The 269,441-nt window shown below is 57.7% G+C and overlaps 66 protein-coding genes and 2 non-coding genes across 68 annotated transcripts; 39 read left to right on the top strand and 29 right to left on the bottom strand.

Annotated features, from left to right (window-relative positions):
* Positions 1–6,285: 6,285 nt before the first annotated feature.
* On the top strand, positions 6,286–7,962 carry SPBR_05821 (cyclic-AMP independent regulatory protein; the record flags this gene model as incomplete). The annotated part of the gene is made up of 1 exon (XM_040764084.1): positions 6,286–7,962. One exon carries the CDS (start codon positions 6,286–6,288, stop codon positions 7,960–7,962), a length of 1,677 nt encoding a protein of 558 aa, XP_040621946.1.
* A 5,601-nt stretch (positions 7,963–13,563) lies between these two features.
* On the top strand, positions 13,564–14,694 carry SPBR_06023 (uncharacterized protein; the record flags this gene model as incomplete). The annotated part of the gene is made up of 5 exons (XM_040764285.1): positions 13,564–13,662; positions 13,768–13,794; positions 14,037–14,059; positions 14,170–14,500; positions 14,557–14,694. 5 exons carry the CDS (start codon positions 13,564–13,566, stop codon positions 14,692–14,694), a joined length of 618 nt encoding a protein of 205 aa, XP_040621947.1.
* A 3,029-nt stretch (positions 14,695–17,723) lies between these two features.
* SPBR_05640 (uncharacterized protein) lies at positions 17,724–20,237 on the top strand (the record flags this gene model as incomplete). Its single annotated transcript, XM_040763903.1, has 1 exon — positions 17,724–20,237. One exon carries the CDS (start codon positions 17,724–17,726, stop codon positions 20,235–20,237), a length of 2,514 nt encoding a protein of 837 aa, XP_040621948.1.
* A 534-nt stretch (positions 20,238–20,771) lies between these two features.
* On the bottom strand, positions 20,772–21,843 carry SPBR_06048 (uncharacterized protein; the record flags this gene model as incomplete). Its single annotated transcript, XM_040764310.1, has 2 exons — positions 20,772–21,568; positions 21,681–21,843. 2 exons carry the CDS (start codon positions 21,841–21,843, stop codon positions 20,772–20,774), a joined length of 960 nt encoding a protein of 319 aa, XP_040621949.1.
* A 428-nt stretch (positions 21,844–22,271) lies between these two features.
* On the top strand, positions 22,272–27,117 carry SPBR_05485 (structural maintenance of chromosome 4; the record flags this gene model as incomplete). The annotated part of the gene is made up of 2 exons (XM_040763749.1): positions 22,272–23,354; positions 23,416–27,117. 2 exons carry the CDS (start codon positions 22,272–22,274, stop codon positions 27,115–27,117), a joined length of 4,785 nt encoding a protein of 1,594 aa, XP_040621950.1.
* Positions 27,118–27,431: 314 nt separating this feature from the next.
* SPBR_06057 (n-carbamyl-d-amino acid amidohydrolase) lies at positions 27,432–28,487 on the bottom strand (the record flags this gene model as incomplete). The annotated part of the gene is made up of 1 exon (XM_040764319.1): positions 27,432–28,487. One exon carries the CDS (start codon positions 28,485–28,487, stop codon positions 27,432–27,434), a length of 1,056 nt encoding a protein of 351 aa, XP_040621951.1.
* Positions 28,488–30,586: 2,099 nt separating this feature from the next.
* SPBR_05635 (uncharacterized protein) lies at positions 30,587–33,125 on the top strand (the record flags this gene model as incomplete). The annotated part of the gene is made up of 4 exons (XM_040763898.1): positions 30,587–30,644; positions 30,734–31,330; positions 31,696–32,931; positions 33,085–33,125. The coding sequence occupies 4 exons, from the start codon at positions 30,587–30,589 to the stop codon at positions 33,123–33,125; spliced, it is 1,932 nt and encodes a 643-aa protein (XP_040621952.1).
* Positions 33,126–33,725: 600 nt separating this feature from the next.
* Positions 33,726–35,510, bottom strand: SPBR_05781 (prenylcysteine oxidase; the record flags this gene model as incomplete). The annotated part of the gene is made up of 1 exon (XM_040764044.1): positions 33,726–35,510. The coding sequence occupies one exon, from the start codon at positions 35,508–35,510 to the stop codon at positions 33,726–33,728; it is 1,785 nt and encodes a 594-aa protein (XP_040621953.1).
* A 934-nt stretch (positions 35,511–36,444) lies between these two features.
* On the bottom strand, positions 36,445–37,092 carry SPBR_06197 (uncharacterized protein; the record flags this gene model as incomplete). Its single annotated transcript, XM_040764459.1, has 1 exon — positions 36,445–37,092. The coding sequence occupies one exon, from the start codon at positions 37,090–37,092 to the stop codon at positions 36,445–36,447; it is 648 nt and encodes a 215-aa protein (XP_040621954.1).
* Positions 37,093–40,258: 3,166 nt separating this feature from the next.
* On the bottom strand, positions 40,259–43,984 carry SPBR_05526 (cid13-like poly(A) RNA polymerase; the record flags this gene model as incomplete). The annotated part of the gene is made up of 1 exon (XM_040763789.1): positions 40,259–43,984. One exon carries the CDS (start codon positions 43,982–43,984, stop codon positions 40,259–40,261), a length of 3,726 nt encoding a protein of 1,241 aa, XP_040621955.1.
* A 1,381-nt stretch (positions 43,985–45,365) lies between these two features.
* SPBR_05665 (transcription initiation factor TFIIF subunit alpha) lies at positions 45,366–47,702 on the top strand (the record flags this gene model as incomplete). The annotated part of the gene is made up of 2 exons (XM_040763928.1): positions 45,366–46,829; positions 46,905–47,702. The coding sequence occupies 2 exons, from the start codon at positions 45,366–45,368 to the stop codon at positions 47,700–47,702; spliced, it is 2,262 nt and encodes a 753-aa protein (XP_040621956.1).
* Positions 47,703–48,104: 402 nt separating this feature from the next.
* On the bottom strand, positions 48,105–49,259 carry SPBR_06015 (pre-mRNA-splicing factor CWC26; the record flags this gene model as incomplete). The annotated part of the gene is made up of 1 exon (XM_040764277.1): positions 48,105–49,259. One exon carries the CDS (start codon positions 49,257–49,259, stop codon positions 48,105–48,107), a length of 1,155 nt encoding a protein of 384 aa, XP_040621957.1.
* Positions 49,260–50,364: 1,105 nt separating this feature from the next.
* SPBR_05782 (ribose-phosphate pyrophosphokinase) lies at positions 50,365–52,138 on the bottom strand (the record flags this gene model as incomplete). The annotated part of the gene is made up of 3 exons (XM_040764045.1): positions 50,365–51,683; positions 51,760–51,907; positions 52,028–52,138. The coding sequence occupies 3 exons, from the start codon at positions 52,136–52,138 to the stop codon at positions 50,365–50,367; spliced, it is 1,578 nt and encodes a 525-aa protein (XP_040621958.1).
* Positions 52,139–52,971: 833 nt separating this feature from the next.
* SPBR_09472 lies at positions 52,972–53,045 on the top strand. The gene has a single exon. It is a non-coding gene; the product is annotated as a tRNA-Val (tRNA).
* A 340-nt stretch (positions 53,046–53,385) lies between these two features.
* Positions 53,386–55,332, top strand: SPBR_05732 (uncharacterized protein; the record flags this gene model as incomplete). Its single annotated transcript, XM_040763995.1, has 1 exon — positions 53,386–55,332. The coding sequence occupies one exon, from the start codon at positions 53,386–53,388 to the stop codon at positions 55,330–55,332; it is 1,947 nt and encodes a 648-aa protein (XP_040621959.1).
* Positions 55,333–56,336: 1,004 nt separating this feature from the next.
* On the top strand, positions 56,337–59,156 carry SPBR_05598 (cell division control protein 45; the record flags this gene model as incomplete). The annotated part of the gene is made up of 1 exon (XM_040763861.1): positions 56,337–59,156. One exon carries the CDS (start codon positions 56,337–56,339, stop codon positions 59,154–59,156), a length of 2,820 nt encoding a protein of 939 aa, XP_040621960.1.
* A 391-nt stretch (positions 59,157–59,547) lies between these two features.
* On the bottom strand, positions 59,548–61,284 carry SPBR_05795 (uncharacterized protein; the record flags this gene model as incomplete). The annotated part of the gene is made up of 1 exon (XM_040764058.1): positions 59,548–61,284. The coding sequence occupies one exon, from the start codon at positions 61,282–61,284 to the stop codon at positions 59,548–59,550; it is 1,737 nt and encodes a 578-aa protein (XP_040621961.1).
* A 3,127-nt stretch (positions 61,285–64,411) lies between these two features.
* Positions 64,412–65,390, top strand: SPBR_06087 (calcium sensor NCS-1; the record flags this gene model as incomplete). Its single annotated transcript, XM_040764349.1, has 4 exons — positions 64,412–64,480; positions 64,631–64,712; positions 64,812–65,116; positions 65,211–65,390. 4 exons carry the CDS (start codon positions 64,412–64,414, stop codon positions 65,388–65,390), a joined length of 636 nt encoding a protein of 211 aa, XP_040621962.1.
* Positions 65,391–66,246: 856 nt separating this feature from the next.
* Positions 66,247–68,334, bottom strand: SPBR_05702 (long-chain acyl-CoA synthetase; the record flags this gene model as incomplete). Its single annotated transcript, XM_040763965.1, has 1 exon — positions 66,247–68,334. The coding sequence occupies one exon, from the start codon at positions 68,332–68,334 to the stop codon at positions 66,247–66,249; it is 2,088 nt and encodes a 695-aa protein (XP_040621963.1).
* A 3,415-nt stretch (positions 68,335–71,749) lies between these two features.
* On the top strand, positions 71,750–72,721 carry SPBR_06089 (uncharacterized protein; the record flags this gene model as incomplete). Its single annotated transcript, XM_040764351.1, has 1 exon — positions 71,750–72,721. One exon carries the CDS (start codon positions 71,750–71,752, stop codon positions 72,719–72,721), a length of 972 nt encoding a protein of 323 aa, XP_040621964.1.
* Positions 72,722–72,989: 268 nt separating this feature from the next.
* On the bottom strand, positions 72,990–76,268 carry SPBR_05562 (uncharacterized protein; the record flags this gene model as incomplete). The annotated part of the gene is made up of 2 exons (XM_040763825.1): positions 72,990–76,076; positions 76,149–76,268. 2 exons carry the CDS (start codon positions 76,266–76,268, stop codon positions 72,990–72,992), a joined length of 3,207 nt encoding a protein of 1,068 aa, XP_040621965.1.
* Positions 76,269–78,907: 2,639 nt separating this feature from the next.
* SPBR_09222 (uncharacterized protein) lies at positions 78,908–79,655 on the top strand (the record flags this gene model as incomplete). Its single annotated transcript, XM_040767348.1, has 2 exons — positions 78,908–79,222; positions 79,308–79,655. The coding sequence occupies 2 exons, from the start codon at positions 78,908–78,910 to the stop codon at positions 79,653–79,655; spliced, it is 663 nt and encodes a 220-aa protein (XP_040621966.1).
* Positions 79,656–80,753: 1,098 nt separating this feature from the next.
* SPBR_05646 (uncharacterized protein) lies at positions 80,754–83,228 on the top strand (the record flags this gene model as incomplete). The annotated part of the gene is made up of 1 exon (XM_040763909.1): positions 80,754–83,228. The coding sequence occupies one exon, from the start codon at positions 80,754–80,756 to the stop codon at positions 83,226–83,228; it is 2,475 nt and encodes an 824-aa protein (XP_040621967.1).
* An 885-nt stretch (positions 83,229–84,113) lies between these two features.
* SPBR_05651 (major facilitator superfamily transporter aflatoxin efflux) lies at positions 84,114–86,552 on the bottom strand (the record flags this gene model as incomplete). The annotated part of the gene is made up of 1 exon (XM_040763914.1): positions 84,114–86,552. The coding sequence occupies one exon, from the start codon at positions 86,550–86,552 to the stop codon at positions 84,114–84,116; it is 2,439 nt and encodes an 812-aa protein (XP_040621968.1).
* Positions 86,553–93,317: 6,765 nt separating this feature from the next.
* SPBR_05511 (uncharacterized protein) lies at positions 93,318–97,277 on the top strand (the record flags this gene model as incomplete). Its single annotated transcript, XM_040763775.1, has 3 exons — positions 93,318–94,436; positions 94,482–96,521; positions 96,771–97,277. The coding sequence occupies 3 exons, from the start codon at positions 93,318–93,320 to the stop codon at positions 97,275–97,277; spliced, it is 3,666 nt and encodes a 1,221-aa protein (XP_040621969.1).
* A 636-nt stretch (positions 97,278–97,913) lies between these two features.
* Positions 97,914–99,815, bottom strand: SPBR_05743 (molecular chaperone DnaJ; the record flags this gene model as incomplete). Its single annotated transcript, XM_040764006.1, has 1 exon — positions 97,914–99,815. The coding sequence occupies one exon, from the start codon at positions 99,813–99,815 to the stop codon at positions 97,914–97,916; it is 1,902 nt and encodes a 633-aa protein (XP_040621970.1).
* A 924-nt stretch (positions 99,816–100,739) lies between these two features.
* SPBR_06134 (uncharacterized protein) lies at positions 100,740–101,595 on the bottom strand (the record flags this gene model as incomplete). Its single annotated transcript, XM_040764396.1, has 2 exons — positions 100,740–101,075; positions 101,311–101,595. 2 exons carry the CDS (start codon positions 101,593–101,595, stop codon positions 100,740–100,742), a joined length of 621 nt encoding a protein of 206 aa, XP_040621971.1.
* Positions 101,596–106,258: 4,663 nt separating this feature from the next.
* SPBR_06114 (uncharacterized protein) lies at positions 106,259–107,172 on the top strand (the record flags this gene model as incomplete). The annotated part of the gene is made up of 4 exons (XM_040764376.1): positions 106,259–106,263; positions 106,311–106,433; positions 106,658–106,883; positions 107,107–107,172. 4 exons carry the CDS (start codon positions 106,259–106,261, stop codon positions 107,170–107,172), a joined length of 420 nt encoding a protein of 139 aa, XP_040621972.1.
* Positions 107,173–112,180: 5,008 nt separating this feature from the next.
* SPBR_05530 (c2h2 finger domain containing protein) lies at positions 112,181–115,872 on the top strand (the record flags this gene model as incomplete). The annotated part of the gene is made up of 4 exons (XM_040763793.1): positions 112,181–112,255; positions 112,357–112,631; positions 112,689–113,813; positions 113,880–115,872. 4 exons carry the CDS (start codon positions 112,181–112,183, stop codon positions 115,870–115,872), a joined length of 3,468 nt encoding a protein of 1,155 aa, XP_040621973.1.
* A 2,063-nt stretch (positions 115,873–117,935) lies between these two features.
* Positions 117,936–119,986, top strand: SPBR_05710 (f-box domain protein, cyclin-like protein; the record flags this gene model as incomplete). The annotated part of the gene is made up of 2 exons (XM_040763973.1): positions 117,936–118,094; positions 118,163–119,986. 2 exons carry the CDS (start codon positions 117,936–117,938, stop codon positions 119,984–119,986), a joined length of 1,983 nt encoding a protein of 660 aa, XP_040621974.1.
* Positions 119,987–120,162: 176 nt separating this feature from the next.
* SPBR_06188 (thioesterase family protein) lies at positions 120,163–120,845 on the bottom strand (the record flags this gene model as incomplete). Its single annotated transcript, XM_040764450.1, has 2 exons — positions 120,163–120,687; positions 120,762–120,845. The coding sequence occupies 2 exons, from the start codon at positions 120,843–120,845 to the stop codon at positions 120,163–120,165; spliced, it is 609 nt and encodes a 202-aa protein (XP_040621975.1).
* Positions 120,846–121,496: 651 nt separating this feature from the next.
* Positions 121,497–122,966, top strand: SPBR_05902 (peroxin-12; the record flags this gene model as incomplete). The annotated part of the gene is made up of 1 exon (XM_040764165.1): positions 121,497–122,966. One exon carries the CDS (start codon positions 121,497–121,499, stop codon positions 122,964–122,966), a length of 1,470 nt encoding a protein of 489 aa, XP_040621976.1.
* Positions 122,967–123,158: 192 nt separating this feature from the next.
* On the bottom strand, positions 123,159–124,287 carry SPBR_09211 (uncharacterized protein; the record flags this gene model as incomplete). The annotated part of the gene is made up of 2 exons (XM_040767337.1): positions 123,159–123,554; positions 123,646–124,287. 2 exons carry the CDS (start codon positions 124,285–124,287, stop codon positions 123,159–123,161), a joined length of 1,038 nt encoding a protein of 345 aa, XP_040621977.1.
* A 1,177-nt stretch (positions 124,288–125,464) lies between these two features.
* SPBR_05628 (uncharacterized protein) lies at positions 125,465–128,048 on the top strand (the record flags this gene model as incomplete). The annotated part of the gene is made up of 3 exons (XM_040763891.1): positions 125,465–125,532; positions 125,620–127,785; positions 127,907–128,048. The coding sequence occupies 3 exons, from the start codon at positions 125,465–125,467 to the stop codon at positions 128,046–128,048; spliced, it is 2,376 nt and encodes a 791-aa protein (XP_040621978.1).
* A 3,390-nt stretch (positions 128,049–131,438) lies between these two features.
* Positions 131,439–134,764, top strand: SPBR_05554 (sh3 domain containing protein; the record flags this gene model as incomplete). Its single annotated transcript, XM_040763817.1, has 3 exons — positions 131,439–131,664; positions 131,765–133,548; positions 133,799–134,764. 3 exons carry the CDS (start codon positions 131,439–131,441, stop codon positions 134,762–134,764), a joined length of 2,976 nt encoding a protein of 991 aa, XP_040621979.1.
* A 938-nt stretch (positions 134,765–135,702) lies between these two features.
* On the bottom strand, positions 135,703–139,925 carry SPBR_05503 (uncharacterized protein; the record flags this gene model as incomplete). Its single annotated transcript, XM_040763767.1, has 7 exons — positions 135,703–137,324; positions 137,679–137,949; positions 138,056–138,674; positions 138,751–138,803; positions 138,886–139,073; positions 139,131–139,153; positions 139,237–139,925. 7 exons carry the CDS (start codon positions 139,923–139,925, stop codon positions 135,703–135,705), a joined length of 3,465 nt encoding a protein of 1,154 aa, XP_040621980.1.
* A 2,244-nt stretch (positions 139,926–142,169) lies between these two features.
* Positions 142,170–143,696, top strand: SPBR_05885 (UDP-N-acetylglucosamine--dolichyl-phosphate N-acetylglucosaminephosphotransferase; the record flags this gene model as incomplete). The annotated part of the gene is made up of 1 exon (XM_040764148.1): positions 142,170–143,696. The coding sequence occupies one exon, from the start codon at positions 142,170–142,172 to the stop codon at positions 143,694–143,696; it is 1,527 nt and encodes a 508-aa protein (XP_040621981.1).
* Positions 143,697–144,729: 1,033 nt separating this feature from the next.
* Positions 144,730–147,690, bottom strand: SPBR_05585 (uncharacterized protein; the record flags this gene model as incomplete). Its single annotated transcript, XM_040763848.1, has 1 exon — positions 144,730–147,690. The coding sequence occupies one exon, from the start codon at positions 147,688–147,690 to the stop codon at positions 144,730–144,732; it is 2,961 nt and encodes a 986-aa protein (XP_040621982.1).
* A 4,202-nt stretch (positions 147,691–151,892) lies between these two features.
* SPBR_06198 (phosphatidylinositol/phosphatidylglycerol transfer protein) lies at positions 151,893–152,531 on the top strand (the record flags this gene model as incomplete). Its single annotated transcript, XM_040764460.1, has 2 exons — positions 151,893–152,089; positions 152,204–152,531. 2 exons carry the CDS (start codon positions 151,893–151,895, stop codon positions 152,529–152,531), a joined length of 525 nt encoding a protein of 174 aa, XP_040621983.1.
* A 909-nt stretch (positions 152,532–153,440) lies between these two features.
* Positions 153,441–154,037, bottom strand: SPBR_06209 (V-type H+-transporting ATPase subunit F; the record flags this gene model as incomplete). Its single annotated transcript, XM_040764471.1, has 4 exons — positions 153,441–153,581; positions 153,665–153,802; positions 153,860–153,895; positions 153,981–154,037. 4 exons carry the CDS (start codon positions 154,035–154,037, stop codon positions 153,441–153,443), a joined length of 372 nt encoding a protein of 123 aa, XP_040621984.1.
* A 667-nt stretch (positions 154,038–154,704) lies between these two features.
* On the top strand, positions 154,705–156,432 carry SPBR_05801 (uncharacterized protein; the record flags this gene model as incomplete). Its single annotated transcript, XM_040764064.1, has 2 exons — positions 154,705–154,953; positions 155,017–156,432. 2 exons carry the CDS (start codon positions 154,705–154,707, stop codon positions 156,430–156,432), a joined length of 1,665 nt encoding a protein of 554 aa, XP_040621985.1.
* Positions 156,433–156,958: 526 nt separating this feature from the next.
* Positions 156,959–157,912, top strand: SPBR_06098 (uncharacterized protein; the record flags this gene model as incomplete). Its single annotated transcript, XM_040764360.1, has 2 exons — positions 156,959–157,042; positions 157,193–157,912. The coding sequence occupies 2 exons, from the start codon at positions 156,959–156,961 to the stop codon at positions 157,910–157,912; spliced, it is 804 nt and encodes a 267-aa protein (XP_040621986.1).
* A 317-nt stretch (positions 157,913–158,229) lies between these two features.
* SPBR_05816 (uncharacterized protein) lies at positions 158,230–159,918 on the top strand (the record flags this gene model as incomplete). The annotated part of the gene is made up of 1 exon (XM_040764079.1): positions 158,230–159,918. One exon carries the CDS (start codon positions 158,230–158,232, stop codon positions 159,916–159,918), a length of 1,689 nt encoding a protein of 562 aa, XP_040621987.1.
* Positions 159,919–162,907: 2,989 nt separating this feature from the next.
* Positions 162,908–165,604, top strand: SPBR_05614 (3-isopropylmalate dehydratase; the record flags this gene model as incomplete). Its single annotated transcript, XM_040763877.1, has 4 exons — positions 162,908–163,007; positions 163,106–163,137; positions 163,326–163,400; positions 163,460–165,604. 4 exons carry the CDS (start codon positions 162,908–162,910, stop codon positions 165,602–165,604), a joined length of 2,352 nt encoding a protein of 783 aa, XP_040621988.1.
* A 644-nt stretch (positions 165,605–166,248) lies between these two features.
* SPBR_05843 (uncharacterized protein) lies at positions 166,249–167,868 on the bottom strand (the record flags this gene model as incomplete). The annotated part of the gene is made up of 1 exon (XM_040764106.1): positions 166,249–167,868. One exon carries the CDS (start codon positions 167,866–167,868, stop codon positions 166,249–166,251), a length of 1,620 nt encoding a protein of 539 aa, XP_040621989.1.
* Positions 167,869–168,429: 561 nt separating this feature from the next.
* Positions 168,430–170,238, bottom strand: SPBR_05775 (benzoate 4-monooxygenase cytochrome p450; the record flags this gene model as incomplete). Its single annotated transcript, XM_040764038.1, has 2 exons — positions 168,430–169,766; positions 170,013–170,238. The coding sequence occupies 2 exons, from the start codon at positions 170,236–170,238 to the stop codon at positions 168,430–168,432; spliced, it is 1,563 nt and encodes a 520-aa protein (XP_040621990.1).
* Positions 170,239–176,317: 6,079 nt separating this feature from the next.
* On the top strand, positions 176,318–177,910 carry SPBR_05856 (sam domain protein; the record flags this gene model as incomplete). Its single annotated transcript, XM_040764119.1, has 8 exons — positions 176,318–176,374; positions 176,442–176,483; positions 176,676–176,795; positions 176,861–176,879; positions 176,949–177,065; positions 177,138–177,195; positions 177,260–177,397; positions 177,463–177,910. 8 exons carry the CDS (start codon positions 176,318–176,320, stop codon positions 177,908–177,910), a joined length of 999 nt encoding a protein of 332 aa, XP_040621991.1.
* A 738-nt stretch (positions 177,911–178,648) lies between these two features.
* Positions 178,649–179,857, bottom strand: SPBR_05984 (methyltransferase type 12; the record flags this gene model as incomplete). Its single annotated transcript, XM_040764246.1, has 1 exon — positions 178,649–179,857. One exon carries the CDS (start codon positions 179,855–179,857, stop codon positions 178,649–178,651), a length of 1,209 nt encoding a protein of 402 aa, XP_040621992.1.
* Positions 179,858–181,383: 1,526 nt separating this feature from the next.
* SPBR_05470 (protein kinase) lies at positions 181,384–187,227 on the bottom strand (the record flags this gene model as incomplete). The annotated part of the gene is made up of 1 exon (XM_040763734.1): positions 181,384–187,227. The coding sequence occupies one exon, from the start codon at positions 187,225–187,227 to the stop codon at positions 181,384–181,386; it is 5,844 nt and encodes a 1,947-aa protein (XP_040621993.1).
* Positions 187,228–188,776: 1,549 nt separating this feature from the next.
* SPBR_05759 (SH3 domain containing protein) lies at positions 188,777–190,636 on the bottom strand (the record flags this gene model as incomplete). Its single annotated transcript, XM_040764022.1, has 3 exons — positions 188,777–190,298; positions 190,388–190,471; positions 190,548–190,636. The coding sequence occupies 3 exons, from the start codon at positions 190,634–190,636 to the stop codon at positions 188,777–188,779; spliced, it is 1,695 nt and encodes a 564-aa protein (XP_040621994.1).
* A 6,707-nt stretch (positions 190,637–197,343) lies between these two features.
* SPBR_09473 lies at positions 197,344–197,415 on the top strand. Its single transcript has one exon. It is a non-coding gene; the product is annotated as a tRNA-Glu (tRNA).
* Positions 197,416–198,480: 1,065 nt separating this feature from the next.
* SPBR_05898 (protein kinase) lies at positions 198,481–199,969 on the top strand (the record flags this gene model as incomplete). The annotated part of the gene is made up of 5 exons (XM_040764161.1): positions 198,481–198,683; positions 198,752–199,086; positions 199,160–199,452; positions 199,526–199,694; positions 199,758–199,969. 5 exons carry the CDS (start codon positions 198,481–198,483, stop codon positions 199,967–199,969), a joined length of 1,212 nt encoding a protein of 403 aa, XP_040621995.1.
* Positions 199,970–200,473: 504 nt separating this feature from the next.
* SPBR_06036 (uncharacterized protein) lies at positions 200,474–201,574 on the top strand (the record flags this gene model as incomplete). Its single annotated transcript, XM_040764298.1, has 1 exon — positions 200,474–201,574. The coding sequence occupies one exon, from the start codon at positions 200,474–200,476 to the stop codon at positions 201,572–201,574; it is 1,101 nt and encodes a 366-aa protein (XP_040621996.1).
* Positions 201,575–201,619: 45 nt separating this feature from the next.
* Positions 201,620–201,925, top strand: SPBR_06291 (uncharacterized protein; the record flags this gene model as incomplete). The annotated part of the gene is made up of 1 exon (XM_040764553.1): positions 201,620–201,925. The coding sequence occupies one exon, from the start codon at positions 201,620–201,622 to the stop codon at positions 201,923–201,925; it is 306 nt and encodes a 101-aa protein (XP_040621997.1).
* A 1,448-nt stretch (positions 201,926–203,373) lies between these two features.
* Positions 203,374–204,423, top strand: SPBR_06058 (uncharacterized protein; the record flags this gene model as incomplete). Its single annotated transcript, XM_040764320.1, has 1 exon — positions 203,374–204,423. One exon carries the CDS (start codon positions 203,374–203,376, stop codon positions 204,421–204,423), a length of 1,050 nt encoding a protein of 349 aa, XP_040621998.1.
* A 1,857-nt stretch (positions 204,424–206,280) lies between these two features.
* SPBR_05860 (uncharacterized protein) lies at positions 206,281–207,867 on the top strand (the record flags this gene model as incomplete). The annotated part of the gene is made up of 4 exons (XM_040764123.1): positions 206,281–206,316; positions 206,473–206,542; positions 206,616–207,455; positions 207,533–207,867. The coding sequence occupies 4 exons, from the start codon at positions 206,281–206,283 to the stop codon at positions 207,865–207,867; spliced, it is 1,281 nt and encodes a 426-aa protein (XP_040621999.1).
* A 638-nt stretch (positions 207,868–208,505) lies between these two features.
* SPBR_05766 (tRNA methyltransferase) lies at positions 208,506–210,348 on the bottom strand (the record flags this gene model as incomplete). Its single annotated transcript, XM_040764029.1, has 2 exons — positions 208,506–208,881; positions 208,955–210,348. 2 exons carry the CDS (start codon positions 210,346–210,348, stop codon positions 208,506–208,508), a joined length of 1,770 nt encoding a protein of 589 aa, XP_040622000.1.
* Positions 210,349–210,826: 478 nt separating this feature from the next.
* SPBR_06072 (large subunit ribosomal protein LP0) lies at positions 210,827–211,836 on the top strand (the record flags this gene model as incomplete). The annotated part of the gene is made up of 2 exons (XM_040764334.1): positions 210,827–211,758; positions 211,830–211,836. 2 exons carry the CDS (start codon positions 210,827–210,829, stop codon positions 211,834–211,836), a joined length of 939 nt encoding a protein of 312 aa, XP_040622001.1.
* A 631-nt stretch (positions 211,837–212,467) lies between these two features.
* Positions 212,468–216,406, bottom strand: SPBR_05513 (MutS2 protein; the record flags this gene model as incomplete). The annotated part of the gene is made up of 3 exons (XM_040763777.1): positions 212,468–215,005; positions 215,147–215,368; positions 215,921–216,406. 3 exons carry the CDS (start codon positions 216,404–216,406, stop codon positions 212,468–212,470), a joined length of 3,246 nt encoding a protein of 1,081 aa, XP_040622002.1.
* Positions 216,407–219,767: 3,361 nt separating this feature from the next.
* Positions 219,768–221,372, top strand: SPBR_05851 (uncharacterized protein; the record flags this gene model as incomplete). The annotated part of the gene is made up of 1 exon (XM_040764114.1): positions 219,768–221,372. The coding sequence occupies one exon, from the start codon at positions 219,768–219,770 to the stop codon at positions 221,370–221,372; it is 1,605 nt and encodes a 534-aa protein (XP_040622003.1).
* A 1,592-nt stretch (positions 221,373–222,964) lies between these two features.
* On the top strand, positions 222,965–226,400 carry SPBR_05547 (alpha-mannosidase; the record flags this gene model as incomplete). Its single annotated transcript, XM_040763810.1, has 2 exons — positions 222,965–223,119; positions 223,196–226,400. 2 exons carry the CDS (start codon positions 222,965–222,967, stop codon positions 226,398–226,400), a joined length of 3,360 nt encoding a protein of 1,119 aa, XP_040622004.1.
* Positions 226,401–226,972: 572 nt separating this feature from the next.
* Positions 226,973–228,410, bottom strand: SPBR_05911 (serine/threonineeeee kinase 16; the record flags this gene model as incomplete). The annotated part of the gene is made up of 3 exons (XM_040764174.1): positions 226,973–227,550; positions 227,619–227,759; positions 227,804–228,410. 3 exons carry the CDS (start codon positions 228,408–228,410, stop codon positions 226,973–226,975), a joined length of 1,326 nt encoding a protein of 441 aa, XP_040622005.1.
* Positions 228,411–231,812: 3,402 nt separating this feature from the next.
* SPBR_05737 (alpha-mannosyltransferase) lies at positions 231,813–233,738 on the top strand (the record flags this gene model as incomplete). The annotated part of the gene is made up of 1 exon (XM_040764000.1): positions 231,813–233,738. One exon carries the CDS (start codon positions 231,813–231,815, stop codon positions 233,736–233,738), a length of 1,926 nt encoding a protein of 641 aa, XP_040622006.1.
* Positions 233,739–241,551: 7,813 nt separating this feature from the next.
* Positions 241,552–243,658, top strand: SPBR_05698 (cell cycle control protein tyrosine phosphatase; the record flags this gene model as incomplete). Its single annotated transcript, XM_040763961.1, has 2 exons — positions 241,552–242,183; positions 242,245–243,658. The coding sequence occupies 2 exons, from the start codon at positions 241,552–241,554 to the stop codon at positions 243,656–243,658; spliced, it is 2,046 nt and encodes a 681-aa protein (XP_040622007.1).
* A 2,081-nt stretch (positions 243,659–245,739) lies between these two features.
* On the top strand, positions 245,740–248,074 carry SPBR_05666 (cwf19-like protein; the record flags this gene model as incomplete). Its single annotated transcript, XM_040763929.1, has 2 exons — positions 245,740–245,753; positions 246,139–248,074. 2 exons carry the CDS (start codon positions 245,740–245,742, stop codon positions 248,072–248,074), a joined length of 1,950 nt encoding a protein of 649 aa, XP_040622008.1.
* Positions 248,075–248,716: 642 nt separating this feature from the next.
* SPBR_05583 (uncharacterized protein) lies at positions 248,717–251,692 on the bottom strand (the record flags this gene model as incomplete). The annotated part of the gene is made up of 1 exon (XM_040763846.1): positions 248,717–251,692. The coding sequence occupies one exon, from the start codon at positions 251,690–251,692 to the stop codon at positions 248,717–248,719; it is 2,976 nt and encodes a 991-aa protein (XP_040622009.1).
* Positions 251,693–264,357: 12,665 nt separating this feature from the next.
* SPBR_05985 (uncharacterized protein) lies at positions 264,358–265,564 on the bottom strand (the record flags this gene model as incomplete). Its single annotated transcript, XM_040764247.1, has 3 exons — positions 264,358–264,501; positions 264,566–265,395; positions 265,459–265,564. 3 exons carry the CDS (start codon positions 265,562–265,564, stop codon positions 264,358–264,360), a joined length of 1,080 nt encoding a protein of 359 aa, XP_040622010.1.
* A 1,056-nt stretch (positions 265,565–266,620) lies between these two features.
* SPBR_05655 (F-type H+-transporting ATPase subunit alpha) lies at positions 266,621–269,021 on the bottom strand (the record flags this gene model as incomplete). The annotated part of the gene is made up of 4 exons (XM_040763918.1): positions 266,621–267,387; positions 267,868–268,511; positions 268,618–268,769; positions 268,935–269,021. 4 exons carry the CDS (start codon positions 269,019–269,021, stop codon positions 266,621–266,623), a joined length of 1,650 nt encoding a protein of 549 aa, XP_040622011.1.
* Between the last annotated feature and the right edge of the window lie 420 nt (positions 269,022–269,441).

The raw sequence follows: 269,441 nt of genomic DNA on the forward strand, positions 1-269,441 counted from the left end.
AATACGCAGTGCGAGAGCGAGTTTTCCGAGCCTCCTTCACCTCGTTTCTCTTCGCTCGTGCTTCTTGTACAATGTACGACATATACGACAGAAAGGAACAGATACGGACCAGACACGGTGGATTCGGGAGCAATGCCCAGCCAGCCAAGCCCTGGCGAGGAGGACCATTCTCCGCGTGGATCGCCACTGTTGCGCTGTCGGTGGCCTCTGGTGGCCTCACCATGGTTCCTTGTCGCGCGTCTTGTGCTTCTCGTGGCCTTTTGTCCCGTCATATGAAGGCTCGCCAAGGCGAGTAGGAAGCGCTGCCAAGCTGCGCGAGACTGCCCAGCCCAGCACCCAGCAATCCAACAGGAAGAGGATATGACCGTCTCGCTTTTGTTGCCAAGAGCCAGGCCATGCTCCCAAGAGGCTTGTCGTTTCTTTCACCTTTACCTTTGTGTGCGCCGTGGCATCATTATGGCGTACAGAAACAGAAACAAAGAAGGACGATTAAGCTTCTGACCACAAGGCGCTCCTGCCCTCCACTGCGTCGCATGCAACCACACCTTCCTCTCTCACTCTCTCACGGCCCTCTCTGCTCTCTGCTCTGCTCCTTCCTCCTTCGTCTCCTGACCTCCAGACTTGTCGCCTGCTCCTCCCATGTTCCCAGCATCAATTCTCCGGCTCTGCTCCCATCTCCCTCCTTCCTGAACAGGACAGTCACCAGTCTGTCGGGTAAGGTACGACGTGCCGCCAACATATCCCGTGACCACAGACGAAGATGGCTCTTGCAATCGCTCCTCGCACGAGTCCAACTGTTCAATAATTCCCAAAACTGAAGCACAAACGTATCGTAAGGACTCAGCAAAAGCTTGGTTATCGCCGTCACGCCTGCACACCAACCACCACCAGCATACTTCGTACACATACTTCGTACCTCAATACTACAATACCCATGTGGCTCCACTTTTCCACCCCACAATATCGGCCTCTCGCCTGCCGAGAGAGACGCTCAACTCTGGTGGCTCGACGGCCTCGCTGCTCTCTGCCAAAACGGTCTCCCTCACGGGTCTCGCTCGTTGCAATGACCCTCCGTACATGCACAACAAGCAAGGTCCCATCTGTCATACAGACACGCTCCACCCTGACGCCGTCACGCTAGCTGATGCCTTACGCAACGCCTCCCTCCTCTACGAAGTATGTCGTAGAACGACAAGCCTCCACAACGACAGCGCCTCTCGTGAATCGGTCAGAAGCAGTTTAATGTACTTAGTAGGGCAGTAGGGCGGCAGGACGGGAAGCAAATGCCCTTGGGCGACGACCTGCTGGTGTGCGGAGATATGCGGCGTAATGAACGTGTTTGCAAGCCAAGCCGATTATGGATTGCGTCTCTCCCCCCTCGCCATTGCCTGTCAATCCCCTTTTTAGCACTTGATCCAGTCCCAGTCCCAGTCCCAGCTAAACATTAAAAAGAGAGTTTTGCTATGCACACACCCTCCCCTCCTGTTGGTCCTGCCTGCCAAGCAACGACCCACTTGTTGCCGCTTCTTCCAACGTACGCAGAACGGGAATACGTACGGAATAGGACCAGAAACAGTGAATTTTGACAAGGAAAGAACAGCCCAGAGCAGGCAGCTGGATGGAAGGCAAAAAGGCAAGAGGCCTGCAAAGCCGTTGGGGAAGGGAAGCAGCAACGGACGCAGGAGGTCGAGCATACTTGGCAAGAACGTCAGGAACGGAAAGAAGGGCAACGGGCAATCAAAAAGGAAAGAACGATGGGGCATGCGACGTACTTCGTATACGATCCACGACATGCGCAAGTTGGGACCGCCCAGACAGACTTTTTTTTTTCCTCTCGCAAACCCACAACGGGCCCCGACGACTACGCCCACACCACATCCCGCATCCAATCCACACGCCACATCGTCGCATTCATCTTCCCCTCCCATTGTTCGCCTATTTTATGGGCGGCGCACTTACGAAGCAGAAGCACACCACCCCAGACCAGACCCAGGGGCCTCTCCCTCCGTTTCCACGTTCGCTGTCGACGGGCAGCAGCAAGCTCAAGCCAGCCCCGAGAGCCTCAAAGACGCTCCAGGAGACGAGGCGTCAGAGACGAAGCTCTCTTGTCCCGTTTCTCGCATCGGTCTTTAGGTCATTCCTGTTTGCCGTGTCCTCAGCGCTTTCCGTCTTCTGTACTTTATCATCCTTTTTTTTTTTTTTTTTTTTTTTTTGCTTCGCTTTCCTCGTTTCTTCGTCACGTCCGCAAGCAGACCACGAGACGAGGAAAACGGAATTGACGTTTACGAATAAGATTGTGGCTCAGAAGGTGTCCAAGAACTACCAAGAACTACCAAGAACCACCAAGAGCCACCAACAACCGAGCCAAGCTTTTTTACCAGGCCGCACCGTTTTTTTTTTTACCTTGCCGGCCCACCTTTTTTACCTTTTTTACCTTTTGCCTTCTGGGCCAGAGCAAGATAAGACAACCCGCAAAAGCCAAGCCTTCCAAGAACCCCTTGCAACCCCATTTGGGAACGGCTCTAGATTCTTGGCAACCTTGGCTTTTACTGCGTTGACTGCTTTCTTACTCGTCATTTCTTACTCTGTCGTTCTTGTCTTGAACAAAAACCAAAAGGTCCCTTTTTCTTCCTTCAACACCTCCCACGACCCTTTTTTCGCTTTGTTTTGTATTGTCTTGTCTCGCTCTCGACCTCTTGGCTCGTTCAACGTCGTTTTGACAGAAAGACGTCGTTAGTCCACTTCCAAGGGGCGACTTCTCGTCATTTTTGCTTCTTTGCTTTTTTGCTTTTGTATTTCTGTCTTTGCTTGCTTTGCTTGTCAGTTAGGCTCGCCTACATCTGTCCCACCTCTCCATCTCTCCTTTCGTACTTGTTTCTTTCCTTCCCACATCCTCACGAACATCGATTCTTCCCGCACGCGCCCACGCACATCAGACGTCATTGCGCGCACATCACCGTACCAGGTATGTCAACCACGAAACAGCACAAACCATGCCAGTGACCCTGAAGGAGGAACCGCCCGAGAAAAGAGCTCTTTGCCTTTGCTTTACTCTGCTTTACTCTGCTCTACTCTGCTCTACTCTGCTCTACTCTGCTTTTACCTTTGCTTTGCGTTGCTTTGTTTCTCCCGTCACACAATACGCACATATATGTTTGAACATCCCAGTGCAGTCAAGCACAAATCTCAACCCTGCGAGCCTGCAGGCTGGCCTGTCTCGTCTTGCCTCTCCACTCCTCAACACAGTCTCTCTCACATCTCTTGTCTGGGGACAAAGACAAACGGATTGAGTGACCAGGGATCGGCACAAAAAAAAATAGCGGCCTGTCGCATACACAACTTTGTCGGCATCGTCGGCACTCGTCAGTATTCGTCCGCACCATCCACGGCAAAACCATACCTGGGTCAACTATGGCCCGGACCATCATCCATTGACCACCGGCCCACGGATCCGAGAGGAGCAAAGAGAAAGTTGGACACAATGGCACCCAGGGAGACGACGATCAAAAGAGGACCGATCAGAGAGTCCCAGAGGACGACGAACCGAACCGTCAACGGGATATCAAGAGAGAGAGAGAGCGTCGTCACCACACAATAAAGCAACCGACGGCTTGAGTCAAGAGAGCGGCAACAAAAAAAATGCAAACGGCCAACGGATGACGACCACTCCCTGGACGGTCTGGACGCACCCACCGCTTGAGCAAAGAAAGAAATGCAGCCCACCGAATAGCATTGTTCGAAAATGAAGCTTGCTTGGCGGCATCACTGGATCTGGTACCGACGTCACCCGCGTCTCGCTGTTTTCTCATGTCACAAGTCGCATCCTTTTTGGCTTCTGGAACTCCGTTCTCCCCCAACCCAGGGAACCAAACAACCTGTCACTGGGCTGCGGCTGCAAAGGGACGGCAAGCAAAGCCGACTACACGCACCTCCGACGGAACGAAGACGACCATGGCCACAACCGAAACGGGAACTCGAACTGGAACTCGCATGGAACTCAAACTGCATATAAATCATGTCAAAAACAAGGAAAGAACACGAAAAACGAAAAGCGAAAGACATACGCCCTGGCCATCTACGCCGGAGACAACCACTTTACTTTCGGTCAAGTCAGAACGGGCAACTTTAGGCGGCAATCAACATTATTTACCGTCGACCATCCCACTCGGTCTTTTTCATGATTGACCACACCCCCTGGGGGTGACGCGCCCTTTGTCGTCTTTTATCCCCGTTCTCTTTCATGATCGACCGTCTGACCCTCGCATCCTCGTTTTGGGGAGGTTCCCCAGGGAAGGCCCTACCGCCTTGTTGGAAAATATACGAGTCCTGTCAGAGGCCTGTCTTTCTCTGTTGCAGAGCGGCTTTGCATAACGGCTGCAACTCTTGATCAACCCTCACCGCACTCTGTTTCGCTCTCGCTGCGTCGGACTGCGATACGGGATGTCTTTTTCTCTCGACCTCCTTTTTTTCTGTACTCGAATCTACGTGCTCCAAAGGTCAATAGCAACTTGATTCGACGGTCGCCATTTTTTTGGGGGTTTTTTTTTATTCCTCTCCACTTCTCTTTTCTTCCTGGTTGAGCAATTTCGTCCGTGTCTTGGGTATCTCCATCTCTGAATGCCCTCCTTCTTTTCCTCGTTTCCATTGTCCATCTCGCACCGCAACATACACCATGGAGGGTTATCTGCTTTGGCGTGTGCATCCGTGCATGCGTGCGTCGTGCGTGCGTACGTGGCCTTTCGCACCCAGACCCCATCCCCCATCTCTCCAAACACCACGCAAACCCAAACCCTTGAACGTCTCGAACTCCTCCGCGTTTCGCCCATTGCGGGACGGGTTCCACACCACCAAAAAACGACCCAAAGAAGCAGTCAGAAGGAAGAGAAAAGAACAAGAGAAGACGAACAAGGGCAACAACAAGCGGTCCAATGTGTCCTGACTCCAAAGTGGCCAATAGAAGCCAATGCCGCATTTCCATGATTGGCTCGACATGGGGCCTCTTTGGTTTTTCTGCCCTTTTTACCATCTACCTTTGACCTCTGGATCTTAACGTTGTCTTGATTGACATCGCTTTTCCGTCGCAACTCCCTTCCCGTCCCTCTCGCCAACTTACCTTTCCCTTCTCTGATCGTTTTCCGCATCCCAGAGTCCCAGCGTCTCTCACACACCCCCCCTCCCTTTTCCAAAAACTCTTCCATGCATTTACTACTTTGCGTTGCACATTGTTCTTGTGTTCTTGAATTTGTGTTCGCACATAAAATTCTCTTTCACTATCGTTCTCTCGTTTTCTCTCGTTTACTGTCATCTCTCTTCTCGCTTGCGTCTCAGGTTCTTCTTCAGGGTGTTGCTCAGCGACAAAAAAAAAAAAAAAAAAAAAAAGAAGTTTCCACCCAGATTAAAAGCTAACGTCATCAAAAGGCCGTGTCCACATTTCCGCATTTCCATCACAAACCGACAAAACACGTCTGCAATCGTTTAGGCCTCTGCAGCTGCGTTTCAGCTTTTGTCTCTCCCCCTCCACGCCATTTTACCCACGCTCGACTACACTTGCCTCTCTCTCTTCATCCTTCTCGAGAAAAGAGATCCGACGCCAAGATCGACTCCCTCTTCTATCGCTCATTGTCTTGGCACGCCACACAGTCCACTTCACCACCCTCACCCTACCAGCGCCGCCTTTCCACTTTCAAAATCCAAAACTGCCTGCCGCGTGGCAGTCATTCTGAATCTACCCACCCCCAGCAGCGGTTCGCTCCATCAACGCAAACTCCCTTGGCTCGTCAACTGGGACGACTTCGACCCTTGTCCTGCGCTGCGCTGCGACCACGCCAAGACGCCCTGTTGACGCGGACGTCTTTTCTTTAGCGGACCACAAAGAGCCCCATAACCTTTTGCCCTGTTGGCATTGATCATTGATCTTGGATCTTTGATCCCATCTTACGATCGGCTTGAACATATACTTGACCACCTCTTCCGACGGCAAACCATCTCGGGCAACTTCGCAACCCTTTTTTTTGCGTCGGCCTACTCGGCAATCTGATTAACGTATTTTCGATCCCCGAAAAGAAGTTGAGCTTCTTGGGAAATTCACATTGACATACTCTGCGGCGACACGGTGTCGACAGAGTGACACGGGTGGGTAGTGTCCGAGTTCGCGATTGGGCGACTTAGATGCGTCGAGAAACCCCAATCTAAACGAACAACATTGCTGTTTTGATTCCTTGATCTCATCGAATTTTTTTATTTTTTTTCACTTCTTTCCTACCACACCAACACAGCACAATGAAAATGTCGTCCCAAAAACACCCCATGGAGACGTACCACGGCATGGTGCGGACGCCTGCCGACGCCATCAAGCTGTTCGAGGCCTGCCGACTCGGCCTGTTGCCGCGCGTGCAAAGACGGCTGTCGGAGAAGGAGCGGCAAGCCATCCGGTCTGGCTCCGTGTTTGTGTGGGACGAGCGGGAAGCCGGCATGCGCCGGTGGACGGACGGCAAGTCATGGAGCGCCAGTCGTGTGTCCGGCAGCTTTCTGACCTACCGCGAGATGGAGGGCAAGCGTGGCGGCGGCTTCAACACAATGCGCCGGGTGTCGGGCAAGACGCCAGACTCGTCAGGCCGCGGAAGCGACGAAGACCAGGACGACGGCGAGCCCGACGGCTACCGCTACAAGGCGGACGGTCTCATGAAGCAGTCGTTCAGCATCACCACCTCCAACGGCCAGCACCTGCACCTCATCTCCTACTACGCGCGCCCAGGGCCCGGCGATCCGGACCTGCCGCAACCCATCATCGACCCGAGCCTGCGCAGCGTCGTCCCCGTCAAGGGTATGTACCCGGAGTCGAGCTTGAGCGACAGCATGCCCGTGGCCGCCGTGTCGCGCGTGCCCGTGTCCCACCAGCAGCAGCAGCAGCAACACCACCAGCCACCGCACTACACCCACCACCCGCCACCACCGCCGCCGCACGGCCACCACCCGTACCCGCCCTCCTCCTATGGCCAGCCGGGCTATTCCTGGCCTCCGTCACCCATCGCCACGCCCCCGTACAGCGGCCACTATACCACGTCTTCGGCTCCCTACCCTCCACAACAGCAAGGTCACTACTCCCAGACGTCGCCTCCTCCGCCACCACCGCCGCACGGCTACTACCAGGGCCCGCCACCACCCCATGCGCAGCCGTATGGCAGCAGCGCGCCACCGCCACTACACGCGCCGCCCTACGGTGACCGCGTGGCGCTGCCACCGCCACAGAACATGGGCGCCCCGTCGTCCCGCACCACGCCGCCCACGCACCACGTCTACGTGGGCAACAGCCACCAGACGCTGTCCAACTCGCCGCCGTCTGCCTATCACCAAGCACCAGCCCCCGTTCTGCCACCTGTGTCCTCGGCCGCCTCGGGCCCTTCGTCGTATCAGACGTCGCCGACCTCGGGTGCCCGCCTGACCCTGCCGCCTGTGTCGCAGGGCCCCCTGCCGGCCCTGAACGCCTCGGCGCCGACGGCCACGGCCACCATTCCCGCGCCCGCCGCGCCCACGTCTGGGTCGTCTGCCCTGACGCCGCCCTACCAGCACCAGCAGCAGTCGCAGCCGCCGCCGTCCAAGGTGTACTTTGGCGCAGAGGCCACCTACGCCAGGGGCAGCTCGCCGTCCTCCGCGGCTGCTGCCACGGCTGCTGCCACGGCTGCTGCCACGGCTGCTGGCGCGACCACCAACACCTCCGGCGGTGGCAGCAACAAGGCCAGCCTGTCGGCGCTGCTGCACCCGACACCGGCCAACTCGGAACCCAACAGCGCCAACGCCGGCAGCACCAACAGCACGAGCAGCTCGCCGCGGCACCAGAACGCCGCCGTGCCTGTTGGTGCCGCTGCTTCGGGCAGCAGCACCTCCCAGCAGTTCCTCCAGCCTGCACCGTCGGGTGAGGACTCGCGCGCGCTGTCCCGGTTGGACAAGAAGTTTTGCATTTGAGGTGGTGGATATGTGTCCAGCGGGTTTTTCAGTCCGCTTTTTCCTCGTTTTTTTTCAATCCTCCTTCTCTTCTGTACGGATTATTGTGGCATGCGATCACGGTTCATCAACCCTTCTTTCCTTCTTTCGGTCCCGTTTACGCGACGATTTTTTGGTTTCTTTCCTTTCTCCTTTCTTCATTTCTCGTCATCTTCCATCCCTGTTGTGTTTGAGAAAACACATAACAAGGTCTCTTTTTTTGCATGGGCGGCGCGAAAACAGCTTTTGTTTTTTACATCTTCATTCGTGTATTCTGCTTTGCTTTATTATGTCTCTCCGCACCACATTGGCGAGAGACGGCTTCGGAGGAGGAGTTTTAGATACTCTTTTTGCTGTTTTTGTCCAACTGTATCGGTCGGCAACATTTTTATGGGGGTTCTATTAGGTTCGCAATGCGGCACGGTATGCTCGAGTGCGCATATTCGTATATATAGGATATAGGTTCTCGTCAATCAATAAGGTGCTGTTTTTTTTTCTGTGTTAACCATTGGTTTGCAATCGTACTGTCTCGTGATATCTCAGTACTTGAAGTTACATCCACGAAACGCCAATGCGGCATCGACGTGGGCCATTTAATGCCAAGGTGGGTTAAAACATTGTTGCTTCACCGCGCCGAGTCGCCCGCTGCCGCTGTTTACCCTGCCTGTTTCTATACTACATCCGAGCCTTTGACGGTGTCTTGTATTTTCCGTCAATGTATGCTGGTGCTTCGGCGAAATGCGGTCAAGGCTCGCACATGGCTTTTTCGTTCCGCTGGGTAGACAAGAGCTATGTGTACAAGTATTGTCTCGGCCTTCCCAGCATACTCGCATTTCACTCTTCTGTATATTGACATCCTCAATTCGTTCGCCTACGCTGTGTGGGTGGTGCAGCCGTGGGCAACATCAATGATCTCCATACCGTTGTCACGGGCATGAGTTGCCGGCGCCGTGGGTTGGTCTGGTACGGACATTCGTTCGCCGGGGAGGGCCTCTTTGGTACTTCCAGTCGTGCTTGTTTTATCTTACCAGGTAATGCCGTACTAAATACACTCTCCTGCCGTCGGCTAGTGTGGAATCCAGGGTCGGCACCTTTCGCGCGGAGCTTCTGCGGCGCGTTCTGCAGATCTTGTATTTTTATTTACTTATTTATTTTTTCAACCTAGTAATAGTCCCTGTCTTCCATATCCAACTTGTAATAGGGGTCTCATGGGATTCGTTGTTGGATTGTACGGTCAAGAAATCAGTGCTCTCGGTTCTCGGAAACTGTTGATATCTTTTGGGCATATTCTGTGCGTTGTTGGGCTCGGATAATATTTTTGGTATTTTTGCTACCATTTACTGTCAGTTCTATATATTCTTATCTGTTTGCAGGCTTGTTTGTGTGTTTTTCGTCGCGTTGTGGGCGTTTTGTTGTTTTTGTCGTTCTAATATATAATTTTTTTATAAAAACCATACGGGTTTCAACTCATATCTGCCTCTACATGCAAATCCACCTACGTACCGCAACAGAAACACATATTTTATACATCACCGCATAGGAAAAAATGCAAAGAGTCTATGGGTATAAGTCAACAGAGAAGGGCAGTTATGGATGGGGAGATATTTACAAGCGAAGCCGTGATGGTGCTACTTTTTGACTGGGAAACAAGATGAAACGCTTGTTTGCCAAAAATTGCCTATTTGGGATGTCTTACAGACAGCTTAGTGGAGAAGGATAGCGAAACTAGGAGCACGGGCCACTGCAAGGTCCATAGCGCCTCTGAAGACGAGGGCCATGGCGGGTGGGGCAGTTGTGCAAATACAGCAATAATACTTGACAGCTGGCGCCAGCTGCAGCGAACGTCCCGCACGCCACGCGGCGATCGTGTTTTGATTTTGCCTTTCGCTTCCCACTCAACCTCCACGGCGACGACGGCGACCGCGATGCTGGACTGTTGCGAAGTAGTGGAGGCCATCTCGAAGACGAGAAGTGAAGCAATATTTCAGACAACAATTCATTTGTATAGGTCTACTTGTCTGCGCGTAGTCTGTTTCAGGAAAGCCACGCGTTCTCGAGACACGTCCACGCACAGAAACGCGTATGCTTTGGACCCGGAGACGGATTATCCACGGCTGGCCAGAATACAATTCAGCTTTATGTTTCATCACCTGATGATTGAGTTCAAAAGTAGACGAAACGAGCGAAGAAAAGACGCCGAGGAAAAGGGGCTGAAATTGCAAAATTACAAGGGATGTCGCGAAGGAGAAGGAAGGTACAAGGAATTATCACGAGCCGCACGCGTGACCACACGGCAATAGACCAAACAAAAGAGGAAACCGTATATTGTCATCGGCAAAGAGGACGGGAGAGAGAGGTAAATAGGGACAGCTGGCAGGGAAGCACGAGAATGGAGGGAAAGAGCGAGACAGCCTCAACATCGAGCAGCGCGGCTTGGGTTGCCCTTGCCTCGCCACATTAATCCCACTGCGCAATCGAGCATCGAGCGAGAAGGTACAAACGATGGTCACGATGAACCTGTGACGCCAACTTCCCAATTTGTTGGGCTAACCGTGTCATATGACCACGATCGCTGGAGGCGAAAAGGAAATCGAGTTATCGCAGAACAGCGCTCATCGAGACGGCAGGAACATAGGCCGTGGCTACGGAGGCAAATAGAGAACAAAATAGAAACAGAAATTAAGAACTCGCAGGGACACAAGAACATAATCTACAGAGCGAGAGAGTCGCGGATGTGGCGGTGAACGAGGACGTGTCGAGCTTGCGATCATGATCGCGACCGCGATCATGACACTGTTTTGCGTTCGCTTTTCAGTTCGATCGTTACAATTCGAAGTAAACCTTCGGAAAGAAGCATAAAAGAATCGAAAGACTACAACGGAATTGCAAACAAGCCTCCCCAAAAGCTGGAAAAGACGCAAGGAAAAAAAGAAAAGAGGAGAGAAATGCAATGCGAGAGCGACGATTGCGAAAAACGGGAGAAAAGGGAGGAAGGTACGACTCGGTCGGGGCGCATGATTGCGCACAAAGTCAGCAAGCACGAGGGGCCCGATTTTTGGTCAGGTGCTATTTTGTTGTTTGTTGTGCTGAGCAGCCAATCAGAAAAAAGAGCGCCAACTTTTGTGAATTACGAAATCGAGGAAAGAGCAAGCACGGGACGAGAACAGCGAGAAATAACGGAAAGGCCAGGAGCAGAAAGAGGAAAACAGAAAGGAGCGAGAGAACGACAGCCAAAAAGTGGGGTCTTTCGATAGACTTACAGATAGAACGGACAGATTCGTGTACGGAGCTACTTCGAGTGGAGAACATGCTTGTCTGCTAGTGTGTGGAACATTGCCAGCCGCTCTGTTGTGTATGGCCTTCTCGCCATTGACGCCCGTCCTGCTGATCTGTCACTCGAATGGGCTTGGCCTGGGTCTTGGCCTGGCGAACCGAAACCTCACCCTCCCCATTCCCACCATCCATCCTATTCAACCATCACGGATACGTGGCATTGTACATCGCATGTCGTATCTTCTGCCGAGCTCTGTGCCTTGCCCGTTATCGCACACTAAAATGGCGGCGGTTTGAGTCGGGTATGATCACAATTAGCGGCGCGGCCAGAACACTCACATCGCGCAAAATAAACTGGGATAACTGGTTCGTTGTTTGCATACCGTCCGCATGGGGCCGGGTGGCGCTGCTCCTCTTCCCTCTTTCTGTTTTGAGGTTTGTTGGGGCTTGCGTCTGCAAACATGCAACATCTTATTATTGGTATGAGCATACCGAGGAATGGGACACATCACCTGGCACAGCGAATCAACAGCGCTGGTCACTTGTGCCCGCGGAAGAACGCCGTTTCTTCACTATCAGGAGAGGGGAAGAAGGGGACGTGACACCAACGGCGTGACATGGGGGCGACGAGTGTGGTGCAACAGCACGGCGATACCTATATGTGTAAAGATAACCTGCCTACGCCGCTGTAGGGCGTTCATCTTTGTGAAACGTGGATATCGCGAGAGCCCGGGAAAACATGAAACACTCAGACCAGGCAGTGGTAGAAACGGCATGCAACTTTGGACTGGAAAAGGAAAATCTGGCACGACACAGCGCTTATGCGGGTCGCTCCCTAGGCATGTGAGGACCAGATGAATGGCTTTGCAAGCCCCGTGTCTCTGGTCTCGACTGTTGGTATCGCGATGACGGGGTGTTCGCGAGGTGACTACGCGAGGCAACTGCGGGTACTGCCTTGCCCGTAGGCGTAGCACCTTTCCTCTGTCCCCCGAACTCGTCAGTCGCTCCTTCCCTCATAAGTATAGGCGCGAGATTGAGGGGCGCGGTGCGACAAAATGGGAAAGAGGACAAGGGAAGAGCAGCCGTGGATTGCGCCAATTTGTGCACGCGAGGGCAGGTGCATCTCCGTCTGACGAGATTCTTGTCCAGTTATTGTGCGACGTATTATCATTACTTTCGTAGAAAATGTGGATGTCAGCCACCGGTGGTCAGCTTTGAAAAGCTTGGGCCATCTGCCGCCGCTGTTCCAGGTTCTCGATCCGCAACGCGCGTGTCTAGGGTTCATCCACGGCCCAGTGCATCGCCCTCCTCGCCCTTCCTCGCCCTCATCGCGCTTGTCCTCTGATCACTGTTGTGTTCGGCCGCACCTTTCCTGTCGTCTCTGGTCAGGCATTTCTACGCGTACTACCGCCGCCGTCTGCCTAATCTTGACCACGATCGCTCGTTCTATATCACACATGGCTCACCACTGCATAGCACCTTGCACCCTCGATGATAGGTTCTGCTTGGTCCTACCTGCCAGTCATCTGGATTGCCTTCGTGCTTTCCTTGCAGCTCATGTGTCGCGCAATGCATCTGATCTAGACTCGCGCCGGGCAGGTCCCCATTGAACATCTACTGGCACAGTCTTGAGAAGACACAAAAAAGCTTCGAAAGACCCCGTCATGGTCGTAGCCTTACCCCCGCACATGCATATGTTTGGCAACGCCGCTACGCAAACTCCAAATAGTACACTTTATCTTGCCAATGACCTGCGTCTACGGATGCAAGTCGTGCGTGGGAAGAGGTCGTGGTGGACGAAGGAGTAGGGACCTGCAGTCGAGTGTTTTTAGTGTGCAACTGGTTTTCTGTAGCACTTGCCACCGGGAAACGGTGGGAACGGGGGAGGCAGACAGAGGGCAAGAATGGGGGAAAGGGGGGAGGAGGATGAAAAAGGAAAGTGCAAAACACAGCAAGAGCGCCCAGCCCCAAAAGCCCAGCCCAAAATAACGGACTAGCACTTACTGATTGCGCCGCGACCCCCGCTCCCTTATATAAACAATTGCCCACCAGGCGCGCATGTTCGTCCCTTCCCCCCGATGCTCCTCTTTCCTGGTTTTCTCTTTCCTCTTCTTCTTCCTCTTTCTCCTTTCTCTTGTTCTTTCGACTCTTCTTCTCCCTCTTCTCTTCTTTAACACGTTTTCAAATTTGCATAGTATCTTGGCGATATCCATCTACCAAACTACAAACCAAACAACAACACGACGCGACAGCGATCGATTACTTTCGAAAATCACATTTTTCAATCAATCACCAACCCCCATTTTCAAAATGCCTCCCAAGAAGACCGAAGGTGCCTCTGCGGCCAAGCCCAAGGCGTCTCATGCCTCGTACCAGGTTCGTTTCTCTTTGCTGTTCGACTTTTTTGGGGTGCGCGCGTGGTTTTATGGCCTTGCGACAGCGTCGCGCGCCGACCGCCATTTCGCAATTGCGATGAGGCAAAATTCGAATCACTTTTGCTAACCACCGCGACAGGACATGATCACCCATGCTATTGTTTCGGTAAATACCACCCGCTATGTTTTGCACGGCTTTACGCACTGATTACCGATGTCACGTATTTTACTTTTGCACTTTTCATATGCTATTCGGCTCGGTTTACCGTCGTGAATGACTGCAATAATTGTCACGTCACGATGCGAACGACCAGCCACGCCCACCCCCTCCTCTTGCCATATTCTCTCTCCACCAACGCGCTTTAATTTTTGTGACACACATACTGACTGCTGTTTGCTCAACAATAGCTCAAGGACCGCAATGGCTCTAGGTAAGCTCTACTTTTTCTTTTTCTGTTTGTATTTGCATTGCGACCGCTAGAGAGCAGTTGCGCTAGTTTTTTCTAGTTTTCGTAACGTCGATTACTAACAACCACCACAGCCGGCAATCGCTGAAGAAGTTCGTCAAGGCGAACAACAACCTGTCTGTCACGGACGCTATGTTCGACTCGCTGTTCAACAAGGCCCTGCGCACCGGTGTCGAGAAGGGTGTCTTTGAGCAGCCCAAGGGCGCGTCTGGCGGCACCAAGCTGGCCAAGAAGGCCGCTGTCAAGAAGGAGGACAAGGTGAAGAAGCCTGCCGCCAAGAAGGTCGCGAAGAAGCCCGCCGCCAAGCCTGCGGCGAAGAAGGCCGCCCCCAAGAAGGAGGGCGAGAAGAAGAAGGCTGCTCCCAAGAAGGATGCCGCTACTGCCAAGAAGGCTGCTCCCAAGAAGGTATGTTGCAATCCCTGGCGCTTGTCGTTTTGTTTTCCTCTTACTCCCCTTGTCAGGACGCTGCTAACACGCTGCAGACTGCCGCTAAGCCCAAGGCTGCTGCTGGCAAGGTCACCAAGCCCGCTGCCAAGAAGGCCGCCGCACCGAAGAAGGCCGCGCCGAAGAAGGCAGCAGCAAAGAAGGCCGAGGCATGAAGACATTCGCTTTGAATGTCTTTTTGTTTCATGACCGTTTTTCTTTGCTGTTATACCCCTATATCTTCCAACGACGACCTCGTCCACATTCTTCCTCCCTCTTCTCCCATTCCTCATGAGCGACAGGTTTTCATATACTGCGACTTGCTGCACTGGAGGACTGGACCTCTGATTTTAAGTTACGTGTGATGGCACCGTTTTTGGTTTTGCTTTTTTATTTGATCGATCAGGCGTTTAAGGTATCCTAATTGGTAGGCGAAGGATGGGTGGGGGCAAATGGTATATTATGTGTGTCTGTGTCTGCTTGTCTGTTTCCTGCTGTGTGCGTGAAATATATATGCATACCGGGCACTTTTTTTGTCTGTATTTTCTCCCGTTCAGATCGACGGGCGCTGTTGTGTTGCGCTCTGTATAACCAAAATCATTCTCAAAGCATGCAAATGAAAGCGGGCGGTCATGTTACGTCTGTGAGGCTTTTCAAAACATCGCCATATGCATGTCAACAGTGCTGTGGCTGGCGCGCACGCTCTGTCTTGTTTTGATTTTTCTACGGGGCCGCGCCAAAACGTCGTCAAAATTGTGTATAGCGCTTGGGCCACCTTCGAGTCCTCGACGCGAAAGATCAGATCAACTATGGTGGGGCACGCGTTATAAAGTTTTTGTTGTTGTTCTTCATGAGATCCAAGATGCCGTCAAGCACGTGATTGGCCTGCGATGTTTCCATTTTCGTCAATGTTGATATCTGTTCGGGGTCTATAAAACTGCCAAAAGGATAGCGAAGCGCGATGGAGTAAGGCCGGCGCAAAAATTGTACAGCACGGATTTTGTTGTTATCAGACGATGCGACGAGGGCGATGTCAAACGGATTACGCGCATGATTTTGGAGGATATTTCCTTTGTTCTTTGTTTACATTTCTGGGGGAACGTCAGCTGGGCCTATCGAATCGGGCGAAAAGGTGGAGACTGCCGTGTAAGTGTCACGTGCAAATATTAGGTCAGGCTGGCTCGTCTTAGATTTGGTGAGTGAGAAAGTGGGGCCTACTTGTCGGATGAGGTTTTAGACAAAGCACTGCCCCAACAAAGTTGGAAGCAGCAGACAAAGAAAATAACGAAACAAAATGAAAGCCGACGTGACCGGACGCACCACGACACAATAATAATGAATAAGATGCAACAGCAATGTAGAGTCCGGGAGGCTGCACATAAGAGTGTGGAGAAGCGACGTTCACTAAGCTGACAGAGCGCGCCTTCCTGCCCTGGCGCTTTGTGACCGCTGCGCTGTTCTTGTCCTGTCCATGAGCTGTGCTATGGCCACGCCTTGCTGCCTCTAACTACTTGACGCTCTGAGGTTTCGCTATCCGGCCAACAGCTGTCCCGTCACTGTGATCGCTCTTTCCCCAGATCTTTCCTTTGTGCTCGCCAAATATGTTGCTCTCCTTCGTCCCCAGACAGCCGACGTCGTGCGATTGACGTGCAGTTGTCGTGCAGTTGTCGTGCAGTTGTCGTACAATGACACTATCCATCCCTCGTGGGCAGAGGAGGAATTGGCGACGATTGCACTTGAACTCCCCTCGCCTGTCACACCGTGGCATCATTCGACAGCGCCAATTGCCGACGTATGGAGGGATACACATGTAAACGGTTCGAGAGAAGGAGACTCCGTAGCTCTTTCCTTCCACAATTCATGTCTGGCGGGCTCCTTCCTGACATCGCGTTGTGCCGTTGTGGAGGGAAAGAGCACCCGCCGCGTGGGCCAACGTACTTTGGAGACTGGTGAAACCAAGGCCGTACGGCACCTAATTTACAGTATGGCGACACGGGAGAGAAACGAGGCACAGGCAGGAAGGTGCGAATGGCACAATAGGCTCAGCCAAACGGAAGAACAAGAAAAGAAAGGGCGGCCGTCAATTTCGGCTCCCGACGTCTGTAAATGGACTTTATGCGCCTTCCCGGGCGCGACTCGCAGTATCCCTCCTTCCCCCTTTTTATGTTCACGATTCGTCGTAGTGCCATGATCGACCTTTAGGACTTTTTGGCTTCAATTCTCATCTCTCTTTTCTTTTGTTTTTGTCTCTCAACAGAAGCGATCGTCTTGACGCAACACAGGCTTGCGGTTGCTTCCGGGTTGTCGATTGACGATTTGCAATTGACAGTGGACAACCGCCGCGTCATTGCAGCCGCTAAAGCGCGGCAATACGAGGCGTGAGCAGCCAAACATTCTCAGGTGGATTCATCCGCGCTGCGGACAAGGCAGCCATTTTTACCATTGACGCTGCGCGATAAAAACGTGTTCGACGGACCGAGCTTGCGAAGGTCGAAGCGAGGGAAAGAAAGAAAGGAAGCAAAAGGCTAAGCACGTCCCTTGTTTTTGACAGCTCGTCTCTTCTTTTCTCAATCCTTTCCCTCCATTTTCTTCGTCTCTCTCCATCGTCGTCAACGATTCAAGCAATCGACAGACCACGACTAGGACCACGGCATCGGCGGATGGGGGATTGACTAGGCCTCGCGTTTCTTTCGCCTCTCCACTTCTGTCCTCCGCTGTCAACCTGTCTACTGTACTTTTGCTTCTCTCGCCTCCCTCCTCTTCGGATTTTGCAGCTTCCCGTTATCCGATTTCAAGCTATTTTGCAGTGACGACATCACCGTCTCTAACGGCTTGTGCGCTGTCTTTTCTCGAACTCGTTGATCTCCAATTTCCCGCCTGGCTTACGCTGAATTCCTGCTACCCCGCAGCTCCCGACAAGCCCGATCCTCCAGTGTCTTTCAGCTCCAGCGCCTGAAGAAACACGACAGGCACCAAACTGTTGACTATCTCTCCTATCAATCTCATCGACTTCTCTATCGTCCCCACCGCCATTCGCGCGCAGGGCTTCCTCCTCACCCGCAATTCCCGCCTCCGCTCCTCTCTAACTTTCCACCTACCCTTCACTCTTGCTCTCCACTTCGTGATCTTCGGGGGTTCCTTTTCGTTTTGACAAACGCGTCACAGCTATTGCGCATACTTCGGGCGCAAACCTACAACCGGAGCCATGGCAGACCCGTCGCTGGCCTCCAACAACCCTTTCCGCCGCAAGAGCACCGTCCCGATCGCCTCGCCGACCTCCTCCTCCACCGCTACCGGCCTGGCCCTCGACACCGCCTTGACAACTACTCCGCCACATCCTTCTTTGGCAAAGAGCTCTACCTTTCCTCAATCACCCTCCGACGCCAACAGCCATACCCACAGCGGAGCTCCCGGAGCTCCCGGACGAACCGCCAACAGTGGCCTGGGGGACGATTCGTATGCGGTCGAGTACGAGGACCAAGATGCACTACGCGGCCGGTCGAATGTGACCAGTGATGCGTTTCGCGAGCACCTCCAGGCGCTGCCCAAGTCTACCGAGGCGCCTCCGTCTACGACATTCCTGAAACCCAAGCCTGTCAAGAAGGTGCGCGTGCAGTCCCCACCGCCCTCTTCACCCTCCTCAGTTGACTCCGTCGACGCCGACTTTGAGGCGCGGTTTCCTTCCGATTTGTCTGGTGCGGCAAGTGGTTCGACAGGCGCACCGCCTACGACGCGTTTTGGCGACTATGGCACCCGGGGCGGTTTGCTGGACGACCGCCCTGTCAGGAACTACGAGGATTATAGTAGTGAGTCGGACGAATCGGAATCCGAAGACAGTGACTCTGTCGGTGGCCGCGGTGGCAGTACAGGCACCGCCACTGGATCATTCTCGGCAGCCTCATCTTTGCCGTCGTTTCCCTCCCAAACGCAACAACCACCACCGCCACCACCAAACCCCTTCCAACAGACACTCGGAGACCTGGAGTCCGGACATAAGAGCGTGAGCGAGTCGCAGTCTGACCCGGCAATGGCAGCCTCCTCTGGAAAGGCTACCTTTGACGTGGACACCTTCAGTCGGTTGTTGTTGACGGGCCAGGGTCCTGCAGCAGCGCCGCCTCCACCACCGCCACCACCACCTGCGCGGTTTGACACGGCTACTGCAGCTGAAGAAACACCTCGGACATCGCATGAGATCTCCGAGAATGACGAAGATCGCACTGGCTTGATCCACGAGGCTTTGTCTGTGAACGAACCTGCGCCACGACAAACACCACGGAAGAAGCCGCCTCCGCCAAGCTCGCGGCACGGTAAGCTGATCAAGGCGCAGCCCAAGGAAATCAAGGCACCAGCGAAGGAAAGTAGTAACGGAGGCGAGGACGCGTCGATATCGCCCTCGGACGTGAACAAGCCTCTTCCGCCACCGCCCGCGCGCCGACCGGCAAACGTGAGCGAAGATGATGACGCCATGGACAGCGTTTTCGACCGCGAGGTCACCGTCAACCAGCCCGAGGTGAACCTCGACCCCGAGGCACCAGAAGAGGCTGTTCCCTCGCCACGGCCACCGACACCTCCCAACGTGTCTCATTCAGCCGAATTCTCCCCCTTACATCCAACCTCAGACCTCGGCGCCGGCGCCTTGGTTGCCTCCTCTGCAGCACCTGCCACAACTGTGGCAGCAGCAACAGCATCCACACCCTCTCCCCCTCACACCAAAAAGCCCATCCCAGCCCCGCCACCGCGCCGGCAGGCTGCCGGGCATCACCGCACCGAAAGCCGATCCCAGCCTTCCGGCGACCGGCCTCCTCTGGCGGCACCACCACCGCACGCCTCATTGTCTGGCGATGCCGTCACAACTGATCAGCTACACGACAAATCTCCTCTCGAATCACCTCGGTCTTCTCTAGATTCGACATACAGCCACTCACGATCATCGAGTCTCGCCAAACCCAATGCAAATGCTAATGCCAACCCTGGTGGCAGCGTCCCGGCACCACCGCCACCTCGACGCGCCAACCATGCTCAACGGCCCTCAATGGTTGCCCCATCAAACGCCACTGGCTCTACGCCCGTGCTGAGCGCACCTGGCCTGTCCGACCACGACCGGCAACCTGGTACTCAAGCAGGTATTCCCGCGGGGGCTAGCACGCCGTCGCTGGTTCCTCAACCTGGCAGCACTAGTGGCAGCGGCTCGTCCACGCCCATCCCCAATCGGCTGCTGGCCAAACCGCCACCACCACCCGCGCGCAACACGTCCGTTCGCCACAAAGAGAGCCGACCTGCCGCACTGGCATCGACAGATAGCAGCGGCAGCGTTGGCAGCGGTGCTGGGAGTGGCAGCGGGCGGCCATCGAGCATTGCCAGTGTTGATGCTATCGCCCGCCGTGTCGGGCCCCTACAGCCACCACCGCCTCCTCCGACGCGCCAGCGCGGCAGTAGTCGTGGAAGTATGGATGCGCCAGCTAGCCATGCGAATGCGTCAACTGCGGCAAACGCGACCAACACATCGGCTCTCTCGAGCGCATCGCCCTCGATTGCATCCAAGCCCCGCCAAGCTAGCTCAGAGAGTGTGCGCCGCGGCCAGGATCAGGGCCTGACACCGGCCGAGGAGAGCGAGGAAGGCCGGCCCGACGACAACGGCGTGGCCAACAATATTCTAGCGGACCTGGACGCACTGCGGCGCGAAGTCGACGCTCTACGGGGTCAGTTCAATACGGAGTAGCTTACGGTGGTGGTTGACGTATATATAGGCACGTTGGATCTCGTATTCATTTCTCTTATTTATCTTTTATGGGATGTGGCCGAACATCGTATTGCATGTATTGGCTTCATTTTTTCTGTATTCTACAATCAAAGCATGGCGCATTTTCATTCTGTCAACGTTCACCGAGGTCAGTGACCGAACAAGCTGAATACCTTTTGCTTCTGTTGCTGATGTGAATGGCAATGCACACGCTGCCTCCCATCTGGCCCTGTAGTTAACGGTCACTTGCCGACACTAAGTTGTTCAAATACGATGTGTATTACTGATTCGTGTCCTTTTGCTGAAAATTGTAAACGACCTAAATCCCAAGTAGACCTTGTAACTCCGATTAAATATCACACGAAACATGAAGCCATACGCTCTCTAAAAATCGATCAGCAGGCCTTCGCGGTACGACCGCGCGAACTGCTCATTCTTCTTGTCCGTGGTTCCACTGCTGCTGCTGTCTTGCTTTACAGTCACAGTATCCACAGCACCGCCAGCGGTCACCCCCTATGGCTCACCGCCGGTCTCGTGGCGGAACCCTTGCAGCACGATGCCCCACGGCCCGCTCAGGCTCTTGCTGCCCTCGCTGAGATCCACGTCGCCCGACACGATCTTCTTCATAATCATTGTGTCTTTGGCCCGCTTCAGCTTGCGGCCCTCGCCTGCCGTCAGGTACGCCCGTAGCCATGCCTCTTCCTGCGAGTCGAGCGGCAGGCTGATCAGCTCGGCCGACCGCCCGGCTGCGTCGATCCCGTCCGCACTGCTGCTCGCACCCCCGCCACCACCACCACTCCCGCCTCCTGCAGCATCCTTGAGCACCGAGCCCACCAGATGCTCAAACAGCTGCTGCCGTGCCGGCCCGGCCAGCGTCCGCGTGTAGTAAAACGCCTCGCTCACATCGGTGCGCGCCAAGGCCTCAAACAGCAGCTCCACCGCCTCCTGCGTCTTGAGCACGGGCTGCACGGCCGCGTAGTAGGCCAGCGGCAGCGCGTAGTCGTTGTTCTCGGCGTGCCGCACGAGCACGGTCACAATGTTGTCGGCAAACTCGGGCAGCAGCGAGGGGTGCGCGAGGTATTCGACGGCGACGCCAAACTGGAGGCGGTCCATGTGCCAGAGGCCGCTCATGAAGATCTGGTAGCGCTTGGGCATGCCGGTCTGGGCGGCGAAGTTGTCGGCGATCTTGGAGCGGGCGCTGAGACCCTCGTCGTGGTCGAGCAGGAGGTAGTAGAGGGCGGAGAGCTTGTGGTGGGTGGTCATCTTGCTGGCGAGGATCTGCTGGAAGAGGTCGTGCAGCGTGCGCGTGTCTTTGGGGGGGTAGATTTTGACTGCTTTTTGTTAGAATGTGGCAGCCATATACAATGAGCGCTGGAGGCGTATATGCCGCAGCTGGCCGTCAGCTGGCCCGTGGCTGCTCACCCTTTGGTATCCCCAGCGCGGTAAAGACCCGGTCGACAAAGAGGACGCCGCCGAGGCTCTTGCGCTTCGACTCAATGTCGCGGTTGACGTGCGCATCGTACGGCAGCGTGTCGCCGTTGCCGAACACATCGCCAAAATTCCGAAAGTCGAGCCGGCCCGACATGTTGGTGGTCGCCGTGGCTGTGCGGGAGAAGGGGTTATGAGTTTGACAAGGGCTCTGGCGGCGAAGCTCTCGGAGCTTCATTTGGATTTGGCGATGCTCACTTCACCATATGCAGTAAAGCGGTGTTCCAGGCAGTCACGTGCAGCTGACATGGTGGCAGTTTTTATGTGGGGCAACTTCCACCTTGTTTTGTTTACGACCCAAAACGGCAATCGCAAGTCAACAACAAGCGGGGCAACGCCTTCCCTGGGGTCACACTGTCGCGCCTCAGCCTGGTATCTCATCCCTCCTTATGCACAACGTCCATATTTCGTGATCCATACGACACTGCCGACACGGAATTGGCACCACACGTTTTGCGACATCACGAATCAACCAGATTTACAAACGCTGTTTCACACACATCCCCACCCGACTGCACACGCGCCATGTCGACACGTCCGACGCGACGCGCCGCCAGCCGGCGCACCGCCATCATCGAATCGGACGACGAGATCTCGGGCGACATGACCAACAGAACAATCAACCCAGATGAGGAGGAGGACTTCACACCCGCACCGACGCGTAGCCCACGCCGGCCAGCCGCTGGGCGGCGCAAGACCATTGCAGCCGAGGGGTCGTCCACGCTCGCGGCGAAGCCCGTGCGGCCACGGCGGACACGCGCGTCCGTCGCTGCCTCTTCGACCATTGAGCCCAGCGAGATCTTCGACCCCGATCAGACGGCTGCGACGGTGACACAGTCCGTCGAGGCAGACGTCTCTGCTGTGGCGCCCAAGAAGCCTGCACCGCGCAAGCGCAAGAGCGTGGCTGCGTCCAAGGTCGTCGTCAAGTCGGAGACGCCTGATGTGCCTTCTCTGTCGTCGCTTTCGTCGCTGTCCTCGATTCCTACGCCCTCGCCGGAGCCAGCTGCCGAGGACGCTGAGAATGTGGCGCCGGGCGCTGACGCGACCGTTGCGGAAGCCGCCGTAGACATTGCTGCGGACGAAACAGGCGACGAGTTGGGCGCCGATGACACAGTCCACGCGCGCGACGTGACCATGACGCCGCTGTCTGACATCACCAACACGTCTGTCAACGAGCGCCCGCGGACGGCCTCGAGCACGAGCGCCGCCGACGACGCGGTGGCCGCGGCCAAGCCCATCCGCGCCATGGACACGATCCTCGAGAAACCCATGGACATTGTGCTCAAGTCGCGCACGATGACCAACATCCCGCCCGTTGAGCCGGCAGCGCCCAAGGCCCGCACCGTCATCACGTACCTCATCCTGACCAACTTCAAGAGCTACGCCGGCGTCCAGGAGGTCGGCCCCTTCCACGCGTCCTTTTCGTCCGTCGTCGGGCCCAACGGCTCCGGCAAGTCCAACGTCATTGACTCGCTGCTGTTTGTCTTTGGTTTCCGCGCCAGCAAGATGCGTCAGGGCAAGCTGTCTGCGCTCATTCACAACTCGGCCCAGTTCCCGAACCTGGAGTACTGCGAGGTCGCCGTTCACTTCCGCGAAGTGATGGACTTGGTATGTTGCATTTGCCCCGTACACTGCGGTGTCTGATGGCCTCCTACTAACTGCATGTCAGCCTGGCGGCGGCTCGGACGTCATCCCCGACTCGGACCTGATCATCTCTCGCAAGGCCTTCCGCAACAACTCGAGCACATACTACATCAACAACAAGTCGTCCAACTTCACGACGGTCACGACACTGCTCAAGGACCGCGGCGTGGACCTGGACCACAAGCGCTTCCTGATTTTGCAGGGCGAGGTCGAGTCCATTGCGCAGATGAAGGCCAAGGCCGCGAACGAGCACGAAGATGGTCTCCTCGAATACCTCGAAGACATTATTGGCACGTCCAAGTACAAGACGCCCATTGAGGAGGCGGCCACCGAGGTGGAGACGCTCAACGACATCTGCATGGAGAAGAGCGGCCGTGTGCAGCACGTCGAGAAGGAGAAGAGCAGTCTCGAGGACAAGAAGGACAAGGCCATTGCATTCATCCGCGACGAGAACGAGCTCGCCATGAAGCAGTCGGCGCTCTATCAGATCTACACCAGCGAGTGCCACGACAACGTGGCGGTCACCGAGGAGGCCATCTCGCAGATGCAGGCTGAGCTGGACGCCGAGCTCGAGAAGCACCATGGCGGCGAGCAGGACATCAAGCTGCTCGAGAAGCAGTTCGCCAAGGGCAGCAAGAAGTGCGAGGCGCACGAGAAGCAGACGCAGGAGCTGATCAAGGAGATGACCAAGTTCGACCAGGAGCGCGTCAAGTTCGAGGAGAAGCGCAAGTTCTTGACGGACAAGCGCAAGAAGCTCGACAAGGCCATGAGCAACGCCGAGACGTCGGCGGCGGAGGCGGCGAAGACCATTGAGCAGTGCACCGAAGAGATCCAGACGCGCGCCGAGGAGAGTGCGCAGCTGGAGGCGCAGATCAAGGAAGAGGAGGGCGAGCTGGCCAGCATCCGCGACGGCCTCAAGGGCAAGACGCAGGCGTTTTCCGACCAGATCGCCGCCAAGCAGAAGTCGCTCGAGCCCTGGAAGGACAAGATCAACCAGGCGCAGTCGGCCATTGCGGTGGCCGAGAGCGAGCTGTCCATCCTGCAGGAAAAGGCCAACGCCGGCGCGACGGCGCTCGGCGAGATGGAGGCCAAAATGGCGAGCATCGAGGAGGGCCGCGACGCCAAGGCCGACGAGCTCAAGACGGCGCAGCTCGAAAAGGCGCGCCTCGAGAAGGAGGCCAAGAAGGTGGAGGCCGAGCTCGAGAGCCTGGCGCAGCAGGAGCCCACGCTGCGTGCGCAGCTGTCCAACGCGCGGCAAAAGGCCGACGAGGCGCGGTCCAGCCTCTCGCAGACGCAGACGCAGGGCAACGTCCTCACGGCGCTGATGCGCATGAAGGAGTCGGGCCGCATCGAGGGCTTCCACGGGCGCCTGGGCAACCTCGGCACGATCGACCAAAAGTACGACGTGGCCATCTCGACGGCGTGCCCGTCGCTCGACAATTTCGTCACGGACACGGTCGAGGCGGGCCAGCAGTGCATCGAGTACCTGCGCAAGACCAACATGGGCCGCGGCAACTTCATCTGCCTGGACAAGCTGCGCGCGCGCGACCTCGCGCCCATCCGCACGCCCGAGGACGCGCCGCGGCTGTTTGACCTGATCCGCGCCAAGGACAACCGCTTCCGCCCGGCCTTTTACCACGCCCTGCAGGATACGCTGGTGGCGGCGGACCTGGCGCAGGCGAACCGCATCGCATACGGCGCCAAGCGATGGCGCGTGGTGACGCTGGACGGCGAGCTGATTGACAAGTCGGGCACGATGTCGGGCGGCGGCAGCACGGCCAAGAAGGGCCTGATGTCGTCGAAGCTGGTGCCGGACACGAGCAAGGAGCAGGTAGCCAAGCTGGAGGTGGACCGGGACGCGCTGGAGCAGCGGTTTGCCGCGTTCCAGGACCGGCAGCGCGAGCTCGAGGGCCGGCTGCGGTTCCTGCGCGACCAGATCCCGCAGCTGGAGACGCAGATGCAGAAGCTCCACCTCGAGATGGAGAGCGCGGCCAAGACCCTGGCGGACGCGCAGCGGCGCATCCAGGAGCTGAGCAAGGAGCACCAACCGTCGCAGGCGGACGACAATCGCGTGGCCGTGCTGCAGGAGGAGATTGCGTCGCTCCACAAGACGGTGGCGGCGCTGCACGGCGAGACGGCCAGCGTCGAGGAGGAGATCAAGGAGCTGCAGGACAAGATCATGGAGGTGGGCGGCGAGAAGCTGCGGGCGCAGCGGGCCAAGATCGAGGCGACCAAGGAGCAGCTCGCGTCGAGCAACGAGGCGACGTCCCACGCGGAGGTGCGCAAGGCCAAGGCGGAGAAGCAAAAGACCAAGCTCGAAAGGGACCACGCCAAGGCGACCAAGGAGCACGAGGCGGCGACGCGCGACCTGGAGGCGCTGGCGGCGGAGATTGAGAGCCAGGACGAGAACGCGGCGTCGCTCAAGGCGGCCGTCGAGGAGGCGCAGGAGGACCTGGAGGTCAAGAAGCAGGTGCTGGCGGAGCTGAAGGCGGAGCTCGACGAAAAGATGGCGGCGCTCAACACGACGCGCGCCGTCGAGATCGAGATGCGCAACAAGCTCGAGGAGAACCAGAAGGTGCTGGCCGACAACCACCAGCGGCTGACCTACTGGGAGAACAAGCTGTCGAAGCTGCAGCTGCACGACATCCACGACCTGGAGTACTCGAAGCCGGTGGCGGTCAAGACGGAGCCCCAGGAGGGTGCAGAGGGTGCGGAGGGCGAGACGGCGGAGACCGCATCCAGCGCCGACACACCATCGTCGTCCGAGGCCGACAGCGACGAACACGACGAGGGCGGCGGCGACGTCACCATCGTGCAGTCGGCACCGGTCGCTCGGCGCACCGACAGCAACACGCCGCCGCTGGCGTTCAACCAGTACAGCAGAGACGAGCTGGCGGACATGGACAAGGCGGTGCTCAAGAGCGAGATTGCGACGCTGGAGGAGAAGACGCAGAACACCAGCGTGGACCTGGGGGTGCTGGCGGAGTACCGGCGGCGCGTGGAGGAGCACGCGGCGCGGTCGTCGGACCTGGCGACGGCGGTGGCGCAGCGCGACACGGCGAAGAAGCGGTGCGACGACCTGCGGCGGCTGCGGCTCGAGGGGTTCATGGAGGGCTTCAGCACGATCTCGCTGCGGCTCAAGGAAATGTACCAGATGATCACGATGGGCGGCAACGCGGAGCTGGAGCTCGTGGACTCGCTCGACCCGTTCTCGGAGGGCATCCTGTTCAGCGTGATGCCGCCCAAGAAGTCGTGGAAGAACATTAGCAACCTGTCGGGCGGCGAGAAGACGCTGAGCAGCCTGGCGCTCGTGTTTGCGCTGCACCACTACAAGCCGACGCCGCTGTACGTGATGGACGAGATTGACGCGGCGCTCGACTTCCGCAACGTGTCGATTGTGGCCAACTACATCAAGGAGCGGACCAAGAACGCGCAGTTTATCGTCATCTCGCTGCGCAACAACATGTTTGAGCTGGCGTCGCGGCTCGTGGGCGTCTACAAGGTCAACCACATGACGAAGAGCGTGACGATTGAGAACCAGGACTACATTGTGCGGCAGCGCAGCCAGCAGCAGGCCCAGGCGATGCGGCAGCAGCAGCTCCGGCAGCAGCAGCAGCAGCAGCAGCAAACGCAGCAGCAACAAACGCAGCACGACGTGACGGTCGCCCAGACACCCGTGCGGCCGCAAACACAAATGCAGATTGGCCAGCTGGCGTCGCCGCCATGAGGGGAAGGATGCCAGGTCGAGGGTTGATGGATGATGCGTGATGCATTTATATTGGTTTATTCATTGTGTTGTTTTGCCGCGGAGTTTGTTTACTTTCTGTTTTCTTTCTTTCTTATTATGACGCCTTTTCTACTATGGTCGGGGTTGCTGGGTCGGAGACGCTTTGTCTTTATGTCTTTCACCTCTTTCTCTTGGTTTTTGGGCAACAGTTTGTGTAATGATGGGTGCATATACATTGGAATCACTGTCGAGTTTTCTATTTCCCCTGATGATGCTATTGACTGCGTTCTGACCCCCCACCACCTCCCCCCAACCTACAACGGCGGCTCGACAACACCGACCTGCTCGATGATGCGCGCATAGTGCTCGACCCGCCGGTGGTTGGCAAAGTTGAAGATGGTCTGCTTGGGCTGTGCGCACATGTCGAGGTCCAGCGTCGCCACGAGCAGCTCGTCCCCCAGCGTCGCCGTCTCGCCCACTTTGCGGCCCAGCGGGTCATAGATGACCGTCCCGCCAATCAGCCCGCCGCCGGCGCCCTCGGCCTCGACGCCCGCCTTGGCCACGTGGACACTGAAGCACGCGTTCGTGTAGCTGCCGGCCTGGCAGCTGGTGTGGTGGTGCAGCAGCGCCAGCTCCGTCTGCTCCTGGACGCTGCCCGGCTCCTGCGGCTTGTAGTCGGACGTGTTGTAGCCGCACAGCACGAGCTCCACGCCCTGCAGGCCCAGGCACCGCCAGGCCTCGGCCCACCGGCGGTCGTTGCAGATGAGCATGCCGGCAATGGGCTGGGGGGTGTTGTGGCCGGCGCTGTCGTCGTAGACACCGGGGATGCGAAACGCCTGGAAGCCCAGATTGCCCGGCGTGAAGTAGTGCTTTTCCAGCTGCTGCGCCGAGCCGGGTGGCAGCATTGTCGTGCGCCCGGGCAGGTGCACCTTGCGGTACTTGGCCACGACGGCGCCGGTCCGGGCCGAGTAGTAGATGGCCGTGTTGTAGTCGGTCGTCGTTTGGGGCGCCGCGGCATCGGTCCACCGCTCGGCATAGCCGATGCTCACATCGACGCCCAGGGCCGACGCCCGTGCCAGCAGCGGCTGGAGGTGCGGCGAGTCCACGATGCTCGGCGCACCGGGCGCATCCGACTCGGGCTCGAACAGGGCAGCCACGTCGGCGGCGTCTGTCAGCAGAGCGCGCGGGAAAAACGTCGTCAGCGCCAGTTCCGGGAACACGACGAGCTGTGCGCCCTGGGCCGCAGCGTCCTCGAGCAGCGTGAGCAGGCGGGCCAGGGCAGGCTCGCGCGAGGCCGGGCCGCCGGGGTTGGTGGGCGCGTGGGCAATGGGGCCCATCTGGGCCGCGGCGACAGTAATGGTACGGGGCATGGTCAAAGAGTGTTGGCGTTAACGTGGAAGATGATGCTGTGAGAGCCACAGAGTCTCGATTGCTTCTTTCTCTCTCCCTACTAGAGTCTACACGAACGACAGACAGACGACAGACACAGACAGCAGACGCGGTTTCTTTCCCTCTCATGCGCCATCTGCACAAGAACTGCCGACATTTCCCCGAGTCCTCATTGGCCGCCGCTCTGGCACCCTCGCTCCTTCCGTTCGCAGTCTGGCACTGATAGCACTTAGACGGAAGGCCCGATAAGCGGGACGCTCCGACTGGCGCGGTTCCCAAATGTAGGACCACTAGCGTAGCAGGTCACGTGTTGTCCCCAGATCTGTTCAGGGGCTCCAGGGACAAAGCCACGGAAGTGAGGCAGTTATGGATTTAGGCGAACATTCTCACATATATGCTATAATGGATACAATATTGGCCAAACACTGTATGCCACAGAAGCTCTACAGCCGGCGGGACTGGTACAAATGGGTTGAGATGGCGAGAGATCCTGCTGCCAGCTACTGGACGTACTGGGATCCTGTCAGATCACAAAGAGACAAGCCACCGACCGAGCCAGCGATACCGAAAGCCAACAGAACGACTTCTGGCTGAAGGGGAGTACCAGACAGTCCTTACGAAGTTCAACGCCGGGGCGCCAAGGAGTGGTTACGAGCTGGCGGAAGGCTCTACACGAATGCGAGCGGCTGAACCTACCATGGCTACGAGGCTTGTATGCCGTCCTGATTCCGCACTTTGCAGACATCGCCATGGAGACTCGCCGAGCATATAAGTCAAACGATCCAGACGAATATGACGTCCGCCGCGCACCCCATTGGGAGTCGGAGGTACTGCAGGCGACGAAGTGGCTTGAGCAGTCTCAATCTTTGTACTCTGGCAAGGTCGTCAAAGGATTCGGGTGTACATCCTCTCTCGACCCAGGTGACGATGAGGCCTTTTCAAGGAGCAGCCAGCGAAGGCCCACCAGCTCAAAATACCTACGAGCAACCTCCTCCTTAGCTCCGAAGACGAACGACAAGAAGAGGCCACGCACGAACACACGAGGCGGGATCCACCGCCCCGTGAAGCGTCAACAAGGGGACCCAGGTGAGAAGAGGTGCGAGGGATGCTTGAAAACAGGCCACACATGGGAGCAATGCTGGGGACTGTTCCCGGAGAAGGCGCCAAAAGGTGTGCACACCAGCCGACTCCGCCGCGTTGTAAAAGTAGCTGAAGCTATCATGTTTGGCAAGCCAGACCTTGCTCAACGCGTCACCGACAAACGCAAGCACCTCTAGAAAGGGGGGCGGGGGCGGGGGCGGAGATCATGGCATTTAATGTCACGCTTCTCAACACCTGCAAGCCTCTCGCGAATTCTCACAAGCCGCCTCCGTATGCCCTCAGGCCAACAGACATTATATACCATTCGAAATGTACACTTGCAAGGCCAGGGCGGTAATCTCTCCGCGGCAGCCACTGCACAGCACGACCCTGAACCTATGCGGAGTATTACCGAGCACTCACATCCCATCCGCAGTCGGCTGGGTCCTGCTTCGGAGCGCCCTCGCCGCTTGCGTGATTGACAAATGAAGCAGTTGTGGCCGATTGCGTCGAATTCGAGTGCGATGAGTCGACAGATTCACCCCGTTGTGTTTTTTTCAGCAACCGTATTCGAGATTGTTTACTGATGACGTTGCATTGTTTCCTCGAACAGAACTTTATTTGATATGTCTGGTGTTGGCGCCGTCGATGAATCTCCTATCTGGAGGTCTGGAGGATAACCGTGACGAAAGACCCACTGTAATTCGGTTCAGGCTGGCAGGAGCGTGAGTGAGGACCCACAGCTCCACGATAAGATAAGAAGTGAGCCAAAACCGAAGGACCCATTTTAACTAGCCTTTTAGCCAATCAGAGACAACTGAGAAAAAATATCTAGTGTCCAAAGAAAAATAAAAAAAAAGCTGCCAGCCAAAGTTCAGTCTCTTCTGCGACCGCACAGATTCGACGACCACCCGACGACGACGAACGACGGTCCACATCCCCGACTGCTGCTCACCTCCTCGATTCGTTTCTTCCTCTTGTTCCCTTCCCCCCCCTCGACATGTCCTTCCGTGGAGGCGCACCGCGCGGTCGCGGTGGCTTTGGTGGCCGTGGTGGTGGTAAGTCGGGATGATCATGGCGGGTGGTTTTACGGTTCTACGGTCCTGTCTGCCTGCCTGGCATCCGTCGCTAACGTAGCTCGCAACAGGCCGCGGCGGCTTTGCGCCGCGCGACATGGGCCCGCCGGCCTCCGTCGTCGAGATGGGCGCGTTTGTGCACGCCTGCGAGGGCGAGATGGTCTGCAAGAGCGTCAACGCCAGCAAGATCCCCCAGTTCAACGCCTTTGTCTTCCTCGAGAACAAGACCAACGTCGGCAAGGTCGACGAGGTCCTCGGCCCCATCAACCAGGTCTACTTCACCATCAAGCCTTCCGAGGGCATCCAGGCCGCCAGCTTCAAGGCCGGCGACAAGTTCTTCCTCAGCAGCGACAAGCTGCTGCCCTTTGAGCGCTTCCTCCCCAAGCCCAAGCCCCCGCCGGGCACCGAGAAGCGCGTCAAGAAGCCTGGCATGGGCGGCGCCGGTGGCCGTGGTGGTGGCCGTGGCGGCTTTGGTGCCGGCGGTCGCGGCCGTGGTGCACCGCGCGGTCGGGGCGGTTTCGGCGGTGGTGGCCGTGGCGGCAGCGGCGGCTTCTCGCGCGGCGGCGGCGGCGGCGGCGGTTTCTCCCGTGGTGGCGGCGGTGGTTTCTCGCGCGGTGGCCGTGGCGGCAGCGGTGGCTTCTCGCGCGGAGGTGGCCGGGGCCGGGGCGGTTACTAATTGTTCTACTATGTGTGTCCATAAAGTCAGTTCGTGAGGAGGGCCACCGAGCCCACTCTTATTGAAAAGCAAAAAAAAGGGTGGAAAACAACGGCGTTTTGGATGGATGGGATTATCATTGCTTCCACTTGTATGTTCTTTTTCTTTTTGCTTTTTCTTGTACTGGGAATATCTTGTCTTTGGTCAGTTGCCTTTATTTCTGCTTCTGATTACTCAATGCTCGTCACTGTTATATTGGATTTATTTTTACAGATTGTGTCTTGTGTCTTGTGTCTGTGTCTGTTCTATCGACTCTCCCTCTTCTCCGTCCCGTTCCGCGCCACTCACTGCGTCTGCTTCTCATACTCGTCCAGCCAGCCATCAAGCTGAATCTGCCTCGCCTGGGCGTCCACAAACGTCGCATATTCCGCCTCCCGCCCGTCGGCGTACGCCTCGTACAGCGCGCCAATGCTGCGGGCCGGCACCGGCTCCAGCGTGTTCTGCCAGTCCTGCCACTGCCAGGGCACGTCCGTCACCTCGCCCGTCGCGTAGTCGTACAGCGACAGCTTGACCGCCAACGGGCCCTCGCTGTTGCCGCCAAGCGCATGGATCGCGAGATTGTTGGCCGACACCAGCCGCAGCTCGGCCTCGTCGCCGGCAATCGACCAGATGTAGGCGGGCTCGCCGGGGAAGGGCTCGCCGCGGGCAAGGCGCACGAGGAGGGTGGCCGTGCCGTCGCTGAAGTTGTCGGTGTCGGCCCCCTTGCCTTCCTTCTTGTCCAGGGTGCCCACCACCGTCACGAGATCCGGCACGTTGGACGTCACCGTCTTGGCCACGACCCACTCGCCCTCTTTGGCGCCGGGCTTCTGCAGCTCGATCTGCGGGCGCTGCAGCTGCGAGACCGACTTGGTGTTGGTCGCCGACAGCTCGCCCAGCACAAACTGGATCGGGTCAATGGTGTGGCCGAGGGTGATGGTGACGACGTTGCCGCCGACCGACCGGTCCGCAAAGTAGCCCAGCGACTCCAGCAGCGCCGTGCGCGTCGCGGACCCGCCGTAGCCGTACGCCTTGCTGCTCAGCACGCGGCCCAGCCGCCCCGAGGCAATCACGTCGCGCACCGCCAGGTACGCAGGCGTCAGCCGGCCCTGCAGGCCGACGGCGGTCCGGATGCCGTGTTGTTGGGTGAGATCAACCAACTCGCCGGCCTCCTTGTGGTTGGCCGCCAGCGGCCACTCTGCGTACACGCCAAAGTCCTTGGGTGCATCCTGCCGCTTGGCGGCCACCGCCTTCAAGATGGGCAGCAGTATGGGATAGTGCAGATCCACGCGCGTGGCCACCGACACAAAGTTCACCTCGAGCTTGCCGGCCACGATGTCCGCTGCCAGCGCCTCCGCCTGGCCGTACGGCGCCGTCGTGTCGGCCGGCAGGCCAAAGTGCTTGATGGCCGCGCGGGCGGCGTCGATGCTCGAGTTGAGCAGCGCCACAATCTGGAAGCGTTTGCGCCCGCGCTCCGACAGCAGGTACGGCAGGTGCGAGCTGGCGGCCCAGCTGGTGACGGCGTTGGTGGACAAGCCGACGAGGGCAACCTTGATTGTCATGGTGGCGGTGGGAGTGGTGGGTGTGAGTGTGGAAACTGTGCAAATGGTGTACGTGGTCTCGTGAGTACGACTTTGTCGGCTGCAAATGGTTTGAGTGCTTGGCAACATGCAAGACAGCTTCATTTATACAAAAACCATGCACCGCATACTGACGCTGTCGACACGGCAGTCGTGCTGCACCTGTTGGTGTTGATCGATGTTGGCGAATGACGAATTTGTCAGCTGACGGATGGTGCAACCAGGGCCAGTCCACCCAAGTGCCTCTGCATAGTGCGCCCACGACATTTGTTGCCGGGAGGAGGACAGAGGCCAGTTGCAACTGCAATCTTGTGCAATCCTGGTTCGATTGTGTGGAAATATCATGGCCTTGACGCTTGTCATTTTTAAGGCGTTAAATGTTAATACGTTAGCTGCATCGATTTTGGACCGAAATGGTCTCCTTTCTCGGCCAATTGGGCCGTATTGCACATAGTATTTCAAATTCGTGCCATTTGTCAGCTCGTCGTTTTCGGAGAGAATTGGACGTCAATGGCCCCGGAGAGATTTATGCCTTAGATAATCCTCGGAAACTTGACGCTTTATCGTGAGACTGGGTTTTTTCTCGTAATCGACGTGTATCAAAGTTTCATGATGGCTGTCGGCGTGCATCACCATGTTCTTCTCCACCGATGTCGGGTGATTGGTGACGGGGCACAATGCCACGTCGTTTGTGGTTCAAACCCCCCATGTGTCAAAAAAGGCCAATAGAAACCAAAGCAGCAATCGCCAAACTAGACAAATTCTGGACTCCTGGACAACACGATGTTGCATCTACAGCTCGCCCACCGCTTGTTGACCCTTGTCGGGCTGCAAACCAGCAACCGTCTTGCCGCCCTTTGTCATTTTTTTTGCCTGCTCCCCCGGACCTTGGGCCACGGTCTCACCCGTGGACAGGCCCTGAATGTCGTCCACAATCAGGCGTGCCACGTTCTTGCCCATCAGCGCGCTCGTCTCCATGGTCGAGATGAAGCTCTCCATGCCGGACGTGTAGTAGACGCCGTCGCCGACGATGGGGTCCTGGAACGTGACGCGGGGGTAGCCCTTGGGGTATGCGTGGAAGACATGTGGGTAGTACCACGAGATGGGGGGGACGGACGACGACGGCGACGACGACGACGAAGATGATGCCAAAGGCTCGCCCGTGATGCTGTCCGGAATGTCAATGTCAAAGAGCTCGGACAAGAAAGCGGCAGTCACCTTCTCGGGCGAAACGATCTTGTACAGGTACTCCTCGCGCAGGGTGGCCGGGTTGACGGCGCGGCGCAGGGTGCGGATGGAGAAGAATCCCGGCTTGCCGGCGCCGTCGGGGCCCGACGCGCCCTGGTCGTCGTCGTCGTCGTCTTCGGCGAGGGTGGTGAGCACGGTCGTGGGCACGGCGGCGGCGGGTTCGAGGCCAAAAAAGGCCGGGCTCAGACGCAGCGGCGAGGCAAAGAGGGTGACGTGCAGCGCGACGTAGGGGATCGCGTCAATGGCCGTCTGGAGGACGCCGTCGCCGGCCGCGATGCTGCTAAACTGGTAGGGGGTAGCGATGACAATGTCGTCGTACTCGGCCGCGTCGTCCGAGGACGTACTACGACCGGCCCCATCGACTGCCTGCGTCGTCGTCGTCGTCGCCGTCGTTGTCGTCTTCACAATGTACTTGGAGTGGGGCGGCGCGCTGCCCGGCACCAGGCCAATGGCCGTGACCGACGTATTGCGGCGGACGGCCGCCCCGCTGGCCCGCACCATGCGGTCAAAGAGCTGCCAGTTGCCGCCGCGGATCTGCGACGCGCCGCCCGCCGGCGCCAGGGCCATCATGGTCTCGAGGCCGTGCAGCCGGGCCAGGTTGCTGGCATAGCTGGCGCGCGTGCTGGCCTGCACGATGTCGTGGGCATACAGGTCGGACACGCCGTTGGCGCGCAAAAACTGCGCGCCCGTCTGGCTCGTCACGTAGGCCAGCTCCAGCTCGTACGCGCGCGTCGTGAGCGAGCGGAAGGGGAAGTAGGGCGGCTCGTACAGCGCCAAGAACTGGCGGACGGTGGCCTGCATGAGCTTGTCGGCGCGGTAGGGCGCCGTGCCGTAGGTCCAGACCAGCCGCACGAGGTTCCACCAGCCGTAGGCGCGGTCGTCTTGCGTATAGACAAAGCGGTCGCCGTCCCAGATGCCGAGCATGCCGCTGCCGGTGCCACTGCCGCCGCTGTCGCTGCCGTCGTCGTTGCCGCCGCCGCCGGCCGGGATGCGCGGCAGCGAGAAGTCGGCGGCCGCCCCCTGGAGAATGGCATCGACCTCGACAAAGATGGAGGCGCCGAGCTCGACGGGCTGGTTCGGGTCGTCAAAGGCGTGCGCGACAAGGGCGCGGCCTCCGATGCGGTCCGTCTTTTCAAACAGAGTAATGTTGACGGCGACGCCGTCCTGGTCGGCAAACTGACGGAGATGGTAGGCAGTGGAGGCGCCTGCAGCACCGGCCCCGATCACGGCGATCCGGCGTGGTGGGGTGTCGGCCGTGTCGGCAGCGTTGGAAGCAGTGGTGGTCGGCAACAGGCCGGCTGCTGCGGCGAACCATGTCGTGAGCTTCATTGTGTGGCTGTCGTCCAGAAGTTGAGCCTGGAGGATTAGGATTAGGGGCTTTGAAGCGGCCCCTTTTTGTCCGAAGATGCTCTCTTTCGACAATGCCCCTTTTCCCTTGGGGGCTCCTTCTTAAAACGATGAAGTAGCACAGAATACGAATGACAAGAGGAAGCTGCGACCAGCATCACCTTTGATGTCTTATTGGAGGAAAGAGCAGGAGAGCAAAAAAGCGGGGCCAGCGGCTGGAAGCTCCTTGATGGTCCTCCCGAAGGCGCCGGGGCGGCTACAAATACAACAGTGGATTCGCTGCTAGTGGACGATCTAGGCACAGGTACCGCTGTATCCACTATTAGCCCTGTGGAGCGAGTGCCCTATGACGCCATTAGAATGCTACGTGATAAGACGGAGCAGGAAACGGAGATGATAATACGGAGTCTCGGAGCAGCACGACCATCTGAAGTATTTGGCAAAGAGATGATCTCTTGAGAAAAATAAATCGCATTGCCGACGAGGCTGTAGGTGAGAGTTGTATTCTCTCGCGATTGTCTCGCGCAGATGTGCAGCTATAGAAAATACAAGACATAGGATGCAAAAGTAGAGAACATAGGAAACAGGGCCAGCTTTGATGCGAAGAGAAGACATGGCTGCATCGAAAGAGGAAAGAAAGAAATGAGAAGATATAGTATGAGAAGTACAGTGGAAAGGACAGAAGAAAAAACGAACAAAAACCAAATAAGACGTAGAAACCCAAATCCTGATGCAAACAAAGACTCGTCCGACTGAGATGCTAGCCCGATCCATTACGAAGAAACTCCACCGCTGAAACGAGAAAAGAAACGGACGCGAAGAAAACCCAAAACGCCGAGTCGTAAACGATGCAGAGTAGAATGACAGAGGAAAGAAAGGTCAGTTGCCGGCAGACAGCCGTCAACCGTCGAACAGCCTACACCAGCTCAAAGTCGTCGTCGTCGTCGTCGACAACCTCGACGAGCTTGGGCTGTGTGAGGGGCGAGTTGGCGGCGGCCTGGCGCAGGACCGCGCGGGCCTTGCGGCCGTGCACGGCCTCGCCGTTGGCGTCGAGGACCTCGTACTCGTTCTTGATCATTTTTTCAGTGTCGCGGACGGTGGGGGCCTTGATGAAGGCGTCGAGGGGGAGGGCCGCGGCGGGGGCGTTGTGGTCGAAGCTGTACAGGGGAGAAGCGCTCGCAGCCACAAACGTGTCGGCCCGCGTCGTCTTCGTCGGGGCGGCCGGCCCGCCCTGCAGAATCTCCGACGTCGACAGGGCCTTGGACTCCTGCAGCTCCAGCAGGGCCCGCGAGGTCTCGCGGTGGCGGGCGGGCGGGACGCTGGACCGGTGGCCCCGGTCGGGCTTCTGGATGTTGTTGCTGGGCATGACCCAGTAGCGGACCATGGGCTTGCGGGGCCGGAGGCCGCGGGCCAGCAGCGCGTCGCTGTCGGCGTCCGGCGAGACGTTGAGCCCGCCGGCGTGCATGCCGCGGGCGCCGTGCTCCCACTTCGCGCGGTGGTCCTTGGAGCGCTTGAAGTCGATGTGGGCGCTGCGCAGATCGCGGTCGAACTGGGCGGTCGACATGTTGTGGATGAAGAAGGAGTCGCTGGGAGGGTAGGGAAGAGGATACAAAGCACACAGAGTACACGAGAGAATCAGCAAGAACGAGAGTGACAAGAAAACAGAGCAGCTGAGGACGCAGTCGAGTCGTAAAGAGCGAGCTATGATGCGAGGAAAGACGAGGGCCAATGAGGAGTGTCAAGTGGCCGTGACGTGTCGAGCACGACGATTGTGTTGTTTGTCAGGGCGTGCGCAGTGGTTGCTGATAAGAGATAAAGAAGGGACAGGCGTGTTCCACAGCCTTGTGTAGGGCGATAAGAATGAGCTGCAGGTGGAATGTGGTCGTTGATGTTGCTGGCGTTGTTAATTCATAGTGCAACTGGACAAGTCGGAGCCAGAAGGAGAGTGGCAAGGGAAAGGGTCGAGGGCCGACTGTGTGCTATTTATTTGTCTCCTGCCTTTGTGACGAAGGGACCTCTGGTCACGACCTTGTTGCCCTTTGACTGGTGGCTGCTGATGCCGTTCTCGGGTGAATGAGGAAAGACCCAAATCGGGAAAGGGGGGAAGGCGTTATCTCTAGCCTTGAGGGCAGGTGTGGGTGTGGGTGTTGAGGCGTGAGTGTAAATGGTGTAAATGGTGTAAATGGTGTGGATGGACAGGGACCAGGACGGCACTACGGGACAGCAGGCACGCTGCCTACGGCGGCTAGAGTCAGATTGCGAGAGTAGGGAAGGAGGCGGACGGAAGCAGCGAAGGAGAGAGAAAGGGAGGAGGGCATGGCCGGATTGGTTGGTCGGCAGGGCAGGAGCAAAGGGAGTGAAAGGACGTGCCTGGCCAAACTGGGAAAGAGCGAGAAGACAAAGGAAGCGACGCTGGGATGTGCTACGGCAGTGCAGAGTGACCACTGGGCTGTTGCCAGAGGCTGTTTTCAGAGAATGTCATCGCGCGTAGTTTGTGTTTCTTTGTGTCTTGTGTCTCCTATTTGGGGTCGTTTGGTTGTATTTTGATGGCTTCTCGGTGTCTGTCAGCCTGATCATCGCCGTCATCTGGGCCGTGCTCCTGCCATTTCCCAACACGATAATGCAGTAAGTTGAGAGGCTATGACGCGACAAGAACGGAAGTCGCGACCATTGACAGCCACGCCACAGGCTGCCAGGGTAAAGCCGGCTTGGCCGTTGTGGTCACTGTGGGCACTGTGGGCACTGTGGTCATTGGCCATTGCGGTCACTCTGTTCGTCACGCCCGCCTTACCCGCCTACGAATAAATAGTCCATCAAGGGCCTCGTTCTGGTTCTATTCTGGTTACACGCCCTCCCCCAGATTACTTCCTACAATACCTTATCGCTGTTTTCCTTGTCTGGTCTGTCGTCTGCCTGCGCCTGCGCCTTCGAACATGACCCCACAGTGCCTGGCCTTGCCAGCTTGCCAGCTTGCCAGCTTAACTGGCCGATGCTGTCATAGGCCGTCCTGGGTTAGCTTTGTTTTTGTGAGGAGTGAGTCGTCGCTTGTATAGTCGTCAGCCTTGGCACGAGCTTCGTTTGGTGCCTGCGTGCGCACCTGCCGCCCCCACTCGCCGCCTTCCTTCTTCCTCCTTCCCCTCTCCCCCTCTGGTCAGTCCCCCAGCCGGCACCAGCGACCATGACCCACGCGGCGACAGATACTCAAGGCTGCAAAGGAAGAGGCCAACCAGAAGCCTGCGCCTGGCACCTGACGACAGCACCCCCGCATGCGTTCCTTGTGTTGTTCCCGCTGGTTGACTTGCGTTGGCCCCAGGCGCGAAAGCTTTGGGAGCTACAGAGTACAGGGAGTGACGTTGTCGATCGTCGGCGGGTGTGGACGATTGCATATTTGCATGTTATGAAGCAGGGTTACAAAAGAAAGGACGAGAGAGGAAACAGTCTCGCGAGGTGATACAGAGGAGAATGAGAAAGGACAAAGGCAGACCATGTGCCCTGCAGCCGCCCGCTGGATGGACAGAAGAATGAGGTGGCGGGTGGAGGCGGACGAGGAAGAGGAGAGGAGGATAGGAGAGGAGGAGAGGAGGAGAGGAGAGGAGGAGAGGAGAGGAGGAGAGGAGGAGAGAAGAGGAGAAACAACATAGTGAGGCATGAGACAGGGGACGAGTGACAAGCATCCAGACGATGACGAAACGCGACCCTGCAACAAGAGGGATGACATAATATGGGATCATTCCGAACGACGCACCGCGTACGGCGTGCAGACGCCAGTGGCATCATGGAAACGTGCTCCTCCTATTTTGCCGCTTCATCGTGTCATGGGGCTGTTTTGGGTGCGCCAAGAATAGACAGAGGCATACATACTCGTACAAGATGCACAGTACGCAGTACAGTCTATCGTACGGGCTGATGGCCCCCGTCTCGTCCAGAATACCCGAACAAAAACACCCCTCCCCGTGGCTGTTTCTGTATTGTCATTTGCTCTCTCTTTTGGTCTGTCGTCCTTGTCCTTGACTCCGACATGAGCCGTCGGAACAAAGGCACAAGGCCATGAAAGCGAAGCGACAGCCTCTTTGCATGTGACGTAATCTCCCCTCACAAACTGCAGTACACTTTCGACTCACCAATTTGCGGGACACCGGCCATCTCGCGCTCGACGTTAAGCTGGACATTCTTTCGCAAAAATGCAAGCTGCATGTGAAATGTGTTTGGCCAAATAGCGAGGTTGACGCGACTCGGTAGTGCAATCAAGACGCGTCTGGCAAGCGGCCTATTCGTTCGTGGACGCTACCGTTGGTACAAGTGCCAGGCGCAGAACACCCTCAGAAGCCACTCTCCACTCTCCCACTCTCTTGCATCATCCTCGCGCCTCGGCCTCACGCTCTCCTACTTCATGTAAACAACACGTTGGCGCAAATGCGTCCGTCGCAAATCAAATCAGTGACTTGTAAATCAGTAAATTGATTGCAATATAACGCAAAACAGCCCATGTTCGACACAACAGAGCGCCAGCATCCCCGATCCATGCAAAATGTCCCCTACTCGTACAGGTTCTTCCTCGCCCATTCCTCCGTCTCCTTACCATCATACACCTTGATGTCCATGTCCCACCTTGCCCATTACCCCCCAATCCGTAGCATTCGTCGACACACCGTCCAAACCACCCGTTCCGTAAACAATCGTAACAACCGTAACAACCAGCCCCAATTCGTATCGTACACACACCCCCGCCGTTACAGCACCAGCTCCGGCCCGTGGATCTCGTTCAGCAGCTCCCCAAACACGTCCCGCTCCTTGGCCTTGATGTCCGTCACGTCGTCCAGCAGCGCCTCGTCTGGCAGACCCGGCGCCGTGCCCGTCTTGCCCATGGTCTTGATCAGCCGCCACGCCCGCCGGAACTCGTCGCGGATCGCCACAATCCCACTGTGCGTCACCGTGCGCGCCACGTTGTGCTCCAGCTCAAACGGATCTTCAATGGCAAACAGGTAGCGGTGCTTGACTTCTTTGAGCTCGACCGGCTTGGCCGGAGCGTTGGCAGCGCCGTCGTCGAGCGTCGTCGGCGGTCCAGTTCCTGCCGCTGCCGCACCTCCCAGTGGTGGCTGCACAGTCGGCTGCACGGTCGACTGCGCCGCCGGCGTCGGTCCTGGCGGCGTCTGCACTGATGGCGGCGCCGCTGGTGATGACGCCTGGTTCTGCACCTCCAGCACCGTCCGCGCGCCCGTCCAGCCCTTTTGCTGCTTTGACCGCAAGCCGCCGGGCGTCCGCAGGCTCAGCACGTCCCGGCCCCAGTCGAAGCCCTTGGATGGCACCGTGCTCATAAAATTGCTCTGCGCGTAGTACTCAAAGAACCCGCGCAGCAAGTGCCCAATGGAGTCCTTGTTCTGCGTCAGCAGGCCCTCGGACGCAAGCTGCTTGATCTTCTCCTCGTCGCCCCAGAAGTGCATATCACGGCCTGCGTACGGCGACTGCAAATCACCTGCGCCATGTCCGCCATGCACCGCGTCCGTTCCAGCCGGCCCTTCGCCCTCGGCCGGTGCCGGTGCCGGCCGGTCGAGCTGCTGTAGGTTCGGGCACACAAACGGCTGCGCGACATTCACCAGATAATGCAGCATCATCAGGACGTAGCCGTAGCTGCTCAGCGTGCCGCGGTACGCCGTGTTGATGCCGCGCATCTTGGCCCAGTGCTTGACAAACAGCACCAGCGGCCGCACCCGCGCGTCCGTGTGCGAGTAGCACCGCAGCAGCCGCGTGTTCTCCAGCGCCAGGTGCGCCGAGAAGTTGATGTCGCACTGCACGCCCAGCCCAGTCTTGGGGAACTCGAGGCGGTCGCGGTACGGGTCGCGCGGCTGGTTGGGCGCCAGCTTCGACGGGTCCACCAGCGTCCGCCGCACAAGCGAGATCACCGGCGCCGTGTCGGGCGTGCGTGCCACCACGTAGTCGAACCGCCGCCCTGGCAGATCGCATTTCTCGAGCGGCCGCCGGAGGATGTCGACGTACTTCAGCACACCTGCCGCCGTCGCCTCGTCATCGTAGCAGTTCTTCGCGACCGCCTTTTCGAATTCGAGTGCCAGCTGCAGGCTCTTGTGGCGCCGGGCCACCGCCCGCAGGCTCGGCTTGTCCAGCGTCTGCGAGAACGCATCCACCTGCTCGCGGATCTCGTGGCTCCAGATGCCCGCAATGTACTGCCGTATGACAATGGGCAAGATCGTGTTGTTCGGCCCCGCCGCATCCCGTCCGCCGCATTGGAACAGCAGCTTGCCGGTGCGCTCGTGGTACTGTGTGGCCGTCTCGAACTGGCCCTGCTCCAGCGTCATAAGCTGCAGCGATGGAATCTTGCGCAGGCTGTCCACGGCCAGCTGCATCTCCTTGTTGTAGCCGAGAAGGTCCACGGCAAAATTGGCCTTGTTCTGCAGGTCCGTCCACATCTTGAGCTTCTGCCGCGCCTCCTCTTCGTGGTGCGCGTCCTTTTCGTTGATCTCGCGCGAGTCCCACATCATGGCCAGCGCCTCGCCTTCGGCTTGCATGTAGACACCGTACAGAGACCGGTAGTTGAGCTGCGAGGGCGTGTGCGACGTCGCCAGCGACCGTGTGGCCCAGAGCCGGCTTTGCAGCTTCGGGTCGGCCAGACCCTCCACAAACGCATGGCAGACGTCTGTCAAGATCTTGAGGTCCTTCTCCCGGAACTCACGGGCCGTCGAATGCGTAATGTCGCGCCCGTCGAGCTTCCGCAAGATCCGCTTCGCATTCGAATAGTAGTTGCCCAGCGTCTGGTTCGCCGGCTGCTTGAGGTGGGCGAGGATCTGCTTGTACCGGTCACCGTCCACCGGGCCATCAAGCACAGAGTCTTTCCTGCCGTGGCCAAGTAGCTTAGCGTCGTCGCCGCCCTGGCTTTGGCTCTGGCTGCGGCTATGGCCGTGGCTGTGACCACGACTGCCATCGTTGCCGTTGGCGCTGTCGTTGCTTTTTTCTTTGCCGCTGTCATTGCTAGCAGCACGTCCGTGGCTGGTCTCGTGTCCGTTGACGTCACCAGTGATGTGGGCTCCCTCTCCGACAGTTTGTACTGGCGTAGATGCCGTCTCTGTTTCATCGGCAACGTCGTCGTCGCCATCGTGGCCATCGTGACCATCGTGACCATCGTGGTCAGAAAGCAGGCCCCTCTCCCACTTGGCCCGCTCGTCCAGGAGGTCGATGCGGAGCTGCTTCGGTGGCTTCTCGCACAGCTTGATGATGGGGACGCGTGTCCGGGAGAGAAGGCGCGCACCGAGACCGGCATCGAGGAACGCCTTCTCAATCAGACGTGGGATCGGAGACTCGGGAGCGTCGGGCGGCGGGAGAGACAGGGGCGAGATAAGACCCAGGTCCATGTCCGAGGCCTTGGTTGCGAACCCGGACGCCAGACTGCCGAAGCAGAGCAGCCGCACACTGGGCGGCGGGAAGTCCTGTCGACCGTTGACCTCGTACTCGTACTTGGCCAGCGCCATCTGACACAGCTGCTCAATGGCTGCCCGGAACTGCTCCTTCTCGTGAATCTCTTCGGGTTCAATCTCTGCGCTGGTCACTATCTGCTCGCAGAGCTGCTCCAGCACAGCCGCTTGCGTCTGGATGTCTTCGAGCTTGGGCTGGTACAGGCGGCCCGACTGGCTGTGGTTGTTGTGATGGTGGTACGGGCGACCACCGCGCGGGGACTGGGCGTCAAAAGAGCCGAGCGACTGCTGGTGGCCCTGGTGCGACCGCCAGTTGTACGGGTCGTCGTACATCATCGGGCCCTGGTAGGACAGCGACTGATGGTGACGCGGCTGGTTGGGATACGGCGGCCCGCTGCCCTGCCCGGTCAGCGGCATGGGGCCTTGGCCGTAATGTGCCGGCCGCATTGTCGCTGATTGCGGCCTCTGGGCTGTTTGCCTGTAGTTGTGTTGGCCGTGGTGGCCCTGGTGGCCGTGGTGGCCCTGGTAATGGCCATATGGCTGGTGCTGCGGTTGGTGTTGATATTGGTTGTGTGTAGGATGGTTATTGTGCTGGTGCGGGAACTGGTGCTGATGGCCGTATGGAGGTGGACTGGCGTAGTTGCCAGCCGAGTTCGGCGGCGACGGACGCGGGTTGATAGGGATGGACAGCTGCGCCGACATCTGCCGCCGCTGGGCCTGGTTGAGGCGTTTCCGGGACGACTTGGGTGACGCCGGCGGGGGTGCAGACCCAATGGCAGAGCCCATCGCACCGGCTGACGCTGGACCATCAGAAGCAGGGGTAGGGTAGCCGAAGCTGGACGGAGACGTGCCAGGCGCCGGTTCTGCACTCGATGGGGGGCTAGCGTAGGAGCTGCCGTCGCTGTTGGCCAAAATCATGTTCCGCAGGCGGTCCTCCAAGGGCTGCACAGCTCCGGCGGACGCATTCAGACCTGGGTCGGGCATCGTCCTCCCTCCTCCTCCTTCTCCGCCTCCACTGGGCTGTTGGTGATACATGCTGCTGGAACGTGAAATGCACGGCAAGCCATGAATGACAGCTTAAATGGGCGCGGTAGGCAAAGTGTAGTCTTGTCGGGACAGATATCTGTGTGATGCAAGTACGAAATGGGGTCGGCGTGTTCGTTGCTCAAGCGCAGTTGTTCAATGCTCAATCGGCACAAACGAGATGCAGTCTGCAGGCGCGTCGCGGGTGACGGAGCTTGTAGAGCTCGACCCACTCGGTGATGAGGGGTATTGGGGACCAGGAGCCAGCTATGTCGCTTCGCGAAGCGATGTGGAGGCAGTCAAGGACGTGGAGAACCTTGGTGGGTTGCTCCAATGCCGTCTGTCTTGAAAGACAAAGCTTCACCCTCTTCGTAAAGTGCCGGCCGTCAAAAGCTGCGTGGCTGAGCTGTAGAGAGACGGGCGAAGAGGACCGACGCAATGCGACGGGACGATCGAGGGTATGCAAACGGCCTGCGAAACCCTCAGTTGATGCAAGCTATTGCGCGTACGTGTAGAGAGTGGTCGGTTGTCCGTTGGTGATGCTTTTTTGAGGCTGTCTGTTTTGATCTCTTTGTTTTCTGCGTCGTCGTGAGCTCCTTCTGTTTTGGTGGCTGTTGGTGATCAAACGTGTTGGGAAAGAACGCTCGACATCGATTGCTCTTTCCTTACAATGGCCTCCTGCTGCATGCGGGACGAGCACGCTGAAGGAAGCTGCAAGGGGACGTGGCTCCAGGGCGCTTTGGTACTGTGAGAGCTGCTTCGGTACCCATTCACGTATTTTGTGTGAGAGATACATAAGTTTACCACAGCAGTACCTTCCCAGAACAGAGCAACTCACCACAAATGCGTCTGATTGGTCGGCATCCGTCCCTTCCTAAGTTGGCTGCTAATCTGCTTTCGACTCCGTCACAACTCCACAAGTTCTGCCTTCTTCTGCCTCGTGCATCTCTTCTTTTCTTTTTCGCAACCTACGACCTTTCGATGCACCATCCTCTCCTCTGCCGACACGATTATCCAATAGACTTACCGCCACTCCTGTTTTCGGATCCTCGCTACTGCGCAATCGTCTCCGGAATTGCGACGGCCCCTTGATTCCCTGCGAGCCTCCGCCTTCGTCGTCTTTCCGCCCTTTTTATTTCTTTTTTTGCGACGCGTCAACAAGGGAGGCACATCAACCAGGTTAGGCACAGCTGACAGAGGACAGCGAGCGAGAATCGGGACACCTTCCGGTCTCCCTTTGCTTGACGCCTCTGTTTCATGCGCCCCGCCCCTTGACCCGTCTCCGTCAGCGGCTTCGCGACTTACCTGGCGCATGACCTATGAGTATCTTTGTCGAACGCCGCACAGTGACCCCTTTTCCGACCCGAGCCTCTTCACATCCCCAACCTCCACGATGAGCTCCAACCCGACCGGACAGCCGGGTCCGTCGGGCCAACCAGGCCAGACCAACGGCGCCAGCCCCAAGCCGCCTCTCAAGAAGATCCCACCACACCTCCTCCGGCGCAAGAAGGCCGATCCCCTTGTGGCCCGCAAGAAGCCTGTGCAGCGTCCGCCCACAGCCCCGGGCGCCAGCATTCTGTCGTCGGCCAACCGGGCCGGCGTCACAGCGTTCAGTCTGCCGTCCGAGGCGCGGACGCTCAACACGCTCACTGCGGACGAAGAGGCCAAGAAGCTGGCTGCGTTCAATGCGCAGCGCAAGGCCAACGGCGGATGGACAGACCCCGCGCCCGAGGGTGGCTACCGCGAGTTCCCGGTTGTGACGACGAAGCGGGCGCTGCGCGAGGGCATCCGCTACCATGTGATGCGCTTTGCCAAGGCGGGCAAGGGCGGCGACGACAATGCCGAGATTGACCCGACGAACCAAGACGACTTCACGCGGCCGGTGTCGCTGCACCGCCGTGATCCCCGGCAGCCGGCGCCCGGCCGGGCCGTCAAGGAAGAGGCGACACCGGCACCAGAATCGGTGGCGACGGCAGACGACAAGGAGGCCGAGAAGGCCGCGCAGCTCAAGGCGGAGCGCGAGGCACAGCGGGCGATTGACATGGCCCAGATTGCGCCAGTAGCAGCCAAGGAGTCGGCGCCCAAGAAGCCGGTGCAGCAGCAGAAGAAGGAGAAGCAGTTCCAGCTGTACTTCCCCAAGAACACGGCCGAGCAGAAGAAGGAGACAGAGATTCGCTACGAGGAGGCTCTGCCATGGCACCTCGAAGACGCTGACGGCAAGAACGTGTGGGTCGGCACGTACGTGTCGGCGCTCTCGGAGGCCAACGTGGCGCTCGTGATCAACGGCTCGTCCTTCCGGATGGTGCCGCTCGAGAAGTTTTACCGGTTCACGCCGAAGCCGCCCTTCAAGGCGTACTCGATTGAGCAGGCCGAGGAGATTATGGGCAAGAAAATGACGGCGGGCCGGTGGGCGATGCGCGACGACGAGAAGCGCAAGGCGCGGGACGAGCTGGAGGAGACGCGCAAGACGATTGGCGGCCGCGCACGCGTGAAGCTGGAAAGCAGCACATACCGGTCGGCACCGCGGTCCGAAAAGGTGGACCACGACGACATTGACATGGAGGGCGACGAGTTCCAGGACGACGACGAGAACGTGGGGCTGGAGCCGGACAACGACGAGGACTCCAAGGACACGCGCGAGCGGCTGCGGCGCAACCACTTGGGCGCCAACCTGTTTGGCGATGCCGACGAGAAGGAAATTGACAAGGAGGAGGAACAAGACAAGGCGGCGCGGAAAACGGGCCAGCTGGGCAAGCAGCTGCGGAAGGCGCTGGCGAAGCGCGAGGCGCATCTCGAGTACCTCGAGTATGTGGACTCGGACACCAACTCGGAGAAGGAGGATTTCTTGGAGCTCTCGGTACGTGACGCCATTGGGCGCATGAAGATGTACTGGTTTACTCTGTGCTGTTTGCAGCAAACTAACAATCTACAGAGCGAGGATGAAGACGAGGACGACGAGAAGAAGAAGGAGGAGGACGAAAAGGCCAAGGCCGAGGGTAAGGACAAGGACAAGCCGGCCACAGCAACAGGTACGCCCAAGGGCAGCACCACGCCGCAAGGCAAGAAGAGCTCTGACGCAGCTGCGATTGGCAAGAAGGGCAAGTCCCTCAAGCGGCCGGGCTCGCCGAATCTCTCGGAATCTAGTGGCAACGAGTCTTCGCGCAAGAAGGTCAAGAAGCACGCCAACGGCGGCTCCGTCCGGCCCAGTCGCTCCTCGACGCCCCTGCCCGGCCAGCCGCCGCGGGCGAAGATCCTCAAGAGCGGCTCGTCCACGGGTGGCGGCGCCCTGAGCGACGGCGAGGCGACCGCCGGCGAGATGTCCGACGGTGCCGCCAGTGGCAAGCGGCGGATCAAGATTGTCGGTGCCGGCGCCCGCAGCACGCCCTCGGGGTCCCGCGCCTCGAGCCCGAACCCCACAAATACCGGTGCGCTGTCACCTGGTTCCAGCCCCGGATCGCCCGGCCGTGCTGGTTCGCCCGGCTCGCCGACGTCCCGCGCCGGGTCGCCGGGCGCCGCCGGCTCTGGCTCGATGGACGCACAGGAAATTATTGCTGCGCTGCGCAAGATTCCCGAGGGCATCACCGTGGGCGGTCTGCTGAAGCAGTTTGGCAACCGCATTGGCGACGGTCCGAACCAGATGAAGCGTAAGGATTGGATCAAGCTGGTCAAGGAGAACTCGGTCTTTGGCGAGGACAAGCTTCTGAGAGCAAAGACGCCGGGTTCTGACTAGGGGCCAGCTTGATGTTCCGGGGTTGAGCAAGCTGAAGAGGAGATAGAACTGTGACCTTTTGATCTGAAAGGAGGTCGCTTTTGAGTATTCGCCGGGTTTTGTGCTGCATGTCGGTAGCGACCCAATCTAGAGTAGATGGTCGTCGCAGTCTTTAAAAATAAACATTGACTCTATATATTATTTATTTATATTCGCTTTTGACGTATTTTATGAAAAAAAAAAAGTCAGACCAATAATAAACATACAAAAAATACGTGAAATAACAACGAATAAAACCACAACTATTAGTGAGAGGTATTGTATTTCAGTTTGAAGTCCACGTTGGTAGACTTTATGCATTCTATATCAAAACAGTGTTCGCTAATAAAAACAACAAATGCAAGGTATGCTCTCCACTCCCGACTACACGTCCATCTGCCACTGGTAGTTGAGATCCCGGTCCCGTTCCCGCCTGTTGATCGCCTTGAACCGCTCGGCCTCGAAGCCTATGCCGCGGTCCACGCCGTCCCACCGGTAGCCTGGTCGAATGCCGTAGCGATTGGGCGCTGCTGGACCCCGGTAGACTGGCCGACCCGACTTGGCCGGGTTGGATGCAGAACCGCCGCCGCCGCCGCCACCACCGCTGCCGGCGGCGGCCGGCGTCTTTTCCGCCAGAAACGCCGCCATCGGGTCGTTCCACCGCGTCTGCGCCTTGAGCTCGCGGTTCATCGCCTCGTCGTCAGCACCGCGCGCCAGCGGCATCAGCGCCGCGTCGGCCAGCTCTTCGCGCCGCTGCCGCGCCTGTTCGCGCTGTACATCGCCCCGCAGCGCCTCCTTGGCGTCGCGCTCCTTCTGCTCGGCCTCGAGCGCGGCCTGCCGCACCTCTTGGCGGCGCAGCGCCACGTCGACGCGGCGGCCGGTCGCATCTCGATACACCACGTCCTCCTCCTCCTCGCCCGACAGACCCCCCTTGTCCCCGCCGCCCCGTTGTCGCCGCCGCTCGCGCTTTTCCCGGCGCTCGCGCTCGTACTGCTCGCGCTCTTCGCGTCGCCGGCGCTCGAGCTGGGCCGTGACGGAGGCGGCCGACTGCAGGCCCGCATGGGTGCCGTCGCTCATGAGGACGGCGGACGCTCGGGGCTTGGCCATGTCGTCTTCCCCCTCCACGACGGGCGCCTCGTCCTCGGCCGCCAGCGCGGCGGCGTTGTCTGCTGCGGCGGCCGCAATGATGGCATCGGCGTCGGTGTCGGCCGCGGTGTCGGCCGCGGTCTCGCCCGCGCTGGGTGTGTTTGTGTTTGATTTGGGCGTGCTCCCCAACACCGTCCAGTTGGACTTTTTGGTCTTGCGGAACGCGGCCGACGTGCCGGCAACCGTGCCGCCTCCTGCTATAGTTGGCTCATCGGCGTCGTCGTCGCTACCGCCACCGCGTCCACCCTTTTTCGCCCAGCCAGAGTCGTCATCGTCCGTGATCAAGAGTCCGTCGCCACCGTCTTTATTGTGCTTGCGTTTGCGCTTTTTGGTCGGTTTGGTGTCGGCTACTAGGTAGCGCGAGGCGAGGTAGGATGTGAGGTCGGCAGGCATGGTTGGTCTACTCGTGGAGAGGTCGAGGAGAAAAGAGGTGGCTGTTGTGAGGGATGAAGCTCTTTGCCTGGTGCAAGGGTAGCTAAAAGCGACGCATGCGCCTTATCGATAAAGGTTGATTCGCCGCGCAATCACGTGATGGCATTGCACTCATCACAATCACTCATGTATGGCTTACAATATTTTGAAATGTAAATTGAATTATTCGTTCACCCTTTCTCTTGTATAAATATTCAATAGCTTTTCTTGCAGTGCCAGTTGGTTCGTCGTGTCCTACAAGAACAGCTGAAGTGTCCATGTTTCAGTAAGCTCACCACCACTTGTTGTCAACCTTTGAGTTTTCTACGAGCAGTTCCTCTGAGGTGGTTCAGTCGTTGTTACTGGCAGATGTCACAGCCGAATATTCTTTTACAAATGAGATGTTCGAGAGGTTCTCTTGCCCGTCGCCCACTCCTCCCACGAATGGGAGGTGACATACAGAAGAAACGACGGGCCTTCAACAACCGAATGGGCCCCAAGAGAGGAGAGCATTTGTTCTTCCAACGGTCCGTTACGAGCTCGTCCTGGGATGGAATCTAAGCTCGTGCTGCCCGAAGGCAGCAACGCTGGTGTCTGACTGTCATGCGACGCCGTGACAAGAGAAAAAAGGGGAAAGAAGGGAAAGAGGGAAAAGGGGAAATGTGTAACGGGGAAGGGATCTGGGAAAGAGGGCTCAGAAAAAAATAGTAATATTGTTAAAAGTCGTAACGTCTTGGAGACTATCCGTCTAGTATCCTGATCCCGCGCTGCAGTGCTCGTTGTTCTCCGCCTCCAAAATTCCGAGTTGTTGGGGCATGAAAGTCAATGCGAAATGGTCGAAAGCAAAAGACCAATAAAAAAGGACAAACAAACCGTTATTGCTGCAAAAGCCAATTCCACATAGGAGTCCAGACACTCTGGTCTTCTCCGTTCGATAAAACGTGAAAAGACAGGCCAAAAAAGTAAAAATAAAGAAAAGCCAAAAACGCCATCGCTGTATGAATTCTTGTGTGTCGTGTTGTTCTGTGGTCAAAACAAAAAGCTGTCGTGGTGTGATGATGAAGGGTCATCATCGTCTGCCCGCTCCTCAGTCCATAATGTGCTGGAAGAGCGGCGACATGGACTCGCCATAGTGGTTGCGCCGGATGGCCTCGGCCAGCAAAAACGACAGGTCCAGCACGATCAGCTTGGAGGCATCCCGCGCCTGCTCGACCGGGATCGGGTAGCTGTTGGTCACGATGATGGCGTCGATGCAGTCGCAGTCCTGCATCTGCTGCAGGCAGTCGCCGCCGAAAATGCCGTGCGTGGCAATGCAGTAGACCCTGCTGGCCCTGCCGCGCTTGACCACCGTCTCGGCCGCCGCGATCCACGAGTTGGGCTTGTCAATCATGTCGTCGACTATAAACACGGCGCGGTCGCGCACGTCGCCCACCAGCGTGACCAGGCGCTCGACGTTGGGCTTGGGCGGCAGGACCTCGTCGTCGTCCGAGTCGGAGGTGCCGGCCTCGCCAGAGCCGCCGAGCGCGTGCGGCTCAGGCTGGAAGAAGGACGAGATGTGCGACATTGTCATCGGATCCTCCTCGACGACGCTGCCGTCGGCGGTCGAGACAGCCGGCGACGGGAAGTCGTCGGGCACAATGTGGCCCTGGAACAGGCGCGCATGCGTCACCTCGGGGGCCCGCTCGTCGTTGTACTCCGCATCCTCTTGGTCTGGCTCGCTCGAACGGCCGACCGAGCTGTCTGCGGGTCCCGTCGGGATGGTATCCGTGGTGGAGGCTTCCGACGGCGTCCGCGGCGGCGGGGCGGCCGTTGTGACTGCGGCGGCTGCGTGACTGGTGGGTCCGTTGTTGCCGCTTACCGACCGCGCAGCTGGCGACGAGGCACCGCCGTTGACGGTCGTCGTGCCGTTCAAGTTTGTGCTGCTCTCGCGCCGGTCGCCATTCACCAGCGGGCCGTCGTGGCCGTTGCTCGGCGCTGCGGCGCCCCGATGTATTGTGCTGACAACAGGCGATCTTTGCTCAATGTTGTCGAGGTGGGTCATGATCATGCTGGCCGTCATGTTGCTGTTGTTGCGCCGGCGGTCCGTGGTGACCATGCCGAAGTTGAGCTTGAGGGCGTCCGCCAGGGACGTCACACGCTTTGTGCCGCCGGCGTTCTTGGACACGACCACGGCATCCTTCCAGTTGGGCACGTTGTGGCGGACCCAGCGGGCGATGATGGGCTCGGCGTGCAGGTTGTCCACGGGGCACTTGAAGAAGCCCTGCATCTGCGAGGCGTGCAGGTCGACGGTGACAATGTGCTTGACCCCGGCCACGTTGAGCAGGTTGGCGAGCATGCGGGCCGTGATGGCACCGCGATGCGACTTTTTCTTCGACTGACGGCTGTAGGGGAAGTAGGGAAGGACGGCTGAAACGACGCGGTTAGACAGGGAGCTTGGGACAGGAAAGAAGCAAAGAAACGGTGACATGGACTGTTCACCCACCAGTAATCTTATTGGCCGAGCCGCCCTTGCAGGCCTGGATCATGATCAGCAGCTCCATGATGGTGTCGTTGATCTTGGGGCTGCCCGACTGGATGATGAAGACGTCCCTTTCCCGGACGCTTGTCAGGATGCGCACGCTGGTCTCGCCCTACAAGGAAAAGAAAGAAGACACAGGGTCAGCGACTGGTGGACGATTTGAATCTGGCGGTCGACGATTGCTAGATCGAGACGATCGAGGTCAACAGTCAACAGTCAACAGTCAACATACATTGGAGAACTGGCCCAGCTCGGTATCGCCAGGCGCCATGCCCAGATTCCCACATATTTGCTGTGTGAGCACCGGGCAGCTCGAGCCGGCAAAGATGGTCGTGTTCCGCATGCTGGAGGAGCGAAACAAGAAGGGCGAAGGAGGAAGCAAGAAAAGAAGGGGAGAGAGTTTTTCGCAGCTCCAAAAGCGGAGGGAAAAGAGAAGGGAGAGGGCAATTCAAATCAGGAAGAGCAGGGGGAAATGTTGGGTGGTAGTTTTTCCAGGTCCGTTTTCAGGTCCCTGGTCTCCCCGATATAGAGTGGTTCGAAGGACTCCGCACATGCGCAGGGGAGGAAGAAGCAAAGGAGACGACGACGGTACGAGAAGTAAAATGTAGAGGATGACGAGAAGTCGCGTTGAAGAGTGGAGACAGGAAAGAAAAAAAATCTGAGAAGCAGAGAGAGAAAGAGCGATGGCCGCCAAAAGCCGTGCTGAAAATGGAAGGAGTGCTGTAGTGGGGCACTTCAGGCCAAAAAAGGCGGTTGGACGAATAAGGTGCTGGCGGTATACTGGGTTTTCGGCTGTTTCTTTCACGCCAGTTGGGTCAACCGCGCTGGCTCAATCGCTAGCTCCGAGGAAGCTCAGCCGGGAAGCATATGAAGACGAAAGATGACGAAAACCACGGCGGCAGACGGAGGAGACGTCGGCGTGATGTTTTGCAATACGAAATCTTGAAGCTGGAGACGTGAATTGAGGAAGGAGAGAAATAAGATGAGAAGGAAGGAGGGAACGCGACAAGGTGGGGGGCTTGAACAAAATGGAACAGGCACATGATGGGTTGTTCTTTCCACTTTTGTAAATCTGTAGCACGAAAACAGCTAGCAGGTCAGGTCACAGCAAACTAGCAGGAAGGCGCGAACCAGACTCCATAACGGAGAATACAAGTGTGTACTTCCAATACAACCGGTCGAATGGTCTAGTTGGTTATGACGGCGCCTTAACACGGCGCAGGTCCGCGGTTCGATCCCGTGTTCGATCAAAGTGACGTTTCTTTTTGCGCTGTCCAGTGTCCAGCGACGTGACGTTTCTTTTTGCGCTGTCCAGTGTCCAGCGACGTGAATTTTTGCAGATTTCATCCCAAGCAGACCATTGAATGTCACTCAACTGCTCCTGCCTTTGGATCCTTGTATCCAGCCGGCAAATGCGCTCTTGCTCTCGTCTGTTGCGCTTGTCAATCGCTCCTTCCTCACCGTTGTGACGATGAACTCTTGCGGCCAAGATCTCTTCGCATCGCATCGAGAGAAAAAGGGGTGGCCCATCTAAGGGCCGCTCTGTGCATTCCTTTTGCTCTTTTACTTGCCCATCCCCACCCCGCTGCCATGGGAGTCCCCAAGCTGCTGACGACGCTGGCGCCGTTTGGCGACCGCAAGCCGCTGGACAATGGCAAAGTCATCATCGACGGGCCCGCGCTGGCCTACCATATCGTCGGCCTCTGCATGGCGGATCCCGTGATGGCCGCCGGCCGACGCCACCCGCTCGAGCAGTCGACCTACGCACAGCTCGGCGAGGCCGCCACTGCATGGCTGGACACGCTTTGCAGCCGCCACAATATCACGGTGCTGGCCATCTACTTTGACGGCTACCTGCCTGTGGCCAAGCGGCCGGTGCGGCTGGAGCGGTCGTACCGGACGTCGGCGCAGCTCAAGGATGCCTTTTCGTTTTACCAGCGGGACAACCTGCCCGGGTTCGACGCCAAGGGCCCGCGCACGGGCAGTCTGTTGCCGGCACCTGCGTTTGCCGTGCCGGCCGTGCTGGACGCTCTGCGCGCCTCTGCCACGCATTACAAGACGGTGACGCACGTCGTGCCTGGTGAAGCGGACGCATTTTGTGCGTGGCACGCGCGCAACATCGAGGTTGGCACCGTTCTGACGTCGGACTCGGACCTGCTGGTACAGGACCTGGGCCCCGACGGGGAGGTGGTGCTGATGCGGGACATTGACCTTCCGCGCGGAGGCGGCGACGAGGCTGGCGCCGGTTCCGCTGCAACCAAAACAACAACGACGACGACAAAGAGACCGCTTATTGTCCTCGCCTATCGGATGGCCGCCATCTGCCAGCGGCTGGGTCTACCGGCGCCTGTATACGAACACGACTATCTCGCCAACAACAAAGCCATGTGCCAGCAACTCATGAAGAGCGGCAAGGGGCTCTACGGGTTTGCATTTGAGCTGCTGATGGACCCGTGCCTGAGCACCAGCGAGCTGGTTGGCCGTGCCAAGCAGGGGCTGGCCATGGCCCAGCACCCGGACGAGTACGCTGAATTTGTCGACCAGTACACCTTTCCCGAGGCGCTCAACATGGCAGTGCAGCAGTACAACGCCGGTGGATTGGACCCGCGCGTGGCCGAAGTGGTTTTTCAGAGCGTGCTTCTTGGCGGTGACAGCCAAGGCTACCGGGGCGACGCTCTGCTCAAGCCGGCGGACCTGCCGATGCTCTTCTTTGCGCCGCCGCTGGTCGATGATTGCATGCAGGCCAATGCCTGGGAAATCAGTGCCCCGATCCGGGTCCTGGCCTTTTCGCTGCTCAGGCGCCTACCAACGGCCGCCAACATGGGCGACACGTGGATCCGGGAATACGCGCGCATGGCCTCCATGGCATCGCGGGGGACGGCTCTCGAGCTGCTTCCTGCAGAAGGCCGCCGACGTGTCAAAGCCCTGGACAATTTTATATCACTTTTGACGCGGATCCAAGCGTTTGTGCCAGCCTCGGCAGAAAACAGCAGCGAACTGCAGTGGGTCACTCTCGCTTCCTACTATGACATCGAGTGGTCCAAAGAGCACGCCAAGCCGTCGGCCTGCCTCGATGTGCTCCAGAAAGAAACACCCAGCAGCGGCGTGTTGGAGCAGGTCACCTGGACGGGCATGCACTGGCTGGCGCAGATCCAGGGCACGCTCTACTCGCTGCGCATCCTCCAGCAGATTGTGGCGTTTGTGAAATACCAGCAAAGCGAGCGAGCCGGGGACGACAAGCAGCTATGGCTGAGGATCGAGGCACTGGAGGGCATGCTGTCAACACTGACACCCCTTGCCAAGTACCCAACTCTGCGGACCCTCCGCGATCTGCCGGCACGGCTCAAGACGGCCAATGCTCTGGAGGTGCTGGTGGCGCTCGCCGAACTCCCGGCGTCGATATCGTTTAAGCCACCGTCCGGTTCCAAAACGAGCAAGAACCGGAACCGGAACAAGAAACGAAAGCGGACTGGACACGCACCAGTGCGAGTACGGACTATGACGAACCCGTTTACCGTTCTCGACGGAGCGGACTGAGGACTGGAGGCCATAGTCTGTACGGAGCAGTAGATACGGCCATGCATCACGTCCCGTTTGAGTGAAATGTAATTCACGGCATGAAAATGAATCGACCAGGCCAGCCGAATATTGTCAGTGTCAAATTTACAGCAATATGGGACCACCTCCCTCTCTTTACGAAAGTGTCCATGGCCAGTGGAAGGACGGTGAACATCGACGTCAAGGCTCATGAATGCAACAGTGTCCGCTTGGTGTCGGAATCTGCTTGATCAGGGCGTTTTAGGGCCTCAAGAAAGCTGCAGCGCGTAAAGTGGCTTGGCCGACACGCTGACACGCCCTGGCGCCACCGCCGACTCGCTGAACGCCCCGCTTTTTACAGCAGACGACGGCACCACCGCTGCCCATGATTGGCGGGGACGACCCGCAGGGTGTTCCTGCCTCTTTGGGCGCCCTGTCAAGCACATCCTCGCCAAGTGGATCCTTCTGCCCGTCGCGTCTTGCGGGCCCAGGCCATTACGGCAGGAGCGCCAGAGACCGCGTCGCCATAATAACATGGCTTTTTGGTGCTGCACCAAGAAAAACGATGCACCTCCCCTCGCTCCACACGACAGAGCACTGTTTTCACCCAGATCCTTTTCTTACAGCGTGTATTGTCTTTGATCCGATCATTGTCTTGTCATTGTTTGCTTGGGACTCTGCATATTGTCGTTCCTGTCCATTGCCAGCCAACATTCATACAGCGTTTGTTTACGTGAACAGTTTCTTTCTTTCTTTTCTTTTTACTTTTGTTTCTTCTTCTCTTCTTTGTATCGGACATTGATCATTGATGACACGACACGATTCGACACGCCTTAATCGACATCGATCTCGCGGCTGCCGTACCTCCCGACGACACACGGCCGACACGCCTCCTCTCGTCGCACGGCGGCAGCCTTCTGCATCTTTTTCTTCTTCCTGTCCGCGACACACGTAACGCGTAAACGTGTGTTCGGCACGCTGCCCGCCGGCCTGCCTCGACAGCCATGTATCTGCCGCGCTCTCTCGTCTCCAAGCTGTATCTGCACCTGCAGAACTCGCGCCACCCGCTCGCGCCGCCTGTCCTGATCCTCGTCGCTCTCGAGCCCGACGCGCTCTGCGCCTGCCGCATCCTCACCAGCCTGCTCAAGCATGACTACATCCCGCACAAGATCCAGCCCGTGGCGGGCTATGCCGACCTCGCCCGCGTCGGCCGTGAGCTGGTGGCGCCCATGATGCAGACGCGTGGCGGCAACGGCGGCGTCGTGGTGTGTCTGGGCGTCGGCGGCACAGTCGACCTGGCGACGTTCTTTGGACTGGAGTCGGACGACGACGACGACGACAACCTGGCGAGCGGCGAGCTGGCCTTTGGCGGCGTCGAGGTGTGGGTGCTGGACGCGCACCGGCCGTGGAACCTGAGCAACGTCTTTGGCGGGTTCCCGCTGGAGCCGGCCGGCGACTCGCAGACGGCTCTCGCGGCAACACCGACGCCGACGCTGTCGGGACGCGTGCCGCCGGGTGTCCGCAGCGGACAGATTGAGCGTGCCTACAAGCCCGGCAAGGGCGGCATGATTGTATTTGACGACGGCGATATTGAAGAGGACCTGGGCGCCGAGCGCGATGCGTACATGGCGCTGGCGGACATGCCCGAGATTGACGACGACGGCCACGACGATCTCGGCGAATCGAGTGAAGAGGAGGAGGAGGAGGACGACGACGACGACGAAGACGATGAGGAACGGCCACCAGCGCCACGCGCTGGCCAGAAGCGCAAGTCTTGGCTGGACGACGAAGAGGAGGACGAGGACGACGGCGACGACGACCGGCCACACCAGCGGCGGCGCAGCAACTCGTCGAGTCCCATCCCAGACGCGCCACGGCCCAAGTCGCGGCCACTCCTGTCCCTGAGGGGTCGCGAGCAGCCGTCGAGCGACGCCGTGGCCTTTTCGGACGAGTCGCGGCACGACGAGGACGGCGACGGCGCCTCTTCATCAAGACGAACGTCGGCGTCCAAGAAAGCCCAGAAAACCCAGAAAGCCCCCTCGGCTCGCACACTCCGTCGCCGTCTCCTGCGCCTCAAGCACGACAACGAGGCCATCCTGCGCAAGTACTACCGCATGGGCGCCTCCTACTCGGAGCCCATCTCGTCCATGATGTACTCGCTGGCCTCGGAGCTCGGCCGCGAAGACAACGACCTGCTGTGGCTCGCCATTGTCGGCGTCACCTCCATGGAGCTGTATGGCCGCTCGTCGGCTGGTGTCGGCGTGTCCGTCCGCAGCGCCGACACCAGCCGGCCCACCACGGGCTGGATGGGCTTGCGCGGCGCGCGCATCCGCCAGCTGCTGCGCGACGAGGTGCGCCGTCTCAACCCGCCAGACGCGACGCCGCTGGCCTTGTCCGGCGCCGCCAATGGCGCCACAGGGCGCTCCTCGCCCGAGATGGGCATCATCCCGACGACCGCCCGCAGCCCCGAAGACACGAGCATCCGCCTGTCGCCCGAGCCCAAGTTCTTGCTGATCCGCCACTGGAGCTTGTACGACAGCATGCTGCACTCGCCCTACCTGTTTTCGCGCCTCAAGATGTGGAGCGAGACCGGCCTCAAGCGCCTGCACAAGCTGTTTGCCAAGATGGGCGTCAGCCTCGTCCAGTGCAAGCAGAGCTACTCGCACATGGACATGATGCTGAAGCGCGAGCTGCGCGTCAAGCTGCTGAAATACGCGTCGCTCTACAACCTCGACGGCATGGTCCCCACCATCGACACGGACGGCAAAGACCGCGCCGGCGCCAAGGACGGCTGGGGGTTTGTGCGCAGCTGGGGCTGGCGGGCCACGCTGAGCGCCCAGGACGTCGCCGTTGTCGTTGGCGCGCTCCTCGAGGTGGGCAAGAACCAGGGGGCCGCCCCTGTCGCCGGTCATGCCAACGGCGGCTCCAACGCCAGCAACGCCAGCAACGGCACCGCTGCCGCTGCCGGCGACGACGACGCCCTCGACGACGACGACGAAAATGACCCGTCCGAAGAGTGGGTCCCCCGCTTCTGGGACGCCTACGACGCGCTCGAGAGCATCGAGTTCCTCAAGGACGGCCTGCGCACCGCCAAGTTCTTGCACCGCGCCATTTTCAACACGGGCACCGCCCTCATCAAGAAGAAGCAGATCACCCACCTGCACGCCTTCCGCATGTGCATCGTCAAGGACGGGCCCGACGCCGCCGTCTTCAACCACCCGGGCGCCCTCACCAAGCTGGCGCTGTGGATCGGCGAGGCGCTGGCCGAGCAGGAACGGGACGCCAACGGCCGCCTGGCGCACGGCGGCCGCGGTACGCCCTTGGTGGTGGCCTCGCTCAACGAGAAGCGCGGCGTGTATGTGGTGGTGGGCACCGGCGGCGGCGGCGGGCCGGACATGCTGGCGCAGAACCGGTCCGCGGCCCGCCAGAGACAAGAGGCGCGCGCCGCGAAAGCCAAGCTGCGCGAAGACCGGCGGCAAGCCCGGAAAGCCCAGCGCGACGAGGCCAAAGAGCGTCGACGGGCGGAGCGCCGAAGTGAGGAGAACGAGGGGGAGGAGGAGGACGAGGAGGAGGAAGAGGAGGAGGAGAGCGACTCATCCGAGTCCGACTCGGAATCCGACGACGACGACGACGTGGACGAGACGTTGGGCGAAACGAGCCGGGGGTTCGGTCTCAACCGGTTCGGCACCGCCTTCCAGGACGTCGTCGCCGAGACCAACACGCGCGTCCGCATCGACAGCTTTGAGCACTGCGTGGTCGAGGTCAAGAAGGAGGACCTGGGCGGTTTCCTGGAGAGCCTGAGCATGAAGGCCGTCGTGGGCTGAGAGACGGCAACAAAACGGAACGAAAGGGTTTACGCTACATGGGTTTTTGGAGTGGGTCGGGGTTTATATTGGCTGGTGTTTATTGTCTTTTGTGCAGTGTCTTTTACCGTCTGTTACCGTGTCTATATCTCTTTGCCTTTGTGTTTTTATTCTGTCCTTTTTTGTTTGCTGCAGCTGCATGCTATCATTGTACATTTGTGCTCTCTTTTACATCATTCTTGTTTGAGCGGTAGATACAGACGATGGACACAGAATGAATTACGCTTCATTGTTCTACTTAAAGGGGAGACGAAACCGTGTAGGGAAACAGAGTGGTGATGTTGTTGTTAAAACTCAGACACAAATAGAGAGGCGCCCCAATACGCACTCCGACCCAACCTCCGTCCAGCACTTAAAAGGCAAACCACCGTGCCAGCTCGGCCTTGACGGCGTCTGCGTTGATGTCGGCCCCGTCGTCCACCGCCCAGGCCACAATGCCGTCCGGCCGCACCAAGAATGCCTGCAGGCCACGCTTGGCCGCCACGTCTGGCGCGGCCAGGTAGTCGACACGGCCCGCGTACTCGCTGGCCGGGGCGACAAGGTCTCGGAGGGAAGCGTTGCCGCCCTCGGCCACGTCGACGAGCAAACCGTGGCCCGTCGCCAGGTGGTGGTTCAGGCGCGGGCTGTGGACGCTGTCGGCGCTGTTCTCGTCCTTGCCGTCGAGCACAAAATCGGGTGCGCTGAGGCCGACCAGCGGGTGCTTCTGGGCCGGGTCCGTGGCGGGGACGAGGTCGTACTTTTGCGACAGGCCCCAGAACAGGCCCATGAACAGGTTGGCCCCGTCGACCGTGTCGAGCGTCTGCTGCAACAGGGACCGCACGGACCGTCCAAAGACGTCCGGCAGGAACGCCATGGACTGGGCGCGCGACATCTCGAGCACCTGCGCGGCCACCGGCAGCCGCTCGGCGTCGTACGTGTCGAGGAGGGCCGTGTCCGCTGTATTGGTCGCCGCGCTGGTGGATGCAGCCGCCGCCTCCTGGCGCACGACCGAGGCCAGCTTCCACCCCAGGTTCATGGCATCGCCCATGCCCAGGTTCATGCCCTGCGCACCAAATGTCGCGTGCGTGTGCGCGGCATCGCCTGCCAGCAGCACACGGCCCCGACGGTAGTGTGTGGCATGGCGGCAGCGGTCCGTAAAGGACGTGGCCACGCGCAGCGCCGTGATCTTGACCTCGGGCACGCGCGTGACGCGGGTCAGGACGGTCTGCAGGTGCTCCATGGTCAGCTCTTGGCTGCGGTCAAAGGCGCCGCCGTCGGGGTCCATGAGGTACACTGTGTCGCCAAAGGCGCCCGCAATGTAGAGACCGCCGTCGGTCACAGTGAACCCGGGCGTGAGCTTGTCGCCGTTGGTGATGTCGCAGCGCATCGCATAGCCCGTAAGCTTGGGATCGGAGCCCTCGACGTGGAAGCCGGCGGTACGGCGGATGATGCTCTGGCCGCCGTCGCAACCGACCAGCCAGCGTCCACAAAGCGTCTTGGTCGTCTTGGTCGAGTCATCTGGCGCGTCGGTCGCTTCGACCTTTACACACTTGCTGCCCTCCTCGCTGCCCTCGACAATTGCTGTAAGCGTGTGGCCGTACAGGATATTGACGCCCAGGCGTGTGGCCCGTTCGCCGTAGACGGCTTCCACCGTGGCCATGGTCGCTGGTCCCGGCACCATGCCCGGCCCGTTGACACGGTATTTCCAACGCCCAAGGTCCAGCTTGTTTGCGTCAAAGAACATGCCGGCAAAGTGGCCACCGAACTGCATGCCCTCGGTCTTTTTGAACAACCGCGTCGAAGCTGGCGGGCCGTCTTTGCCGCCGGGGCCATTGCCACCTGGACCGCCCCGGCTCTTCATCATGCCTTTGAGGTTGGCCTTGTCGGCAGGGAAGACGGTGTCCAGCAGGCCGCGCCGGGACAGGCACTCTAGCGTCAGCGTGTTGACGCCTCGGAAGCCCAGGGGCGCGACCTTGAAAGGCGACTCCACGCCGCGCGCGGCGTCACGCTCAAGGACGAGCACGGAAGCGCCGCCGAGAGCTAGCTCACCGGCCAGAAAGAGACCAACGGGGCCCGCACCCGCGACAATGACATCGTAGGTCTTGGACATTGCAATGTGGGGTGGGTGCGTTCGAGCGTCGATGTTGTAGGACACAGCAGTTGTGGTTGTGACTGTTGTTGCTGGTCAGTGCATCATTTGTTGGCTTCGGCGACTCTTCTTCCTTTATAGTTTCAGAGCACCGCACTCGGGGTCGTCGTCCATCGTGCATTTCTCGTTTATCGGGCCCGTGGCTGTTGTTGTCGTCGCCGTTCTTCAAGCCCGGACGATGCTATTGTCCGTCGGTTGGCTGGCTCGGGCGTTAGCAACTCCCGGGCCTTGTTTTCCACACCAAAAGCTGGCACGCGGCTCCTGTCAGCAATTGTTGACGATTGTACCCTGTTCCAGCCTTTCTGGTCCTTCCTCGACATTCTTCTTACTCGTTCCTCCGTCTGACCAGGCTGCAGCCATCTGGTGATTCCACGAGAGACTAGGGAAGCCGCTGTGTGTCCTTCCGGTCGCTTTCAGAGTGGCCCTTTCGACCCGATCAAATCGACTCCGCTTCATTCTGCCACGGAAGTCCTTCCTATGTGGCTGTGGGCGTAGATGACGGCGTCAGTATTCTCAAGGCCGCTCTCTGGTCGCTCTTTCGTGTAGCACGTGCGTGTGTGATACCATGCGAGTAGGCACCGAGCGGATTGAAGCTATCGCGAAAGCGGACGTTGACCGAAGTTTCTTGTCGCCCGACAGATTTTGGGGCTCCCCCCTTTTGCTTTTCAAGCTCTGCATCGGGGCTTGGCTCCTTCCCTCTTTGCCCGGTCATGCAACCTTGGTAGACGATGACATACGGAAGGCACGACTGGGCGATGCCACGCCGCCATTCGAGCCTCAGCTTCGTCCCTGCCCAGTTGGCCGACATGCCGATCGCACTCCAGCTATTTCACGGAAAGCGAATGGTAAGAGACGAACATTTGTGACAATAGCGGTGTTGGCACCGCGTACACAGCCTCACCAAGTGTGTTTTCCGTCGGCAGACCATAACGTCGTGAAGACAGCAGACAGCCGTTTGCTGTCGCCTCTTTTACGTCCTCTTTCCTGTTTGGGACAGTGGCTGAGTCGATTGCCGTCTCTTGCCTGCAGTACAGTTGGACTCGCGCTTTCCCTTTCATGAGGGCTTATTGACGTTGGACGGGGTTTTTTACACCAGTTTCTCCCAACTCTATTGCTCCTTCCTGTCTTTGTCGGTGTCGCACGTAGCAAAATGCATCGCCATGGCAGGCACGAGAGAATATATAAGTCGGGAAAGCGCTACCTCGGGCGCCGTTTGCCACAGAGAAAGAGCAAATAGCACCGCGGCAGCCAAGAACAGTCCAGGCACGAAACTGTTCGTCAGTACGACGCACTTCTTCTACTTCCGTACCTTTCTGACATTTTCCGCGGTGTTTCGCGCCCACCCTCCAGGGTCAAACGCCCCCCTTCTTACGCCTTGAAACACCTTACCGATCGGAATACGTGGAGGCGCCCGTGTTCGATCGCAGCCCCTCGATCGCGCCTGCCTCGCCATTCTTGTGCTACAGAAACCGCTTGCCAACTGTCAATGACCGCAACAGCGCGATTGCCCCAAACGCAAATTGTGCTTCTGCTGTAGGTCATTCGTTCTTTCCCAATTGTCGCTGACATTAGTGCTCTTGCCGCCTGCACAATTGTGCCCACCTCCTGGCGCTTGTGCTGATATGCTCATCGGCGCCTTCCATTTTTACGACTCCTGCGTCACACGCCAAGACAAAAGTCACCAGCTAACTGTTTAGAAGCGGCCGCAGCAGCCGGCCAGTGACATAACGGAAATTAATAGGGGCAGGAGCAGACGTAATAAGACCAAAGCCCAAAGCCCAGAGCCCAAAGAAAAAAGAAAATTGAAGGAACGCAACGTGAGACTGCACAAAAGAATCGCCGGTAGACACCGTCAGAGCAAGTAGGGTCCAGTCCTTACGACACAACATAGTATTTCCACATGTAAGTGATTGACCGGTCCCAAACCGGCCCAGAACGGCCCAAAAAGACCCTGCGTCGCCAGTCGAGTCCCGAAACAGCACCATTGCCCGATTCCGTCCTCCAAGCGCCGCGGCCTGGTCTGAAAATGGTGACACACACGACCTGTGGTTGGATGACGTTGCTGCTGCACACCTTGCTGTTAGCTCGACTGTGTATCTTACTCCTGGCGCACAGCGCACCTTCCATCTGGCGGCGGATCGTTTTGGCGGATCATTTTGGCGCCCATTTTACGCTACGGCGAATGCGGCCGGTCCCTGTGGCTGCCAGTGGCCTGGCCGCTCAGTGGCTCTTGCTTCGCCCTTCCCCTCCCCGCACACCGTCTGGGTCGCTCTTGCTGCCTCTATCAATCCCTTCCGCAATCGTGTAAGACACCTCTTCCAAGGGAAAGAGCCCCTCTATTTCACCCTCCCTCCGTGCTCCCTGCTCCTGTCCCCCCTTCTCCCGCCTTCCACTCCCTGCCTCCTCGTCTCAGATCAGGAACGCACACACAACCTCTTCACAACACGCAATCGAATAGTAACCGGTAAGACGACGACGACGGGCTCCCTTTTCTCACCGCACGCACGTTCTGACTAGCCCGTGCCTCCTACCATCCATCATCTATCTCACTCGTGCTGTCGGCCCCTCCCCTCTCCTGCCCCAGCCTCTTCCACTCTATTCTATTTCAGCCTTTGCGACGGTATAAACGCCCCAGCAAGCAAGCAGCCAAAAAAGTACGGGCAGCGCAGTCCATCACCGTTTTCCTTCCCCTCTCCAATTTTTTTTGTTGCTCTCGCCTTTCGACTCGCCAGCGGTTCTTCCTACTGTCTCTTTGCGTGGTCGCTTACATCTGTGCCAGTTTCCCTAGACGATTCCTCGAGATATCCCCCCCCACCCCCCCCGCGACCTTTGATCGATCACCATCGCCAACGACCGCGCGTGCCAACGATTCAGGTCCTTTGAAAGATCTCTCTCGCCTCCTCCGAACGCCTCCCACCTCCTGCCGCCCCGGAACGTCACCGGCTGGCTTGGCGCAGCGCATGACCAGCAGCGTCGTGAGATAGACCGTCCACCTGCCGACGGTGTTTTCTATACAGACAAGAACGATACAAATAAATTCACATACGAGACGACAAACGGCATAATTACATCAAATAGACAAGCCACAATGGGCAAATCGTACGTGTCTCGCCGCCTGGCCCCTGTGTCCGGCGACCCGTCGCATCGTTGTGGTCGTGTGCGCGTTTGGCGGGAGACACCGCCGGGCGATGGCCCCGCGCTGTCGCGCGACACGCCAGAAACCGCAGACTGTTCCCCACACCGCCCATCACCCCAAACCATGTACTGACATCGTTGGCCTTGCGCCCTACCTCCTCTCCACAGACAGTCAAAACTTTCCCAGGAGCAGCTGGCAGAGCTGCAAAAGTCGACACATTTTGATAAGAAGGAGCTGCAGCAGTGGTACAAGGGTATGTCGTTTCTCCACGTCTCGCTGCGCTCGCTGTTCCCTCGATCGACTTGACGTTTCCTCGCCGCCGTGCGGCCCTCGTCTCGCCTCGTACTAACAGACCCCCAAGGCTTCCTCCGCGACTGCCCCTCGGGCATGCTCACCAAGGACGAGTTCCAAAAGATCTACCGCCAGTTCTTCCCCTTTGGCGACCCTTCGAGCTTCGCCGACTACGTCTTCAACGTCTTTGACTCGGACAAGTCCGGCACCATTGAGTTCAAGGAGTTTATCGTCGCCTTGTCGGTCACCTCCCGCGGCAAGATGGAGGACAAGCTCGACTGGGCCTTCCAGCTCTACGACATTGACGGCGACGGCAAGATCAGCTACGACGAAATGCTGAAAATTGTCGAAGCCATCTACAAAATGGTAGGTCTCGGTCCCCCTCCCCCCCCCCCCCCCCGCTCCTTTGGCTACACTGATTTTTTTTTACTGTCGTTCTGTCGTTTGCTAACTGTCCTAGGTTGGCTCCATGGTCAAGCTCCCCGAGGACGAAGACACACCCGAGAAGCGCGTCAAGAAGATCTTCCGCATGATGGACAAGGACGAGAACGGCAGCCTCGACATGGACGAGTTCAAGGAGGGCAGCAAGCGCGACGAGACCATTGTGTCCGCCCTGTCGTTGTACGACGGGCTGGTGTGAGCTTTGAGGTGTGCGGTGTGCGCGGGGAAGCGTGACTACCGCGGCAAGAGGGAGGGGAAGAACACGAAAGAGAATGGGCGTTTTATTTTCCATGATTTTTATTTTTGGCTGTTTTTGTTTTCAACTATTGTCACCTCTTTCCACCAAACTCGTGTTGCTATTCTCGGCACGCCGCTTTTCACAAAATGGGCATCCCTTGAACGTTTTCCTTGGCACAGGCTCTTTTGGTTGCACGTCTATTTTTGCCACTGCTAAGCAACACGCCCATTTGTGTTTATTTTGGCCCGGCAGGACCTGTGTGACCCTGCAGAGTACGTGGCGACATGCCGTACACGGGCTCACGTACGTAACGAGCTCATTCTTTTCTTTCTTGGATGTGCGCTCGCGGGCAATGTTGTAATGTTGTCGCTCCGCTTGCCTCGACGAGCGGGTTACCATGCGGATTGCATGGACCATGTGCCACGAGCACAAGCGTTTTGTCCATCGGGTCACGACATTGCACAAGGAAACAAAAAAAAGGTACCCGAGAATAGTGTATTACTTGCTAGAACGTGCGTTATACCAAAAACAGCAATACACTCAACAAAGATATCCAAAGCCAAAACGAAAGAGCAAGGTAAAATAACCAACACAAAAACAATTATACAGAAAAAATAAAGTTGTCTTCACACCAAAAGGGGGAGCAATACAAATGCCCATGCCCCCATCCCGGAAATAAAACAAAAACACACAAAGTAGGGAATCAACAGAGAAGAGACAATACAATAGAACAAGGAAACTAGACAAACAAAGATGGCCGGCCCAAGGCTGGCAGGTAGGCAGAGGCACAGGCACAGGCACAGGCACAGGCTACCGTCTAGCTCGACGTCGCGCCGTAGGCCTCGGCCACCTCCTTTTTGAACTTGTCCAGGATGCCGCGGCGGTTGAGCTTCTGCGCGGCCGTCACCAAGCCGTTCTGCGGGGTCCACTCCTCGTCGGACACGACGACGCCGTCAATAATCTCGATGCCGGACAGGCCGCCCTGGCGACCGGCGGCCTGCAGCTCCTTGAGCACGGCGGACTGCAGCTTCTTGTTGTGGGCCAGCTCCTCGAGGCTGGTGCCGCTGATGCCAATGGACTGGGCCAGCTTCAGCAGGGCGGGCTCGGCGGGGACGATAATGGCAATGGGCTTGGCCTTTTGGGCGTCGGCGTAGCAGCAGATGTTGGCGACGACGGCGGCCGAGCGGTAGATGGACTCGAGCTTCTCGAGGGCAATGTACTCGCCGTTGAGCGTCTTGATCAGGTTCTTCTTGCGGTCAATCAGCTTGAGGTGGCCGCGGCTGTCAAACTCGCCAATGTCGCCCGTCTTGAGCCAGCCGTCGGCGGTGATGGTCTCGGCGGTCTCGGCCTCGTTCTCAAAGTAGCCGGCCATGACGCTGGGGCCGCGCAGCCAGACCTCGCCCTGGGGGTGCGGCTTGTTGGTCGAAAAGTAGCCGGCGTCGGGAAAGTCGACCAGCTTGGCCTCGACCGAGGCGGGCATGGCGCCCATGGCGTCGGTGGTCCACTCGGCCGGGTTCTGGAGCACGCCCATGGCGGTGGTCTCGGTCAGGCCGTAGCCGCTGATCATGGGGCAGATGGCCATCGAGATGAACCGCTGGGTGTCCTTGGCGACGGGGCCGCCGCCGTTCATGCAGAGCTTCAGGCGGCCGCCCGTGGCCTCCTTGATCTTCTTGAAGACGACGGCGTCGAGGATGCCGGAGCCGGGCAGGCCCGTGGCCATGAGGTTGGTCTTGGCCCACATGGCGCCCCAGAAGAGCGAGCGGACAATGGGGCTGCCGTCGTTGACCTTGGCGATGATGCCCTTCTTGACCATCTCCCAGACGGCGGGGACGCCGACGAGGATGCTGGGGCGGAACTCCTTGATGTCGCCGTTGCAGTTGCGCACAGACGCGTCGGACAGGGTCTTGGGGTTGCCGTAGCCCATGGTGGAGCCCCAGAAGAGGGAGGCGTTTTCAAAGACGTACTCGAGAATGTGGGCGGCGGGCAGGTAGGTCAGGAGGCCGTCGCCCGGGCCAATGTACGGCTGGACGACAACGCTGACGCCGGCCACGGCGGCAATGACGTTCTTGTGCTTGAGGGGCACGCCCTTGGGGGTGCCGGTGGAGCCCGAGGTGTACATGATGCAGCACAGGTCCTCCGGCGAGGGGGGCACGGCGTCGACGGGGTTCGCCTCGCCCAGCTTGAGCAGCTCCTCGAAGCTGCGGACGGTGATGTTGGGGAAGGCGGCCTTGAGCTTGTCGACGTGCTCCTGCTTGACCTGGTTCTGGTCGTTCCAGATGACGTGGCGGATCTCGACGGCATCCTTGAGGACGTTGGTCAGGATGGGCAGCAGGTGGGGGTCGAGGAAGATGGCCTTGGCCTTGGTCGCGACCATGGAGTGGCGCAGGCCTTCCTGGCCGAGCGTGTCGTAGGCGGTGACAATGGGCATGGACTGGGTGGCGGCGCCGTGGGAGAAGGTCAGCCAGTTGGCGCTGGTGGCGGCGAAGATGTGGACGCGGTCGCCGGCGGTCAGGCCGAGCTTGCGGAAGCCGGCGCCGATCTTGCTTATGCGGCGGAAGTACTCGTTGTAGGTGATGTACTCGTAGCTGCTCAGCTCAAAGTAGGTCCACTGCTTGTCGACGAGCTGCTCCTCGCCGTCAATGACCTTCTTGATCTTCTTGGTCTCCTGGTGGGTGCGCAGCAGGCGGCGCGAGCCCATGGCGTTGGCGTCGCCATGCTTTTCGACGGAGGCCTTGCAGAGCTCGTAGACGGTGGTGATGTTGGGGGCGGGCGTGCCGACGATCTCGGGGACGGCCTTGGGGTGGCGGCGGATGGGGGTCTCGCCCTCGACAGGCTTCTGGCCGGGCACCTCGACGGAGAAGGGCGGCCGAGCCGAGACGCGCGGCGAAGCGTGCTGGATAACCATTGTGGAATGTGGAATGGGGAATGTAGAGAGGGTGGTGACGAGCGTAGGCAGAGAGAAGCTCGGTCAGGTTCTGTGTCTCCTCCTGGCAGTCAGTCTAACCGGGAGAAAGGTCTTCTGTTGTCAAGTCAGTCAATGCTCGATGTGAAGCTGCAGGCGAGCAAATAGAAGAGGGAAGAACCGGCGAGCGGCGGTGAGGTAACACGGCAGACCAAGGAGGCCGACCAACAGAAAAGGGCGAAGCGTGCACGAGAGAAACGTGACTTTGGCTAAAGGGGTATATTGCGCAGGGTGAGGATGGTGACAGGGCAAGGTCGAGGCAAAGGTCGTGGATGTGGAACGTATGAGTGTGAGAGAGGACGAGAGAGAGGACGAGAGAGAGGACGAGAGAGAGGACGAGAGAGAGGACGAGAGAGAGGACGAGAGAGAGGACGAGAGGACGATGAGGGCAAAGCAAGGCGAAGGAGACAAGACAAGGGATCCCCAAACGATAGGAGCTCGATTCATAGAAAGACTGGGCGAGGCTGCATCCTTGGTTGATTCCTTACCGTTTAATTTTACGAGCTTTGTCAGAGGCGCGTTTGGTGCCTTGTTTTCTCGGACTCTGCGTTTCTGGGTTCTGGGTTCTGGGTTCTGGGTTCTGGGTTGAGTTTCTGAGCTGCTGCGACTATGAGACCTAGCACGGCAACGCTGCGACGTTGTTGTTCGGGTAGCAGAATGGAGAGTGAAGGCGAATGGCGGATCGAGACGAATACAAAAGTAAGATGAGCAAGTTGACGACGGATGTCGGCAAGCAGGGGAGGAGGGACAAAAAAGAAGAACGGAGGTGAGAAAGCGTCAGAGGTAGAGAGAAAGGAGGGCCGATCCGAGATTCTCGTGAGAAGTTTGTTGAGCTCAATGGAACCATAAGGCAGGAGGAAAACGGAGGGCTGGAAGGCTGCTGTGGGCAGGGGCAAGAGCGACCTGCTGAAGTGGCAGGTGCGGTTTTGGGCTAGAAAGTCGGGGAAGGCGCAGCTGGGGAGGGCGCGTTAGCCCAGGAGGGAAAGAGCGACTGCACGTCACAGAGGTCTTTTCTACGGGGTAATGTTGGCTAGTATGGCTCTATGGGTACGTTTTGCGAGCTCTCAGTGGCCAAAACATATGCCGTACGGCACACAGTATATGCGAGGAGGTCAAGTGATTTGAGGTGAAAGAGAATCGACACATTGTCGGTTGGTCTGCGGCCAAGCTCTGGGGCAAAGGCACGTTGGCCCTTCCGCTTTGGTTCACGTCATGGAGAGCGTAAAGTGTCGTCTGGGTCGTTCCTTCTTCAATCACAAGCGCCAGCCAGCCCGAGCTTGTCGCATGCCAGGCAGTCGCACGCACGACGGCATGCTTTTTTCGGGAAGGCACGACTCGTCGACCGCGGCTTTCACTTGATTTACACTTGATACTTGTGCTTTGTCTCATATGCTCACGATGGAGAGCTACGGAAAACTTCGGCAGACATGGGCGAGCGAGCCAAGGCGCAGAAAACCTGGAGACTTCTTTCGACAGGAGCTCAAAAGGCGACAAGCACAAAAGCCAGGCACCCACAACACCATCCCGCAGCGTTTGTGCGGAGAAGCAGGCGGCGCTAACGCACGCCGCGCAGGCTGGGAGGGGCAGGGCGAGCAACCTGGACAAGTACCCTGGTGGCGGCGGCCAAGCGCGGAGAGAATTGAGACGCAGGATATTTTCTTGGTGTTTTCTTGGTGTTGGTGCTGTCTTGGAAGGCCTACGATGTATGCCTATCGGGTCGGCTGCGGTGCGACCAGGATGTGCCCCACTTGACACCAGCTACAAGAGGGGAAAGAGCGACTAGGGAGACTTCGAGGCAAGGAGTTGGTGAAGAGACAGCAGGGCAATGGCGCTAAATCCCGGTGTGTGCTAGGGCACCCCTCCGCTGTTTTCGCTTCCCAACTGAAGTACTTTTTAATTATACGAATTAAGTACGAAATAGATACAACACATAACCCAGCCATTCCGAAATGTACAGAGTAGAATGAGGTCTTGCCCCCCTCCCCAACAAAGAGGATGGCAAATACGGCGTAAAATACAGGCCCCCTTGGTAGCCGATGTATTTTGGTGGATTCCGTGGGCCAGTGGCTAGAAGGATCGTCACCACGTATTTTGGTGCACGCCTCCACACTGTTTCCAAGCTGTTTTCTTCGGTGTTTCTTTGGCAGTTCTGTGCTCCACAGTGCTTTGAGCTGTCGAGCTTCAACTGCTTCTTGCTGGACTGTCAGACGGTCACTGCCGAGCTTCGAGACTGTGCCATTCTTCAGAGCATCCTTGCCAGACCGACGTGCCATCGTCTCAGTTGTGAGAATAGAGCTCAAACAAGCCAAGGATATTCCGCGGACGGACAAACCACCCAGCTACCCTGCCTTGCATCCCTCGAACCAGGCTCGCTAGCTTCGAGGCAACCAGTAAAGCTGTAATCTGTGCAGGAGCTGTCGTCGTCACCCGGCGCGCCCTGGAACCGGCCTCTCATATTGCTACAACTGGCAGAGACGGTTCAGGAGGCGCACGACTGTGCCACGCTCCATGTTAAGATATGTCCACACCGTTTTACGCTAATTTTATTTTTGTTGAGGGAAACCAGACCAAGGTGATAAGGCGGCAAGGACTATGGCTTATCGTCATGTTCCAATTTTGCCCCTTGGGGCGTATGTTCAGGGTGACGTGGAATTGTGTAATTGCTCCGTAAAGGCCGATTGGAAATGAAATGGTACGCCACAAAAAGAGGGCAAAATGCTCAGCGGTTCGAACTGTACGAAATATGTCAAGGAAGATGGCGTCAAGGAGATAACGGACCGTTATGTTCGAGAGGCTGATTGTAATCAGACGCCGACGGCCGGATTCTGGTGACACACGAGCACGGCCATAACGTCTTGCTCGATTTCGACCGCCGTTCGCGCTCAGCGAGAGGAAGAGCGGTTTGCGTGACACCCGGGACGGACATTTGCATTTTGTGATGCGGCGGGTTTGGAGCAAACTGAAGAGTCCGCCCGTGATACATCACGTGCAGTATGCGCTTTGCCTTTGCAGCGAAACTGGAAGTCGCTTTATGTGGAATCGTGAAAGTGGGCTTCTGGCAGTGGAGCGGCTGACGGCGGACCAGAGCCAAGCCCAAGCAAGCGCAAAGCACAGGTTTGACGCGCCTCGGAGACCTGGGCAAGGTCGAGAACGGGCGCTCCAGGGATAGGACGCTCGCCTGTGGACGAATCCGTCGCACCGAGTCCCGAACAGACGATCTTCGGGGCCAAGCTCTGGGACGACCATCGTATCAAAAGGGTGCGTGCGAAATTGAGGATGACACGATTTCGTCTCCGTAGCGGTTTGTGGACGAGTGAGCTGAGCTGACACGACAGCAAAGACCCCGGACACTTGCTGCATGTCCGCCTCGCCTCTCGACCGACTCCTGGCCCGCCTCGGACCCGAGGTCGACGATGCCGATGAGGAAACCTTCCTCCTCTTCGCCCACGAGCGCCCGTCCGCCCAGAACCTCGGCTTCGTCGACGCCCATGCCGCCGTCCTCGACCTCACCGTCGCCGGCCGCGACCTCACGATCCACCAGTCGCCGGCCGTGCTGGCCTCCAACCGGGCCGGCGGCACGACGGGGGCCGTGCTGTGGAAGATTACGCCGGCCGTGGCCGCGTGGCTGGCCGGGGCCCAGAACCCCTTGTTTGGGGAGGGCGTGCTGGGTCCGTCGTCGTCTGTCCTCGAGCTCGGCTGCGGCATCGCCGGCGTCATTGGCCTGGCCCTGACCGGGAAGGGGACAAAGGCGCCGGGGCAGACGGCCGCGACAAAGACGAAAACAAAAAAGAAGCGCCCCGGCCATGACACGCCGTCGCCCCCGACCCCGACGAGGACTGTCGGCCGCTACGTCTTGACCGACCAGCCGTATGTGGCCAAGCTGCTCCTGCGCAACCTCGAGGAAAACGGCGCCGCGCACGCGGGCAACAGCAGCCCGGCGGCCCCGCTGCTGTTTGAGAGCCTCGACTGGGAGACGGACGAGGTGACGCCGGCCGGGGGGCGGCGGCTGGGCGGCGTGGCCAGTTTCGACGCCGTCGTGGCCTGCGACTGCATCTACAACGAGGCGCTCGTGGCGCCGCTGGTGCAGACGTGTGTGGATGTGTGCCGGCTGCGCCGCGGCGAAGGCAGCGCCCATGGCACGGGAGATACGCAGCCCCCCACTGTGGTCATTGTCGCCCAGCAGCTGCGCGATCCGGATGTGCTGACGGCGTGGCTGACGGCCTTTGTGGCATCGTTCCGCGTGTGGCGCGTGCCGGAGGCACTGTTGACGCCAGGGCTGCTGCCGACGGCCGGGTTTTCTGTGCACGTAGGCATTCTCCGGACGGAGTGAGCGTTGTGATCTCGTTTCCTGTTACTGCTGTGGCCACTGCTACGATTATGAGAAACGAAATACGACGCTAGATGAAATCAAATGTGCGTTTGCATTGCTACCAAATCGTTCATATGCAGAGGAACGAGACAGCTAGATGAGAAAATGTATGGCACTTATAAAAGACCTAAATAAGTGGAACATAGATGCACAACGACTTCCGCCGCGCTCCCGTACCTATCTGTGCCATGTCCTCCCTCCGCCTCCCTCCTTCTCGACGAACACCAAATCATATCATGCCGTGCAGCACCTCCTGTGTGAAAATGGTCGTATCCACCGCGTGGCACATGAGTATCGACTCCAGGCGAAACTCCGGCGTGTGAAACATTCCGTCCTCGCCACCACTGTCGCTATCGTCCTCCTTCTCGGCGGCATCGGGCACCGGCATGTTGGCGGTGGTCGACGCCACCGTAGTGCTGCCACTGGGGCCGGGAGCGTGCAGCTTCCGCTCGGCCCGCTTGTTTACGCGCACAATCCGGTCGATCGAATGGCTGCCCTCTGTAGCGACGTACGTGAGCGGCAGGTGCGGGTAATGGCACAGCATGTCCATCAGGAAGTGCCTAACTTCCTGCATCACCCACACGCACGTGTCGTCGTTGCGCAAGCGCACCACGTGAAGCGCACGCAGCGAGCGGAAGCCACTGAGGCACCGTTGCAGCATGTGCAAGGACCCCATATTCATGCTGGCAGCAAGCTCCTGCAGGTTGCGGGCGCGTCTCGCGAGGAGGCGGATCGATGTGTCATCAAGGTCCCAGCCCTCGCTGGTCATGTCGCGCACGGACAGCACCCGGAGAGTGCGGGCGTGCTTCTGCAGGATGTTCTCGTAAATGTGTGCGCTGGTGACCGAGGACGTGGGCGCAGCGTTCTCGGGCAGGTGGCCCTGGCCGATGCGCTTGAGTAAGTAGATACGCTCGACCTTGTCGAGTTGCGCCACGCACTGCAAAAACGGTTGGCTGACGCTGTCGGTATGGATGTTCCGGAGTGGTAGCTTGTGAGCCAGGTTCTCCTTGCTGAACAGGTTCCAGATGGCGGCTTGCGGCCCAACGCTGAGAAGCGTGATGGAGACAAGGGAGAGCAGGTCAATGGCCCTGCCGAGGATCGATGCCTTGACGGGGATGAGATAGCACGACAGTTTCTTGAGCGAGAGGCCGCGTGTCTCCCGCGCATAGTTTGTCACGGCCTCCGAAGTCAACGAGGCCGGTCTTTCGCTGCGTAGCCTGCCCGCTGCAGTCGATGTGCTCTGCTTTTGCATTGGCGTTGGGGACGTGCTGGCGCCTTGCTTCGATTTCTCCTCTTCGGCCGTCTCCTCTGTCTCTGCTTGCGACTCGTCGGCGTCAATATCACCCGGGGCGTCGTGAGGGTGAAGAACGAGCTGTCCTTCGGGCGCTTCCACGTCTATATCTTCCGGCAAGACATCCCGGTTGACACCTGTGCCTAGAGGCCGCGTCGGCAAAGTGAATGCGGTACCGTTCCCAAAGAGAGAAGTGTCGTCGTCAGGGGTCGTCGTATCCAAGGCCGGCTTCGACCCAGAGCTGGACCCGGAGGCAGATGCTTCGCCAATGGTAGTTGCCTGCATGAATGGCTTGGACTCAACAGAGGCACTGGTAGCCGAAGGCTCTGGGCGAGCCGAGGCAAGATATCCCTTGGCAAGCTCCATAAATCGCTCGAGCGCCGCCGCTTCTCGGTCAGCCGTGGACGAGGCATTGGCACTGTCAGTATGGGGGCCTCCGAGCTCGACAGCGGCAGCCTGCAAAGCGTCAACAATGTCACTGGGTTCGATTGGGGTGATCTTGATTTGCTCTTTGCGCTCTTCCGTCTCCCGGTCGTGTTCCGCCACCTTCCCTTTCCCCTTGTCGTCTGACCCGGCAGTAGATATGCTTTCGGACGCGTTCGAGTCTGCCGATTTCTTTTGCATTTTCTTTGTCGCTGTTTTCGTCGACTCCTTCTCTGGAGACCAGTCTGGGTCGATGCCAAAGATGTGCGCGAGCGCCTTGTCCTGGTCTCGCAGAGCCTTTGTCATCAGAAACGCCTTCGTCTTCTGCGCCGCGGCCAAGGCTGTGGAGGCCGTTGATGCCGACGCAGACAAGGTAGGGCCGGTGCTGGCTGCACCGCCAAAGTGCGTGATATTGGCAAGACTCGCAAGAGCCATAATATTGGGAACATTTCCAGTATCCACACCACCAACAACCGGGCCGGGACTAGCTAGCGGGCTGTTCGTGCCGGCTATGCCTCCCCAAATGCTGTGAGGCGTGCCAGATGTCGTGTATGCAAGGTAATTGTCAACCTGCTGGGGCATGAGGTCCCAAGTTCCGTTGCTGTTGTTGATATTTCCAATGTTGGTGGCGGAGGCCGTGGTGGCGGTGGCCGCGGTAGCGGCATGCGGCGCAGTGGTGGTTGCAGTATGTTGTACGCGTTCGCGTTTCTTCTGAGTCAAGTTGCTAGAAAGGCTGAGACTCAAATGGGTCAACGAGCGGGCACAGTTGTGGACGCAAGCCTGGAGCTCTGGGAGAACACCGAGGTCCTCAATGTCCAGGACACTGAGGCGCTGGAGGTTCTTGAAGCCCGAGAAAGTAGGCTGGCTTCGGTCGGGGGCAGCGGAGGCGGGCGACGTGGTGGTTTGGCTGGACTTTTCTGTGCTGTTGGGGTGACCCATCTGCTGCAAAACGAGACCGGCTTGCGTCGTCCATGGCACGCCTTGGCCTTGGTTCCCGAGCGGGGGAACGTTCGTTGACAGCACAGCCGAGCTTTCTTGTGATGGAGTATCGCCATGAAAAGCATTCAGTGGCATGGCGTGCGTTGTTTGCTGGTGGACCGGTGGGTAAAGGTGGCCACTGGCATTGCTCGGCACGACCCTTGGACGACGGTAGGCAGACGGTCCGTGATGAAGACGCACATTGAGCTCCACGAGGGTGTCAATGTTGTACAGGACCTTGAAGAGGGCGGGGCTCATTTCGACATTCACATCCCAGGAGAGCGACTCGAGGCCGACGGCCTTGCGCATTGCAAGGACCATGAGGGTGTTGAGCGTTTTACTGGGAAATTCGGTGAAGCGGAAGGGGCTGTGGCTCCGCATAAACAGCATCTCGCAGATTGTGCCAAGACCGACATGGCGGATGTGGCGAGAGTAGTCGTAGTCGCTGGTCGTAAGCGTATTCAGCAGGTTGGGCAGACCTTTGCGGAAAGCTCTGCTGCGGTGTGCAATGGGCTCGCTCTCTGTCGTCAGAGAAAGGTTCAACGTGTGGTAAAGGAACTCGGAAGCGAGCGAATGGAAGTGAGCCGAGACAGGGGCAAGGCTGCAGAGCTCTCGAGTCGAGCACTATACGGGACGTGATGGGAGGTTAGTACGACGCAAAAAAGAGAGTGCGGGAAGAGGAAGAGAGAGACGAACATGCTTCAAGATCTCTCTTTGGACCTCCTTTGGGAGGCTCGAAAACGTGACCGGTCCGTTGTTTGCCGGACAGGACGAAGACGTCGCCGTCGCGGCGGGCAAAGTGTCGATGAAGGCCATGATTGGCAGAAGTTGCTCTCTGTGAGAGACCGGAGAGGCCTCGATGCAAGGAGAAGCAATGGTGTCTTGTAAGAAAATGGTGTCTTGCTGCCTGTCCAATACGAGACGAGCAAGATTTCACGTCTTGTTGACGCCTTTGCAAGGCAGGACCCCAAGGCTATCGCAAGCCTGGGGTTGGGGGTAGGAGTGTTGTGGCGCTGTTTGGCAGTGATGGATGTCTGTGATGAGAAGATGAATATGGAGGAGGGAGAAGAGAGAAAATTTGAGACCAAAAAAAAACTTGGACTGCTTGTCAAATAAACAATATTGGCTCAGGAAGGTGCGCAGTCTGTAAACCGCAGGAGCGACCGACTGGAAAGAGGGGGCAGCAATGTATAGAGAAGGCGCGAGGTTGTGAAGTGGGGGTCTTTCTCGGAAAGAGGTCAAGGGAGGCTGAGATGCAAGTGAGGAAGGAGTGACCGGGAAGCAAGACGATATCAACGTTGGAGAGAGGCCGTCACAGAACTTGACAGAACAGGAATAGAACAAGAGAAGAGCAGAACGTCAAAAACGAGTAGTCTCAGCGGACACGCGTACGCCTCTGGTAGTGTTATGATTCTTAAAACAAGGGTCCTCTTTCCTCAAATGCGGTTTTGCATGCTCGCATGTCGTCTCGTGTGTCGGCCTGGCCACGTTCTGGGCACTCTCTGGCCATTCCCTGGCCACTCTCTGGATTCCATAGTCTCGCCCTGGCCTCTGGGAACGTCTAGAAGACCTGGCACCTCGTTTCAGGATGGAGATCGCTCTACTGCGTTAACGAGGAATGAGGGCTGCTTCAAAGGAAGGTGCGGAGAAAGGGCGGGCTCTAAGTGTTAGGGGCCGCATGGGGCCTTTTTAGTGGGGCGTCTCTCCATGCAGGGGTAGCTGTCAGTTGTTAGTGGCAGGTGTGAAGACGACAGAAGCAGTCACAGTACGCCATACGACATATCGTACGGACTCACCGTAGATACAATATTTGTGAATTTGTCAGATATTGGCAGCTGACCTGTTTGATAGCTGTCTGGTGCTTGGATATGTTTTCTATTCTGTCTATTTGTCTATTTGTCTATTCCATATATTCTGTTTATTCTATCTATTTCTGCCTGTTCTGTCTATTATGATCGGATCGTTTTATTCGCCATCCTCAAAACTGTTGCACATAATATTTCGCAATTTTCGTCACACTTTCTATCCTTCCCCTTCTCATTCACCCTACCAAAAAAACCTTCATCACAATGAAACGGCACGGGCCTGGATATCGGACGCGATCCAAGCATACCACGACCCAACCACCTAACCAGAGCTAGACTTTGTTTGGTCTCCCAATAAGAAGGCGACGGACAAAGCTGTGTCCGGGGTTTTGGGCAGTCTCGTTACGGCCTAGTCTAGACTTTGCTCAACCCCCGGCCCCCTTCCCCCTTCTCTTTCTGCCTGTCCGTTCCTACTCTAGAAACGTCGGCTTTCCCGCCGTCTTGACGTCCACTTTCACGCCCTGCGCCTCAAGACGGGCCCGCAGCGCCGGGTAGGGCATGTCCCGGACACGGGGCTGCCCGGACAGCTCCAGGTCGGCCGCATTCGCACACGCCTGGCCCAGGGCGTGAAACTGGTGCTCGAGCCGCACGGCGCCGTAGCCGACGTGCGACGCGCTCGGGCAGGTGGCCGACGAGGACGCTGCGGGCCTCGGAGCGGTTGGCCGGGTCGTCCGTCAGCGGGACGCGGAAGGAGTAGGACTGGAGGTGGTCGTCGCCGTCACCGGGCGTGCCAAAGGGTTCGGGGAAGATGTCATATGGCAAGCCGCTCGCGGGGTTGCCGGGCTCGATGTAGGGGTCGACGCGGACGTCGAGCTGGCGGTAGGACGTGGTGCCGCGCATGCCGGCCAGGGACTCGCCATAGACGATCTGGGCCTCGCGGCCGTGGGTCGTGGAGATGCCGGCTGCGGCCAGCAGGTCGACTTCATAGGACGCTTCGAGGAAGACGCGGCCGCGGACGTAGTCGTCGCGGACGAGGCGGGTGCTCTCGACTACACCGGCCTCATTCTTCTGGACGGACGCTGCCCCTTCCGCGAGCGCCAAGTGGATAATGGTAATGTGCTGTTCCTTGCCCTTTTTCTTTTCTTTTTTTCTCGGTCCGGGAAGAAAGAAGAAGAGGGTGTGAAGGAGGATTTTTTTCTATTTTCTCTCTTCTCTTCTTTTTTTGTTTCTTTTTTCTTTGGTAGAAATATAAGATTGTCATCAGTGGAGTCTTCTGCCTTCTTCCCCCTTCTTTTCTCACAATCGTACATCGACCTAATTCCCTCCGTAGACGCATCATCCACCATGGCCGGCCGTGGAAACGTCTTCGTCGGCAGGGCCGCCTTCAAGACAGCTACACCGCGCTTGCTCTTCATCTGCATTGTCTACGCCTTTAGCAGCGTCTTCTTCGGTTACGATTCGGCGTCCTTTAGCGGCGTCCAGGCCTTCGGCACCTTTCTGCGCCAGTTCGGCACGTACAGCGCCAAAAAGAATGCCTACGCCCTCACCACGTAAAACAGCGCCCTGCTCAACAGCCTGCCGCTGCTTGGCAAGCTCGTCGGCTCCCTAGCCGTCGGCCCCGGCGTCGAGAGCTACGGCCACCGTGTCACCATGCTCGGCACCTGTTTGATCCAGATTGTTGGGGTCGTCGTCCAGGTCACGAGCACGACGACGGCCCAGTTCATCGTCGGCCGCCTGCTGGTGTACCTGGCCGTCGGATTCGTCGAGAACGCCGTGTCCACGTACCAGTCCGAAATTGCGCCCGGCGCCCTGCGCGGCTTCTTTGTCGGGTCCATCCAGCTGTGCCTAGCGTTTGGCTCGCTGATGGCGGGCCTGGTCAACAACGCCATGGCCTGCCGCATGGCCTTTGCGTACGCCGCCATCAATAACGGCGTCTCCGTCGTCACCGCCCTGTTCGGCATGGACGTATTGGACCTCGGCAGTCAACGTCGTCGTCTCCTTTGCCGTCGTCTACACGACGCCTTACCTGCTGGCCGACTTTGGCACCAAGCTCGTTTATCTGTGGATGGCCTTTGCGTTTGCCAGCGCCGTCTATGTCTGGTTCGTCATGCCCGAGCTCACGGGCCGCACGCTCGAGGATATTGATCAGCGGTTCCAGTCCATCATCGCCTCCTGGCGCTTTGCCGCCTTTGAGACGACCGGCCTGACCCACGCCGTCGCCGCCATTGAGCAGGGCCTCGCGCCGAGCAAGCTGGCCGGAGACTTTGATCTGGCCCAGGCGACCAGTGTCGCGCAGACGGGCCAAATGGCCGAGGAGGGCTCGGAGGGCTCGGAGGGTACGGAGGGCACGCCTGCTGCTCCTGCGCCGACTGCGAAAGGACGAAAGGACGAGATATAAGACACTCGTCGACAAGTTGAATCGGTGGACCGGTGACGTTCAATAGACGGAATATCCGCAGTAAATAATGGTAGCAACTACAAAGTAGCCATCCAAGGTCAATCCACAGGATAAACTAGTCGATTCGCGAGAGGACGATCTGAAGATTACCGAGACGACGGATGTAGATGCAATGCAGAACATCTTGATATCTCTTGAGCACGTGTTGGGCCCCACTGAAGTTACGGCGCTAGCGGGTCGGCCGTGTTGCTCTTGCTTGTCGTCTCCACGCCTCCACGCCCGCAGATCGTGCTTGCCTTGCGGGACGTTTTTGTCTTTCCCAAGTTGGAAAGCTGTGCGGCCTCAAAGAGAGCGACCACAAGGAAAGAGCGACCATAAGGCCACAAACTCGGAGATCGCACAGTAAACAGGACTTGTACCAAATCATACTTGAAAAATACTTGCAAAGAAAGATAGAAAAATGAATGTCTCAGTAAATACGACGAAAAGAGTACACGTCGCCCAGCCACAGGTTCTCGTATTGTTGGGCCTGGCCCTTACCTAAGGATCATCGTACAGGAGTTAAACACCAATTTGGGCCCTTGGCACCTGCCCCAGCGCCCCAGCCCCAGCGCCTTACAGCACCCTCAGCGCCTTCCGTACTTGACCAGTGGCGTTGCGGCTTCCAAATCCAACGAAGCCAGCCCTTGGCGCCCCTGCTCTTGCCTGCTGCGCCGCATCCGCACCCCACCACCCAACGGCCGTTTTGCCTGGTTCGTCGTGTCTCCCTTCTCTCCTCTCCTCCTCTCCTCCTCCTCTCCTCCTCCTCCACATTTGTTTCTTTGTTTCTTGTTTGGCCCATCCATTATTGTTTCATCTACTCGTTGTATGGTGTATTGTGCTGCCGATCGTGCATCACGGCAGCGTTCCTTCGTTACTGCCTCACTCGACAACGGCTGTCGTCGACGCCGACATCTCCATCGCTTTACCTCGTCACCTCTGACATCAATTCACCCTTCGCCCTTCACCCTTTCACCTCCTCGACCGCATCTTTATTAAAGCAGTTATCATCACTCGCCTCGACTCGTCGACTCCTCGACCACCGCCCCTACCGCCACCATGACGGAAGTAGAGGAACCCCAGTTCTCGACGCTGGCCGAGCGCATCGCCGCACTCAACAAGCAAAAGAACTTCAGCTCCGGACCGCCCGCCGCATCCACGCCGCCGCCGATCGTCCGGTCGTCATCTGCTGCTTCGACCGCGTCGACCGCCAACACAACGACCACAAACGGCGCCCGTCGTCCGCCGCCCCCACCGCCCACAAAGCCTGCGATCCCAGCCAAGCCCGCGAAACCGGTTGGGACAAAACCCATCGTCCCCAAGCCAGACGTCTCCAGCCCCAGTTACACCTCGCCGCCGCCCGCTATGGCTGCCGGTCTCCGCGGCCCACCGCCCAAGCTGCCTCCACGGTCGGCGACGGCCACCGCCACCGTCACCGTGGGTGCGCTGCAGCGCGCCGCCACGTCTGCGTCGCTTGTCGACCGCCGCCCGTCGTCCGAGTCCGTGCGGTCGCACCTGTCGACCAACACGACATTGAGCCGCGTGTCGTCGGTGACGAGCAACTCGGTGGTCAGCAGCGGCAATGCAAACGTGGGCGGGCGGAAGCTGCCACCAGCGTTTGGCACGACCAAGCTGCCGGACCTGCCGCCGTCGAGGCGCGAGCGCGAGGCCAAGGAGCGGGAAGAGGCGGAGCGGCAGAGGGAGGCGCAGGAACGGCAGCAGGAAGAACGGGAGCGAGAGCGGGAGCGGCAGCGAGACGAACGCGAGCGGGCGGACCGGGAACGAGACGAACGCCCCCGCGACTGGGACCGACAGAGGGACCAGGACCGCGGCTGGAACGACCGGCAGCGTGACAGCGGACGCAACTGGAATGACCGCGACAGACGCGACGACGAACGCGCACCGGCACTCCCATCCCGTCCCGGTGGTGGCCGCCGTCCGCGGTTGGAGGACGACGACGAAGGACCGGCCCTGCCGCCACGCCTACCTCCACGGCGGCCCACAGGCGACTTGGACAACGACGACGACGACGAGGGCCCGGCACCGGCCCTTCCTTCCCGACGCAACACGGTCAAGTCGGCTTTGGACTTGGGTTTCAGCTCGGGCAAGTCGCAGCCCCGACGACCGGGACCCCAGCAAGTTCCGTACGGCAACAACAACAACAGCAGCAGCTACAATAACCGTCGGCGGGACGACATTCCTGAAGAAGACGACGACGCACCTCCACCACTTGCCCCGCGGCCGTCGCGTGCTCTTGTCGACGCAGCGGTCCGCGGCGGCGGCAACAACAACAACAAAAGCAACAACAAAAACTACGACGACAACTCGGACGATCGCCCCAGTCTGCCGACCCGACCGCGTCCACGCGCCAACGGCGGCGGCGGCGGCGGCGGCGGGTTGCCCGGATTCTACCCCAAGAAGAGCGAAGACGAGGAGTGCATGAAGTGCCGCGACTTTTCTGGCCCGGACACGGTCGCCGCGCAGTTCCCCATTTCCCGCCTGCCGCGCCGTGATCCTGTCGGCTACCTAGCCCACAACCTGTGCGACGACTTCCCGTCCGAGACCGACAAGGCCCGCGCCATCTTTACGTGGTGCCACCACAACATTGCCTACGACGTGGACGGCTTCTTTGGCGGGTGCATTCCCCGCGGCCAGTCCATCGAAGAGCGCATCTTCTCGGGCAAGGCGGTCTGCGAGGGCTACGCGCGCGTGTACGAGGCGCTGGCGCTGGCGGCGGGTCTCGAGTGTGTGGTGGTCACGGGCCACGGCAAAGGCTTTGGGTTCCAAACCGTGCGGCCGGGCGACCCGGTGCCGCCCGCCGACCCGACGGGCCACGCGTGGAACGCCGTCCGCATCGACGGCGGCGACTGGAAGCTGCTCGACGCCTGCTGGGGCGCCGGCAACGTCTCCGACAAGCGCGCCGAGCGCTACGAGAAAAAGTTCAACCCCGTCATGTTCACCATGGACAACGAGACCTTTGGCGAGCGCCACTTCCCCGACAACCCGCGGTACTTTTTCCGCGCCGACGGGCGCGTGCCCACGTGGGCCGAGTACGTCGTGGACAAGATGGCGGCCGACCCCGTGATCCTGTACTCCAACGGGCCCCAGCAGTTCATTGCCCAGGAGTCCATGGCGCCCGCCAGCCAGGAGATTGAGGTCAGCCGCGGCGACCCCAACGAGCGCATTGCGTTCCGGCTGGGCCGCGCGTGCCGCCACTGGACCATGGCCGAGGGCGGCCAAGGGCTGCGGCCGTACCCGATGATGCTCAAGTCGGTGTCGCCCGACGGACAGCGGCGGGGCGGTGGCGGCGGCGACGACAGCGAGATGTTTGATGTGGAATTTGACGAGCCGCTGTGGTTCTGGGCCGACGTGCCGCGGCGGCGGCTGGGCCGGCCGGGCGACATGCTGTTCTGCTACGCGATCACGACCATGGACGGGCGCGACCTGCGGGGCGCCACCATGGCCGACTACCGTGCGCGCATGGGGCGCTGCAGCATGTCCATGCAGGCCATTTGTTCATGGAAGCTTGTCTAGGCGGGGCGTGGGCGGGGTGGTTGTGCCAATGCCCGATGGGATCCGAATTACTACCTTTTTTTGGTCTAGTTCTTCAGCGGCTGCTTTTGTTCTATTTGCTTCCCTCTTGCCATGACAAACCTACATGACTTTGTTTTCGAGTCGATCCTTTTTTTGAATATCAAGCATCATTACCCATAAAACACATCGATGCACAGACGCACAGTTCCGCCATGATGTGCAAGCCAATGTCCGTGATCTCCATCACAGCCTCTCCCCTGTTTATCGTGTTATGCCATGATTGCGGGCCGTCCTTTTTTTTCTTTTCTCTTTTTCTTTTTAAGTTACCTCATTCTTCATTTATCTGCTCATCCTTCACACAATTTACCAGGTAGGCGACCCTCCATTATCGACTTTATCCCCTGCAATACCGTGGCAGAATCCGTGGCTATTTAAACACGCGGGCCACGGCGCACGCCCCTCGAGGGTGTGCCAACATGAAATAGATTTCCTCTGTGCGCTCCGTCGTCTCCGTAGAGCGCACTGTACCGCACGCTGAAGCCATCTTTCTTGGCACCGGACATGTCGGGACCACGAAAGGCCGCTTCTCCGGGCTCTGGGACTCGTCCATTTCTATCCAATCCAATTCGTCAGATGCCAAAGGACTATCGACCCAAAAGTCGATTACAGTTATCACCGTTCCAAGTCTGCTTGATATGGAAAGTCCCTGTTGTCGGCCGTATAATTCATGTTTAGTATTTTCAGTATGTTTGGGTTGCCTGTCTTTGTACAACAAAACCCCTCCGCCAAAAATAGATTAAAAATAGATGCCATAACATGAATTGGATAGCAGTACCATATGAACAAAAGTAAAAAGAAACAGGAAACCAGAACAGCTCTCGACCCCTACTCGTAGGTCAGGCTCGTTCTGTTTACCTTGGACAGACGCACGGAATTCCGGCGTGGCTTGACATAGCTGGGATCCGACTCGCGGCGGGCCTGGCGCAGCTTGGCCTCGGCCTCTTGGCGCGCCTTGACGATCTTGGGATCGAGCGGCGCGGACTGGGCCTGGGTCTGTGATGCCTCGGTCTCTGGCTCTTCGGACGACTCCTTCTTGGCCACCACCGGCTCGTCACTGTTGACGGCCGTTGTGGCCGACACAGAGAGGGCTCGTCCCCTTTCACCACCCCCTCCTCCTCCTCCTCCTCCTCCTCCTCCTCCTCCTCCTCCACTACCACTGCCAAACGAGGTGCGGGTGCCACCAAAGGAGTTGCGGATGGAGACCACAGAGGCCGTCTTTGGGTCCACGGTGGGTGCCGTCGTCATGACCATTTGTGGGCGGCCGAGGCCGGCGGGAATGCCGGGACCACTGGGGCCGCCAGGAGCACCAGGCGCGCGGAGGGCACCAGGGCCTGGTCCCGGGCCCGGCCCCCCGGCTGGCGGTCCACCCGGTCCACCCGGTCCGCCGGGGGGCTTCTTGATGCTCCGCCACTCCATGAAAAACGCACAGACGAGCGACGCAAAGGCGAGGCCCATGCTCGTCAAAAAGATGCGCGTGCAGGCAAAGTTGTAGGCGTCGATGACGAGGGGCAGGAACTGGGGCGGGACGACGCTGGCCAGCTCGGTGGCGCCGACGTTGACGATGGCGGCGGTGTCGAGGCCGGGCACGTCCTTGAGCTGGCCGACGAGCAGGTTGCTGAGGATGGTCTGGCCGACGGTGGTGAAGACGGCGCCGCCGAGCTGCTGGACAAAGAACATGATGGCGACGCCCGTGGAGATGTCCTCGGGCCGCAGGACCGTCTGGGCGGCCAGGTTGCCAATCTGCATGCCGAAGCCGAGGCCGAAGCCGGCCACGAACTGGAAGGCGATCCAGTGCGACGAGCCGGTGGCGGGCGTGAAGGTGCTCATGAGCCCCTCGCCGACGGACATGATGACGGGCGCGAGGAGCATGGAGGGCACGTAGTAGCCGATTTTCTGCGTGACGATGCCCGAGCCGATGCTGGACACGACGAGGCTCAGGACGAGGGGGATGGTGTAGACGCCGGACCGCAGCGGGTTGACCATCTTGGCCGTCTGGAACCACACGGGCACGTAGTAGACGAGCATGAGCATGGAGGCCGACAGGAAAAAGGTAAAGAGCGCGCCGGACAGGACGCTGCGCTGCAGCACGACGCGCGGCGGCAGCGTGGCCGTGTCCGGCAGCATGACCTGCACGACGGCAAAGGCGACCATGCAGGCGCCGAACAGGATGAACAAGGGAATGATGCGCCAGCTGCTCCAGGGGTACTTGGAGCCGCCCCACTCGAGGGCCAGCAGCAGGCTGACGATGCCGGGCAGGAAGAGCGCCGTGCCGATGGGGTCGAGGCGCTTGATGTGGGTGAGCACCGTCGCCTTGGGGCCCTGAGGGCCGTGGCCAGGACGCGCCGGCGGTGTCGGCCGCGCCGGCGGGTTCCAGAAAAAGACCATAAACAGCAGCGTAAAGGCGCCGACGGGCAGGTTGATGTAGAAGCACCAGCGCCACGTCAGGCCGCTGCTCGTAAAGGCGCCGCCAATCAGCGGGCCGATGACCGAGGCCATGCCGAACACGACGCCAAAGAGGCCCTGGAACATGGGCCGCTTGTGCAGCGGGATCATCGGCACCATGATGAGCATGCACCCCGAGAAGATGCCGGCCGACGCGGTGCCGGCGACGGCGCGGCCCACAATGAAGATGGCCGACGTGGGCGCGGCGCCGCAGATGGCCGAGCCAATCTCAAAGACGACGACGCACAGCAGAAAGGTCCACTTCATGGAGTAGAACTTGTAGATGCGGCCAAACAGGAGCTGCGACGCCGCCGTCGTCAGCATGTACGCCGACGCATACCAGCCAATGTCGCCGAGGCTGTGGAAGTCGTCGGTGATGCGCGGCACGGCGGTGGCGACAATCGTGCGGTCGAGCGCCACGAGGAAGAGCGCGAGGAAGTTGGACAGCAGGATCATCCAGAACTTGACGCTCTTGGGCTGGAAGAGGTTGTTGGCGCCGGGAGGTCCTAGAGGTCCGGGAGGTCCTGGAGGTCCTGAAGGCCCTGAAGGCCCTGTAGGTCCGAGAGGTCCGCCGCCTGTTGGTCCCGGTCCGCCAAACGGCCCCTTCGTCTCCGGCACAGACGCCAGCTTCTCGACGTCCGTGGCATCGCTGAGCTCCACGTCGGACCGTTCAATCTCAATCTCTGTCGTCTGGCCGCTGCTGATGGACTGTGACGACCTGGACTGCTGTGACCGTTGCGACTGCTGTGACTGCTGTGACTGCTGTGACTGCTGCGAGGACCGGGCTTGTGGCGGCGGGTGAAACTGGCTGTTTCCGCTCATCTTGAAGCCTGGACTGCAAGCAAAGGCGTGAGGAAGGAGGAAGGAAAGGATGCAAACACGGACAAGAAACACCACTTAAGACGACATGGATAAGATCGACGAAAAGTACGAGATTGATGAGATGCAGGCCGCCGACAGAAGCAGACAACACGAAACCACTGTACACAAGACAGCTTCTGTCTGAGATGGGCCGCAAGTGTGTCTTGTCGAGTGTCTATGGGAGGGGATGGGTAGAGGAATAAGGATGCCGTAGTTGATGAGAAGAACCAGAGGTCAAACTAGAAAAGTCGATTCGTGTAGAGCGTCCGTCAGGGTGGAGAGCCGAGCGTCCGCTACGGAGATGGGAGACGAACAGGACAGCGAGTAGCCGAAAAAGGATGCAAGCCTGTATACAGGACGAAGACGGATTGGCAGACGGACGACAGCGAGAGAGAAAGGCCCGACGGGCAAAGTGCACCGAAAGAGTACCGTGTGTCGTTTATGTCGCTTGGTCTGTTTGGGATGCCGGACTATATGGCTATATTGCGCGGTGGTACTATATAAGTAGGCGAGGGAAGGAGGCGTGTGGGCACGACCGAAAGGAGTGCGAGGCGAATGAGGACGGCGGGCGTAGAGGAGTGGAGTGGCACGGCGTAGACGGCGTATGGTGCGTGAGGTGGATACGGGTGTAGATGTAGTTGATATGGGTCTTTGTATGAAGTTGACTATGGGTCTTTGTATGAAGTTAAGTCTGGATGTAAGAACGGTGAGGTGATAGCCAACGAGGACATGAGAAACAAACCTCAGGGGAGAGAGACGAGAGACGAGAGACGAGAGACGAGAGATGAGAGAAACGAAATTAAAGAAAAAGATACGGAAATAGACCAAGGAGACGACCCGGACGACGCTCTTTATAAATCAAAAAGTTCTTCTTCTACGGCTGTGTCGTTTGTCGGTCGGAGAAAAAAAGACAACCCAAATAGAACGACACATCACCGTGATTGCGCCTCGTCGTTGTGGACTCAATCTATCAATCTATCAATCTAAATTCGATCATCGTCCTCGGGCTCTTTGCAAAGTGCGAGAGCGACAGAACGGCCGCGCGAACAGGTAAACGCAAAGGCAAAATGGAAGAGGAGGGTGTGTTGACGATCATGGCAGGCAGTGAGGCATTGACATGGGAAAGGGAAGAAGAAAGGGCCAAAATAAGAGCACAGGAACAGGAAGAGACGTGAGAAGGACGGCACGAGGTGAGAGAATGGAGAGTGAAGGGAACAAAACGGGAAAGAAAAGGGGGAGTGGAGAGCGGAAGCCGGCAAGGCCAAGGATAAAAGCAGGAGGATGGGGATGCGTAAGAGTAGATGGACATTCCAAGAAATAAAGAATGTACAGCAGTCCGAGGGCAAGAACTGGAAAAGGCAAGAAGAACAAAATAAAGGAAAAAAGAAAAAGAATTGAAAGGCTGCAGCTGTAGGTTTGCATGCAGACGACATGCAGGTGAACAGGTTGGCATGCAGAGGATCGGCCACGACGGAGAGGAATGGATCCCGGTTTCGTTGATGTTCCTCTCTGTTCCTCACTGTTTCTTTTCTGTTCCTCTCTCTTTGATTTATTCCATGCCCAAATATTTTGTGCACTGACAATACTCCATGCAAATTGAATAGGGCAGGAGAACATGTCCGCCGTATATTGTGGTGACGGGCGGGCACGACGCCGGGGATATGCTGGGCATAAATACATAAAGCACGTACACAACACAGAGGAGATGAGAGAAAAAAAAGAAAATGAAAAGAAGAAAAAAAAGACATAAAATAGTAAAGAAAGCCCTCGCATTTAATACTAGAAAACAAGCTTCCAGTTTCAGCATAAGGTACACGGTCCATACAACAAGTCAACAGCCTCACCTTCCACATCTCAACGTCCCGTTGCCCCAGATCTTTCCAACCGGCTGAGATACCTCCCGGCGAGAAGCTCTCTCGATCGACACATCTCCATTTCGTGTCCGTTTTATGCACTGACGATGACGTGAGGGTCCCAAAACGGGAAACGAAGTACAGAAAAAGAACCCCCAAAGAAAAAGGCCAAATAGGAAAGCCAACCTTCCCATTGGGACCTCAGCATGCCGTTGTAAAAGGACTCCGTACTTATGCGGCAATGCTCAACGTCCCAACTTCCCCATCGGACCCGTAAATAGCCTTCATAGCCGGGGAGTCTATTCCTAATTAAGCTTAGCGCACCCGAAACTGCCATGCAAACCAGTCACCACAGAGTCTCATACTGTGTACTGAACAGCACTGAACGACACTGGACGACAGTAACAGCTGTCACTGGTTGCAAAGACAAACCGCGGACACGCAGAGTTGGACTGCTGAGGTTGAGATTACGTCGTGTTGACTGACCGTCCAACTTAATAGCTGTCTTTTATGGTGGCCAATTTGAGTGTGTCGCTCTTTCCTTTGTTTGCGTGCGCTGCACTGCGTTCTTGCCTGGTTCTTGTCCCGTTCTTCCCCCGTTGCTCCTGGCCCCTCGCACCTGCCATCCCTTCGTTTGTCGCTCTTTCCATTCTAGCCTTATCGACGGTCGCCCTTTCCTCATACAAGTTCGCTGAACGTCGTACTTCGTAGTTGAGAGTTGTGAACTATGCCCCACTTAAAATCCAGCCGGCCATCTGAAACTCTCTTTCGGGACCGAACGATTTAACCGCCCGACCTGTCCAGCTGCCGAGTCCCCATTTGCCCCTGTCGACCCTCTCGACGTTCGCCAGCTTCAAAGCTCACCCCTGCTGCGACAGTGCTTTAATGCCACACTGTGCAATACACACGGTCGGTCTCTGGCACCTCTCACCTCACTTGCAGTCGGAACGCGACGCTGAGCACCCTTTTGCTTACAGAAGCATACAGGAGCCCTCAAGCTCCTCGTCACCCCTCAAAGCTGGCCCCCAACGACCAGCGGGTGGCTCACAAAGGTGCGTCGAAAGAGGAGAAGAAAGGGGAGAGGAAAGAGCACGAAAGGAGGGAAACGACGGGTACGAGAAGGGGAGACAAGCGAGCTGCAAAAGAAAAAAAAAGATAAAGGAAGAAAAAAAGAAAAGAAAAAACAGAGAAGAGAGAGTGAGAATGAGAGTGAGACGAAAAAAGAGACGAAAACCGAGCAAACAGCACGTCGTATCTTCCTGCATCCTCACCCGTCTCCTTTCCAACCGGCACCCCTCTCTTCGTGCACTCTCAAACTCGACAACCAGCCTTTTTCGACACGCTTTCCTGCGTGTCTCGTTTGCACCTCTGGACCGCCTTTCAACCGTTTACAACCGTTTCTTCTACTTTCCCATCCTTCTCTCTGTCTTGATTTCTGCTCTTTCTCGTTGCTTAACCCACGCCCCTGGTCGCCCGCTTTGCTGCTCTTTACCCTTTTCTTGCCCCGCGCCACTTCACCCCATCCCTCCCTTCTGTTCCGCGCAGCTGCCCGTCTCGGGAGCGAGACGGCACTTTTCAACTCCTCTCCTCTCCACGCTTGGCTTCCCTCCCAACGGCTCCCCTAACGGCTCCCTTTTTTTGCTGACTACGAACGCACCGCGGTACGCGATCCCGCGTCCTACCGGTGATCATTGTATGTACCGTACGCAGAGTGTACGACTGTGTTGCTTTGCGTGCTGTCGTGCTGCGTGAACGGCATGTCTTTAATATCGGCCTCTGCAGGGCTACAAGGCTACAGGGCTACAAGGCGACAGGGCCATAGGGCCACAGGGCCACAGGGCCACAGGGCCGCAGGACAACAATGCATGCACAATACTGACGCGTTTGACAGCACGCGCCTCGAGACCGTCTTGTCGTCTCCAGCCAAGGAGCTTCACTGCACGCGGCTGACGGGAAGCCCTTTGTGTAAGTTGACGTCTTTTTTGTCTTTTGTTTTTTGGTACGGTTTCTGGTACGATGCACTCTGGATCTTGTCTGTGTCTCTCAACCGCTCGGCGTTCCACAGTGAAGGTGTCGATGCAGAGGACTGGCCCCTTATGTCCCCTTATGTCACCTTCTCCTCATTCCCTCACGCCCTGTTGTTCCACATTGTGTGGGCGGTGGCTTGTCTTGTCCCTCTTTGTATCTTGTGGGTTTAAAACTTACTCATCCTTTTGACTGCTGGCCTGCTGGCCTGGTTGCATGTCCTTGTCTGGCCTGGTTGCATCCCGGCAGCTGCGCCGACTGGCTGCGTTTGTTTTGTTCTACTTGTCTGCTCTCCATTCTGTCTGCTTGTCTGACGTCCTTGTACAACATCCTCCTGCCTCTGCTCGGAGACTATCTGTACCCGAACCTATGAAGTGGCTCCACCCTATGGGGTATCACGTCTCCATATCATTCCACGTGGACTAGCTGTTCCTGGTCTTGTCCATCTTTGGCCATTATTCCTGTCATGTCTTGCCATATCTGGAATTGTCTGGAATTGTCCTCCTTGTCTGAAGGAGCGCGTACAATGTACTGTGCAGGCACTTGAACCCGGGACCTGGAGTCGTGCAAGTGCAGATCGACTAAACAAACGGCGTGCACAATCCCTGAAGCACCATGTCCTGGCCACTTGACTTACACCGTGGAGCAGTGAGCCGATCCGATCCGATCCGACGTGATACGGTGTGAATCCAACGGCTTTGTTGGCGTCGTGTTGTTGATGCTTGACGTTGATGAGGTGGTAAAGTGGTGAAGAAGCGACGACGGTTTGTTGACTTTTTTCTTTTTCTTTCCTTTTTCTTTTTTCTTTTCTTTTTCTTTTCTTTTTCTTTTCTTTTTCTTTCTTTATTTTCTGTTGATTATTTTTGCTGCTTGGCAGTCTGCTGCCGTCCGGTGTTGAGCGTGTTGTGCCGTGTCGTGTGAGTCTGCTCCAATGCTCACATCGACACAAATCGTCACACCGATTCATTACACGCATAACTATCTGCGCCGCTTGCCCGTTGACTGCTGCTCCACCTTGGACCGTTCTCTTGTGCTTCTAGAATCTAGGTTGCGTCTTCCACCCGTTTTCTGTTTCCTAGACGGCCTGCCTTCGCCACACGTCCCGCGTCCGTGTCCCGCGTCCTGCGCTCACCCCTCTCCCATTCCGTTCTGTTTCGAGACACCGCTGTGCCGCAGCCACAGAATCGAGACGCTTTACGTCGCCCCTTCTCCTCGACTCCTCGCTCCATTGGCTCACGACCCTCCGACGATCGCCTTCCTGCCGCGTCCTCGAACCCCCCTCCTCCCCCTTTTTGGTCTTTTCTGCCTGCTTGCCTCTTTGATCTGCCGCCCGGGTGCCATCTGGCCTTGTCTGGCGTTTTGCTTGACTGTCTCTGTTTTTGTCTTCTCCCATCCAGTGCCCTCCTCTCTTTCTTGACACCATTTTGTTCTCTCTCCTCTCTTCTAATTCAATTTTTTGTCCCCCCAGCCCGCCTCCCTTCCCGCAGCACCCTTTTCTGCACCCTTTTTTGTTGAATATTGCCCTTTCCTAGAAGAAAAACGGAGACAGCCAACAAGCAGAGCTACAAAGCCGTCTAACATTTGAATATTCTTCTTTTGAACCTTTTGAATGTGCGTGTGTGTGTGTCACCTCTGAGCATTCGCCTGTTCTTCGATCGTCGACTTTTAGTTGCCACATCTTATCGACAACTCGTCTCCCGCCGTCTTTTCTGCATCTTCGTCTGTCATCCATCATCTGTCTTCTGTCATCGGCCATCTGGTCCAAAACTCTCACTCTTCGTGAGCTTGTCAAGGTACGTTGAACAACAAGAAGAAACAAGGCATTTTGTCTTCCTCAACACAGTAGAGCGTGCGGAGCGAGCAAATCAGCCCCCTAAAGCCAGACGAGACACCATCACAAGATCAAGTCTGGCCAGGACGAAGGAGGTCCGGCTTTTATATTGCATGTTCCCCAGCGGGAGCCGACTGACCATGGATTGACCCAACTGGCCTGGATCGCCCTTTGCCTCCCTCACCTTTGGCCATCCTTGTCTCTTGCATCCAGAGCCATGGCCGCTTAATCTACAAAGCGGGACTCGGACGGCCTCGATATTAGATTGTTTCTCTGTTTCTCTGTGCCTCATTTCTCTGTGCCTCTTTCCTTGCACACTCGCTCACTCTACACCCCCCCGTCTACTTGTGGTATACTTTCATTCTACCTTTAAAGCGGTGCCAACGCCTGGTCGTTCCGTGCCCACGTTTGTCAAAGTCCACGTCTGCCTCTGCCATCGACCTGTCTGCTCCGCGTTGCCTCCGTGTTGCCCCTCACCCCTTGCCCTCCCTCACATGGCTTGCCCTTTCCTACCCTGCGTTGCCCTGCCCTGGCCAGGCCCCAAGATCCTGTCGCCCTGACGCCCCGTCCCCTCGCTTGATCTGGACGTTTTCGTCTTTTTTTTGTCTCTCTCGCCCTGTCATTTCTTTCGGATCCGAAACTGAGCCTCAGCTAACCCGAAGACCGTCACTTCAGTCCCTTGTTGTCTCTTGGCCAGCAAGCACACGAGCGTCCGTTCTTTTTGTCCTCGAGTCTTCGATCTACATACGCCCGCGCTCCCTGTCCACGGCTCAACCCGTTCGACTCCCGAGCGTCGGCCCGTGGTGCGTCGCTGCGAGGTACGGCCTCAGCACCGGCTGTTCCGTGATCTCACGGCTTCGAGTCGTCTCCACGCCTTGGGGTACAAGAAGTCAAAGAAAAATACAAAGAAAAAAATAAAAAAATACCGAAAACAGAAAAATAGAAAAACAGAAAATCAATACAAATAAAAACAACGAGAGACTACCCAACAGCCAACCAGCCACATCACTCCCCGCCATGGACATCCCTGGCGAGACACCCTCTCCGCAAGGGATGCCCATGCCGGGCTTGGCCGGCATGTCTGGACCTGGGCCCGACCCCCAACATATGGGCCACCAACAGTTGCAACAGAACCAACTTCAACAACAACAACAACAACAACAACAACAGCACAGCCTGTTGCCGCAAATGTCGGCCGCCGACGCCGCCGTCGTCAACAAACTGACGCGCGGCCACTCGTGCGTGCTGTGCCAGCAGCGCAAGGTGCGGTGCGACAAGAACAAGCCGTGCGCCAACTGCGTCAAGGCGCAAGTGGAGTGCCGCGTTGTCCCGCCGCAGCCGCCGCGCCGCCGCAAGAAGAAGCCGCACGAGCGCGAGCTGGTCGAGCGCCTGCGCAAGTACGAGGCGCTGCTGGCCCAGCACGGCGTGTCCTTTGACCCCGTGTACGACGCACATGCATCGGCACATGCCTCGCACGGGTCCCATGGCGGCCATGGCGGCCATGGCGGCCACCACTCGACGATTGACGAGGTCGACGAGCTGCAGAACGACCTGGTCGGGCTCAAGACGTCGCCGTCGTCGAGCAACCAGGAGTACTCGTCCGAGGCCAATGCGGCCACGGCCGAGCGCCTCAAGTGGTCGTACCGCTCGTCCAACGAGGACACGCTGCGGGACGACGACGACTCGTCCGACGACGAGCTCGAGGGCTCCACCATCCACCACGCCTTTGACAGCATGTTTGACAACCAAGACGGCTTTCCCTTTGTCATTGGCGGCCAGACGACCAAGGTGACGGACCACCACCCGCCCGGCATCCAAATCTTCCAGCTGTGGCAGATCTACCTGACCAACGTCAACCCTCTGCTCAAGGTCACACACACACAGACGCTGCAAGCGCAGATCATTGAGGCGGGCGCCAACGTGGCCAAGATCCCGCGGCCGCTCGAGGCGCTCATGTTTTCCATCTACTTTATAGCCATTACGTCGATGAGCGAGGAGGACGTGCAGAGCACGTTTGACGAGGAGAAGGCGCGCCTGCTGTCGCGGTACCACCGCGCCGCGCAGCAGGCGCTCATCAACGCCGGCTTCATGCGCAGCCCCGACCTCGTCGTGCTGCAGGCGTACTTCCTCTACCTAGTAAGTCTAATTCCCATCGCACTGCCCACATACCAACAGTCGCAGATTTGCGTGCGCCAGTACGTCGACCCGCGCTCGCTCTTCTGTCTGATTGGCATTGCTGTGCGCATCGCCCAGCGCCTGGGCCTGCACCGCGACGGCACCCAGTTCGGCCTGCCGCCCTTTGAGGTCGAGCTGCGCCGCCGCCTGTGGTGGCAGATTGTCGTCTTCGACAAGCGCATCGCCGAGATCACCGGCTCCACCATCACGGCCCTCTCGTCGAGCCACGCCGACACCAAGTTTCCCCTCAACATCAACGACACCGACCTGCACCTGCACGCCAAGGACGCGCCCACGCCCTATGTCGGCCCCACCGAAATGCTCTTTTGCCTCACCCGCGTCGAGATGTGCACCGCCGCCGGATCGCCCGACAGCGGACCGCCCCATGCGGCGGCGGGCGGCGCGGCTAACCCTGCCACCACCACGACCGGCACTAACAACAGCAGCAACAACAGCAACAATGCTGGTGGTGGTGGTGGTGGTGGTGGTGGTGGTGGTAGCGGCTCCGGCAGCAACAGCAACGCCAGCGGCGGCTCGCCCGCCTCCGCGCCGTCGGCACAAGCGTCCGGCGGGGGCAACCCGTCGTCTTCCGCGGCAGGCGCGACTGGCGCCAACAACGCGGCCGCTCCTTCCACCAACCCAGCCCCACCGCCGGGTAGTGCCGCCGCTACGGTTGCCGCCGCGACCCGCAAGTTCCACTACTCGCCGAGCCCCAGCTCGCCCGACGTCGTCACCCACATTGTCAACCAGACGCTGCCCAGCGACCCCGAGAGCTACTACAATTACATTGAAAACACGTACCTCAAGTCCTGCGACCCCAAGATCCCCATGCACTTCTTCACGCTCATGATGACCCGCCAGGCCCTCTCGAAAATGCGCGTCATCAACTTTTTGGCCCGCAATGGGCCGGCCGCCGCCGCCGCCGCCGCTGCCGCTGCCGCTGCTGCCAACAACAACGGCAGCGGCGCCTCCGGCTCGCCGTCGTCCAACGACGCCGCCACACCCATGAACAGCAGCCACAGCCAAGGCGGATTCAGCCCGATGGGCGGGATGAGCAGCTTTGGCGGTGGACCGGGCGGCATGGGCGGTGGTCTGGGCGGCGGCATGATGGGCGGTGACATGGATGACATGATGGGCGGCATGGGCGGCGGCATGGGCAACATGATGGGCGGCATGATGGGCGGAATGGGGGGGGTGATGGGTGGCATGATGGGCGGCATGGGCGGCATGGGCGGCATGATGGGCGGCATGGGTGGCATGATGGGAGGGATGGGTGGCATGGGCGGGATGATGATGGGTGGCGGCGGCGGCGGCGGCGGCGGTGGAGGTCCGGGTGGCATGATGATGGGCGGCGGCATGGGTCCGCCCACGACTGCCTACGGTCCGCCGCCGCCACCTTCGCACACGCAGACCCATCTGGTCCCGCCGGCCCCTCTTCCGCCGGCGCCGGCGCCGCCCGTCGTCGACGACGCCGAGCGCGACACGCTGTTCATCGAGGCGATCAACATGGTCGAGTACGACAACATCATGCAGAGCGCCGACAGCCTGCGCGGGTTCGCCTGGTACACGTACATGCACTTCCCCTTCCCCGCGTACATGTTCATCGTCATTGAGCTGCGCACGCGCAAGTCGGGCGACCTCGTCGAGCGCGCGTGGGCCGCCATCACCGAGAACCACGACCGCCGCGGGCTCATCCGCAACCTGCGCAGCCCCATCCACGTGGCCTTTGGCGGGCTGTTTATCAAGGCATGGGACGCGCACGAGGCGGCCGAGGCGCAGGCGGGCCGCACGCGCACGGCGCCCAAGTTCATCCAGCTGCTGCGGCAGACGATGCCCAAGATCAACGCCAGCATCGCACAGCAGCATCAGCATCAGCATCAGCATCAGCATCAGCAGCAGCAGCAGCAGCAACAAGGAGTGGTGGGGGCACTTGGAGGTGCTTCTGGTGCGCCGCCGCAACGGCCGCTGCCGACAACGAGCAACAGCAGCAACAACATTGGGAGCGTCGGTAGCCGAACCGAGGAGGAGATTGTTATGGAGGAGCCGGTATCTCGGAAACAGCAACAGCAACAGCAACAGCAACAACAGCAGCAGCAGCTTGCGCAGGGTCTGCATCCGTCGTCGGCCTCGTCGACGACATCCTCGCCGCCCGCGGCGCAGCAGCAGCAGCAGCAGCAACAACAACACCAATCACATCAAACACACCAATTACATCAACCACATCCACATGCGCTGCTTCAACAACACCAACAACACCAACACCAGCAACGCCAGCATGCGCACCAACACGCACAGCACCAAGTACACGGACCCGTCTACGCGCAGCCCACCGGCGCCACACAGACGCCCGGTGGTGGCGCGGGCGGAGGAGGACAAGGCAGCGGAGGAGGACCGGGCGGACCAGGTGGACCAGGTGGACAGGGCCAGGGAGGAGGCGGACAAGGACAAGGCCAGGGTGGCAGCGGGCAGTACTTTGACGGCCTCGGCACGCCCCAAATCATCGGCGGGGTCAGCATGCCCGACACAATGGACTTTGGCCCGATGGACTGGAGCTTCTTTATGCAGAACGAGTACAACAGCAGCGGAAATGGTGGCGGCGGTGGAGGGGGCGCCGGCCAAGGTGGTGGCCCGAGCCCGGGATCCAACCCCAACGGAGCCGGACCTGGGTCCGTTGGACGTGTTGGTCCTGGCAATGGCGGCCCCGGGGGCGGGCCAGGCAATCCCGGCGGGCCAGGCCCAGGCGGCCAGGGCGGTGGCAGCAGCTATGCGAGCATGTACGGGCAGCCAGGCCACGGTGGTTAGGGTGGCTGTCGTTCCTGTGGCGACTGGCTGCACACGTATTGCATCACTTTGGAGGACTCCCTGTTTTGTTTGTATTTTTACATTTTGCCTCTTCGTTTTTCGTTGGTCTTCGGTGCCTTTGGGCTCACATTCGTTTCCTTGCCTTGCGTGGGCAATGCATTATACCAAAGAAGGAGTCCAGGGTACGGCGTGGCATTTTCTGTCTTGTGTTTTCATTTCGCCATTTCGTTTGCATCATCACGACATCTCGACATCTCGACATCTCGGCTCATACAGACTTGCACTGAATTCAAAACTCCATCTGTTTCCACGCATGGTATCATAAAAGTACATTTTGATTTTTGGGTTGTCTCTATCCAATGGTTTCTGTCTATAAAACAAACAAAGCGGGCAAGAGCGGTGATGGCCATCATCCCTGTCGTCACCACGAATTCGTTGAAAACCTTGTTCACTTGTTGTTTCTTTATGTACAAGACAACGCCCTCCCCCCCCCTCCCTTATTTTTAAACACCGCCGGAATGCAAGCTGAGGAAAAGGCGCATGAGAATGGGAATATGCTGACGGACAGCGTTTGTCCGCCGAAATGAAACGAAATGGTAGGCAGATCTAATTCGCGAGCGGAGAGTGTGTTTGGCCCTATGGCTTCTTTTCGTTGTCCTTCTTTTCGTCCGTCTTGGCCTCTTTGGTCTCCTTGGTGGCCTTGGTCCCCTTGGTCTCGCTACCCTTCCCGCCACCCTTCCCGCCGGCCTTGTCCTTGGCATCGCCGTCGTGCTTGTGTGCTGGGTGGTTCGTCAGGTTGTGCCAGATGCTCTTGAGGAAGCCTTCGTTGTTGTGCGACGCCGGGTCGTCGTCTTTGGAGGCCGGCCCCTTGTGGCCGTCGCCGGCCCCGGCATCGGCACCGGTCGCGCGGCCGACGTTCATGATGCGCTTGGCCGTCTTGTCGCCCATCTCGTCGGCCAGCATCTCGACAATGGTGCGCTGGTTGGCGGACAGGTACTTGGGCATGGCGACGCGGAACTCGACGCGCAGGTCGCCGGAGGCGCCGCTGCCGCCGCGGCGCGAGCTGCTGCCGAGCTTCTTCATGCCCATGCCGGACAGCGTGACGCGGTCGCCGGTGCTGGTGCCGGTGGCGACGCGGACCTTGACGGACCCATCGAGGGTCGGCACGGTGACCTCGCCGCCGAGGACGGCGGTGGTCAGCGGCACCGTGGCGGTGTGCAGGATGTCGGCGCCGGCGCGCGTGAACTTGGCGTCGGCGGCGACGCGCACAAAGACGTAGAGGTCGCCGCGGACGCCGCGGACGCCCGAGTCGGGCCCGCCGCCCGCGCGGCCCGTCAGCGCGGCGTCGCCCTGGCCGTCGACGCGCAGCCGCATGCCGTCCTCGACGCCGCCGGGGATGTCGACGGAGATGGTCTGGCGCTCGCGCACGGCGCCGTCGCCGCTGCAGGTGCGGCACTCGCCGCCGCGGGGCACCGCGGTGCCGGTGCCGCCGCAGGTGCCGCAGGTCGAGGCCATCTGGAAGCCGCCCTGGACAAAGTGCACGCGCGTGCCGGTGCCGTTGCAGGACGGGCAGCTGGAGCGCTTGGTGCCCTTCTTGAGGCCGCTGCCCGTGCAGGTGTGGCAGGTGACGAGGGGCGTGATGGTGATGGTCTTGGTGACGCCGCGGGCCGCCTCGAGGAAGGAGATGTTGGCCTGCACTTCAATGTTGTCGCCGACAAGCACCTCCTGCTGGAAGGGGTTCCGGCCCTGGCCCGCCGACGACGAGCCGCCGCCGCCGCCACCACCCGCGCGCCGGCCGCCGGCCGCACCGCCCGCAAACGCCTGGAACAGGTCTTCAAAGTTGAAGTTGGCGCCGAAGCCGCCGCCGAAGCCGCCGCCGCCGCCACGGAAGGGGTTGCCGCCGCCGTCAAACGGATTGGCTCCCGGGCCGTACGGGTGGGCACCGCCGGCGCCGCTGGGGTCGCCCGTGGGGTCAAAGCCGGCGGCGCCAAACATGTCGTACTGCTCGCGCTTCTTGGCGTCGGACAGAATCTCGTAGGCCGACTGGACTTCGCTGAAGCGCTCCTTGGCGGTCGCGTCCTTGTTGGTGTCCGGGTGGAACTTCTTGGCGAGGCCGTAGTAGGCCTTCTTGATCTCCGAGGACGAGGCGGTCTTGTCGACGCCGAGGACCTTGTAGGGGTCCTTTTGGGCCGCAACGGGGGCCGTGGCATGGAAGGACCGCCGTTGGGCAGAGGAGGTGGGGGAGGAGGAGGTCTTGGCTGCGGTTGTCCTTGTCGTCGTCGTACTTGTCGTCGTCGTTATCGTCGTCGTCGTCGTCCGTGGCCGGGACGCTGGCCGGAAGGCGGCTGAGCTGTGCTGGCGTGTCTGTGTCTTTTGCGAGCACGCAGAGGATGTCGAGCGGAGTGTGGCCGCTGTCGTCGTCGTCGAGAACGTCCGCCGGGCGGCCGTCTGCTTCGTCCGCGATGCTCGGCACACGTGCGCTGCCGGCGCCAGCGGCCGGGCCGACAGCGACGCCTTGGTCCAGAGGCTGGTGTTCATGGCATGCACGACAGTTGGATGCGGCCCTGGTGGTGATGTCTGCTGTGTTGTCGTGTGCCCGTGGCCGTTGGTCGTGTGTTGCGGTCGTCAACCTGTTTTCGGGCTTCGCTTTATCGAATTCGGGTTTGTGGCCAACTTTTTTGACTGGCGACTTTTTTTGCTGCGCTGTCGTTGGCTGGCGTCGGGTTTTTCGCCGATGCAGCCCGCGGCAGTCCCCAGTGGACCCCCAGCGGCCTATTTGCCCATCGCCAGCACTAATGGCCCTGGCGGGTGGTGGCTTGTGGTAGACAATTGTTGCCTCAGGCCACTCGGCTTAAAACTTTCAGCGCCTCTGCGCGCTAGCGCATGGGCCCACTCTTTTTACTCCCCGACTACGGCGGTGACGCGCTGTTCTGCCGCACCAAAAAAGTCACCAAAATGTCGTTTCTGCGAAACTTCCAGAGGTATCTTGTCGTTTGGTGGCGGCGAAGGAGAATCGCGTTCTGCGCGTTCGGGAAGCTTCGATGGGGCAGTGCGCGGTCTCTGGCTCTGCTCATTTTTCGCACAAGCATAGAATAAAGTATCCATTGGCTGCTCTGTATCGTGGTGGTATCATAAACGCGGCGCTCTTCTGCAGCCTTTCTGAGGCCATCACCAGGTGCTTGTTCCTGGCCCTGCCCTTCCATGGCCATTTCCATGCCCTCTTTTACGCAAGAGCACTCGTATCCTGCCAGAGAAAGAAAAGGTAAAAGGTACAGACGGTGAAGAGGGTCAAAGTTCAACAAAGAAGAGACGAAAAACAAAAACAAGAAGAGCAAGTCTATCGCAATGCCATGGCCACCATGCATGTCCCAAACGCCGTCCTAAACAAGAAGAGGAAGAAAGAGAGAAAGAGAGAAGGAGAGAAAGAGAAAAAGAGAGAAAGGGACAAAGGGGTCCCCCCCCTCATCCATCAATCTCCCGCGCATTCGACCCCATGCGCCGTGGCCGCCGCTGCCGCGCCACTTCGTGCGTCTGTATTTTGTGCAAAAAGTCCACCACAATGTCGTTCTCCTGGCCGCCCTGCCCGTTGAAGTGCTTGCGCACCTGCGTCGCGAGGCGCGCCTTGCTCTGCCGCCGCGCCTCTTTGCGGCGCAGCATCGTGGGCGACTGGAGGCCGATGCTGCCTGGCTGCGAGAGGATCCAGCGGGCAAAGTCGTTGCTGAAGGAGGAGGGTTCGTCGAGGTGGAAGGCGCGGGTGTAGGCGTGGAGGACGCCGCGTTCAAAGTCGGCCCATTGCAGCTGGGCGATGTCAGCAAGCGAAACGAGCGGAGCGAGGAGGGAGGAAAAGAAGAAAGCGAGCGCAGCGAGGACATGAAAGGAGGGAGGGAAGAAGAAAGCGAGCGCAGCGAGGACATAAAAGGAAACGGGAGGAAGAAGAAAGCGAGCGCAGCGAGGACATAAAAGGAGACGGGAAGAAGAAGGAAGCGAGCGTAGCGAGGACACAAAAAGGACACAAACGCGACGACGAACTCACCGTGGGGAGCACGACAGCCGGGACGGCCTGCTGGAGGAGGGACTGCTGGTGCGCAGCAGCAACGGCGGCGGCCGTAGCGGCCGACGCAGAGGCATTGGACGCGGCCGCGGCACGGCGGCCTTTGCTGGAGCCGCCGTTGGCCGTGCTTGCGGCTGCATGGCTGCTGTGCGCGCCGTTGGCCGACGACGACGAGTGGGCGCCGCCTGCAGCCACTCCGGCGCCAGACGCGCCCCCGCCGTTGTGGCCGTGGCCGTCGTCCGCGTGGTTGCGCGGCTTGGGAGGCATTGCGGAGGGTGTGTAAAAGAGGAAGAGGAAGAGGACGAGGAAGAGGGAGAGGAAGAGAGTCGGGGTCACTCTCCGTGTCAGTGTCGAGGAGACGAGTCCGGTCGATCACTCGGCAAGGAGGGCAAATATGTGGACGGGAGACGAGGAGGGGAGGAGGGAAGAGTCGGCGTCGCTGGCAGGCGGCAGAGGTCGCTGCACTTGGAGTATTCGGAGAATGAACGGGCTCGTAGGACGTGGTGCCAGCAGACAGCGCGTTGCGGCCGGTCGTGATTGTGTTGGAAAGTTGGACAGACGAGTGACTGCACGGAGAACGAGGAGAGGAGCGGGCGAGACGGCGCAGAGAGCAAGGGACCTCCCCTCCGAATTGCCCAATTGCCAGTTTTGCCAGTTTTGCCAGTTGCCAATTGCGTGGGCGGCGTGCGTGACTCGCGTGGGCCGTGGCCGATTAGTGGGCTGTGGCAGGTCAATTGGCAGTTCCATTGGAGCTGCTCGGCGCTAAGCCAGCCTTTTTTCTTTTTGTGTCGCGGTCGCTGTGGTTGCGATGCCCACAGCTATTAATTAGTGCCCTCTCTCTTTTTTTTTTTTTTGCGTGCCTTCCGTGACGACATTTTCTCGAGCCAATGCACATTCACAGTTGTCAATCAGCACTGGCGCCTGAGGCACCTGTCAATCGGCTCGCTCGCCCGACGGCTCTTTGGCCCAGCACCACCCCTGGACACTGGACAGGACTGTCGTGTTCCCAGCAGAGCATACTCGGAAAACAACAGCCTTGCGTGCCTTGTTGTGCCATTTCGAACAGTCTGCGTTGAAGGCCTCTGTGAGCTTCTCATGCCGGTTCGGGAAGGACCATCTCAAGGCACCACAGAGTGCAATCTACCCGATGCGCTGTTTCCATGTAGGGAGTCAAGAGCACATCGTACCTGCTCTTGCTATATGATTTCGCGAAGCTGAAAGGGAAGCTGCAAGACTCGTTCTTTCTGTTATTGTCTGGTGAAGTCGAAGAGGACTCGGAGAATAAAATGCCCAGAAGAGGCAGTCACCATCTGCGTGTCGTGTGTGAGGCAGGAGCTGCCACCCTCTCTCCCCACCACTTCTCTCGCGCCTCCTTTTCATCTTCCCCTCCCTCCCACTCTCGTGTTTGTTCCGATGACCTGCTCATTCTGCGGTGCAAGGTATCACGAGTCTTCGCCGTGCGACAACGAGGCGGAGAAGATGCAACTTTTGCATTGTTTCCACGAGTAAAGGCTGGGGAAGAAAGGCACGACGAAAAGACGAAAGGGCGAATGGACGAAAACTGCACTCACAGACGACGAATCTGGCCGTGTGCATTGTTTCTCACAATGTTCTTCGGCCGTCTCCCACGCCGTCGCCCACGCTCTCCCACTCTCCCACGTCCTCTTTCTCTTCTCCCCGCTGGCTGACATCGATCGTCTCCTTCCAAGGCCGCCGGCTTGCATCGCGTCCCACAAAGCACGCCCAGCACGCCTGCATCTGCCCGTCCACTCGACGCGATGCATAATGCACACCCGCCTGCACAGCGACGCAAGGCGACGGTTCGAACGCACCAGTACTGCCACAAATTTCATTTGCTCCTCACTTTTTCTTCCCCTCTCCCCCAACCTCGTGTCGTGTGCTGTCCATCTGTCAGTGAGCAGCCTCTGAACGCTCGTGCACCCCCGCTCTCCAGCTCCCCCCGCTGCCCCTGTCTGGACGTTTTCGTCGACCTGCAGATGAGATGGGGGATGCATGCTGGTGCGGTGCAGTGCAGCACGCACTGCACCCTCCCTTCACGTCTGCACGCCCTGTGCATCTTGCCCTGCGGGACGGGGGAAGAATCGACACTTTGTTGAGCTGGCCTCGCTTGCATGAGGGGAAAAGCGTCACCAAATCAGAGCACTTCAAAATGGTCACATGAGACAAATTCGAGAAGACGATGGAATGAAAAGACGCTCACAGAAACAGAAAAGCAGATTTGGCCTGACGACTCGTCAAAACCCTGCCCTAGGTCTAGGTCTAGGTCTCTAGGTCTCTAGGTCTCTTGGTCTCCTCGTCTGCCCGTTGGCGCCTGTTTCCGCTCACTCCCGCAATCCACACAACCCACATCGCCACGACCGCACAACCCCATCTTGTGTTGCAACAGTAATGGAGCTGATGCCAGCAAGAGATCCACATCAAACAGCAAGGCGAGGACGAAAATGAGAACGAGAAACGGCCTCGAAAGCGTCATTTTTGAAACGCAACGACAAAGAAAGGCTTCTCCATACTCGACATACTCCGTCTTGGTGATGGGCTGGCCACCTGCGGCCCCTCGCATTAGGGCATGCACCCCTTTCCTGAGACGACTTTATCAGTGGTTCCAGTCCCGTTAATTACAGCGCAGGGCTACCGGCTGGTCTTGTCCAGTCTCTCGAGACGACATCATGGGGGGAGAACAAAACAACCAGCATTGTGCAAGATGAGAGGCAATACGAATTACCGCTGGGGCCATTTCGCAACCGCCCGTCCTCTCAACTGTTTACGTCGTACCGGCACGCCGCTTACCACACCGCCCATTGCCCTCGGTGTCGTTTTTGGCAGAAGTTGTACGCTTCAAAAGTGCTAGGTTGTGTTCTCCATACTCCGTATTGGGTTCTGTTGTATCCAAACTTCTGACAAGTGTGGTCTGGCCAGCGAAATTTTTCAACCGGCAGGCATTAGTTTGAAAATGCAACATCATGGCCACTGTTGGGTAGCTGCCGAATCTAAACAATGAAGGATGCACGTCGTACGAATGTCCTTAACCATGTTTAAAGTCAACCTGCATGTTGCAGACCGCACTTTGCCAGCATCCAACTCCCATTATTTTTATTTATTTATTTATTTTTTCATTTTCAGAGCGGTCTTACACCAGACAAAAACAGCGAGAAATGGAACGACGTTCCTGTCCAAGAGACGGCAGTGCAGCGGCCCGTCAGCCCCAAGTTTGTCACATTACGGAGTACTTCTGCCTCTCTTGTCTCCTCCGTCGATCCGGTGCTCCGTGAATGCCACCTTGAAACAATGGCCACGCGGGCTCGTCGACATGCTGTATCGCCTGTCAACAGCGAAACATATGACACGATACCGTACTTCGAGCTCACGTACGATGCATATCATGACAAAACACAATGCAGCACACACAAGAATACGAATCGTACCCAGGACCTTTTAAGCTTTGTGCTAAATGTCCATCGGGCGCAGGGCGCGTCGGGGCGAAGCTGCTGACGGGGCTGCTAGCAAGCTGACATTAGTGGCATTTTCTGTTAACAGGCGCTGTGGCCTGTGGAGTGCCGTCCGTGTCGGTGACCAACACCACTAGCGCGGTGTGCTCGTATTAGTGCTTTAGTGCCTTTGTCTGGGCCTCCGCCACGCCAAACCTCCGACGACACAAGGACTCTCAGCCCAGATGCCATACTATTTTGGGTTACATTTCGATGCTTGACCATACGCAGGACAGCAGCATGAAAGATGGGTTTTGGCATATTCTAGTTTCCTAGTCGTACTGGGCCATAAAACATACGGTAGTCTACGATGTATTACATATTCTAATGTGCTATTCAAAAATAAGCAAACCCAAAACCAATCGAAATTACGTTGTACGTATTCTGTATTGCTCCCTGTTGAGCGCGTCAAAGACTGAAGAGGAGAGATGACCCCCGCTCTCTCCAGGAGTTGTTCTTACTAGCAGTGCAACCCCCGCCCCCATCTTTTTGCGCATGCAGATAATATGGAGGAGGAACAATGCCCAGTGCCCAGTGCCCAGTGCCCAGTGCAGAAATGTGCAGAAAATGTACAGATACATCGAAGTCGGTGTGCGGAGTTGAGACGGGGAGGGGGACGACTTGCTGGTTTCCTTAGAGACCCCTTGCATTGGATTTTGAATTCCGACGATGCACTTACCCCATAACAGCGGAGTGGCTGGGAAATAAAACTCGCGGGGGTCGCATTGTCATTGCAGCGGTGTGAATACGGAGACTCGGAGCACAGAGACAAGGAGAGGATGCGGGCACACACTGCACCAACATGGAGTGCTTGAAAAACTGCACGGCGTTGGATAGACGGGGAGCGCAGAAATGGCGATCCCGAAAGGTGAGAAGCTGCATGTTTTGTCTTTCTTCTGTCACAATTTCGGCGTGGCGGAAAAGACGCGGGGGGCGAGATGCAGAGAGACAAAAGGGAGGAGGCAAACAAGATGCAGAAGTTGGTGAGTCGGTGAAGATGTGCAACTCTTGCCAAGCAAACGTCTGTCAAGGTTGGTATGGACGGAGTACTCCGAACATATATCGTGCATGCTGTACCTTACCATCGTCATGTATGGAGTATATCTAGCCAGAACTAATCCTCACATCACAAGACTATGTTGCACGGCGTCGAGCTTTCGTCTTTAGTTTTACAAACAAGGAAACCGGTCGCATGCTCATTCCAGGAGGGCAAAGAAAAAAAACATTCAGTGCAACATAGAGCAAAATGAGGCGAACCGGACCATTGCCGACCCAGGGCTGGGTTTGTGTACGTAATAGTTTGTTTGGGAGAGCCTGGCGAGTCAGAAGCCGCATCGGACCTGGGCACTGTATTCGTATCATATGGACACCACGAATCTGGACGAGCCATTTGCCTTTGCGGTACCCTTTTATTGCTGTTGACAATGTTGTGTGAGGTACTGCACTTTTTGTCTTTTTTTCCCCCTTATTTTTCAGCTCGTGGATCTCGTCGACCCTCATCTCGCTGGTCTTGCTCCGGAAACAAAGCCCTTGGCACGACATTGGCGAGAACATCTCCGAGGACGTCAAGATGCACATCACTCTGATCCCGTCTTCATTGTTTTTTTTTTTTCTTTTTCTTTTTGGCCTCCTGTTTTCTTTTCCTCGTCTCCCCTGTTCCCTGTCTCGCTCTTCTCACACCCCCTCTTCCCTCTCCCCCTTTCCCCTTTCCCTTTTCCCTTTCCCTTTTCCGAAGGAAAAAAGGCCATCCCACGCCTAGTCTCCGTCCCAATCCCAAGCCACTGGTCACGCCACACGGCCCCTTTTCTGTTCCTACTGGCCAGGTCGCACGCACCATACCATATCGTATCGTACCGTATCGTCATCACCAGGCGACACGGCAGTCCCAGCAGGTCGGCGCTGGTGGCAAGCGGTTTTGTTTTTCGGGCAGTAGATGCCGCTTCCTTCTTCGAGTCACAAGGCGAAACGACGATGTGGGTGACCGGTCTGGGGTTTCTTGCTTCATTTCCTCATCACGTTCCCAAGGGACTGGTCCTGCCCATCACGGGCGTAGGCGGAAACGGGTCTAACATGCTGCAGATCGCTATCGTTTCGATGGTCAATTTCTTTCCTTTTTTTCTGCTGTTTTCTACATTTTTCTATTTTGTCCATTTTCTTCTTTGCTTCCTGTGATTGTTTATCTTGCTCGCCACTCGACTGCACTATTGTATGCACCCCCCTGTTTATGCTCGCAAACTCACAATACACGGGTTTCTCCGTTTCTACGTTTCAGTCCCATGCGCTGCTCATTGCGTTGGCCCCCAAAGGGTTGACGAAGACAGGGAAACAAGGCGAGTAGGTCAAAAAAGGGGAAATTAAAATCAATAAGTTTTAGCAACAGAAAAAGAAAGAAGAGAAAGAACTCGCGAAAAAAAGAGCTTGGCTCGTTAAACGATGCTAATTACTCGTTCCGCGCATTCGCTAAATCCACCATTGGCTGTACAGAGTCGACATACAGATAAATAACCCAACCCAAAGACAACAAAACACGCATAGGCGCCAGGGCCCGGTTTTTCCTGTTAGCCAGCGGGGCAAGCCGAACTGGAAATAAGAAAGGACCTGAAAGGGACTCGTTTGTGATCGATGCTGGTTTTGCTTTTCGAAGCAGCTGCTTCTCACTCGAAAATCCACTTTCATCTTTCCTTCTTTTTACTTGTTACTCGACTCCACACGGAGATGTTTCCCACAGAGGTCTTCTGACGAGTTCACTCACCCGACAACATGACCCTCACACTTGCAATTCGGCGTAGCTGTCGAAGTCGTATATCCCTTGCGTCCTATCTTGACAAGTCTGGGGTCTTGGCCTTTACTAGCTTGGCTACGGGGACATTCAGTACGGAAGTACATATTCAGTAGTCTTCTTTCCTCGAGTAGTCTGTGGGGCCTTGTCTCGTTAGCTGGCGGCAGGCTAGCATGTACGGGACCTCAGAGCGGGGAAAGTGAAAAGAGGCAGGCGCGTGAAGCAAAAGAATAAAGCCTGACGAGGACAATGAAATATCATGGCAAGAAGAGGAAAGAGCGAGGCCGATGGGCTTGCAGGCGATGAAGATGTCGCAGCCTGAACAGGAAAGCGGCACCTCATTTGGACATCGCTCTTTCCTCTCGTCGTAAGATGTGGACTGGGGGCCTCCTGGAGTCCCGGAGCTGGGCCCAACAAGGTAAACGGCTTCGCAAGCCGTTCCTGCCCTGCCCGCGTCTCGTTCCTTCTCTCGTGTCTCTCCACCTCGCTCACTCTTTCCACACCCCTGTCCCTTTTCGCTCTTTCCCTTTTTTTACAAAGACGCATACCCCTGTCCTGGTCAGCCCACCCCCGTCTTTCTCGCTTTCTCCCAATTCTCATTTGTCGTTCCGCTTTCCCCTTCTTCCTCTGACCCCCCCCCCCCACCCCCCTCCATTTCCGCCTTTCGTCTTTCTTTAGCACTGCCGCCACCGTCGACTTCGTCCCCAAGCCCCCATCGTCTCCCCATGTTTTTCCACGTCCATCTCATCTGTCTCTCCTGTCGCCGAGGACGCCTCCCACGAAGGCAAAGAACCCCCCCACGCCGCCCGTCGTTCATCTTTCCCAGCGTCTTGTTTCCATCCCCACGCCGGGTCTCTTTCGACATCTGCTGTGTTTACTAACGACTGAGGACCCCCGCGTACGGCATTCGGCCGCTCTTCGTGCTGTCGTGCTGTCGTTCCGTCGTCCTGTCGTGTAAGCCTGCTGAGCTGCCAAACACAGCTCGCCCATCGCCTCCTTTCTCCTTCTTTCTCCCCCGCGCCCCTGCTTTCCTTTTGCCCTGCATCCCACGTTTTGTTGGATCGACCCCAGATTGCGCACAAAAGGACTGGAAAACCCCAGCAAAGCCAGAAGGAGGCAGAACAATAGACAGAAAGGTGAAGCCGGGTGGTGTACGGAGGTAAGATACAAAGTACGACGTGCCCGTCTCCTTTGTCCCCTGCTGTCGCCCGTCTAGCGTTTTTCTTTGGCCAGCCAGCTACTCCCCCGGTTCCTCTGCGCTCTTTGCCCTTTTTCTCCGTTTCTCCTTGTCTCGCTTCGTTCTTGCTCTCATCGTCCGACGGGCAGCAACTGCTCGCCGGTTGACCTGAACCACTGCCCTGGAACGGCGGTAGTTGTTTGGGGGTCATTCTTCTTCCTTTTTTTCTTTCTTTCTTTTCTTCTTTTTTCCATTGTATTCAACAGGACGGCATATTTCCATTTTGGACATCTTCCACATTACACATCACATCCGGCTTCCGTCTCACCCGAGACTTTCCATCGTCAAACAGTCAACGGAAATCCGGACGCTTTCTTTTGGACCTTCGCCTCGTCAACATCTTGTCCCACTGTGAATACCTCCCACGCCATCGAACACGCCAGCAGGCCAGCAGCCCGAACGCACATCCTCCTCCAGACAAGCACAAAATAGCCCCTCCGCCTCGGCCCACACCTAACAAGATCACCACCCGTCGGTAGCTCCACGCCAAATCCTTCCAAGTCCCCCTCGTCCCCTCCCTCGCATCCTCGTCCTGCCCGCGTCAGCCCGCCACTACTGAGTAAGTATAGATTCGTGGAGTAAATTACGACATACTGTGGTCTCTTTTGTTTCGTTTGTTTTCCATCCCATCTCATAGCGTTGTGCGGTGTCACTTTACTTGTCTCGGGTGCAAGGTCGTCTTTGTTTACTTTGCTCCATACCGCCTGCATCCTCGAGAACAGAATTGCTCGAGTCTCTTCCGTCCCTTCTTTCCTCACTTGTGTCTTTTGACAGTATCTGTTCCTTTTTTTCTTCTTTTCTCGCATTTCTTTTGGACCAGCTTTGCCATCCCTGCTCTGTTCCCCTCTCCTTTCCGTTCACGCGGCCAATCAGCCGCAACCTTTTTCTTCTTTTTTTTCGTCCTCTCTGGAACCGATCGACCATGCCTGGTCCGCTTCGGGGTGTGTCCTGCACGGCACAAGCCAAAACCGCAACCGCACTTCATATTCTGCATCCACTGTGACCAGAACCATAGACCACAGGCATAACATGCATTTCACCCCTACCCGGCCCTGCTGTGGGGCAAAAAAGAGTGACAAAAGCTGCACAAAGCCTGTAACTGTGCGGTTCGGGCGGAGACACCGGGGCTGCATCCTCGACACTTTTTCCCCTTTCTCCTTTCACTCTCTGGATCCGCGTTCCTACGAGGGTCTCGTCTCTTGCATTCTGCAGCCTTCTTCCATTTCGTGGCCTTGTCGTTTCATTGTACTCTCATCTGCCTTTTCGCCCAACACAGTCTCCAGTTTTGTTTCCGTCCTGCATCCTCCCACTGCCTGGCGAGTAATTCCCTCGCTTTGCTTCAGCCAATCTTGGGCAAGACTGCGAAAAGTGCAAAAACTGCATAAACCGCAAAAACTGCAACAACAAAAAAAACGGAAAAGAGGCAAGAAAACGCACACGCCACCAAGTCGTCTCGTGCACACATGGCCACATTCGCCTGCAGGCCCCTTCACCACCACCACACTCACTCGCCTCCTCCATGCGCATATGTTTAGTTACGACGTACTCACCTCGCCGCGACAAAACAACAGAAATATATCATCAAACAGCATACCTTCACTTTGTGCCACACACGGCGTACTCCGTCTGCCCTTGTCCTCTCTCCTCCTCCGTATTGCCCTCGCGCTATTATTGTCACTAGTCCGCCTCAGCAGCGCTTGGTCCACCCCCTCTAGCCTCCTCGCGACACATCACACACCCCCTCCTCCGCTTCTTCCTGCTCCTCATTCCCCTCTGCGCTTCGTTTCCTCCTGGGCGAACGTTCTCTTGTCCGTTCTGTTGCCTCTCGAGTCTTCTACGAAGTCGTTTTGCTTGCGGCCGTTTTCACAGCCTGGCCTGATCAACCAATATCGTGCACCCGTGAAGCCTCGAGTGTTCTCTACTAGTGGCGCCCGCCTCTGTCTCTCTCCAAATCTCTGTTTTGCCGCAACAGGCGGCACCGCATTAATACCACCTCTTGCTCGGTGCACCCATACATCGGTCCTGTGTTCATCCTCCATCCACCCCCCTGGTCGTTTGCAGCAACCGTCTTCTTTCCATTTCCCATGTTTTGCCTTTTCTGTGCCTCTTTCTAATTTTTTTACCCTTCTCTCTTGCTTTTTATTATCACTTTTTCCCTTTTCTTTTTCCCTTTTCCCCCTTCTTCTCTTTCCCGGATATTCTATTCTGCCACCTCACCCAACTGACCTCTCGCTCTTTTGCGCACAGGTTCTGACGCGAAGCTCTGTGTCGCTTCCATTGTTGGCCTGTTGAATATCACGTCTCCCACGCACGGAGCAGTACTCGACGTCTAGCGATCCCCAAGACCTCGAGAAGTCCGTGCCTTCACCACAAAGCCTACCTCTCCGTTAAGCGCATCCGACGCCGTACACCTATGCCCGTCTACAGCATCGTGTACACCTTCTCGTCCCGCCTCACGACCTTTTGGTTTACCGTCCCTCGCCGGCAGACCACGGAACCACCACAGCCAGTCATGTTCTCATGAGCCCTCACCCAATTGGTATGGGAGAGTGTTGTTAAGAGAAAGTACAGAAACAAGAACAAGAGCACACTTGTTCGTATGCCACGTCTTTGACACAGACGGCCGCACTAGTTCTAATCTTGATCGACGACCATCACGACTTCGTCCGTTTCTATATTTTTATACACGTTTCTCGGCCCATGAACGCACGGCTGTCGTTTTCACACATTCCGTCCTTCGTCTTAGTCGTCGCCGTTTTATATCATCCATTTTAACCCCCACGCACAACTTGACAGGGACTCATCTTTTCTCTTTTCACTTTCTACTTTGGGACGGCCTTTTTGCTTCTTGACCGCGACCTGTTCGTTTCGTGTGTTTTTCCCCGCGAGACTTTTGGATTTGCCTGACTAACTCGTCCTGCGTAACCAATCTTGCACGGTCGCGCACAGCACCCTCTTCTTTTCTTGTCTCCTGTCATGCTTGTCTTTTTCTTTCGTTACACCTTGCCCCCTGTCAAACGTCGTGCTCCCAGCTTGTCCCCAAGCTCTGGTTGACAGTTCGCCGCCCGCCATTCTCGTTCTTTCATTCATTTCTGCTTGTCTTAACTGGCACAACCTTGCCCTCCCCTCAATTTCTCCTGTCATCCTTCCGATTCACCTGTTCTTGTTGTCTCCGCTCACCTACCTCTCGTGTCGCCTACCGGCCGTGTGTCTGTTTCTTCCGTCCGCCAAGACAAAACATCGACAGGCGCACTGCCGTCTTTCCCTCCCCCGCATGGGAAGAATCACACAGAGACACATACAGCATAGAAAGACAAAACACAGAAAGGAATGACGTCCCTCATAGCATCCCCGTCCACTGGTTCACGCCATCCGGAGACCAACAAACCGCCATCGCGGCTGGCTGTTGTTTCGCGCACAAAGCCATCCGCTGACGGCTCGAAATCCAAGACCATTCCAAAAACAAAACAAGCACCACCCAAGAGCCCACCCCACCCCACCTCAAGCTGGACGAGGAACAGGAACGCGAGCGCGGGCGGCATCGCAGCCGATCCCACGGCTCGCACGACAAGGAGGAGAGTGTCAGTGACACGCTGGGCGACGGCGATGGTGAGGCCAATGGGGACCATGGTGATCACAACGAGAACGCCGACAATGCCGACAACTCGTCCAACTCCGACGGGCCGGCCCGTAAGCGCCGACGGAGCCGCAAAGGCCTTGACAAAAAGTTTGAATGCCCGCACTCGGGCTGTGGCAAGAGCTATTCGCGCGCCGAGCATCTGTACGTCATTTGCAGGCTACCCTCCCAAATGTGTCGAGTCCCTACTGACAGTGACAGCCACCGACATCAGTTGAATCACACGCCGAAGCAGATTTACATGTGTGACTTTCCCGGCTGCGAAAGGCATTTTGTGCGACTCGATCTCTGTAATCGACACCGAGACCGCCATACCGCCAAGGGCTCGTCGCTGAACCGCAAGGACCCTCTGCCAGGGCTGTCTTCGCCAGCCCCTCAGGAACCGCGCACTCCGTTTGTCGGTGGGCCCGGCTCGACTTCGCCCGAGAGCCTTCGACCACGCCGCCCGGCCGCCCCAGCAGGACACAAAATTCAGACGAGCGGTGGTCCGATGGACTTGTCGCCCTCGGCCTTCAACAACAGCATGCCCTTTTCGCCCTTGTCCGGCACACCCACCGGTAGCTTCTCGAACGGCTTCCCTCCGGCACCAGGAGGAGGCGACTATACACATGCGCAAGCGCACGCCGCTCAGGACCACCAGAATGCCATATACGGTCACCACAACCACGGCGCCCAGACGCCCTCAACCCTCCAGAGACTCCGGCCCACATATCGGTCGCCCGCCATCCCCCAGCGGCCAGCCAGTACCCAGAACAGCGACATGTACGACGCCATGTCCCCCACGATTCCGCTCGCCCAGCCGCATCAGCCGTCGCATTCGCACCCCGCCGGTGGCTTCCACAATAACAGCCATCCAGCCGCGACGCCGCAGACCTCTGTCTTTGTGGCGACGCAAAATTTCCCTGCGTTTGACCTTCCGCCATCCAATTTCGTGCCAAATACCGCCACCGCAGCCAACAACAATAACAACAACAACGGCACCAATTCGACCATCCCCGGCTCGGCACCACATACGCCGACCACCGTCACCCGCGATCCTCTGGCCGCCGCTGGCGCCGCATTGCCCACGACGCCCGATAACAACGGCAACAACAATAACAACAACCCGCACTACTCCGCGGCTCACGGTGACTACGATGCGATGCCTGTACAGTCGGGCAGTGAAATGATGATGCTAGACCAAATGTCCATGCCAAACACAATGACCATGTTCGGTGCCGACGTGCTGCAAAAGTCCCCGCACGTCGGCATTCTTCCCGACGATTTCATGTTCTATCTGTTCCACAATACGCCCACCGAAGGTTCTCCGATGCTAAACTACCAAAGGTGAGCGCCCCCTTCTGCAATTCGCGTACTGCTCATTGTGACATCCAAGTGCTAATCCCCATCAAGTGCCTATGGCGACGTCCCGACTCGGTATGGCATTGCCTACCCTGGCAACGACATCTCGCAGCAAGGATACTTCCCCGCGGCTCCACAGCAGGTCATGTCCGTGACCAACCTGGTCGACCAAGATCTGCCAGGCTCGTCCTTCCTGTCGGAGGAGAAGAGCCAAGAGCTGTTTGAGCTCATCAAGGAGCGCTTCCATGAGACCGGCCACACGCCCATTGGCCGCCGCAACGATCTTATTACTGATGGCGACCGCTCCAACGACTCGCACATGCTCAGCCGCCACATGATGCAGGCGTACATTGTGTCGTATTGGATTCATTTCAGCGACCAGGTGCCCATCTTGCACAAGCCGACCTTCTCGCCCGACCTTGCACCCGACCTGTTGCTGATTGCCATCATCATCATTGGCGCCGCATGCCTCGACAAGTCCCACAACCAGGAGACGATCAAGGCGGGCGCGGAGCTGTCCAACTTTTTGGCGTGGCACCTGCGCTGGGAGCTCTTCATGGACCCCAACTTCCGCCCGCCTGCCAAGCTCTGGGTCTTCCAGACGTTGCTGCTGCTCGAGCTGTACGAAAAGATGTTCTCAACGCGGGAACTGCACGAGCGCGCCCACATCCACCACGCCACAACCATTACGCTGATGCGCCGTGGCCGTTCCCTTATCGGCAAGACCGCCGCCGAGTCCCCGCCCAACCCGCGCGTCGACGGCAGCGACAAGGACCATACCTCGCGCCACTCGTCCACCTCGGGCGGCATCTACACGCAGGACCAATGGTGGAACAACTGGATCACCAACGAGGCAACACGCCGCACCGCCTTTGCGGCCTTTGTCATTGACTCCATCCACGGCACCATGTTTGGCCACTCCACCGTCATGGTCGCCCACGAAATGCGGCTGCCGCTGCCCTGCGACGACCGCCTGTGGAAGGCGACGAGCGGCATGGACGTGACGCGGGCGGAGGCCCAGCTCGCGTCCGAGGGCACGCGCTCGATTGCGTTTCTGGAAGGCATCAAGAAGACGCTGAGCGGCGCCGAGGTCAAGACCAACGCCTTTGGCCGCACGATCCTCATGGCCGGCCTGCTCAGCGTCGCCTGGCACATGCACCAGCGCGACCTGCAGGTCCACTCGCTGGGCGGCTCGCAAGGCCTCGGCGGCCGCGACAAGTGGCGGGGGACGCTGAACCGCGCCTTTGACTCGTGGAAGGGCGACTACGACAAGTCGCTGCGGCGCCGCGACAGCAGCGGGCAAGCCGTGGACCCGTATGCGTACAACAGCGGGGGCGCCGGCGGCGACAGCGACAGCGACGTCAATGTCGTCTTTGAAAGCCGCGTCGTCCTGCACCACCTTGCGCACATGGCCACGCACGTCGACGTGGTCGACCTGCAGGTGTATGCGCGGGCCAAGCGGCTGCTTGGCCGCGCCATTGCCAGCCCGGACCTGGCCACGGTCAAGCGGCGCATGAAGGACATTTGGGCGCCCACGGCCAAGGCGCGCGACGCGACCTTTTACGCCATCCAGTTCCTGTGCTCCGTGCTGTTGCGCAATGAGGGCAACAGCCCGCTGCAAGTGGCTGCGGCCGTCAACGGCAGCGGCGGCGGCGGCGGCGGTGTCGGCACGCCTGCGGCGGTATCCGAAAGTGAAGAATCCACCTACTCGGCGCGGGACGACGTGCTGCTCAACCGGCCCTGGGTGCTGTACTTTGCGGCGCTCGTCGTCTGGAGCTACGGCTACGCCGTCGAGGGCGCGTCGCCCAGCACCCCCGTGCCCTCGACGTGGGCCGACCAGGTCCGGGAGATGCGCGAGTACCTGCACCGGTTCGGCAGCATCGCCTCGCCCGAAGACCTCAAGGCGCAGCGCGGCATGAACCAGAACACATCGCTGCTGCTGGTGCTGCAGAGCACCTTTAGCCGCGCGCGGTGGGAGCTCCTGCACGAGGGCGCCGCGCTGCTGGGCAACTGCATCCAGCTCAACATGGGGCAGATGGAGTAGAGCGGGGGGGCTTTTTGCCTTTGGTTTGCACCTTCTTTCTCTTGTTTCGATATACACGCATTCTAATTCACTTTTACTGCCCGAGGAGCGGGTGGAGGTAGGGGGATGGCATCAAAAAAGGGACTATTGGAACGGCATTACAAACTCTGGGGCGGTTAAAAAGGGGAGTGGTGGTGAAGAGACAGAGGCTGGGCACACCGTACATTTTGTTTTGGTTATCTGATGATTATTCTAATGTTGTGTTGGTTTTTTTGTTTCTTTTGTTGTCTTTATGATGTCTTCCATTCTCGCCACACACTTCTGTTCTATGTTTTACATATACCCATACCCTTTATACATCAGAGGAAACATAAAAACTCATGGTTTTCACCTAATATTTTGGCAAGTCAATCTGAAATAAATTTGAGTGTATTATTAATATATGCTGGAAATTTGTTTACACCAGTGTTAGCTTTTGTTTGTTGTAAATGGGCTGGCAAATAATTAAATGTTTGCAAAACAAATAAGTAAATTATGAATTTCTTTTTTATATATATATATATTTTTTAACAAAATTTGCCGGACCAAAATCACACGAGAACAACTCTTAACGAACCATACAACGTCTGATGACGATCCTTGCACAAGCTGACTACAAGGCAGTTTGGTGATCCGGTCCAGATCAAGAGTGATGCACATGACGGATCTTCCCAACGTCTTCTGGGCTTTTTACATATGTCATTACAGGCGCCCGAATCAGGAGCAGGCGAACCGTTGTGTGACTTCACACTGCGACATGCAAAACGTGCCTAATAAAGACGACCGGCTTCTGGTCTGGTCTTGTGGAAACAGTCCGTATTTTATAATCACCAACACCGGCTTTGTGATGCCCGCTTGTCTCTCGAGTCACCCACCCACTGACTGAAATCGGTGGGCTAGTAGGTTTCTGTTTGTATCTTACAATGTGAGAAGGGACTTGGGGGCCGTGTAAATGACGTTGGCGTTGTCTCACTGACGATTCTTTTGTTGTACGACGCATCGGCGCGGATGCCCTCGTCCGTGTTAGCCGGCCGAGAGCGTTTTTTATTTTTCTAGAGACCAACGTGAGGCTGACAGCAGTAGAATTGAGAGGACTGGTCGCCGCCTTCAAGAATATCTCCCAGCCAAGTCTCCCAGTTGTGTCTTTTTTCTTGTGTGAGAAGCAGTCGCTTTCTCTTTCCCCAGATGTTAACTCCATTTAAATCCTTTCCCTCGCTTGGCCGCTGCGGCGCTTAGTGCCCAGTCCCAGTCCGGCGTTAGAGCTGTGCCTACGGGCTGTCTCCGCGCAGTATCGCAGTTATTCGTGTTCTCCTCGCGGCCACCGCCCTCTCCGAATCTACAGGTCGCGTGGATATGCTTGCCTGAGCCGCTTATTCTGTCGTCATCCGCCGCTGTGCTCGCACTTTCCCAATACTGTGGTGGCTCGCGTTTCCGAACCATCGTGCCTTCCCCACACATGTCAGTGGCGCTACGTCAAAAAGGCTAATCAGTGGTGCTTGTGAACCCCGGTCGCACCTTCCCACGTTTCCCTCCCCTTCTACTTTGTCATTCACTTCTTTCCTTTTTATAACACGTTTGGATGCTCCGCCGGGATCCTGAAGAACGTCACTTCCCTTTTCCGGTTCCCCCTGTTGCACGTTTCTCTGCCCCGCCTTTCAACGGCTCACGCCTTCCTTTTGCAATCGACCCCAATATTACGTCGTAATCGCTCCTGCCCCAAATCTAAAACTGTCCGAAGACGCTCCTGCCCCGGCCAATCCGGTCATCCTAAACGCAGGCGTAAATCTTCAGGGCATCCTTTTTTCTTTCTGTCAATATTTCCTTCTCTGTACAACGAACACCGAAAGCTCTAACCCGTGGCACGACGCCACACGACGCAGACTGCTACGCTATACACGGCTTTCCAATTGTCGCAGCTCCGCCGCTGGCCTCATTGCCCGCCGCATAGGCCACCGTTATCGGCCGGCGCTGTATTACAAACCCACGATATTTTATTCCCCTACGCCTTTTTTCTCACCACCGACGCCTCCGACACCATCGGCGCGATGATACTCCTCTCCGACCTGCCCCTAGAGGTGGGCACCGCCATTCTCAGCTATGTATCGCCCCTCGACCTGCTGTCTGTCAGCCTGGCCAGCAAATCCATGCAGAGCTACGTGCAGGGCAACAGCCAGCTGCACCGCCTCGTCTACTGCAACTACTTTGTGCGTCCTCTGCGAGCGCTGCTTGTCCCCTGCCTCGAAAGTTGACTAACATCGCATCGGCTCCACAGGACAAACCGGCGAGATCGGATATCAATTGGGAGCGCGAGATGGTTGACTTCCGGCGACTGCGCAGCATCTGCCACAGCAAGAGCACCTCCAAGGAGACGGGGCTCGACCTCGTCGCCCGCCTGGTCAAGCAGTACCTGGGCGTCGCCTGCGAGACCACCAAGGGCGGCGTCGACCTCAGCACGCGGACCCACCGCAACGCCCGCCGGCTCGCCCGCCTCATCAAGGGCCGCCGCAACTACGAGGCATTCTTTTGCCGGTCGTTTCTCTACGACCGGATCCGCAACACGGCCGCCGCGGCAGGGCTGCCGCCGGCATCGACAGCAGCGTCGACAGCAGCGTCGACATCGTCGTCCCATCCAGTCGCCGCACTCACCTTCCCGGCCACGCCGCAGGCCCACCACCAGACGAGCGCCGAGCTGCACTGCTTGCTGGGTGCCGTGCTGCTCAAGTACGTGGTGGCGTCCGACCGGGCGGCCGATGCGTACCCGTTTGCCGTCAGCAAAGTGTACGACATGCGCGAGTACACGCGGGCCAGCCTCTGGGGGCCCTTTATGGCGGACGGGTCCGGGCGGGTGGACTGGGAAAAGGTCGAGGCCATCATGATTGTGCTGCGCGCCAACATTATGAGAAAGGGGTTTCTGCGGTACGGGGTCGTGGCGGCGTACTGGAACAGCACGTTCCAGGGCAGCTCGCCGGGCAGCTACCGGCCGCTGGTGGCCAACGCACACATGGACGCGCTGCCGGACGACACGGTGCCGCTGGATGCGGAGGACCCGTACGGCGTGACGGGCACGTGGATGCGCTTGGTGAGCTTTCTGGACTACTCGGACTTCTTCCGGTTCAATTTCCCCGAGGAAGACGACCAGCCCAACAACGTGCCGGTGCCGGACGACGTGCCGCGGCCGCCGTTCCTGTCCGAGGAGGAGCTGCGCTTGATTGTCATGGAGATCCACGTGACCCGAATCGAATGGCGCGATGGGCGGCCGCAACCAGACGAAGCGGACAGCGCGGGGCAGCGGGCCAGCAGCCCCGCGGTCGACGACGGCATGTACGACAACACCCACCCGGACTTCCCCGTCGTCCACTTCCACGGCATGTCGCACAGCGTCGACAGCCCCTGGGACGACAATGCCAACTCGGGCCTCTACGGCACCGTCCGCACCACCAAGGAGGGCCACGTCCGCTGGACCACGTTTTCCACCTTTGACGGGCACCCCCGCTGGCGCAGCGAGGGCATCCAGGTCGGCGGCCGGCGCTCGGGGCGCGGCGTGCTCGGCAACTGGTTCGACGCCGGCTTCGACCGGCGGGGCCCCTGCGGGCCGACGGCGTTTTGGAAGGTGCATGCCAAGAAGGTGGAGCCGCTGCCGGCCAGTCCGCCGGGCTTCAACGGCTTTCCGTTTGGCGGGACGGTGCCGTCGTTTATGTACCTGCTGCACAGCACCAATGCCTTGAATGTGGCCGCCCGGTCGCGTCCGGCGGACCAGGGCGCTGCGGCAGGAACGTCCGGCCCCACGACGCGGAGCATGACGGCCGCAGCCGCCGACGACGACAACCACAGTCACGACAACAACGACGACGACGACGACGACGACGACGACGACGACGACGGTGTGTTTGACGGCGCCAGCGAAGACGACCAGCAGCCCGTCAGCTTCTTTCCGGCCTTCCAGGAACCCCGGCACCTCTACACCTACCTGGAGCTGCCCCTGGGCGCCTACGTGGAGGCCCAATTCCAGATTGTCGACGAGCTGGGCGGCAATCTTGCCATGTGGGACAGCGACGAGGAGGAGGAGGAGGAGGAGGAACAGCCGTTTGCCGTGTAACGTGGGCGCAGCACTTTTTGGTTTGATCATGTGAGATGGGAGACATACGATGGAGTCGTAGAACGTGGCATTGGATGGCCGGCCTTTTTGTATATAGATACCCATACAGCGCACAGGTTCCAGAACGTCGAGAACGTCCAGAACGTCTAGTCCGCGTCTTTCGCTCCCGCTCCCGTCTATATCTTGCTCGGCCTCGGCACATTGTCCGGATCCAAATTCACCTTGCCGTGCTCACACGTGGCCAGCACCGCCCCGTCCTGGGCCCGCCGCAGCACGCCCCGCAGCGTCGACAGCCGCTGGCCCGCGTGCACCTGCTCGCACTCGACCAGCACGGCCAGGCCCATGGGGGCCGGCCGCACGTACGTCACATTCAGTGTCCGGCTGACGCCGAGCCGGCGCCACGACTTGATCAGCTCCTCTTCGTCGTTGTCGTCGTTGTCGTCGTTGTCGTCGTCGTTGTTGTCCCTGGCAAGCGCGGCATCCGCCTGGGGCGACGACGGCGCCAGCGCCAAGGCCAGGCTGGTGCAGAAATCAAACAGCGCCGCCGTGGCGCCGCCGTGCATGTTGTACATGCGGTTGCAGTGCTCCGGCTGCACGGAGTAGCCGAACACGATCCGCGGCGGGTGGTGGTGGCTGGCGGCCGTCTCAAAGTCGTCGGCCGACACGAGCGTCAAGTGCGGGAGGAAGGACGACATGAAGTCCTCGCTGTGTCAGTCGACGTGTTTGATCGTGTCTTGCCACATTGGCTTGCTCGAACAGGAGAACGTGCACCCACCTTGATGCCTACACTCTCGAGCCCGGAAATCATCTCCAGCAGCTTCGAGATGCGCTCGGCATTGGTCATCTTGGAGCCGGCCATGGCTGCGGTGATGGAGGCAAGTTGGCTGTGAACGCGGACGAGACGAAAGAACGTAATCCAAGAATGAAAGAATTAAACACCGTGACGAAGGCGTCGGCGCGGCCAGCTTGTTTCGTCGACTCGCTGAGGCGCAACGTCGTCCCCAGAAGATAGAGTCGGAATTTGGGGATGCTAAAGGACTCCGCTATCTTTACTCCGACTTCCGCCCGGAGTATTTCCAAGTCAGGTTGTCCCCTGTAGCGCTCCAATTTACAGCACGATTCATACGATATTACAGTGGATACAGGGAGTCAGCGAGTCCCCTACAGATTCAACAGTGCTGACTTGCCTGAATGGCAGGTGCTAGTGCCGGCAGCGCTAAATGCCACCCCAGCTTTTGGCAGCAATTCGTGCCTCGGCAATTACGCTCCCGCATTGCTCGGTCGCGCTTACCTAGCGGGTCCATTCGTGTGAACGCACCTGCCATTTCGCTTTCGCTGCACTTCACATCTGACACCAAACGATCCATTTTGCATCGACACTTTTCACTCCAACAAATACGACACGATATCCGACGCGAGACTCGCCACATACGCCATCCTTAACGGCATCCCCATCTCCGGCTCTCCGACGACTGACGTCCCCAACACACACGACACCCGCGCCGCCGCCATGGACGCCAACGCCGCCATGGACGCCAACGCCGCCATGGTCGACGAGCAGAAGCCGTCGCTGTTTGAGCTGCTCTCCGAACAGCAGCTGCACGGCCTGCTGCCGCCGACCCTGCGGTATCTGCTGACCATTGCGACGCAGCGCTACCCGCGCTACCTGCTGCGCGCGCTCAACTCGTTTGACGAGCTCTACGCGCTCGCCATGCTCGTCGTCGAGCACTACTATCTCCAGACGATGGGCGGCACGTTCACCGAACACTTTTACGGCCTCAAGCGAGAGCGGGTGCTGGAGGGCGGCCTGCGTGCCGCCAGCAGCGAGGTGCCGCGCGCCGCCGCCGGCACGCCCGCCGTTGTGCGCACGTTTTTGCAGCTGCGCCGCAGCGCCGACCTCTGGCGCAACCTGGGCGTCGTGGTCGGCGTCCCCTACCTCAAGCGCAAGCTCGACGACGCCTACGAGCGCGACGCGCCCCGCGCTCGCCTGGGCGCCGCCTACCAGCGGCTGCCCGCCCGCCCGACCCTGCGCGACCGCCTGCAGCACGCGGCCCGCTGGTTCCTGCGCCACGTGTACCCGAGCGTGCACGCCGCCTACGGGTTTGCCGTGCTGGCGTTCCACCTCGCCTACCTCTTTGACGGCTCGCGCTACGCCAGCCCGCTGCTGTGGCTCGTCGGCACGCGCGTGCGGCGCATGACGGGCGCCGACTACCGGGCGATGGACGACCTGGCCGAGCGGCAGTCGACGTCGTCGACGCCGCGGTCCGTCGGGAGCCGCCTGCTGGGCGGCCTGTCCATGGTGCTGCCGGCGAGCATTTTCGCGCTCAAGTTCTTGGAGTGGTGGCACGCGTCGGACTTTGCCAAGCAGCTGTCGCTCAAGGCGGCCGCCAGCCTGGACCTGCCGCCGCCCGTGTCGGCCGGCCTGCCCGCCGGTGGAGGTGGTGCCAAGTCTGTGTCTGCGGGGACCAGCGCGGCGACGGCGACGGGCAGCAGCAGCAGTAGCAGCAGCAGTGCCTCCAACACGGGCAGCATCGGCCGCAAGGGCATTCTGAAGAAGGAGCCGTCGTGGCGCGTCGACGAGACGGCGACTCCCTCGACGACGGCAGCAACGGCAGCAACGGCAGCGACGGCAGCGGCCCACGACGAGGCGGGCCCGGACGCTGCGCCCACCGAACAAGACCTCGCACGCCGCGCGCCGATTGCCAAGCCGTCGCTGCGCCCCATCTACACGGTCCCTGCGCCCGCCGACTCGGCCCTCTGCCCCATCTGCTGCGACGCCATGACGACGCCGACGGTGTGCCAGACGGGCGTCGTCTACTGCTATATCTGCATACACAAGTGGGTGGCGGGCCAGCACGACAAGCAAGAGGCGTTCATGGCCGACAAGGCGGACCGGTGGGAGAGCGGCGAGGGGCGGTGTGCGGTGACGGGCCGCCGTGTCCTGGGCGGCACCGAGGGCCTGCGGCGGTTGATGGTGTAGAGGTGGAAGGGGAAACGAGCACATACATCAGGTCTTGGACGTGTACATATACAAGCATTGGCAGGCGTTTTTTCTCATAATGGGTATCATTTTGTTTTCTTCTTTTTTTGTCATGTTCCTTGTCCCGTTCCCAGTCGTCCATGTTGTACTATAAAGAAGCAATTTACATGCCCACCCGCCGACCCTGCGCACTTACATGTCGACAACCTGCACGCTGTTGCCCAGGCGGCCCGAGTTGCCGTACATTTGGCCCGCGTTCACGAGGATCGAGCTCGCGCCCCGGCCCTCGGCCGCCAGGATGTCGGGCGCAAACAGCCACACGGGCAGCAGCACCGTCGCCATCGTGGCCGCCGCCACGAGCCGGCCGAGGTAGCCCAGGCGGCTGCCCAGGCTTTCCTCCCGGAACGGCTGCCCGAGCTCGTTGCCGTCCTCGGTCAGCACTTCGTACGCCCGCTGCGTCTCGTCCCAGAACACGAGCTGGCGGCCTGCGCCCCAGTGCACGTGTCCAAAGACGTGCAGCGGCGGACGAACGCGCCAGACTTCGGCCAGCAGGCCGGCACAGCCCAGGCCCAGGTCGAGATGGTGGCGCTTGCAACGTCAGCGAAAAAAAAACCAAAAAAAAAAAAAAAAACACTAAACCATACAAATAGCGCAACAGCACACGACGACCATGACCTACCGGAGGCGGATGGGTGACGAGAATGTCGACGTCGGGCGGAATCAGCCCCTGCCAGGGCGGCGTGCTGCGGTCGTACTGGTAGCTGAACGAGTCCGGCCCGCACCGCGGGATGTCGGCGGCGCCGTACACCTTGAGGGACCGCCCGTTGGCAAAATGGAGCGTGCGCGCCTCGTGCTGCAGGTAGTGCATGTTGTCGGCAAACCGGGGCCCCGGCGCGTCGGCCGCCATGCCCTTGGCCACCCGCGCGGCCGGGTCAAACCAGCTGTCGTGGTTGCCGCACACCACCACCTTGTGCGGGTGCGGCAGCGACGCCAGCCAGTCCAGCTGTGCCTGGAGGTCGGCCGGCCGCCCGTGGTCCGTCAGGTCGCCCGCGTGGATCAGCAGGTCGCCGTCCGGAATGTCCGGGACAATCTGGTCGTGCGTGTCCGAGATGCACACGACGCGGATGGTCGGCGTGGCCCGGGCCTCGGCCGCGTCCAGAAAGTGCCGCCGCGTGGCCCAGCCGCGCACGCCGACGATCCAGGCGTAGAGGTAGTGCGCGGCCGCGCGGATGGGCGAGGCGAGCAGGCGGTCGAGCAGCGTGGGCGGCTCCCAGGGGCTGCTCTGCCGCAGCCCGAGGCGCACGAGCAGCGACGAGCTCATGTGTGTTTGAGGGCTGTGTCAACTCTACAGATGGGTGGTTTGAGGCGGCGGGGTGCCAACGGTAAGTCGACGTCAATATGTCGACGTCAATGGCAGGTGAGTCTTATGCTGTTGGCTTTGCTCTTTAAGCCGACGACGTTGGCGATAGTGGGGTATTTGGTTGGTCCTTTCAGAGGCCGAGAGGCCCTACCGGGACGAATAAAGTGGGACCAACTGTGAAGCCGTCGCTGAGTCGCTGCTTCTTTTTCTGGCCCTCGTTTAAACGCACTTTCCGTGCGAAACAACCTTCAACGGCTTTCCACAGGCAAGCTCCAAGGCAGGAACGAACCCTCCGTGCCAATGGCCAGTGGTGCCTTCCCGGATCGTGCTGTTGTGTCCTTCCGCTGTTGCGCAGACGCCAAGCTTTTACCCGCTCTCAGCGCACGGGCCAATACAAGGCAACTGCCCTCTGAGCTCACAATTACTATGACGCATGTTCTTCTTTCTCCTCCAGTCGTCCTACACTGTACTTTTTCCACTCTGCCATGTCAGCTGAATCCGTCCCACCGTCTTCCTAGCGCCGCCGTCCAACTTCTGCCCCTTATCCCAATCTTTGTCGCTACATCGTATGAAAGGATCGGGAGTGGAGCCGTCCATCGAGTTTTAGCAGCTTCCGCCGTCCAGCTGGCGCGCATTGGCTTGGCTGATTGGCCGACATGCGGGGCTGCTCCTGCCTTACGTACGTAGTGGCCAGCAACATGGCAGGAGCTGTAAGTCTCGCTGGTGACGTCCTGCCTTTTGTGCCAAGGCCCACACACCTGAGCTCCTTCCTGCACAGTTGGAGTCTTGGATCGAGCTTTTTCTGCTTCCTCTCTTTTCCTCTTTTTCTCTTTTCCTTTCTTCACTCTTCCTCATTGCGACGCGGCATCGAGGTTGGCAGCACCTCTCGTCCTGTAGCAAGCATTCCTATGATCCTTTCTCGACTCCCGCCTTGCACCTAAAACTATCTCGGCCGCCGCCCTTCCTGCAGCTTCTTTTGTCCCTCCTCGAGGCGACCCCTCTGTCTCCTCGGCTTCATCTCTTCTTCTCGTGACGCTTCTTCTCTCGAGAGACTTGCAGTTGCTTTCGCCAGCATTGGCTGTGTCCCTCGTGCTTCCAGCCTGCCCCGCCGACGCTCTGGGCGAGCTACCCGCTCACCATGGCCACCATCTCCGACATCTACGGCCCGGGTGCCGCCGACAAGCCAGAGCTGAACAACAACTTCCAGTATGTCCACAGCGTCCCCGAGACTCTTCCTCTCCGCATCTAACTTTTTTTTCTCCCTTTCTTCTCTGTTTTGCTTCCCACCCGCAGCGTCGACTATGTGATCCACTTCTTGATCCCGCCCAAGGAGCGTGACGAGGCCGAGGCCGCCTTCATCCAGGTCATCCAGGCCCTTGCCAGCGCCGGCTTTGCCACCGAGGTCCGCCCCGGCGGCGACCGCGCGTCCCTGCTCATCTTCTGCAAGATCGCCTCCGAGAAGCTGCTGCGCGCCCAGATCTACCGCAGCCGCCTCCAGGACTACCTCTACGGCATCCGCACCACCGCCCCGCCCAGCCGCAAGAACCAGGGCGGCGTCGAGGTCGACTACAACTCGTACTTTGCCGACGAGCCCGTCTCCGAAGCCGAGCGCCTGCGCCTCGCCTACCTGCTCATCAGCAAGCCGCGCGCCGAGGGCGGCGCCGGCATCACGCCCAAGGGCACGCTCGGCGCGTCCGCGTCGCCGGCCAAGGGCGGGCCCGGCGCGCGCCAGTCCAACGTGGCCGCGCAGAACAAGTTTGTCGCGTCCATCTTCCCGCTGCACGACCACGCCTTCAACCGCGCCTGGCTGCGCAAGTGGAGCACAAAGTACATGCTGGACGCCGCCGACCTCGACGCCATCCGCGACAAGTTTGGCGAGCGCGTCGCCTTTTACTTTGGCTTCATGCAGAGCTACTTTAGCTTCCTGCTGTTCCCGGCCGCCTTCGGCTTCTTTGCCTGGCTCGCCATCGGCCAGTTCTCGTGGGTCTACGCCACCGTCAACGGCCTGTGGTCCGTCGTCTTCTTCGAGTACTGGAAGAAGCGCGAGGTCGACCTCGCCGTGCAGTGGGGCGTCCACGGCGTCTCGCAGATCCAGCTGCCGCGCCCGCAGTTCCGCTTCGAGCGCGAGGCCAAGGACCCCGTCACCGGCGAGACCGTCAAGATCTACTCGCCCTTCCGCCGCTTGTCGTACCAGCTGCTGCAGGTGCCCTTTGCGCTCGCCTGCGTGGCCGTCCTGGGCAGCCTCATCATCCTGTGCTTCTCCATCGAGATCTTCATGACCGAGCTCTACAACGGGCCCTTCAAGCAGTACCTGACCTTCTTGCCCACGGTCCTGCTGACTGTCCTGCTGCCGCTGCTCACCGGCATCCTGACCAACTTTGCCGAGCAGCTGACCAACATTGAAAACTACGAGACCCAGGACGACCACCAGGCCGCATTTGTGCAAAAGATCTTTGTCATCAACTTCATCACCTCCTACCTGCCCGTGCTCCTGACGGCCTTTGTCTACGTGCCCTTTGGCAAGGTCCTCGTGCCCTACCTCAACGTCTTCCAGGCCGTCACGCACCGCCTCGCCGGCGCGCACAAGGGGTCTGCGGCCACCGACCACACCACCATCCAAAAGGCCGCCTTCCAGGTCAACACGCACCGCCTCACGCAGCAGGTGATTTCGTTGACGGTGACCGCGCAGATTGTCAACTTCTTGACCGAGGCCATTGTGCCCTACGTCAAGCGCAAGGTCTTCAAGGCCGCCGAGGAGATTGCGTACCGCGGCCAGAACGACGTCACGGCCAAGGACGCGCCCGAGGAGGCCGCCTTCCTCGAGCGCGTGCGCGACGAGGCCACCCTGGCCGTCTACGACGTCTCCATCGACTACCGCGAGATGGTTGTCCAGTTTGGCTACCTGTCGCTCTTCTCCGTCGTCTGGCCGCTCACCGCCTGCTCGTTCCTCGTCAACAACTGGGTGGAGGCCCGCTCCGACGCCATGAAGATTGCCGTCAGCAGCCAGCGGCCCATCCCCTGGCGCGGCGACTCCATCGGTCCCTGGCTCACCTCGCTCGGCTTCCTGTCGTGGCTCGGCAGCATCACGAGTGCCGCCATTGTGTATTTGTTCCGCAGCAACACCTTTGGCCCGGACCACTCGCCCTGGGACATCAAGGCCTGGGCCCTGCTGCTGAGCATCATCTTTGCCGAGCAGGTCTACCACACCGTCCGCGCCGTCGTGCACTATGTCGTCGCGAAGCTCGACAGCCCCGGCCTGCAAAAGGAACGTGCCGAGCGGTTCGCGCTGCGCAAGCGGGCGCTGGCGGAGTCGCTGGGCGAGGACGAGGCCGAGAAGGCGCTGAGCCCGGGCGTAACGGGCGGTGTCGGTGTGACAGACGCCGAGAAGATTACGCGTGCGGCCGTCGAGGCCGAGGCGCGCGAGCTGGCGGTTAAGGGCCTGGACAAGCCGGAAGATATGTGAGTCATTTTGTCATTTTGCTTCTCTCCCTCCCCCCCCCTCGACCGTCGTGATCAAAAACGAGGTCGTGGTTGGCTGTTTCTGGGTTTGCGTCGAAGAGGGCTAACGGTGTCGAAATAGATTCTGGCTGCGCCAGCGCGGTCCCTCCGAGTCTGTCCAGGTTGGTCGCTCCCTCATTGCCGAGTTCACCGACACGTCCAGCAACAATACCATCCACAGTGGCAACACGACGACGGTTCCCGCACCGGTCAAGGAACTGTAGAAAGTCCTGATGCCGTTTGTCAGGGTGCTTGTGAACGTCGCGCCTAGCTTGCTTGCCGTATCGTTGTCGTCGGTGAGACAGAAAGGCACACGCGCCTGGGCATGTGCGGGTGAGCGGGTGAGCTGGGGCGTTGTAAGGAGCTGTATTTTGGATGAATTGAATATGACGTAGGCGGCGGGAAGGCGGGCTAGGTTTCTTTTTCTGGGCTACAAGGGTTTCTTTGGGTTTTGGATAGCTTTTCATTGCTTTTTGGGAACGAGTGGGAACGGAGGAAGGATGTTCAACGGACCGGAAAGGAGCTCAAAATGGGGTAAATGCACTTGCAGGCATGTCATTGGTACCAATGCCGGTAATCAGGGGCAATCAGGGGCTCTGCTGCCAAAAACGGCATCTCTTCAATTACCACACGTGCTTCCATTTCGTGGTGATGTGTCGTCTTCGTTCCTTCTTCGCCATGTGCTCTCAGGGATCGTAGCCGAGTGGTTGGTTTTGACAGCAGCCCGCATGAGCAGGATGATGGGAGGAACGGCAGTCCGGATGTAAGCGATCGGTATCTCGATGCGGCGTCGGTTTTGACAGACAGACAGGGGTACAGCATCCATGCTCTCTCGTTACAGAGGCCACCTGCTCGTGTGCTCATGTCTTGACAGCTCCCTTTAGCTTCCTCCATCATGACCGAATTGGCTGGCTGGGTGCAAGGTTTGGCCAAGCGGACTGGCACATGTCTCAAGACTTCGGCCTTGTCCTCTGTAGACGAGGCCTGTTGAGTCACTCAGTGGCTTGAGCACACTACCATACAGTAAGTGCCTACTGCCCTCGTGCCTCTGCTTGTCCAGTCCAACGACCTCGTGTCGGTGGAACGACGTCATGGTACCTAAATGCTGCCACCGAATGAAACCATTCTTTCCTTCCCTTCCCGTGCCAATGGCGCCCGGGATCGTGTGGTGTTTGGACAACACAAAAGGTGCATGGGTCGTTTCAGCCTTGGGAAGAGCCTTTCACCATAAATTAGCGGGGAGCCAAGGGAAACCGAAAGGGACAACAAGACTGGGCGAGGGCGGGTGCCAAGTTGCGACAGTCCCGACAGTCCCTCCCAAGGCAAGTTTTCTGGGGCTATCAAAGGCAGAACGGACGCGCTTGTCGACTGTCGAACCCAGCCTGTGCTTGTGTTGGGCCAATGGGGACAAGCTGCTGGCGGGCGTGCTCTCGCCCTGTAAGCTAATTTTCGACAAGCTCCCAAAGCCAAGACAAGCTGAGCACTATGCTTTTGCAATATCGACACCAGGCGGGGAGGCTGAGCAGCAGCTTTATTGATTTCTCCTGTCGCGCCTGTCATTTTCCCGCCAGTTGTGTCTCTGTCCCACGACCAGCTTTTCGATGCCAGCGCCATAAGGTTCTCGTTGGTGTGGTGGACGTGCTGGAGCGTCTGTCTGCTGTCGGTTCCCTGTAAGCCCCTCAAAGCACAGCCTCGAACAAACGTGCAACTGCAAAATGTGCCCGTTGCCTTTCGCTCATTCGCTTCTGCCTGTCTTTCTCTGGCCTTTGGAGGCCTGCTTTGGGACTGCTAATTGAAGTTAGCCATGCCATCTTGTGAGGCATCTTCTGGTTTGCAGGTTTGCAAGCCCTCCCTTCCCTTTGACACGAAACACACTGGCCGGGGTGCGCCTTGCCCTTTTGCACTGTCAACTTGTCGACTTTCCTTGTAAGACTTGGGCCTTCTCTCCCTACCATTGGTCGTGCGTGGTTTCTTCCCAGGGGTGATAGGGAAATCCACAGAGAGCTTCTGCTTGTTGCCTTTTGGGCCACTTCCCTTGGTGTGCTTGTGCCTGACGGCGCTCTGCCTTTCCAGGGAGGCTCTTGACCCGGCTGGTAATTATCTCTTTGTTCCACTGTGGTTGCAGTGGTTTGTGGAGGGTTTCTTTCTCGGCCCAAAGACGTCGACGCAGAGGGGAACAGGGGAGCAGGGGAGCTCATGCGTCCATGTTGATAACAGTCTACAGCGTCCGTGCAAAGTGGATCGCCTTGTCGCTTAGCTTTGATCAGAACTCTGTTAGTAAACTGAGTATCTTGTGTGGTCCATAAAAAGCATGGTAGAGGGGTTCCATGTGCGGCTCGACAGGGAGCATACCGAGCAGAGCTGGGGAGGAGAGAGGTTCAAGACAGGCGTAAACGAGGTGCGGAACGAGGCGCATGCCAGCCCCCCTTCATCGTCTCTGCGACTTGGCTGTCCAGTCCTGTTCTATCGATGCATAGAGAGCTCGTGTTTCCGTCCATTTGTTTTGTTGCCTTGAGGCTCAACTGGACATTGTCTGGTGTCCGGATCGAACTCACCGACAAGGCTACCACTGCGTTCTGGCATTTGAGGCCCGGCGTGTCCTGTTCTTGTCTTGTTCATGGGCATGCGCGAAGCGCAATATTGCAATATTGATTTTAGTAAAAAGCTGAGGAGGGGCCACGACACACGACAGAAAGAAACGCAGAGTAGTTCCTCGTGCAAGTTCGCCCTCGTTTCCTCTTTCCTTAATTATTGCAAGTGTCCTGAAAGCACCTTCCCGTTTGCTGGAACAACTCCCCTTGGCTCCTTCTGTGCCCACTCCTGCCTGTCGTTTCTGCCTCGCAGCATTGGCTTCAATCGACTCATAAAGGTGCCCTGCATTGCTTGCGCCTGCCTTCTCATTCTGTCTATCCCCTTCGTCCCTTCCTCCTCTTGCGCTTTCGTCCCCTCTGCTGATCGGAAGCCCCTGCTGCTTTAGCACTTTGCCCCCTTCTCTGCACTTTCCTGTTCTGTCCTCAGCTGTGGCAGACAATCGTTCTTGCCTGCTCTTGACTCCCCCCTTTTCTCTGTCGTCTGGTTGGGCTGATCTCCCGCCCGCCTAGCGTGACGCTCGTGCACACTGCCTTCAAGGCTCTTTCCTTGAAGAGGAACGATATCTTGTCGCGCCTGCCTCTTTTGGCCAGGCAACTTTTCCTTCCTGCAACCGATCACCAACCCGTCTTACCCAGTCAGCGCCTTCCCTTGTCTCTGATATCTCCCCTGACCACGAATAAAGAAAAAAGAACATTTCTAGAAGGTGCAACCCAGGTACCGGCGCAACCCCAACGCAGCTTCCTCCCCCAGGGCGCGACTCGCTTGCAACACTGAAAGGCAGTCGCGGCCGGCAGGGGACGCACAAGACGCACCTAGCAAGGAGAGCATCGCCGATTCCTGACTTGTGAATACGTTGTCCGTTTGTCAACATTATCTCCCGGCCACTTTTCAATCCCCCCTCCCACTTCCATCGACACTATTTACTGCCGTCGTCCCACCTCCATCTCTTCCTTTCCTCTTCATTTCCACTTTACTGCGCTCACCTCAAGGCACCTGTTGTATCACCTACCCACACCGCAGCCATGGACGAGGAGATCGACTTTCTCCTGCTCGGCCCTTTCGCAGAAATTGTCGAAAAGGCTCAGGCTGCTCTCGACACTGCCCAGGATGTCGACAACCAGGACATGGCCAAGGCGGCACAAGCGCTGCTCAAAGAAGGCGAGCGGGCCCGCAAGGCCCTCGAGCCCATTGCGAAGCGGAATCTGACGCTCTATGGCGAGAACTTTGTCACGGCCCTGAGAGATCATGGTGAGTTTCCCGTGTCCCAGTTTCCCCGTGTCCCAGTTTCCCAGTTGCTGCATTTTATTATTTCGTTTGTGTCCAGCTTGCAGTAGACTAATACGCACAGATGGCGTTGCCGAGCACATTGACGCCCTCAACAGCCTCGTGTACGTCTTTGACGATTATACCGAGCCAGACAGCTTCGACGCGGACAAGTTCAAGGAGCTCGGCAAGACGGCGCAGCAGACGACGCTGCGGATCACGCCGATCCTGCGGCGGATGAAGCTCGAGGCACCGGCAGCGGCAGCAGCAGTCGTGGCACCCGGCGCCTCGACACCTTCGACGCCGCTTGTCCCCCAGTCATCGCCCTTTTTCAACGCCGGCGTCTCGCGCGTCAACAGTCTCGGCGGCTACAGCGCAACCAGTTACTCCGGCGCACGCAGTCCCGGACCGGACGACGCCTTGGACCTGAGCGAGGGGAGTGGTGCACCGGGTGTCGTTGTTCCCAGCATGCAACGGTATGACACGGTTGTGCACGTGCCCGCGGATGCAGTGCCTCTGCCACAACAGCGCGAGGACGCACCACCGGTCATGGGCACCCAGGGCGGGCCGGACATGGGGTGGAACAACGGGCAGCCGCAGCAAGCACAAAACCCAAAAGGTGGCGCGTCTCCCGCGCTCTCAAGGCACTCAATCGCGAGCCCGACCATGTTGCCCTCCATCCCCGAGCCAGCTCCACCGTCTCCCCCACCACCACCATCCCTTCCCGAGCCTCCACCGCCCGTTCCAGGTGTCAACCCCTGGCAGATTGGCGAGCGGCCCTCGGTGGACACAATTGCTGAAGGACAAGAGGGCGAGGAGCAGAGCAATGGTGGCGTGGGCGAGGGTTCCGGCCCTGACCAGACGGAGGACGGAGAGGTGCCGGAACGGCGGCGGCGCATCTCGACACGGCCCGACTCGCCCACACTACCGTCACCAAAGGCAGCCACGGCCCCACAGGTGTCCAGCTTTATAGTCCCACCACCACCGCCACCAACATCTTCCTTCCCGCTGCCCAGTTCACCGCAGCAATATCCTCGCCGTCTCGACGACGGTGTAGACGCTTGGCAGCAGCAGATGGCGCAGGGCTCCGACCCGTCGCCCCGTACCATGCCAGTGCGGCCAGAGCAGCTGTCTTCACCGCCCGTAAATGTGCCGGTCATGTCTGCGACGTGGTCGCTGCCGTCACAACAGCCGGCATCCGGGCAAAACTATGTCTTTTCGCAGCAACAGCAACAGCAACAGCAACAGCAAGCGCGGCAGTCTCTAACCGGCCCGACATCGGCGGCATCTGGCTATGTCTCGCCCCGGCAGTCCCAGATCAGCAACACGACGGCTTCGACGGCCAGCTCAACCAACGGGTCTGTGTTCAGCTTCGACTCGTACCTCAACGGACTCAGCAACCAGCTGCGCGACTCGTCTCTAGACCCAATCAGCCCCGTGGCGGGACCGGCCACCGCGGTGGCTGCAAGCCCCAACTCGCCAGCCAGTCCGCAGCCGCAGCTCTTGGCATCCTTTGCGTCTGGATCCCAACAGCAACAGCCACAGCAGCCACAGCAGCCACTGCAGCCACTGCAGTCGGAGATGCGGCCACCACCAATACCGTTGAACGTGCCGCAAGCGCAACTCGATGAGCAGCCGGGCCTGGAGCCAATTCATCCGGTTGTCGACATTGACCAGGGCTTGATCCCAGTCGAGAGCTCGAACAGCGAAGATCTTGCCGGCGGTGCAAACGAGGAGCGTGTCGTACAACGCCGGACGGCGGACTGCAAAATTGGCCCTGGCAGCTCGTACCATCTTCTCAAGGGCTTCTGTGAAGGTGCCAGGGAAGTGCAGCGCGGCCATGCCGGTGTGCGGCAGATTAAGAAGCTGGTACGAACCTCCAAGCCTCAGTTGACTTTTGTACTCTCCTCGATTTTGTTTGCTAACATTCAGACAGTCATACAGCGGAGCAGGCGCGTATGCCGCCAAATGCACACACTGTCTCTACGAGTTGCAGTGGTCTGAGGTCGACAAAGACCGCCAGAATTTGCGTACGTGCCTTTTCCCGCTCGTCCCTGAAACCTTCTGTTTTATAGTTTTATATTTTCTGTTTTTGTTCGCAGTTTGCCCAAACTAACAGCGTACAGCAAATGCCAACTACCGTATGCATGGCATCGGCTTCCGCCTGCGGTTCTTGTCGAAATGCCATCTCCCGGCCAAGCAGGTGGACGACCCGCTGTACGCGTGCATCTTTTGTCTACAAGAGGGCCGGACGCTCGAAGAGAGCGACGCCACCGTCTTCTTCACGCAGGGCCAGCTGTTTTCGCATCTGGCGCGCCACCCGCGGCCGCTGCCCGAGGTGTCGGGGGTCACGGTCATTGACGGCCCCGAGCGGCCCGAGCCATACCGCAATGACTATGACTTGCACTTTACCACGCCGCCCGTGCCGTCGGAACTCGACGGCATCCGCCGCGAACTGCTGCAGCTGCCGACCGCCGTGGCCACTGAGACGTTCCGCAAAGCCCACAACGCGCTGCGGCGGCCGTTTGACGGTGCCGTGCCCATCCAGTTCCCCGTCGGGTCCAAGATTGTCGGCGTCGAGTTCCCGGCCAAGTACAAGGGCGAGTGGGCCGTGGGGTGGTTCGACAACGTGCGCGGCCCCTTCCCGGTGGAGCACATCCGGTTGGACCCGCCGCCGCGCAACGAGATCCGCACGCAAGGCACGAGCGCGCTGCGGGCGACGGCGCGGTGGAAGTGGGCGTCGTCGAGCGCGTACCGGAACTCGGAGTGGCTCAAGCTGGACCGCAACGAGACGGTGACCAACATCATCTGGTCGCACCCGGAGCACTGGTGCTGGGCGGGCACGAACGCGCGCGGCAAATGGGGCTACTTCCCGCAGTCGCACATTGAGCCCAACTCGCTCAAGGAAGGCCCACCGCAGGGCAGCGATGCGGCGAGCATCCTCAGCCAAGAGCGGGGCGGCGGCGGCGGCGGCTTCCTGTCGCGGCTGCGCAGCCACAATGCCCACAACAACAGTAGCAGCAGTGCCCCGTCGGTCAAGCGGCCGGTCAGCATTGCGAGCCAGTCGACATCGTCAACCCGGTGATACGTTGCCGGCGTTTTATTTTGCCCTTTCGGAGCGTATATTTTGGGACAGGCATTGGATCTTTTGGTATAGATGCGTTGGACTCGGCTTCGTATTGTACGTTGCATGTCTCTGGTTTGATATAGACTTCTTTTATTATTTTTCCTTCCTTCTTCTTTCTTCTTTCGTCTCTTTTTGGGCCTCATATGCCACAATATGTTTATATACCCCGTTCATTCAGCGGCTTCTTTCCTTTTCAAACGGCATTTACTTGTTCTTTCTATCTCTCATGCCGTGCCTTTATTTTTGTTGTTCAACATTCTTATTTTGGTATTCGGCACTCCAGCGTCCTCGGAACTCGTTCATGAGTGCAATGTGCCCGGCATCCTTGACTCTGCTAGGCACAACTCCTTCGAATCGTCGCGAGTTCTCATCACCACGTGAAGTTTCACAGATTCTATCTACGCAACACACAAGGAGGTGGCGGCCGCAAATGTTCTGGCGGCCGTATTAGGCAATGTTTCCATTTCTGGTTTAGTGCCATCTAGATGTCCAAAGACTGCGGTCTGGCTGGTCCAGCAATGGCTACACCAGACTCCCAAGACCCAGCTTTTTTATTGGGGTCGGGACACCAAATGCGCTCCCCGCAAAAATAGCCGACCACTCGAACCACTCCGCAGAGGAGAAAGACGAACGAATGAGAGAATAACCAGGAAATGCTTATGGCCGTCGGACGAGCGCAAGGCAGGAGAGACCACAGAGACGACAGACAGCGATTGGATGCAGCGCCTTTTATGGATTGACTTGCACATGGTCGAAACTTTCTTTTATTTTTGTTTCGTTTTTATTTTACTTTCGTTTCCCATTCTTCTTTCCACGTTTCTTTTCTGCATTGTTTCTTCTCGACTTGAATCGACCTCCTCGTCTCTAGCTGTCGCTGCTTTTCTACGTCACCCATCTCAGCGAAGTCGACTCGCCGAGCAATACCCGGAACTCGGATCTCCCCTCTTCCCAGCGCACACTGCAAAATGGCCTTGTCCGCAGCAGAAATCGGCAAGCACAACAGCGCCGACTCGTGCTGGGTCATTGTGCGCGGCAACGTCTACGACGTCACCGAGTTCCTGCCCGAGCACCCCGGCGGCCAAAAGATCATCCTCAAGTATGCCGGCCGCGACGCCACGTCCGCCTTTGAACCCGTCCACCCGCCCGACACCCTGGACAAGTACCTCGACAAGTCCAAGCACCTGGGCCCCGTGGCCGACATGGACGCCGTCGCGGCGGCCGACAAGAACCGCAAGCGCACCCCCGAGGAGGAGGCCGAGGCCGCCGAGGACAAGGCCGTCGCGGAGGCCCGCGCCCTCATGCCGCCCGTCGACAGCTGCTACAACCTGCTCGACTTTGAGGCCGTCGCCCGCCGGGTCATGAAGCGCGGCGCCTGGGCCTACTACTCGAGCGCCGCCGACGACGAGATTTCGCTGCGGGAGAACCGTGCGGCCTTCCAGCGCGTCTGGTTCCGCCCGCGCGTCCTCGTCGACGTCGAGCGTGTCGACCTGTCGACGCGCATGTTTGGCGCGCGCGTGGCCGCGCCCTTTTACGTGACGGCCACGGCGCTCGGCAAGCTGGGCCACCCCGAGGGCGAGACGGTGCTGACCAAGGCCGCGGCGCGCCACCAGGTCGTGCAGATGATCCCGACGCTGGCCTCGTGCTCCTTTGACGAGATCATGGACGCCGCCGCCGGGCCGGGCAACCCCTACCAGTGGCTGCAGCTGTACGTCAACAAGGACCGCGAGATTACGCGCAAGATCATCCAGCACGCCGAGGCCCGCGGCTGCCGCGCCCTCTTTATTACGGTCGACGCGCCGCAGCTGGGCCGCCGCGAAAAGGACATGCGCGCCAAGGCGGCCGCGCTGGGCGGCGGCGGCAGCTCCGTGCAGAAGAAGGAGGGCATGGCCTCGGACACGTCGCAGGGCGCCGCGCGCGCCATCAGCTCCTTCATCGACCCGAGCCTCTGCTGGGACGACCTGCCGTGGTTCCGCTCGGTCACGCGCCTGCCCATTGTCCTCAAGGGCGTGCAGCGCGTCGAGGACGTCGTGCGCGCCGCCGAGACGGGGCTCGTCGACGGCGTCGTGCTCTCCAACCACGGCGGCCGCCAGCTCGACTTTGCGCGGTCGGCGCTCGAGGTGCTGGCCGAGACCATGCCCGTGCTGCGCGCGCGCGGGCTCGACCGCCGCATCGAGGTGTACGTGGACGGCGGCCTGCGGCGCGCGACGGACATTTTGAAGGCGCTGTGCCTCGGCGCCAAGGGCGTCGGCATCGGCCGCCCCTTTTTGTACGCCATGTCGGCGTACGGCCTCGAGGGCGTGGACCGGGCCATGGCGCTGCTCAAGGACGAGCTGGAGATGGACATGCGGCTGGTGGGCGCGCGGACGGTGGACGACCTGGGCCCGGAGCTGGTGGACACGCGGTCGCTGACGAGCCACCCCAACGGCGTGCCGGACGACAAGCTGGCGCACAAGGTGTACGACCCGCTGCAGGTGCCGGCCCAGCGGGACAGCAAGCTGTAAGCTGGTAAGCTGGTAAGCTGGTAAGCTGGCAAGCTGGCAAGCTGGCAAGCTGGCAAGCTGGCAAGCTGGCAAGCTGTATATGAAAGTTTAAAAAGCAAGGGAGTGTATACACGATAGAACATGTACCAAAGAGACCGAGCGGCAGCCAAATCCTTGTTTTTCCAATATTCATTGCTTTTCCTATCGTCTATCCTGCTTGTGCCAAAAGCACAATCGCTCGCTATGAAATCCCCAAGACAAGCCAACAATGCACGGGTGTAAAAGATCCAAAAGAAAACTCAAAATGCCAAGAAAAGGACCAAAATAAACCAAAGGTCCATGCATTTCCCACCTTTTTCACAGATCCAGAGGGAAGCGTTTCCGCAGCGTACCACCAAAGCGGTAGATGAGCAGCGGCACGGGGATGAGCGCAATGCAAATAAAGCCCAACAGGCTGTTGCCCCAGCCCACACCCAGCGTGGCGTACATGGTCGGGCCCGCCAACGGCAAGAAGGCGGCCACGACGGATCGGAAGACGGTAAAGGCGGCGGTGGCACTCGCGGCATAGTGACCGTAGGCGTCGATGACATAGGCCTGAGACGGCTGCCAGACGCCGATCACGGCAAACCCGTACGGGAACAGGCCTAGCACGGGGACAATCCACTACTCTGTTAGACGCGAACACCGGTAGCCAAACTAAAGGGGAAAGAAAGAAAGATAAAAGACAAAAAAAAAAAAAAAAAAAAAGACAAGAGAGGCTGTGACATACGTGGACTTGCTTGTCGGCGGACCAGCCGTACCAGAAAAAGGTAATGGGCAGGCAGCAGGCAAAGTAGATGCAGTCAACAAGACGCATTTCCGGCTCGTAGACGCCGCCGTTCTTCTTGGTCAGGCGGACGACGGTGCTGTCGGAGATGTTGGCAAAGAGGAGGAGGCCAGCGCAGTATCCGAGACCCATGGGGATGTACACGAGCCCCGTGATGCCGATGCTCCAGTGGTAGCCCTCCTGGAAGACCATGGGGATGGTGTTGAAGAGCAGGTAGAGGACGCCGTACGCGAACGCCGTGTAGATCGAGATGACGAGCAGCACGGGCGACAGGGCGAGCATCTTGAGCGGGCGGATGAGGCCCAGGAGCAGGGCGCGGCGGGTTGTGGGCCGGGGCTTGTCCGGGTTGTCGTAGCAGCTGCGCAGGTCGTTGCGGCCCAGCTCCTTGGAGAGGCGCGTGACTTTGCGGCGGATGAGGACGTGGTGGCTGGTTTCGGAGCTGAAGACGGCAATGACGATGGTGTTGATGGCGCCGGGGATGAGGACGATCCAGAAGTCCCAGCGCCAGCCGATGGTCTGGGCAATCCAAGCACCGGCAATGGGACCGACGGACGGGCCGACACTGCAACGGGGACCAACCGTCAGTAAGAGGCTGCAATGGGGGATAAACAAACAAGAAGGGGATGGCGCGGGCTTACAGCGGGCCGACGGTCCAGATGGACAAAGCCAAGCCTCTCTCTTCGATCGGGAACTATGTCTAGTCAGTCCTCAAGATCCAGCATGCTTTTCTGCTTTTCTGCTTTTCTTGTCTTTCTCGTCTGCCACCGACTTACAAGATCACCAATCACGGCACCGCCCAAACTTATGCACGCACTGCCACCAATGCCAGCCAGGACGCGGAACACGATCAAACTTTGCAAGGACGGTGCCAGCGCGCAGCCAATCTGCCAGGCACAAAAGAATATGTTGGAGGCCGAGAGCACGACGTGACGGCCGTACAGCTCGGACATGCCGGCAAGAACTGTTTGCGGTTAGTGGTGCGGAAGTGGTACATAGGATACAATACGGAGTGGCCTACATAGTGGTCCGACAGCATAGCCTCTGTACGAGTGGTAGATGGTTAGCTTAGTGTCCGGCATCTGCAAATAAGGACGGGCCGAGTGGGCCAGTGGACAACCACGCACAAGAGATAGATGCTCACGGCCAGCGAGCCAGTCGTCAAGTCGTCGTTGTTGAAGTCGGCATCCATGTACTTGATGCCGGGCGCCAGGATGGACGACGCAAAGGGCGTCATGAGGGTCATGCACGCCAAAAAGACAATGAGGAGCCACTTGCGGCGCGGCGCAAAGTTGAGCGGGTAGTGGGGGTCGTCGGGCGCGTCCCATCCGACGATGCCCTTGTCCAGGTCCATGAGCGGGATCGGCGACGCGGCGAGGCGTGCAGCGGCCGCGGCGGCCCTGTTGGCGTTGCTCGTTCTGCTGCGGACCGCCGAGCTGGCGTTGCTGGCTATGCGTGACAGGGTGGCCGAGATACGGCTGCCGCTTGGGTGGTGGACGACCTCGTTCCCGTCGAGCCGTGCCTCGTCCTTGTCGACGATGCCGGCGACGCCCTTTTCGGCCGCTGAGAGGCCGGCGGCATCGACCTGCTCGATCGCGACAACTTCGTACGGGCCCGCATCGCGGGTGTCGTCGCCATCGTCGCCGTTGTTGTTGTCGTCCTCGTCTGTTGTATCCTCGTTGTCGTCTGTGATCTCGTTGTTCGTCTCCTTAGTCTGTGTTGAGATGGTCGGTTCAGTTGACGGTGCTGTAGTTGCGGGCGGTGTTGAAGCGCCTGGGGCAGTTCCCAGAGCCACCTTTTCTTCGTCGGCTGCCATGCTGTCAAGGTACGAAGCAACTTGACTGATGCTCCGTTTGAGAGGTGGGAGAGAAGAGGGAGAGAGACGGGAAGTGGGAAGTGGTGCCTTTAACGGTCAGATCGTCTTGATGCACTCGCGGTGGGGGCCACACACACAAGCATTCGACCGGGGCACCCTGGCGTGTGTGGGTGTTGGACCTGAACCAAGCGGTCTGTGAAGCTCCGGCGGTTCGAGTGCGCTTCGGCAGCTTTTGCTCACTCGAGACGATCCTTTACTTCTTTGCTTTTCGTTGCATGCATCGGGCATTGGTGTCCGCGCTGACACCTGGGCCCTGCTGTTGCTTTTTCAGCCCGGCGTTGGCTTGCGCTCGTCAGTGTAGTAAACACAAAAATGCCACCAGAAGAGCGGTGTTCGTTGGGGTAAACTCGTTCGGGAGGGATGTGTAGATTGAGAAATAGATGTCATCTATGGGAGAAGGAAAAAGGGGGAAGCAAGAAAACGAAGGGGGAAATAGTTGGTGACAAGAAGCCGTGGCTTGTGAAATCAAAACGGGAAAGAGTGACTCGGCCATGGGTTTCCATCGCAGCTTCCCAACTCGGCTTTATTTTCTTTCCTTCCCAATTTTATTCTTTATCCTCGCTCCTTCCTCCCCTGCCATCACGCGGCCATTTTGGAGCGTTGCGTGCGTTCCGTCTTTGCATGGCTGACGTGCTCGGCAAATAGGTGCCGGAACACGGCACAGTGCAGCGCGCATCGGAAGGAGAATACACACGAATAGCTACAACCAAGACAAATAAAAACCAGTCAAGGAAATACGCCATTGTCCCATGCATGGCCGTTGCGCTTCCCCCAAAATTTGTGTGGTGCGGCCCGTGCAAGCCCGCAGACGGAAGGTGCAACGAAGGGGAAGGAAAAGAGGCGGTGGACGGAAGGCGCTAACTGCATTTTATATCCGCACTTTGTACATGTCAAACACAAGCACCTGGCCTAGATGGACGACTGACTGGTGCGCCGGATGTGTATAGGCCCATAACTCCGCGCAGAGAAAAAGAAGAAACAGTAAAGCAGGGAATAAAAGAACCGAAAAGGGTAAAGACGGCTTTAAACTACGCCGAGCGCCGAATCATTCCAACCCCCGTATGCAACGTCCCGCAGAAGTATCTCGGGCCGCGAATATGCTTCAAGCCTGCGTCTGGTAGGAACCTTACTTTATCTTGGGAGTCGTCTGCCACGCGGTGTCTCATAAGGACGTGTGTATGTCCTATTACTTTGCATATTATCAAGCCCATATTGAGTAGCCACGCAATGGGATTCGTGGTTGCTGCTTTCGGAAAGGACGGCACGGATTTAGAGACGACAATGAAGGAACGAATCGCGACGGGGTATAAAGCGCCGCGGGAAGGAACAACCATGGTGGACGAGGCCAGATTTATCTCAACTACCCTGCCATTGAGACTGAGACTGAGACTGAGACGGACGGCTGGAGATAAAGTCTGAAAACAGACATGACAAACTTGCATGCCGTCCCGGTCAAAACGTTGGAGAGAACTGAGCGACTGAATGGCAAATTGCAGGGCAGGAACGACCCGCTTGCATCCTTTCTGTTCCTACTCTCGATGTCGACTTTGCACAACTCATACATCGTAAATGCACCGAATGTTTGGCCAATCACGCAAGCCAGCCACAGCACCGTATGCCACTAACATTTGCCCTTGGGTGCTAACAGTAGCGCGAAACGGGTCGCCCAGTACCCGTGGCCAGGCCCTAAGACAGTAAGAATACAGGCTAGTATGAGCGTAAATTGCAGGTGCCAGCTGCTGTGGGGCGTTTTGTCACTTAACCGTTAACGCCACGTCACATTGCAGCGTCGACGGCAGGCGCGTTCTCGCCCGTTCCTGCCACTGTTGTCGACGCAAGAACAAAAGGAAGCAGGCAAGTCAAGCTGCAAGCTGTCCATTGGCTCCGACTTCCTATTCGAGACAGCACCTTTGCTTCCAACAACCACAACGCCTCAATTCGACATCACTCGACAACGGCGTCTTCTTTTCGACACCGACAACCTGGCCTCGACCATCTCGCACCTCGAATCTCGAACGTCTCTTTCTCGTGGCCGTTGCCGCGGCCGGCAGCAGATCTCGAACACGGGCGTCGCCAAGACCGCGCCACCTGCGTCACGTCCTCGACCTCGACCTTGCTTCATTCTCCTCGAAGCTCTCCTCCTCCTCCTCCCCTCCCCCCCCTTTCTCCCTCCATCTCCTCGCAATGGCGTCCTCGGCCTCGTCGACGCGCGCCGCGTCTCCCAACGGCCACGCCCACACGCCACCCCCGCCACCCCCGACCACGCTGAAGCAGGAGAACGCCGCCTTGGCCGCCGGCATCCCCAGCAGCCTCTCCCCGACCGAGACCTACAGCCTGCTCGCCCTGGCCGTCGCCTGTGCCACCGTCCTCGGAAACACCGTGCGCCGCGAGGACGGCGCGCCCTTGACCGCGTCGCTCGCCCTCAGCGGCATCGCCTTTGCCGCGAGCTACGCCATGATCCGCTGGCTGGGCCCGTCGTTTGTGCGCGCGGGCATCAAGGGCGCCGACCTCGGCAAGGCGAACCGCCGCACGCTGCCCGAGTGCATGGGCGCCGTGTGCGCCGTCGTGTACCTGCTGGCCATCATCGTCTTCATCCCCATGCCCTTCTACAAGGACATCGTGGCCGCCACGAGCGGCGGCGGCAACCGCGACGTCGTCCTGCCCGACGTCCCCGCCGCCCACGTCGAGCAGGGCCGCCTGCTGCACCGCTTCCCGCACTCCAAGCTGGCCTCGTTTCTGTCCGCCATCATCTCGCTGCAGTCCATCACGCTGCTCGGCATCGGCGACGACCTGTTTGACATCCGCTGGCGCCACAAGTTTTTGATCCCCGGCTTTGCCGCCATCCCGCTGCTCGTCGTCTACTTTGTCGACTTTGGCGTCACGTCCGTCGTCGTGCCCACGCCCCTGCAGCCGTACCTCGGCGAGCTCGTCCGCCTCGGCCCGCTCTACTACCTCTACATGGCCGCCGTCGCCATCTTCTCGCCCAACAGCATCAACATCCTCGCCGGCATCAACGGCATCGAGGTCGCCCAGTCCGTCGTCGTCGCCGCCCTCCTCGTCTTCAACGACGCCCTCTACCTGCTCGCCGGGCCCTACCCCCACCCGGCCACCGACAGCCACCTGTTCTCCCTCTACTTTCTGCTGCCCTTCTTGGGCGTGTCGCTGGCCCTGCTCGCCCACAACTGGTACCCCGCCCGCGTCTTTGTCGGCGACACCTACTGCTACTTCGCCGGCATGGTCTTTGTCGTCGTCAGCATCCTCGGCCACTTCTCCAAGACCCTCGTGCTCCTCCTGCTGCCCCAGATTGCCAACTTTGCCTACTCCGCTCCGCAAATCTTCGGCCTCGTCCCCTGCCCCCGCCACCGCATGCCGCGCTTCCACGCCCGCACGGGCCTGCTCGAGCCCTCCGTCACCGTCTGGCGCCCCGACCGCCAGCCCAGCGCCCCCGTGGCCTGGGCCCTGCGCCTGCTGGCACGCCTGCGCCTGCTGCGCCTGACCGCCGACCCCGCGGACCCGGCCGTGATCCAGGAGACGTCCAACATGACGCTCCTCAACCTCTGGCTGGTGTGGCGGGGCCCGCTGCGGGAGGACCGGCTGGCCCTGGAGGTGGTGGTCATGCAGGCCTGCGTCGGCCTGTTTGGCCTGTTTGTGCGCCACCGGCTGGCCCTGTTGATCTTTAAGGAGGACAACCTGGGTGCTGTGCGGTATTAAGCGTGGCAAAGGGAACGATTTCGAATGCGAATGCGAATGTGGCTGTAGAAAGGGGTTTCGTGTTTTCATACCTTAAAAAGGCGTCAATCTCTAGATTGACACAGGCGTTTACGGATTTATCTTGCAGCGTGTTTATTTTTTTCGACTACGAACGCAGGGCCATGCGATAGACAGAGTAGGGAATCATCTACAGTGGCAACAATAACTCAGATATAAGGAGTTTCGTAAATACACACCTTACTGCTTTTTACGTGAGGTGAGCAACTTTAGTAAGGTGAGAGAACGAGGAAAACTGTACCCAGTATAAAACAATATAATCGGTATATCCAAAGGACCTAGCGTGATCAAATCCTCCTCTCCTATACAGCCGTGTGGAAGGAGAGCAAAAAACAAGTACTGATCTCCAGAATACTCAAACCTAAATCATGATAAAAAGAGTGGCAAACATAGGCTGGGGAAAGCAACAGGCTTTTCCACCGGAGGCTAATTCCATTTCCCGTGCACATACATACATACATTGACAAGGAAGGTAGGTAAGACGAACTGAGAAGAAAAAGGAGGAACTGAAAAAGAAAAAGAAAAAAAGATAGGAAAAATAAGTAAAGCATATCCCCCATTGTGTGCCTGAACCCATTTTGTTTTCCCTTTTTTGTTCCTCCCCAAAAAGGAAAGAAAACCCGAATAATAACAACCCACGTTCCCGCTGTTTTGTTTTGTTCTCCAAACCGAGAGAGCGATATCATAATCAACCACAAACGCCATTGTTTTGGGGTTCGAGCACATATCAATTAAACTCCTTACGCCCCGTTCCACCCAAAAAAAGGTAATAATAAAGAAGACAATAAAACAAAAGAAAAGAGAAAAGGGAAACGAGGATTGAAGGATACGTTGCCGTAGCGCCACATAAAAATACTGCCACACCAATAGTGGAGGTCCAACAAGAAAGAAAAGAGGAGAGTAGGAAAAAAACTGAGGCGAAGATGCGTGTTGCTGGTGTAGCAGCAGCGTAACATCGTTTGCCGTGTCATTGCACTTAAGAAGATGCAGCCGGAGGTGCTGACGGAGTCTTCGTTGCCGTTTCGGTCTCGGTTGGCGGTGGCGGTGCGTTTTCTGCGCCAATAGGGGGCTTAACTTCATCCGGGCTCGAGAGAGACGGTTTCAATGTCGTCGGTGGCCGGGCTCCTGCAGCCTTCCGGCTCTTGGTGTAGTCGCTGAGGCTCATCTTCTTCTTAATGGGACTCGGCGTAACAACAGGCGAGCCAAACGGGTTTCCGCTGGTCACAGCAAACGGTGACTGGACTATGGATGACGCCGTCAGAGGCGTCGTCGCGCTGTTCATCTGTGACAGAGAGGCATCGCTGAACGACGGCACCTTGGGCAGCTGAACACGGAGGTCCGGCGATCTCTTAATCGGGACGTCAATGCCACTGCCACCACCGTCGACCGGCTCAATCTTGGCGGCTATAGCATGCGTCGAAGCGTCGGCCCGAGTCACAGAGCTCGGGGCATCAGGCATCGCGACGTCGCCGTTGCCGTCGCTTGATGGCAGTGCCTGTGCCATCACCGACACCTTGTCCTCAGGAGCGGTTGGTGAATCAACGTCCATCTTGGGCGAGACGGCTGGCACAGCATGTTCGTCATACCGTGCACGGCTTCTGTAGTTGAGCAACCGGCGAGAGAGCGAGATCACACGGCGTTTGGGGCGCGGCGTGGGAGGCTTCTCGCTGTACCATTCACCCTCCGTCGGGTCTGTCTGGGTTTCTGCATCACGGTAGCCTGCAGAGGGGCCGGTTGAGGTGTGTCGCGAAACACTATATGTGGAGCCGCCGACGGCCGCCGACAGCGACATAAATCCTAGGCCGTTGCTGACGCTCATCAAGTTAGGAGAGGTAGCACTGGCAGGCGATCCCGACTTGCTGCGTGACGTCTCGGCGTCGATGTACCGGTGATTCGCAGTACCGTTGGGAAGTTCGTGGTGATCACCAGGCTGCGCTGGCGAGCTCTTCGCCCGGGATTTTCCAGAATGGCCAGTCGCCGAGACACTCGACCGTTCTGTGCCGTCGGATGTGCGCTTCTTTTTCTTGGGCTGCTGTTGCTCAAGGCGGCGGAACGAGTCTTCCACCATGGCGACTTTTCGCTTGTCGCGGTCGGTGGGCTCAGTCAATATGCCCAGAGTGTCGAACGACCCCTGTCGCGGGGCGGGGGTCATGTCGCGGCTGGGCGGCTTGCTGCGCGATGATGTTGACATTTTGTCTGTTTCGGGGAAATCTTCTGGGTGGCCTTCGCTAGCGGCACGACTGTTTGTCGCGTGGCCAGTGCTTGTGGGAGACAGGGCGTGAGACTTGGTCTTCCGCGACGTCTTCTTTTTACCGTGGCTGTTCCGTGCGTGTTGCGCTTTGCCGCCGTACAGGCGGTGGAAACGGGCAAATGCACATTCAGGGCCTAACTCGCAAGCACAACCACCGTACCGAGAGAGGATCAGATACACCCAACGTGCAATATTGTTGTACTCGGCTTCCTCCACCTCACTGTCGTCGTGGCTGCTTTGGTCGTCGTCGCCGAGACCAAGAAGGCGGAACAAGCGTCCCTTGACGTCCTGTGGCAGCCGTAAATCCCACGGAATCGTAATCTGCTCGTCCACGCCAATCGGTCGATCGCTGACGAGCCAGAAATGGTATTCAGATCCGCCCGACAGGAACGTGTCCAAGATCGCGTTGGGCCGGCAGCTGCGACGAACGTAGCGGGCGAGAGACCCTTCTCTCCGCGTGTCAATGTAGAGGGGCAATAAAGGATGGAAAAAGACAAAAGGAAGCGGGCACGACAGCTCCTCGTAGCGGTTGGAAGGAATGGAACAGTAATCGTTTTGGAAACCGACTTGGCCATTCAGTTCCATGAGAGGGACGCCCTTATCGACAGCCACGGACGTGACCAAGTACCTCAAGTGCAGAATCGTGTCCTTGTCCAGCGCGCGCTTCTTAACGTCAACGCGGGGGGGCCGTCGAAGTGCGTCGATATAGGGGGGCGGTTTGAAAATGTCGACAAACTTCTGCCCTGTCTCTCGCAACATGCGCTCGGGCTCACGGAGCCAAACAGACGTCGCGTTTGACACGGCAAGACTGGCGAATGAGTTGGTCTGGACAGTCTGGGCGGAATCCTGGTCATTGCACAGGTTGTGCAGGTCGCTGGAGTAGCCGTAGAATTCGGTGCCGTCGGGAAGATCGGGTGGTGTTGTGGCCGGACTCAACGGATGACTAGCCTGTAATGATGCCCTCGCAGCCGAGTAGGACGGACTTCTCTTAGAATGGGATCCGCCCACGGACTGGCTCGACTTGTGGGAGCTCTTCTTCTTGGACGATTGGTTTGCGTGTTGGCCCGTGCCGTCAGAACCAGGATGCCTGGCGACGTCGCTGGCGGACGTCGTATGGCCGTTGATTTGGAGATCGCCTGGTTTCGCCTTCTTTTTGTGGCTGTGGCTGTGGCCTTTGGATGGTGGGCGTTTTGATTTTTGATGGGCCCCGGCCCCCGCCCCGGCCCCGGCGTTGGCCGCCTGTAGCCGCTGTTTTTGGTATTCGATGGCGTGCGCGACATTCAATTGCCGCGGTTTGCACTCATGGCACGCGTGCGCAAACTCTTCACGCGTCGCTTCTTCGCTGTTGTTTGGGTAGAAACACTCAATGTGTTGCCACGAGTCGCAAATCTCGCAGTAGATTGTGTTTCCGTCGTCGCCTGTGAAGCCACAAATGCACTTTATTGTGTAGGGCTCCTCCTCTGCAGCCGACTCCGCCTTGGTGACAGGCGCAGCATTGTGTGTCGGTGATGTTACGGCGTTGGCAGCCACAGGAGTTTTGGGGTGTGAAGAGGCAGCTGCAGAGGGAAATGTCGGAAGAGGAGCGTATTCTTTCGGGAGAGGCGTAGGCGAGAGGGGGTTGAGAGGAGGAAGGCTCGGGGTTGAGAGCGCGGTCTGTGTGGACGGCGGTGGGTGCTTTTCTGTCATAATCCAGGAGAGACCTCGCTGAAGGGGAGGGTTGCCGTAAAGGAGGGTTGCAAAGGGGATTGAAAAAGTTATGTCTTTAGTTGTGATAACATGACTGGGTCAAGCGCGGTAGTACGTGTCGCGAAGACGAGGGCAGGGCAAAAACTCGGCCGTGTCGTGTCGCCTGTGACGAGGGTCGGAAATGCTGGCGCGGTCGATGAAAGGGGTCCAAATAAACGACAGCGTCGCGAAACCAAAAGAAACCAAGAGGAACAAGTGGTCGTTTGAATCAATGGTTTCACAGAGGCGACCAGTCCAAAAAACCACGCGGTAGGGGAGCGAAGCGACGGGCCGTCTTAGGAAGCAGGCTTTCGCGAGCGTTCGTCCTTTGTGATGTGGGACAGATGGCAAGGCAGAAGTGACTGTATCGAGGAGTTCACAGGAAGACGCAGTACGACTGAGAGCGACTGTTTAGCGACAGAGACGACGGTGTCAAAAGGGGGACGAAAGTAGTCGTGAAGTGCCGACTCGACTCGAAAGAAACAGCAGCGGCGCGCCAGGGGGGAAGAGGAAATGCTGCAGATGCAGGAAGGGCGCCGGGGCAGGAATCGAGGCTCTGTGTCGTGGAGAGGAAGTCGAGGACAGAGATGACGAGAAAGGAGGCGACTTTGTGTGTTCAGAGCGTCTTTTCCTTGGATCGCGCAAGTGAATCTGGGTTGAGAAAGTCGAGGACGAGAAGGCTTCGCGGTTCGAGAACGCCTTGGAGGGTCGAAACGGCGGCCGTATTGACAAGAGAAGAAAGGGACAGAGGGGAGACTGATTGCAGACGATGGTGGAGGAGAAAGGAAGCAGATTGTCGGAGGGAAGAGAGAGGGAGAAAAGTGCGAATCTGCGAGTTGGGATGGTAGGAGAGGAAAGAATGAGAGGGGGGCCAAAACAAGAAGAACGGGGAAGGAAAGCGAAAAAGAGAGGAAAGAGCGGCGCCCAGCAGAACGAACAGACGGCAAGCGCAGGGGACACACGCTGAATCGGGAGAGGAGAAGGACGAGGAGAGTGCAGAAGACAAAGGGTCGCTAGCCAATGGGCGGTCGGCAAGGCGCCTTCAAGAAAAAAAGGCAAAAAAAGGCAAGAGCCAGGGAAAAGAGGGAAAGAGCGAAAGAGGGAAGGAGGGAAAATGGCAGGAAAAAGGACGAAACCGTGCAAGAGCAAAATTCCCCCGACTAGCGTGGCTCTGGCGCGGTGCTCCTTCACCCTGGTCTCGTTCGTAGCGTCTTAGTGCAGAAACCACAGCGCAGTTCTCACTGGGAGTCGAGGACACGAGGAAGGTGGGCGGACAGGGAAGGAGAGAGGGAGAGGGGGACGACAGACGATAGCTTGTACCAGTACAAGGCAGCAATGGTAGCAAGTGGCTACTGATGCCTGAGGCATGAAACGCCGCTCTCGGGGGTTAGGTTTCGTTTTTGGTGGCCGAGACCTAGGCCAAGAAACGGTTATGCGTGCGTGCGTGCGTGCGTATGCGTAAGCAGCCCGAGTCACTCACTTGAACAAAGTCAGGGTCGTAAAATAAGTGGAAGTGTGTGAAAAAAGGGACTGAAAATGAGAGGCTGCAAGCCTCGGTGCCAAACTTTTGACGGCCAGTCAAAATGATATTGCGTTGCCTTACCACAGCAACCTGACAGCATCAGATATTTGGAAGCAGCAACCTGTGCGGTTCCTGTTCTCGTAAAACGGCTGCCATCTCGAAGAGGACAGACAATCGCTCTGCTGATGGGAAATGGTGATGAAGCAGATCTTTTGTTGACAGGCAAAAAGGGTGCGTTCGATGCTTGGATTGGTATGTCCAGTGAAGGAGACTCGAGTCCTTGAGGATGGAAAAATTAGAAGAGAAAGAGAATAGAGCCGGAGGCACGGTGTATAGAGGCAGAAAAGGGTCATGGGCGCCGGAAGAATAATGACGCTCTTTGAGGGAAACTGGAAGCAATTCCGGTAGTCAGAGTGCCGCTGCCTGAATACAGGACAAGGCAGGAAGAATCTGGAGAGAAAGCAGGCTACAGTGACCGCAGTGCTCTGTGTCATACGCAGTTGTGTGAGTGCATTTTGCATAAAAAGAGGAGACGTACAGCCCCGACAGCGACCAGGCGAAACCAAAAGCTGGAACTGGAACTGGGCGCAACTCAGGCAAAGGCACCAAGGCAGCAGTGGGTCCCTTTTCACCACCACCGCACCCCCAAAGTGGACGAGCAATGTATCGGTACTCCGCCCGCGTGCAGGCTCGAGGACGTCCTTTGTCGCGAATTCGTCCCTATTTAGCGTTCCTGCCGGACCAATATCGAGATACCGCGTCGCCCAACCACAGAGCTTGTTTGCTGCGCCCACCGCCCAATCGAGTTTGATTACCAGCCGTCTCTTGGGGGGGCAGACAGAGTACGACGGACGAGGATGCGACGGAGGGCGGTCAATACTGAGGGCAGTCAATTCTCGAGGCTTCTGCAAGGTGAAGACGGTGAATGTCGCGTCTGCGCCGAGAGGGAGCTCTGACGGCGACTGATGTTGGGCGGTGAAGGGGCAAACGAGGAGCATTGTCGCTTTTCAGCTGCATTTCGAGGGCCAGCCACTGTATTCGGCTCCAGAAGACGCTGACGTCCACTATCGGAACCTGTCCTCCACTAAATGGCCGCTAGCTTGCTGCTGCGCTCATCATGCGAGAGTGTTCACAGTCATCGCTTCGTGCTGTTTGCAGTCACAGAGACACCAAATCTGGCTCGCACTGGTATGGATCAGCAGAGAACGTTCGAAACCGGCCAGCTCGCCCGCAGAGCACGACGTACTTCCACACTCTGCCTTCGTCATCACCAGAGCAGTTTCTCAGCTCGAATTGAACTATTAAGGCCGTTTGGTCGCTCTGTCCTTCCACAGCAGTCATGCACCGGGGCTTTTTGTGTGGCAAACAGCAACTTCCATTGAAGGCAAACTTTAGCAGGCAAATGGCAGTGGCGGAGGCTGCGAACGCCACGTGTGGCCAACAGCACAGAGCCCCAGAATGCACCTTGACGATGAAATCTCCCGAGGCTCGGAATCAAAACCTGCAGCCCTTCCTAGCCATTTTTGTCTCGCCCATAATCTTACAACAGATAATCTTTAGCTTTCACCGCCCGGCACTCTGCCATCGTCCCTCTTCCTTCCAGTCACTGATGTCTCCTTTTTGCCGCGTGCTCCCTGCCGTCGGCGAGCTCCTGAAAGCAGGGCTGAAACAGAAGTGGCTTGACGCCGCTTGGCTTTTCTTTGCCTACCGATATCCCCCAATGCGAGTGAAACGAAGTGCGCTTCTCGCGCTGAAGGGTTTGACAGGTATCAACAACGAACGCAGGGCATCTATCCTTTGATCTCGAAGGATGGGGCGGTGGCCATGTGATGCTCGAGATAAGGAGCCCACTCTGAGAAACGACGCCCGCGCACGCCTCCACTTCGGCTCCAGGTTCACCGCCAACGGCCCCGTAATACAGCATCTAGTCGTAGAGTCCGTAACGTGCGACGTTCGTCGTCCGCAAGAAGCCACAGATGCCATGCGATGCTTCTGTCTGCACGATGCAATGCCGTCATACTGTTCGCTTGTCTGTGGCCAGCCCGACGCCTGAAATCTGCGACCCTGGGACTTCTTACCTGTCAGCAGACCCGTATCTGTGACAAAACACCCCAATATCTCTGGCGCGCATTCTCCCCATATCCTGCGAGCGGTCTTTGATTCGTATATGACCCGCTTTTATCGGTCCTAGGCGACCGCTGGTTGGCCCGCTGTGACGTGCCACCAATCACAGGCCGCCCTGCCCTCTCCCATGACGCCAACCTCGCCCGTTTCCTCTGCCTTGCGCCTTCCTTTTTAACGGCCCCCTCCTTCGCAATCGTTTACAGTGAGGGAGTGGGTTTGGCTCCTGCCGGTTCTCGCCATTCACACCTCCTCAACAAATTCGCCTTCGACTCAACTTCGTCACTCTTCCCTCTACCACTATACGACAGAAGAAAAGAGAAGACAACCAACAAAACAGCTGTTCTCCTTTCTCCGCCCTTCCCCTGTCCTCTTGACAAGTTGGCCACTGTTTCATTTTCGAAGCAGTAACGATTGCTGATTGTATTGTCAGTGCCGCTCGCTCGTTCGACCGACCACCCGCCGTGCTCTCTGTCGTCTTTCCATTCTTCCTCACCAAAACAAACGACATTTCACAACCATGCGGGCCGGCACCGTTCTCCTGGCTCTGCTGTCGACGGCTTCGGCCGCCAGCCTCAACTTCTTTGGCGGCGACGTCACGCCTCGTGAGGACCTCGAGGTTCCCGGCAAGTCGCCGCTCGAGTTCTGCCCGTCCGACCACTCCAACGACATCTTGACCATCAAGAGCGTCGATCTCTCCCCCAACCCTCCTCAGGCGTGAGTTTCTGCCCTGTCCTGTACTGTTTCTGTTTTGTTGTTTCTTTTTGTTGTTTCTTTTTGTTGTCTTCTTAATTTCTTCTCTTCTCATCCGTGCATGCACTGACCGACCAGCGGCGTCGAGCTCGTCATCACCGCCGTGGCGGCTGTGTCCCAGACCATCACCAAGGGCGCCTACGTCAACCTCCAGGTCAAGTACGGCCTGATCCGTCTCATCAACACCACGGCCGACCTGTGTGAGCAGATTGAGAACGTCGACCTCGAGTGCCCCATCCAGAAGGGCCTGATTTCCATCACCAAGTCCGTGGACCTGCCGCGCGAGATCCCGCCCGGCAAGTACACCGTGCTGGCCGATGCCTACACCGTCGACGACGAGCCCATCACGTGCCTGACGGCCACGGTCACGTTTGCCCGCGACGGCTCCGTGAGTGTGGAGCTGTAGGACGGCCACCGCGCTCTCGTCACCAAGGAGCGTTGCCTCTGGCGAGAGGAGGCAGACAAGATGATTGACGCCCTCCTAAGAAATGCCGCAGCGCACGAAAGACTGACCGGCCTGCTCGAACAACCTCACATAGCGATGCTAGCCCGGTTTCTATATCCGGAAGGCTTTTTTGCGCGCTTCTCCGCGTTGTCGTTGCTGCCGATCTTCTCGGCCTTGAATATTTGCCAGTTTCTGTGGATCAAGTCTTTGATTGCTCGCCACAACGACGTCTCGATCCCGCAACTCCTCATGGAGTCTGTGCTCGTCGCTAGTCTTTGGCCCCTTGTTCTTTCGTTGTTGTTCTAGCCACGCCATGGCTCTCTGGCATCCAACACGCGGCTACTTGTGTTCCACCATCCGTTCTCTGCTTTCTACTTGTCTACTTTTTTAGCTGTCTCTTGTCCGTTGGACTGTTGTCGTTCTCTTTTCCAAATGCGTGCATTGCTGCGCTTGTGTTGTTTATATTCTTACTTTTCGATTGCATCTTCGTGGCGACACACACTGTCGCCATGCATATTTTCTCAGCAACCAAACATGGGCCATGCTTCCGTCAATAGATCGTCTCGCCCGCAGTCTACTTCTTAATGAAATACACCCTTCTGTCTGCTGTACAGATTGTATTATACCATTTCAAACGTCCTTTCTCTTTGGGTGACTGCAAGTGACAAGTGTAATGTATGATGATGAAACGCCAGTCTTCTATCATGCCATGCCGCAACCTCAAAACCAGAATCCCGTATGGCCTGAGGCACAATAGGCGTCTCCATCTCAAGGACAACATACTGCATCGTAGTATCCAAGTCCTTGTCTGAGCCGTCGCTGCTCCTTCTGTCTCCGTCGTCCCCATGCCATCTCCTTCGGTTTCGTCATCTACTCGCCAAACAGCCGTCTCACACGCCGCAGAACACTGTCCTTCTCCGGGTCGTACGGATGGTCTTTGCTCGGAATCTCGAGCACGGTCGGGAAGGCCGCCGTGTATGTGTCGACACGGTACCGTATCCGGTCGGCAATCTTGTATGGTCAGCAAGGTCCTGCCAAATGGTCTCCTTCAGGCTGCCAGCTCGTCCTCCACCCTCCTTGTATCCTTGACGTACGTGCTGGTTGATGAGGACAATGCCAATGTCCTTGCGGTCGGTGGTGAACCGGTCAAACGCCGCCTCAATGGCCGTATTGTCCGTCTTGCTGTCGACGACGAGGAAGTTCTTTTGTGCATCGGGGCCCGGAGTCACATGCTGCAGACGTCTTGTCAGTGGTGCCGAGAAGAGTGGCTGAATGGGAAGGCAACTTACGCCAATGCCAGCCAGCAGCAGGCCAGTCACAGAGTCCTGTATAGATCACCAGTCAGCCTCGTCTCCCATGGTCCATGGTCCCATACAGTCCCTTCTCCCGCTTCTTGTCAGTCAGCCGCACCTCGTCTCCAATCACAGCAAGGAACTGCCGGTCCTTGAAGTCCGCCGCCGTCGTCATCGTGGCTGTGAGATGGGCGTCCGATCGGCCCCTCGTCGCGATCTATCTTGGTAGACGTCGGCCGGGATAGAGGGGGAAATGCGTTGGTGTTGTGAATCCAAGGAGGCACTGGTCGCCCAAGTTGCTGCGTGGTTGGGATCGTAGGGAGTGTCGGCAATGGGTTGATTGTTGGAGCCAACTGTGGATTAATTGCTCACTTTTTGCTGGCAGCGATAAAGATGCCCATGATTGTCCTTTCTCCAGCTGCTAATAGCGCTGCCTAGCTCCTGACGACAGGGCGCTGTAGCACGTCGAAGCCCCGCAGCCAGTCGAAATGATTAGGTAACTTTTACTAGCGCCTTGTAATTACCCCCAAAACGGCTTGTAAACAAATAGCAACCGAGACACGATCCACCAAAGCAACGATTTTACGAGCTGCTCGTGTTCTTACTGCTGTCCATCGAGAACTTCAACAATCAGAACGGCATTCCGCATATACACGGCTCGCGGTGCCCGAGGTCAGTCGACTCCAACTCGAAAACGAACGCTTTCTGACCTTGCGGCCATGTTTTGAGCTTCCCAACTGCATCCCTGGCGCGACGACCGCAAAATCGACGACATCCATCTTCACGGCACTCTCACAACGTATTTCCCCCGTTCCCGCTCTCTCTTCCCAATCGCATACACGATGCCGCGCCTCGTGCGGCGGCAGACGCTGTCACAGCGCATCACGGCAGCTATGAACCCCTGGGACTTCTTGCTCTGGCTGTCCGAGGAAATTGAGACACGCGAGCTCGACGCCGTCGTCGTCGGCAGCCAGGTCGGCGTCGTCGCCAACTTCCTCTTCCTTCTCGCCCGCGCCAACCTGGGATCGTCCAACAGCGCCGACGACGATGTGTTTGGCGACGGTTCGGGCCGCAGCTGGCTCTCGTATCTGGTAGGTTGGGATCACCACGTTTGCTCAGATTCAAGACACAGAACTAACACCCTCTTCTCTCAGATCCAACTCCTCGTCTGGGCCGGCTTCTCCCTGTCCGTCGCCAACGCCGTGTTTGTCTACACGCGCAAGCGCCACTACCGCCTGTTTGAGGCCAACATCGACCGCCGTCCGGGCACCCCCTCGGCCAGCCGCGTCCGCGTCCAGTCGTCCCCTGCCACCAACTCGCCCCTGCGTGTCCTCGGCGACCTCGTCCACAGCGAAAGCGCCGAGTCGCGCGCCCATCCGGACAGTACCCGCGATGTTTGGGAGCTGGCGGTGTGGGACCCCCGCCCGGCCTCCCTCGCTCTGTTGTCGTTCTTCAGCCCCCTCCACGTCCTCATCTACCTGTTTGAGCTCCCGCTCGACCCCCTCGAACCCCGGCCGAGCGTCGCCGTCCTCAAGTGCATTGTGCTCCAGGTCGGCCTCTCGGCGGCTATGCGCCTGCTGCAGGCCCGAAATGACCAGCGCCAGCGCGACAACGCCATTATCCAGAAGGAAGTGCTCAACGAGTACAACACCAAGTTTGTGCAGCCGCGCCTGCACCCCATCGTGCGCGACATGGGCACGCAGGTGGCCATGGATACGACCGGCGTGGCAGCGCATGGTTCGTCGGCCGACGGCACGGTCAGCGAGGCGGTCGAGTGTGGCACACCGACGACTGTGATCCACCGCGGTTTCCAGACGCACCCCAACGCCAACTACATCAAGCACATTGACCCCGACTTTGGCCGCCGGGATGCATCTTCGACCGGCCGCCATTCTGGTCCCATCGCCGCCACGCCGCGCCACCTCACGCCCGCACAGCAGAGACCGGCTAGGTACTCGGACTCGTTCACGCCGGGCGGCAGCACGAGCGTCGCAGCCAAGTCGCGCCAGAGCATGCCGGTAACCGCGACGCCCAGCTATGCGTCGACAGGCGAGGGTTCGAGCACCAGTTCGATCCACGCGGGTGCCGACGCAGCCAGTGGCGTCATTGGCGAGGGCACACGATCCAGAACGGGGACCGCCTATGTGGCCAACTCGCCCTTTGCACCGGCCAGCAGCGTCCGCCGCCCCGCCGGTCTCCCCGCGAGCGCCACCACCAACTTTGGCGGCAGCATGGGCGTGTACAGCCACGTCAACTCGCCGCTGAAAAAGGCCATCAGTATGAACGACATTGGCAGCAGCAGTGCCGCTGGCGGGTTCCAGTCGCCGCGCAATTCACGCGAGCTGGCCGCCGTCGAGCAGCGTGACGCCGCCGAGCGGATGCAGCGCATGCGCAGTCCCACCAAGTCGCCCAGAAAAGAAAACTTCCAGCCGCCCCAGCCACAGACCGAGTCGCGGCTGTCGTTCCAGCCGCAGGAGCTATCGTCGCCACCGGTGCCTTTCAACCCCTTTGCCAAGACACGGCCCAGCAGTCAGTTCGCCAAGAATGAACGGTTTCCGTCTCGGTGGTAGACGATATACGGGGTCGTCATCGTCCTTTTGTTTCGTCCGATATCTTACATATTTTTTTAATACATCTACGACTGGTTGGCTGAACAGTCGCTGCATTGCATGGCGGGCGTTTGGGGAAGGTACACTCGTTTCTTGTTTCCACTTTGTTTGTCTTGTTTAGATCCTGCCCCTTTTTGAGTGATGCTTCGTCGTGCCTTCCTCCCATTTATAATAATGCACATTTGTTCCTGCTTCTTTTGATCCTTTTAATTTGGCTTTTCAACCTCCTTCTCAGAGAAATATAAGAAGGAGCGATCGACATTCTTGCTTGAGATGTCATGAGGTGCCAAGTCCCCACACCTTTTTGGGCACAAGATATTCTGACAGTCATCTCGATTCCCACATCAATTCCTTTGTGACATCTCGTCGCCATTTTATCATTACCACTTTCATGTCATATCATATACCAGTATGCTGTTTAGATTGCTAAGACTGTATCGCGTCTATTATCGTCTCGATAGCCACAGCCAGTCGCCCCTTTATCGCCATGTCAACAGATGGTCTGGCCAGACAGAAGAGAGACGCAACACGGACATTCAGCGCATCTGCCGCGCGTTACCAGAATGCAAACGTGTATAGTCGATCCAGAGCTCGCCACCGATCACAAAGCGACTACTCGATCGTCTCTCCGGAAAAATCCGTCCTACCCGACTTCATTACCAAGCTGTTCCCAAGCAGCCGCCCAGAACGCGGTGGCACACTCCGTACACACGGCGTCTAGGACGAGCTGGACGCGGGTGTTCCTGCTGCCACGCTCAGGTACAGCGAACGGGGGTTGGGTCCATATTCGCGTGACCCATGGGACGTTTCGAGCAACGTTTCTAGCCGGACTGGCCCAAAACTTTCTGGCGGCCGGCTCCGGCGACAAGACTCTTTGACAGATCCGTACCTGAAATCGATCGGCCAACCGTCAGTCATCTCTCCGTCCGGCGGCATACCGCACTACAAGTCGCCCCCGCCTCTGCCTCTTCCTTCCAAAGCACCCGGTGCGTGGCCGAGCACGACCGAGTCACAGTCCACGATTGCACCTTTTGTGTCCCGTGATACTTGTCGTGGCGACCGCTGGGACCAACACCTCTCCCCCGAAGACGACAAGCCCTTGCGGCAGAAGAGAGAGGTCCATCGCCGGCGCAAGGACCTCAAAGCCAGCGGCGACTTTCTCGGCGTCCAAGGCATCAACCCCGAGACAGGCCAGCTCGATGTCTTGACGCCGACCACCGGCTCGAAAAGCACAATCTCCAGCGGTGCGTCCGGTGTGCCGGCGAGCGTGGCCCAATCGAGCATTGAAAAGTACGAGAAGGAAAAGGACGAGCTCCGGCGGCAGCAGAGCCTTGTCCGGTGGCGCAAGGATACAGGGCAGTGGTCGTCGGTTGCGGAGCCGACGCTGAGCCCCATTGCCCAATCGAGAAGCTCGACGCCATGTAGGTTTATGGTGCCCTAGGATGGAGATGAGGCTTTTCTAATAGTTGGTGCTTTTACACAGCCCAATCCAAAGACACCAAAGACGTAGCCATCCATCCATCGACAGCTCATTGGAGTGCCGTGCGACTTTCCAGCCCTGGATGGGAAACAGCATCCTCTTCAGCAACCACCGACGTACCTCCTCCTGCGCCGCTGAAGCGGATTCCAGTTTCCGCACCAGGCATTGACCGAGGCGGCCCCTGCGAACCAGGTCCTGAACCAGAGCCAATGCCCATGCCAATGCCAGAACCATTTTTGCCTCTTCCAAGCCTCAACCAGCCAGATCCTCGCGGCGACATGGACTGGGGCCTTGCAGGTACACGGCTCGTCGATGAACAGGAGAGTGAGAGTGGCGATAGTTTGCAAGGTATGGCGGTCTATCCTGGAACGGCCAATGGAACGTTGAATCTTGCTCCATGCCCAACTACACCTCTACGCGTACGTGGTGCCAACCCGATGTTGACTTCTGGCGATTTACAGCCTCATCATCACGTCAAGGACATGCAGCGGCGGTGCTACCGTCAGCGGCGACTACGAAGGACCATGCCGACTATCGGCCGTCGAGGGTCCAATCGGTTGGCTCATCTCAGCATGGACGGCTACCCAACCAGGCGACCGACGAGACGGGCGTTCGTGACCACGTCCAGCACGCGCAAGGCAACGAGCTCAGTCGTCGAGAGAACACCGACACCGGAGACAATAGCAACACCACTGGCCAATGCCACAACGGTGACAGAGTCTCAGAGCACGCCAGGACCCCCAACGCAGATGTGGGCGGAGTCGGAGTCGGCCCCAGCGGCAATCCCGGGCAAGGTCAGCAAACCAGAATCTGTCTCCATACCCACCATCATCATTACTGGATCCGTTACGAGTCTGCCCCCAGCCGGCGCCGGCGTGGACACGGGCAGGAATCTGAGCAAGGATCTGAGCAAGGATCTGAGCAAGGATCGGGGCTTAGACGGAGCCATCGCAGAGTCACATTGTCGTCCCACGAGAGCGGCGGAACGCTCAACACCAACGGTGTCCACGGCACCACGTACGGAATTCAGGCTGCAGAACCGCAGCATGAGACCCTCTTCAGCGTCTTCCCACCAGAATGTAGAACCGAGCAGCTCGTCGAGCGCAAGCGACCTCCCTCTCGAAACAGCCATGAACGTTACTACGTCGTCCCGGCGCCTGGCGGCGTCGATGAAAATGCGCGTTGAGAAGCTGTCGCCGTCCACTCAACACAAGCGAGACGCACCATGTACGTCTGTGGCAAATGTGAATTGCATGCCGCGCCATTCGAACGGCATCAACAAGGAACACTTACCAGAGACCTTTAGCTTTCTGCGGAAGATTATGCCACCTCCTTCCAGTCCACGGCCGCCTTTGGTTGCAAAGATGCAGCATCAGAAGCTGGCGATGCCTATTGCGCTGCCCACGCAGGAGATGGCACAGGGTGCTGCATACATGGCGGTGGCGCGGACTGGCCGGCTTCCACGGAACAGGATACAGCAAAACAGAGTAGCAGGTATGGATATCCAGTGTCCAGCGCAGCTTCAACGACCTCAGGCGCGAAATGGGAAGCAAAAACAGGAACAGAATGGAGTTGGCAAGCAGCCCAAACAAAACAAAAGATCCGCCGGTACCGGAGGTCCTCCTGTCCCAATGACGACCAGAAAGAGGAGGCAGCAGACGAACAATCATCAGCGTGATGACGCCAACGTGCCTCTGGAGCTCATCCAGAAGGCAGGGGTGATGATGTTTCGGTTGTTGCTGCAGTACTGGACACATGTCCGCCCCGTCTTCCATCGCCGGTCAGCCCTGCGCGGGCGGCTTCGGAGGGGCTGTTTGACGTTCACTGATGCGTTTCTTTGCGTCCAGGCTGCTGGGTTTGTGCTGACGCTGGTGATGGTCAGTGTCGTCGTGTTCCGCGTGCTTGTGGTCGTGGGCATTTGCTGTCATTATACATCGGGCATGATGAGTTTTTTGTTGGGCATGTAACAAAGGGGATGAGCAAGCACGTGGGATTCTAGACAGAGTAATTTTACAGGAGCATCACTACAGGAAGAAGAGCACAAAATTAAATTCCCGGCTTGGACGTGCAATATCTGAACAGCATCGCAAGGCTGTCACCAACCGGATCCAGTGCAAAGCTCTCTGTCGTCATCGCTCCTCGGCACCGACCCAGGGACAAGCTTCTGAATCCGGGCCTCCGTAGACCGGAGCGGAGCTGCCACCCAAGTGTGACGCTGTCAATCACAATGAAAACAAAACGTAGCGCACGAGAATACGAGCCGTTGCGCAGTACCTTCCTTTGGGACAACGTAGCCTTGAAAGAAAACCTAGTGGCCCATTTCAAATCGCCAAGTGACTGGATCAGACTGTGCATTTGGCATTTCAGCCAACGATTGGATTCCACATTGCAAAGCAAAAGAGCATTGACCTTCCTGTTTGCCCATATTTACGTTTCCCTGTCGGGTTCGTCTCCCATCTCCATGTTGTCGATCTGCGCAAATCGTCGTAGTACCGTGGTTGCAAAGGACAGGCTCCGTGTACTCCGGGGCGTGCTCCAAACCATGTCCGCTGCAAAGCATCACTGCCATGCAGCTTGCTCCGAGATCGCAGCTGGAAAGGGTGGCATGGGCTCGTTGGGGTCGAAACAGCTTCGTCGCCCATTTGCTGGCCTGTGGGCCCTCCAGCCCTCCTCCCCCAATGGGACGATCGCCCATCACGGCCCTGTGTCGCAACCAATGACACATTCGCGGTTTATCATACGGGACGTACGAAGAGACGGGACGCAGGAGCAGTGCTGTAGACATGGGGGATTTCCAGCACCATGTCTATATGTCGTAAGATAACAGTCCGTTGGTCGTAGCTACCGGCGGTCCGAAAGGGCGGGGGACGAAAGAGATGCGCACAAAAGGCCAGACCCAGAGTGGGGTTTTGGAGGTGGAGGCTATGGGGCAACATCAAGGCCGATACCGCCCACAAGAGGCTGAGACAATGAAGTTGGGGGTAAGATGAACGAACACGAAGTAGACGAAGACAAAGGATGGAATTGCCAGAGAGAGAAATCAGCAAGGGTTGGGGGGATGCGAGTGACACAGAATAGGGCGTATTCGACGAGTAGGATCGATCTGCAGTGCTGGGATCACCATGGAGGGCAGACAATCGCCGAATGTTCAACAGGCTGAAGGACATATGTCAAGAGTGCACTGGACAGCAAAAGGCGGTGATGGACTGTACCCTGCGATCGCCAAGTTTCGGCAAGCGGACGGAAATCCGGGAGTAGGCAACAGGTACGCTGTACGTTGCTTGATGTACGTCGTCTGACGGCAGGAGCGACTCGGCGCCGTTACACGCTACCAGGCGGTGCCTTAGCGGGCCCTGAATCATACAGTCAGAACCACGGGATGCCAACATCCAAGACAGGACATTGTGTCGTGGGGATGTCTCCGCTTTCTAAGCCTCTTTTCTTCTATTATCGTCGGCCGTGTTATTTTTACTTTGGCTACCGTCCGTATCTTGGGACCATGCTTGGAATGCCCGTCGGTGTGCGTTTGGAGAGAGTCACGTGCGTTTTGCACATTTTTCTTTGCGCCCTCGGCAACCCAAAAATTACGTCACTCGAGGCCGCGCCGGTGAACGCACACTGCCACAACCCGCGTCCACGATGCTCTCCCTCCAAACTTGTAAATTCTGATGACCTCTTCATTTTCCTTTTATTTCTCCTCCTTTCTGTCGAGGTCCTCCTACCGCTTCCTTGTACTCGTCCTATGGCGCGACATGCAAGCACGGATACGGAAGGAACGAGTGGTCCAAAAGGTGTTCCCAACAAGACCACCTGCCACTCACAGTCCAGAGAGACCGAGCGACGTAAAGAAAACGGAAGGCGCATCTGGCTACTGCAAGTGCCGCATGCCGGGCCCCACCGCCAACCTGCTTTGCCCTCTCTGCCTTGAAAGGCCAGTATGGTGTGTGCTGTGAGATATGAGCTCGTATCATGTATGCAAGTGCAAAACGAGCACAGAACCAGCACAGAACGTCTCCCAGAAGGACCCAGTAAACCACAGGGCGATTCAACCAATCTGCGTGGACCGATTCTCAATCAAGCAACCCCGCGTTTTTTAGCTATTTTGTTGTGTGAGGCGCTCCTTCTTTCAGCAGCAAAAATTGGTGACGAGGAGCTAAAACCCACATCGTCCGTCTTCCGGACCAGCAATGAGGGCCCTCCGATCATCGGCGTCAAGCTCTCTGGTGCGATGAAAAATAGTGAACAGTCGAATTTAGTGTCGACTCAAAGACCTACGGGGGCTTGTTTGTCTGATTTCTTTGTGAATTTGGGCTGGATGTGCTTGGACTGGTCATTGGGAGTTTGGGGGCAGGCGCGCCGCACCAGCGCCTCCGGGAGGCGAATTGTGTCGTTCGCGCCTGCCCTCCTCCGGTTGCTCCTGACACATGGAGCTTTGTGTCGGCCTCGCTCTTTCCTCTGTAGACATGTTAAATAGTAGATCGTTCCTTCCACGTCGTCTTTTGTATTTTGAAGGAGCCAGATTTTATCTGAGGCACTCTCAAGATTTGCAACTGTGGGAAAGAACAACCCGGAACTTGCGACGGGTGCATCATCTCACCTTCCTTGCCCGGAACTTGATATCAGCTTGCGGTCGCCGCCCACCCACCTGCCCTCTACCTTTGCTATTTTAGCTTCCCCTTTTTCCTGTCCCCAAAGTCCGGCTTCCCTTTTTTCTTCCATTCACATTCTCGGCTTTTTTCTGCTCGTTTCTCCGTCATTCATTCTGACGACGGATTCCTTCGTGCAACCCCCGAGACTCCGTCTAACACCATATTAAGCCTACTGCCTGGCCCTTTTCCTTTGCCAAGGCCTTGTTCCCGTCCTTCGCATCCTATTCCATCTCCCATTTTACTCTTCTTGGAGATCTTCGTTCTCTTTTCTCCTCTTCCCTTTGTACCTCATCATCACACAGTCACAATGCCTGGAGTTGAGAGCGCACCACGAACCCTCTACGACAAGGTCCTGGGCGACCACATTGTCGACGAGAAGCTGGACGGCACCCTGCTGCTGTACATTGGTAAGTTGTCCGGTCGCGGCCGAGACGTGTGCAGAAAGAAAAAGCAAGATATTGACAAGAACCCCGACTAACTCTGTTTTTTTTGTTTTCTTCAACAGACCGGCATCTCGTCCACGAAGTCACCTCGCCGGTAAGTTTTCAAGTCGAGAAAAAAAAAGGCAAAAAGCAAAAAGGGGTGAACGACGCGCAAACGCCGACGCCGGCATCGCGTCGATCGTGGGTTGCCAGCGAGCATATAGCTCAATACCTTACAGACTGCAGCGCAGCAGCTGCGCCATGCCCACTGCATCTCAGCCACTAACAATCTCTCCTCTGCAGCAAGCCTTTGAGGGCCTGAAGAATGCTGGCCGCAAGGTCCGGAGACCCGATTGCACCCTCGCCACCACCGACCACGTAAGTCACAAACCATGTCCCTTTTTGGTGTATTGTCCACTCCTCTAACCAACCGCCAGAACATCCCTACCTCGTCGCGGAAAACCTTGAAAGACATCGCCAGCTTCATCCAGGAGGACGACTCGCGCACCCAGTGCGTCACCCTCGAGGAAAATGTCAAGGACTTTGGCATCACATACTTTGGCCTCGGCGACAAGCGCCAGGGCATCGTCCACGTCATCGGCCCCGAGCAGGGCTTCACCCTGCCCGGCACCACCGTCGTCTGCGGCGACAGCCACACCTCCACCCACGGTGCCTTTGGCGCCCTGGCTTTCGGCATCGGCACCAGCGAGGTCGAACACGTGCTCGCCACCCAGTGCCTGATCACCAAGCGCAGCAAGAACATGCGTGTCCAGGTCGACGGCGAGCTGGCCCCCGGCGTCAGCTCCAAGGACATTGTCCTGCACGTCATTGGCAAGATCGGCACGGCTGGCGGCACAGGCGCCGTCATCGAATTCGCCGGATCTGTGATCCGCGGTCTGTCCATGGAGGCCCGCATGTCCATCTGCAACATGTCCATTGAGGGCGGCGCCCGCGCCGGCATGGTCGCGCCGGACGAGATCACGTTCGAGTACCTCAAGGGCCGCCCTCTGGCGCCCCTGTTTGGGTCGGACGAGTGGAACCGCGCCACCGCGTACTGGAAGAGCCTGCAGTCCGACCCGGGCGCCAAGTACGACATTGACGTCTTTATCGACGGCAAGGACATCATCCCCACCGTCACCTGGGGCACCAGCCCCGAGGACGTCGTCCCCATCAACGGCGTCGTTCCCGACCCGGAGACGTTTGCCAGCGAGTCCAAGAAGGCCTCCGGCCGGCGCATGCTCGAGTACATGGGCCTGACCGCCGGCACCCGCATGGAGGACATTGCCATTGACAAGGTGTTTATTGGCTCGTGCACCAACTCGCGCATTGAGGATCTGCGCGCCGCCGCCAATGTCGTCAAGGGCCGCAAGATTGCCCCCAACGTCAAGCGCGCCATGGTGGTGCCCGGCTCCGGCCTCGTCAAGACCCAGGCCGAGGAGGAGGGCCTGAACAAGATCTTCCTCGACGCCGGCTTCGAGTGGCGCGAGGCCGGCTGCAGCATGTGCCTGGGCATGAACCCGGACATCCTGTCGCCCAAGGAGCGCTGCGCCAGCACGAGCAACCGCAACTTTGAGGGCCGCCAGGGCTCCGGTGGCCGCACCCACCTAATGAGCCCCGTTATGGCTGCTGCCGCCGCCATTGTCGGCAAGCTGGCCGATGTCCGGAAACTGACGCAGTACACGGCCAGCCCGCACATTGACGCGTTCCGCGCCAACACCCTGTCGACCGGGTCCTCGACGGGCAAGCCCCACGTCGACGAGCGCGTCGACGAGGACGACGCCGAGAAGGAGCAGATTGGCGATCAGCCCGAAGACAACGCGCCCCACACCAACACGTCGGTCGCCGGCCACGGCAGCTCGGCGGGCCTGCCGACGTTCACGGTGCACCGCGGTATCACAGCCGTCATGGAACGCACCAACGTCGACACGGACGCGATTATCCCCAAGCAGTTCCTCAAGACGATCAAGCGCACCGGGCTGGGCAAGGCGCTCTTCAACGACTGGCGCTACCTGCCGGACGGCTCCGAGAACCCCGACTTTGAGCTCAACAAGGAGCCGTACCGCAACGCCAAGATCCTGGTCGTCACCGGCGCCAACTTTGGCTGCGGCAGCTCGCGCGAGCACGCGCCCTGGGCGCTCAACGATTTCGGCATCCGCAGCGTCATCGCGCCCTCGTTTGCCGACATCTTCTTCAACAACTCGTTCAAGAACGGCATGCTCATGATTCCCATCCAGAACCCGGCCGACCTCGAGGCCATTGCCGTCGAGGGCCGCGCGGGCCGCGAGGTCGAGATCGACCTGCCCAACCAGCTCATCAAGACGGCCGACGGCACGACGATTTGCGGCTTTGACGTCGAGGAGTTCCGCAAGCACTGCCTGGTCAACGGCCTCGACGACATTGGCCTGACGATGCAGCTGGACGACAAGATTGCCGCCTTTGAGAAGAAGATGACGCGCAACACGCCCTGGCTCGACGGCAAGGCGTACCTGAAGCGCGGTCGCAACGGCCAGCTGCTGGCCAAGGCGGCGCCGGTGCCAAAAACGAACCGCGGCGAGGAGCTGAAGGAGCCTCTGGAGTGGTAAGAGAGAGCGCTCGCCTGGGGGGTGAAAGATAAAATCCAAGCAAAATTCGAAATGGTCGTTCTCTTCGCATTGGCATTCGCCTTGCAGTGTACGCTGAATTTCGTCAGCATGTTTCCAGTGTTTGTGCGCGTCACTTTGGGACAACCAAAGTTTGGCCAAGGTGTTTTATGATGAACAAGGACGTCGTGACACAGAGAGTAGGCGAGCTGGGGGGAGGATATAGAAAGTGTTTTTTTTCCTGTCCCTGTCGTTTATAGGAGTGGCCGTCGTCCCATGAGGTTTTCTTTAAAATAGGAGTGACAGATCTTGCGTCTTTTTTATTATGTTCACGATCAACATGTACTTTCGTCGTTTTTCTCGTCCGAGCATATTTCATGCGCTTGAGACCAAGTTTTACGTTGATGCATAACAACAATATAAGAACGAAAAAACAGCCAGTGTTGTGCTACTCACATTCTGCCCTCCGCCCTTTTTCGTGATGTATAACCATTTTATTTATATGTTTATGTTTTACTAAAAGGAAAATTAAAATTGCTAAAAAAACCACAATAATCAAGTTGGGTATCATCTCCAGAACCAAATACAAGATGACCAAAATACACATAGACGTATGTACGTACCACCACCGCCCCATGCCTGCCCACTTAATTCCACCAGAAGCTCACACTGAAGCTCACACTCAGGCTGCGCACATAGTGCCACCAGCCTTGGGGGATGTACAGCGTGTCCCCGGGCTCGAGGATGCAGTCCATGTAAGGCACGCACTGGAAGGACGCCTTGTCGTCGTCCGTGACCTCGCCGTCGGCGTCGTGTCCGCCCGCATCGGCATCCCACCCTTCCATGACGCCCACGTCCACCTGGCTCGTGTTGCCCATGTCGACGCCGCCCGCTTCGCAGCCCCGCGGCCGCAGTGCCGGCGTGTTCGCCGGCGCATACAGCCGCACATACTTGCGGCCGACGACCTGGGCCAGCAGGTTGTGGTGCGGGTCGGTGTGCAAGGGGGTAATGGTGCCGGCGGGGCCGAGCCAGGCATGGAGGAGGACGTCCGCCCCGGTCTCGGCATCGCTGCCGCTGTGTCTGTCGTCGTCGTCGTCGTCGTCGTCGCTGTCGTCGACCCAGGTTCGGGTCGTGGTGTAGCAGGCGTCGGGGATGGCAATGTCGTGTCGGAGCTGTGGGATTTGGGTAAAAAGCGTGTGCTGCGCGAGGTACATGGGGCCGGTTCCCGCGGCTGTGGGCAGTTCGGAGCGCCGCTGCCGCCGCCCCGTCAGGTGGTCGAGCACGTCTCCCATCGGCACGATCGTCTGCGTCCACCCCGCATCCACGTAGCTCCGCCCGACCTCGACCGGAACCAGCCGCCGGCCTCGGAGCGTGCGCCACCGCAGGTACGCGGGCGACGACCAGGGCCGGCCGCTGGGCTGCTGCGCAGGCCAGTCGTCCTGCATGTCCGTCAATACAAGGGGCTGCCTTGAGCGGCCACGGTCGCGGTCTAGGTACTCCTGAAACTCTTCGAGACCAAGCGGACCGTGGCACGGGACGGGATGGCGGACGGGGGGAATGAAGGTGCTGTTTTCTGTGTTTTCTGTGTTTTCTGTGTTCTCTCTGGTCTCTGCGCTGTTTGTATCACCCTCGTTGAACATAGGCCCAGCGGAAAAATCGGGCATAGCACGGGGGTGCTTGGGTCCATCGCCGCCGAGCCGTCTTCGTTTCTGCGGATGCGGGCCTTCCTCACGCACATCCTCGTCGCCGTCTCCACCGCTGTCTTCCTCCTCTAGAATGGAGTGCAACAAATCCAGCGACGCATGTATCCAGGTGTGCCCGCGCGACGGCGGACCGGCCCCGCCGGCCAGGATTAGCGCCAAGTCGAGCGGCCGGACCAGATTGTCAAGGTCGTCGTCGGAGAGCCGTGCTATGTTGTTCCAAAACGCGGCCCACCGCAATGCAAACAGCAGGATGCTTGCGTCGGTGTAGAGGTGCCGCCAGCAGGCAGGCACATCGGAGGGCGCATAGGCGTAGAAGCGGGCATGGGCGATGTCAATGAGGTCATCGAGGCGGCGGGCGACGAGGGCGGTGTTCACCCGCACGTGGCTCGCGTCGTCGTCGTCCAGATGCACAATCCGGGTGGCCTGCCGCCGGAGGAGGTCGACGAGCGGCGCGCCGCAGCCTTCGAGGCCGGACAGAGTATTTGCGTCATCACTGCCATCCTCTGTCATTTGGCGTGCCGCCGTTAGACAGTGTGCCCACAGTGCTGCATGCAGTGTGGCCATCGCCGTCGTGGCTATTTGCGATGCCTCTCGAGCCGTCTTGCTTGCGTTCCCGGTGGGACGATGTCCGTGAGGAAGAAGAGCTGTTGGACTAGGGCCCAACATGGTTAACGCGGGGTGCGGTGGCACGTCTTAGTGGAGGAGCGCTAATTCTGTAAATCGTCCCGCATGTAACGACATTCGTACATAGTACGACATGCAACGTGCGGACTAACCACATCGTAACAAACCGTAATTCCTCCACACGCCGCATGCAGTCGAAATTGCTCTCGCAGCACCAGAAGTTGGGGGCTTGAGGACGAATAACGAAACAAATCAAAACAAAAGCTTGTACAATCATTAGATATGAACTGACAATAGCAGAGCAGAGAGGAGAGAGACACCCCAACACAGCCAACGCAGATAGAAAGCGACGGCAGTCAATCGTATGCAGCCAGAAGCAACAAACCAGGGAATCAAGAGAACCAAGAGAGTCAAAGAGCATCAAGAACGAAAAGCGTAGGACAAAATAGAACAAGCATACAACAACAACCCCTGACTTCCCTCCCCCACCGACTCCCAAGCCTACGCCGCGACCGGGCCGGCCCGAGTGATCTTGGTCGTCAGACCCGACTGGATGAAGATGCCCGCGTTGATCGAGTGCCACGGCTTGGACGCGTTCACCAGCGTAAAGTCGTACCGCTGCAGCAGCTCGACAAACACCTTGTTGAGCTCGACCAGCGCCACCTCTTTGCCCAGGCACTGCCACTTGCCCGCCTTGAAGATGAGGCCCCACGTGTTGTTCATTTGCTTAAGGCGGTCTTCTCCCTCCTTGTCGGCCGCCGCCGCCGCCTCGGCCTCCGCTTCCAGCCACCGCTCCGGTCGGAACACGTCCGCATCCGGCCCAAACACCGACGACAGGCTCTGCACGCCAAACTCGGAGCAGCCCACCTCCGTGCCCGCCGGCACCGTGAACCCGCAGAGCACGTCGCCGCCCTCGGGCACCACGACGTCCATGGTGCCGGCCACGGGCGGGTTGATGCGCATCCCCTCCTTGATGACGGCCTGCAGGTAGGGCAGCCGGCGGGCCTCGGCGTCCGTCACGACGGGCGACGAGATGAGGCCCGCGGCCGCCGCGGCGCGCACCTCGTCGGTGAGGCGGCGGTACGAGTGCGGCGACGACATGAGGTACAGCAGGGTGGTGCGCAGGGCCGTGGCCGTCGTGTCGGACCCGGCAATGATCTGCAGCAGCGTTTCGCCCTCGGCCTCTTCGCGCGTCAGGCCGTGCGCCAGAAACGAGCCCAGCATGTCGCGGCGCTTCGGCTGGTCCGACGCGAGCCGCTCGCCGACAATCTGCTTGGCCACCGCAATGAACCGGCCGAACCCGACCCGGTCGTGTTCCGACGGCATCAGGCGCCGAAACAGCGGCGACTGCAGCACTTTGGCGAGCCCGGGGAAAATGGACAAGAACATCATGACGGGCATGCTGTCCTCGGTGATCTTGATGTACGAGTACACGTCGGCGTCCTGCTCCGTGTAGCCAAACCGCTTGCTGAACGCCAGCGCTGTGATCACGTCGAGCGTGAGGTACTGCACCTTGCGCGCCAGGTCGACGGGGCGGTAGTCGGTGTCGGTCGAGATGTACTTGCGCTCGAGGAGGTCGACAAACGCGAGGATCTCCTTGTCCATGGCGGCCTCGATGCTGTCGTTGTCCTTGCCGCCGTACCCGTTCGCCATCTTGGCCCGCAGCTCGGCGTGCAAGGCATCGTCGCGCATCGAAACCAAGTTGTCGCGCGCCGGGTTGAAGCGGACCGCCTCGTAAAAGGGGCCCCTTTTGTAGGGCGAGCGGACGCTCCACATCCGCCGGAGCACCTCCGGGTCATTGGTGACCAGCTGGTTGGGCCCAACGCGGACAAGGGGGCCTGTCGAAGAACACAAGTGTCAGTTGCTAGTGCGCACAGGATTGCAAACGAGACTGGTGGCCAGAACAAAGCAAGCGGGAGCCAACGAGAACCGTCTGCAACGTCGCACAACGTCGGTCGTCAGATTTTGGCCCGGCCCCTGGCACCTCTTAAAATGGAGCGGCTTTGAAATTCGTCCAATTTTTCTTGTTGATTGCATGGCCGTCTCTTCCTCTGTGTCGTTGTAGTTCACTGTGGAAGCCTTACCGTACTGCCGGCATGCCGCCTTGGTTGCCAGATGCAAGTTCCCACCCAACGTGTTACGCAGCAACCACCACTTGCTGAACCCAGCACCTCGTGGACCGGGGATGTGTCTCAAACGATGCCACGTTTTGACGGTCGCTGCGGCGAAATAGGCGAGGAGGGAGAGGGCCAGGACCAGACCGACCGAGGTCCAAGTGGCGCCTGTCCACAAAAGGTGTTCCAGGATCATGGTGGCTGGTGTTGTCTGCCTTTCTGTCGATGAAATGGACCAGTAAATCAAACGGCGAGCCGCAAGCGGAAAGCTGAAGAGCACAGAGCGAGTCGAAAGCTGAAGCAGCAAGAGGTGAGCGACGAGGCGTTGTGGAAATGCTGTGGAAGCTGAAAGGTACAGAGGGCTGTACGGAGGTATACGTGGTGTGCAAGTCCGTGTTCGTGTGTGCGAGTCTGCGCAGCGGTGGTTGTCGTACGAAGAAAGGAGCAATCAATAAGCAAAAGAAAAAGGAATACCAACGCAACACAAAGGTGCGAAAAAGAAAATAAGACAAACAAGAAAGTACAAACTCAAGCAAAAGCCGGCGTTGGACAGCTACCTTCGACGAGAAGGAGGGGTGTTGATGAAGGAGGAGAATACGCGACCTTAATACCTTGATTTCTTGCCCCGCGAGCTGACCCGTGCGTGAACACGACGAAGTGAACCAGACCACTGGGAACCAGACCACTGGAACACTGATAACGCAGGGTGATTAGAGTGATGAGAAGCGGCAGAGTCTTGAGTGAGTGCAGGGTGAGCGGAGTGGCTGGAAGGTGACGGAGTGCAGAGTGAGTGCACCGAGGGGAGGGGGAAGAGTGATCGGATGAGGAAGTGACTTTCGAGGAGCATGAGCTGGCCACACACGGCGGCCGACCAATTGTGTGTATTTCCTCTCAGCGTGTTCGTGCGCGTTCTTGCTTTTGCGTCCGCGACAATCTGCGCCGTTTTGGCTTTGGCTGTCGTCTAGATGCAGCCTAGATGGTTTGACGGTGCATCGGAAAGCTGCAAAAGGCAGGCGGGCCGGTGGCATCGTTGCAAGAGGAGTGAAGACGGCAGACTGCAGACGACAGACTGCATGTCGACTAGAAGACAGGGTCGACTCATGTGAGTCAAACGACGCTGTTCCTCTCACAGAAGTGAATGCCAGACAAATAAAACCATGGTGTTGCCACGCTTCCTCATCTCCTTTTCGTCACTTCCGCATTGCACATTATCCGAACGGGGCTCCTTCGCATCTCTTTGCAGCACGTCACCCGCCGTCGATCCTTGGTCCCCGTCGAAGAGTGTCGGTCGACACCTCCAGCTTCTCGACGACCAGTGTTGTCACTCCATCCTCCATCCTCCATCCTCCATCCTCCATCTTCCATCCTCCCTTGGCATCTGTCACCCTCTGTGCATGTCCTCTGTGGAGCTGGCTCATCAGTCCATCTTTGTCTCATTTTGTATCCTTCAGTGTACCAAGTCCGTCCCGAGGTATCACCCTCCCAAATATGACAGGGCTGGCCTGAGGTAAATAAGTAAACAGCCCTTGGTGTCGATCAACAAGCGGTGGGCAGAAGAGGCAAAAGAAAAGACAGGGAGGACAGAATAAGACAATAATAGATAGCCCCCGCTCCCGTCCCGCAATGCTGCAGCCGAAGAGCCCAAAGGTGCTTAGCGTTTCGTCTTGTGTGTGTCCGTGCAGCTTGTGATAAACACAAAACATCAGTGACTTAGGGCTGCATCCACCCTTTTTGTGCAATTTGAGGGTTGCCATTTGTGTTGCGAAAACCGGGAACGAGACGCCTGTGTTGGGGCGCGTTTGTCGATTCTGCAGTTGTGGCGGACTCCTGTCAAACGTCTGTCTGTTTTGTCTGGCAGTCCTCTCTTGCATTGCTGCCAACCACAGCCGTCTTACCATCCCGCCTCAGTTATGCCAGTCCCGGTTCCGATGCTTTGGTCATTGGGACACTGTTGCGTACCAGGCGGGAGGACAGCGGGCCACCGCGGGATAGCTTTGAAGGGTGACACTGTCTGTTGCCTACAAGGCCATCAGTGCACTCGAATGGGAGGGGACTGACTGCCCGAGGCAACATAGAGCAAAGATTGCACAATTGTCGATGCCCAAATGGCAAATGAGAAAACCGGAAGATGGACAAAAGAGAGGCCACCATTTGCCGACTGCTTTTTCCCGTTCTCCGCACACACAGTTGCAGTGCAATGGACAATGTGACGCACCGTGCGTGAAACTCTCTCCTCTCAGGGCGACATTCTAGAGGACTGTATGATCACGAGTCTCGAGTGGGCATGGCACCTTTCGGACTGCAGAAGTAACGCTGGGGGAGGTGGAAAGCCCACCACCTTGCGTCGCTTGCTCCATTTGGGTAACTTCTTGCCCATTTGACAACGTGGCCCTCAGGACAAGATCATCTCCACACCCTCTTCAGGTCGTCGTACGTCGTGTTCTGCAGCAATTTGTCGCAAAACTCGTCGGGACGCAGCCTCTGTGCTCGCATGAACAATACCTTAGTTCACTTGTTGCCGCTGTCTCCCAATGACATGCAGTCGAGGCTGCCATGAGCACCCTGCAAAGGTTAGCAAAACGTGAACCGCACTCGCGAGAGACCCAATAGGGTCCTGTTCCGCCCTCTGTGCCTCTGCTGGCAGGGCGGGCACGAACATTAGTGGCAGAGCTAGAGCTGCATTGCATGCCTTTTCCAGAGCGTGGCTTGACAAGGAGCATTACTCCATGCAGAAAGGACGAACCTTGAGAACGCAACCTCCCCTCAACGTTGCCAGCCACGAAATTCTCTTTGAGTCCGCAACAACCCAGAGCGACTTTTGTTCAACGAGACATATTATTTCTGCCCCCCACCAGACTCGCCTTCGTCGTAGATGGGCCTTTGCTCCTTTCGCTTTCGAGATGTCCCCTCTTCTTTCTGTTCATGGCTCGCTGTGGCGTCCAGTTAGTTGCCAAGCTTTTTGCTGCATATATTGCCGCTTATATTGCTGCATATATTGGCTGCACCAGCGGTCCTGACGTGAGTTCTGGTGTCCAGTAAAGATCGATGGTTGTCGGAAAGACGGCGCCTGGAAGACGGAGGACACATCATGTCGTCAACTTGGGAGCTGTCTTCTGATCACAAGTCGGGTCGCGTGAATGAGCACAATGCTCTCGCTCTCCGCCAGTTGTTAGCTTATTGTTGACCCTAGGAAATGCAAAGTTCTCTTTGAGACTGTCTAGGACCTGGCCGGAGACATCACAGCGGATCGGAGACGAGGGGAAATTAACGCCGCAGCCATGGATTCACAAAACCGTGTTCAGCGTCTCTCGAGGTGTTTCTAGAAGCGTGTTCCTTACACAAAACATACACTTACCATGTCCTGTCAAGGTGCTCATAGACGGTGACTTGTTGTCCAACAGTCTCAAGGGGCGAGCTTGGGGTGTCATAAAAGACAGGCCTGCCACGTTCTGTACGCCGTGATGGAAGTTGTCCTCATGGCGTGGCGTTCTGGTGTTTTTGGTTCTTTGACAATAATGACAAACAGATAAAGGAGGGCAAAGAGGAGTTCTCTTGACCCGACAGAAACGGCATCTGTTGGGATGCGTGCTCCTTCTTAAAGGGGATCGTATAGCTTGCAACATGGTCGTTCTTGCCTCTGCTCTCGTCCATGGCTCTTGCCCTCCCATAATATCTCTTACCGCACGGGAGGTTCGACACATTTGGAAAGAGCCCTTAAGCGTGCAGCCCCGTGCCTGCCTTGCATTATGCCTGCCTTCAAGACATCGTTCTCAGCCGGCCTTGTTGCTTTTTCTGGTGGTCTGGCCGGGCCTGTGATATCTTTGGCCTGTATGTTTTTCGTCTCGTTTCTCTCACTGTTCAGATTTTGCTTCCCGTCCCTGCGTTGTCTTGTCATGCTCTTGTTCTCTTTTTGTCCCATTCCCGTCCCCCTCTTCCAGTTCGCAGCTGCCGGCCACAATCATCATCCCGCTCCTTCCTGGACGGGCACAGGATCTCGTGCAGCAAGAACGGACTGGGCAACTGCGAATGGCACCGGTCGCGCTGCACCCTGTGCAGGGGTTTGCATGCTCGTACACGCGGAAGTCGCCAACAGCTGCGTTGTGTGGTTTCTTGTGGTTGTGCGGTGCGTTTTTGGGCATAGCACGCTAAGAATGCAGCTGCAAGGTAGTTCCTTCCTGACCAGAAAGAAGCTGGTATGGCATCGACCGGAAAGTGCAACCCAACGAGCCAACGTGCCTTCTGTGTTTTGAGTCTTTGCTATGTTGACCCCTTGAGTGTCTTCTTTCCTGGCCGTTTGATCTTCTCCTCTCCATCTTCCAATTGCCCATGATCGCCATCGTTCTATCTTTCTTTCTCCTCTCTTTTTCGTAACCACAGTCGACTGTGTGCTGGCTGCCCACAACCGCGTCACGACAATTCGCGGCGGTTCAGTCTTGTCCACCGTTCGCGATAGATCACATTCGGGCGTTGACAACTCCTCGTCTGGCTCGTGCTCGCTTCAGTCGGGTTTTCTCGCTTAATCCTGTGCATTTTGTCGCCTCCCTTCTTTTCACTCTCGTTCCGTGCTCCGTGCTTTTGCGCCAGTCTGTCTCCCGTTTCTCGCCAGCACTTTCGCCCGCCCTCGCCTGCCAGACATCTTGCAATTCAAACTCTCTTCGTCACCAACGGCGTCACGACAAAGAAAATAACTGGTCAGGTGCGCATCTGCGGCCAGAGGCTGCATAATGCGGCGACTATTGCGCTCGTCTATATGGTTGCTGCGTACCCTTCAGTCTCTGACGAGTCATATATCATTTCTATCGTCATGTTCTTCTTTTGCCCAACAGTTTTACAGTGTTTGTGATATTCTCATCATCACGTTGACATACTTGAAATTCTTACAATTCCAACCACGTCAGCCATGCTCCACGATATCCATCCTAATCTCTTTGATTCTCGTCTCTCCCCCTTTATTTTCTTTTCCACGTGTGGACGCGTGGACGTGCGGACTGTCATCTTGCTTTCTCAAGTCTCAACCAACGTAACACAGCTGCCTCCATAGCCTCCATATACTGGATCGAACCTTCGCGCTCGTACTCGCTACACACTGTACCCGGCAAAATAAGCATCGCGGAACACCAACGACAACAAACGGAGCACGACGATGCTTCGGTAATGAACGCAGCACAGACAGCACAGACGGCAGGCATACCTCAAGGAAACAGAGGAGTAGGACTGCTATCAGAACAGTTAGGCCTAGGTGTCTGTGCTACTCGATTCGCTGTTGACCGTATGTCCGCCTATCGCTTATATGCAACCCCACCAATGGTGGTGCTGCTGCTGTTGAAGAAATCTGAGCTCTCGACTTTTTGTGACTGTTTTTTGTTGCTGTTTGTTGCTGTTTGTTTCGTCTAATTTTCCTATTTTGTTTCGCTTCCTTTCTTGTTGCGCTTCGTTCGTTCCGTGTCCTCCTGTCATGCTCTTTGTCGCCGTCGGCTTTGCTTCCTTGTCTCCTCATTTCCTCTTCTTTTGTAATCCTGTCTAGGCTGCCCACCGAAACCCGCTCGAATCTTGTCCTACTGTTGCTGCATTTGCTTCATATGCGGCATCTCGTGTCCGTCTATACTTTCTCTATTTCGTGTTGCTTCTTCCACTACGTCTGCTGCTGTCCGTCGTCGCCGCTGCTACACCCCGGCGACCATGGTTTCACCCGAACCGAGCCAACCACCGTCTCTCGCTTCTCTTCACAACAGCAGCCTTCGGGCATCTCGTTATCTGTTTCTTCTACAGCCAATGTTGTCCTGGGCACCACGGTAACGGGCGGCCCCTCCACCTCTCTTGCCCAAACCTTCTCATCTCGTCTTGCCGGCAACATATGTTCTCGTTTGTCGACCAGGCGAGAGAGCAAGAGTGATAGTAACAGGGTGGACAAAGGAGTACATAAGAACATCGACATCCGCTCTCAGGACAGACGCAACACGGGATTCTCTTGCTTCTTTCTGTTTTCTTTCAATCTCATCACAGCCGAGTCATCACATATTTTGCTTTTTGAGTGGCTAAGCTCTCTTACCCACCGTCTCCATCTAACGACACCACGGTTACCGACCTTGTTTGGAAGCGTCCATCCAAGGCATAGCAGCCGCTGCTGCTTCACTCATTCCGACACCACGACGATCTATCCCCTTCACCGTTGGTCACCTTCTTTGGAGCCTTTCTGATAGCCACCACTTTTATTTTATTTTACAATTTCTACATACTCGCAGCTGTGACTGCTCATTCAGAAACAAGCAGCAACCATGTCTGAGCACAACTACGATGACGATGAGGCTTTCCTCTTGGAGCCTGACAGTGATGTGAGTAAGACCAAAAAACATACATTTTGATTTGTGTTGGCCGGTCCAGTAGCTAACTCGGCCGTAGTTGTCGGCTGACAACGTCGACACGGACTCCGCTTTGGGCGATGTAAGTAGACTTGAGAATCGCCCCAACGCATGCCCCTTCTCGTCGTGGCGCAGTGTCCGATGAACTGGAGAAAGAGAGAAAGAGGTTTGAAATGCATTTATTTTATGTTATTATTTTTAATGTTAATTTAGTACGGACTGACTGAAAGGTCACCTTGATTGTCGCTGCTAATGAATTGTGTGCACGTCATAGGGCATGTCGGTTTTCTCGTCTACGGCGTCTCTTCGGTCAAGTCTCATCAACCACCGCGATGAAAATGGTCGCAAGTACCATGCCTTCAAGGACGGCAAATACCTTTTGCCCACTGACGATGTAAGCTGGGTCAGCGCACAATCATTCCTTGTAACTACTGCGCAACTAATACAGCTTGTTTGCAGGAGGAGCTGGAACGCCAGGGTTCGTACTTGTAGCCATGGCACGCAAGCCACACAAATTTCTTGTCTCATTCGTCTAACACCTTTGCAGAGTATCAGTACGCCCTGTGCCTCTACACGTTTGGAGCGCTGTCCTTTGCCCCCCTCACCAAGGTCAACAGAGTCCTCGATGCCGGCTGCGGGCCTGGCCACTGGGTCATTGATTTTGGTAAGCAGACGTTTTATGACGTAGTGTGTACGAGTAGGTGAGTGCAAGTGCGTTGCTAACATTTTAACCAAGCCGACTGCCACCCTGAAGCGCATGTCATCGGAGTCGACTTGTCCCCTGTCCAGCGATAGTAAGTAATGCGCTATGCCCTGCCCACTACCAGTAGTGCTGGAGAAACAGCTGACACGGCACAGCACCCCGTCCAATGCGTCGTTTGAAATCGACGACTTGGAGGAGCAGTGGACGTTTTCGTACAAGTTTGACTACATCCACTCCTTGATGATGACCGGCGCCTTTCGTGACTGGCCAGGCTTCTACAGGCAGGCATTTGAGTATGTTGCCCTCGCCCCAAATTAGCTTAACAATTGGTGAATGTCATCATTTCTCACATGGGTAGATTCCTCAACACGGGTGGCTGGCTCGAAATCCAGGACATTGACTTCCCCCTTCGCTGCGCCGACGGATCGCTGCCGCCCGGCAGCGCCCTGCAAAAGTGGACGGACGTCATGATGGAGGCCAGCGGGAAGGCCGGGTTCTTGCTCAACACGTGCGGCAAGGCGGCCGACTTTATGCGCGAGGCCGGGTTCGTGGACATTGTGCGCGTGCCGTACAAGTGGCCGATTGGGCGGTGGCCCAAGAACGAGCGCATGAAGGAGCTCGGCGGGCTCGTGCGCGAGAACTTTGTCGGCGGCGTCGAGTCGATGAGCCTGGCGCTGTGCACGCGGTTCCTGGGCTGGAGCCTGGACGACGTCAAGACGTTTGCGGCGGAGGTGCGGCACGACATGAGCAACTCGAGCTACCACACGTACTTTGACCTGTACGTGACCTACGGGCGGAAGCCTTAGGGGTTGGCCGGGTCCGGGCGGCGCCGTCGTCTGCCATGGATGCTAACGCCCAGCCATATTTGGACACTCTTGGTTATAGTTTTTGGATTTTGGTATTCTGGGCTATTTATGGCATGAAATATACTTTAAAATTTTCTGTTTCGTGCTCTTGCGAGAAGTGCAAGCAAACGACGAGCTTCCGTGCCTGGCGTCGGCACACCCTTCCGAGCGCGATCGAGGCATCGAGATACGACTTGGCTTACTGGGCATTTCAACTGCCCTGCTACCTCGTGAACCACACTTCCCCGCGGCGGTTGACGCAAGCACCCCATCACGATGCAGTACCGGCAACAGTATCAGCAGTAGCCACATTGGCTTCCTGCTGTGTAACGGCCGCTGGCTCTTTCGACTTGTTCCACTGCCCCCCTCCTTGGCCTTGGGGTTGCCTGCCCACCAGCAGACTCTCTTTCCGTGCCGCCCAAAAGGAGCTATGTGCAATATTTGATCTGGCTGCAACCCTCCTTGACTCTGCGGGGTGAGCGGCAGGATGGGTGTCGGATACCTGGCGATTTGGGTATTCTGGTGTGGTCCAAGCCCATGCGTTGGCCTTTTGGCTCTGGCATTTTTCGTCTGTGAGACATGACAGACCCTGTGGTGGGTCCAGACTTGGTGTCTGTTTAATGTCTCGTCGCAGGCTTATGAGGTGTGCAGTTCAACGTTGTTTTTGTTCGTGTCCTTTGTCCCCTGTCTTCCCTCCGCTCAGCCACTGGGCGGCTGCTCCGGCTTCTGGGCCCAGATGAAGTGAAAGGGAATGTAGGCATGGACGTGCTTGGCGCGCAGGGCGGCGCGGACCTCGTGGCACAGCGCGTCGACCTCGTCGGCGGACATGACGACACGCGCGCCGCCGTCCTCGCCCTCGTCGGCCGCCAGATCGATGCCGCCGCTGAAGGGCTTCGCCTGCATGGCCGCCATGAACTCGGTCAGCGTCTCCTCGAGCAGAAACGCCTGCTGCATGCGCCGCGGGTCCTTGGGCCAGTAGCCGATGGGGACGTGGCAGACGCGGCGCTGGACGCGGACAAAGCCAATGTCCTGCAGCTGGCGCGGCAGGTGGCCGGCGGCAAACAGGTCCCAGCCGTAGCGGCGGCGCAGCACGCGGGCGGCCAGGCGGTAGAAGCGGGCGACGACGTAGTCGCCACCCGCGCCGGGATGGCGAGTGCTGTTGTTGTTGTTGTTGTTGATGATGTTGTTGTCGTCGTCGTCGTCAACGTCGCCGTCCTGGCAGGCGATGCGCGGGTACACTTCCTGAAACTCGATCCAGCCGCCCGGGCGGAGGCTGGCAAAGGCGGTGCGGGCCACGGCGGCCGGGTCTTTGAGGACGACGGCCACCATGCGGAAATGGAAAAAGTCCACGTCGCTGCCGTGGATCCAGGCATTGTCCTCGACGTCGTCGACGACAAACTCGACGTTGGGCGGGATCCAGACCGGCTGGATGGGCGACAGGTCCAGCCCGACGACGCGGGCCGACGGGTAGCGGTCGCCGGCCTCGACGGCCCAGTCGCCGAACCCGGTGCCGACGTCCATGATGTGCTGCGGCCGCGCGAGGGGCGCCAGGTGCAGCTGGCCGCCGAGCAGTTCCGAAAACAAGGCATTGCGCACGTTTTCGCGGCTGGCCTCCATGTCGTCGTTGGGGATGGGGTAGCGGCCGGACTTGTAGCGGTGGTAGCGGCGGCCGTTTTCAAAGACGTGTTCGGTGACGCTGTCGGTGAGGGAGCCGACGAGCGAGGCGCCGGCGGTGGTGCTGGTGGCGGTGCGGCGGTGGTGGAGAGTGGGATCGTAGTCGGAGGTGATGGCGAGGTGGTCGGTGGTACCGATGGAGGCGTTGTCGTCGGAGGCCGACGCGGAGGCCGAGGCCGGCTCGATAAAGCTGGCGGCGTCGGCCGTATCGTCCAAGTCATCGATGCCGTCCATGAGGAGTGGAGACGATTGGATGGGAATTGGGGGGGGGGATGGGGGGGGAAGAAAGAATAAGGGGATAAAAGGGAGGGGATTGAGACAAGAGAGTGAAATGTACGAGAAAAAGAAAAGAACGCGAAAAGAAAAGAAACAAAACAAAAAGGAAACAAAAATGAAAGGAATCGTGAAAGGCCCGACGCAGGACCACATGGACCTTTCCGGTGTAGCCGTCCCGACAGAGTGGATAACACAGAGAGGGGATGCAGGGAGGGGGGACGAAACGACAGGCGAAAGAAATGCAAAGGAGGGGAAGAGATGCACATCGCTTCTTCGGACAGCCAACGGGACGAAGGAGATGTTTGGCGATGCATAACTAAGCCAAAGCGAACTAGAACTAGGACTAGATGGGCCGTCGACTAGACGGAAGCGGACCGCAGCGGACAGAGAGGGGACAAAGATGCATACAATATACGATGACCAGCCGACACAGAGACACAGATTGTTGACGCCGAGGATGTTTGGAGATCTGGCTGCTGGAAGACGCACGCAGATGGAAAAAAGACAACGAAACGAAAGCAATACTAGCGATGAATATAGGAATATAGGCCTCACCAGGAGACCTGTGGCGATCGAGTACGGAATACTACAAGGGCACTCCGTCCAGGCACACAACCCGGCTCGGAGCATTCCGTGCGAATGGCTACGTGGTGGAAATGCTACGTGATCGCGGCCATGTCGACGGCAGTTGTGTTGGGTGCTCATGCTCAGGGCTCTGCTGCGGGCGGTCCAGGACGGCGGGTCAAGTAGGTGGACCGGTATGTGGAGAGACTGCACGGTGCCTTGGTGAGTTGGTGAGTTGGTGGGTTGGTGGGTTGGTGCTACGGTTTTATCTGGAGTCGTCTGTGGTGTAGCATAAATAGGTAAATAATGACAGGAGTAAGGGGAAAGTCTGCCGAGGCCTGGACTTGGCAAACGTAAAGACGACCGAGAAACCAGAAACCCAGCAAAGACGGATGGTGGAAATGGAAAAAGAAGGCGACCAGCAAACACGGATTGGGGTTAAAAAAAAAAAAAGAAAAAAGAAAAAGAAAAAAAAAAGAAAGAAGCATCTCGCAGAGCTTAAAGAGCGGGACAAAGCGAGCAAAGTGGCGATGTGACTGGACAAGCGACGAGCGGAGGACGTGTGGACTCTGTCTGATCTGTCCCGTTATTCTAGTTGGAGCTGTCGTTGGTTTCCTGGGACGAAACATGGCATCATAACATAAGGGACAATGGACAACAGCCCGTAACCCAGACTCGCGAGTCAATATCAATATAATGGTCGTTTTCTTTCAGTCTTACAGAGTGAATTGAAGCAACTACATATCGCAAAGCAGACATTGTCTATCGCAGTCATCGAGCGCAGATGCTGAAAAGATAGCAGACAGCAAAGGTCATTTATTCTGATTTGTCTTTTCTCATGATATTTCGTTGTGTTTTTTTTTTTTTTTTTCTCTTTTTTTCCGTCTCTTCCTTCTCCTTCTTCTCAACAGCACAATTCTTCACGGTGACCGTCGACGCCGGACAGACGATTCACGCCACGACAACACGCCACGACAACACACCATCCACACACCACAGCCCTCATGACAATCAAAAATCACGCCCATGCGGTCCACCGACACCGTCGCCATGTACGGACTCTCCAGCAGCGCCACGTCCGTGATGGCGTCCAGGTGGCTGCGCAGCAGCTGCTGTTGCTGCGCGGCAATGACGGACGCGCGCGACAGCCGGGGGACGGCGTCGGCGGCGGCGGCGGCAGTAGCGGCGCCAGCAGATGTGGTGCCGCTGCTCGTCGCAGCAGCAGCGCCCGTGCTGCGTCCTTTGCTCGAGCTGCTCGGCGTCATGGCCACGCCGCCCGCCCCGCCGGCTGACCGCGGCGGGCGTTCGGTGTTGACGGCCATGGCGGTCGTGACCTGCGTGGCGGTAAACGTCGAGCGGCCGGCGGCGTGGCCGACATGAGCCGCCGTGCTCGCATTTCCTCCGGCACCACCACCATGCGCCCCATGCGTCCCAACCCCCCCAATCCACCCTTCGTCCTGGCCGCTGTACACCGTGCTGTTCTCGATCCGCCACAGGTCCCAGAACCGCAGCTTCCGGTCGCTGCCGCCCGTCACAAGAAACGCGTGCCGCACATCCCGCTGGTCGTCGACGGGGGACGACCCGGCCACCATGGCGCGTACGCCCTTGTCGCCGCCCGCGCCGGTCGTGCCTGGCGCGACACCGGCAGCCGCAGCCGCTGCCGCTGTCGCGGGGGTCCCCCCGTTGGCCACCCCGGCCGGGTCGATGCTCGTGGCAAACCGGCCCAGCATGCCCTCGGGCCGGTCCTCGTCGACGTCCCAGGGCTCGTACAGGTCCTTGGTGGCCGTGCTGGACGTGGAAGCGGCAGCGGCCGCCCCCGTTCGGTACACCTCCCGGCAGAGCGTCTTCTCGAGGTCCCACACCGTCACCTCGCCGCCCTGGCCCGTGCCGCCGGCGACGCACAGCCACTTGCCGCGGCCCTTGGACGGGTGGATGGCCAGGCGGTAGATGGGCGACGCCGCTGTGCCGCCGCCCGTGGCGCCGGCCGCGCCCCCGGCAATCCCCCACCCCTTGAGCCGCATCTTGAACCGCAGGTCCCAGAGGTCCAGCACCCCGTGCGACGTCGCCACCACGAGCCAGTTGCGCTTGCGGTCCACGGCAAAACACGTCGGCGTGCCGTGGTGCACCGGGTTGGCCAGCGCAAACAGCAGCGTCATGGTGCGCAGGTCGATGCCCAGGACGCGCGACCGGTTGGTCGCCAGCACGAGCACCGAGCTGGCCTCCTGCTTGAAGTGGTCGCACCAGACGGCCCACTCGCCGCGCGGCAGCTGGTACTCGCGCAGCAGCCGCAGCCGGCTGTAGCGCGGCATGCTGCTGCTGCTGGGAGGCGATGTAGACGGCGATGTCGACGACGGTGCGGTTGCCGACGACGCCGCCGATGGCACCGCGTACTCGACCTTGACCACGTGCACGCTGCCGTCGCTCGCGCAGCTGATGAAGCAGTGCGTGTTCTCGATGAAGCAGAGCGCCAGCACGCGGGCGCCCGGCGCGTGGCGGTGCACCTGCCGCGACCGGTGCGCAATGTTGCGCTCGAGCCGCTGCGTGTCCCAGACGCGCACCGTGCCGTCGTCGCCGCCCGTCAGGAAAAACGCGTGGTCCGGCGACACGACGACGCGGTTGATGGCCCCTGCGTGCTCCGAAAACGTCGCCACCATCCGGCCCGCGGGCCGCCACACGTCGGCCGCCGCGCGTCTCCCGCCGCTGCTGCCGCTGGTCGACGACGCCGTGGACACCGCGGCGGTCGCCTTCTTGCGCGACAGGGGCGTCACCAGGGGGCTGAACTCGGCCACGTCGTGCGGGTAGTTGTCCACAAACATGGCGTCCAGCATCCGCAGCACGCTCGGGTCGTTGCCGCTGTACGTGTGGTGCGCGCGGTACCGGCTGCCGCTGGCGGCCAATCCCGACGATGCCGCCGCCGCCGCCGGCGACCCCAGCTCGTCCGGCTCGCTCGCGCTCTGGTCGTCGGACGGCACGGGCGACCGCGACGGCACGCGGCCGCTGAACGCCGAGCGGCCCTCGACCTGCCCAAAGGCATTGGCTTCCGTCGTCGTCGTCTCGGCCGCGCCGCTCTTGCTGCTCTTGTGCGCGGCGCTGTCTTTGCGGTTCAGCAGGGAAATGGCGCTGGGCCGGTGGCGCAGCGACGATGCGGGTCCGGGAGCGCTCGCAACACCACCAATACCACCGCCGTTGCTCACCGGCGGCGACAGCGCCACCTGCAGCGACCGCAGAGACGCCGCGTCGTCGTCGCCGCCGCCGCCGCCGACCGCTGTGGTGGGCGAGCCGGCCACGTCCCGTTGTGGGCTGTGATTACGGCTGCTGCCTGTCGTCGTCGGCGAGGCGGCCGTCAAGTAGCCGTCCCGCACGGCCGGCGATGGCGACGCTCCACTGCCGTGGCGGTGGTGGTTGTGGTGGTTGTGGTGGTCGTGATGGCCCAGCCGGTTGCGGTGCACATTGAGGGCGGCCCGCCGGCGCTTGGCCACCGGGTCGTCAATCGTCATGGACGCGTCGTGCAGGGCGTCCTCGATCGAGCGGGGCGACTCGCCAGGGAGACGCGTGTTGTTGTTGGTGGTGAGGGTGATGGTGGCAGCAGGCGGCGGCGGCGGGACGGCCAGGTGGGTTTGTTTCTGCGGCTCCTCGTCAAAGAGGACCGTCTGCGGCGTGATGCCCAGGCTGCGCAGCGGCACAATGTTGTTGAGGTTGGGGTCGCCACCAGACGCAGACGCAGACGCAGACGCGGGGCCGTCCGCATACGCGTGCTGCTCGTGCATCTTGCGCCGGCTCAGCCGCCAGATGAATTCGCGCAGCGCCAGCAGCTTGAACTCGTCGTCCGTCGCGAGGCCCAGGTTGCGCAGCCGGTTGATCCACTGCTCGTCCTCTTCGTTGCGCGCCACCTTGCTCAGCGAGCGCGGGACCACGAACCGGCCGGTCGCATGGCCACCGCCGGACCCGCCCGCGCCCCCCGGACCACCCGTCGCTGCTGCTGCCGCCGCCGCCGCTGCGGGCGACGGAAACGACGCCGACGCCGACGCCGACATGCCAAAGGGGAACCCCCGCAGCTTCTGCACGGGCTTCCAGAACGCGCCGCGGTCGGCCTTCATGGCCCAGTTGACCGCCTGGTCGAACACGGCGCGCGACAGCGGCCGTTGGAGGTGGTCCAGCAGCACCAGCTCGGGCGACGACGCGCCGGCACCGGACGAACGGGACGAACTGGACAAACTCGATGAGCTCGAAAACGGAGGGAGCAGGAGGCCCGGCGGCTTGAGGTAGGGCGCCACAAGCGGCAGGAAGAGACAGCGGATCTGGGCCGGCGACAGGAACTTGGTGGCCGCGGCCAGGAACCGCGCGGCCGCTTCGCGGATCCACAGGTTGGGGTGCACGGCAAAGCGCGCCGTGGCCTCGACCAGCTCCCAGACCACGGGCTTCGCAAAGAGCCCGACGTCGGCCAGCTCGGCCAGCGCCTGCAGCACGGCCTGCACGACGTGCTCCTCGGGGTCGGCGAGGGCCTGCACCATGAGCGGCAGGATGAACGCCTCGAGCGACGCGCTGCCCAGGAACGTGGCCACGCCGACAATCGTGTCGAAAAACGCGCACTTGAGCATCCAGTCACGGTCGTTGAGGTACGTGTTGAGGTGCGTCACGATGATGTCGTTGGCGTCGGCCGCCCCGAAAAACAGGCACAGCGCCGGCACCGACGTGAGAAACGCGCGCCGCACATAGGGGTCGGCGTCCTCGATGAGCGCCTTGGTGTGCAGCTCAAACAGGTCGACCAGCTCGCGCTGCGCCGCGTCAAACAGGCCGTCCTCGAGGTGGTCGTCGTCGTTGTCGTCGCTGCTCCTCCGGCCTGCAGGAGGGGGCGCTGGGCGCGCTGGCAGAGCCGCCGTGGGCCCCTCCACGTCGGCGTCGCCGTCCGTCACGCCCACCATGCGGTCGACCCGCGCCGCCATCTCCAGGAACCGGCGGGCCGTCGTCGCCAGCGTGCCCAGACACGCCGCGTACGTCGCGCGCACCACCGGGCTGGCCTCGCGCCCGCTGCTGGCCGTCGTCGTCGCGCTGCCCAGGAGCGCCGCCTGCATGCGCGGCAGAATGTACTCCAGAAACACGTGCGCGTTGACGGGGCTGACCGTGCGCACGAGCGCCAGCAGCTGCGTCACGGACCGCACGGCCGCCACCACCACCATCTCGGCGCGGTCGTTGAGCAGCGCCATCAGGTACGGCAGCACGCGGTCCAGCTTGGCCTCGTCCGTCAGCCGCTCGGCAAACGCCAGCAGCACGTCGCACGCGCGGATCTTGGACGCCGCCCGCGCCGTGTTGCGGATCGACGCCACGATGAGCGTCAGGAAGATGAGCGCGCCGTTGTCCGCCGTGGGCTCGGCGCCGGCGCGAACACTGTGCTCTTTGGTGGGAATGCTGAGGCGCACAGGGAACAGGCCGAGGCCCAGGCGGGGTGCCCGTGTCGCCATGCTGGACGCGTCTGTCGTCGTCGTTGTTGTTGCTGTTGTTGCTGCTGCCGCCCCCGCCGTAGCGTCGTCCTGGAACCCCAAAAAGTAGGATATCTTGTCAAAGTCGTAAAACACGCGGTCGATGCGCTCGTCCGCCTCGCCCAGGTTGCGCGACGCGCCCGACGCCGAAAAGTGCGCCGCCACCGGGTCCGTGATGACCTCCATGTACTGGTGCAGGAACGAGTAAAAGTAGTCGGGGAACACCTTGCCGCGGTAAAAGTCGAGGTACTCCTCGGCCGCGTACCGCTTCTGCGGGTCGAGCTGGATCATGTGCGCAATCATGTCGGCGAGGTCGCGGTCCTGGATGCGGCCGAGGTGCGCCGCCGACGGGTCGTACTCGCCGCGGCGGTACCGGAACAGCTGGCTCAGGCTGAAAATGGGCGACTCCAGCACGAGCTCCGCGATGACGCAGCCCGCGCTGAACACGTCCATGGCCCATGTGATGCGGTTCGGCGGCGTGCCCGGCGGTGCAGCACGGCGTCGACGGCCGCGGTGTCTGCGTGGTTGTCTGGTGTGGTCGTGCTCGTGGTCGTGCTCGTGCTCGCCGTTGTCGTTGTCGTCATCGTCGTCATCGTCGTCATCGTCCAAAACCGGACTGTCCTCCTCGGCATCGTCGGCCTCGCCCCCCTCGGCTGCCGCCGCTGCTGTTGCCGTCGCCGACGGCACAAACCGCTCCGGCGCCAGGTAGCACGTCCGCCGCCCCGACGTGTCGAAAAAATACGAAAAGTCCGCCGGGTTGTCGTCGGGCAGCAGCACCGGCTTGAACGCCGACGAAAAGTCCGTCAGGTACAGCCAGTTCCACGACGTCACCAGCACGTTCTCCGTCTTGATGTCGCCGTGGTACACGTCGCGCGCGTGGCAGTCGCGCAGCGCGCACAGCAGCTGGAACGCGAGCCACTTCTTTTCAATGTCCTCCAAAAAGGGCCGCGTGCTCATGCGGTCGTAGAGCGAGTTGTACAGAAACTGCCGCACCAGAAACCCGTTGGTGTCCGTCTCGACGATGCGCTGGTACGCGAGCGCGTTGGGCACGTCCGCCAGGATGCGCCGTTCGCGCACGAGCCGGTCGCGGTAGACAGCCAGCGTCATGGGCGTATACGGCTTGACGAGCACTTTGACGAGGACGACGCCGTCGTGGTGCCGCGCGCGGATGCTCTTCATAAAGCGCGCGATGCCAATCGACTTCTCGTAGACGAGGTCGCCGAGCTCGGGGACGTCGATGCCGGCCGACCCCGCCGACGGCGTCGTCAGCGAGTAGCCCTGGCCCATGGCGGAGAAGAGGTGGGCGGTATTGGGGCAGCGGTGTGATGGAAGGTGGATGGAGAGAAAGGTATCGAGAGCTCAGGAGCTCGCTATCGTCGCTCGATGGAGGTCTGTCGAAGAATCATGGCAGACGGGCTGAGAGTACGAGGAAAGGCGTGGTTCATAGAGCTCGAATCTCAATAGATGCTAAATTGCGTGTTTGTTGGTTCGGCGTTGGTCGGTGTTGACGAAGGTTTTACCATTAGTACGCAGCTTGGATCTGGACGATGCTGGAGCTGCTAGACGCCTTTGGGCGGTCTCCATGGGTCCATGACAATCACAGCAGGCAGGAGGCAGGTGCCCGCCACTAAGCACCGGGCACTAATAAGGTATGTGCAGAGGTACGATAAGATAAGCAGCGCCACGTGATACACGTGATCCACAGACAAGCTATAAATAAGACGACATTGAACGTCCACCGTTGCTGACAATAAATTCACAATTAACCACGTCGAATAAATGCATCGAATAAATACTTGTATTTTAAAGCTACTGTAATGGGGATAAGCTGCTTCGTCTCTGGGACTCACCAAAGCAATCCCATCGACAAGAACGCTTGCTATTCTCAGCTTCCCTCTTCCTGTCTTCATGCCCCTTCCTCGTCCCTTCCTCCCAATCTCCCCTCCCCAATCCTCAAGATGGGACAAATGAAAGTAATATTGACAACGAATATGGTCAAGAAAGAAAATAATACGAAATTACATGGTCAGAACGTCCCTCAAGAGGGAACGTAGACGAAACGAAGAAGAAATTATGAAAATGCCCGCCCAAACACCACGCGTCCGTTTCCTGTCCTTTCCTCGCCTTGCTGCTCTTTGGAGGTTGTTGGGTATCGTGTGGGAAAGATTGGTTCGAAAACCAAAAGGAGCATATGCACACCATAAGAATGACAAGCATGCACTCCCAGCGATTAAAGAGAGTTGTCGGGAATCGTTGACGAGGGGTGAGGCATTACGCTGTATCGTATCAGATCGAAAAGACGAAAGGCGAAAGATGAAATGGTTGTATATGAGAATCAAGGAGAGTGATAGCAAATAGCTAAATAGCTTCGGGTCGTGTCTATGCGCCGTAGCTGGTTGGCCAAAGGCCGGAAGTGAGAATAAAAAGCCAGACATCGAAAGGAGAGTCGTGAAGCGAAACTATGACGTATGGACAAAATCGAACAAGCGCTGCGTAGTAGAACAAAAAAGATGCCGAAGACGAGTAGAAGATTGTTGTTGTTGGATAGGTGACCAAGGTCGCCCTGAGGCAGAGTCGGTTGGGTAGGTCCCAAGACCATATCCACAAAAAAGACAACAAAAGAAACGCAACAATGGTAGTTGGTAGGTGGAAGGCGTATTGTATATGTTGTGTTGGTGGTGGTGGGGCCATGCGAGGCGAAAAAGCGCCAAACTCCGAGGCTGGTAGTGTATTGTAGTATAATGATGGGTTTGAAGAGGACGTCGTTTCATAAGACATTATTCGCGATGCGAGCAGAAATACAAATGAATGAGTTTGCACCATAGAAGCGCCATGGCTATAACCCGTGCATCGGGTGTGCACTTGATGCCGTCTCGGTCGAGCTGTCGCCCTCAATAGTCTTGCGCCAGTGCTCCGGCAGACAGACGCAGACAAGCGGGAAGGCCTTAATCTCGCCGCTGACTGCCGGGGAGATGTCGCGGCCGCGGCCAGACGTGTTGGACACACCGCTGTCCCGCTGCGCTTGCCGCCGTGCCTCCCATTCGTCAGCTCGCTCGTCCATCATCACACCCGTAGCCCAGCCGTCGTCCCAGATGCCGACGACCTTGAGCATGTCGCCACGCTCCAGCGAGAACTCGTCGGCCGCGCGCGGCTGGTATGCCCAGAGAACAGCCACGCGGTCACCCGGGTGGATGTCGTCCTGGGAATAGTAGTCCTTGAAGAACGGCAGCTGCTCGGACTGCTGGCTGGTAATGGCCTGGGGCGAGGACATGCCGGCGCTCGAGGGCGACTGCGGGTCCTCGCCGGCCAGAACGGAACCGCTCGACAACGACCCGTTGCGGCGCATCGTTGTTGGCGGTGGCCGGAGAATGCCTGTGCGGTTTTCGGAGTCAGGGCTATCGTTGTAGCCGTCGGACGAGGAGTGGTCGTCACCGCGCCGTCTGCCGACAGCATAGCCCGCAACGGCGCCAGCAACGGCGCCAGCGCCAGCAGAGGCACCCCGGCCCGGCGGGCTGGGGGAGTCACCTGCGTCCACACCAGGACCCTCAAGAGCCGACATGCGCGCAATGCGACCGCCTGGATTGACGTCAAAGGGCTGGTTGCCGTGCGAGGACGGCAGAGGCTGATGCGGGTGAGACATCTGTGGGAGTCCTCCTTGCCGCGCGGGAGACGGCTGGTTGAAGATGCTGCCGTTCTGGCTGCCAGTGCGTCTCCGGCGGAGGGCGATGATGGCAAGGAAAATGAGGCCGGCCAGTAGGGCGACACCAGCGACCGATCCAATGACGATACCGGCAATGGCGCCACCAGACAGGCCATGGTGGGTGCCGCTGACAGCGGCAACCGGCGAGGAGGTGGCGGGGGCAGTGGACGAAGGGGTGGAGAAGGTCATCGTCGACGTGATTGTCGGCAGAACGACGCCCGCACACCGGCTCTCGGCCTGGGAGTTGTAGCAGCAGGTGTCGGTCGAGTTGATGCCACCAGATGCGCAGTACGAACACAGGCCAATCGTGCTGTTACCGTATCCGCAGTTGTCGGGTTCGTTGGCGCTGCCGTAAATGCAGTCGCTGGAAAGTGAAGTATCCGGGGACGAACAGATGGCAAAGTCGGATTTTATCAGCTTGATGGCATCTGACGTGGCATTTCCGCAAAGGGCGCCGTCGTCCACAATGTACAGCTCGCTCTCGGCAAATTGGGCACATGTTTCCGCGCACAGCGGCTGTGCGTTGGCCGCCGAGAGACCACATGTTGAAATGGACGACTGGACAATGGCACTGCAGATGGTGCTTGTCAGGTAGCGCGGGTAGATTTCGCTTGTATTGGCAAGATTTATGGCCTGGCATCCTATGCGGGCTTGGAATCTGAATGGGGATATTAGCTACCGCAAGGGGAAGTGAGAGGAATGGAACGTGAAAACGTGAAAACGTGAAAACGAGAGCATCAGCCTTACTGTTCTTGAATAAATGTTGTCTGGATGTACGTGTCGAGCTGTGAATCGAACGTCACCCGGTCGGAAACGAATTTGAGAAAGTCACTGGATCGAGTTAGCAGAGGCCGACATGGCGAGGCAAGACCAGGTCCAGAAAAGGAGATGCAAGGGAACGACGCACTATTGACCGCGAGCAGCCGATGGTGATATGGAGGCTGACTGGAAGGCCGGGCACCTCGTCGAGCCCTGTAAAGAAAAGCAGTCCGACATGGCGGCAAGATGTGTCGATACGCAGGTGACTGAGAGTGTCGCAGCTGTCGCAAGTCCGTAGGAAACTGGCAGGAAAGCTCTCAGGGGAGCTGCTCTCGAGACGAGTCCCGGTTGTCGAGAGGTGTGGTCAGATTTCTGCTGTTCGAACGACCGGTCCTATGTGCCGTGGAATGGATAGGCGTAATAAGTGGCGCGGGATCGGGGAAGTCCAGGCTCGTAGCAAAAAGAGAAGAGCTTTACTGCGCACACATCGACATAATTGCACGGTTTGACGACACAATTTTTGGAGTTCGTTGTGCTTGTCTTGCTGCTGAGTCGCCAACGCGTCGGGCTGCAAAGTCCTGTTGTCCTGTTGTGCTATTGTTCTATGTATTGTGTCTTGTGTCTTGGACCTTGGCTCGGGTCCAATTGGCTATCGATTCAGGTTCCAGGTAACGACTGCGTGGGCCGATGGAAGCTGGCTGGAGAATGGCGACTGAGTTAACCGGTCCGGACTGAACAACGTTGAGGCGATGTCAGTGATTTCGTGTCGACGCTGGTGAGACCTTTGGCGTTTTTTTTGTCGTGAAATCCGAAAGGAATGCAGAAGCAGAAAGAGAAGGAGAAAGATAGGACACAGAGTGACGATGAAAAAGGTAGGGGTGGGAAGGGGGAGAAAACAGAAGAGAATGAGAGGAAGAGGAGTCGACCGGGGGTACAGGGTAGTAGAAAAAGAAATTGGCGAGGTAGCAATAGGCGCAGGAGCAGGGCCACAGTTGCAGGCCAGGCCAGACCCAGCCAGTTGAGACTACTCAGTAAGTTTTGAAAGAAGCAGCCGCCGGCAACAGAAAAAGGAGCCCAAGTACAGAATAACGAGCCCAAGCAAAACGGAGGGCTAAAAGAGGAACTGCGCACAAGCAGATGGTGTGGAGGCAATAACGGTGTCGCAGACGGGGCAGGCGGTTGTCCGCTTGGCTCACTCTTGGGATCTCAGGCCTTGGGGAACGGGAAGAGAAGGTGTGCGAACGGACAGATAAGAGGGGCGGAGCGAGCGGTGATCAGTGGTCGCAGTGCTGCGGCTACAATAGAGGAGCCTCAGTGAGTTGAAATGATGAGTTGACTCCTGCGTTTGTTTGCGAATCCGCCTGTTCTCACGGGTTGCTGCTTGTTGCCGTTTCCTGGCCACTCGAATTACCAGACAAGAGGACAGTGCTGGATCAATGGGTCAATGCGAGGCGTCCTGCAGGCCTGCGGACAGTGTGGTTTGCTGCAGGATGTGGTATGCGCTGCAGTGATTTTCCATGCAACAGGACAGAGTCTAAGTTTGGAGCGCAGATGTTGGATCTCTGGGTGGCTGGGAAGGGAATGTGGACAAAAGACAAAAAAAGAAAAAGACGATTATTAACGAAACGAACGAAAAAGAACGTGGGAGGCTGGGGCTGGCAGCAAATCGGGCGTAGAGAATGCCGTTTTGAGTTCAAATTGCAATTTGTTGAAAGTGGAAGTACCTTTGGCCTGCAATGGCTTGGCGATATGCTTGTAGTACCGACAAAGGATACGTAGAGACCGCCAAGAATGCTTAATACAAAGCATCAGTCTCGGACGACAGCGAAACCGAAGAAAGTTGAAAGCCAAAGGCTGAGAATGAGATGCGCCAAACACACTCGAAAATGAAGTGGAAAAGGAGATTAGTGAAGGACAAGAAGCAAAAGGGGGTGCGAGAGAAAGACGAGGTAGTGTGAAATTGCTCTTCTCTCGATGAGGAAGGCACCACAGGCGACACAGCAGGCTGGACGTCAACCATAAGGTTTGTTTTGGGGGAGGAACCACCGGGAACTGAGGTAAATACGGAAGGAGCGTTCGAAACGGTTTCGTCGGGCAAGAGCGACCAGGTAAACACAGCGAGCAGCGATGGGGCTTGACAGCCCACGGAAATTCTACGCCTTTAGGGTGCGGGATGTGCGTGGAGAGAGGAAAATCCCCCTGGCGGACGGCGAGACAGAGACACAAAACATGAGAGACCCAGGAATTCTCCTCTCTGCTCGCGGTCTGCCTCCCCATGCAAGGGTCCGATGTTGATACAGCACGGGGACTAGCCCAATGAGGAAAGGGCCAATGAGACTGACAGGGGCAGAAACGCAGCCAAAATAGAAGGAGTGGATAGAAGGCAGGCAGGAACACGTTCGCTAGCGGAGGAAAGAGCTAAAGGCAAGCTATTGACGGAGCTAGACCGCGCGCTGTCGTGGGAGCAAACGAGGAAGGAACAATACTCCGTAGCTTGCGATGCAACTGCCTCTATTCAAGGCAAGTGCGGATTGCTGCAATTCAGCCGGCCAAAAGTAAAAGAAAAAGAGGCTTGTCAAGATTGTCGGTTTCGTCCAGACTAGACCTCCATCCGAACTCTGATTGCGCCAGACGACGTATGCCGTACGCGTCTGCTCGTTTTTGCGTTCTTCTGTTGGGGTCTTGTGGACTCTGTGGGACGTGATACAGCTGCTCTGCTCTCACATTCACAGCGCTGCTCCTTCCCTAAAACGCGACCCTGTGGACCCAATGCCCTGGCCCAGGCCGCCCGCATTCCAGGCCTTTCGCCGACAAAAGTTTCCATCTCCCGTCTGCCGTTTTCTACTTTCTGTCCTCGCTTTCATACGATGTAATTACTTCGTATCGTCCAACCCACCATTGACACGCGCCGCAACGGCATCCGTGTTCGTGTCGTGTCGCGTGCCGTCTTGTGTTCTTGTTTCTCGTTTGCTTGTTTGCTTGTTTGCTTGTTTGGCTGGGTGTGTGGCTGTCTGGATTCCTACATATTGGATAATTTCAACATCTGCAGACGGCCCTGTGCCGGGATGTCTTGTCTTTCAGTCGGCAGAAGGCCTTTCCGTGATATCGATCCCATCTGTGCCGTCTTCTAGCACTACGACGTATATTCCACGACGTATCCTTGCCGTGACGCGGATAGACAGTCAAAACACAGCTAGCAAAAGAAGCAAGAACAGCCCGAATCGATCGCCAGGCAGTCCTCGCCTGAAGGCAGTTGGCGGACACTGCGGTTTGGCTCACTCGCCCATACGCAAAGTACGAGGAAACGGAGACCCGAAAGGGCATGATTTCCTCCCGCGAGATACGAGCACAGCTTCGTGGCCCACAACGGACTGAGACACAAAGACGAGCTACGGGGTGGACAGCGCGACGTCCCGAAGCCAAAAGGCTGAAAACCGGACCCAGAAAACGGATTCGATTCTCGAAAACAAAGGCCAAGACTCCAGCGACGCCTACTTCGTACACGTAAGATATGTCACCAAGAAGTCAACGCCGGATGTTCCGATGCAAACGATGCCCGCCAGGCCGTCGGATGCAAGGAGGTATGTTGTGCGTGCAACGAGGCGAATCGTCGCGAAACAGACTGTAGGGGAGGTATGTGTAGAATTGTGTTGTGCAGAGCAAAGCACTTTGTTGTGCCGACTAAGAGGCCGACGAAAAGATAAAGTATGCAACTTTGCACGTCGCCGGTCCGTTTATTGGCATGGCCGCAATCAGAAACGTCGTTGACCGTTGGGCGACGACGAACAGCAACGCAGACAGAGCTTGCCCTGAGGAGCTTGGGTCTTGGGTTGCACTTTTCTCTCGTGGACAGGGGCCACCCCTGCCACGCTGATGAAGCGAAGCTGGGGGGATGCGGGACCTCTTTCGTCCTGACGCACTGAAAATAAAATGACTTGTGGTCCCGTCGAGTGTTCCGGTCCACGGTGATTGGTCTGTCGGAAATTAGGTTTGTTGTGGTTTGGCGATGTCTTTCTTTTCTGCTGCACATTTCCTTCTCTTCTCGTCTTTTTCTTCTTCACCTCGATCTCTTTCCTCCCCGTTAAAATTGAAACGAAACAGGATGCACCACGATGGTACTCTGTTTTATTAGGGAGAACCCACTTTCGTCAACGTATCTACAAGGTACTCTCCGTGCGTGTTTTCCAAGCCACAGAGACAAAAACAATACGGGAAACAAGAACGGACGAGCAAATTTTACACCGAATGCTACGGTGAAAAGCAACTGCTGCTCCATAAAAAGAATTCGTGAAGAGACCACAAAAACCATGATGTCCAAAACAACGCCAAGTAACATCAAGACCATAATTCGTACATGTACACCGTTCCATTGATTCCACCGTTGACGTGCTCCCCGTCCCGTGTCTCTGCGAGAGCTCTATCGCTTGTGTATTTTAAGGTCAAAAGCACCAATTCCGTTCCAAGTTCTTTGGTTGACGGGATCGCTGAATGGGAAGCCGAAAACGGTTTCTGAAAATAGGTATCAATTACCACATAATTACGACATCCTCTGTACTCCACCCGGAAGCAGCTGAAAATGGCCAGAGACAATCTGCGCAAGACGAATTATGACATCCAGAATAGGAAACGGTACTTCGTATATTGCACTGCACTGGACGTGCATTGGGAACTGCTCGGCATCCACAATGTTTTCTCATTCGTGAACCAAGATCGCGCAAAGAGCCTCACGTAATTGTATAAGCGCTGGACGTATCCCAACAGCACTTTTGGGGAGCAGTTGCTGGCCAGCGTTTTCTGCCGTGCCGCACGGACACGTCGATAAATATAGAGCGACTGCTGCAGTTGTGCAAAAGTACCAAAATACTCTCTGGACCGCGTCTGAACAGCCGCCATGGGAACGCTGCAGATGCGGTTGGCGATGCAAGCTACCTTGTTGTTATACCACGTTCGGGAAGACGCACATGCTGTTTGTCCACATCTGGAGAACATGGCATCGACTCGTCTGGTTCGTTGGATAATACTTTGCAGAGGCTCATGGCTTACCCAGACTTGATCTCATCGTGTCCGGTTGCGTGCAGTGAGCAGTGCGATGCTGTACCGCCCCTCCACTCCCGACCGGAACCAAACGTCATGAACCATCTCTCTACATTTGCAGGCGACGCAAAGCATTGGTCAAGCAAACGAAGAAGGGGGGGATTACGGAAGAAAAACTATGCCCTTGGAAAAAAAAAAAAAAAAAAAAAAATAGGTTGCACATCAAATATATAGCCCGACGGTACCAGCCAAAGCCATTCGCAGTCGAGACAATGCGGTTGGATGAGCGTTCGTCCCGGCGAACAATACCATGGGTGGCGGGTGAGGATACTGTCCATCATTGCGCTGGTTTCCACGGCGAAGCAGACCAAACGTCATTGCAAAGGGGAAGGCATAGGATGAATAGACAAACAGATGTACAATGCCAGTGTCCCCGACAGCACACAAAACAAGTAAGTCGGTCCAAAACGACAAAATGCGAGGCTAGCTAATGTTGCTTGGGTGCGTCATAGCTTGCATTATGCATGGTCTAGATATGCACGAATGACGACCAGTTGCCTACCCCTCACGTCCACAGTAAGGGTCAAAGAGTGCCGTGCACGAAATGTGGTAAAAGAATAAACGATGAAAGTCGACTTTACACAAGAATCATCCTAAATATACAGAAGTAAAGTTGTAAAGAGCATTGGCCCTCTCAGACTGTTCATCATGTCCGAAAAAGTGTGTATATCAAGACTAAAATAAACACCAAAAATAAAAACAAGACTTTAGATATATAGCAAAATTCCCCCCTCCCCAAAAAAACCTGTCAAAGTGAGCAAAACCAATACAAAAAAAGCCTAAAATTCAAGAATGTCCCGAGGATCTTCCTTTTGGATGCCAGAGTGTACTAGATCTGCGTTTGCGGCCGGCGTGACCGTAGACACGAATCCCATTGTCACTTACATGTCTCCCTTGCGTCCTGTCATCGACAATGCGCCCAGAAACGACAGGAGGGGCAACCTTATGCAGAGCAAAGGTGGTGTAGACTCTCTCTTTCCCCTCAGGGAGACACCCCAAAAAACCTACGACGCATGTCTCACAAACTGGCCGCAGCATCGTACTTTTTGCCATAGCCGCCGGCTGTACCGCCAACACATTGTTGCGTCTGCACATCTGCACACCCTCGTGGTCGGTGGCTAACCAGACTGAGTCGTGTCCCGGTCCAACGCAACATAGATCGACGATGCTCTTTGTCAGGATATCAAGTTGTGCCATCCCGATTCAATGCCGTCAATATGTGCGGCGCACAAGCCTCTTTTTTTGTTGTCCCCGCCATTTTGCGTTTGCATACTTTCCTTCTTTTCGCGTTTTATGTTTTATCCGTTTTGGTCGTTTGTATGTCTTGCTGCGTTTCGTGGTCTGTGTGCCACACAATCTCCTCCACCATGGGGCATTGAAGCATTGAATATGTGGGAGCGCAGGATCTGTGCGCATGCTATCCAGGCAAAACAGGAAAACAAAAAAAGCACAGTCTCAGAAAGGAAACCATCCTTGCGTCCGACACCGGGGACGTGTGCAAGTTGGCATATTGACCAAACGACGAGGAGAGGCAAACTCGACATCATCAGGCTTCTCCCCGGCAATAGACTCTTTGTGGCCGATCAAAGCGCCGGCTGAGCATCCAACGAACCCACCAAACCAAGCCTTCCATATTCGATATGGTGTAATGGCCAACATCCGACGCTCTGCCTTCGAGCTGGGGTTCGAAGCCTCATATCGGAGCTTATTAACCTTTTTGTAGCCCTTCACATCTTCTGTTCGTGGGCGGTTGACGTCACCTCGTAATTTTCCTAGTATTCCCTCGTCGTCTCGCTAGCGCGCTTTGCTATATAATTACCATTCGGGGCGAAATCCCATAAGCGACTAAATCCGATATGGTGTAATGGTTAACATCTGACGTTTTCACCGTCGAGCTCGGGGTTCGATTCCCCGTATCGGAGTTATGATTTTGTCTTTTTTTATTTCTTTTTTATTTCTCTTTTGCGATAGAGGAAACAATCTCTCTCTCTCTCTCTTTGTTTTATTATTTGTTTTATTTTTATTTTCCATCTGCTCTGCTTGCACAGCCTCATATCCACGAGGCATTAATCCGCGGCCCCTGTCAAGCGGCTGGTGAACCAGGTTATCGACAAGGTTACCAGCTGCGTCCGAAAGCTGTGGTTTCGCATTGACGTGAAGATCCAAAGAGCCAGGTTTTGACAAAGTAATGAATGAATTCAATGCCGAGCAGATCGTACTGGCTGCAATGCGCACAGAAGTTGAGCTTTGGCCACATCATGATCTCCGATAAACGATGAAAGTACGACTTGCAGGTCCAATGAACTGAAATGAACACTCGGTAGGTGGCGATGCACGTCAAAGGAAGACAGGTGAGAGACAAGGTGTGGAAGTGGACGGAGGAACAAAGAAAATGCAGGGATTGTCACAAACCATACGAGGTGGACATGCCAGTTTTTGAAGGGGGCCGACTTGTCAGGCACATTTGGCGCATTGGAATAGTGAGATGGCAATGACATGGAAGCCTGAAAGCGCTGTTTGTCCCCGCATTTCGCTGGGCCGGGCCGCTACTTATGGCGCTTGCAGTGAGGAGTTTTGTACTTACGTCTTCGTACGACATACTTGTAATTTGTATGCACTCAAGACTAATTAATCAGCCATGCTCCAAAATAGACGTCAGGCACACACATGGCCACATGCCTCTCCTTTAATGAGCAGGTGTTCAATAATGAGTCACGTTGGCCAGCAAACGACAGCATCGGCCTTCTTGGGAACTGCAAAAGTCATCACCTTGACGCGGACGGTGGCTCGGTGCTTGCCGAGTATTAATGCCACAGCGAACTCCTTGAAAAATAACAGCTCCCTTTGCCAATCGTTTTATTTGTGGCCATCGGAGCGACTGTACACCACTCCGGCCAACGGGGCTCACGTCGGTCGCATCCCACCCTTCCCCCCACAGTTCCTCATCCCCGTTTTATCATCTGTCGCCGTAGTCACATCTCAAAACGATGCCAAAGCCGCGCAGTTTCGCCAACGAAGGCTACAAGACCGTGGACGCCTCCACCGCCTTCGAGGAAGAGGCTCTGCCGCACTACACGCGCGAGGCGTTTTACCCGGCGCGCAATGGCGACATCATCCACGGGCGGTACCAGCTGGGGGCCAAGATGGGCTACGGCACAAGCTCGACTGTCTGGCTGGCCCAAGATCTGCAGTGCGTATTTGTCACCGACCTGACGATGGCTTCCTGTCTCCTATCTTGTCGCGCTGACTTTTGTCCAGGGACGGCACATACTGGGCGATGAAGATCCAGGTCAACACAATGCCAGAAGAGTATCGCACGAGCGAGCTGGACGTGTACCGCCACTTGACGGTGCACGGGAGCCCAAACCACCCCGGCAAGCAGCACATCTGCGAGCTTCGGGACGCGTTTGAGCTGCAAGGGCCGGATGGAAGTGGAACACATCAGGTGCTTGTCCTGACGGCTGCCGGCGTGACCCTGGGCGAGTACCGTTACCGGCCCGGCAACGTACTGTCGCCTCTTATGGCACGGCTGGCTGTCAAGCAGGTCCTTTTGGCCATCAACTACCTGCATTCGGCCGACGTCATCTATACAGGTACCAATTCTTCGTTTTCTTACGTTTTCGGACACGAAATGATACATTTCTAATGCTCCTGCTAACCATAAAGACCTCCATGCCGACAACTTGCTGATCGGCGTCATGGACCAGGCTGTGTTTGACAAAATTGCCAGCCTCGAAGCAAGAACGCCGTCGCGGAGAAAGTATGTCGATGGCACCGTGATCCATGCAAGTCTCGGTGTCGTAGACAGTATCGGCCCTCTGGCGCTCTGCGACATGGGGCAAGCGCGCATTGGTCCTCGACACGAAGGAATCGCCATGCCGGCACCCTTTCGGGCCCCCGAGGTGATTCTCGGCATGCCGTGGGACAAGAAGATCGATATGTGGAACGTGGGTGTTCTGGTAGGTCGCACCCTCTTCTGGCCTCCTTACACACCACGGATATGACGTGTTCTGACAATCACCAACCCTAAAGGCGTGGAATCTGGTGGAAGACGACATTCTATTTCAGCTAGAGGCCGATGAATCGCGGGAGCAGAGCAATGCCCGCCACCTTGCCAACATGGTGGCTCTCTTAGGGCCACCACCCATCGAGTTTCTAAATCGAAAGACGTCCGAAACATCCAAGTATTGGGACGATCAAGGTATGTGACAGTTACGAACCACCGCTGCTCGTGGGAGCCACAATGACTCATGTATGTTTCTAGGCAACTGGATTGGGTCGCCAGCCGTGCCTGAGGGCGTGAGCTTCGAGACGCTGGCAAAGAAGCTGCAGGGCAACGAAAAGACTGCGTTTGTTGACTTTGTACGGTCCCTGCTTCGATGGCTGCCAGAGGACCGCCCCTTGTCGGTCCAGGCATTCTCTCATCCTTGGGTGCAAGGCAAGAGCAATGCAGACGAGAAAGAGAGCAACAGGTGAAGAAGGTGAAAAAGTTGGATATTCTAAAGGTCAAGGATTTGGTTTTGCACCTTGTGCGAAGCATAAGTTCACGATGAGGGGAGGGCAGGCTCCCCGTACGATGATTGTTAGCATTAGAGAGCCGGTTACGTAGGCGGAGGTGTTGTAGGACAGGATGTTCATCATGAAAATATTCCTTCTCAAATTTGAGTTATTTTGGGACAGCATCGCTGTGACAGTAAAAACGACAATGCACCTGAATGACCTGGCTGCATGAACCGAAGGCAAGGGACAAGAGTCTCAGCAAGTACAGCCCACTCGAATGTGGCGGTTGGGTCACTGGGCAGGGCTCATTGAAACAAAACCAAATCTGGCCTGACCTCGCCCCTCTCTGTCCTCCACCAACTGTCTGCGTCTACAGCATTCAACGTCCATCAGTCTTTCTCGACACGTGCATATATCTTCGACCTTGTCAACCACCATATCGATCGGTCTGGTCTGCCCAATTCCATCGCATCCTCCAAGATGGACAAGACACCCTCGCTCAAGGTCGGCTATGATGCTCTGTTCTACGCAAAAGGCACGGATGAGTACGATGCGTGGAAGGGCCGCCTCGAGGGAAGCCACTTTCGCATTCTGGAGGCGTTCGTCAGCGATCACGTCAAAGGCCGTGGTCCCGCGAAGCTCGTCGAGAACGACACGTACGGAGGTTCCTACAACCGAGTGTTTCGTTTCCGATTTGCGTCCGGTGGCGGCGATGTCGCCATCAAGGTCGCCAAGCCCGGCCATTCGGCCGCTGCGCTCGCCGCCGAGAAGATGATGAATGAAGCCGCTTGGATGCAGCGCATCCGCATCAAGGACACATGCATACCCGTCCCTCGCGTGTACCGCTCTGGCAAGGAGCTGTACCATGAGTCGCCTCTCCGGCTTCCCTACATCTTGATGGACTGGGCCGAGGGTGACAACCTCCGCGATGTCCTGGCGCGTGGGCCTCCTGATGAGCTGCAATCCATCATTCTCCAGCAGCTCGCGTCGTTCCATCTTGATCTCTATGATCTGCAGTTCGAGGCGATTGGGTCCGTCGCCAACGACACGCCCACGGGGCCAAGGACACGGACCATTGCGAGACCCCCGCTCACCATCGACATGCACCAGAACGCCCTCGGGATTCCCAACTACCCGACCGACGACTGGCCGACGGAGCCGTTCACCAGCGCCAGGGCGTACCTCGACTTTGTCGCGCAGCAACAGTCGACCCAGCTCTGGACGCTGCGCAACATCAACGCCCCGCAGACGAATGACAACGAAAACGAGCCGGGCGCGTACCACCAGCCGGACACATCGGAGGCGATTGCACGCCTCCGTTTTGAGGGCCGGTACCGTTTCCAGCAGCTCTTTGCGACGCCTACGCTCTGCCCCCCAGGTGACAACTTGGGCCCCTTCCGCGCGTTCAACCCGGACCTCGACACCCGCAATATGACGGTCCATCCCGAGACGGGGGTCATCACCGGCGTCTTCGACCTCGAGTTCACCAATGGCATGCCGGCACAGTTCGCCAGCGACCCGCCTCTGTGGCTGGCCCGCTATCTGCCCAGCACCTGTCTCGACCGCGGCTACTTCGCCTGATTTCTGCGGGAATACGAGCCTCTGCTCCAGCGGCTCCTCGACGCCATGCGACGCGCAGAACGCAAGCGGCAGACGACGACGACGACGACGCCGCCGCCGGGGCAGACGCCGCTGTCGACTCTGATGCACGACTCGTGGACTACGGGACGCGTCTGGTTCGACTATGCGCTGAACAACTCCGACCACGTCGACGGCATCTATTGGGCTGTGTTTCACCGGCCCGAGTCCCCGCCAGAGCTGCCCCCGGAGGCCAAGGCGGAGATGGAGCGGTACGTGCAGTTTACCGCATCCCAGCTCGCAGACTATGAGGATTCTTGGGATTCTTACCTCCTTGCCAAGGCAGAGGCGTAATGGCTCTCATATGAACCAACGGGAGGCAACTCACAGCGACACCACTTTACTCTAAGATAAGAATCTGCATGATAAAGTCCTTTTGCTCACACCACCCCTTGCTTACCATGCGCAGCCATACAATCGATTTTTCTGGATCACCAACCGCGGACCCCATAGATCGCATGAATGATCTACGGACCCTAATGCCGCACATCGTTGGGGGGCGACGAGGAGCTTAAAAAGTTTCAGATGAAGGCTTCGTGGGGCAGTGTGATTTTTAATTACAAAAAAGGGGTGTGAAGGAGTTGAAGGACGACGCTAATATTTGAGATGGGAAAAGGGAACACCTACATTCTGGTTGCTGGGTGGGCGACAAGGATGGGTACGTGCTGGGATGTCACTATAGACGTTGAAAACTTTCTCGTAGATGGTATAATGCTTCTAACTGTAAGACCGTGATGGGCTATAGGAACTGCTGGCCGGCAGAATGGTAGTCAACTCGTTCGCGGATTCTCGTGATGTTTTGTTGACGATGCGCTTGAGATTGCACCCAAAAAGGGCAAGTGCTATTAATATTGTGGAATACGTCTAATACATTTTGTGGGGATCAAACGACACCGTCAAGCCACACCGCACTGGACCAGCCACATCTGATGGATTTTACGGGCACTTGCACTTCATACGGTAGCAATATCAGCATCAGCATCAGCAGAATGGCTGGACCCACTTTTCAGCGTCAGCAGAAAACGGACAAGACAGCCAAAGGCACGCCACATTGGAATGCTGATTCGGCGGGATTGCGTGGGGAACTGTCGGTTGCACACTCCCAAGTTGATATCTGTCGTCATCAACAAAGTGCTAGAGTCTGCCGGAGCCTCATATTCACACGCCCGCACGATCTGCCGTTGAAGCTTAAGAACGCCACGTTCCCCGGCTGACGCCATGATCGCCCGCCCTACTGACTCCAAGCAGCCTTTGGCGGCCTGGAAAGCACGCGGAAGAAGCAGACCATAAGCAGTGTCTCTTTCTGGTCTTTGGCATGTAGTCATGTCGCTTTCTCCTTGGCGCCATCACGACCGTGATACATCAGCAAGTGCTGTGGAAGATATGGGCGCTGGCGGCACAGCCTTTCTCAACCACCTTGACCGGGCAACATCACTTTTGTCTCCTGCACTGTCGTTGTCCTCCATCATCACCGCTGTCAATTGTCTTTCAATCGTTCATCATCAAAACCTGTCGTCATCATGATACAATGGTAGGAGACGCTGTCGGGAAAGGAGCGACAAATGTCTATAAAAGAGGGAGGAGCCGTCGAAGTTGTTGATGTCGAAAAGTTTGATCACCACCAACAACATCACTCGCGACACTCAACCGCCTCTCGACATCTCAACAGTCTGCATCTGCACCCTCGATCACTCGACCCACTACCATAACCCCGTCCCATCACCACCTCTCAAATATCAACAATGTCTGGCACCGTTGCTACGGCTGACCTCAACAAGCTGGACGTCGGCGCCGCTAGCACTGCGACCTCGGACGAGATCGCCGCCCAGCTCCACGACCACATGGTCGGCAAGACCGTCTTGATTACCGGCGTGTCGCCGTCGGGCCTGGGTGCCGAGGCCGCCCGCATCGTCGCGGCGCACGCGCCCAAGCTGCTGATCCTCGCCTCGCGCTCGCCCGACGCCATCGCCGAGGTCATTGCCAGCCTCAAGGCCGACGCCGGCTTCGACGCCGCCAAGACGGCCATTGAGCCGCTGCCGCTGGACCTCGCCAGCCAGCCGTCGGTCCGCGCCGCGGCCGCCGATCTGACGGCGAGACACCCGGACCTGGCCCTCGACGTTCTCATCAACAACGCCGGCATCATGATGCTGCAGACGTACCAGGGCGTGCCCGACGCCGCCGGCAAGCTCGTCGAGAAGCAGTTTGCCACCAACCACATTGGCCCCTTCCTCCTGACCAACCTGCTGGTCCCCGCCCTGCGCCGCTCGACGGCCGCCGGCGGTGCACGTGTCGTGTCCGTCATGTCGGGCGGGTACCTCGGCTCGCCCGTCAGGGCGCTCGACGACCCCAGCGTCCTCGACGACACGCCGGCCAACCGCGCTGCCTACGACGCTTTTGCCGCCTATGCCCAGTCCAAGACGGCCGGCATGCTCCTGACCGTCGGTCTCGCCCAGAAGCTGGCCGGCAAGGGCGTCGAGGCCTTCTCGGTCAACCCTGGTGCCGTTGGCACCACGGGCCTGGGCCGCTACGTGCCCGAGGCGGTGCAGAAGTCGCTGGGCTGGCTGCTCGAGGACGGCTCGCTCAACCCGGCGGCGCCCTTTATCTCGGCGGCCCAGAGCGTGGCCAGCTACGTCACGGCGGCGTACGACCCCGCGCTCGCCGGCCAGAGTGGCGCGACCATCTCGTCGTCGGCCGTGGACACGGGCATCCTGGACTACGCCAAGGACCCCGAGCTGGCGGCGCGTCTGTGGACGCTGAGCGAGACTCTGGTTGGCGAGACATTTGACTACTAGCTGCGTGGAAGAGTCGAAGTCGACGGCGTCGCTGATGGCCGATGGATGGTGTTGGACGATCGCTGACAAGCTGAGGTGTATGAGTTGACGATCGATTTTTGCCCGCCTGATAATTATTTACAACCTTGCAGACTGTTTGTACTTTTTTTGATTTGCACTGACTGACTCTACGCTAATATATTGTTCTTGGTATTATATTCAATCTTGACAAAACATCGTGAACCGTGTTTGTGATCATGCCTTTAACAGCCTTAAGCACAGCCTTGCATGTGATGTAGAGGTACTCTTTCCGCACCGACAATAGCCGGCAAAAATGATGCGAATATGTACCTCTACTTCAACGCGTGTAAGTCAGTAATGTACTAGTACGAACGATGCCGCATATATAGGTAGATGACAGAGGTACCTTTACTTCATGCCGCCTCTGCTAGCGCGCTTCCCAACCACTCCAGGAGCTTCCATTGCTTTCCATCGGCGGGGCTGGGGCGCCACTTTCTGACGCTGCATGGAAGGTCGCTTTCCACTATGACACTCCCTCGGAAGAGTTTTAGGCTCTCCTTTCACTGTTTTAGCGCATTCAGGGACTTTTGGGCCGCTCGCTCTGGCCGCAGCCGACCATTCGGAGCCTATCTTGAGACTTCTAGTTTTTTCTTTGCCTCACCGCGGCCTCTTTGCCCCTGGCAGAATGCAGAATCCGTCCGATGGACAAAGAAATCGCAAGAAGGCGTCCATGAGAAGGGTGTTTGTCAGTTTGTAGGCGACATTTACAGAGGCAAGATTTATTGGCAGAGAAATACAGCGCTGGTCGGCGTGCAGACACAAGAACGACGCCGGAAGGAACGCCCTGCAATTTCAGCCGTTCTAGCCTCTGACCGCCTGGCTCTCCTTCCTCCGCCTGCAACTGCCTGCATCCACGGTTTCCTGCGCCTATCACAGCCCGCGCCTTCCCCAGCAAACCTTTCCGGACGCCCTGCCCAGAACGGCCAACCAACTTCCAACTTCCAAGTCCGAAAACAGAAAACCAAAGAAGAAAAACGAATACTCCAGCAAAACCAGCCCGTCGTGTTCCCTTTTCCTCCTCGACCAGGCCTCCCTTTTCTTTCCGTGCTTTTTTGTCGTTCGTCCTCTCCGCCCTCTGCGACCTTTGCACATCGTCTCGAGCTCTTCGACACTTTGGCGTCGCAACTATCACCAAGTGAGTCTTTTGCTCTTTGTGCACCTTGTGCTCCTCTCTGCGTCTTCCCGTCTTTGCCCTCAGCCTCTGCCCTCGTCTGCCGTCCGCCCTCCGTCTCTGCTTCTGTGTAGAGTGCAGAGTATCGCATTCCAATGCCCAACGCCCCACCGAGAGACACTTCCGGCTTGCGTCGTCTTGCTAGCACATTCTCTGCCTTTCTGGCGCCCTTCATTCACTCCGGCACCCCTCCTCTGGAACTCCTCTGCCTTTGATCTTCTGTTCTGCAGTCATATTTTGTATGGCCGCCGGCCCTTGCTCTTATCCTTCCTCGCCTTCCGTCGTTTACTCCCCCTCTGTCTGTTGCTTGGATAAGCCTTGCACCTTCGTTTGCCTCTTTCTCCTTTGTTCTTCTCACTCCCTTTTCCTCGCCTCACTAGATTAGATCTCTCGTGTTGTTGTCTTTCTCGTCTTATACCACATGCCTCAGTCTTGATCTCGTCTTCCACCTTTCAAGATCCAACAAAACGTGTATCCCGGATACTAACCGACGAATCAGACCTTCCACTCATTGAGATAAAGCGAACATACAGCGACGAGCGATACGACTCTCCTCTCGTTTCGATACCCCTTCTGTCCCGTAATAATATCCCCTTCGGTTTCCGAATCCCACCACATCCGCCACGATGGTTCGCGAGACGAAACTCTACGATGTCCTTGGCGTAAGTTTTGGCCCGCATATGCCAGTGCGCCCGCAGCCCAGACACGTTTCGAGGGACTCTATTGTCTTGAGGATTGTCTTGGGGCAGTGGCTGCTGATCTTGCCTCTTACGGTCTCTGGTCAACCGTGCCTCTTCTCTTACTAACTTCATTGTCAGGTTTCGCCAACAGCTACCGAGCAGGAGCTGAGAAAAGCATACCGTGTCGGCGCCCTCAAACACCATCCTGGTATGTCATCTTATGGAATATACTTGTTAAACTATGCGCTTGTCCAGAACGCTTGACTAACGTCCCCATTCAGACAAGAACGCACACAACCCGGCTGCCGAGGAGAAGTTCAAGGAAATCTCCCACGCCTACGAGATTCTGTCCGACGCAAATAAGCGCCAGGTCTACGACCAGTATGGCGAGGCCGGCCTCGAGGGCGGTGCCGGCGGCGGCGGCGGCATGGCCGCCGAGGACCTGTTTGCCCAGTTCTTCGGCGGCCAGGGCTTCGGCGGCGGCCTTGGCGGCATGTTTGGCGGCGGCGGCGGCGGCATGCAATCGCGCGGCCCGCCAAAGGCCCGCACCATCCACCACACGCACAAGGTCTCCCTGGAAGACATCTACCGCGGCAAGGTCTCTAAGTTGGCCCTGCAGCGGTCGGTGATCTGCCCCAAGTGCGAGGGCCGCGGCGGCAAGGAGGGCGCCGTGCGCGTCTGCCCGGGCTGCGACGGTCACGGCATGAAGACCATGATGCGCCAGATGGGCCCCATGATCCAGCGCTTCCAGACGGCCTGCCCCGACTGCAACGGCGAGGGCGAGATCATCAAGGACAAGGACCGGTGCAAGAACTGCAACGGCAAGAAGACGGTCGTCGACCGCAAGGTCCTGCACGTGCACGTCGACCGTGGCGTCAAGAGCGGCACGCGCGTCGACTTCCGCGGCGAGGGCGACCAGGCCCCCGGCATCCAGGCCGGCGACGTTGTCTTTGAGATCGAGCAGAAGCCGCACGCGCGCTTCACCCGCCGCGACGACGACCTGCTGTACAACTGCGACATTGAGCTCGTCACGGCCCTGGCTGGCGGCACCATCTACATTGAGCACCTCGACGACCGGTGGCTGTCCGTCGACATTCTGCCCGGCGAGGCCATTTCACCAAGTATGTTCAGACCCATCCCCCCTTCCCCTATTTTACGTGCATGCGTAGTGCCATCCCATGCTAACCAACCGGCTTAGACGCTGTCCGCATGGTCCGTGGTCAGGGTATGCCCACGTACCGCCACCACGATTTCGGCAACTTGTACATCAAGTTCAACGTCAAGTTCCCCGAGAAGAACTGGACCGAGGACCCGGCCGCCTTCGAGGCCCTCCGCAGCCTGCTGCCCTCGCCCGCTGTCGAGAACGTCCCGCCGACCGACGCTATGACCGAGGCCGCCGATCTCGAGGACGTCGACCCCACCGCCGGCGGCAGCGCGCGCGGCTTTGCGGGTGCCAGCAACCCCAACGCCATGTCCGACGACGAGGACGACGGCCACCCGCAGGCCGAGCGCGTGCAGTGCGCGTCGCAGTAAGCGAAGGTGGGAGCGGCTGGGCGCGTGCATCGACCCTGGCCGATTGCTGCTGTTTACAAACTGCGCCGAAAGATATATGCAAACCAAAGAAAACGAAAATATAGCATGGATGATGATGACTTTGAGAGAACGAAAGATGGTGCATTTTCTTGGAGCGTGGGGCTGGAGTGTGACAGAATGGGCGGTGTACAATGGTGGGAATGAAATGTGCGTGTGGCGTGTGGTTGCCACGCCATGATATCATGATGTGGGAACCGGAGAAGGACGAGAACGAGGCCAAGGGTCGTGGTCCGTGGACCGGTACGACTTATACTCTTTGCGTTTTTGCCGTTCTATTACGTTGTGTTGTCTCTTTTTCCCATTCATTTTCTGACTTTCCGTTTTATCTTCTTCGCCCTTTTCTTCTTTATAGTTTGCTCTTTTTTTGGCGTTTAAGAGGATTCCATAGACGGCATTTGTTTTTACACCCGTTTTACAATGATTTAGGCCTGAAACCATATTATACTTTACACGTTCCTTGTAACGAACTGCACTGTGACGCTCACTCATGTCTTCCAATGACAAGTCTCTTGTAAAGCCAAACGCTAGATGATGCCCAAACTTGATTGGTATGACGAATGCTGCAGCACTTCCTCCAACTACTCCTCGCTCTCGTTGTCCTTGCGCAGGCTTTCGTTGCTGTGCAGCAGCAGCTTCCGCAGGACAGCATGGTCGAGGGTGGCCGAGTCTGGGTCGTCTTCAACCGTGGGCGGCGGCAGCGCGGCAAATGGCGACGTCTCGGCCACCGTCCAGCCCTCTTTTGTGCTCATGAGCGACAGCAGGGGTGTGGTTGCCAACGCGTCTGCTGAAGTATCCTCCTCAGCCGGTGCGGCTGCCACGACCAGCCGACGGGTTTCGCCGTCACCGACCTCGGCCACGTCCAGCGGCAGCTGTCCTTCCGGCAGCTGCACCGTCTGTGTGTGCGCCAGCGTGGCGCCGTCGGCCGCCAACCGAAAGAAGAAGAGGGCGGGGATTCTGTGTTGTTAGTGCATGCACCAAAATCAAATACAAAACGGATGATGGCTGCCAGGGGTGAAGCTTAACGTACCGTTCGCAAATGGCCACGAGAAAGGCGTCCGCGGCAACGTCGTCCGTCATGGCATCGGGACCACGCGCCGCTCCAGACCCCAACGCGTACAGCCCGGACAGGGCCACCTTGGCCTCGGCACCCGCCACGCTCGCCACCGGCGCCGCCAGGTCGGCCGTGCCCACCAGCCGGCCCTCGGGCCAGAAGTTCCACACACGCAGCTCGCCGTCGCCGCCCCCCGACACGAGACGATCGGGCCGGCTGGCGGGGATGCACAGCCGGCTCACAAACGACGTGTGGCCCAGACAGAACGTCTCAATCACGTGGGTTTGGCTCGTGGCCGCGGTCGGCCCAACCACGCCGCGCGTCACGCGGATGTGCTCGTCGCGGTCGGCCGTCAGGATGAGGGGACGTCGGACGCGCGGGCCGCCCTGGCCGCCCTGTTTCGGCAGCTCACCCTCCCGGAAACCCGCGCCCACCGCCACGGCCGTCAGCATGGACACGTGGCCCAGCAGCAGCTGGTACTCGCTGGCGCTGGCCTCGGCATCCTTCTTCTGCGGGTCGAGCCCCTGCTTGATGAGCAGCTCCTTTTGGCGGCGCTGGTTCTCGAGGGCCTGGCGGTTGCCCTTGGTGTGGACGGTGAACTTGTTGGCCTCGAGGCGTCGAGGCGCGACAATGGCCTCTTGCGCGGCCTCTTGCGCCGCCTTTTGCTCGGCCGCCTCTTGTTCTCTCGCCGCCCGTTCGGCCGCTGCCACTTCAGACTCCGTCTTCTCCACCTCGATCAGGGGCAGCGCATAGACATCGCCAAACTTGTCGCCCGACAAAATCGTCTGGTTGTCGGCCGTAAATGCCACGGCCGAGGGGCGCTTGGGCATAACTCGTGCGCTGAGTTGCGTCAGGTGGCCCTGCAGGTCGTGTGCCAGCACGCGCAGCGTCTTGTCATGGCCCATCATGACGACGAGATGACGCCCATCGGCGGTGGCCTCGAGGATGCTGACGACCGGCAGGTCAGCTGTGCGCAGGGCTGCCACTTTTTGGGGTTTGGCCGAGCTGGCCGGCGCCTGCTTGGACTTGGACTTGCTCTTCTTCTTTTTTGGGTTCGCATTGGCGTTGCCGTTGGCACTGGTTTGTTGTGGTAGTTGCTCCTGGCTGTTTGTGTTGTCCTTGGCCTCCGTCTCATGTCTCCGTTTTGACGGGGGCACATCGTCGCCACCCTCAATCTCACCGGCATCTTCTGATGGCGGACGTACACCCTCATCCTCCTGCTTCTCCTCCTCCTCCTTGCTTGCTGGCTGTGGCACTCGCCATGCAGCAATATGTGAGCCGTCCGTGATGTTGAAGGTGTGGATGCTGGCGCCCCGGGCGCCGACCAGGATGTTGCCGCATACCCTAAGGCGGTGGAATGGAACGGCCATGTCGGCAGATCTTGGCAAGCTGTCAATGGTGAAAATTGACAAGATGCCGCCGAGATCTGGTGAACGTTTGCGACATCGACGTGTATAAGTGACTTTCGTGAAAATTGCGAGCCTCACAAAGCGACTGAGAGGACCCACATTTAAAGGTCACACGTGAACTAACATGTGACTGGGTTGAAAGATGACATAATACAATGCACTAACCCTATATGGAAACTAGCAAGCCCTACATAGAAATCCCACAGGAAAAATATTACTAGCGCCGACCGATAATTTTTTTCGCGACAGCTTGGGGCTTTGCAGGGCAGGCGCAGGCTGGGGGTGGAATACCATCTCGAGAAGGCGCGGCTGGCGTCCTAAAAAAATCTTGGAAAGCTTCATCATCACCACTTTCCACCACCACCGACCCCCCGTCCCCTTCCACGAACAATACATTTCATTTGCCCTTAAACATCCTGCCTTCGTAACAAAAGAAGATATGGGGGGCAAATCGGCAAACAAGGCTGGCTACTTTGACAAGCTCAAGGGCTTGCTCGAGACGTACCAGTCCATCCTCATCGTCAGCGTCGACAATGTCAGCTCGCAGCAGATGCACGAGATCCGCCAGTCGCTCCGCGGCGAGGGCGTGGTCCTGATGGGCAAGAACACCATGGTGCGCCGTGCCCTCAAGACCTTTGTCAACGACACCCCCGAGTACGAGCGCCTGCTGCCCTTCGTCAAGGGCAACATCGGCTTCGTCTTCACCAACGGCGACCTCAAGGCCATCCGCGACAAGATCCTCGTCAACAAGGTCGCGGCCCCTGCCCGTGCCGGCGCCATCGCCCCGGTCGATGTGTGGGTCCCCGCCGGCAACACCGGCATGGAGCCTGGCAAGACTTCCTTCTTCCAGGCCCTCGGTGTCCCCACCAAGATTGCCCGTGGTACCATTGAGATCACCACGGACCTCAAGCTCGTCGAGAGCGGCAACAAGGTCGGCCCCTCCGAGGCCACCCTGCTGAACATGCTCAACATCTCGCCCTTCACCTACGGCATGGGCATTTCCCAGGTCTACGACCAGGGCAACACCTTCTCCCCCGATGTCCTCGACATTGGCGAGGAGCAGCTGCTCGGCGCCTTCTCGTCGGCCATCACCACGATTGCCTGCGTCTCGCTCGCCATCAACTTCCCCACCCTGCCCTCTGTCCTGCACTCGCTGGTCAACTCGTACAAGAACGTCCTGGCCATTGCCATCGAGACCGAGATCTCGTGGCCCGAGATTGAGCAGCTCAAGGACCGCATCGCCAACCCCGAGGCCTACGCCGCTGCGGCCCCTGTCGCCGCGGCCGAGGAGACCAAGGCGGAGGCTGCTGCCGAGGAGAAGGAGGAGGAGGCCGAGGAGTCCGACTCCGACGGCGGTTTCGGCGGTCTTTTGTATGTCCTCCCCCTGTTTCGTGACGTCGTGCCGGTTGATCTGTTCGAACCCACTGCTAACCTGTGTCCAGCGACTAAATGCCACACCATGCTCCTGGATCCTGATACTGTCGAGGGTCAGTGTCTCTCGGCGCTGGGCCTTTGTCCATCAACAAAAAAGCTACTTTATATCCCCGAATATAAAAAATCCGAAAATATTGAAACCTCAACCAACTTTTGTTCCCATGGCTCTCTTCTGTGACGTTTTGCGTGTATGTGACGGCAGCAGCAAAAGCACTTTATTCTCCCCAACCCAAATGGTAAGCGCATTTGTTTCCCTTATGTTATTCCCCTCTTTTATCATATCCTGCCAGCCGTACCGGGGAGCTCTGTCGAGGATTAGAACCAAAACATCATTCAACGAGCTTTTTAACCCTGAAGTCTTACTTCTGAAGACACCCATCACTTTTATGAGACACTAAACATACTCCTCGGGTGCTGTTGGTTGATGGATATTCTGTTTTTGAAACAAATGATATACCATGTATATCTACACTTCCAGGGTATCAAATGACTAACATTTGGAAAAGAACAGGACACTCAATGCGTGCACGACTTTTCTATCCAACAAATGTAAATGCGTAACCAAACCACAACTCAAATCAGGCATGCCGTAGCCCATGCATGAACCTCTATTGTTTTGCCTTTCCTGTCCGTAGATCCCATTCCTTTATTCACACTGCGTCCCCTGTGCAGGCACAGCGCTCTTGGCCAGCACACGCTGTGCGATCTGGATCGCCTGGTCTGGCAGTCCCGCCAGACGTGCCACCTTGAGCGCGTGGCTCTGCCGGTTGATGCCCTTGCGCAGCCGGTGCACGTAGACGAACCCCCCAGCACCGTCCTCTTCCACGTCTGTGCAGTACAGCTCGACGGGGAACGAGCGTGGCATGGCCGTGCCTGCGTTGGCGTCTGCGGCGGCAGCGGCGATGCCGTCCGCGGCCGCCAGGTCGGCCAGCCCGTGGAAATGCGTCGCGAACAAGCCCCGGCACTTGTTGACGTGCACCAGGTGGTGCAGCGCCGCATAGGCCACGGCGGTGCCGTCCTCGGGCGTCGTGCCGCGGCCGATTTCGTCCATGATGACAAAGCTGCGCGGCGTGGCCTGGCGCAGAATGTGCGCGGTCTCGAGCATCTCGACCATGAATGTGCTCTGGTCGCGGAAGAGGTTGTCGGCCGAGCCGACACGACTAAAGAGAGCATCCACGAGGCCGAGGTCGGCGTAGTCCGCCGGCACGTAGCAGCCGATCTGCGCGAGAATGGTGATGAGGGCGTTCTGCCGGAGGAACGTCGACTTGCCGGCCATGTTGGGCCCCGTGATGAGCCAAATGCGCGAGGCGCCGCCTTCGGCCCCGTCGCCCAGCATGAGATCGTTTCGTGTAAACGTGCGACCTTGCTCCGTCAGGCCACCCTCGACGGTGGCGTGGCGGCCGCCGACAATGGCCGTGGATGTGCCGCGGTGCAGGCGCGGGCGGCAGAGGTTCTGCTCGAGGGCGAGCCGCGCAAATGAGGTGGCAATGTCGAGCTCGTCGAGGACGGCGGCGTTGCGGCGCAGGGGCACGAGACTCCGTACGACGGCCGCGCGCAGCGCATGGAAGACGCGCTGCTCTTCAGCACGGATGTGGAAGCGTACTTGGTCGAGCTTCTGGCCCAGCGACGTCCACTCGGGCACATGCAACGACCGCGTCGTGCGGCTTGATGAGATGGTCGTGGGCCCGTCTTCCTCCTTTTTGGGCCGTCCACGTTTGGCGTCGCGGCCGCGAACGTGACAGATGTGGCCCAAGCCGGGTGTCCACTTGAGGACCAGACTGGGCGCCTCAAGACGTGTGCGCAGCTCGTCCGTCAGGGTTTCGCGGTCGCGCTTGAGGTCGGCGAGCTGTGCATGGAGCATCTTTAAACTCTTACTAGCAGACGGCTTCATCACCCATGCCTCGTTGTCCTCGCCGTAGTAATCGCGGATGGACGCGTTCTTATTCCGTCTCGTCGTGGCCGTGGCTTTTGTTCCGCTTAATGCTGCCTCGGAAGCTGCGGCTGCTGCGGCGGCTGCTTTCGCATCCTTGCCCTTGCGCCGCAAAACGGACCCGTCTTCTTGCAGAGAGCCCTCCGCTTGGACGACCTCCTCAGCCAGCGACATCATGGCGTCAGCCTCGTTCTCGTCCATTTCATGCTGGTGAATGAGGCCCTCTTCGTCAACCGAGTCGCGGATGCGTCTGGCAATCGCTAGCGGCCGCTCGAGCTGGATGCGCCCGGCAATGGCCTCGAGGCTCTCTTCCGTCTCTTCATCGACGGCGTCCTTGTGGATGGGCTGCGCGTGCCGCAGCAGGCCGACAATGTCGTCCGTGGCCGTAATGGTCTTGGCCAGGTCGAGGAGATCGTCCGGGTCGCCGCGGCCGAGGGCAAACTTTTGGACGAGGCGGTGCGAGTCGTGGCTGCGGCGGAGCAGCTGCGTGATGCCGTCGCGGAGGTCTTCGTCCTGGACGAAGCGCGACACCAGATTTTGCCGTGCTACGATGACATCCAGAGAGGTAGAGGGGGCACTGAGCCACTCGTTGAGAAGACGGGCGCCGCTCTTGGTCACCGTCCGGCGAATGGCATGCAGCAGGCTGCCGCGGAAGAAGCCGTCACGCACAGTCTGCTTGATCTCGAGAGAGCGCATACTGTTCTTATCAATGGTCATGACCTGCATGCCCTCATAGCGCACGGGCGGCTGCAGCTTCATGGACAGGCCTTGCAACCGGTCTTTGACATAGTGCAGCAACAAACTGCCGGCAGAAATTTCATCGCCCGTCAAGTCCTTTGCGGTCTGAGCCGGGATCTCCGACTCCAGCACCGGCTTCCAGTCCGACAGCAGTGCAGACCGGTCATGGCTAGCTTCGCTGCCGGTTTCATCGGCCGCTGTTGGTGGTGCCGAGGCATACGTGATCAACTGCTGCTGCTGCTGGGTGCGGTCTTCGTCTATGATAGAAAATAGCGGGTGGACTGGACTCCCACTCCCACTGTCACTGTCGCTGTGACCGTGACGGCGCAGCAGCTGCAGCCTCTCGTCCAAAACAATCTCACGGGGCGCTACACGTGACAGGGCCGCACTCAGGGCAGCCAGGGTCGTAGGTTGCGTATAAAAGTGGCCGGTCGAGAGATCCAACCAGGCCAAGCCAAGGGCCACAGACGACAAACTGGGCGACGCAGACGCGAGGGGCGCAGACGTCAGGGTCCCCTGTGACAGGAGGGAGAGTGGAGATTGGGCTGCAGACGGGGCTGACAAAGTGGCATCACCGTCGTACGGGCGGGCACTCGTACCAGTACGGACATTGACAGGAGCACCTGCACCAGCATCAGCACCAATACTGGCACTGACACTATCCACCGCATCGACGTGGATGGCCATCACATAGTTGTTTGTGTAGGGGTCCATAAAATTTTCATCGATGAGTGTGCCCGGCGTGACAATACGCGCCACACGGCGGTCATGCATCAGACCGCCCGACTTGACCTTGTCGGCGGCTGAGTTGGGAAACTCCTCGGCTATGGCTACATAGCGGTTGAGGTCGTGGACGAGGACCTTGAGGAAGCGGTCCAGCTGAAAGAAGGGGAAGCCTGCCTACGGATATGATTAGAGCCGAGATGTCAAGGAGACCGCCAACGAAACGAAAATAGAATCAAAGACGCAAACGATGGTGGGCGTGACACGGAATCAACATCGAATGTTATAACGGAACACTCGATGACAAAAAACAGTAGCAGAGGGAAAAGGCAAAGACAGTGTGCGCGGGCCGTGGAGAGTGGATATGACAACTATCGGCGGCGATCATATCAGGAAAACCGAACGACAAAATGGAGAAATACGACGAGAAAAGGAGGGGTGGTGTGGGACAAAATAAAAACAGGAGCAAGGCCGCGCGGACAGAGGATGCAATACCAACGCAGCCGGTTGACTGTACATCAGGACAAGGAGTGTCTGCGTGAGATGGCTCTCCGCTGTCGGGGTTGTCCAGAGCGTTGTGAGATAGGGCAGGATGATACGATGCATGATACGAGATGGCCAAAGGTGCGAGGGTAAGAGGGCACAAAAAGAGTGACGAGTTGGGACAAGACGCAAGAGAAAGTCAGAGGAGGGAGGAGAAAGACATACCATAGGCACAGGGCCGGCGTTTGTCTTCTTGGAGGCCACCTTGATGTTCAGAAGTGGCCCGTATTCTTGTGCATGCTCAAAGTACAGCTCGTAGAAGCCGCCCACGCGGGTCAGCAGCACGCAGTTGGCAAACTTGTGCATGTTGCGGCGGGCCTGCAGAATGACCGTTGGGTACGCAGGGCCACCCGTGTCTGGGCCCGCACTGGGGGTCTCGCTGGACTGGCTGTCCTCGCCGGCATTCGAATTACTAACATTGCTAGCACTGGTGCCACGTTCGTTCGCCCCAATTGGTGCGGCGGGCAAAACGATGCCCTGCGGCAGATCTTCGAAACGCACGACGGTCCTGGTCTTCTTGCCTCTCGTCTGGCATTCGGGCCTGGGATCGGACGATAGGGACCCTCGGTAGACAGCAGACGCAGCAAAACGAGCCGCTGGCCAAGCCAAAGGTCGTCTTTGTAAGCATGATGATCGTGTCGTTGTCGTCATGGTCTCGGGAACCGCTGCTGTCGAGAAACCTATTGCTATACAGCGCGAACGGTTTAGAGACAGGCTAGCCGATTCTGCCTCTCTCCGAGCACAAAGCTGGCGCAGATGTTGCTGGTGATGACGTTGCTGGAGCTGCCATGGCCGCTGGTAGATGGAGCACAGCCGCATGCCTCGTGTATCTCATGTGGGCTGTTTGCCTCTCCCAGACGAGTCTGAATATATCCAGATATGAGCTGTGGAGGGGGCCACAAAAGGAGATCAGCGCAGGGCTGGACGTCGGGAGCGAGCGGAGGAGGACCCGTGGGTGGGGAGATAAAGCAGGGATGCCAAGGAGCAAGGAGAACATCAAAGAAGACAAAACTAGCAGAGGCGTGGACAAAGTCAACAACGACCGGGACGCTACCTGTCAACACGCGACCTCGGGTCCACAAAACGCCTCAATCAGGGCAGCCCAGACGGTTGTGGCAACAGATCCGGGGATCAAATATTGTCCCGACCGCCCTCGCGGTGATGGACAAGGGCAGTGGCACCCACAGCGTGATCTCGCGATGTCAAGATGTAACAAGGTCGCAGTGCGATGCGCCCAACCGGACAGCCAAAGCTACCAGCCCATTTAGCTAAAGGGGCAAGCAAAACGTCCTGGTGCCAACAGACGATCGGTCTGGAGTTGTGCTTCGTGGTGGCCGGGACAATGGGTGCTATTATGGCCGGATGTTTACGTTTTCAACGCGTCATCGTTTGTTTGCCGTAATTTTGGCAGTTCAGCTTCGACGAGGCGCGGCCGAGGCTGGAAGTTGGCGTGTGCCCCCTGGCGCCTTCCCCCTGGCGCCTTCTACAGTGCCGGAGACCGTGCATGTTTGGCGCTAGCACGGATGGCAAGAACGACTGCTATTTTCGGGGGAAAGAGCACGCCACTCCCAAACAGTGGCCTGTTCACAACGCCCTGCAAGCCAACTTGGACAGACTCGATGTAAACACAAAGGCAGAAAATGACGAGCGTCCGTTACCCGACATCTGAAGAATCCGTAGATGCACTGGTGGTCGAAAAGACCGAGAGGAGAGAAAACGACCCGCTCTCCAGTTGCGCGGATCAGAAGGCAGGTGCGACGGACTCGGAGCGTGATAGCCAGGGGCTTGGTACGGGGGACGGTTGCACTTTCCTTGTCCGTGAGTTTTGTGTGAACACTGCTTTCCTTTTTGGCAAGAGTTGGCCACAACGGGCACGTGCTTCTACATTCTTCACCAACGTCGACATCACGACAGTTTACGAATGTTCGTGCCCAGCACCACAAACCGCAGCACACGCGGTGCTCCTCGGGCGTAGTCCTCGGGCTTTACGCTCCGTAACACGCGCGCACAAAACTTCAGACTGTAACAACACCGCACATGCGCCGCCCGCGCGGCTCAACAGGCTGTCCTATCCACGACGACGTCAAGGGGACGTGCAAATCTAGTGACAAAAATCAGACGAGAAAGCAAATCCATCGAGAAATAGACCAGGAATGCGTGGCTTTTTAAATGCAGGTGTGTCAGGTCAGCACAGAAAGGCGTGTTTTCCATGTGGTATTTAATCAAACGGCTACTAACACGGCCTCAGAACCCACGCGACTGACGCAAGGGTCTTCCGTTTTCTGAATCTTCAACGTCAGCATGTTTTGCAAATCCGCTGCCTTTTGCCCTCGTTCCTCGCCAGCCAGCATCCCACATTCCCACGTCCTAATTGGGGCGGGTCAGGCTCGTGTTTGTCAGACTTGGCTGGATGAGGCTGGAAACCCTCGCTCTGCCCATAGACCCCAAACACTGGCATGACACGAGCCAAAAGTGGCACCATTTCTTCGCCGACTAGCTCCCGTCGAACCGCTCATTAGTCCGACACACCCGTTCCTAGGCTGTTTTGCTCCCTGTCTACGGAAATGTTTCTTCAATGTGATAAGTGACAAGACGAATCAAAGAAATGCCAGAGTCCCGGAAGACAAAATGCCCGTTAGAGCAGCTCGTGTGCCCTGCAGGGCGCTGTGCATATGCCAAAGAGGGCTGACATGGCCGCAGGGGAGCATGGGATTGTCAAAAGTTTTTGAGATTCAGACAAATGCAAGGGCACGCGGCCTTCACATGGCGTGTGTGCTGATGCACATGAGAGTACAGTATGTATATGAATCTCCTTACATGACAGGGTATATGACACATATCGTACTTTCATTCTTGTCAGTCACTCCCATGTCCCAACCCCAGTGCCTCTTTCCGTCTAGCTCCAGCATCGACCGATTCAGGCCCGCGGGCTAACCCAACAGCGGCTCAGGCCATTCCGCTTGTCTTGTCGTCTGTCACGCCTCCCGTTATTCGCTGCGCCCCCTCTGGCCAACTTGGCCTCGCACTACCAATCGACAGATGTTTTCAGCTCAACATGATGCTCCCAGAGGCACTCTCTGGCCTTGATACTGTTGGGAGGTGACCTCACAAAAGTGGATCGAGTATAAACAGGCAGTTCTTCACACCACAACCGATGACAGCTTTCCCGGAGTGTCGACCTGCTCCTCCGCCGTCGTCGTCTCCTTTTCCTTCTCCTGTGCGTTATGCTGATCTGCCCGTCTTCACAACCAGCTCGAGTTTCCAGGGTATTGCCGCACCTGACCATCATGAAGCCATCCAATATCCTAGATGCCCGGTGCTGATGTCACCGCATAACCACAAGCTGCTGATGACCACAGCGAAGGAGGAGACGCACACACACAGGCACGGGCACAGGCACAGGCACAGGCACAGGCACAGGCACAGGCACATGCACAGAAGCACACCCCCCGAAACACACGGAACATACGGAACACACGGAACACACAGGCACACACATTATAAGACCGTTTCTGTCCAGCCTTCATACTTGTCACACACCCTGTCCATGTCTCTCCCCCTCCCCCCTCGTCTACTCCCCATACTAATTCTCTAACTATCCTGCTTCCCATTTTCCGTTTCCTGATACTCGCTCGCACACCATTCTCGATACTCATATCCTTCTCTCTTGGACATATTCACGCTGCATTACCATCTCTGTTTATCTTTACCAAAACTAGCAACACCGCAGCAACTCGTCCCGTGGTCTCGTCATACTGGGCGGTCCAAATATTGATGAAGCTGTTCTAAACAGTACGATATAAAGTGCAAAACTAACACAGGCCATAACCGGACCACAAAACAAAATTGATATTTACACCAGCCAGGAGGCCACAGTAAACACCTGACAATCATCCAAGCGACTGTGAGGTCTCTATATCTCACAAACCTATAGAAAGGGTGACGACTGCTCTTACACGAGACACAAAAAAACGTCCATTGGTATACGGCGACCTCATTTGAATTCAATACCATGGCTGCGTCCATGCCGTCGCTGCCCTTTCCTTTCGGTCCTCAGATCCCTCTGACTCCACCTCCTGATTACCAGTCATTTTCACTCCCCGGGGGACCGACACCACTCTCACCAACTCTGCTCAAATCTTTTACGCGGGAAACGTACGGACATGGCAACGGCCTTCTCGGCAACAGTCTCAGCGGTGGACCCGGCGGCCTTGCCGGCAGCCTCAAGGGCGTAGGCCCTCAAAGCGGGATAACGGCGAGCCAGCGGCCGATGCCGGGTACCGTGAACGCCGGTATGAATGGAGGACCAAAGCACGCATTTCCACCACCGGTCCCACCACTACCGTCACTAGTACAGCAGCAACAGAGCGGTCAGCAAGGGAGTATCAAGGTGGAACAAACAACGGCACCATCTTCAACGGTAAAGACAACAACTGCCTCTCCATCGACAACGGCAGCACGTCGTCGGGCCACGCCGGGAGCCAAGACGACAGGGACGGCTTCCACAAGACCAACAGCAGAAGCAGTAGCAGCGACGTCGTCCGAGGGTGGGACCCTGTCGCCGTCCGACCCGCGCTACCTGGCCATCGCATCCCGTATCGCCGCCTACTACCACCAACGGTGCCAGGCCGTCGCCAACCTCCAGCAGCAGCGGTACCTGGCGTGGGCCAGCATGCAGCGCCAAAAGAGCCAAGAGATGACGCAGGCAGCCATGCTGGTGGTCGCCTGGTACATCCGCGACCGCATCCAGCGGCGGCGGCGGCGGAAAAAGCGGCAGTTCCGTCGGGGCCTGGCAGTCAAGGCAGCAGGCGAGGACAACAAAGTCAGAGTCGTAGAGGGTGGCGGCCGTAGAGCACGCCGCTCGAGTGCTGCTGTTCGCACCGGACGCCCTGTGACCAAGGGCGAGGCCGTCCGCAAGTGGGTGCTCCAGGTGCCAGAGTTGGACGACGCTGTATCGCCCAACACGCCCGGCGCACGCGACCGCCCGGCCGACCCGGACGAGGTCGCCTTTGACATTGACCGCGACACGCCGTCAGACAACGACACGCGGTTGTACAATGTGGCCGACAACCTGATCAAGAGCCAGCTGGCGCGCATCAACGTGCCCATGATGGGCGCCCTGTCGTTTGACGCCAGCGAGAGTGAGAGCGAGAGCGAGAGCGAGAGCGAGAGCGGCGATGACGAAGAGGCCGAGGGGGACGACGACCTATACGACGACAGCAAGCCTGTCGGCCTGGGCGCACACAGCGTCGAGGACGATAGCATGGTTGACTACGAGGAGCGCGGGGCGCCCATCGAGGCCGTGGCGGTCGGCGTGGAGGCGATGATCAAGGACGCCACGGCCCCAGCGACGGCTGCGCGGGCCGGCCTCGGTGCCGGTGCTGTCCCGCAGCCTGCCAGCAAGCGCGGTCATTCCGATGAAAACGACGTCAAGAATGACATGGACGACGACGACGACGACTACGACTTTGACGACGACGACGAGTTTGAAGAGGAGGACGACTGCGACGACGGCCAGGACGGCGCGGACCCGCAGGTGTCGGAGCTGAGGCACAACGGCACGGGCGCAGGCGGTGGCAGCAGCGGCCGTCGTCGGGAGACGAGCTCGTTTTTGTAGGAGGAGAAGAGGTATACGAGTACAGAGGGCGTTTAATGGATGGCCCGCTGTTGCTTTCGTTTGGCTTTCCCCTTCGCTGTGACTACTCTCCTTTTTCATCCTTTCTCCGCTCCATTCACGAATCATTTGAAGCAACGTCTCAGTATATGCCACCTTCGTTTTAGGGGTTTCTTGTTCTTTGTATTTTAGCACGACCGTCTATGATACATGTCTACTGCATTTATTTCATTTGTCCTTTTCAGGTTCATGGAATCAATTTCTATGTTCTGACAAGCCGAGGATTCTTGTGCTTTGATCGTATGTTTACTCAATCACTGCTGTTTATTCGATTTCCGTGTCAGTTTTGCCGTACTTGCCACTCTATCACCAACTCAACGTTATCCAACCGAGCACAGTTCACACCCAGAATACGATAATGGCCGAACGTGACAACGAACGACGCAGCCCCTGGTAGCCGTCCATGTCAGCAACTAGTAGTTTACCAGCCGACCGAATGCCCTCATCCTTCTCTATCCCTTCAATTTCGGTATCTCACAACTGCATCGTCTTCCACTTGGCGAGATGGACGACCACAGCGGCAGTCAGCATCCGCAGCCATCGTGATAAAGGATCGACCATCCGTCAAGAGGCATGAATATCGCTCCGTCTCCTAATCCTTACTACTTTTCAACCACGATACGTTCTACTTTATTCTCACGCCTCGAGTCCAGCGCCGACGTTTTTTCCTTGCCTTGTCGGATTTTCCGTCGGGGCTTTTGGTCGTACCACTTCACTGCAGGAAACGTTGTAATTTGCCCCGGCCACGCAAGTCCGTTTGAGACACAGACGTGAGGAACGTCGGGCGGAGAGCTGCCGAGTCGTTCCATCACAGCATCAGTTCCCCCGCCTATGCGCCTACGAAGTAGCGACCACATCCCACGGTGTCGGGGGCGGGGCCAGAGGCCCTACGCTAGGCCGTATGCGGCAGTACAAGAGAGAGGAGGGGGTGGCCCACGCAATTACGTAGGGGAGAGCGGTGTCCTGTTTCAAAGAGGGAAGCTGCGGCCCTTTGTTGCAGGAAAATACGGGGTAATCCTACTTCGTGCTCTTGCCTTACCGCCGTAGCTTGGCTAGTGCTGTGTGAGCTCACGCGGCGTAAGGTGGCAGGTGCGAACGCGAGGCCGTATCGGCGTTTCTTAGTGACCTTCCTTGCCGCCCTGACAACTTTCTTGCTCAATTCCTCCTTCCTCTTTTGAGATTTAAACAAGCCCCTTCCCCGACCCGGCATTCCTCCCCTTTCTCTCTTTGCATCGCTTTGTTATTTTCTTTCTCTGCAATTCACCTCGCCGTCCTCTCGTATCTCTCTCTCCACCGACTCGTGTGCGCGTCTCACGTACATCACTCTCGTTCGTTCTCCGAGCTTGTCGAAGCCCGCATTTAGCCGGACCCGCTGACCGAGCTCACAAGACCCGGTTTTGTCGCCAGAGCCTCACCGTACGCTTCGATCTCGAACCTTGCTCTGGCCCTTCGTTCGTTTGCATCCTCGACGCATCCTTCCCTAGACACACCCAACACACAGATACACAGAGACACAGCCCTGCACACAATACATCATGGGCGGCGGCGAACGAGCTCCGCACGTGTGCGGCCACCACAGCTACCCGCAGCTGGCCCACCGGCCCGTTGGCCAGAAGATCTCCAAGATCTACCGCGAACGCATCGGCCAGTTCTACTCCCAGGGACAATGGGACAAGGTCAACCTGCTATCGTATGTACCACCCCTTTGCGGCTGCAAAGACACAGAGACACGGATTGTGAGATGCAGCAAGGTTAACATGCCCCAGCATGATGGATGACGGCGTCGCCGCCGGCAAGCCACACGTCAAGCTCTCAAAGTGGTCCGTTCCGGGCCTCGACCGCCCCACCTTCGCCGAGGCCGTCAAGCAGAAGTTCGAGGAGGCGTCGGTGGGCGACTCGTTTGGCCCCTCGTGGTCCACCCACTGGTTCCGCGTCGAGATCACCGTGCCCAAGGAGCTGCAGAAGAAGGAGCTCCTCGAGTTCCACTGGGACGGCAACAACGAAGGCCTCATCTGGTCCGAGAACGGCGAGCCGCTGCAGGGCCTGACCGGCGGCGGAGAGCGCATCGAGTGGAAGCTGCCGGCGAGCTTCCGCGACGGCAAGCCCCACATTGTCTACGTCGAGATGGCCTGCAACGGCATGTTCGGCAACGGCAGCAACGGCGACAGCATCCAGCCTCCCGACCCGAACCGCTTCTTCCAGCTGACCAAGGCCGACATTGTCGCCGTCAACTACCCCGCGCGCCAGCTCTGGATCGACGTCTGGATCATCGGCGACGCCGCCCGCGAGTTCCCCGAGGACTCGTGGGAGCAGCACAAGGCCCTCGACGTGGCCACCCGCATAATCGACACCTTTGAGCGCGGCAGCCAGGAGTCCATCCTGCGTGCCCGCAAGATCGCCGAGGAGTACATTGGCGCCAAGGTCGACGACCCCTCCGTCTTCACCACCAAGCCCGGCAAGGAGCCCATCGTCTTCGGCATCGGCCACTGCCACATCGACACCTGCTGGCTGTGGCCCTGGGCCGAGACCAAGCGCAAGGTCGCCCGCTCGTGGACCAACCAGTGCAACCTGATGGACGAGTTCCCGGAGCTCAACTTTGCCTGCTCGCAGGCCCAGCAGTACAAGTGGCTCAAGCAGTTCTACCCCTCCGTCTTTGAGCGCGTCCGCGCCAAGGTCACGAGCGGCCAGTTCCACCCCATCGGCGGCAGCTGGGTCGAGCACGACACCAACATGCCCAGCGGCGAGGCCCTCGTGCGCCAGTTTGTCTACGGCCAGCGCTTCTTCGAGGGCCACTTTGGCGCGCGCTGCCAGACCTTCTGGCTGCCCGACACCTTTGGCTACTCCAGCCAGCTGCCCCAGCTGTGCCGCCTGTCCGGCATGACGCGCTTCCTGACCCAGAAGCTGAGCTGGAACAACATCAACAAGTTCCCGCACACCACCTTCAACTGGATCGCCCTGGACGGCAGTCAGGTTCTGTGCCACATGCCGCCGTCCGAGACGTACACCGCCGAGGCCCACTTTGGTGACGTCCGCCGCAGCGTCTCCCAGCACAAGTCCATGGACCAGGACCACACGTCGCTGCTCGTCTTTGGCAAGGGCGACGGCGGCGGCGGCCCCACGTGGCAGCACGTCGAGAAGCTGCGCCGCTGCCGCGGCATGGCCGACACCGTGGGCCTGCTGCCCCGCGTCCACCTGGGCAAGTCCGTCGACGACTTTTTTGACCACCTCGAGGCCAAGGCCGACAAGCTCGTCACCTGGTACGGCGAGCTGTACTTTGAGCTGCACCGCGGCACGTACACCACGCAGGCGAACAACAAGCGCAACAACCGCCGCGCCGAGTTCATCCTGCGCGACATTGAGTACCTGGCCACCCTGGCCTCGCTCCAGCCCGGCTCCGAGTACAAGTATCCCAAGGCCGACATCGACGACATGTGGGAGGCCACGCTGCTCTGCCAGTTCCACGACTGTCTTCCCGGCAGCTCCATCGAGATGTGCTACGACGACTCGGACGAGCTCTACGCCAAGCTCTTTGACACCGCCGACCGTGTCCTCAAGGACATCTACGACGTGCTGGGCTTCGCCCCCGTCGCGTTTGGCGCGGCCCAGGCGCAGGTGGATGATTCAACCTTGGCGGCCGTCAACACGCTGCCCTGGCCGCGCAAGGAGCTGGTCGCCATCTCGGAGAACGAGTGTGCCGTCGCCGACGGCGCCGGCTCGCTGATCCCGCTCCGCCCCCTCTCTTCGTACGCTGCGCCGAACAAGGCGCCCGTCACGGTCAGCGAGGTGTCCAAGGGCGTGTTCGTGATGCAGAACGCCGACCTGCGCGTCACCATCCAGAACGGCGTCATCACGTCGCTGTACGATTACCTCAACGAGCGCGAGGTCGTCTCTCCCGGCGAGAAGGCCAACCAGTTTGTCATCTTCGACGACAAGCCGCTGTACTGGCAGGCCTGGGACGTCGAGGTGTACCACCTGGACACGCGCAAGGAGCTGGAGACGACGGCTGTGTACATTGGCGAGGAGAAGGCGCACCGCGTCAGCATCGTCACCGAGACGCGCATCAGCGACAAGAGCAGCATCCGCACGACCATCAGCCTGGCGGCCGCCCTGCCCGGCCAGCCGTCGACGGTCGAGGTGACGAGCGACGTGGACTGGCACGAGACGATGCAGTTCCTCAAGGTCGAGTTCCCCGTGACGGTGCGCAACACCGAGGCCACGTACGAGACGCAGTTCGGCCTGGTGCGCCGTCCGACGCACTACAACACGAGCTGGGACATGGCCAAGTTCGAGGTGTGCTGCCACAAGTTTGCCGACCTGTCCGAGAACGGCTACGGTGTCTCGATCCTCAACGAGAGCAAGTACGGCTTCGCGACGGTGGGCAACCTCATGCGCCTGTCGCTGCTGCGGTCACCCAAGGCGCCCGACGCCCACGCCGACATGGGCCGCCACCAGATCCGCTGGGCCATCATGCCGCACAAGGGCGCGCTGGGCGCGGCGACGATCCGCAAGGGCTACGAGTTCAACAACCCGCTCCAGTCGGTGGTCCGCGCGCCCAAGCAGCTGGGCCTGGGCCCCGCCGGACCGACGGCCGCCAAGACCAAGACCAACCCGCTGCGGCTCGTGGGCGACGCGTCGCTGGTGCTGGACACGGTCAAGCGTGCCGAGGACGACGCGGACGTGCGGTCGCAGACGGCCAAGGACGCCGACGGCCCGCACCTGCCGACGCCACGCAAGAGCCGCAGCGTGGTGCTGCGCATCTACGAGAGCCTGGGCGGCCAGTCGCGCGGGTCCGTGGTGGTCAGCAAGGCGGCGTGGCCCGTAAAGGCCGTGTACAAGACCAACCTGCTCGAGGACGACCAGGAGACGGTTGCGCTCCGCACTGCCCTTGACGAGAACGCCGACGAGACGGCCACTTTCGACATTGAGCTGCGGCCGTTTGAGGTGGCCACCTTCCGGGTGCAGCTGGCGTAAGAACGCCGGGCGTAAGAACGCCGGGCGTAAGAACGCCGGGCGTAAGAACGCCGGGCGATGGGCGAACAGAACGAAGAACGGCAAACGACGATTGGAACGACAGAATGGGAACGGTACGGGTTGGGAAGCAGACTGAGACACGTCTTTTTGTTTTTGTTTGCTTGTTTTGTTTTGCTTTACTGTGCTGAGGTTTTACTTTCTTTGTCCGTAGCATTGCAATTTTGCGACTTGTTATATATATTTGGGTTGCTTCTCGACCTTTCAATTGGAATTGGCCTTTTCACGGGCGTACGATACCATACGATAACAACATTGCGAAAGAAGAGGGCAAAGAAATCTAAAACGGAACGAAGAGCAGAAGGAAACAAAAGATGCTGATTAAAACTCGCTCATAGCAAAAAGATTGACAATATGTGTCGTCTGAAGTTTGAGAAATCTGGGTGGAAAGTGAAGATCCTGGCAAACACAAGGGCAAATCCAATGTACAATCACCATATCGTACATGTCGTTGTTGTTCTCCATTTCGTCCAGCTACCGTCGTCATCCTCGTCGTCGTTGTCGCTGCACGCCGTCTACTCCAACTGCTCCAGCGTGTCCTCCACCAGCTGGATCAGCTCGTCAATGTCGGGCCGCTCGGCCGGCTCGACGCTCAGGCACCGGCGGACAACTTCGCGGACCGGTTCGCTGATGGTCGTCTCGTCGGCCGGCACGGACGCAGCAGCACCAGCAGCAGCGCCGCCACCGGCCGCCCCACTGGCACTCATCCCCGTCCCCGTCCGCTTGGGCGGCCCTGAGGGCGCCTTTGGCTTGCGACCGGGTCCTTCGTCGGGGAACCGCCAGTCGCCGCTCAGGACGCAAATCGCCAGGGAGCCGCCGGTCTCGTCGGACCGCATCTCAAACGGCGACTTGCCCACGAGACACGCAAACAGGGTGGCGCCCATGGACCAAATGTCGACCTTGGTGTCGACGACGCCGCCGGTCTTGACGTCAAAGAGCTCGGGGGCGCGGTAGGGCATGGTGCTGTGCTCGGCGGCGACGTCCTGGGTGGCGATGGCGAGGCTGCGGGAGGTGATGGCCAGCGGGCTGTCGGCAATGGAGCCGAGGTCCATGAGGATGGGGGTGGTGCCGTCGTCGGCGATCATAATGTTGCCTGGACGGTGCGGTCAGTGGGCGGGGGAAGTACACGAAAATGAACAATGAACATGGGCCGTGACGTACCTGGCTTGATGTCACGATGGGCGTAGCTGCGGCCGGAGCCGCCGCCGCCGCCGACACGCGGCTCCTCGTCGCCCATGAGCGGACGCTGCTGCTCGGCCTCGAACTCGTCGTCGGCACCGGCCGCGCGGGAGCCACCTGCACCTGCACCGCCAGAGCCCGAGCCAGAGCCAGGGCCAGACGCAGACGTGCCGGCTGCTGCGCGGGGCCCCCCCGCTGCGGCACGTCCATGTGCTCGTCACTGGTGCTGCCGCCGCCCGCGGCCGCCGCGGGACTGCCCCGGTACACGTGCATCTCCCGCAGCGCGCGGCAGATGCCCAGGAACAGCTGCATCAGCTGCTTCTCCGGGAAGTGCGTGTGGTTTACCAGGTTCGCATTGATCAGGTCCTGCAGGTTGCCCCGCCGGTAGTACGGCAGCACAATGTACACCGTCTTGGCCGGCCCGCCGCCGCTGTCGCCAATGTTGCCGCCGCCGCCGCCGCCGCCCCGTTCGGTGGCCACGCTATAGTCGACCGAGTGGATGATGCCTTCGGACCGCGCAAACAGCCGGTACGCCTCGACCTCGCGCATGGCCTGGGCGACGGACTCGGCGCCAAAGGGGCACCGGATCTTCTTGAGGGCAAACAGCTCGGCGGTCGCAGTGTCCTGGACCAGGTAGACGTAGGAGAAGCCGCCCTCGCCGAGCAGCCGCAGGATCTTGAAGCTGCGGCCGTTGATCTTGAGGGTGGGCGTGCTCGGGAAGCACGACAGGCAGCTGCCCATGGAGTAGACGAGGTCGAGAATCGTGCTGGCCATGGTGCGCGTGCGGAGGAGGCACTGGAGGCAGTCGAAGGGGAGGATTGGCGAGGTTGTCGAGATGTTCTTTCGGTGTCTTTTGCCTCGTCTGGTTCTCGTCTGAGGTTCGTTTCCAACTCTTGTTCGATTCTGTGTTTGCAGCTTCGAGGTCCTTGTTGGCGTCGTTCATCAGCTTGTCTCCGGAAAACACACGTCAGCCTGTTCTTTTTTTGTCCGTTTTGTCCGTTGCGCCCAATCTCTCAGCCACGATTAACGGCCGACGCAACTTCACTAGGAGCTGCCACAAGGTCCGCAGCGCGACGCCGCAAGGCGGATCCACTGGAGAAGCTGTCTCGTTGGCTGGTTTTAGCGCAACTGGCCAGCCCCCAAATTGGCCCCATTTCGTCTCACCATTCTGACTAATCATTTGTGTCACCTGATTCGGCACGTGTAGGCACACTGAAGTCGTATGGCTAGAAGTACGATTCGTAGATGTGGGAAGACCACGGTACTGCAGACCTGTTATCTAGCCTTAACGTTAGAGCCTTCTATTTTGCCAGTTGGCTTAGTGGTAGCGGTCTATTCCTATAATAATGCAGAGTTGATGCTAGTCTTCAAGGTCGTTTTTGGTGGCGAAGGGCCATGGCTCAGAAGTTGGATGGAATTGTTTGCGGTCGTGCTCACAATGCCAGAAGTTCTGGATGTCGTGCATTCCTTAACTCGTGTCGCGTTGTCGCTGCTGTCTTTGTTTTCCAGAGGGACTCCGCCTTGCCAGGTGCAGCAGACCTCTTCTCTTGATAGACGACGATCCTCTGATCTCCTTCCTCCCGTCACGCTTGGGCCTGGTCAGATGACGGCTCCTGAGAGTATGTCGTACACTGTAGATCGTGGTAAGGCTGGGCTGGGCCCTTTTACATCGTATTGCTTTACCGTTTCGAGAAGCGCAAACGATCCAGGCTTCAAACGATCGTGGCAAGGCATTGCGTGCTACAGTCGCACGTACAACTTATAATCTCGCCCTCGACACCCAACGGAACGACAGATATGCCGTCGTTTGGGTTGTTTTATCCGTCTTTGAAGCTCATGAGAAACGCGTTGTCATATCGCTACATTGGCTGATTGGCTGCAAAACAAAAATATGTAGAGACTCGCCGGCGGCCGTTTTTATACACAGAGCGTTAATGGTTGCCTCCAGACTTCTTTAGTCGCTCGCTTGTTGCAACCGTTCCTGGATTGCCTAGTGGCAGTTTCGTAGTTTCCGTAAGACTCGTTCCTTGCCTCCGCCTCCTTTTCTTCTTCTCCCTTCACTCTATTTATTACGCCGCCCTGCCTGCCCATCATTATCAAAAAAAAAAAAAAAAAAAAAAGAAAAAAAGAAAAAAAAGAAAAAAAAAAACACGGATTTTTGATAATTTTCGTTTTCAGAGCAGTTTCTCCCTTTGTCGCCTCTCTCCCCCTTTTTGTCTGTTGCAACGGCTCCTATTTAGAGCTGCGGCCGCGAAAACGAAGTAGAATGAGGAGTTGAGAGTTGAGGAGTTTGGCAACGCAAGGGTTCTTTACACGTGATAATTAATCTCTTTCATCGTCCGGCGAGCCTGGAGAGCCTGGAGAACCAGCGAGTCAGACCAGGCTTCTCCAAGCACATGCATATGGGTACATCGTACTTGATCAAAACCGATTCGCCTTCTTCAGACCGACCGAAAGATCAGAAAACTGGAGCCGAGTTCCCACATTCAGTAGCCTTGCAAGCCCGAATCGCCGCCCCCTTTTCCGCCTAGGCGCTAGCAACCAGTTTTTTTGTTCGGCATCAGTCGCATCATTCACCCAAGCTTCTTGAAAGAACGTCGCCTTCGTCGATGAGTGAGGATCGAGCGAGCAGATACGTATTCGGTATACTCTGTGTGTCGTTTTGGACGGTTAAGATGGCGTTTTATAACACAATGGAACAAGGGATATGTCTCTCAAGTTGGGCAAGAAAAGAAAATATGGCCGCGAGTACGACGTATGGAGAAGCTTAATCGTAAGCCTATCCTCGATTGAGAAGGCGTGAAAGTGAAAGCGGAAAGTTGACGGCACCCGAGCAATGCAGGCCACTTACAAAAGGTACATCCGCCCAAGCTTTTCTCCATCGTCAATGTGACATGCCGTCGTACATCGTCCTTCGTAAACGGGACGGAAAGCTTCAACGTCGCCTCTTTGTGAATGTCCTTTGTTCCTCATCTCTTAATTCATACAACCTCCCTGGACTTGACAGAAAGCCACAAAATCAATGTCTTACACTTGGTACACTCAGTACACTCGGCACTCTTTCATCTCGTTTGTTAGAAACACACCCCCATCACCGTGTTTGTCCACGTAATACGAGGGCGATGATCCTCACAAACGGTATGGGTCTGTCTAGGGCAGTACACAAAACAACCACAACCGCCGCCCAGGAACTGTTTTTTTTTTTTTTTTTTGGTGATGACGGCAAGTGCATGAAACATTTGTTCCTGTCTCTCCGGTCGAATAATAATGCCACACACCGGAGCCGAGTGTCCCTTGCAGAATTTCTACACTCGGAGCAATGTCTTGAAGCAGAGAGCTGTTCTCTGTAATAAAAGACATTACAGAACTAGGACTCCATTCTAAATTCTCCATTCTCCATTCTCCATTCCCTATTCCCTATTCTCATTACTCCATACTCCCTCCGTACTCGGGATCTGAGGGGGAAAATAAAAAGAAATAGAGTGACAGAAAAGAAAGAATGGGTCCAGACCGTCTGCTTTCGTCCATCCTGTCCCACCCGCCTTGAACATCGACAACGGCGGTAGCCTCGAACGCATCTTTTCAACATCCTACTCCAAAGTACCTCACACTGGCTTGTCCTTCTTTCAACTTCTTACGTCCGACTACAGTACGATACCAGAGTCAACTACACTCGCTGGACCAGATATTGGCCTAGAAAGGAGGACCCTACAGCCTTCACACCATTACCAACAAACGTCTTCCTTCGATACACGACACTCAGCAGCGGCGACGAACTGGTCGAGGCAGCGCCCTCTCGACGATGTGATGTAGAAGAAACACGACTCTGTGTACAGTTTTGTACAGCAAAAGTGCAGCACGGGCAACACTGCGAACTAAATATATCTGAGGGAACGGCCACGGCCGTTGGACGGCTGTGGGGGCTCTCACGAAGCAAGGCGGCCGCGTTGGTGTGCGCAGACGGCCGAGAGGCATCACCATCCCTTTTACTATTTTTGCCGTTTTTTGATGCCCATGTCCTCATTGTGCTTTTATATCTCCTACCAGCCGCTCTATCCCATTCATTTATGGTTCACCTCCTCGCGACCCTCGATTTCATGAAACGATCGCTTCGACTCTTCGACATCGCCATTGTACCAACACTCTTTTTATCGCCTTTGCACTCATCAACACACCATGCCTGTCTACAAATACCCACCACCCAAGAGAGCCAAAATGCTCTTGCTCTTCCAGCGGCACCGCCCACGAGCCTACCTTGCGTTTCTTCTCTCGATTGTCCTTGGCCTCGTCGTCATCATAGCCCACGTCGGCGCCGGTCTCGCCCGCGCGGCCTTGGTCCCGTCGCCACCCATCATCCACGTCACCAGAAGCAGCAGCAGCAGCAGCTTTTTGGAGGGCACGCGGGCGGCGGGCCTGTCTTCCCGCTACGGCCTGCAACGTCCACCGCCCAAGGGCGGCGTTCCTCCGTCCAAGGAGATGCTGCGCTACTGGAAGCAGCTCCTACAGGCCATGATGGACGCCGGCCCCAAAACAATGAAGGAGGTCGTTCTCCAGGACATTGTGACGGACGACGACGTCCAGCCGAACCCCGAGCTTGACAGGTACCGCGAGCGGGTCGACAAGGTCCACCTGCCGGACGACCTGCGGGACGCCATGAAGGCGGCCCATGCGGATTTTGTGCGAGCGGCGCGGAGCCTGGGCCAGCAGCTGCCGTATGCGGGCAAGACATATGGCCGGCGTGTCGAGAATTCCGAGGCAGAGGCGCAAGCGGCGGCGGCAGACATGGAGAAGCAAGCGGGGAGGCGACTGAAAATGGATGCCGCAGGAGGAGCGCAGGCGAGGGTCGGAGGCAGAGGCAAAGCCACGGGCTTTGTGACCAAGACAAGAGCAAAGGCAACGCCCGAGGCGACAGCCGCCACCACAAAAGCAACGCCGGGCAAGACGGCTGCCAGCGGCCCCGGCGCCGTCCCCACCCGCGGCATCGTCATGACGGCGGGCGGCAAGTACGTCGGCATCGCCGTCACGTCCATCCTGATGCTGCGCCGCAACGGGTCCCAGCTGCCGGTCCAGCTGTTCCTGGACAGCGACAGCGACTACGACGCCAATCTGTGCGAGACCGTCCTCCCCGCGCTCGGCACCGAGTGCCACCTGATGCAGCGCTTCTGGGAGACGACGCCCTGGATGCCGCCGCTCGCGCGGTTCCAGTTCAAGGTATTTTCCATCCTCCTGTCGTCCTTCCAGGAGGTCCTCTTTTTCGACGCCGACTGCTGGCCCATCCACAACCCGGACGCCCTGTTCGACGCGGCCCCCTTTCGCACGCACGGCCTGGTGACGTGGCCCGATTTTTGGCTGTCCTCGACGGCGCCCGTGCTCTACGACATCCTGGACGTGCGGCCGCCGCGGCTCGCGGAGCGCCGCAGCTCCGAGTCGGGCGTGCTGCTGTACGACAAGGCGCGCCACGGCACGAGCCTGGTCATGGCCGCCTACTACAACTTTTACGGCCCCAGCCACTACTACCCGCTGCTGTCGCAGGGCGCCCTGGGCCAGGGCGACAAGGAGACGTTTCTGCACGGCGCCATGGTCATGGGCAACCCGTTTTACGCCGTGCACACGCACATTGGCATCCTGGGGCGCTGGATCAACGGGACGTATATGGGCGCCGCCATGCGCCAGGCGGACCCGAGCGACGACTACCGGCTGCACGGCGACGGCGAGGGTGACGACGGCGACAACAACAACAACAACGACAACAACAACAACAACGACAACAACAACAACAACGACAACAACAACAACAACGACAACAACAACAACAACAACGCGGTGCGCGCCCGCTGGATGTTTGTCCACCACAACATTTTCAAAATCGACCTGCGCCACCTCGCCGCGTCCATGCGCGGCGTCTACGCGCGCAACGAGCAGGGCGCCCTCTCGCGCCTCTGGCAGGCCGACGGCGACGACGACAGCTTCAACCGGGACGCCGGCTACGACGTCGAGCGGGCCATGTGGGACGAGGTGCGCGGCGCCGTGTGCACGCACACGTTTCTCACAAGCCGCGAGTGTGCCGACCTGGAGGCGTACTACAAGACTGTCTTCTTGTAAGGGGCTGCGTTCATCACAACCGTCCTTGTCGTTGTGCTACTTTTATTCTGGTGCTTTGTTTCTCATCATGGCTTTTGGGGGTTTGGGATAGAAGGACTTGAGGTCTTGGGGCGTTTTATTCTTTTAGAGTACTTTGTTTTCCTGTTGGATGTCCATTTTCTTCGCATGGTCCGGCTCCTACAGGATCTATTCTCGGGCGAGCGCGTTTCTATGGCGATTGGTTTCTTCGCCACATCTAGATGCATACAGCCGGCCCTCAAGACGGGACCAATAGAGGCTGGGATCGTCGTACTTTGGTGTACAGTATGGGCTTTTGGTGGTGTATACACGACGGTAGGAAGCCGTCCGATCGGGGATTGATAGACGCGTGTTTTGTAATGAATTCGATCTTGACAATTCAGAAGGTTCAATGAGACCATTGTCAAGATCTTACTTTGGCCGGTCACCTGTACAACCAAAACGAGTGTCAAATGGCTGACCACGGTTTCACTCACTTTAAGATGTCGTGCAACGTCACGCAGACACACGATGCAATGGTAGGAGCGTGTCGGTACACCGAGCAACCGTCACGGTTGTTGCGTATAAATGTCGTATTGCATATTGCGTTGCAGTTGAAGAAGTGGCACATGAGCACGTGTCGTGCTTCCAAGACAGAGTTGTCAGACATGTCTTTGCAGTATTTTACGACTGTAAATCAATTGTGAAATAGAGAACATAATTCATGCTAAAATTCACGACCCCGTCTCAGAAATTCACGAAAAAATACAGAACCGGTAGAAGTTCCTATAGGGTCTTTAACAACTTGAGATATCACTTCCACAGTCTTATTCGCCGATTCCATGCCATACTTGTGGAAGTATCTCGACATGCGAGGTTGGATGCTCTGGAGTGAAGATGAACGTGAAGCTCACGTGAGCGGTCCTACGGTAACGTGACCACGCGTTTGTTGCTTATCCCTGTGTCCCCTGTGCTTTAGCACATGGCTCCCCTAAAACGCGGTGCGCGACATGTGGCCCGTACGTCATTTGTTTACTTTCTAGGCGCCCGCGACGAAACCTCACAACATTATGCCATTGTTCAGACGACATGATTGCTTTGCCGCACCAAGATCGCTCACTGCGATCACGATGAGAACACATACTCGACGATGGCATCGGCAAGCACTGAGACGGAGAGAGGGAAAAAGAAAGAGCGGTGAGGGGTAGTGCGTCCAGGTTAGTGATGGCGGCTGAGCAGAAAGGGCGCCAAAGTAAACAAACCGGGAATATCCAAGAAAAGGAGCGGATGACCAACGGCTGCCACCACACCTTTGCGTCACCAGTCCAATACACAGTACTTGCTTGGTAGATTTCATTTATCCCTTACACTTTGCCGCTGTTCCCTCCTTTCCGCGGAACGCCGATGAAAAAGGAGGGCAACGGAGAGCAACGGAGAGCAACGGAGGGCGCCAAAAACAACGCACCCGGCGACGTTGTCCAAACGCACGGTAGTTTCTCTTCTTACTCTGCAGAGTATGTCTCTCTCCTTTGTTCCATCTTTACGACGAACCCCCTCAGCCGACCAATTTAAATAGAGCAAAGGTCGGGATCATATGCTTTGTTTGAGACGACTGTTTCGGGTACACAAGGGGCAAGGGGAAGGCGAGCGATGGTCGCAACAAAGACGATTTCTTTCTCCTCATTGTTGCGGCCAGATCCTTTGATGCTGCCGTTGCCTGCCATCCCGGGCGGGGTTGTCCATTGCGCACTGCGCATGCGCATTGCGCCTTGCAGCTTGTGCCCAGAGTGGTGTGGTGTGATGCAATGTTTTGTCCTCTGTCCTTTGCGAGACAAGGGGTGCACACCAAGAGTCAACGACGTAATGCCCGCCGCGACACCGCCCGTCCACGAGTTCTGATTTCAAAACATATGACATGCTTCGCATCCTGTCACGTTGCCCCCCTTGTCGACTGACGAGCCCTGCATGCGATGTACTCACACGGGCATGGCAATGGCACAGCCCGCCGCCGTTGTTTTTAGGCGTTTCGTATCGTACAACTTCGCTTCCCGGGCGTCGGAGTAGTTCGAGGGACTTTATTCTTGAGCCGCACCTCCCGAAACTTGCTTGGACCGATGGTTTGAGAGAGAGGCCCATGCTCTCTTTCTGCGGGTGTTCCTTGCAATACTCGCACTTTATAGACAAATACATATGTATTTCGCGAACCGGTGACGGCCGACACTCTTGAGAGGTTCCCGACGCTGGGGTCAAACGAAAAGACGGGACAGCTAGAAAAGTTACGCAATGGATAAAGAGGATTATGCATGCAATATGGAGGCAGACCACGCCGGCGCAGGAATGCACAACAGGGCGGCAAAACAACTTGCACGTCGTCGGGACAAACGGGACAAGACACAGAGCGGCATGCATGCATGCACGTGAGACTGCCAGGCTACCAGACCGACAGCAACACCTCCTTGATCGGGCAAGCTGGTCGCGCGCTTTGTCCAGACACTCTTCCCCGGTTATCGCTGCGGAAGAATGTGCCGCGGACTGTCACTTTTGTCTTGTCTTCTCAGCTCGTCCCGCGCCGACCAAAGCCACGAAACCAGCCATTCCAGGACGGAAGCCATTCCTCCGTTCCATGTCAGCCTTCTCTCAAGGGGGGACAATAGCAACGAAAGCAAATGCCTCGACGAGAGGTCTACGTGTACGGAGTACAGATGCTGGTTATCATTGAGACATCTTGTGGACAAGAGAAAACATATGACCCAATACGGAAACCGAAAGTCAACGAGAACGAGGTAAAAAGACTCGAGGAGTTTGGAGTTTTCGTGTCCTTGATGACAGGGATGCGCCCGGAGACGAATGGCACAAGGGTACTTCTGCGCTGTGGCTTGTCCGCCAGAGTAAACTGGATGACGACTGTTGAAGTTACGGCGCACTGAAAAGAGGATAGCTCGCTGTAAGAAGTAGAAGGAAAGGGACCGAAACAGGAACAAGGCAAGGACGAGCAGAGACGACAACGGAAAGAAACGCGAGACGAGTCCCCACCGCTCTCCATAGCTGCCGGGGCGACGCCAGGGCGACCAAGAGGAGGAGAGGGGAAAAGAGGGGAGGTGACAAGGGTAGCTCCATGTCCCCTGTACGCGTACGAAATATGTTGAGCTGAGACAATGAAAAAACCAAACCAAAAACAAAAAAAAAAAAAAAATACATGGTGCATCGGAGATGCAAGAGACTGGAGACACATGTAGGTACTTTACGCTGTAGACGGCTTCGTTTCCTTCTCAGCCCAGCTTCCTAAACCGTTCTTTGCCTTTGACCGGTTGAGATTGATACTTGAGAGTCTCCACTGGGATCGTTTGGTCACATACCAGGAGGTTACCTGAGAGCGTGCGTGAACCAAAAACAGCGAAAAAAAAAATGAAAGGAAAGAAGCTTCATTTTGAGTTTGCATGTTTTCACGGAGAGATTGGCGAGCTCAGCGCGTTGAATAAGCCTCTGCGTAGCAGGCGTGCTGTCGGTCGGCCAAGACAATAAACCAAGGCCTTTGGCGTCCATTCCTGACTCGACGTGCTTTTGCCGTTGGCCGCCGGAATGGCGTGGTCTTTGTCGTGTGTTCTTGTCGTGTGTTCTTGTCGTTTTTCTATGAAGATTACAAACCGGTACGTTTTTTTCCCGGTCCGCCGCTTCTTTGTGTCCATCGAGTCCATCGAGACTGCCGCCGTGCCGATCTATGGAGACGGAGTACTTTTCCATCGTTTATGTCTTTCTTTCTATTTTCTCTTCTTATACGGAAGAGTTTCTTTTGGAATGGGCGACGCCACGACCGACTGAGAAGGCGGCTTCGCGGAAACTGGGAAACGAGAAGGACGAAGAGGGCAGCTGGAAAAGGCTAGTTGAAAACGTAAAACTCTGATGCAGGCGAGAAGATGGACCAATGTGGACCAATGTAGACCAATGTAGACGTTTGTGTTCATCTGGCGAGAAGAGAAGCTGACATCACTGGCTACTTCCCTTACGCGCTAATAAGATGGGCCAACGCGGCACAGCAACAGGGACGGGAACTGCGACAGTACAGCAAATACACTGGACGGAGGAATACGCGGGTCCAAAAACACCTGGCAACCACGTTTCGCCGCTGTGGTTCACCCGCTGTGGTTCACCCGCTGTGGTTCACCCGCTATGGGTGTAGTAATACGTCGTATGACATACAAGGCCGCCACTACACCGCCACCACACAGTCACGCTCGGCGCGTCCGCCCGCCAATGCAGCTCTATTTACTTTCGCGTCGCCAGTGGGCCAATCAGCACCCAGGAAATGAGGTCCTAAGGAGACAACGTGGAAAAGGCGCAAAACGTGAAAAGTAATGATGGACAACGACAGCACCAAGGAGCGGCAGAACAGGGCACGACAATGCAAATGGGATCGTGCAAACGGCTCTGCATCGACAAAGACAGAGACGGCATGGGGCAAAAGAGCAGGAGTTGCGCCAGCTACCAATTGCCGTATCCACACTCTTTGTCCTTTTTGACAACGACATCAAACAAATATTCATGTCTCCTCCAACTGGGGTCTGTTGGCGATTCATCTCCCTCGCTTTCGTTTATTGCAAGCCCCCCCATTTCTGGAGCCCATCCGCCCGCTCGCCTTGTGTCTCATTGGCCAAGACGTACTTGGGGTCTTTGCGCATTCTCACGGAGGCTGTCATTTCTGTCCTTCCTCTGACTTTCATCTCGGTCTTTATCTGCCCCGGAGCGGCACGCCTGGCCCAAGCTCCCTTTTTCTCTCTTTACCACAGAAACCTCTTCCTTCAATCTCTCCCTCGCCTGCTCTCAGACACTTGGGTTGCAACAGACAGAGTGTGGCCAAGCTTGTGCACACGGCACGATCCCTTGTCTCTATCTCGCCGTCTCCATTCCTCGAATCCCGGCCCAGTCTGCCCATTCCTTGTAAGATGAAGGGGACGACTCTTTAACTCTTTTTGGCTCTTTGCGTGTTTCTTGTCTCTTGGTGTTTTCCTTGGCCTGGAATGGCAACGTGAGCCGCCGTTTAAGGTCACCGGTCCAAAGCACCCAAAGTGCACGCTCTCTATAGACATGCAATATTTGGAAATTGATACGTGATCCAATCGACCTCCTCTCACATCCTACATCGTAGGTCGAATCTATTCTGGCCAACTTCGTATAGCTCCTGTCTCTCGTCCTAGGATCCAGATTCCGAAACAAGGCGACTGGGGTAGAGAGACGGCGACACTCACAGACGCAGACGCGCGACTCCACGACTCACGGCTCACGGACCAGGTCTGTCATTGCTTTTGCCGGTTGGCAGTTCACTCGAGTCCAGTCCTCCAGTCCAATCCAGTTCAATCCAGCCGACTCTCCACTTTCAGCGAGTCCACATTGCCACCAGGGATGAGACGAAATTGTCAGAAATTGGCCTGCCGACGAAGAAAAAGAGAAAAAAAAAAAAAAAAAAAGAAAGACAAGACAAGACCGCATATGGTTTAGAGCGCATTTCTGCAATCTGGCCCTGTCGTCCACACGAAAATGTTGTAAGATAAGGACAGGCGGGCCGCGTGAGGAGAAGGAGTTGGAGGAGATGGAGAGAGACTCGAGAGATGACGACAAGCGCCGCTCGTTGGCGCTGTTTTGAAGCTGCTGGCGTTGCTGTGTTGGGATTGCGACCGGCAGACCGGTGGAGGACCCGCCCATACACTCGTTCAGCTGGCCGTACGAAGATTGATGTGCATACGACGGTCTGCATCGGGCGGTCGTTCATCTTGGGCTTTGTAGACTTTCGCCGGGGCCAATCGGTTTCCTTTCCCTCTTTCTTTCGTTCTTTCTCCTCGTCTGCGCTGCTCAGCGTTGCTGTGATTTCCGTGTGTGATCGGCCATCCCATCGTTCATCTTCGTTTCGTTGCCTGGCATTCGGCTTAGTTGACGCCAACAAGCTTCCAGCACGACATCGCGTGCTGCCCGCGACAATGCCAGGCGTCGTGTCGACCAAGAAGCTGATCCCTTCTTGGGAGGGAGAGCGGACTGGTTTGTCAGTGGATCCCACAGCACCTCATAGCGCCCACACAGTGGAGCAAGGTACGTAGATACGTACCTCTGTTGCTATGGGGTCGCCCTGCCGCCGCCCTACCGATCCTCCGCCACAGCGCTTACGGGGACCCAGGCGACGGCACTAGCAGAGGAGGACAACCATGTTGCCGTTGTTGCATCTGCCCCAATGAAATGACCTCTTACTGAGTAATACAGAAGTACTCTGTAGAAGGATGCACAGCGCCAAGGACCGAGGAGCGGGCGGGCTGTGCTGAAAACTTGGACAGCGCAATGCTCTGATGGAGCAAATCATGACGCTGAGAGCTGAGAGGCTGAATGCTAGCCTCTAGCGCGCCGTAGTGCGCCGTGGTCAGGAACACTGCCAGGGGTTGAGGGGTCGGCCAATCCGCTGCCAGCTGCAGGGGGTTGCTCTTCCCGTCGCTGGCTGGATCGCTGTTGCCATGGTCTTGTCGTCGCTGTCGTTCGTTGCTTCTTTGTCGGGCCCTGTAACCCCACTGAACTTGAGGCCTGAATGCAGGTGCGACCTGCAGCGACGAACCGCCGCTGCATCCTGTTGCATCCTGTTTCTTGGGGCCTTAGTCTCGCTCACTGACTCCGTTCGTACTTGCACGATCTCCCCTGACAACCTACTCCTCTTTTCCCTCTTTCCTTTCCTTTTGTGCTCGCCCTCGCCGCTGGTGCTGCAGAGAACAGGACTTGCGAAGGAAAGAGCCCAGCGACATTCGACGTTGGAGACCCGAACGGGAAGCTACGACGGTGCAGAGGTACTTTCGTTGCCATCGCCCGCATGTCCTAGCCGCCGCCGCCCGCCAGAGAGGGAAGCAGCGATACGCCCGCCTGCCGAAACGAGACCGTACCTGCAGATTCAGACCTTCATTCTGAAATCCAGCTCTACACCGAACACCGTGCAGATCCCGCGTCGTTCCTTCTCTCTCTGCCCCGTCTCTTGACTCTCTTCTGTCTCGTCGTTTGGCTTCTCTTTTTTCTTTTCTTCTTTTCGTTTGTTCTTCACCTCACCCACATCCTCCTCCCCACTCCACCTCTCGCCTCTCTCTTCTCTTCTCCCATCGTCGGGCCCATCCTCCGCCCTTGCTTGACGTCTCTTCTATCACACGCTGCCCACATCCCCTCGTCCCTCCCTTTGGACTTCCGTTGCTCGGTGCAACAGCTCGAACCAGTTGTTCCACCATTTTGCTTCCCCTTGACCCTTGACCTTCTTCTACTCTCTACTTCCTCACATATCTTGTTCTTGGTTGTCCCGTCCCTCGACAGTTTCGACCATTTCGACATATCGACCACCTCGACACCTCGACACCTCGACATCTCGCCGTCGACCACTTCGCCAACTGACTCGATATCACGACATCGACGCTCGACCTCGTCTCTCCCGACCACGACAGCTGCAGACCTCGTCACCGGTCCTTGTCCATGGTCTTCGATCCGCTCTCTCGTCCACCGCCACCATTCCGACGACACATCACCACTCCAATGTCGACCGGCACATCGGCGCTCTAACACCCACCGTCACCCTCCTCCTCTCTTCTCCCTCGTATACGTGATCGCAGGATCGACCACGAGGACACGCACACGACGACAAGACGACTGACGACTGTATCGTGCCTTCTCTCGCCTTGTCCCAAAGGCGTTTGCTCTTTCACCCTGCATTAATACAGCAGTCGACGTTGGTCAGGCTCTCGACGGCCTGATCAACTCTCTTCACCACCCCTTCCCCTCCGCCTCCCTCTTGTCTCCTTCTACCCTCACCATGGAGACCTCCTCGCCGCTGGCCGCCATGCACCGGCCAGCGGCTCCTTTTGGCAAGCGGGACCTCTTCACCAACTTGCGAGTCCGTCTGTCGCCTGGCAAGCCACGGAGTGGCGGCCGTGGCCTCAATGGCTCCGGCAATGGCGGCGCGTTTAGCATCCGCGACCAATTGAACCAGGAGAGCTTCGGCCCCGTCCACGGCTCCTCCCCCGCCGGCTCCCTGGCGGCGGATCTGTGCCAGAACTTTTCCATTGGCGAAGACGCCAGCCCCCGTTTCCCGACGCCGCGCCGCGCCCTCTTCACTAGCAACTGCCAGTCCCTCAAGGCTGCTCCGCCAATGCCCGCCTCTTCGTCTCCGCTCCCCGCCGAGGCTCTGATGGACATGACGCCCGTGCCGAAAAAGGTCGTGGCCGCCTTTGTGGCTGCCGAGACTGAACTCCAGATGGCCTCCATGTCGTCACCGGCCTCCCCTTGGCCAGCAAACGCCGCGGACGACCAGATGATGCTCGAGTCGCCCTGCCCGCCACAGCCGGCTGCAGCACCCGCACCCCCACCTGTAGCAGCTTCTGCACCGGGAGCGACCTCTGCACCAGGAGCGTTCGAGCCGCCGAGAACTCTGGCCAGTGCTCTTGAGTATGTTGGCGTCCGACTCCGCAATATGACTTGGTATTCCTGACTCACTAACAAATTGTAGACGTAGGAAGCTGCCGCGGCGCGCCTCGCTCACCCGTGCCAAGGGTTACTCCTTTGCTGGACCGACCCGCATGCACTCTGACAACCAGCTCCCTTTCTTCCGCTTTGGCGAGAACCGTGTGCCATCTGCGTCGTCTACCACTTCCTCCTCCTCGTCCCTCTCTCTCTCCGAATGCTTCCAGGAGTCCCCGCCGCAGCCCGCTGCATCGCAGCCTCTTGCCGACCGCCGGCCCCAGACCTCGCATAGCCCGTGTGCCGCGGCCCAAATTCATGCTCACGCCAACCCCTGCAGTGGGTCTGGCGTCGGTGGGCCCATTCGCGCGCGGCCCTCGTTTGTCTCCATGAGCAGCGCCGGCTCTGCTTCGAGCTCGCGAACCGGCTCGCCCATTAACGGCCACATCCGCCGCCAGTCGAGCTCTTTTGTTCGCCCGCGTCGGCAGTACCGCCGCTCACTGAGCATGTTTGAGAACCCTATAGACATGATGAAGCCCAAGTCTGACGAGGGCGCGGGCGTCGGTGCCGCTGCACCGTCCGGCCTGCAGCCTTCGCTGCTGACCTCTGTCATGGACACCGACGAGGCGGCCACTGCACCCCAGGCACCGATCCTGCCCCACTTCTTCCCCGAGGGCCAGAACGACTCCATCCCCCGCATCGACCGCGCCACTCTGCTGCGTGTCCTTGACGGCCAGTTTAACGACGCCTTTGACGAGAAGCTCATCATCGACTGCCGGTTCGAGTACGAGTACGAGGGTGGCCACATCAACGAAGCCATCAACTACAACGACAAGGACCTGCTCGCGACGCACCTGTTCCGCGCGAGCCCCAAAGACGGCACGCCGCCGCCGCTCGAGCGCGGCAGCCGGACGCTCATCGTGCTGCACTGCGAGTACTCGGCCCACCGTGCACCTCTCATGGCGCGCCACATCCGCGCCGAGGACCGTGCGGTAAATGCCGAGCACTACCCGCGCCTTTCGTACCCGGAGCTCTACATCCTGGACGGCGGCTACAGTGGCTTCTTTGGAGAGCACCCCTGCCGCTGCTACCCGCAGGCCTATGTCGAGATGGACGCCGCCGAGCACGCATTTGCCTGCGAGCGCGGCATGGGCCGCCTGAAGCAGAACCGGAAAGGGCTGCACCGTGCTCAGACGTTTGCCTTTGGCCAGCAGAACGCGAGCCCGACTGCTGCTGCCAGCGGCCGTGGTAGCAGTGCGCTCGGTGCGCGCAACCAAATGCCCTTGCCAGCCTCCCAGGTCCACGACATCGCCTCGCCCACCTCGCCCGGTCGCACCACCGGCGCGAACGCGTCGAGCCTGCTGTCGCAGGACTCGTCGCCTGTGCCTGCCATGGCCCTGGGCTTTGGCTCGCCGATTTTGGGTAGCGACCGTGGCCACGCCCGGCGCATGGCATCGTACTGATCTCGTTGGGTCTGTTCTTGTTCTTTTTTGATGAACACCTTTTGTTTTTGCCCTTTTCTTGTCCCATGATTCCCCATGATTTTTTACTCTTTTTTTGTGTTATGGATCATGCGGTGTACAATAATGTCTGATCTTTCCTTACTTTTGTGTCTTTTTGATCTTTTTGATCCTTTTGATACAGTTTTACTACTACTTTCCTTTTTCTTTTCTTTCTCTGGCATGTCAAGCCTGCATCATTACGGCTCTTGGTCTTTTCCATCATCTTTTTCGAGAACCTCGTTTGCTTCTTGCCATGGAGTTTGGCTCTGGGCCTGTGTATTATCAGCATACTTTTATTTCATCCTCATTGCATTGTTTTTCTCTGCGGAAAACACTCTTGCATTGAGGCTTCATCGGCATTCATTTTTTTGTCTTTACCACTGCGTCCAGCCTTTTTGCCTTGCTTCTTGCTTCGTTTTACCAGTTTTTTTGCCAGATCTTGCTTGCCTTGCTTCTTGCCATGCTTCTTGCCTTGCATGTTTATTTTGCGACGCGACACTTTTTACACGCCTTAATCTTATTCCTACCCATCGATCGTTTACGACGAGACGAGCCACCACACACACACAACAAAGAGCCAAAAGCGCAAGGGCATTCATCCATCACGCGACGCTGACAGCACCGCGCGAAGCTACCGGAAGCATATCTACACATTTTTTTTTTTTTTTGCAGCATTTTGACGTACGCCAGACGACCACCTTGTCTTCCTATTTCTCCTTTTCATTGTCTCTTTTACTGTCCACCCTGCATTGCTGCGTTGCATCGCATTGCATGACAGTCGCCAGCTGCTCGTCCTTCAACCCGTTGACCACGATATACAGTCGACACTAATAGAGGAAGGCTGGCGATGTCCAGTTGGCACATGGCATCTGCCGCATTGGTTTGCTTTTCGTATTGTTATTCTCTTTGCCACGCATTGCCCTTGCATCGCTATTCGCCAATCGCTTTCCGTTTTCGCATTGTACATACGTTGCATACCATACACGTGCCCCCAGTTTGTTGATATAACGCACTGGGCTAAGGCGTGGAGGAAAACAAAAGATTTAATGTCGCGGAAGAACGTTAATGTACGGGCCGGAGAGAGAGAGAAACAATTGGGCGAAGATGTGATTTGGTTGCACAAAAGTTGATGGAGGGACATATGTTTCTTGCGTATGTACGGATACCTTGCTTTGTTCGAAAGTCTTTTTTTTCTCTTCCTCTTCTTGTGGGAGGCCTTTGTTCGCTGTTCACTGACAGAGCTGCCTCGTATGATACCTCTTTGGATTTTCTTTTTGCTTGTTTCTTTTCCTCAGTTGTCTGGTTCCTTTGTCATTTTTATGAGTCGCAGGCTGCCGGCATTCGACCATTTCATTTCATCTCGCTCTGTATCGTGACCATTGTGAAAAGCGTACTGGTCGGTAAAACAGCAAAACGAAAACCTTGTAAATTATCGACTTTGTTGCAGTGCTGTCTTGTTCGAGGAATGTATCTCACCGTCGGCTGGTGGCTGCTCGGTTGGCCAAGACATGACGTTCGCGTAAATGCATACGGTGCATATAAGCGATCTTCAGGTGACCGTGTAACTAACTATGTGATCATCATCGACGCTAGTGATTTGCAGAAAAGTGCTGGTAGCTGGAATTGAGACGCGACAGGACAGCTTCGACGTGTATAACAGAAAATGCTTCTTCATCGCCGGCTTCAGCAAGCCATTTGATTGATTCGACGACTCACTCGTTGGTTGCAGTGGCACAAACTATGACACGTCCATAATACGGGCGCCATTTTACTTCATCTCGCCACGCCCCTTTTCGAGTTTGGCTTCTTCTTTTGTTTTTCTTGCCTCCTCACATTGGAACTGTGTTGGCCAGAACGCACTGATCATGCAGGCTGTGATCTGATGCTTTATTGTTACTGTACAATCTCCGTTTCATGCTCGACGCCAGCTCACGAGGACACGACTCACAAGCGCCCTTGCACCGGGGCTCACCGCGTCACTCATTCCTATATTCTCAGGGCTTCCGTGTCACGACTGACAAGCTCCTTCTCACATATACGCAATGTCGTCGAAACTGTAAGGACAATCTGATTTATCTTGTACCTCATTTTTGTGTATGCCCTTTGCCTCTTCGTCTTGCTTCTCTCTTTTCTCTCAACATACTCCTGTCTCTGAGCTCTTCTCTCTTCTTCATCGTCCACACGCTTCACTTGCTTCACCTGACATCTCATTTCGTGGCGGCGCATTTCATCACCACACCTGGCATCCCATACCATAGTACCTCGCCTTTGCCTCCCCATCATGTATCCATCACATTGGTCTCCTCCCCGTCGCCGGCGTGCGCTGCCTGTTTTGGCCTGCCTTTCTCGGACGTGAGGATTGCCCGCCCCGCGGCTCCCTCTCTGTATCAGTCTCGCATCTCCTTCAGTTCACTTGCCCACCGTCTGCTAACGTGTCTTAGGATCGTCCTCGGCTCGGTCAATGGCCAGTTTGCCGCGGCCTTTAAGAAGCTCGGCGCCCTCCACGCCAAGAACCAGTTTGCCTGCTGCATTGCCACGGGCAATCTGTTTGGCGAAGACGGCGACGGCAACGACGACGACGACGACGACGAGCTCGCGCAACTTTTGGCCGGCCAGATCGAGGTGCCCGTGACGACCTACTTTACCGTCGGCACGCGGCCGTTCCCGGCGCGCATTGCGTCCCGGCTGGAGGCGGCCGCCCAGAGCGACGACGGCGAGGGCAACGAGATCTGCCCCAACCTGCACTACCTCGGCAAGCGCAGCGTCACCAAGACGGCCGAGGGCCTGCGGATTGTGGCGCTGGGCGGGCTGCTGGTCGACAACGACGGCGCGGCCTCGGCCGACGGCGTCGTGCGCGCGGGGCCCTCGACGGATGCGTGTCTGCCGTTCCACTCGGTCGCCGACGAGACGTCGCTGCGGGGCGCCCACGGCGCGGACATTTTGTTGACGGCCATCTGGCCGCGCGGGATTCTCAAGGGCTCGGCCCAGACGGTGTTCCCGGAGGGCTCTGGCCTGGACCCATCGCGCGTGATCCCGGCCAGCGACGGCCTCGCGGACCTCGTGGTCGCCCTCCGTCCGCGGTACCACGTCACGGCGTCGCCCGACGTGTTTGGGAGCGAGGGAGGCGACGGTCCACCGACGACGACGAAGACGACGACAACAACGTTCTTTTACGAGCGCGAGGCCTTCTTCCACCCGGAGCGCCCCGACGCGTCGCACTCGCTCGCCATTGATGTGACGCGGTTCCTGTCGCTCGCCGCCTGGGGCAACGCCGCCAAGGCGAAAGCCCTCTACGCCTTTGCCCTGTCCCGCGAGGCGCCGACGCTGGTGCCCGCGGGGTGCACGCCGTCGCCGTTTCTGGGACGATCCGACGCCAGCGGTCACGCCAGCGGTCACGGTCCACGGAAGCGCCGGCAGCCACTCGAGGCCGAGCCGTACTCGCGCTTCGCACAAGACCAACACCACGGCGGCGGCGGCGGTCGTGGTCGCCACGGCAAGCGATCGCGCCGCAACCCCTCGCCGCCGCCCGGCCCCGACCGCTGCTTCTTTTGCTTGTCGAACCCCAACCTGCCGACTCACATGGTCGCCAGCATCGGTGACGACGCCTACCTGGCCACGGCCAAAGGCCCGCTGCCGCTGCCGACCACGTTTGCGGCGCAGGGGTTGACCGCGCCGGGCGCAGCGGACGGCCACAGCGAGGACAGAGCCGGCTTTCCCGGCCACATGATTATCGTCCCGCTCAGCCACGCGCCCACCATCACGGCCGGCGCCATGCACTCCAACGACCCCAGCGCGGCCGCCGACAACGGCCAGGTCACGGCGGCCAACACGTTCCGGGAGATGACGCGCTTCCGCGAGAGCCTGCAGGCCATGGTCGCGAGCCGCACGCGCCAGCAGCTCGGCACCGTGACGTGGGAGATTAGCCGGCAGCGCAACGTGCACGTGCACTGGCAGCTGGTGCCCGTGCCGGCGCCGCTGGTCGTCGGCGGGCTGGTGGAGGCGGCGTTCCGCGTCGAGGCGGCGCACCTGCAGCTGCCGCCGCTGGTGGAGGACACGTCGACGGCGCCCAAAGACGGTGAGGCCTACGTGCCCATCGAGGGCGACTACTTTCGCGTGTGGATCTGGGGCGAGGCGGCCGGCCAGGAGGGCGACGGCCCGAGCGAGGACAAGATTGTCGGCAAGACGCTGGTGATGCATCTGGACGAGGGCGCGCGGTTCGACCTGCAGTACGGCCGCCGCGTGGTGGCGAAGCTGCTGGGGCTGGAAGCGACGCGGACGGTGTGGCAGGAGTGTTCGCAGACGGAGGCCGAAGAGGAGGCCGACGTGGCTGCGTTCCGGGCAGCGTTTGAGCCGTGGGATTTTACCCAGGAGGCGTAGGCGAATGTAGGCACGCAGAGGCGCGGAATGGACCGAAGGGAACGGAGAACAAATTATAGATACCCTATTTATATGCTGGGGTCGGCGTTTTCGTTGATTTAGGATTTTTTATATAGAGTTTTACGGATGCCGCGTGGTAGGAGAGGTATCTTGTGGACGTTTATGATTTTCATAATTTGTAATTCGTAGGGAAATCAAATGCTATCAGATGATATTTGGTATATGCATGCCGCGTCTCCGAAACCCCTCCATGCTCCTCCTTGTGTCCTTGGCTTCCGTTCCATGTGGACTTCTGTTGTGCAATGGGGTATTTGATGGTGTAAGAAAATAAGAACGAATAACAAGCGCAGAAACAGAAAGCAGAAAGAAGCCGGAAAGGAAAATGCAAAGACATGAAAAATGCAAGAGTACACCCCGCCGTCGTGCCCATGTGATGATTAGAAGAAAAAAAAGAAAAGGAAACTAAAGAGACCGTTTCGTTGTCCCGCGTGACCCGTCGTGTAGTGTGTGAACTTTACATCTTGCAAGAGAAAAGGACTGACAAAATACATATGTACAGAGTTTGACAAAGGAAATATGAATGAGAGACGGCGTAATAGGAAAAAAGAGATTGACAATGTAGTTGACGTAATGTAGCCAGGACTAGGCCGCTTTCACACCGAGGAAACGCGACTGGCGCAGGGTGCAGGCGGCGCCGGCGCCGGGGAAGCCCGCTGCCAGCGCGTCCTCCACGTCGGGAAGCAGTGCACGCTGGGCCATCGTCTGCGGCTGTGTCGTCTCGAGCTGCGCCTGGCGCTGCTGCTGCATGTGCACATCCAGGATCTTGTCGACGAGAGCCTCGACCTCGCGGTACAAGGCCTCGAGGTCGTCCTTGTCCTGGCGGCGGGCACGCTCGTCGACGAGCTCCTTGCGGCGGTAGGCGACGAAGACGATGCCGCGGTTGTTGGCTGTAGAGGACGAAGACGACGACGAAGAAGAAGAGGACGACGTGGACACCTTGCGGCGCGGGCGGGGCACCGCAGCGCGGGCGTCCTGCTCCGTGTCGGCGTCGCAGTCGTCCGTCGACGGGCGGCACTGGTAGCGCTGCTGCGTCACCGGCGTGGCAGAGACGGTAGGGTTCACAGCGGCGCGACCGCGGTAAAAGGCACAGCCATAGCCGCGCGAGAACTCCTCGGGCTGGGCGTCGGGCTCGCTGAACTCAAGCCAGCGCTCTGAATTCAGAATCTTGGCGTGCGTTGGCGCCGACAGGCTGTAAGGCGCGCGGACGGTGGCCAGTCCGTAGGCAGCGAGGAACTGCGCCTCGAGCTTGGACTGGCGCATACCGACGGGCGAGAAGACACCGCTCTGCTTGATGCTGCCGCTGCTGCTGTTGCTGTGGGTGCTGGACTGGCTGCCTTGGCTCACATGGCTGGCGCGGTTGGCGCCGCGGCCGCTCAGCGGCGGGCGGCTGCTGGTCTGGCTATTGGTGCGGGACATGAGCTTCGCCGCAGTCGACGGCGAGGACGGCGACGATGGCGACGAGGGCCAGCCAATGGACTGCGGTTGCGGCTGGGCGGCTGCCGCGGACACAGCCATGTTCTTGGGCCAGATGGTGGCAATGTAGGCTAGGTCAAACTTGTACTGGGAGGCAATGCGCGCAATCTCAAAGGCAGCCGCCATGCGGGCCTCACCAGCCGGCGTCCGGGGACGAGCGTTGGCAGTCACCGAGGTGGGTGTGACCGCCATGGGCGAGGGCAGCAGTGGCATGCCAGGCAGCAGTGACAGGAAAGCAGGAGGCGGTGCCTGGAAGGCAGGCGGGAGAGAAGGAGCGGCGGCGGCTAGAGCGCGTCTGCGGGCCAGGGACGTCGGCGACACAGGCGGCGACGACGTAGCAGTGGGAGTGGTGTTGTCGGACGGCGCAGGCGGCAGCGGCTTCTGGAGAGCCAGGGTGCTCTTGGCCTGCCGTGGCGTCTCTGGCCGCGCACAGGCAGAGGAGACGTTTTCGGTGGCAGCAGGGACAGCGGTGATGACCGAGGCACGGGGCGTTCTTGTCTCTTGAGCAATCTCCTTGTCCTCAGCAGTCGCGGCGGCGGCGGCGGCAGCAGCAGCAGCAGCAGCCACGTCCTCCGCGATATCGTCGTCGCTGAGGGTCAAGAAGTCACCCAAGTCGGGCTCCATGAGCACAGAGTTCGGCGACGACGGCTTCGGCTCAATGGGTAGGTGGCGCTGGTAGCGGAGCGACATGGGGCGGCGAGCGAGGCGGGACCGGTGACAAGCCGAGACCGCAGACGCAGAGGATGTTGTTGTTGCTGTAGTCGGGCCGACGTTCTGCTGAGGCAGGACGATGGATGAAAAGACCGAATCGCGGCGGAGTAGCGGCGTCTCGGTAAAGATGGGCAGCTCAGACGGCTTGGGAGAGGGTGGCAACGGCACGTCCTCGGCTTTAATAAGCTCCTCCTCGTAGGCAGACAACGGCAGCGGCGAGTCGGTACGATCGTCTTGCTGGCGCTGCTGCTGCTGCTGCTGGGCAACAGAGAAAAACAGCGGCTGCTGCAGATCTTTCAGAGGAGGCGTGTGCTGCAGGTCATGGAGGCCTTGCAGCTCGCGCAGTTCATGTAGCTCGTCGCCCTGGATCTTGATCTTGGGCTGTTCGTCGTGTTCCCGCTGCTGCTGCGGACGTCCCTGCTCGTCCTGGGCCAGGCCGGGCGAGTCAGGGGACGACGACGGGATAATGGGCGTGGCCTGGACGGTAGCCGGGCTGGCCTCGCCGGAGCTGGTGGTGATGGCGACAGAGTCACAGCGGCCCTGGTTCGAGATCTGGTAGGTGTCCAGGTTGGCGAGGGGCGAGACAAAGACGTCGCGGCGCTGCAGAAGAGAAGACGACCGCCTGGGCAGGCGCTGGACGTTGACACTCGCCAGAACACGGCCGTTGTTGGGAACGGCACGGGCAGCAGCGTCGCTGAGCTCACAGTTGGTCTCGACAAAGGAAGAGCGGCGATTGGGATGACAAGTGCTGCTGGTGCAGCTGGTGTGCGTACTGCTGCTCATGGTGCTGCTGCCGCTGCTGCTAAGGGTGGCGGATGTGCTGCAGTAGTTGTAGTTCATAGAGCTGCTGCTGCGACGGCTGTCAAACGTGCGACGGTGCGGCGACGTGACGGACATGGACCTCGCCTGCGTCGTGTAGGCAACCGGGGGCCCATGCGGGCTACGTGCTGTGGGACCACCAGCACTCCGCGGCGGTGCAACGACTCGCGTTGATGCTGACGATGTCGCTGTTGTAGACCCAGAGAGAGACAGGGCCGGCAGAGCGGGCTGGCCGTCCGGCGCGCTCATGCTGCGATTGGCCGTGCCAGGACGCGAGAGCGAGGTGGGAGCGTGGTCGTCGCGGGGAACCATTCTTGCGGCCTTTGGGCGGATAAAGGACGGCTGCGGGAAGTGCATGTCGTTCAGAGGCGAGTGGCGGGTAGGCCAGGAAGGGGACGCGGCAGCAGCGGATACTTTGCGGAGCGCGAAGCGAGATGAGTAGGAGGTGGATGGTGGTGCATAGTCGGCTGCCTGCTGCTGCTGCCGCTCACGGGACGCTGCAGCATGCTTCTTTTTGGAAAACAGGCGTTCGAGCCTGTCGATTCCGTTGGCCATGGTGGTCGAGATGGCTTGCGGTATGAGATCTGGAGGTGCCATGTCAGTCCGTGCTTGTGGAATTGAAATTGTATAGAGGAACGTTGGGTGTGAAAGTGAGAAAGTAAATATGAGAGTGAGAGTGAGAATGGAGTGCAAGAGATGTTTGAAGAAGCGATCCGCCCGAGACTCAACACCACAACGTGTGCTTTTTAAAGCAAGACAACACAGAACGGCAAGAGGCAGGTAGCCGCCCGCTTGGCTTTGCCCTTCCCGCCCCCGTCTTGTCCTCAGTTCTCAGATGCCGTTCTGTCTTGTGTTCTGTTTTCTGTGTTCTGCGTATGCCTTCCACGACACCTCGTCACACGTAGTTGTGGTCTTACACCGGCAGAACCGTGAAGAAAAGCAGCGAATAGTGTGGAGCTTAAGTGACGCACACAATGGAAACGAGGAAATGGAATCTTACATTGTGACCGGTTGGAGGGGAAGGAAGGCCCGGTGCCAAACTGTCCGTCGACTGTAACACGCGAGAAGCGGTTCACGGCAGCGAGGTCCGTTCCCAGGTCGTGAAAGGCGAGTGCAGCAGTTGAGTGACAGTCGATACAATTTTGGTTTGGTGTTGGTCTTGGTGGTCCGTGTATGTGTATATCTTCTTTTGTTCAGTCTGTGTCTGTGCCTGTGTCTATGTTGTGTGTGACGAGTGACTGAATTATGAGGAAAGTAAATGATGCAAGAGAAGGAAAGAAAGATGTTGGATGAGATGTTCAAGATGGGAAGAGGGGAAGTGATAAAGGTTTGAGAGGGGGGTAAAGAACAGAACAACAGAGCAGAAGAATAAAAATAAAGGGACGAAAAATGCTCATACGAGGAGGGACGAGGGGGTGTGGCTAAGAAAGGCTAAGAGAAAGGGAAAACAAACAAGTGAGACACTCCAAGGCGCTGTCCAGCAAGAATGTGAAAAGGCGGGCAGGGGCTGGAAATAGTGTGTGGTGGTGGGAAGGTTTTTACACTAATAGCAGAGGCAGGGGCGTGCGAGTAATGCAAAGGTGGGAATAGAGTGAACTCGGAGAGGTGTAAGTCGGCAGTGTTCATCTGCGTTCGCTACTGTCTGGTCTCTGCTCTGAGTTTTGTGTTTTGTTCTGTTTGTAACATCACTGGAAAGACAGCAGGATGCCGGAAAATAAAATAAACACGAAACGTCGAAATATGGGCGCTCAGTCTTTGGTCATGGAACAGGGTGGAAGGATGCGAGAAGTGAAGAAGAATGAGAACGAGGGCGTGTTAATTGACGAGGTGTTGAGGATGGTCCCTGGGTTCCGGGTTTGCGGTTTATGAGGTTTTTTGTTCTGTGGATCTTCCTGGCTTGACTGTGTTAAATTGAGTTTCAACGAGAAAGCCAACCAACGAGTATGGGCAAACGGTTTGTTCGGTTTTCGGCCGCAAATGGAAAAGGATTGTAAAGTAGAATGTTACGCTGGACGGTTGGACGAATCGAAATCGGATAGTGGTTGGTAGGTGACGAAAGTGACGAGGTGATGACGCGGTGATGAAAAGTTGACGGTTGACGGGTTGGCAGGAAGCTTGCACAAAATCGGTGGTATAATGTGAAGAAAGAACAGAGAAAATAGGGACAGGACGGCAATTGGAAAGAACACAAGCAATAATTGCCATAACCAAATGCGGGAAAGCATAGACCAATGTAAAGAAAAAACAGGATAGGATTCAGACGACGTTGAAAGAGACAAAATAGACGCTTTGCCCAAAAGGCTGAGAGATACCCAGTTTGGCTGTGACGGTCTGGGGGTGTAGTCGTGAGTGGATATGGGTCCGGGATTTGCGTGGTGGGCGTTGGGCGTGCAAGGATGCGAGTACGCGAGAATGCGAGAGGACAATGATGCCAGGATGCCTGATGCTTGCATGTCGTATTACTCTGTACGGGGCATGTAGGTGCTAGGATGCTAGGATGCTTGCACGCGCAAGCGAGATGGATCGCCTTTTCGTCTTGCGGCAACGGCTCGTAGTGGTATTTGAAAGCCATCTTGTTTAGAGCACTTTGTGGTAACCGTTGACCAGACGGACCACAATTGACTGAGAGTTGACAGTTCACAGTCGTGTTTGGCGTTGTTCTGCGTGGGAGTGGAGTTGGAGCAGGTGAGAGAAAGAGACTGAGCGAGAGACAGGGAGAGCGCGGATATCAAGGGAGAGAGATAGGGTGGAGAGAGACAGAAGATAGAGGAGACCGAAAAGGGTTTAAAAAAACCAATGAAAACAGGAACCAAAATACCAAAAAAGGAAACCAAATAGCGCATATCGTAAAGACGACGAAAAGTGTAGCAGCCATAACAAGTCAAGATGGAGAACGGGGAAATTAGCGGACACGATGAGACGGACACAAAGAGACAAAATAGAGCACAACGGTACGCGACCTTAAGAACATACCCAAGCAACGGAAATAGCAAGTGCATGCACAAGTTTTGGCTGTAGCCAGACCCTTGGGAAACAGAGAGGGGATTCAAAGAATACAGACAGGGGTTCATGCAAGGCAATGGGGAGGGGGGCAGACGAGGGAGGGTTGCCATTCAAGACAGGAAGAAACACCGGAGTCGAAAGCAAGAGGGGATTTGGGCAAGTCGTTCTCGGTACGAACCAGTTCGACTCGAGATTCCTTTTTCCTCTTTTTCTTTCTTTTGGTGTCGTTTGGAGAGCCAGCCAGAGCCCAGGACCGTGCCAAGATCAGAGACATGACGAGCCAGTGGCCAAAGAACAGCTAGCAGGTACTTTGTCGAGACCGCAGACTTGGAAGGCGTCAATACTCCGCAAGGAGTACTTGCCCGACAGTGTGGTGATGGAGGGGGCGTGTGCGTGCGGCCGGATGCAATCCGAGGGTTACATAGGAAGTTGAGGAAGCATGTGGTTCAGCATTAGGAGGAGCGGTTTCAGCAAGAGTGAGTTTGTGTTTGTTTCCTTGCCAGCTTGCTTGTGCTTGTTCATAGCTTGATACATCGACTTGCTCGGAGATCCTGCGCTCGATACTCAACCGGTGAATCCGTAGATCTTTGCTTGTTAACAACGGCCGAGAGCCTGAGAGAGGCTCGAACAAAACGCAGAGAGGCTTGGGACAGCTTGGGGCGGCGTTTCAAGGATATCAACGACCGAAAGGGATGCTGGCCCCGCCAGATTGGGTAGTGATGGGGAACATCTGGCCACTTGGAACGGCCAAAAGAGGCAGGCGAAGAGGTGCAGTGAACAACGTGCTCCAGAAAAGAGAAAGAGGGGCAGCAAGGAGGGGAAGAGAGGGGGAGCATGCGAGCTGAGAGTTGTGAGAAGAAGAAGCCGCAGACTCGGCTGGGAAGACGCTCGAAATGGGAGTGATCGCAGGGACACCCAGAGACAAGTGGCCGAGGCAGCAAAGTACACCTTTGTGAGCAGCGGACGGGGCGAGCGAAACACGGCCGATCTGGAGGAGGGCGGCGGGCGGGAGATCGCCGTTAGGGTCGGAGTTGAGGCGATTTGCACGCCTAGAGGGGGAGAGCTGAACCAAAAGTTTGGCGTATGGCGTGCGATACAGCTGGGCACTACAGGCTGGGGAAGAGTTGTCTGAATCACTGGCCGAACCACTAGGCGAACCTCTGGGCGAACTTCTGGGCGAGCCTCTGGGCGATGGCGGTGACTCGCTGTGGAGAGGAGTGGAAGGGAGAGTGTCGATCATTGCCACTTTGCAGTTTGGTTTGTTCGTCTTGTTTCGTTTTTCGAGTTTTCTTGTCGGCGAGTGGATTGCGAACCAGGGCTTGCGAACCAGGGCTTTCGGTACCGAATGCCAAAGACCGGGGGTAGACCGGGGGTTCGAGCTTCGGCGACGCCACGGCTTTTGTTGTTGAGACGAAATTATCGCGAGAAGCCGAGCGAGAGTGTGAGAAAAGCGACAGCGACGACGACGAGCGAGAAAAAGAAAAGGAGAAAAGTGAGCAAAAAAGGGGGCACGCAACAAGAGACCGGAAAGGGGCTGAACGGGGCCCGTTCATGCAGAGCGCCTTCCTTGTGGGCGTTATTGTATGCCAGTTCGTTCCTTCTCCGTCGCGTTTTACTCATTTTGGCTCCTTCTTTCCTTTTGTCTGTTTACAAAGTGATAGCTCGCGTGCAGAGGCAGGTGCGATGCAGTGCCATTGTCCAATCAGAGGTAGTGAAAGTACGTCGTTCGTCGAACATTCCAAATACACCATACAGTGTCTGACCTGTCACTAAGAGCCGGTGCTGACCGCATCCATTGCGCCTGCCCTTTGCACGCCACATTGCTGCCGCCATCCGTGCGGGCGCTCCTTCTTTGCCCGGGATAGCACATGCCCGGCAAGTGCGCGTAGATGCATAAAACAGAAAATGCAACGACGACACACAAAAAACAAGCGACAGGCAGCACACCAAGAGACGGCACGGAGAATAAACGGGCGGCAGAATTCGAGTCAAGAACAGACACGTGCGACGACCTGCACCGTGCACCAGCACGGACGTTCAGTGGATAGGGCGCTGGATAGGACACGGGATAGGGCACGGAAGTGCATCCAATTCGCCCCCGTGAGGTCGCCTTTGAAACTTTGACCGCAAGACCAGGACGCATCTTTTGTGGTGACGGTTTGGTGACGCGCCCGTCTTGTAAGACTGGGGACGAACCTCATCGCTAGGAGAGGCGCGCCCAATGGCAACGGCAACGTCAACGTCAAAAACAAGCGAAGGATGCTAGTGCCAGTGCGGAGTGAGCACGGACATTTTGCAATTTGTGCCCCCCCCCATGATAATATGCCTTGACAGGAGAAAAGTACGAGACTGTTGGCAGCTGAATAGATGCGCACGTTTGCTTGAAGTACGACCTACGGCGTATGTACACATATTGGACGACCTATGCAAACGTCCTGACATTGAAAAAGGTGACACTTCAATGCAACCGTCGGAAAATGGGACAGAGGCCCGCTCTCATGAGCGCTCCAAATCCCTGGGCTCTTTGACGTACAAAGTACTTGGTCCCTTGTCATGCCCTTCCCACCCTGGTCGGTTACAAGGGAGAAAAGCCCACGAGCAAGGCTCTCTGTGATGAAATGCAGCGGCAATACGACGTCAGGAAAGCCTTCACCACGACCCACGACCCAAAACGGAATACGTTGCAAAGTGTCAAGAGATGAACACAGAGACCAGCATGGGGGTAAAGAAGGTGATTGAATGCGGAGTTTCCCTGTGCGCGTCTTTGCGACGTAATACTCTGCAGGCTCCGTCCTCATGGGTTCTCACGTTCTTGAGTGTGGATCAGCCTCAAGGCGAAAACAGTCGATGTTGAATGGGGCAGAGCGAGCGAGCGGTGTAGCGGATCGACAGCTCACAGGGCAGAGGGTGGGTAAAGAGTACATGTACCGTACTTGGTTATGTACAACATACGTAGTTGGGTAATTACTCGGCACTCCTCACGCAGTACGCAGCTCAGTGCTGTGGTCGAGGTTGATGGACAGATAAAGTGCGGCCCTCCCCAGCTTCCAGCTTCCAGCTTCCAGCTTCCATTTTCCATCTCCCCAGGGCTCAGTCGAGATCGACAGACTATTACGATTGCATTACGGGAGGAAAGAGATGGAAGGGGACCAGCGAGAGGAAAGTTCAACAAGAGCGACACCGAGAAGGGGGGCCAGCCCAGCGCAGATGAGACATGCATGGGGGCTGGATCGACTCGGGGAGTTTGAGAGGCTCAGAGGTATTGCATTGAGGAGAGGCGACGCCACAAAATACGGACGATGGAGGGAGAGAGGCCTTGGACAGAGCCCTAGTTTGGTCCCCTCTGGCCCGTTCTGACCCATTTTGGCCGACTTTGATCCCTTTTTGGCACTCTCGCCTAACAGGCGTGGTCCGGGGCGGCCAGACTATGTTGTAGATCAAGAGGAGGCAGAGACAGAGACACGCACAAACACAGAGAGAGAGAGGATGGTGGTTGGCCAATGGCATGTGAAGTATGGTCGCCGGCGGTTGGTCGGATTGACGACAGCGGGACCTATCACCTCCGCTCCCCAAAAAGAAAGCAAATATCGAATGCAAGGGAGTGGAGTCGTGTCTTGGATGGCGACGTTTAGCGGGCGGTGGTCGCGCACAAAAAGAAAAGAAAAGGAAAGAGAAGGAAAGAAAAAGGAAAGAAAAAGGAAAGAAAGCAACCAGGTTGAAAGCGGGGAGAAGACGAAGAGTCAGTGAGAAAGAAAGCAAAAAAAGGAGAAAGGCGACGCAAATGACAAATAATTGTACGGCGTTCGTCGTCACGATGAGAAAAAGGCAGACAGAAGGATACCAACACGGCCAATATGCAAGCGAGGCAATATTTAATCTGCGCCCGGACAAGAAGGCGATGGTAGCACAAGTGCTTACTGTGTATCGATGGTGGACGGAGAAGACACTTTCTCAAACGAAACAAAAGAAACTAGGCGTGTATCGTCCTGTATCGAGTGGTTCACGGCCATCTCAGCCCTTGCTTCTTCGGCTTGCGATCTGTCTTTGGGCGAGCAGCAGCAGAAGCAAGGGCGGGCCAAGGGAGAAACGTCAACATGAAGACAACGAATCAGAACGCCGTGTGAGCACGACCACAGGCTAGGGGACTGAATACGGCTTCCTGGGAGTGTGCATGCGCCTGCGAATACATTGTAGTGTGGCTCAACCTCAATCAACCTGGACAGCGAATAATACGGGGCCTGTCCCCTGAGAGACATTATGGGTTCGCTGGCTCCCTGGCGGATTTGTGGCTTGGAATTAAGATACATCGTATGAGATACTGTAGAGAGGAAATACTCCGCACTCGTACCTCGCATGGCATCTGCTCTTGGATGCTGACGCTGCTTCTGCTAGTCCATTGACCCCAAGCTCCCTCTCCCCTGACACGCCAAAACTGCGTGGGTGGGCGCCCGGCAGAGGCCGACTGGGGACGTCGTGCACAAAAGAAATGCACTCATATTCGACCGCTGCCTGCACAGGAAAGCACATGCAGGCGATGGAAATGGTGGAAAAGGTGAGCAGACAAATAAGAATAATAAAAGAAGATGTGCACTGCAGCATGCTGAAGCAGCCTGCAGGCGACAACCTGTGCATAAACAGGGAAGATGGGAAGATGTGCACCGAGTTATCCGCATGCAGCAAGTTCCAGCAAGGACGAGAACAGTGAGGGAGGTCATACGTGATGGCATAAAATGACAAGAAATATGACGCACGAATAAGTAGACAAGCAAGTAAGCTAGCAAACAACCAAACAATATTGTACCGAATCGTTCGAGTCCGCAAAGGAAGCACCAGGCAAGGGAAACCAAAGGCAAGGGCGTGCATCCGTGAAGAATATGAAATACGGAAACGAAAAGACGAGACGAGACTGACTAAGATGAACGGCATAGAAATTCAAAAGGGATGAGAAAGAGTCATCGTGACATCAGAACGGTACGCAAAACCCGAAGATACAACGTACGGCGCTCTGGTTGCGAAAGGGAGAAGAAGATAGGAATACGGACCACGACGGATTGCATTGGACACACGCCGCGTGTCCATTCCATCCATCTGTCAACACCCGTGGCTGATGGCCGGGACCGACGCCTACTGAAGCAAGCGAAGGCGAGGGCGGAGAACCGCGTCCCCACTGACGCAGTGCCGACAGGGGACCCATGATGCCACCACACCGACGCTACTGCAGAGCTAAAAAGGTCCACTGGACAAACCTCCAGACTGCCCGAGTTGGCGTAGGGTTCTCGAGACACTCTACACTCTTCCCAATTTCACTACTTTGTACTTTCAGACTGTTCCCACACGCAAGAGGGAGGGTTGCATTGCATCTGCTAGCTTCGAGGCTGTCCCGCGGAATGGGTCCCGGGAGACAACCGAGTGACAATAGGCGGAACGTCAAAAGTCAGAAACAAGATCCGCACGCAAGAAAAACAAATAGAAAAAAGAGGAGAAAAAAAAAGAAAAAAGAAAAAGAAAAAAGCGCGAGCAGACGTGACAAGAGTTGAGTTGAGACGGCCTCAAGTCAAGTCAAAACCGACACAGTGTTGGCATCCCTTGGGATGATGTGATGTTTGCCGTTTCCTTCAGAACTCATCGTCTGTGACAAGTGAACTGCGGGAGAATGTCAACAGCCACAGGTAGACTGGGACAAGGGACGGAGGGACGGGAAATGGGCTGGAGATGGCTGGAAATGGGCTGCTTAAAACTGGAGATAGACTGGACATGGCGGGACGCGAGGGAGCCAGGCCTCGTCCCGTCCTCCCCGACGCCACTAGCAAGCCTAGGCCGGTTGGTGACAGGATGTGCTGAGTATGAAAGATTCTGTCGTCAGACAATAACGTCGAAGTGGTTCGAAACGGCTGGTGCAAAAAGCAAAGAATCAGAAGAGAAACAAAAAAAAAAGAATCCCAGGGAGGGCATGTGTCGAGGAGGCGGACGTTGGCAAGATAAAAGCGCAAGAAAAAAAGAAAACGAGTCGAATCGACGACTCTCATTGGCGGCAAGCGGTTCGGTGAGACATGCAGCAGCTCTGACGGAGGCAAAAGAAGCCACATCGTAAAGAGTTGCACCCCTTGCAGGCAAGCCTCCCTCCTCCCTCGCGGGGTTTTGATCTGGCAGACTCGGCTATCAAACAGCAGCCACAGTTTTCCGCAATCCAGAGAGGGATACGCAGCACGCACTCTACTTGTTTTACGGTCGTCTCGGGCGCCCTTGGCTGTTTGGAAATGTCTTGCATAAACGAGAAGAAAAACAGCTGTTTGGACGAGAGCAAAGGAAGGCGAAGCTAGAACTTTTTGAAAAGAAAATCAACAGGACGAGAAAAGAAACGAGCAAATAGATGATGCAACAAACTAATGATGTGAAGGACCACCCGTTGGCAATACAAGACAGCACCAACTTACGACACGACGGCGGACAGCCGACTGCCAACAGTGCACGGCCAACAGTAAAAGAAAGCCTGGACCCTGGGACGAAGGAAGACAAAAGAGTCGAGGCCGTTCTTTTGCCAGAGTAGCTAACGCCCTTTGCACATTGTGGCGACGATCCGTCAGATCCTTCAGGACTGGAATGCCCACTGCAGGAGAGGCGGGAGGCAGGAAATGCAGGAGATGCAGGACATACAGGAGATACAGCAGGTGTTATTGCGCGACAAGTTGCACTTCCACTTGTAGTGCATTTGCAGTTGCTGTGGCTTGCAGGCCTGCTTCGAGGTGGTCCACGTTTTCGGTCTTTGTTTACATTGAGAAAACTAGCAAGCAAAATACAAGCATCCTATCGACGGGCAGCACTTCAACTAGAGTACTCAGCATAGCTGTACAGGACACGCGTAATATCCCTTCCAAACGAAAGACCCTCTGTCTCTTGTCTTGCTTGGAAACGGGGGCCATTAAACAACATTAGGCTGCATCAGACTGAAGCACGTGGACAAACATATACCCAAGATAGTACATACTCAGGGGGACCAAGCACGCTTATTCTGTATATCCAACGGAGTCTAAATTTGCACATTGAATGCCTGCCGACTTTGATAGCTTCTTCTCACCAGAGACAATCTCACACGTTCGCGGAGATGATGGTCAGGGACGATGGGGACAAAACGACAACTTTTCTTTTCTTTTTCTTCCTCTTTATCTTTTTCTTTTCATTTCTCTGTTATCTTTTCATAACGCCCTCCGTGCCGTATGCAGGACAAAAGATGTAGCATGCACACTGCACGATGCACGCCTCCCCGAATGAGACATACAAGGACACTATTGCGTGTGGGCGCTCCGTGCAAAGAGTCTAGGCCGGTGATGCAGCAACTCAGGGGAACGGGCAGAAGGGACTACTAAGCATGGCGGCAGACATTGTCATTTCGTGAGAGTACAGGGGAGGAAAGTCGGGTGTCCCGTGCCCCTTTGCGAATGGCGGAAACAAGAAAAGACAAACAGACCAAAACAAAACACTACCGAAATGCCGGCTGTCATCGGTGAGGCATCCAAAGGAAGATCCAAAATGGGTCAGCCCCCAGCCCTCGTCCGGGGTAATAATAACTGACGGGAGTACCGCCGCAATGGACGATGCTGATCTCGCAGACGAAAAAAGAGGAGCAGGAGGAGAAGGAGGACGACGAGGAGAACGACGGCGACGAAGAAGAGCAGCGCGTGAATATTCGTAGGCTCCCTCCTTGCGAGGCAGTTGATCACTGCGATCTTCCTGTGTCCTATTCCACGGACGCTACGCTGTGGCTTTTCCATCGTGCTGTTTTCAGCTCTCGTCTATCTGGCTCAGGTTTTGGGCTGACCGCTAGTGCACCTGCTCTCGCTGTCGCCCTTTCCAGTGTCTCTCGCTTTGTGGCCATCGTCCTGCCCTATTCTGGTCTGCTCTCTCTGCGTCTCCGCGTCTCTGAGATGTACGACGTATGTAGACCCATTTTGACCGTATTGATCGACAATGCATCTTAAAAGGAGTCTGGACTTTTTATCGGGCAGAATTAATTTCCCGAATTCAGACATGCAGGTTACGTTATCCAGAACGGTGGGAAGAGAGAAAGAGAGAGGAGGACCGAGTAAAGAGGCTGCTATTTCCAACGGCAGAGCGCACCTGTTTGTGCTGATCCTCTCGAAGTAGCATTTACAAGGACTGAAAAGGGCTGAAAAGGGCTGAAAAGAGGCCTAAAGTCAAGTGGTCTCGCCTTGCTCGTGAGGTTCAGTGTCTTGCATGTTCAACGGGCCCTTATTCCTGTTGAGCTGCGGGCTACGTTGCGGACGATCGTCTCTGTTGGCAGGAACGCTACAAGGTCGTATTGTCAGGGATGAACAACAGGATCAAACACGTTGCGGCTGCAGTAGAGATCTTGGGGTGTTGATGTACACGGGCAAGGAATATAAGGACATTGACATCCAAACGAAAGAAAAAGCCATCATCATATGCTCAGCAAGTGTGAGCGGCAGGAAAATAACCTGAGCGTCTTCATCCGGGAGATCTCTCCTGGCTTCCTATTTGAGTAGATTTTGGCGAGTTACAAGTTCTGTAGTAGACCACAGACATTTTCTGTTTTCCCATGCCTCTGTTTTGGCCAAAAGCACAGACTCGGCTATCTTGCGTTTTGTGCTACCGAGGAGGAGAGAAGACAAGGGCAGGGGCAGAATGTCCTCAACTGTCCTCAAGCTATCCTTGGCTCTGGTGGTGGTTGTACGACACGACAAAATCCAATGACCAGGCTGCCTTGCACCGCGAGGAGAGACATGGAGAGTGCACATGTCATGTTGTACGGCTGTGGCGTCCCAGAAAAGCTCTGAAGCTCGTTGGATGTCCTTGGACCTCGCTTCGGGACAAAACCAAGCCACCGCCGTACAGAAAGAGAGATTCACGCTGTTCTCCCTTTGCGGCCTTGGCTGCTATAATAGAATGGGCGTACATGATCGATCGTGAGGCAAAAGAAGGAGCTGGTTATGATGATCTACGTCGACGCATCGCGGGGTCCAGAATGGCCATCTCGTGGTATACCATCCGTCAGATCCTGGATGCCACCGGACAATTATGTGCCGCTACCAGCCGTTTGGAAAACATTCTAGAAGAGTTTCGTCTTTCGTGTGGTACTCTATTGTGTGTCCGCGTCGCCATGCCTTTGTTTCTGTTGTCAACCAGGGCATCTGCTCGGCGCCACCTTCCAGCCTCGTTTTGCCGACTCGTTCGCTGTGTATAGATTCTGTACCACGCTGTTCGCTTCTCGAAGCGAGTTTGTTCCTTCCACCGTCGGATCATCTATGGGTATCCTATAACGACCACAGCGTCTCTGCCGGAAGCACGAAAAAACGTGGAAGCCCATGTCCCCCGTGTCTGCATGACAGATGCTAACAGATGCAAAACATCACCGACTGGCATCCCATGCAGTGGCTGACCGACATCCAAGGTATTCTGAAAACACCCACTCTCTACTCTCCACCGTATGGCAATGCACATGTAGCAATCGGTAAAGGGCCTCCCATGCCCGAAACCACGTTTCCGAGCCACGGTGCCCTGCCTTGTGCACACACTCTGCAAAGATCGAACCATGGAAATCTTGGCGACGATGTTTATTCGAAACAATAGCTACATGTACAGGGTTTGCATGCCAGACATTAAACCCGGGTAAATAAAGTAACCGACGAAATATCACGAGGGGGCGTGGGAAAGAGAATTCGGCATGTAATGTAGGAAACGGACAACTCGAGAATGTAAACAACGAGTCAAGTGAGCCTCCAAATGTCAAAAGAAAAGCAGACTATAAATAATACAACGTCGACGGAAAACAATGGCATTATGCGATTCTCCTCGTAGAATCAATCGTAACGTGTGACTTGCCTACTTTTGCTGCGTCGTTCGAAACGAACAAACACGAGGCTAGAGGACATTGTGGTTGCAAGACGCATTCCAGTGTCGAAAATAAAGTTGGCATAACACCACCCACGATGACACTTGACTCTCGATCACTAACGCGAATAGAGACATTCCCGAGCGACAGGACAATGGCCGGTGGACTGATATCAAACGTAGACAAGGCGCGACGCCATGTATTGTCAAAAACGGCATGCAGATACACTGGCTGGATTCATACACCGACTACCTGTCTGTCACCCATTTTGTACTTTGTACTGCTCATGTCCTCCAGCACGTCATGTTCACAACTCGTTGGCGTGGACGTGTCTCATCCATGTGCTTGATCACAGCTTGGATGCACCCTCCCCGCTCGCATCCTCATCCTCGTCCGCTCCAAACAAATTTGTAAACGCCGTGTGCACCTCGTCTGTGAGGTCGCTGGCCTGCAAGCTGCGCCCGCGCTTGACGAACGCCAGCCGAGAGCATTCCTATAGTGTGGTTAGCCGAGACAGTGTATAATGGGGGTGCTCTCGCGGACCTCGCAGAACCAACCCTTGTAATGGCGCTTCCGGCAAAGGCCGCGAGGAGGACCGTTTCCCGCTCGTCCAGCGGCTTGCCCGACTTGGTGGTGTCCCACAGACCGTCATGGTACGCCTTGCGCCACCCGAGGAGCGTGCCGATGGCCCCCGTCAGCGTGTCGCCCTGCCCACCCGACCGCTTGCGCCCGCCCGTCAGGTCCGACTTGTACGGTCCGTATGCGCTGTCGTCCGTGTAGGCCGCCACAGTGTCCACGGCGCCCTTTTCCACAATCGTCACGCCGCCGAGCGCCTTGGAGAGCCGAAGCGCCTTGCCGCCGGCGTTTTTGTCATCCTTGCCGTCCTTGTCCTTGTCGTCGCCCAACAACGCCTTCTCGAGCCGGCCAAACTCCACCACATTCGGCGTCAACACCGCCAGCGGGTACCCCCGCACCAGCTCCGGCTGCTTCTGCACCAGCTGCAGCGCGTCCGCGTCCAGCACCAGCGGCAGGTTCGCCTTCCGTGCAGCCGCCACCACGTGGCCGACGGTCTGCTGCATCAACGGGTCGCGCCCGAGCCCCGGCCCGACCACGAGCACGTGCAGCCGGGGCAGCAGCTCGTCAATGACGCGCTTGCTAATCGCCTTGGGGTCGGTCTCGGCGCCCTCGGAACCGGGCTCGCGGCCCTCGCGCATCAGCGGGTGCACCATGAGGTTGGGCGAGTACGTCTTGATGACGGCGCCGGCCGCCGGGGTGCAGATGACGTGGGACATGTCGCAGCCGAGGCGGGCGCTAGCCATGGCCGAAAAGTACGGTGCGCCCGTGTAGTTTTCGCTGCCGCCGATGACGCCAATGCGTCCGAGCTGGCCTAGCCATTAGTTAGTGACTGTCTTCACCTTTTCTCGAACTCCACGACCTCCTGCCAACGCACCCTTGTGGAAGCTCGATAGCATGGGCGGCACCAGCTGGCGCGCACGCGCAAGGATCTCTTTTGTGGCCGACGACATCTCGGGGACAGGTGAGTCGACTGGCGACATTGTCGGGGGCTGTTGGAGTGGCGTAGCTGGTGGTTGTGGATGCGTTTGGATGCGTTTGTTGTGCCCGACGTTCTTGTGCCAATTGATGTCGTCTGAAGTATGGAGCTGTTGCCTGTGGGGAAGAGGGCTGTTTCAATAGGGGTGGAATAGAGAAAGAGCGAATGGATAATGGGAAGAAGGGCAAGAACGACCGTCGGATTTGTCGCCCCTTCCAATTTGGTTATATTGTCTATAGGACGTCGTTGCTTCCCGTTCTGGCCTATCCATGATGTCACGCTCTTTCCGTCTTTGCACTGGATTTTGGCGGAGCCAGTCCGCAATTTGACGCCGGGAGGGGCCGATGCACAGTGGGCGCAGCGGGCCTTTGTCAGCAGAATCGAATCAGAGACGGAAGGTGCTCTCAACGACACACTAGAACGGACGGACAACACAACATAATATGTATATACGACAATTTCTAAGAAAGCGAGTATGGTTGAAAATTTTATTGCTTCATTTTACGGGTTTTTTGGCGCCGACAAGTATAGAAATTGGGTTTTGTCTCGCCTTCCACATGATCGGCTTCCCATCATTAATTTCCTTCTTTTCTTTCACATACTTCATACCGTTTCGTCGCCCGTAATTTTGTCACAGATGGGAAAAACAAATCAAAAGATGTGGTAAACCAATTAAAGCACAAAACAAAAAAGAGCCAATTCAGATGGGAAGCAAAAGACTGAAATACCAAAATATAAAGCTGACCTCAGACAGTCGCCCCAACAAAAAAGACAATACAACACAAGGCACAACGAACCGCCTTCTTCCCTCTGTAAAGGTTTATAAAAATGAATTCTACAGGTTCTCGCTCCTGGTTCCGCAGCCGCCCTTCTTCTTCGTCTCCTCCCCGGTTTTGTACCTTGCCAAATCCTGTACGGTGGCAGAGAACTTTTTTTTATTTTACACCACACCCATTAACAAGTCCATGTCCATGTATATTTGTCCATTTGCATTGTGTCCGGACGGGAAGAGCGACGGGGAGACAATTATCCGCCCCGAGAGTTCAGTAAGTTGGATGCTTTAACCCAGGAAGCTCTTGGTGAAGGAACCGGTGATGTCGCGCAGCTTGGCCTCGGTGTCCTTGCTCAGGGCACCTTCCTTCTCAATGGTGGCCAGGATCTCGCTCTCATTCGTCTTCAGGTGGGCCAGGAAGTCGGCCTCCCACTGCAGGATCTTGGCAACAGGAACGTTGTCAAGGAAACCGTTGACACCAGCGAAGATGAGGGGAACCATCTCGTTGACGGCGTACGGCGAGTACTGCTTTTGCTTCAGGAGCTCAGTCAGGCGCTCACCACGGCTGAGGGTCTGCTTGGTGGAGGCATCCAGGTCGGAACCGAACTGGGCGAAGGCGGCAACCTCACGGTACTGGGCCAGGAAGAGCTTCAGCGAACCGGCGACCTGCTTCATGGCCTTGAGCTGGGCAGCGGAACCGACACGCGACACGGACAGACCGACGTTGATGGCAGGGCGGATACCCTTGTAGAACAGCTCAGCCTCCAGGAAGATCTGGCCGTCGGTAATGGAAATGACGTTGGTGGGAATGTAAGCAGACACGTCACCGCCCTGCGTCTCAATGACGGGCAGGGCAGTCATGGAACCACCGCCAAGCTTGTCGTTCATCTTGGCAGCACGCTCCAGCAGACGGGAGTGCAGGTAGAAAACGTCACCGGGGTAGGCCTCACGACCAGGGGGACGACGGAGCAGCAGAGACATCTGGCGGTAAGCGACGGCCTGCTTCGACAGATCGTCAAAGATCACAAGGGCGTGCTTGCCAGTGTCTCTAAATGCTTCGCCGATAGTTGCCTTCGTAAAAAGTTAGCATTACAAACCCTTATCATGATCGAATTGTATTGGAAGAGAAAAAAACTTACACCTGTTTTTTGTTTGGTTAGCGAGAAAATCAGCCACGTGACGAAGTCAAATACCAAAACTCAGATAGGAAATAAACGCGCAAAGAAAGCCACAAAACCCTTCTTAACCTCTGGGATATCTTTTAAATCCTTTTGGAACCATTTTGAGATTGTCGTGAGGTCGTTGTATTGATATCTTGAAATTGTCTTGCCAGGACCCACTTTTTGCGGGATCGGGACTTGAGACAATCGCCGAGAAACACAACTGGGAAGGAGCGACCATCCACAAAAACAGGAAGGTACGACGGGCATCTTCAACATAGGGCAGGTGCGCCCTGGCAACACAACGCACAAACGATGGCGCAAAAATAAAAATCAAGTAACAAAATCAATAGGAGAGTGGCATTGGTTGCTTACCAGTGAAGGGGGCGAGGTACTGCAGGGGAGCGGCCTCCGAGGCGGTGGCGGCCACAACGATGGAGTACTTCATGGCGTCGTTCTCCTCGAGGGTCTTGACGAGCTGGGCGACGGTGGAACGCTTCTGGCCGACGGCGACGTAGACACAGTAGAGCTTCTTCTTCTCGTCGCTGCCGTCGTTCCAACGCTTCTGGTTCAGCATCGCGTCCAGGGCGACAGCGGTCTTGCCAGTCTGACGATCGCCGATAATCAGCTCACGCTGGCCACGGCCGATGGGGACCATGGCGTCGATGGACTTGAGACCCGTCTGGACGGGCTCGCGGACGGACTGGCGGGGCAGAATGCCGGGGGCCTTGAGCTGGGCACGGCGGCGCTCCTTGGTGTTGACGGGGCCCTTGCCGTCAATGGGGTTACCGAGAGCGTCGACGACACGGCCGAGCAACTCAGGGCCGACGGGGATGTCGACAATCTGGCCGGTACGCTTGACGGTCTCACCCTCAGCGACGAGACGATCGGAACCGAACAGCACGACACCGACCTGGCCGGCCTCGAGGTTCATGCACATGCCCTTGACGCCCGAGGCGAACTCGACAAGCTCCTCAGCCTGGACGTTGGCCATGCCGTGAACACGGGCGATACCATCACTGTGACGTTAGTACCGTGCACAAAGAGGACGGTGCGTGTTGGCCAACTACGACCAATAGCAACACTATCATCAACAACACACGACTACCACACACGATAACTTACCCGACCGACAGGACACGGCCGGTCTCGGCGAGACCAGCCTCCTCCTGGACACCGCGGATCCGCTGCTCGAGGATGGTCGAGACCTCGGTGGGCGAGGCCTTGGCATCGGCGTAGGTGCGGGCCTGGATGAAGGCAGGGGCGACGACGCGGGCCTATTGGGAAGGATGTTAGTATGTGATGCTATCGTTGCGACGAAGCAATAGGCCGATGAAGCAGTAAAGTAATAATGTAGCTCCTGTATTGCTTTGGGATGCGCGACACGACAACGGAAGACGGAAGAGAGCGGTTGTGGACAGGTTGGAGTTGGATCGCGACACCCAAAGCTTTGACCCCCAAAGCTTCAAAACCCCGAAAGCTCGACGAATCAGAAACGCCAAAAGAGACAAAAATGCCGCGGCCGCCATTTCGAGGTCCGCCCCGGCGCCGGCACGCCATCAACGTGTCGGCTCTCAATAGAGCAAGCTTTCTCTGATGGCGTCCCCGTCCGGGCTGTCCGATTCCATCGAGCCTTGTTGTGTTTGGGGGTGGAGGTTGCGCTGTTTGAGGTGTTTTGTCGGCTTCGGGTGCATTTGTGTCCGTTCGTTTCACTTTGACGACAACCTCGCCAGTTACTAGCTTCGTCTGTCCTCGTCACGATGTCCGATCCGCGTCCGGCCCTGTCCATCGTCTTCATCATCGTCCTTGTCTTCCATCGTCGTCGTCGTCGTGCCGTTGTGTTCTTCGTCAAGAAAACTCTTTCGCCTCGGGACAACGTACCCCAGCCACTCTGCTGGCAGAGATGGCGCCGACGGCGCGCGTCGACTGTCTGAGAGCGTTCCGGAACA

Source organism: Sporothrix brasiliensis (assembly GCF_000820605.1).
Source record: "Sporothrix brasiliensis 5110 chromosome Unknown Cont15, whole genome shotgun sequence".
NCBI classification, from domain to species: domain Eukaryota; kingdom Fungi; phylum Ascomycota; class Sordariomycetes; order Ophiostomatales; family Ophiostomataceae; genus Sporothrix; species Sporothrix brasiliensis.